The sequence below is a fragment of the Paramormyrops kingsleyae genome, chromosome 10 (genome assembly GCF_048594095.1).
Source record: "Paramormyrops kingsleyae isolate MSU_618 chromosome 10, PKINGS_0.4, whole genome shotgun sequence".
In the NCBI taxonomy this organism is placed as follows: Eukaryota; Metazoa; Chordata; class Actinopteri; order Osteoglossiformes; family Mormyridae; genus Paramormyrops; species Paramormyrops kingsleyae.
In genome coordinates, this window is record NC_132806.1 from 9571514 (window position 1) to 9824438 (window position 252925).

General features: G+C 46.4%; 5 protein-coding genes and 1 long non-coding RNA gene across 9 annotated transcripts; 1 reads left to right on the forward strand and 5 right to left on the reverse strand.

Annotated features, from left to right (window-relative positions):
• Positions 1-26141: 26141 nt before the first annotated feature.
• On the reverse strand, positions 26142-33328 carry LOC111855485 (putative monooxygenase p33MONOX). Of its 2 annotated transcripts, none has more exons than XM_023834532.2 (8): positions 33193-33328; positions 31699-31730; positions 31258-31445; positions 30993-31113; positions 30533-30657; positions 27863-27990; positions 27434-27594; positions 26142-27315 (listed from the first exon to the last, which is right to left on the reverse strand). In XM_023834532.2, exons 2-8 carry the CDS (start codon positions 31724-31726, stop codon positions 27107-27109), a joined length of 960 nt encoding a protein of 319 aa, XP_023690300.1. In that variant the 5' UTR covers positions 31727-31730; positions 33193-33328; the 3' UTR covers positions 26142-27106. The 2 variants fall into 2 exon arrangements, with proteins under 2 accessions (XP_023690300.1, XP_023690301.1); XM_023834533.2 differs by lacking the exon at positions 33193-33328 and adding an exon at positions 32308-32394.
• Positions 33329-36268: 2940 nt separating this feature from the next.
• Positions 36269-37911, reverse strand: LOC111855478 (C-X-C motif chemokine 10-like). Its single transcript, XM_023834513.2, has 4 exons — positions 37755-37911; positions 37501-37630; positions 37185-37265; positions 36269-36705 (listed from the first exon to the last, which is right to left on the reverse strand). The coding sequence occupies exons 1-4, from the start codon at positions 37810-37812 to the stop codon at positions 36690-36692; spliced, it is 285 nt and encodes a 94-aa protein (XP_023690281.2). The 5' UTR covers positions 37813-37911; the 3' UTR covers positions 36269-36689.
• Positions 37912-40748: 2837 nt separating this feature from the next.
• Positions 40749-41887, reverse strand: LOC111855477 (interleukin-8-like). Its single transcript, XM_023834512.2, has 4 exons — positions 41745-41887; positions 41450-41573; positions 41232-41315; positions 40749-41141 (listed from the first exon to the last, which is right to left on the reverse strand). The coding sequence occupies exons 1-4, from the start codon at positions 41800-41802 to the stop codon at positions 41102-41104; spliced, it is 306 nt and encodes a 101-aa protein (XP_023690280.2). The 5' UTR covers positions 41803-41887; the 3' UTR covers positions 40749-41101.
• Positions 41888-62968: 21081 nt separating this feature from the next.
• Positions 62969-66495, reverse strand: LOC111855465 (uncharacterized). Of its 2 annotated transcripts, none has more exons than XM_023834495.2 (2): positions 66123-66270; positions 62969-64836 (listed from the first exon to the last, which is right to left on the reverse strand). In XM_023834495.2, the coding sequence occupies exon 2, from the start codon at positions 64832-64834 to the stop codon at positions 64007-64009; it is 828 nt and encodes a 275-aa protein (XP_023690263.2). In that variant the 5' UTR covers positions 64835-64836; positions 66123-66270; the 3' UTR covers positions 62969-64006. The 2 variants fall into 2 exon arrangements, with proteins under 2 accessions (XP_023690263.2, XP_023690262.2); XM_023834494.2 differs by lacking the exon at positions 66123-66270 and adding an exon at positions 66294-66495 and having other exon boundaries at positions 62971-64836.
• A 14055-nt stretch (positions 66496-80550) lies between these two features.
• On the reverse strand, positions 80551-196848 carry LOC111855482 (A disintegrin and metalloproteinase with thrombospondin motifs 2-like). Of its 2 annotated transcripts, XM_023834522.2 has the most exons (23): positions 196574-196848; positions 194083-194489; positions 157186-157342; positions 119442-119641; positions 110949-111032; positions 108952-109108; positions 107015-107120; positions 106476-106619; positions 105485-105617; positions 104821-104850; positions 103863-103976; positions 102809-102954; positions 99162-99337; positions 92218-92351; positions 90394-90517; positions 89318-89398; positions 88955-89118; positions 88269-88428; positions 87479-87611; positions 86775-86982; positions 85310-85439; positions 84982-85074; positions 80551-82185 (listed from the first exon to the last, which is right to left on the reverse strand). In XM_023834522.2, the coding sequence occupies exons 1-23, from the start codon at positions 196656-196658 to the stop codon at positions 81362-81364; spliced, it is 3990 nt and encodes a 1329-aa protein (XP_023690290.2). In that variant the 5' UTR covers positions 196659-196848; the 3' UTR covers positions 80551-81361. The 2 variants fall into 2 exon arrangements, with proteins under 2 accessions (XP_023690290.2, XP_023690291.2); XM_023834523.2 differs by lacking the exon at positions 104821-104850 and having other exon boundaries at positions 196574-196847.
• A 134-nt stretch (positions 196849-196982) lies between these two features.
• Positions 196983-200060, forward strand: LOC111855483 (uncharacterized). The gene is made up of 3 exons (XR_002840904.2): positions 196983-197121; positions 199420-199495; positions 199960-200060. It is a non-coding gene; the product is annotated as an uncharacterized lncRNA (long non-coding RNA).
• Positions 200061-252925: the final 52865 nt, after the last annotated feature.

A 252925-nucleotide genomic window follows, 5' to 3' on the forward strand; every position in this document is an offset into this window, starting at 1 on the left:
CCAAAAACAATATCTAGGTATTTTTAGGCAGATTATTGGTGCACAATATTTTTTATAAACTGTGGTAAATTTTAAGATTCAAACAAAAAAACACGCACTAAGTTTTATTAAAACAATATGCCGTCAAAACAAAATGCAAACATGCAACTATTCAGTATAGAAATTTTCTTTATTCCAAAAATCAACCATGGCTGTATTTCTTGCATGCTTCAAATAAAGCAGCCACAACATAGAAGTGCTTCACTTTACTGTGTCCGAAGATTTTTTTTTCCGCGCTTTTCATACTGCTCTCAAAACACGTGAACGTTTTTTTTTCACAATCTAAAACCTACTTCGTAAAAAGAAAAACCATTTTGCTAAAAACATAGAAGACCCATAACCGTTGAAAGTATATATAATACCTGGAATGATCATTATTTTAAAATAATAGCCTTCAACAAAATAAAAAAACAATAATTGCAAATTATGGTATGTTTAACGTGAGCCATTCACCAATTAATTATAACACATTGAACCGAAAAACCAAGAAAATTATTCATCCCCTCCATCAAATTCCGAGCGAGATACGATCTGAATGGCTTAATTTTAGCTGTGAATACTAGGATTCTGTGCAACGTCACCAACGCAGTTCTGGCGTTGCGTACAACCAGGAAGGAATTCTATTGGTCTCTACTTAACAGTGCCCCAGTTTTAATGCACGGTAAAAGTGTATTGATGTAAATTGCAATGTGCATTGTGTCATCCACTATTTTGTTTTGAAAATATATCGATATACTGTAAACATTCCATATACAGTGACCTCCCGCTAGTATATCTCGGTTCAGCTATCGCGCCCCCGCTATATCGCGGATTTTTCCCTGACGCATAACGTATCGCTACCTTGTTTGTGGTCCGATTGTTGTGAGCAAACTTTTTGTAAACTTTTCGTTTTGTTTTAAGCCCTACGATATAAGGCTTAAACTATATATATATATATATACATATATATAAAAACTTTATTTTTAATCCTGAGTCCCCACCCATTCATTTATGGCCATTGTAGTGGACATTTTGTTTTTGCATCTATCTTTTCACTGATGTTGGGAAACGTATTTATTCCTGTTGTACACTAAAGAGGACATGCTGTGAAATTAAAAATAAAAATAAATTTGACACAATCTAAATTGTAAGATGTCATTTCCTCCAAAGACAAATAACCTAAAATTGAAGGACACTTTTTTTCCTTGGCTCTCAGGAGGATAGGCTGAGCCCCTCACACTGTTCATACCTCACTATCAGCTCATGGTTGGACACATCAGATGGGTGGTCGCTGCCTGGAATGATGGGAAGGGGGGTGGTTCAGTCTTACCCTACCCGCTAGTGCCATGCTTTGCAATTCTTAATAAGCTAAATATGTACAAAAATACATAATCTGAAAATTAAATGGTGTGCATTGTGCCCCATAATCTAATGCTTTAAGCGCACTTTGCTGGACATGTCTTTGTCATTTGGTTTTATACGAATTGATCCATTAATTCTACCTTTCGTACTTTGAATTGACACAGTGCAGTTATTACTAGTAACACAAAGGTATAGTGAAATCTCACAGAGGTAATGGAAATGTATTGCGAGATACAACAAAAGTATTGCTAGAGCTCACAAAAGCTTTTCTGATTTTATGAGATCATAACATACTCACAATTATCCTCCATTACCTTGCCATATGTTTACAAGATCTCATAATACTTTAATAATAGGTTTTCTTCATGGGAAATCTGGCAATACTGTACATCCGTGTTACTATTAGGCCTACTATTAATAACTGCATTGTATTCGAAGTATAAAGTATATTATTCTGGACTAATAACTATAAAACTATATTACACAAAGATGTCCAGTCAAGTGTGTGTTAGACATTAGAGTCTAATGTCTAACACAGTTTAGTTTGAGACCCCTGCATTAGACTATGGGGGACAATGAACAGTATTTACCTTTCAAATTAGGTACTTTTATATGTATTTTCAATGAGTAAATAATTTGGCAATTCAGTCGGATGGAACGCAAACTATGCACACAAACACACACACACTACAGCTACAAGACTCAGCTATACGGAAGCTGATTGGAAAGCTCAGAAGCAGTATTTTTTTCATGGTATAGCTGAATTTCACTTCACGGCAGAAGTCTAGGTTTCTTTTTTCAAGGTCATATTTCAGTTCACCAACTGCTACTACATTTGGTTATGAAAAATGAGTGACATGATGGCTAACTAACAAGTCATCTTTTTAAATAATGAAATACATATGTGCTTGGTCCCCTTTAGGAGATCAGCACCCTAAAAGCCTATAGCCTATGACCCTCAATATGGCATGGGGACAGCAGTGAACATTTATTTCACATGCAGTGGAAACCGCTTATAGTGATCACAGTTATAGTGATCAATCTCTTACATGGATCAAAAAGATTGGGACAGAATCATTCCTGTAAAAATACTTTTTAAATAATTTGCCTATAGTAATAAAGCAGTCCTGATGGTGTTCATTTTGAGTCTTTTTATAAATGACAACATCCGGAAAAAATTAAAACTACATGAATTCTTCTTCTTCTTTTTTTTATTTTTTTTTTATTTTACCTTAATACGCCTTGCGGTATCCCATCTGCTTCTGACTAGCTACCTGAGGCTAATGCTGCAGGCACAGAAAACATGACAGGAAAAAGAAAGTCATTCTCTCTCAATGGCAAATATAGACTCATCAAAGCTTATGATAAACCGCCAAAAATGAGCTGCAGCAGCGAAGCTATAAAATGCGCTATGAGACAATGTAACGTTGTGAAAATGCGCTAAGTAAAATTGAATTGAATATTATGTACAGTACTGTACTGTACTGTAGCGTATTTGAATTAAACACAGTTCAGTAATTTACTCTGTGCAGCCCTGCAATTTGAAAAGTGTTTGAAACCTCTGTACTGTATTCTGAAAGAGTAAAACAAAATTCTGTAAATAGCGACGCTGTCCATGTTATTATCTTACATTCATCTAATAAATATACAAATGTCAATTAGATGGTAATCTGTCTGAGAAAAAGAAAAAAAATCAGTTATAATGATCATCCTCATATATTGATCAATTTCACCCAGACAGTCATGATCACTATAAGGGGATTCCACTGTAATTGGGAAGAAAGTGATCTTTACCTGCTTTAAAATGAAAAATAAATAAAGTGTTGTAGGGCTCTGAGTGTAGAAAAAATAACTGAAACCACATACTAATCCCACTCTCTTATTATCTGCTTATTTAATAAAAACTAAACCTGCTCTGGGCTGGTGGCAAAGTTGTATTTAGCAGAGCAATGAGCAGCCCTAACTGCTCTGTCCTCGTCACTGCTATGTCCTCGTCACTGCTCTGTCCTCGTCACTGCTCTGTCTTCGTTACTGCTCTTGGAGCATGGGGTTCAGTCGCTGCCTTGTCAGAGGTTTGTTTCATGGGGCTAGACGGCATAGCTCTGTTCCCTCTGTGCCTGTTACTAACAGGTACTGGCCCAGTTGTTTGGGTGGCTTGGGATTCAAGGTTCTTGTGGGTCACCATTTTGTTTCATGCTTCTGGTTGGCTAGTTTCTGGTTTGGGGAATCATGAACCCAAGTGGCCTGCATCCTGCAGCTGATGTGCTGTTGGTGTCCTGTCTTAGAGGTTTTTATGTGCCTTGGGTTTTGTGTATTTGCCCCTATTTAGGTTCCCTGGTTTAGTTTCCCTAGTTTAGGTTCCCTGGAGCCATGGCACTGAAGTGGACCTAAAGTGTGTAACATATTTTGGGGGACTTTTCAAAGAATTTCTTTTGGGATTCAGAGTCACATTCAATCCAGTAAAGATCTGCTGCAAGCTAGCCTTCCTAATGAGCCTTTCCACTGAACCTCCCCTCCCATCACACTGGCCCATTTCATGGAAAGTTGCAAAAAAAACCACTTGACTTTATTCCAAAATTCTGTTCATGGTGACTTAAGTTTGATTTTTTTCCTGCTTCTTCACTGAGTTGCAGACCCATCTGAAAAATGAACTATTTTCATAAACCTGGGCCCTCATTTATCAACCGTTCATAGAAACTGTCCTAAATTCCATCCTACGAATGAAATTTAGAATGTTCGTAAGTACAAAAAAAATGTATCAAACGTGCAGAGGCCAGTCGTACGCTTGTTTGTAAGTAATCAACTGTTGATAATTTCTTACTCAGGTGCTCGTGCCCGTTCATAGTCATTTGGCTTCACCAACAGATCAAGCAGGACCATCCAGGTTCCACGATGAAGGTAAAAACCAAACAGTTTGCAAACCTTTTATTTCGAAGTGTAACAACATCCTTTTAAACTATATAATGAAATGAGACGCTTGATGTGACACTTAAATAATAAACTGAGATTTCACTAGAAATATTCCATCAAAGTAAAAATGTTTGTTTTAATACAGAAGCCGTGCTAAGTCCCGTGGTCACGCAGGAGGAGCATCCACGGGTCGAGCAGCCACGGGTCGAGCAGCCACGGGTCGAGCAGCCGGTGCCGGGGCCGTCAGTGCGTCGGGAGCCAAAGGTGTTCACTGACGCGGTCCTAAGAAATCAAGAGGAGACAATCAAGTCGATCAACGAACTGAAGCAGCAGTTAATAATGCTGAACAATGTTTTTGTTGAGATCAACTAATCAAATTGCTGCATGTGCGCCATAGATAGTAAATAAATAGCGTTACCAGTTTAAGTTGTAAAATAAGAGTTTTTCCCCCTCAATTAATGTGCTATTTGTTTGATTACCTAAAATCTCAGAATGATCCTCGCTCTTGCCTGAATGGCAGCAGCATTGGGCGGTGGAGGAGGCTCTGCGTCAGGCATGGGGGGGTCTTGTATTGGGGGTTCCGGCAGAGGGATGCCTTTTCTGATGGCCAAGTTGTGGAGTACACAACAAGCCACGATTATGCGGCACACCTTTTCAGGTCGATATTGCAAGGTACCTCTGATGCTTGACAAACACAGCCACCGACCTTTCAGGAGACCTATTGCGCGCTCCACTGTGGACCTCGTCTGCACATGGGCTCTGTTATAATTTTGCTCCTGAGCGGTCGCTGGGTTTGGTATCGGAGTCATGAGCCACGACTTCAATGCATAACCTTGATCACCTAAAACATAAGGTTACAATAACTGTTGGATATAATTGCTCAAGCAATAACATTTTTAAAAACTGTCACACTCACCAATAAGCCATCCATCCTCAACATCACCTCTCTCGAGACGCACTCCGACTGAGCTGTTTCGCACGATGAATGAATCATGCATTCCTCCAGGCCACCGGGCAACAAAATTTTAAATGCTTAAATGAGCATCAGCAATTACTTGTACATTAATGGAATGGAACCCTTTTCAATTGACATAATTAAATTCGTATTGTGATGGTGTTTTTATTGCAATGTGTGTGCAATCTAGTGCTCCTATGGTATTTGGAAATCCCGCAATTGCATAAAATTCTTGTTTGATTAAGGCTTCTTGTTGATTTTTCCAAGGAAACTGAATGTATTTTGGGCTCAGGGAAATGATGGCATCCAACACGGATGGCATAATCCGGCTCAGCGTTGGCTCTCTCCAATCTCACGTTGGAAAGTGCCGGTGGCTAAACCCCAGGGTTGACAATGATTGAATTTGGACTGGAATAGGATTCGAGCGGTTGGTCTGTCGCTCCAAAAAAGGTCCCAAATCATGGCATAAACCCATAAGGATCTCTTTCGGAAAACGGTATCTGCTCAGAAGCCACTCTGAACTCTCACCAAGCAGATCAGTGCGCTCTCGGAAGACACGTTCCCTCCGGAGTGCACGGTTTGCCAAATCTTCTAATAAAGCCAGATCAGCCATGCTACATTTTCAAATACCCATCGGTCACAGGTCTCTGTTATACACTCACCTAAAGGATTATTAGGAACACCATACTAATACGGTGTTTGACCCCCTTTCGCCTTCAGAACTGCCTTAATTCTACGTGGCATTGATTCAACAAGGTGCTGAAAGCATTCTTTAGAAATGTTGGCCCATATTGATAGGATAGCATCTTGCAGTTGATGGAGATTTGTGGGATGCACATCCAGGGCACGAAGCTCCCGTTCCACCACATCCCAAAGATGCTCTATTGGGTTGAGATCTGGTGACTGTGGGGGCCATTTTAGTACAGTGAACTCATTGTCATGTTCAAGAAACCAATTTGAAATTATTCGAGCTTTGTGACATGGTGCATTATCCTGCTGCAAGTAGCCATCAGAGGATGGGTACATGGTGGTCATAAAGGGATGGACATGGTCAGAAACAATGCTCAGGTAGGCCGTGGCATTTAAACGATGCCCAATTGGCACTAAGGGGTCTAAAGTGTGCCAAGAAAACATCCCCCACACCATTACACCACCACCACCACCACCAGCCTGCACAGTGGTAACAAGGCATGATGGATCCATGTTCTCATTCTGTTTACGCCAAATTCTGACTCTACCATTTGAATGTCTCAACAGAAATCGAGACTCATCAGACCAGGCAACATTTTTCCAGTCTTCAACTGTCCAATTTTGGTGAGCTCGTGCAAATTGTAGCCTCTTTTTCCTATTTGTAGTGGAGATGAGTGGTACCCGGTGGGGTCTTCTGCTGTTGTAGCCCATCCGCCTCAAGGTTGTGCGTGTTGTGGCTTCACAAATGCTTTGCTGCATACCTCGGTTGTAACGAGTGGTTATTTCAGTCAAAGTTGCTCTTCTATCAGCTTGATTCAGTCGGCCCATTCTCCTCTCACCTCTAGCATCAACAAGGCATTTTCGCCCACAGGACTGCCGCATACTGGATGTTTTTCCCTTTGCACACCATTCTTTGTAAACCCTAGAAATGGTTGTGCGTGAAAATCCCAGTAACTGAGCAGATTGTGAAATACTCAGACCGGCCCGTCTGGCACCAACAACCATGCCACGCTCAAAATTGCTTAAATCACCTTTCTTTCCCATTCTGACATTCAGTTTGGAGTTCAGGAGATTGTCTTGACCAGGACCACACCCCTAAATGCATTGAAGCAACTGCCATGTGATTGGTTGATTAGATAATTGCATTAATGAGAAATTGAACAGGTGTTCCTAATAATCCTTTAGGTGAGTGTAGGTTCTAACACCGATTAGGCGACGAAGCTGTTTCTCAACAAACACAATTACTTACTGAGAATATATCATTTTCAAATGAAGAACATGCAAGTTAATGAATCATCAGTGGTGTTATTTTACATGATTCATGCCCTTATATACTCCTTTTTAAGTCACCACTATTACCGGCTGCTTGTGTGTACCTCACCTGCATTCTTTGCTTCCACCAAACCAGTTTGGTTTGAAAGCTAAGATTTTACGATTAGAAACAATCAGTGATGATCCTTTGTCGCTATTGCATTCTTTGTAGTGCAGTTGGAGATTTCTAACTTGATTAATTCAGTTGTTCATGTGCATTTTTTTGAAATACAGCCTTGCAACATACCTTAAGTTCACTGCAACCATATGACCGTAACCTTTTTTGGTAACACATTACTTGAGGGGACACAAATACCTAGTAGTAACTCAGTTACTACTGAAGTACAAATCATGAACAATTATAGTCTACATAAGATGAAAAAAATGTCATTCATTGATGAAGAAACATGAGATCAGTATTTCTTTTGTGTTGTTCATTACTTGTTCCTTCAGTAGTTCCTTGGTTGTTCCTTCAGTAGTTCCTTGGTTGTTCCTTCAGTAGTTCCTTGGTTGTTCCTTCAGTAGTTCCTTGGTTGTTCCTTCAGTAGTTCCTTGGTTGTTCCTTCAGTAGTTCACAAAGGTTTATAGAAATAGATATAGTAACCAATATAGTAATTGCTTGGGATGACAGATGCATCACATTTAATTAACGATGAACAAAAATTAGATCAGCTTTTTACATGTGTTACTCATGATTTGTTTCTATATTACTTCATTCAGTGGTTCCTTCAGTAGTTCATAAACATTTACATAATTAACAGATATAGTAAATACAGCACTTGCTTTAGGTAAAAGATACAGTTATGACCACAGTAATGAGTGGCTAAAATGTTTCTGTGACTAATGTAAACTCACCTTGTGTAGGGTAAGTGCAACATTATGCATAAGATATCTGGAGTCATATTGAAAATCCCTATATTTTTATATATTATGTAACATTATGTAGGAATGTTGATGTCTTTGAAACACACACATATATAAATATCTTATATGAATATGGGTATGGATGTGGCTGCAACTACAGACAGGATTTTTGTAGGCTACATATTCTGCAAAATTTCTATGAAGATTGTTGCAAACATTATGTACAAACCACGATAAAGACTTGAATGCTTAAAAGGGCTTTATTGTGAAAATATATTACTGAGAAAACTGTGGTTGCTTTTGTTCCTATTTAATACTATTAAGCACACACATCAGAAGGAAAAGAAACTTACTATTTGGAAAATGGCCATGTAAATGTAATGGAAAGTGCTGAGCTGCAGACTAGAGATCTTGACACTGAGGAGTGAGACATAATATTTTATTTCTTTGTTGTGTTGCAAATCTTACAGATACACTTCAAAAAGAAAAGAACTTCCTCACATATTTCCAAAAGGATGCTTTTGTCAAATTCTTCCAGCTCACTGAAAAACAAAAGGCCACCATTTTATGTTGTGATTCTGCATGAATGTGTTTACATGTAACAAACACAACACATTGTACCTTTTGTGATGAGTTGGTCCATTGAAATATTCTGGCCTCGCCTCTTCATCCGTCAGACCATGTACTTGTGTAAGGGCACATATTATGGCCTAAATACAGACAAAACACAGCCATTGGTTCATAGTGCATTTTGTAATATTCATGACATCCGAATAGCTCACCTCAGGGATTCATGATGAACTTCATAATGAATTTTATCTCCAGGGATGGTTGGGCATGTATTGCCCAGGACTGAGTTCTTGGGATACAAACTATCTATTTGCTCATCATCCTCAAGGCACACAGGCATCTTGAGCAACACAGATAAAATATGTCCCCAATGATGTCCTAAATTTGTAGAATGTTATTCCATGATTTATAGCATAAGATAAAGAGGCCAAAAACATCATTACAAATACAAAATCACACACTATTGTCTTAGTCTCGAGACTGGTCTTAAGACCACTTTTTTTCGGTCTTGGTCTTGTGTCGGAATCAACTTTATTTTGACTTGGTCTTGTCTTGGTCTCGAGAAGACTCATCAAAACGCCTCAATATTTATCACAGCAGCTTAACATTCCCCTGTTTCTTAACATGGTTCTATGATTGGGTGTAATACGTGCTGCTTCAGAGTTATGTAGACTCAAACATGAATCTGTTTCTGATCTTGACTTGGTCAAGCCCTGCCTTTGTCTTAGTCTTGTTTCGGTCTCACCTTGTCTTGGTCTTGTCTCCGTCTCGCCCTGTCTTGGTATTGGTCTTGTCTCAATCTCGTCCTGCCTTGGTCTTGTTCCGGTCTCACCTTGTCTTGGTCTTGTCTTGGTCTCACCCTGTCTTGGTATTGGTCTTGTTTCAATCTTGCCCTGCATTGGTCTTGGTCTGGTCTTGGTTTCACCCTGCCTTGGTCTTGTCTCGGTCTTGATACACTCTGGTCTAAATTTTCTGGTACAGTGTCTATCCAATTGAATGAATGTTTAAGGTCTTTTGGATGAAGGAGATTAATTGAATACAATTCAAACAATAACAAACAAAACCCATTGTCACACTTCTAACATAGCAAACAAAAACAATTCCATTTCTAAACATTGCAAACAAAAAAAAGTCCCCATCCTTCTTGAAGAAATATTAATTGACTACACTTAAACAATTAACCCCAAACTGTACTTGCCATTCTACTATCCTTTGCCAATGTCTTCCTCAACATCGCAGTTGAACAAAGGATATGAACGGTTGTGTGTATAGTACTGTTTTGGAGTCTATCAGCAGACTTCTGTTCTGTCAGTTGATGTGCCTCACAATGGATCCAGAGTGCCATCATTTCCAGCCCCACAGTGGACTTCCTCTCTACCTGTGAATCTGTAGCCAGACTCTATTGGGGCCTCTACCAGCTACCCCATGAGACCCTTATTGAAAGGTTTGATTTTAGCTATGAATTCTGGGAGTCAGTTCAACATCTTTACCAAAGCTTTCATGTTCTTTTCAACCAGGAAAGGTATTTAAAATATGTTTAACCCTATTTTTAACACACAACAAAAAGTATGTTGATATAAACGGTATTATGTCATACAATATTTCGTTTGGAAAATATATTGATACACCATGAAAATTCTATATACTGCCAAGCCTTATACGGCTGTAAAAGTTGTCGATGGGTGGGCGGCAAAGCCACGGGTAAGCAGACAGTCCATAGCCACGCCCCTAACAGGAATCGGCTTATTTGTTGTATGATAAAAGTCTTTATTAAAAAATGTAATTGGCCTCTGCCAGGTACTGTAACAGCATTACATAGTAGTATGTAATGTATAATGAATGTATGTAGTAGTCAAGTCAGGCAACATAAAGTTATATATGTCTGTAATGTGAACAACAGTGCTATTTGTATGAGTGTGTGTTAGTGACTGAAATGGAAATTAAATTAATAAAAATGGTAACGCTTAATGGAGCACAAATAATATAGTATTATGCTATTACTTATATATTAATCAACCACAAATTACTCATTTAAATTCATCATTAATGAATCATGATGCATGTTATATCTCAAGCAGTTACTACATTTGTTACTATCTGTTTATTCCATAAACCGTTGTGAACTGCTGAAGGAACTAATGAATGAACAAGTGATGAATAACCCAACTGTAATACTTATCTCATGTTTGTCCATCATTAATGAATTATGACTCGGTTCATCTTAAGTTGCGACTGTATTCGTCCATGATTTATGTCCATGAGCCCAGATCTTAATCCTACTGAACATCTACGGGGGGTTGTAAAAATTGCTGTGTGGAGACGACACCCAACAAACCTAAGACAGCTTGAGCAGTTTGCTCAGGAAGAGTGGGCCAAACTACCTGTTAGCAAATGCAGGTGTCTCATTGTGAAGTACAGAGATCGCTTGTTGGCAGTGATTGCCGTAAAAGGTGGTGCTACAAAATATTAAATTAAGGGTATCATCTTTTTTTGTCAGTGCCATTTTCATTTGTTTAATTATATAAATAACTGAATCAATAATGAAAAGCAAAGTCTGATTTGTGTTAAATATGGAATGAACAATAAGGGATGCCATTAAACTTTCTTCACTATCAAGTTATTTCAGAAATAGCTGTGTTTTTTTGTGTTTTGTGTAAGGGTACCAACAAATTTGTCCACGTGTGTGTGTGTGTACGTATATATATATAAAATGTTGGGGACAGCTTTTGCCCCTTGATCATGGTGAGATTTCTTGGGGTACTTTTGCCCTTCGCCCCGAGAATTTCCAGTGCTGACCTGAAGTGGACCTAATGTACCTAAAGTGTGGCCTAAAGTATAACATGTTTTGGGGGAGATTTTTTTTCTGGGATTCAGAATCACATTCAATCACATTCAAAAGCAAAGTCTGGGGTGAGTTTCCCAAAGATTTAATGCTACGTCGTTTGTAAGTTGTACGTTAAAAGATAGAACTTATGAACAACGTAGCATTAAAAAGGCTTCGGAAAATTCACCACTGGTAATTACACGCTAGTCTTCCCGATGAGCCTTTTTGCTTGAATTGACCTTGTGATTTGTGTTATGCGGAAAACACAGACAGAATCACGGAATCAAGGCATGAAAACTGTATTTCTGTATAAATGTGGAATGGCATGGAAATTCCAGCTATGAGTTTTTTTTTCACATTTTCTATTGTTCATATGGTGTAAAACACCACCACAGTCGGCATAGCTAGAGGTTTTTTAATATGAAGGACTCTACCATAGCCAAATCTGGCCAAATGAGCGTAAGGATGTTGCATAGTTACCATAAGGCTCATTTCCACTGCAGGAACTCTGAGCACTTTTACAGGAAAAGGGTTCGGCATCTTCATTGTGGTGCAGGAACCAGTGATGCGGAGGTCCATTTATGAGTACTGATAAAAAAGTGAAAAATGCCTAAAAAACGCTGTGTGGCAGAAGGTATTAGGAACAAGGTAAATAATCCAGAACTAAGTTTTTATAAGTCTCCTTAAAGGCTCATTTCTTTGATTTGGCAGCTTATAAAAACTTAAAATCCAAAACAAATTAAATCTGAAAAAGTCGAATTTGAAAAAAAAATAAATCAGAATTTGAGAAAAAAAAAATATCGTAGGGCCCTATTCACTGTACCTTCCCCCATTACATCACACTGGCCCTTTCCATGGGAAGTCTCAAAAAACACTAGGCTTTATCCCAAAGTCTTGTTCATAGTGACATAATTTTGACATGTTTCTTGCTTCTGCATTGTGTTTTGGAGCCATCTGAAAAATTAACTATTTTGGTACACCTGGGATGGTCCAAATTCAGCTTATCAAAAAGATAAGAAAAGAATGAATAGTATGTGGTGTTGGTGGGATCTAAAGGGTCACTAAGGAAACTGAAATGTTGGGTTTGGATCTCTGCTTCTCTTTTCCGATAGACAATCAGTAGGTGTAGTGTGACCTGCAAACTTGACCAATGGAATGTCTGAACTTAATTCTAAAAGTCAATGAATCATCAGTGCTGTTATTTGACATGACTCTTGGCCTTACACTCCTCTTTTTAGTTACCCCTATAATTGGCAGCTTGTGTATACCTCGCCTGCATTCCTTGCTTCCACCAAACCAGTTCAGTTTGACAGCAACGACCTCACCCATAGTCAGTCTTATGTCGCCATTGCATTCTTTGTGGTACGGTTGGAGAGTTCTTGATCAATTCAATTAGGCATGCCTGCAAAGGCAGTGAACTCACAGGTTTTCACTTGTGGTATGTCACTGATATTCATCAAAAAACCACTATTACATCTGGTCAAACAAGTGTCCTAAATCCTTAATCTTTCAGAGTGGGCTTTCCTCATGGCAATTTTCCCACTAAAAACACTAAAGGGAGTGAAATGGGCTTTGGAAAAGCAACATCATAAGGTATTATTTCATTCCGCTCCAAATATCTGCAATTAAATTTAGGATTATCCAGATAGAACTTGTCCTCATGAGACCTGTGCATATTTGCACATGGCGGAGTCTACCTTCTAAATCAGAAGTGATTTTTTGTTCACCTGGATTAAAAGCATTTGTATCTAATGGTGACCCAAATCCCCCTGTGATCCCATCAGTTCTCATACAGAGATCAAAGGCTCCTTTATGGCTCCTTTAGAGTGATGATCATTCAACCTAAATGTGTCACAGATCCATGTGTCACAAGTTTTTTGGTAACATGTTCCCATCTCTTAGTACAACTTAGCCTTTTTAATTTTAATAATAATTCTCATACTGTACCACTCTTATATTACCTTGAGGTGTGGTCAAAGTCTACAGTCTTTTACATGTTGATGATACTGCTTTGTGTTCGGAGTCCTTATCCTCCTGCTCAATGATAAAACAATAAATGTCCATAAATAATTTTAAAGACCCCTGAGAAGAGATAGAATGAGAAGACAATGATGAAGTGAAGTTCTTCTACTAACTGCCAACCTACTCAATCAAATAATCAAGTTGTTCCTCATACTATCCGGAACAATTCCTGGACACCCATTTCATTTGTAAAGACAGACATCAGGCTGTCACTCCAGTATGTGTCTTCTGACAACATACACAGCTTTAAGCAGCACATTCTGTACCTGCTGCCATCCATTGGCCTAAGGGAAGCTCCTCACGAGACACAGGAACTGTGGACTACTTGGATAAAGCATGTGTGAAGATGAGCAAGGTCTTCACAGTCTCCTTGTCTGCCCTTCCAGCTTCCATCTTCAAGAATGTAAGATTATGTGCCTATGCTTTACTTGGTCAGCAAACTCAAGACTACACAATGTTGACTAAAGCAACAAATGTACATAATATTTGTTATTTTTGTGTCTTTTGTTAATACGGTGCTTGTTGAAGGCGGGGAAAGGAGGGACGATCCGTGGGGTGGCTCTCAAGAAAACAGGGTTTATTAACGTGAAAAATGCCCGAAAACAAAGCCGTGACTACAAAATAAAGATAATACAAATCAGGAAAAACAAGAACTATAATAAACCATAATGTAACATCAAAAGGGAGCTGAACAAAGCAGGGAACAAGAACAGGAACTAAGCACAGCTACTGACACAGAGAGTGGCACCTACAGGGAACAACAAGGAACAGGTGGGGTGGATTACAATTAAACAGCGCTAGAGACTAAGGAACATTAACAAACACTAAGGGTTAACTAAAACAAGGAAAACTTTGGCCAGCCTCAAACCCAACAACAAAAATGGAAACCCAGTTAATGGCCAAACACTTATCCCATTAAGCCACACAGTGGCCTGGAGAACTGGGAAACAATACGTGCTGCCAACAAATGGCATGGCCAGTGCCAAACAGGGAGGAGACACATGGGCTGGGGCCAGATGGACACCGACCCAGACAGCCTTGATGTAATATTACCTGGACTATTAGCAGGTAGAAACCCGAGGGCATGAGATCACGCGCCTTTAGGAATTCATAAAACTTTCAAAAATGCCACGAGTCAAGTACATGTTTCACTCAAACGCAATGACTGAAATTCCTGAACTATTTTACAAACAAGTCCTATACAAATAACTTCAACTGGATTCGATGTCATTGTCCTCATAAAAGATCTGTATTTCAGCTGAAATGTCATTAAAAACTACACGAACGATCCTTTAGATCCAATAGACTGAAATATCACGGTGGCATTCAGAAGCTAGCCTGGGAATTGACAGAATTTTATAAATTTCTTCACATTATACCTTTATTGTGTTTTACCTTCATAAGAACCTGGTGATCACGGTGTTTCTAAGGCTTTGTGTGTGGCTTTACTTTGAATTTGTGTTCATTTTTATTTTTGTCCAGCATCAGGCTTGTCCCAGGGTAAAGTTTCTCATCAGAGGGTTCAGAATGGACAGCTGCTTTGTGTTAAGGACTTTAGGACTAATTTATGACAGCAGATTGTGTCATTCAAATGATTTTACTCTTGTGAGAGTAACAGAGGATGGTACAAAGGTTCCATAAAGGAGTGATTACAGTCTCATTCACCCGACACTGAGGTGTAACCCTCCTAATATCTGAGATGATGAAGTTGTTCCACACTCAGAATTGTATGGCCAAACAAACTTTGCCAACCCTTGATGAAAGATGCATTTTGGGTCCAACTGACTGGGAATTGTTATTACTAGAGGGCTATGTCATTTTTTCTGGATGTAGTCACTGGATTGTCTGGGCCCCTCCTGTGCTTAGTGCTCTGTCTCCATGTACTTGTGCTTGCAGGTCATCCATCAAAATCAAGTTCAACATACACAGGCTCTCCTGTCAAATTTTACCTTCCACATACAAAGGGATGCTTATATGCTGGTAGTCTTGACTTCAAAAGTCTGGTAACCTACAGAGGCAACCGTGAGACGCAGGACTTTATATCTGTCTCTGTAACCCCAGTGAAACAGCGGAAGTGGAGGGCAAATGATCAACGAAGGCTGTGATTATGTCAAGGAGGTAAAACTACGTAAGTCACCAGGGCTTTCATGTCCACGCAAAAGAGAATCACTCACTGTCTGACTTGTTCCTGGGGCTTTCTGGGGGGGGGGGGGGGGGGGCTTCCAGACTCTTTGTCAATTGAAGGCAGATGTAAGAACAAAAAAAGGAAGAACCACAGATCAGCACAGCTAGCCTCTTTGGGTTTCTGAGAAGTCCTCCCAGGGAGTAGTTAATTGGTACCTTGCCAGTGAAGTTCACCTATGTTTCACAGAGTTGGTTTAATCTCCCTGAAGCCATCCTGAAGTCAGTCCTTTACTTCTGTCTTGGCAGGAAGTTGTGAATCTGAAGACGAGGCAAACAATACCCTGGGCACCCCTTCTCGATTGCTTTCCCACCTTTGAGGAAACCTCCAGACAGCAGAAATGATGATCTTGTTTTATGAGCAGCCTCAACGTCGAACGGGACAGTAAGGCGCTTGGATTTTTCACACCGATAGAGTCGCACGTGTAAATAAAAGGCCTCTTTGAATGAATTCGGCAACAGCTGTTTACGTAGCCCAGCTGGAAAGCATCAGCAGCACTACTGGTTCCTGGTGCCCTGTTTCCTTTCTGGGAATATTAGCTCAGCTGTCCTCACACGGCTGTCCGCCCCTGCTGTCGCAGTCACCTGATGTCTCCTCAGTCATGCTATGCTCTCCCATATGTGAATTTCTTCTCTTTTCCTGATTCTTATCCATATTGGGATTATGAGAAGTAAACTGGATGCAAGATTCCACACAAGCCTGAATATTTACCAGTGATTTACTTTTAAAATTATGACTTTCAATACTGCCATCATATCTTCTTGACAGGTGAAACTTTTGGACACATGACTCATTAAAACATAAATATTTTTATGGACCCTGTCAGGTTCTCGTCGATCTCAAGAGTCTCAAGATATTTCACCAAGTGGCATACATTTTTCGTGAGCCAAAACAGTACATGGCTAATCCTGTAGTTACTGTACTTCTGCGTCACTGGTGACCAGTTAGATGTTACTACAATTCTGGGCGGTGTGCTTGACCCTCCTAGAAATTCTTCTCCGTAACTGTTTGTATTATCTTAGGGACCTCAGTAACCAGAAGGGGAATCACAGCATCCCCACCTTACTCTCACCGCCTGGCGGTTGCTGGGTATGACCTAACCCTAACCCTAAACCTAACCCCTCTTTCTCAGACACAGCTGAATGAGATGTGCCAGACAGATGGGTGTGACCAAGTTGTATGTGACTTCTCCCTTATTCCCCGTCCCCAGGCCGTACTGGCTGACCAGCTGTGGATAACCTCACTCTGGCAGCCAGGAGAACATCCGTTTTGGGGCAGTTTGGAGCTCAGCACGTCCAGCACATAGTGTTTCTGCATAGGTTTGTTTTCAGAGGGGATTTCCGGTCCATATGCGAGTCCAGTGTTCAAACCCCTTTATGTTAACACAAAAGAAGACAGCTATGTGAGCACAGAGCCTCTTCCCATCTAGAGAACACCATTAGAAAGTTCTAGAATTCTGAAAACTGAATTATGACATTAAAAATGCCTGTTAGTCAAACCCTAATGTTAGAGCTTGCTGTGGGGTAGGGATAGGGTTATGAACCTGGATTCTTAACCTGAAACAGGCTGCTTCAAATTCCCAGCAGTTTTATTCTTGGTATTAAAGGTATTTAGCTGTATAAAGGAGTAAAAATATATAAGCAGTGATTCATAAGTACCACTTCAGACAGCTTAGAGCATAAACCTCTCAATTCCAGCAGTGTCTCTCTCTCTCCCCCCCCCCCCCAACTATGCCTTGCCAGCTTTCTGTATATCACCCCCCAGAGAAGCCTTCTGCAGATAAAGAGAAAAACACATTGGCTAAGATTTCCCCATTATGGTCAGCTGTCCATGACATGGAAATTCGCATCTTCTGTTATGAATTCTATTTATACAGGCTAGAGTGGCTGAATTAAATGAGAAGCTTTAGCTACAAAACCCTCATGAATGCAGCATGTCTCAAACATATAACAGGGTATCAGCAGGCAGGCTAACATCCTGGAACAGGTAGACGAAAATCAATCTCTCAGATGAAACAACACCCATCCATCCATCCATCTTCTACCACTATTCTGGGTTGGGTCACGGGGGCAGCAGTCTCAGCAGGGAAACCCAGACTTCCCTCTCCCCTGCCGCTTGGTCCAGCTCCTCCGGGGGAATCCCGAGGCAATCCCAGGCCCGCCAGGAGACATAGTCCCTCCAGCATGTCCTGGGTCTTCTCCGGGGCCTCCTCCCAATGGGATATGCCTGGAACACCTCAACTTGCTCCTCTCGATGCGGAGGAGCAGCGGCTCTACTCTGAGTCCCTCCCTAATGTCCGAGCTCCTCACCCTATCTCTAAGGGAGAGCCCAGCCACCCTGCGGAGGAAACTCATTTCGGCCGCTTGCACTCGCGATCTCGTTCTTTCGGTCACTACCCACAGCTCGTGACCATAGGTGAGGGTAGGAACGTAGATCGACTGGTAAATCGAGAGCTTCGCCTTTTGGCTCAGCTCCTTCTTCACCATGACAGACCGATGCAGCGCCCACATCACTGCAGACGCCGCACCGATCCGCCTGTCGATCTCCCGCTCCATCCTTCCCTCACTCGATGAAACAACAGATAGCAGAAAAAATAATTCGATATGCATGACAGCAGGTTATTACTCTGTTACTTAAGTTAAATTTGATTTCCTGATAGAATCATACAGAAAGCTCTACTGATCTGAAAAATTTTACTTGTAATGCTGTGGGGATTTCACATCTGGATGACTTGTCTCTGACAACTGACAGTAGTGTTGCAGATTAACTTCACGAACCAGGGTTGCAGCAATTGTAATAGATATCATTTTTCACTTATATAATAATTTCTGCCATTGGAGTCTACGGCAGTCCATGGAGCCCCTTTTTGGAATCTAATGAAATTTTGCATGTTGACAGAGGACAGTCTAAAGTATCAAGGTGTCAAATTTTAGGCCAATAAACGCATCACTGTAGCACCACTGACTGGCCAAATTGTAAGGTACATTTTTGTTTATAAATGTTGAACAGTTTGTCCTAGGCTTCTAAAGCCTTGATCCTATCATCACCAAATTTGGTACGTGTCTACAGAGGGTTCTGATAAAAAAAAAAGTCATTTAATGGATTTTCCTAGGGCAAACAATACGCCCGTTGTCATCTAATGACAGTCCATGGTGAAGTTACCAAACAGAAAGTGAACCCAAATCTCAGCAACAGATTTATGCATCTACACCAAACTTGGTGAAATGACTCATGATCCTGCCCTGAGGAAGTCCAGCAACAATTACCACATTTCACCACTCTGGGGCTCTATCAAAAGGAGAATGTGTTTTTAATCATTAGTCTTCGTGTCTTTGGTATAAAACCCTGATTGTTTATTTAAGTCAGGCCTTCTGTGATCCTGAAATAATACATTATTAACATCCTTTCTTCCATGGGAGTCTGTGGCAGCCCATAGAACTCCTTGGTGGGTTTTGATTAAATTTAACCAGTCCATAGCATACAGTTGTCAAATTTGGGGTCAATCCATCCACCTCAGCAGAGCCACCAGCAGATCAAATTTCAAGATTAATTTTTGCTCATAACTTTTGACCCATTTGTTCTGGGGTTTTGATCTTTTTTCTTTCTGTATCCTCTATTTGCCACTAAAGTCTGTCATACTGCATTTTCTGCCATTTTGAATTTTTTGAAAAACCTGCTTTTGTGAACTAGTCATTGATGATGATCATTTTGCTTAGGGAACTGAGACAAATATGTCAGCGATGTTAGTTCGGAATCACGCCAAATTTGATAAACTTCATTGCCAGCAAAAGTATCCATCCATCCATCCATCCATCCATCCAACCATCCATCCATCCATCCATCTGGTAGTCACCAAGCTTCATGAAATTTGGATACATGGGGGAACACAGAAAAAATTTTGGAACCAATGCAGATGCCTCAGCTTAATAGCTTAATCTCTTGTGTTCTTCTCTGTCAGCGTTATCGTTTTTCGGCCATCTTGGTATTGTTTTTTTTTTTCAATTGCTTCCTATGGCAGACCATAGAAGCCCTATGTGTATTTTGATGAAATCTGACACCCTCGAAGAGCACGGTCCAGGGCACCAAATTTGGGATCAATTCAAAATTCCCTGCAGCACCACCAACAGGCCAATTTTCAGAGTACATTTTTGCTTTAAACTTTCGAGCCATTTGTTCTGCTCTGCTTCTGCTCCTTATTTTGCCTGAATTCCTGGGTCAGGTTTTGAATTTTCCAAAAAAAGAAAAGAAATCATTCTGAACTTTTCAAAAAACCTACTTTTGCAAATTAGTCCCAGACCATTTGGTATGAACCATCAAGAGAGGCCTCAGACATACAGTTGTCACTAAGAGTTGTGATGGGTCATATATAGCACAGTGAGGTTTTGTGTATTACCTTTTTGGACCAGCGTCTTTGAGAGTTGTTAAAGGATAATTCCTAGTTGGAATATGGCCGCAGTGAACCCTCAAATTCGCCCGTGAAGGCACCATTAGAGCATTAAAATGCTTTTGTGCCACACTAAAAAGCAGGTTTAAACACCGACGTGTCCACGTGCTTAGATTTTAATGACATTTTGTTCCAATGGACATCATAATGCACAGACCACATAACTAAAAACAGATATTTCAACCAGTTCTTCATAGGTCATTACGGCAATACATGTCAAATCCTAACTTGGCAATAAACACATAGTCCAATGTCCAAACTGCATGACTGCAAAGATACAATCAGTTTGTAGCACTTATAAGACCATGCAAAAAAAAACAGTATGCCTTGTTTTATTCGGTGTGTTATTAAAAAGTGTTGATACTCCTTATTGCAATGTCCCAAGGCAGCACACAACATTTTATGGCACTGCTCATGTTTAAGCTTAACAGTGACGTAGTGGTGAACAGTACATTGGTGCCAATGGTCAGCACTACTGCACAACAATATGGAGGTTTCAAGCTGTGGGTGTATCAGCACTCAGTCTGTCCCTGTGTTCTTATGGGTTTCTTCTGGGTATTCGGTTTTTCTACCACAGCCCAAACAAATTCAGATAACTTCAACTGGACATGCTGATATTGCCCATAGGTGTGAGGGTAGGAGTGGGTGTCAATATGTCTGTTCACCCTGTGATGGTCTGGTGCCTTGTTCATTGGCTGGTGTAATTAGTTGTCTGCTTGGTGGCCCTGTGCTGCTTGGCCACATCACTGTCACTGGCAGCCATATTTTTTATTTTTATTCAGATAGGCCTTTACAGCAGGTCATTTATGAGACTAAAGTAAACTTTTTTGTTTGGTTTAAGTGAGATAGCAGCAAAGACAAAAAAATCTTGAGTCACAGCCAAAACGTGAGACTTGACACCTATGTGCACCAAACAGGCAAGAGGATCAAAGGTTAGAAAAGTGCTTCTGCGACTGGAAGATTCCTACTTCGGTTTTGCCCAATGCCTGATGTGTCTATTTGTCTAAAAGCTAAAACAAATTCATCTTTGAGTAATTTTCTCCAGAGCCTGGCCACTAACCTATCTGAGGGGGAAGACACTGAGGTGCGATGAACAAAAGGTAGCCTGGTACCATTAACTGGTGGCACAGAATCAGACAGAAGAATCAACAACGGTTACAAAGCCGCAGTTGGCAAGTGTTGGCGGAACTACATGTTACCCACAATCCCTTGGAACAAAGTACACTTTTAACAAGCTGCCTAAGAGCTTATTTCATGACGGAGAAAGTGCAACGCATCAATAAAATCACATAGTTTAAACATCTAAAGTCTTCAAAACAAGACTAACCAAATAAGAATGAAGAACATGGTACTGACACAAGCATTTCCTAGTCCTGTAGTATGAGGAACCGGCGTGAATCAGCTTGATGAGGTGGGCTGCCATTACTGCTACAACACACATAACTGAGCTCAGTGCAAATATTGAGAGTTTCAGTGCGATTTACTTGGAAAGAACTTGTTTTGTTTCTTTTTGTCTCGCTTATCTTAAAAAAAATTATTAGAGTTCTCTAGTCAAGCAAGTCCTGCACTCCTCAGGCATGTCAGTCTTGTTTGCCTTGCATCAAATAGGCCAGCTTAGGATACAGATACATTAACTTTTTTGGCAATGGTAATATTCTAAAAGGGTCATTCAATTTTAATTCAATAAATGGCCTTTGTATCATCAGTTTCAATTTTGATGACATTTGGCATGTAATTTACCTTCCAGAGCTCAGGAATGTTTTTTGTTTATTAAAAATAGTCCCTTTGAGAAATACTGCCTTTTCTACAACAGGGGAGTAAAATGTTCAAAGTCACGTAACTCCTACACCGCTTCGAATAACAATAATTGTTTTGGGTTTTTTGTTTGAAGCAGGCAAAGAGTACTTTCTTCCCAATTAAGTTAAAAACATTTACCCCTCCCTCCAAATGCATTTTTGAAGGTCAAATATAATTGTACATTTTTGGAGTTCTTCTCCCAAGAAGGAGACCAAGGAACAACTCAATGTTATAGATACAAATAGTAAACGTACATATGAATTTCATTTTAAAAAAAAAACCCTTGACGTCTTACTCTAAGCCTTTCTGTTTTATTCATAACCAAATGTAGCAAAAAAAATGCAGTTTGTGAGACGAACTTTGACCTTGAAAAAACAGACTTATGCAAAAGATGAATTTGAGACTGTGACCAGATTTAATATAATGAAAAATCCTTTCTGAACTTTCCAACAAGCTATAGCTGTGTCATGCAGCTGTAATAATAATAATAATAAAAAAAACAACATATATGAAGACACCAAATTATTTTTTTGCTTCCCGTGACGTACAAAAGATTATCTTTTAACAATAAACAGAATATCTTCTTAACTCCAGAAAGTATGTGTAACTTGCATGCCAATGGGGTTAAAATAACAAAACAGCTTTGACCACTTTTGAAGTACATCCATTAACAGCCAGCTTAAAATTGCGTCAAATTACCAATATACCCTGCCTAAATTATGTGACAATACACCAACAGGGAGCATTGTTTCACTTCCCCGTGGCACATTTTTCAATCAGACTGCAGTGATGATTGTTATTTGCCCTGCCCCCCCTTTACAATTCATCGTAAAATAAAGAGTACAACGTTCTTGGAGGTGGGGCATGAACATAACCTCATATCCCAGGTCAGTTCTTTTGAGGACTGAAGATTCCAGCTTCGCTGGGATGCTGTGACATGTCGAGTGGCTGAAAGTACAATAACCAAACTAACAACCCAACGAACTCCCCCCGTCTCACATTAAAAAATGCAATATATAAGAGGTGCATTAAGGATTGACTGATACCCTCCTGATGGTTTGCACCAGTGTCCTTGAGCTAAAATCGAAAACCGTTGTTGTCCTTTAGTGTGAAATCTTTAATTCATGACAAGTGTAATAAACTGGAGACACACCTAGGTACTTCAAAGGTATGAATTAGACGATAATCTTAATTGCTCGACGCCACCCTTTTCATATTCCAGTGATAGTTCATTGTAGCAATTAAAACCTACCGTATATATTTTTACCCGGCAGCAATAAAGAAAGAGTAAAATCTTGCAAAATATCCTTGAGCACCAGCCAAGAAAACTGTACCTTGTATTAAAAGGCATGACATTTATGTTCCAGAGAATGTCATTTCTCAGTCTGCTTCAATGCAATGACTTCTGTTAAGAGAATGAGACTACAGTCATTAGTTCCGGCAGAAGGTTGCTTACCGGGAAACTGCCCAAATATAGAATCAGAAAAAAACGTAGTAAACATATATGCAAAACTACACGGAATCATTATTCATACGTTCTAGAAACTCTGTGTTTGACTGTTTTGTGCAAACACAACACAGCTCTTGACTGCAAACAGTAAAGGGACACAGGGGAGGTGGAGGGGCGGGGATCCAGGCTGCAACAGAGGAGTTTTCCTGTCCCTTCCCCCATCCCTGATAACCGAGACTCCCCTAGACCTCCCACCTCTGACTGGAGCCCCAGTCCACCTCCAACTCCAAGTAGACTCTCAAGGTTGGGGAGGGGTCCACCCCCCCCCCCCCCCCGATGCAGCTCATCTGTTCCCCTGCTGTGGGCCTGACAGTGAGCTCAGCCAAAAGGCCAGCTGTTTGGAGAAGGCGCCTCTACGGAAATCTGCCTCTACACGCAGAGGGACGCCGATTCCCCGCTGCAAAGCGGGTTCTTTGGCAGACGGGAACCTCACGAGGTCCAGATGAGTGTAACACAACATCGCTCTCTTTCCCATGGAGGGGGACCTGCACCCAGCAGACGTCCAGTCCAACCATTTCGTAATATCCTGCCAGTAAAAACCAACTTTTTTAAACAGTGAAATGCCTCAGAGTGGGTTGAGGGTGGAGGATTATAAATTAGAATGATTATGTAGACCAAAAAAATTTTTTCAAACACTTAACTAAACAACAGGATACTGAAGATATTTCTCCATTCACTGTAGTTCCTAGGTTCTTCTATGTGGCAAACCTCTGACGTCACTGACCAGTGAATGATGTGTAGTGGAGCTCCAGTGAATCAGAGGGAAAACTCAGCCTCAGTGGGCGGGGATTGGGCTCACATCCATTTCTTTATAAACAACAGACGCCCCCCCTGGGGCCTTGGCAACACGTAGGAAATGACCCTCCGTGTCTCACTGGGCAGATCCCAGAAAGATGGAGAATGGGGGGTGGGGGACTGAAGCCTGGACAGCATATGTTAGACATCCCCACGTGGGGGGCTGAACAGAGTTTGGGTCCTGGGTGGTGCTGCTGGCAGCGATATGTTGTTTCTGGCTGCATTCGCTCTGGCACCTTTCCATAGGCGATTGCGTAGTTTAGCAAAAGTTGAGGTTTTGGTCTCCTTCAGAAGAAGAGGAACGACACACAATGTGGCAACTCAGACACCAAGACAAGACAAGACTACAACACCTAGGCCACCTGGGCAAGTCAGACAGGGTTAAAAAAAAAAAAAAGACAATAGCGCAGAACCTGATTGTTAGGTAGAACTAACTTCCTACTGCAAGTAAAAAAAAACTCATATTTTTAAGACAAAGTTTGCTACATGAAAGACAAAGTATCGCAAATCTTAATTTTTATTCATGCGCATTCGAACAGCTAAAACACTTATCGCGGTGCTGTAAATATTTTCCTAAATCTTTTCCAAATCCTTCAACGCGCTAAAGCGACTCCGCAGTCATTGCCATGGAGCGCTGCCAAACACGCCCTGCTCTTTACACAACACACTCCGCACCACAAAGCGCATTGCACGCCACCCTTTTTGGAGATCAAAACGAGCTCCCTTATGATCCAGTTTCACTTTTCAATCGATCGTTCTTATAAAACCAACCATTCCGAAGCTCACGAAAAACGCAATTCGAGCGTTTTCCCCGCTTTCACAAGCCCGGCTGAGGCAGGAAATACCCACTCGAAAACAAACAATTGCTCTTGTTGACTATCTTAGGCCATTACTTCTTTTTATCATTTACATACTATATCCCTCAACCACACAGCTAATCATAGAAAATCGTCGGTAAAAGCTGGAGCAGTGGCACCCAAACTATGGTATTTGAGCTCCCCCTAGTGGTACGCGGAGGTATGCCTTTAAACGTCGTTCGTGATAGGGGTAGGCGGAGAGGTTCTTCTGGTAACACTTTACTTGACGGGACATAAATAATACAGTATTATAATATTACTTATGTATTACTTAACCACGAACTAAGTTTAGCTACATACAGATCTCACGTTAATTCATAATTAATGAATCATTATGCACCTTTTATCTCAAGCAGTTACTGTATGTCACTATGTTTGTTAATTCTGCAAATCTTTGTTAACTACTGAAGGGACAAGTAATGAATAACCCAAGTGAAATACTGATCTCATGTTTGTTCATTAATGAATTGTGATGCAGCTTTCAAATAGCGACTATATTTGTTGGTATGTTCATGATTTCTACTTCAGTAGTAACTGAGTTATTACTATTTGTGTGTTGTGTGTTGTGTTGTGAAGTGTTACGCAACTAACCCTTATTGTTTTCCGAGTCGGTAAGTGAGGTGTCTTCTCGCGTTTCGTGTTCCCAATCTGCCGGGTATTTCCCTTCTTGTTTTTTATACTTACAAAATCAGAAAAGACAGGAATTGGGTGCAAATGGACACATGCGTTTTGTGGATACTCATACCTACACAATGACAATTCGCATTACAGCCTTCATGGTGACACAATGGTTAAACAGCCATTCTGGAGATAAAAATCCTACCGGTGTTACACATGAAATCACCCATTTAACCACTCGGTCTAAAGAGGTGGAACTTGTAACTAAAATATCTAGTTATATACACACTGTAATGATCTTCCGTGAGGTAACCTTATAAAAATCTGGCGACCAGGGGGGGAGGGGGCAAACCCCGTTTGAAACTCAGCTATTTAAATTATGCAACCACAATAATTTAGAACACAACATGTATAAATGCAAAATTAAGTACTTTATTTTCCACTAAAAAAAAACAAAAACAAATCTCATCTCCACCATGAGATTGTTAATTCTGACGGGAAAAAAAAGCATTAAATCCAAAGATGCCAGAGCATATTCAATACAAAATATAAAATTAACATTTAATGCCTGTGCAACTTGCAATATACTCTTGAAGCTACTTGCGCCACAAAACTCCGAACATATACATTAAACTAAGGGAATATCTTTTGACAGTTTTACAAAGGAAGAAAAATATCATACAAACATTTAAAGTAAGTAATAGCATCTCACCCTTAAAGGGACTCAAACGACAACTGGGGTAGAAGGCAGTAATTATCAGTTTACATTAGCTAACAGGTTAGCCAGCCAAATAAAATATTACACACCCTACGTTTTGAATCCCAGCAACAAATTAAAAAAAAAAGAAAAAAAACTGATATCAACCAAAAGAACTCCATTATGAAATGTATGTCAGCCGCAACGCTAAGACAGGAAAAGGCAAATGCTAATTATGCGTTACAATAGTGTTCCATGTTTTAATGCGTTGGCACAGACAAGTATATTGTCTTTACAGTTTTTACACAGACCTGAGAATGTTTTCTCATCACAATATCAATCTCACAACCACTCAAATCAACAGAAATTGTCAGGTGGTTAGGGGGGGTAAATACAGCATAACATGCACTAAAATATATATATATACACACACATACATATTAAAAAGTGGCTCCAGCTATTGCATTTGTACGGCACTGATCTTTATTAACAAAGAAGTGGGGAAAATCATATATATAAACTAAACTTTAGTTCATTTAATTTCCCGGACTTTGCAGTACCCAACAATTGGCACCATAACAGGAGGATTGTGGGACCCAAGTTCAGTGCACTTTTCAGTGGATGAAAAACAAGGCAGACCAGCTGTAACGAGGTCACATTCAAGGAGGAAGATGGGGACTTCAGAAGCCAGAAGGAGTGAGGGCATTTATATCTCTGGGTTTGAGTTTGTGTGGCCGGGGCACCTGTCTCACTGCATCCAAGGTAGGGATCTCCAGTTTAGGGGCTCTGAGGCTGATGGAGTCCTCAACCATGCGGGTGACTTGGGTCTTCATCTCCTCGATGGGGATGGTGGTCCTCTCTCCCTGATAGGCCTGCAGATTCAGGGTCCCTGCAATAAGGCAGATGAGAAACCACTTAAACATGGAGAAAAAAGATCGGTATTAGGTCTGTCAATCCAATGTGCGTCAGACGTTGCGTAACAAAACTAAAACAAACAGCCTTCTCACCTGGATCAGTGGAGGACTTTTGCACTGTGGTGCGTGTCGAAAAGAGTCCCCAGCGCTCCACGCCTCCTCCACCCTCGTTGCCGCCCATATCAGCGCTGTCGATGGAGCTCCTAAATTCTGAATCACCAAGAAGCGCCACGGAGCTCTGGGAGAACCAGCTCCTAGGAGACAAAGGATGGAATGCCGTTAATGTCTGAAATGAAATGATGCTTTATTTGCCCTTTGCAAAAGCATGAGGACAGATAACCTGGAATGTTTCTTCGCACATATCCCATCCTACTCTCATGAGTAACATACCTCACATACATATAGAGTTAAGAGTGAAACTTTGGGCATGTGCACTGGGGCACATGATTGGGTGGAGGGGGGTTATGCTTAAGGATGACCCTGTAGACTGGAAACCATGTTCTATGACACTGATGTCTGTACCTGTGATTGAGTCTGGGGGAGGCGTGGGGGGTCACACTGGGGGTGATGCTCGGGGTAACAGAGGGGGTGGATGGTGCTGACGCTCCCTGCTTGTCCTCCTTGGGGTCCCCACCTGGCACTTTCAGCTTCTACAGAAACGAGGCATCAAACGAATGTGATAACTCACCCTGTGGGGGTTCTTCTCAAAATACCAACAGGGGAACTGGCTGGAGGTGGGGTTATTAAAACACTGCCTGCAAACAGTTATGTGACGTGACAGCAAAGCAGCACTTGAGTCAGCAGACAGACAAAACCAATAACCAGCACAGGATCTTCAACGCACTGGTTGCGCGTCCCCCTTCACAAAAAAAATAAAATAAAAAAAAAACTTACCAGGAAAGCTCAAAGGGTTTTAGAATAACACAAAAAAATAAATCAAAAGCAATATACACCAAATGGTGCATCCAGCAGCTCCTGAAACAAAGTACCCATCCCCGATTCGCAAGACTCACACAGGATCCTGTCCTGCTGAATAAAAGCCATCAGGACGCGAATGCCACAAAAGACTGACCCCACGGCTTACGCACATGAAAAATCCATCACCCAACTGACACACAGATTCACATACCAGCGCACAAAAATAAAACTGGAATGGATTCCCTGCAGAGCATAAATGACTCGAGGCTGTGACAAATTACAGAACTATTCCACAGCTATTCTGTCTGCGGCTGTCCTTAATTATGAGTCAATCTTTTGATAATGTAAGAAATGCTGAGAAAAACACAAACCGAAACAAACTTATTTATATATATATATATATATATATATATATATATATATATATATATATATATAAATATATATATATATATATATATAAAAACATAAACTACCCACCGTAATGCAGCAGAAGTTCTGTGTTCAAAGCTGTAAATCAACCAATGTAGCGAATAGGAACTGACTTTACATCAGGGCCCACGGCAAAGTTCTGAAGGTCTGGATCCACCTGCAGATCCGCCTCAGCTGCCTGCTTACTAAAGCCTTCACAAATCAGCCGAGATCTCGCAGCGGAGGTGCATTAAGCTTGACCGTCAGCTGGGCACAATCCCCCCGAAACACGGCACCAGCCTAACAGGAAAACCCCAGCCCCTGGGGTACAGCAGCACTCGGGTGCCGGGGGGACACCCGGCGCATACGTCATCGGTGGACAGCGCGCGAAGTTCACAGTGCGTCCAGTTGGATCGGCCCGTCCTGCTGGGGCCTGTACTATGAAGCAGGGTTACTGGCTTATCGGGGTAACTTGGCGGGTTTAAGGTAGTCTGGGGGAAATGTAAGTGAGCGAATATAAAGTCCATTTAAACTGCGGTACCTTAAATCCGACAAGTTACCCCGATAAGTCAGTAACCCCGCTTCGTAGTACAGGCCACTGGTTCCGATCTCCACAAAACAAGGCTGTTTCGGCCCTGTGAATGTCAGCCGTCTACATATTTGGGAACTCGCCCGATAGGTATAGAACCACTTTACCCTGAAGGCAGCGATTCGTAGACAAAAGCGATAAAAGCTCTTGGACGCTTTCCAACGCCTTTGGTGACACAGTCTCCACCAGAATGCCTTCTTGCCCATCGTACGTAAAGTCCAGTGCTTACAAGTAGAAACGCATAGTTCCTACAATCGGATTCATAATAGATACCATGTCTGTACAAAAGGTATAGCGTTCTAGGTTTCTAGCGACTTCATGTTGTTTACTGCTAAAATATCGAAAAGAAAAACAACTCGATTCCATGTTTTCCTTTATACGCTAGCTAGTCCTCTCGCGTTCGCGGTTCGATTTCAAGCCGAAGCATTGAAACAAACCCAATAAAACATTCCCCCAACAGCTAAAACAAAAAAAACCCACTACAGTACCTTTTTATGCGAGCACGTCTTTCGTTTTCCTGTCGAAGAAACATTCTACTTTTGTCCATGATTTTCGCATAGGACTGTGGCACTAAAATGGCCTGTGAAACGCCAACCCCCAAAGCGCCTCCTGATTGGCTCGTTCGTCACATAAAGGGGGCTCGTCTCATATTATGGAGGTATCAAGTAGCCAATGACGGCAGGGGACACAAGGTACTTCCCGACCAGAACGTTACATAATTTGTTTACTTGCATGTTAGACTACTGCGTCTATTACATACCTGTTTTATCTTGTTGTGCGTCTGTTAAACACGATTCAGTGCAGAAAACAAGTTTGCACTCCACACGTTCCACTAAATTATATTTGTATTGCACACATTTATGGGAAAATTACCTAAATATATTTGTATTTATATATTTATTATAATGCACAATAGGACAATAGCATAGTATCATATCATAATTGCTACAAATATAAATTGTGAACGTAAAACTGCATTCAAAAATTGGTCAGTGGCACAGACTTGAGTTTGTCGGTGCAAAATTAGTAATTGCGTGTATGCACAACATAAAGTTATATTAGAACCCTCAAAGTCAGGAAATGCTGAAAGCAGAATACAAATCGACTCAAATATCTTGCATATATTTATGAAATGAGGCCTTTCTCATGAATCTCGTTTTACTCCAGACACAAGTAACGGGATTCTTTGGTGTGACGGCACTATCTGATAATGACCTCACTTCCCGTCCCTGAGTCACTGACAGAGGCCTATCTATCAGCCCCCCTGCACTCACATTTGACACGTCAGACATACGGTGATAGCGCGTCTCATCTGCCATCAGGCCCTTGTGTGGGGTGTAGCTAGCGTCCGTCAGTCCAGCATGCTGCTCAAACCTCTGGATGCTTTCTTGGGTCTGCTCTGTGGATTGGCAAAACCAGACCCGTCATGCATGATGATTCACACAGGGATTTCCTTTAACTTCTGATATTAAATAACTCCTATCTTGTTTTTTTTTAAAACTGTAGCCAGCAAGAGGAAATTCCTAATGAATTTGCCAGTTTACATACCTACAGAACAAATGCAAAATCAATTATGTCCTCCACAAATTGTTATACCAGTCACACTGTTTTTTTTTATGCCTTAGTAAAAAAGAATTCTTCCTTATTTCTTTTTTATATGAATCATTTACGTTTCATATCATACCCCATTTCCAGTTAAAATTACAGTTCATATACCAAATTTTATCGTCTTACTAGTCATAAGGGAGCTTATGATCCCAGACGAGGCTTTGGCCTTCACCGCGGTAACCGAAGGCTTTGCAGCGTTGGTATGAAAGGGATCGGTGTGACTCAGGAAATGATCTGGGTCAGGCTCCTAATCATGGAGAAAAAAAACACATAATTATTACTACTACTACTGCTACTATTACTACTATGTATTAATAATATTAATATGAATAATAATAATTGATGGCACTCATGAAAGACAGAACGTGTTGATCTATGCAATATACAGTACCTCCACCAGACGACGGAACCTTCTCTCCGGAATGACAGGCTTCTCCCAAAGGATGTTAACGATCATGTCTGATGGAGGGGAGCCGATTGGTGCATCCAGGGCATCGTCGTAGCTGATGGCATGCCGGACAATTCTGATGGGGAGAGATACTCCACCCAGCAGCCCCTCAGACATACCCGACTCCAAGGCTGGGCAAGGAAAATGAACCAGGAGAAGCAGACAGAGAGAAATGCTCACACCTCCGATTAATGCATGCATGATCCAAACCAAAAAAGGAAACCTGCTCTATATCAATCCATAAATTTACTGAGCAAGGCTTGGATTACTTTGTGATAGGTGAATATTAAAAAATAGCACATCAGACGTACACAGTTGCGAAGTATTTATACAGTTGCTGAATGTACCTAGCATCCCTCACCAAAAAAGACAAATGTAGCTTACCTGGAACGTCCCCCCGTCTGGATGCCATAATGCTGGAAAACAAAAAAAAAAAAAAGTTTTGTTCAGAAAAGAAAAAAATAATAATAATGTAATATGAAATTTCTTATGATGGTTCATAACTTCACTGCTCAGTGCTAAAGGACTTATAGAACTGCCGATCATGCAAAAAGTTTCCGAGGAAAGCCTCAAAAAAGGATCAATCAGGCAGAAAGAACAGACCATACCCTAAGCTAAGATTATTGGATGACAGCCCAGGCAAACAAGTGCAATCTCGAGCATAGGCATTAGGCAATCTGCACCAAACGGAATTAATCATTTATCTGAAACACACGTCTTTTGGAATATGCCTGATAGTGAATATGGACATTCTTTAATGAACCAAGTTAGTAAGAAGTTGTTTACTACATATTTATTAAATGGATATTTCCAGTTCCTCTTTGCAAAGAGGGTCAGTGATTCTTTAATCCAAAATTTCGACAACATTCACTCTCCTATTTCATGAGTTTTAAAGAAATATCTAGTTATTAAAGGTCCAAAGCACGTAGTGCTATGAAACATTCTTCTTCTTCATATTATTATTATTATTATTATTATTATTATTATATTTACCGTGGTATTTGGGGAAAACTATATTCCTCCGCTGTTATTTTACAACGCCGCTGCAGACATGGCTGTCGACTAAGCCTGGTAAAAGTTTTTTTTAAAAAGGACTGCACGCGATAAATCACAAGAGACTCGTTAGTAAAAAATATAAAAGAGCCAACATTTTAATTATGATTATTAACAAAATACAGCATCGCTGTTGTTAATGCCACATATGCGGTACATTTTGTTTTTTGACTTTAAATTTAAGCCTTAAGTTCATAACCCTGCATCTGGGAAAAGGTTAACAGTAATCATGCGTCGACTTCGTCTACTTGTTTCCCCAAACTTGCACTTGCAATTCGCTTTAATTTTAGAATGGACCTGTAAAACGTTCATTTTTTATAATGGATCTGACTATTACACTCCAGCATAATCGTCATAAGAATCAAAATGGTCAAACTACAAGATTTATTATGAGTAATTCAAGCACAAAACTGTTACCGCTTAAACAACATCATAGTTTCGGCTCCCATTTAAACCGGGAGAATTGACACGTTTTGCAGGGTGCCTTGCTCGAATGGTAGTTAAACTGACAGTAGGGAGCAACGTTTAAAACTCCAAGGCACGTACCGTTGGATAATCTAATAAATCCAACAGACTGTCACAAATTGGTTTAATTTCAGAACAGCATGTACATATCTCAGGGTCTTAGTACATCTAATTACCCTTTTCACTTTGAGGAACCAAATACCAAACGATCAGTATTCATGCCTTCTGCTGACATTAATAACTCATTTCAGTGTAACGATAATGAAATCGCACAGTAAGAATAAATCAAATCTATTAACTATATTTCTTTAAGCCTGCAGAAGTAAGCAAGCAATCGCTTAAAAAAACCCCAATGCTCACCTAGTGTTGTTTCCTTATTGAATTACTGAAAATTAAATCAGCTAGTAGCAATGCATTTATTTTTGGGATGCACGCACAACATCTGATGTGTCATTATTTTATGTGGTGACTTTGTAACTTTCCTTAGGAGACGCCGGGCAGCCGGTGCTCCACACTCTCGCGATACTTCCGGATGCTCGTGCGTGCTCTAGCACATCTTTCGGTAGTTGTATAAAGTTTAACTAAACTACGCAAAAATTGGGTAGATGGGCAGTTGAGGTAGATTGTTGAGAGATTATTGTTTTCCTTTTAATATAAACTTCCAAGATGTCTCAAAGCACATGCAGAAAAATCGTGCGCTTTCCCACGCATCAGTCAGATTACATAACGACCAAGGGTATAAAGACTAAAAGCGGATTACTTTAGTCAATGCGTCTGTGTGCGCATGCGTATTGCTGTGTTTCACTGGTTATTGTCATGCTAAAATATTATTCACTAAATAGGACAGTTGTATAGTTTGTTAATCAATGTAGATTTGCTTTCATATTATACAGATTGTAAAACCCGTGAATATTAACATGCCAGAAGACGTTAGGAACTTTTTTTTTCATTGAATCTTATTTAGTCATATAATAAGATGTACCAGTGGGTGGCGCCACTAACAAGGGAAGATAATCTTGAATGGCTTATCTGTCCCACGCCCCAAAAATGTTTGGTCATGAGACGAACTGAAATGTCAGCCAACCAAGTAACGCTGCAAATGGACTGTTATTGACATGACATATGTGAAGCACGTATGGGGGGGGGGGGCTGCAGACAACAGCTGGAAGAAAGTCTGAGATGTCATTTCAGTACGACTTTAGTACAAGAATAGCACTGTTAAAAATGGAAAGATTAATCTTAACATAGTCTGCAGGATAATAAGCTGTTTTCATTAGAGGGGGACTTGCGGATGTCCTGGATTGACACGCAGCAAATCACAATGAGGTCAATGTCAGAATGATATACGGGAACAATTTTGTATTATTTTCTCATTTTAAAGTGACACTCCCGAAGTTGTGTCATGCATTGAAAAGTTGCTCTGTTGACCTTTATAGTGTTGATCCGTTTGTTAGAAGCGTGGTGGAAATCAAATGACTGAGGTAGTTGTAAATGAGAATTTGACAGGACAAGGATGAGAATATAATTTTAAACAGTTTTCCGTTCCCACGTAATTGTTTCGCCAATTGCGAGTGAATACAGCTTAAACTAAAATGTCCCAATATTTCCCCCTAGGAACTCCGTACTCTCCAGCCGATCGAGGTTTTTCTATTTTTTCATACCAAGTACCATAAGATGTCGGTAGGGGGCTCCCGCTCATCGTCGGCGACAGGTGGATTTCCTCGGAGTGGCTTAATTCCATCCATCAGAATTAATATTTAGAATATAACCCGAATTAACACAGGTTAAGTTCTACTCGTTTATTCCTGACATTTTACGTACATAATACCGTTGGCTACTTAATTGTTCATGATACCTTTGCAAAATGAAACCAGGACCCCGTGTTTTCTGTCGTAATTATTTTATTGTACAGTTGATTTAGTAACAGATTTATAGTCATATTGTGAGTGGTCTGCCGTAAGAATGAGTGCTGTACTCTTATGCTAATGTAGGGTGCCTTTTATATTGTCTGGATTACCGGTAAAACCCGTCTAATAATATCCATCGATTTCTTTTAACTGCTCAGCAAAGACAGAAGAGACTCAGTCGCCCACCCACCAAAGGGAAGGTAATCAAAGCAATATACCGGTTTGTCTGAATTGTAAATGGGGATTATTTTCAGCACGCAAATCTCACACAAACACTACCCTCCCGTACAGAAACACGCAGCTGTGTCCCATTCTAGTTAAAACGTTAAACGTTAGTAAAACAAAGACAGCTGTGAATAATGTAAACACAACAACGTGAAATTAAGTCAATTTCACGGACGGCGATCTCGCCATTTGGCTGAATCGGCACCATTTGTGCCGTTAGTACTATCATTCCCAGCTTGTATCCCAGTTGCAATCCGCGATGCCAGACAGTGTGTTGTGCAGTACCCTGGTCTGTGGGACCCCCCAATCCTATCGTGAAACCTCCACGGCGGACACCAGAAGATGCGTGGGTGGTTTTCCTCCGCCCCCACTGGAAAGACAGCACACGGAGACGTTCATCTGGATGCTTTTAATCGAGAATGTGCAACACCTGTAAAAAATACATTAGTTAGAAAATAATTCCCCCCATGCTGTCACATGAGTGTTTCATTTGCCATGGACCAGTTGAAGTCCACAATTACTGTGGTCTGCTTGACCAAGAATACAGGACCAGCAGTGGTGTTCACTGGTCTTACTGGAGCCCTACCACACCCAAGACCTCAGCTGACAGATAGGAGGAGAGGTGCAGGGCTGGTGTTTGGGTTTCCCACTGGGGGCGTGTAAGTGCACAGGGCCTGCAGCCAAATCTGCTCTGAGGGTGGGGGCAACATTCAGTCCACAGTGTTTGGGGCCATGTGGCATATGGGGTCATGGGGGAACCCCAAAGTCCAGGCCTGACAAGATGCAGAGAGTTTCTATCAACCAGCCGTAAGGCTACTCAGTAGCTCATAGGTATAAAATATCAAATTACTGGTCATTTTCACTCCACCGGTAACTAACAATCTGCAGGAGGTGTGCATGTAGGCCTCTCATTGTATTAAGCAGTGCTTGAAGTGGGCCGGAACGCAGCGGAACGCAGTTCCGGAACTTCTGTATTTCTGTCTTTTCGGTTCCGCCACTATTTTCTGCGTTCCGGTACTTACTGAAACTGATCCGACGCAGCGACAGTGGCCCGAGAAAATTAGAGTTCCTGCACTTATTTTTTCCCACTTCAAGCACTGGTATTAAGGGTATATGAAAAAACATCTATGATTTGAAACATCCAATCCTGTATGCCGGTAAAACTGAAAATTGTCTCTGGGGAATAAAGTGGATGGAAATAAAAGCTCTTTTGGTTTTAGTCTCGACTGAATGGAGCCCCTGTGGTCCTCAGTAATGCCAGGATCATCCATGATAGTTTCCACAAAGCCAAGTTTATACAGATGTTTGTTTTTTGTATTTATTAATTGAATACAGTTAAATAATAATAAATGAGTATATTATATAATGTAAAAACTGAATGCAACTTGCCACATAGTGCTATACTACATAGAAAATATATATAACAATACATAGGAAAATATATATTAAGAAAATATCAGCAATAGAGAAATATATTTTGCATTATGCAGAATACAGCCATCTTCCACAACCACTTATGCAGTACAGGGTTGTGATTAGTAACAATACGAACACATCAATAGACAACAATGTTTGTACAATTAATTATCTAAATGACACAAGTGGATACATTCTGTATGAGTATCAGTAGGACTGCGTGGTTCCTGTATCTGGGGGCAGGGGGAGGGTGTCCAGCTTCAGTGTCCAATCAGATGCCAGCTGGGGGGGTGGTCACCTCCCTCCATATCAGGGCATGTACTTCCTGTGTTGGTTGAGAGATTCAGAGCCATTAGGGTCACATGACCTGGGAAGGTTAGGTCTCACACCGCATCAGAGGTGAAACCTGAAAGTCATGCATCCTGATACATGTGCTGCTGTAGCATAAACAGGAAGCTCTGCTCTCGGACTCATGCAAAGGACTTCAGTGGGTTCCTTCTTGTACTTAAACCAGCTTTAGTGTAAGTCATCCCAGATGATATCAACACCTGCTGATCTAGATTATGTAACGCTATTTTAAATGAGTTGGTTTTATATTCAAAACATGACTGCAACTTTGGCTAAAAAAATTAAACGAGCTGATTATTGAGCAATCTACATAATCAATACCCAGTATTCAAAGCGGTGCTTTGTGTTTCTGAGCTCAGGCAAATTCCTAAAGAGTTACAATCTCTGAGTGAAGTAGGTTAGTGCTGCTGTGTATCGTGAAAACCCAGTGTAGATGAAATTATTGCATGAACTTACGACTGCAAATTTTTTATCATTTGGCGGATTTTCTGGGCTTCAGGATTCAGGCAGTACTTGTTCCCATTCTTCAGGTTGACACTGGAAACACAATAGTGGGTTACTTAGTACTAGCACAAAAATGACAACTATGCTACTGTTCACCAACCCAGATCTTTGGAGTACATTCACAAGAGGAATAATGTTCCGAGCAGTCAATGTACTAGCAGTTTGGTTAAAGCCAAGATGCTGATTCAGGTGTTGATTAAACCATCTAACTGAATGGGTACAAAATTGGCAATTAAATCTGAGTAAGAATGCAGGTGTTAATACTCACATGATTTCCAGCTTCATGCAAAAGTTTGATGGGGGAAAAATCTCCAAGTTCTCGATGTACCGACGATTAACCCTGAGACTGTCCCGAGTTTTCTGGCACAGGCATGTTTCAGGCCGCCCCCCCACGATGTCTGAGGAGCAACAAGGAAGACACAGCTAAACGGGGAGGGTAATAGTTCACAGAAAAACCTTTAAACGCACAAAAACATGATGGAAGAACTGAAAGATGGAGAGACAGAGAAGGACGGCACTCACTTTGTGAGAAGGCGACGCAAGCCACGACTGAGAGAAGCAGGAGGAGTCTGAAGATCATGGTGGAGGTTCTCTGTGGTGTTGGTGACAATGGCGGTGACCCAGGTGACAAGCTGACAGTGCTGCTGTCTTGGCTTGCAGAAGGGCTTTTATATAGTACTTTGTGGGTATGATGTCACGTATTTCTGGTGCGGAAATTTCTGAAAGTAAAAGAGGAAATGGAACCGTGACCATTCTCTCCACTCAATAGAAATGTGGTGGTTTCCCAAAATTAAATTCTCTCCATCAGGCAAAAGAAACCCAAAGAAAAGTCTTAATTAGTGCAACTTGGTGTGGATTGTTCTTTGCGTAAGCCTGTCCCTGAATACCAAGATGCCAAATGATTTTTCTAAGTATTAATGCTAAAACTCCTTTTAGCCAACATACAGACACGTATTATGTTAATTATGATAATCTTATTAATGGGGATATTTTGGCAATTCATTGTAAGAGGTGGTAGCAATGCAGATGGAGGCATTCAAAGTCACTTTATGTAAACGGTGATGCTCAGGGTTGGAGATGATTAAAGGCACAGCGATAACGGAATCAGACTTTTGGCACTGGGTCGCGTTCTCCTAGAAATGAAAAGACAGGTAAAAATGGAAATTAAACTTTGTTCAAAACTAACGTGAGCTTGACAGTGGTGAAGGAGTCTGACGACATCTAGTCAAGGGCCAATCGTTGTAGGACTGTCAAAAGCAGAGTGGCATTCTGCAGGAAGGGTGGAGACCACAGAAGAGCCTGATGGCTAAACCCCCCAGATGTGTTATTAGGTGAACCCACATTATCGGGGGATTTTTTTCAGCATGCTTGAATTTCCTGTAAATGTTCTTGCTTCAGTTCATGCTAGTTATAGTCTTATGAAAATGCATCTCTTTCAGTATGTGAAACCAAACTAATACTATAGTTGTCTACCTACAGTGCATACCCAGCCTCTGAAATTCACTAATCCATTTACATTAAAACAGTGTTCCATAATCTAGGGTGCATACCCAGATGGTCCACATTTTTGCTCCCTCCCAGCTCCCCTCTGACTGGTTTCAGAAACATTGCATTAAAGCACACGCTCTAGGCAAAGCTGGGCTCTACAGGATGGTGCCAAGACGGAAATCACCACCAGCCACTGGGGATTTTGTGAGGGTGGCAGGGAAGTACGATCACTGCAAATGAAGTTAAATTACGAATAAAGTTAGAATCACCACCCTCTGTTACAAAACTGAAATTTTATATGTGAATGACCCAAATAACACAGCTAAAGCTAAATCCAATCCAATGCTGCTTTATTTGTAAAGCACTCTAACCTTCCTATGGTGTTGGGGTCGGCACTGACCCGTTTGTAAGTTTAAAATGCATAAAAGCACAACATAAATTTGTGTACTGCATCAGGAAAATTTATAAAAAAAAATTAATACATAAAAAAAGGCAAGGCATGCCCAGACATGTAAGGCAAAATAAGACCAATTCAGTTTATTTATTTAATTCACTTGAGACTTATTTTACCACAATTTTTTATTAAAAACGAGAGGTATGCTGTCAAATGAAAGGTCCAGAAAGCCACACCAAAAATATTAAAACCAATCTTTTCATGGATAAGGAAGCCTAACAAGGTAACCAAGAGGTAAGAAACAAATTGGATGATAAATTATTGTTTGAGGGGGGTATTTTATGGCAGATTTAAGACACGGGTCGGTTCCGACCCGTCTAACATAAGAGATGCGTACAGAAAGCTAACACAGCTAACTAACGAAGGTAAACTACTTTATGGACCAACGTGCTGCACAGAGGAATAAATAAAAGAGAATAGTTGCATAATAAGTAAAATATATTAAAACATTCACACACTTAAAAATACAAACGAAATAATACAAAATACAAACATCCTGGACTTGCTAAGTCAGATTCTTGACCTCAATACCTTTGAAAACTGATAGCACTATAAAATCCTAGAATCAAGGGATGTAGTTTTAATCCCCAGAACACTGACCTTGGAGACCTGGCTGACCTTCAAAATGTGGCTGAGAAAAGCATGCTTTTAGGAAGTATTAATACACATGTGCATGCCCCTAAGCTATACATACATACTGTATATACATGCATACATACATAAGCTATACATACATATATAGCTATAATATATATAGGCCTATATATAATTTTTCGTTTTTCATTTATTTTCTGAAAACTTGATTGTTTTTCTTGCAAATTGTGTGGTACAAGATATAGAGGTGGAGGATGACATTTTAAAGGGTTTATATGCACTGTGTCCTTCTGTGTAGTTTGTGCGTATCAGTCTTATTGAACTGAACAAAGGATCTGCCATCATATTGAATTTATAATCAATATTGCTCTGCTACTGTGGCACTAGGAAGAAGGAATATGTCGGCCTATTAAAGGCAATTGACCATACGTGACTTTGCATTTCATACCAGCCTCTATAATACATTGCAGTTCCATATGCTGCCACCTATTGGTGCTATAACACTTCACATTTTTCTTCACAGCTGGTCAAATTGCGGTGTGGTTTTACTTTATATGAGCGGCATATATAGTTGATAAGTCATATTATTAATTGAACTCCTATCAGCTGGTAATTCCCATTGATTGTTAAGGTTACAAATATCACATTATCATTCATTATTGAAAAATGTTTTTGGTTTTTTATTATCATTTCTTTCTGTGAAAACACTGGTAAAACTGAATCAGAACCTAAGTAAAACCTGACATTTTAATTAAATTGTAATTACTTAAATTTTATATATTTTTTTTAAGATTTAACAAAATCTTAATGAAATATCTCCATTCACCTTGAAAAATTAAGCCATGAAGCTTGAAGGAACGATTACAGGTGCCTGGCTCTGTGATGAACAATTCACCTTTTTCCACATTTTAATGACTTACCGTTTAAACATGTGACATGATCATTTTGCCATTATTGAAAATGATTTCATGATGCTCAGATTTACTTAAAAAGTTTTATTCATTAAATTTTTATTGTTGAACATTCTCAGCTGCCATTTAAGAAGAGTTTACATGCAGTCGTTGATTCAATAACATGGTTATCATCTACGTATATATGTATTCAGGTCAAAGTATGACACAACCCAGAATATAAAGGGACTACTATTAAAGCAACATAAAGTAAAAAATAGAGAAATATGTAAAAAAAAAAATTATAATAATAATTAAAAAGTGCATTGAAATAGCGATTCATAGCTGGTGAAGTTTTGTCTTGAATACATTTCACAAGGCTGTTTGGATGCAGATCCAAGAATGGACACGCAGAACTCGTTGGCAGCACAGAGACGGCCAGCCTACGGCTCAGGAGTGCTGGTCTCCTTGAGCTGGGCCCTCCTGTTCGGAAAGGGGGCAGAGCGGAGGGTTCATCAGATGATGAGCGCCACGGAATCGAGCCAAGGAGGCCGTGGCCCAAGACACACTTACACGCTCTTCAGGGTGGAGATGATATCTTGCACCTTCTGCAGGCGTGGATCCAAACAGTACTGCAGCCCATTCTTCAGGCTGACCCTGCAGGCGTACAGGACAGGACAGTCTAAGATGCGACAGCACGTTACCCTCATCAAACACACAAGAAGCCTATAAATCTGCTGATGAACGTCTACTTAGACAATTAAGACCACAAACACTCATTTTCTACTTACACAACCTCCATGGTGTCACAGGAGGGGGTTGGGGGGTAAATCTGAATGTCCAGGATGTTTTTGGGGGGTCCAGATTTGTCCCGGACACGACGACAAAGGCAACGTGACTTGCCAAACCCTGCAACTTAAGAAAGAAAGGATGCAGTTTTCAGCCTACAACAACAACAACAACAACAACAACAACAACAACAACAACAATAATAATAATAATAATCCATAAAAACTCTTCATTGCTGATCAACACACAATCCTCTCTGGTCAGTAATTTGTAACTAATGAATCATGAAAGACCTACTCTGTGCGAGAGCCACGCTGACCAGGACAGAGAAGAGCAGCAGAGTTCTGATGTGCATGGTGATGCTCTGGGCTGCAAGGCGTCTGAAAAGAGAGTCGATGTCGTGTGGCTGCAGACACTGTGGCGAGAGTGAGAAAGAGCGTTTCTGCTCTAACTTATATAGCACCTTCTGAAGCCACTACACAGGGGAAATTTCCCTTTCTCAAATAAGCCCAGTATGGTGTCTCTTACAAACTGGGGGAAGCGTGTGTTTCTTTGTTATATATTGTTGTATTTTTCTTATATAATATGGGTGTTTGGTAACACTCTACTAGTAGAGGGCAGAAATAATGTAGCAGTGCATGCTTACTTAATTAATTAATTAACAAGTAACTAAGTGTCATGTAAATGAGTTCATAAGGTATTTGTGTCCCCTCAAGTAAAGTGATACCTGAGCATTTTCCATGTATATGACACACACACACACATTTGCCTAGCACAAGATTTGATTAATATATATATATATATATATATATATATATATATATATATATATATATATTAGTGCTGTCAAACGATTAAAATTTTTAATTAGATTAATCACAGGGTTGCTGTGGATTAATTTCGATTAATCACAATTAAATATCATTCATTTTTGATCTATATTAATCGCATTTCATTTTGCATGACCAAACAGACTCAAGAAAAAATGGAATATATATGCACTTAACATGTTTACTGAACATCTTGAACACGAGTCGGATGCATTCCATCTGCCACAGAAATGCAATACCATGGACCCATATCAAAAAGCAAGAGTTTTTGCTTAGCCGAGCAACTTGTCGGATTTAAGGTACCTCAGTTTAAATGGTGTTTATCTTCGTTCACTTACAATTAGCCCGAACTACCGTAAATCCGACAAATAATCCGACTAATCATGAAATCCAATTCTAGCCCGGTTAATTGCCATTGTTAGCAATATCAGTTGATAACACATTACGCGCAGTGCTTTACATATAGAACTCCGTAGCAACACGTCCACAGATAAGTTGGACGGTATAGTGTGTGCGACCGATTTAATGAGCCACAAATGACAAGTAGCTTTCCCTTCTGTTGATAAAAGACGCAGCCATCTTGGATTCTGAACCCGGGAGTCGGGATCCTCTGTGCTGCTCCGAGATATTTCAAAACTCGGAATACGACTCGAGTTCCCAGGGCAAATGGGACGCAACAAAACTGCCCGAAATGGGTTGCCAGAGACATTTCAGTCATTCTGAGCTGCAGATGGGTTAATTGTGCTAAAAATTTTTATCAGATTAATCCATGTTAACCTGTTAATTTTGACAGCACTAATATATATATATATATATATATATATATATATTACAATTAGCCCGAACTACCACCCAGGGAGCTGGGGGTTGAGGGCCTTGCTCAAGGACCCGCAGACGTGCTGAGGCTGGGCTTGAACCAGCAACCTTGTGATTACAGGCACACAGCTTAGCCCACTGAGCCACACACTGCTCCAACAAGACCACTGCATTTCAAAATATTTTCACGTTTAATGTGACCTATTACTAGTATAATTCAAGTGAAAAACAAGCAAATCTGTTGCAGGGAAAATATATATATATATAAAAAAAACACAATAATCTGGTTGCATAAGTGTCACATCCTTAAACTAATACTTTGTTGAAGCACCTTTTGATTCAGTTACAGCAGGGGTGTCAAACTCCAGTCCTGGGGGGCCGGAGCCCTGTGTAGCTTAGTTCTTTCCCTGTTCCACCACAAATCATCCAGCTCAAAAGCTGTGTGGTAATTAGCACAAGGAGTTGAATCAGGTCTGTTAAATTAAATGAGGGTGAACCAAAAACTGTGCAGGGCTACGGCCCACCAGGACTGGAGTTTGACACCCCTGAGTTACAGCATTCAGTCTTTCTGGATACACACCTGCCATCAATTAAGGTGACTGTGATTAACCCCAAATAAAGTTCAGCTGTGTTAGTTGGATTTTCCTGACTTTTACTCAGTTACATTCTACAGCAAAAGCCATGGTTCGCAGAGACCTTACAAAGCATCAAATAGATCTCATTGCTGAAAAGTGTCAGTCAGGAGAAGGGTACAAAACTTTTCCATGGCCCTAGATATACCATGGAACACAGTGCAGACAGTCATTAAGAAGTGGAGAAAATATGGGACTTTACCAAGAACTGGACGTCCCTCCAAATTTAATGAAAAGACAAAACAAAAACTGGTCTGAGAGGCTGCTAAGAGGCCTGCAGCAACAGCAAAGGAGCTGCAGGAATTTCTGGCAAATACTGGTTGTGTACTACATGTGACCGGAATGTTCCATATTCTCCATATGTCTGAACTTTGGGGTAGAGTCACAAGACCGAAGCCTTTTCTTACAAAGAAAAACATCCAGGCCCAGCTAAATTTTCCAAAAACATGGACTAGGTCTCCCAAAAGCATGTGGGAAAGCATGTTATGGTCTGGTGAAACCAAGGTTGAACTTCTTGGCCACGATTCCAAAAGGTATGTTTGGCACAAAAGCAACACTACGCATCACCAAAAGGACACCACACCCACGGTGAAGCATGGTGGTGGCGGCATCATGCTTTGGGTTTGTTTTTCTTCAGGAACTGGGGATTTGGTCAAGGTGGGGGGAAATACCAGTCACTTTTTGCCCAAAACCTTCAGGTGTCTGCTAGAAAGATGAAGAGGAATTTCACCATTCTGCACAACAATGACCCCAAGCATACATCCAAATCAGCAAAAGAATGTCTTCACCGGAAGCAAAATGAAGTCTTGGAATGGCCCAGCCGGAGCCCAGACCTGAATCCAATTGAAAATCTGTGGGGAGACCTGAAGAGGGCCGTGCACAGGAGATACCCTCACAATCTGACAGATTTGGAGCGCTTTTTCAAGGAAGAGTAGACAAATATCACCAACTAAAGATGTGGCATGCTGATTGACTCCTACCTAAAACGACTGAATGCTGTAGTTAAATCAAAAGGTGCTTCAACAAAATATGACTTTAAGGGTGTACACTTATAGCAATCAGCTTATTGTACTTTAACAGTGGTGTGTACACTGTATGTACACATTAGGGTTTGCTGTGAGGGTATGTCGGGGGGGGGGGTGGTTGAATCCTATGAAAATTACTGATCAGACTGAAAGGTCTCTAATGTGCTAATAATTCAACATGCGTTACATATACTTCCTATATTGCGGTGAACGATTCTTATCTTGGCTTTGTGACGGTTGTGTTATTGAAGCGGGAGTTCTTGCCACAATGCTAGCCAATGCAACGCACGTTACAGGAGACTAGATCTTATCTGACTTCCATCTCGCTGAACAGAAACAGAAAGCGGAGATCTCTGTACAGGCCTCCGCTGAGTCAAGGCGCCCAAAGACTAATTCATTTTGAAAGGTATAAATCAAGAGACTGTGGAGGCTTCTCTGTCTCGTAATCAGTCATGAAAAATACGAGTCAGACTGTGCATCACACACTTAGATGCGGTAAAGCTGTCTAACTAGCTGCAGTGCAGCCTGCCTGAGATGGGATCGGCTCTGTGTGTGTCTGTGTGTGTGTGTGTGTACGTACTTGTGTGTGCGCGTCGCGCTGCTGTCGTAGGCGTTGGGGGCCAATTTTAAAACTGCTGTGGGGAATGTTGGACTTTCCCTAAAGTCTAGCTATCAGCTCTGCACTTCACTTTCCTGCGGCCCCCGGGCTCTGAAAGCCCAATCGGCGGTTAACACCTCGAAACTTTGAGGGAGAAGATGCATGTGCAGTGGAAAGTAAAACTGACCTTCGTGTCAGTTTCTTAAAAGACGCGATGCTAGAAATTTTGCTAGAATAGAGATGCGATGCTAGAAATTTTGTATAACTATAATATAAAAAACTACTGGAGAGCACTATAGTCCTAGAATCAAGGGATGTAGTTTTAATCCCATCTTTTTATTTTATAATAAAATTATATAATAAAATATTACATAATAAAATTTCTGGGGGGACACGCAGAAGCCAAACTCACAAGTCATGGCAACAGTAAAATGCAGAGGATGTCAGTGAGTCGAAGCACTTCAGTCTGCGTTATATCTTTACACAGGATGCACAAGATGGGAGACAAGGGGCACCCTGGATGGGATACCAGTCCATCACAGGGCACGAGACAGGGGGCACCCTGGATGGGATACCAGTCCATCACAGGGCACGAGGCAGGGGGCACCCTGGACGGTATACCAGTCCATCACAGGGCACGAGGCAGGGGGCACCCTGGATGGGATACCAGTCCATCACAGGGCACGAGGCAGGGGGCACCCTGGACGGGATACCAGTCCATCACAGGGCACGAGGCAGGGGGCACCCTGGATGGGATACCAGTCCATCACAGGGCACGAGGCAGGGGGCACCCTGGACGGGATACCAGTCCATCACAGGGCACGAGGCAGGCGGCACCCTGGACGGGATACCAGTCCATCACAGGGCACGAGGCAGGGGGCCCCCTGGACGAGATACCAGTCCATCACAGGGCACGAGGCAGGCGGCACCCTGGACGGGATACCAGTCCATCACAGGGCACGAGGCAGGGGGCCCCCTGGACGGGATACCAGTCCATCACAGGGCACGAGGCAGAGGGCACCCTGGATGGGATACCAGTCCATCACAGGGTGTGAGGCAGGGGGCACCCTGGACGGGATACCAGTCCATCACAGGGCACGAGGCAGGGGGCCCCCTGGACGGGATACCAGTCCATCACAGGGCACGAGGCAGGGGGCACCCTGGATGGGATACCAGTCCATCACAGGGCATGAGGCAGGGGGCCCCCTGGATGGGATACCAGTCCATTACAGGGCACGAGGCAGGGGGCACCCTGGATGGGATACCAGTCCATCACAGGGTGTGAGGCAGGGGGCCCCCTGGATGGGATACCAGTCCATTACAGGGCACGAGGCAGGGGGCACCCTGGATGGGATACCAGTCCATTACAGGGCACGAGGCAGGGGGCACCCTGGATGGGATACCAGTCCATCACAGGGCACGAGGCAGGGGGCACCCTGGATGGGATACCAGTCCATCACAGGGTGTGAGGCAGGGGGCACCCTGGACGGGATACCAGTCCATCACAGGGCACGAGGCAGGGGGCCCCCTGGATGGGATACCAGTCCATTACAGGGCACGAGGCAGGGGGCCCCCTGGACGGGATACCAGTCCATCACAGGGTGTGAGGCAGGGGGCACCCTGGACGGGATACCAGTCCATCACAGGGCGCGAGGCAGGGGGCACCCTGGACGGGATACCAGTCCATCACAGGGCACGAGGCAGGGGGCACCCTGGACGGGATACCAGTCCATCACAGGGTGTGAGGCAGGGGTCACCCTGGACGGGATACCAGTCCATCACAGGGCGCGAGGCAGGGGGCACCCTGGACGGGATACCAGTCCATCACAGGGCACGAGGCAGGGGGCACCCTGGACGGGATACCAGTCCATCACAGGGCACGAGGCAGGGGGCACCCTGGACGGGATACCAGTCCATCACAGGGTGTGAGGCAGGGGGAATCCTGGATGAGATGACAATCTCAAAATATTCCTCTTATTGTAAAGATATACCTTTTACTACTTTCTGAAAAAAACTGTCTGTTGCATATTAATACATATACAGAGATATGTAATTAATGCATAATTAGCGTGGATATGAATTAATTAATAGTAGCTCAAGTACCACCACACATCTGACTGTAATCTATGATTTTTTTAAAATTTGCATCAGTCTAAATTTACTCTGAACCCCACTAACAGGAAATAAACCAACTGTTTATTATATAAAACAATGCATCACCAAAGAAACCAAAGAAATAGGAGCGCATTAAAAGTCAACGTGCACCTGCCTTAATTGGTATTTTGCGTAATTTAGCAAAAAAGAAAAGCATGATGTGTAATGGGTAACAGTGACTGGAAAGAACAGTAACCTGACTGGAAAAGAGCAGAGCAACTTCGAAAGTCAGGCAGGAAATGGCGACGCTGGAAACTTGCTGGTTGAATATAATTCTATCATTTGCAGTGATCCCTAACACCGCCTCGTAAACACCATTTTAAATACAGGATACAAAAGCAAGATTTTATGGATTATTATGATGTTTTATCTTGTAAGTACTGAATATCATCCATCCATCAATCTTCTAACCTCTTATCCTCGTGAGGGCACTGATAATGAATACAAAAGTATCAGCTGTGGTAATCTGATCACAGAGATCAGTCTAGAGAAACTGATTTTTTTTTTGCAATTCATTGACATAAATAAAATGGCAAATGATAGGATTTACTAAGTTCATACACTGCACATCAGTACCTGAAAGGTATACGTTTTAAGATTTGAGTTTTTATTAACAGTTCACTGACTGCTCATGCACCTATTTCTTATTAATTGCAGACCAATAAGGGAAGATAAACTGGATAAAGAAGAACATAATGTATTTTAATATTTCTGAAACAGATATTTTACTACTTACAGAGCAGCCAGATATGAATAAATATCACTGTCTAATCGTGTGAAAACATACATTTTGATTCCTTATAAAAAGCTGAAAACTGGATTTTGCATTGTGAAATTCAAGATTGGGAACAGGAGGGTATGTGAGGACAAGCAAAACGAAAGACTTTATAAAACTTAGGGTTTGTTCTGGGTCCGGCTGAGAGCTTAGTGCTGTTAGCAGTCTGTAATGTTAGCGCAAAGATGGCATTTCTAACCTCTATGGAGGAAGTCAGGGCTGCAACCTCAATCAGAAGGAAATCAGCTTAGAATGCATCGTAAATATACGTCTTTCAAGACTTGAAGGGTTTTCAGTCTTATTACACTGAACTTTATTTACTGGCTATTTAACTGAACTCGGCAAAACCTCGTTGTTTTCTCTGGTCCCTCCAGAATGACATGGTGGCCTCCAGTCAAAGCCGATGGGAACTGGGCAAATAGGACGTGAACAGAACAGGTGTCCTAACCTTACAGGGCATTCAGAAAGTATTCTGTACTTTTTCACATTTTGTGTTATGGCCCTATACAAAAATCGATCAAATTATTTTTTTCCCTCATAAATCTAAACTCAGTATCACATAATGACAAAGTGAAAACAGAATTATAGAAATTTTTGCAAATTTATTGAAAATAAGAAATTGAAGTATCACGCTGGCGTTATGGTTATGTAGCTCAGTTGTCCTTTCCCTCTGATCATCTTTGAAATGCTTCTACGCCTTGTTTAGCTAGCTATGGATAATTTAGTTTGTTGAACATTTGTTGTTCAATGCCATGATTTGGAAAGACACACAACTGTCTTTATAATGGTTTCACAGTTGACAATGTATATCGGAGCAAAACCAAGCAGCAAGGGCATTGTCTGCAGAGCTCAGAAACAACTTCCCAGAGCTGCCCGGTCGAACTGAGCCGTGGGGGCAGAAGAGCCTCGGTAAAAGAGGTCGGCTGAGCTCCGCACTGGGTCGAAGGTTAATCTTCCAAAAGTACAATGGGCCTCATTCGCCAATATCCTCCTAAGTATTTTCTTAAATGCCTTCTCGAGGAAGGTCCTAAGAACTTCCTAAGAAAAGTCTACCCCAAATTCATGACATGTTCTTACACCGCTGAACTGTTTGCAAATGTGTTCTTATAATGACGAATCTCATTGTCCTCGTAAATTGAAAGGGCGTCCCAGTTGTTCCTAATTAGCATAAGTAAGTGCCCCATTAATCCCCATAAAAGGGCAGGAGACTGTGGGGCCGAGTGCAAAGGCAGAGAAAGGGGGGCGCAAAAGTTTGGGTCGGGATCCTGCTTGTTAATTGATTTACTAGCATTAATAAATGATATTTTTTTTTTAATTACTATATGTGTTATGGGGATGGGTGCCACCCCCACTCACAAAGACAACTTAAATTCAAATTAAAAAGACAAAGCAAAGACAATACAGGAGTGAACCCGGTCAAACATCTCTAGAGAGGCTCAAGAATAGCTGTCCGCTGACAGGGCTTGAGAGGATCTGCAGAGAAAAATGTCATAAAATCCCCAAATCAAGGTATGCAAAACTTGCTGTGTCATAACCGGGAAGGCCTCAAGGCTGTAATCACTGCAAAAGGTGCCACAATTAAGTACTGAGTAAACCACTGGCAGATTCAGGTATCGGCGACATGGGCAGCTGCCCAAGGTGGCATCTTGCTGGGGGTGGCACGGGGCGCCCACACACATAAAATATTCAGAATGGTGACATTTGCACGATGGGTTTTCTATCACTCGTTTGTACGTCAATTATATCATGTTCCTATGTGGGCCCATGATTCTAGTTTGTAACCTAGGCAGGCTGCTACATAGACACTGCATGACACAGGGAGGTGGGCGGACTGGGCTGACCTCAGGTCAGTCCACTGGAATCCCGAGACAGGGGGAATCTATAAAATAGCGCGCCTCTAACACTATGAAATACTACAAAATAAACTACAATTCATTCATAATAATGTAAGTGTATAGTTACACTGACATATTGTGGAGTAGTGTGTGGCTCAGTGGGCTAAGCCTGTGTGCTTGTAATCACAGCGTCGCCAGTTCAAAGCCAGCCTCAGTGGCTCCTTGAGCGAGGCCCTTAACCCGCAGCTCCCTCGGTGTCCCAACATATGGCTGCCCTTCGCAGACGGCTTACTCTACAATGAGCAAGCTGAGGGAGGCGTAATGACAATTTCACCACAGGGATCAATGAAGTATTGGTTATTATTATTGCTGCATTGTTTCAGGTTTGTGTACAGTCAGACAAACCATGGGTGGGTGATACAGTGATGGGGTGGGTGATACAGTGATGGGGTGGGTGATGCAGTGATGGGGGTGAGTGATGCAGTGAGGTGGGTGGGTGATGCAGTGATGGGGGTGGGTGATGCAGTGATGGGGGTGGGTGATGCAGTGATGCTCAAGTGCCAAATTAACACAATTAAATATGAAAAGGTCTGAGCCATCAGGTGCCCAGTTTAGGAGAAAGGATCGAAGAGGAGAAACATGCAAACTTATGCAGGTCTGTCATCTCTTCATGAGTGTAATATCACGCAAGTAATGAAACAGGCTGGGGTGACACTAGATAACACTGACTGTGAGCCAATAGGGTAATAGTGTGATAATGCAATTCTCCTTTAAATTTCTTAAATTATATACCTCAATTTGCCTCTATTTGTCTATTTGTTGTGATGTTTATGAATCTTATTTTCCATATATTTTTATATTTACATATTTTAAAATGTTACCATTATTTGTATCGTTCCAAATGTCAATAAAAATGACAGTTAGTGTTGAATGGTGTTTTTTTGTTGGTGGGGAGGGATGGTGGATGGGAGATGGACACACAATTTTTCCTGGAGTTGGGGGGGTGATGGGGGCTTGCCCAGTGTGCCAGGCAAGCTAGAACCCACACTGGAGTTAAGGGTCTGAATACTTATGCCAGTGTGTTGTTTCAGTTTTTTAGTTTAATAAATTTGTTAAATCCTGTTTGCTTTGTAATTGTGTAATATTGTATGTAGATTGATGAGGCTGATTTTAGAATTGCCGCATAACAAAATTAAATAAAATAAAATAAAGCATGATGCATAAAAGCATAAGTGCAGGGGCCTGAATGTCTATCTTGTTTTCCAGTAGCTTCTGTCACGCATTGTTCTCAGGTGCCTGAGAGCACCTCACATGACAAACTCCTCAAATGTAAACAGATATATTTTTGATTCTCATTCTAATTCTGAAACCTAGAGGCTACTTTCGCAAAAAGTCCCAACAGGGGAGCTTCGCTAAAGAGCAGTAATGAAGGTCGACGGCCGGCTGGGGCTGGGAAGTCTCTCACGCAGGGACAGATACACAAAGAAACCTTCAATACACAAACTTTAATCGTCAGTCACACAAGAACAGGTACATTGGAATGCTTCTCATCGCTGACCCCATCTTGCTCTCCATAACTCGGGAGGGGGGGGGGGTGCACAGCACAGGGTCAGATAACGCACAGTTGGCCTGGAGCTGGAGGTTAAGGGACTTGCTGAAGGGCCCACAGACCCACAGGTGACTGTTTTGCTGAGGCCGGGTCTCAAAGTGGCGACCTTCTGATCACAGACACCGAGACTTAGGCTGCTGAGCCACTCACCGGCCTGCTTGTGCAAAATCACATTATCTGAAATTCTGGGACTGGCTAAATGGCTCACTGGGTGACCTGCAGCTGAAACTGGTGTCAAATTGCTTAAAGACGTAAGTCGTGACTTTTTCCTCCCGGACTTCCCCTAGCTGATGTAATGATGTAACCCTGGCTGAGACGCATTTACAGGAAACTCATAACGAGAGCAAGAACCTTGTTGAGATTTCTATTCAAGACATGAACCCTCACTTCCCCTTCGCCAGGGATGTCTGTCCCTCTGCTTGTTGATGATAATAGGGACTTTTACTGAAGCTAAACATTCCCTTTCCAGGTGACAGAAAGCAGGCATTAAAAGTTTACAATTAAGCAAACATTCTCATGTGAGCGCTTCTGAATTCTTCAGGAATACATTTACAGCTGCATGCACGTAGGGGCACTGTAAAGGGGGAAAGGGGGGGAGGAGTCAGGCTGATGCCAAGGGCCCCTGAGTGACTGTGGCCCTGAGTGACAGCGCAAGTGAGTGATGGTGACCTTGAATGACAGAGCCCCTGAGTGACAGTGACCCTGAGTGACAGCGCCCCTGAGTGACTGTGGCCCTGAGTGACAGTGCCCCTGAGTGACTGTGGCCCTGAGTGACAGTGCCCCTGAGTGACTGTGGCCCTGAGTGACAGCGCCCCTGAGTGACAGCGCCCCTGAGTGACTGTGGCTCTGAGTGACAGTGGCCCTGAGTGACTGTGCCCCTGAGTGACAGTGGCCCTGAGTGACAGCGCCCCTGAGTGACTGTGGCCCTGAGTGACAATGTGGCCCTGAGTGACAATGCCCCTGAGTGACTGTGCCCCTGAGTGACTGTGCCCCTGAGTGACTGTGGCCCTGAGTGACAGTGCCCCTGAGTGACTGTGGCCCTGAGTGACTGTGCCCCTGAGTGACAATGCCCCTGAGTGACTGTGGCCCTGAGTGACTGTGGCCCTGAGTGACAATGCCCCTGAGTGACTGTGCCCCTGAGTGACTGTGACCCTGAGTGACAGTGGCCCTGAGTGACTGTGCCCCTAAGTGACAGCGCCCCTGAGTGACAGCGCCCCTGAGTGACTGTGCCCCTGAGTGACAGCACCCCTGAGTGACTGTGGCCCTGAGTGACTGTGGCCCTGAGTGACAATGCCCCTGAGTGACTGTGGCCCTGAGTGACAGTGGCCCTGAGTGACTGAGGGAACTCCATGTGCACAAAGCAAAGGGAGGGATTCAAACTCTCAACCATGGAGAAATGAGGCCATTGTGCCATGATACATAAGGATTACCCATCAGCTGGGATAAGAGGACTACATGACCAGAAAGTGCTCGAAATTAAGGTGGGCTTTCTGGATGGAGACCCAGCACCCTTCTGAGGTCAGAGAGAAAGTACAGCTTTCAAGTACAATCCCTTCCTCTCTCTCTTCCCCACTTTCTCCTCATGACCTCACCAGGACCCGATGACGGACTGGCTGATTTTATTATCCAGCAGCTATTTGTGACTGGTTGGCACACGCATGGGCCTTTTTCACTGGCATACAGGAACCAGGCTGTAGCTGACCCACCAGTGCCGCTAAGAGACACTGGTCACAGTGCAGTTCCAGCTTGCTTTGGTACTCCGCTGCAGAAGGGTCGGCTCGGCAAAGGCGTGGCTGAGTTTGAAGAGTGACAGTGAAGTGAAACCTAAGCAATGCTTTATTGTTCACATGGGGTATATCATGATTTTCTATGTGCTAATTTCTGCTACCATGTCTGTGAGAATCGCCATGTTATGTTAGCATGTAATGCTAGAGGAATTAATATTCACTCATTCATTAATATTCATTACCAATCCATTCCGTTCAGCTGTTCTATAGTACTTTTTAAGCAGGAAGCAGGAAAATTTCAAGATCCGAGTTTTCAGGAATGTTTCAATACATCATGTGAAAAAATACACCCAATTAAATTTTTTGTCTTTTTCACCATATTTGGATAGACGAATACTAGATCTTCATTTCAACATTACTGAGAAATATGATAAAATTGAAAAAGTCACTTTTCAGATTTAAATTTAGTATCCGCTTATACAATTAAAATAAACAGAAATTCTAATTTATTATAAAAAGTAAGTACACCCCTACATTCATTGCTGTACGCCTAAATACTGCAGTCAGGGGCTTCATATCACGATCAAACGACTTGGTTATTGTTAGACTGCATCTTTGAGAGTCATAATTGCTATTGTTTGGTCATAGCCATCGAAGTACATGGTACCATCATGCCAAGATTGAGAGAACAGCGCGGGGTCCTCAGAAGGCAGCTGGTTGATGCTTATGAGTCTGAGAAGGGATATCATGCCATTTCCAAACTGTTTGAAAAAATACATTCTACTGTTTATAAAACAGTAAGCAAATAGAGAATGTTCCAGACCACTGTCAATTCCACCAAGCTGGGCCACACCAAATTCAGCCTTAGAGCAGAACGCAACATGCATCAGGAAGTCTCAAAGACCTCAAGGGAGTCATTAAGAGGTCTACAGGCAGGTCTTGCCACAGTTCATGTGAACGTCAGCCATAAGAAAGCGAGAGCACAGATTTGGCCTCCATGGGAGGTCAGCAATGAAGACGCCTCTGCTGTTAAAAATGGAAGATGAATGCAAGTAAACAGCAGAATAAGGAACGGGGTCTGACACGGACCAGGCAGCACTTCTGCAACAGTGTGCTCTGCACAGATGACTCAAACGTGGACTTGTTTGGGCATAATTCCAGTTGTCGTATTTGTTAATAAAAACAACAACAGAGAAAAAGAACCTCATACCACCCGTGAAGCTTGGCATGAGGAGTGTTTTGGTTTGGAGCCGCTTTGCTGACTTAGGGTCAGGCCAACTTCTCAACATAGGATCTGCATAGGTTTTGTTAGATTACCTTTATCAAAAATCTTCAAAATATGTTGACATCATATTTCAAGGGGTGTATTTACTTTTTTGGATAATCTTCTTAAAGTATATTAAATGTATTAAAAACTAGACTCGCTGGAGAAATTAGCGTCTATTTTTGTAAGAAGTGTCCAGGCGCCCAGAGCGCTGTCATAACGATGTACTGCTGATACCATTACAGAGAATTCTAAACTGGGCCTGCTCCCCCCCAAAGGAGAGTGTCACTGCCTCTGTCACTTGGCTTCCCAGGGGCCTGTGACCGGTCACGTGTACCTACAGCGTGGGTGGGGCCGCTGGGAGGTCAGAGCGGCCGGAACGTGCTGAGACAGCGAAGGGGAACCTTGTCTGTCACAGACCAGTTGTGTAGGCTCCAGCATGGCTCTCGATCGCATCCTGTACCACAATTCTGCTGGGGGCTGGGAGTGGGGGTGGGGGGAGGGGTATTGTGGCATTTTAGCATGCAACCCCCACATCCCCCCCTCCCTGCAAACACATCCGCCGAGCTAGTGGGTTTCAGTTCAGTGTGTCAGTGGTGCAAAGTAGTTTCACCGCCTTTTACTTACATGCTGCAATGACAAACAAACACACACACAAACACACACACACACAAACACACACACACACACACACACTGTCCTCTGGGTCTGTTCGATTGAAATTTCAAATCTACGTGGCCTTATGACTCAGTAGCTAAGGGGCAGACCCGTTAACCACAATAAACCACTTTTTTACCAAATATGCGCCTGCAAAGCCAGGTAATAAGTTTTTGCAGGCCATATGTTCAAAGGGAGAAGTCTAATCTGATATATATTAACCTACCTTATAGTCCAAATATGTCCAAAGATTTCTTATTTTGAGTGGTGCCTAGAGGACTGAAAACAAATTTAAGTTTATAAATTTAAAGATGTTGAGAAGAGTGATATATAATTAATCCCAATGGGGAAATTTTCTCATCGCCTGCCTCATCCTGCTCTCCGTGAGACACGTATAGAGCTAAGGTCAAGCTTGGGGGTCACAGTGCAGCATGAGCCAGTTTGCAGTGCCCATGGACCTGGGGGTTAAGGGCCTTGCCTACAGGCCGACAGACATGTGACTATACGACTGAGGCCGGGTCTGAAACCAACAACCTACTGCTCACACATAAAGAGGCTTAGCCCACTGAGCCACAGATGCAATAAACCATAATGAAAAAGATTTTCTTCAGCAAACCAGCCAGACATATAAAAAAAGATCAAAACTGGAATCCAGTGACAAAGGAAAAACCTGTAATATAGTACAAAAACCTTAAAGTGTATTTTACGTAATCTGTACATAGGTTAAAAAAAATCACTTTTAATAAAAATAGCCTGGGGAAGCAGGTACTGATTCCCCAGGCTATTATAGCAACTTAGGGAAGCAACTCACAAAGCAACTACAATGATCAGGCGCTTTGTGAGACTTGTGTGCTTTTCAGGGGGGAGTGGGTGCTGGTGCAGGATGTGGTGATTCGATCCAGTCTCTTAGTTACTGTCACCCTGGAATTTTCATGTACGGTAATGTCTGGAGTTTAGAGAGAATGGTGCAATAAAACAAAGTGTCCAGTCATATGCAGGTCTGTTATTAATGAGAGAGGTAAGGGGTGGATGTCAAGACTCTTTAAAAGGTCGCAAATGCAGAAACAACAGCGCAGGACTACAGCAGTGTGCAGAAAGGCATCTCTGAATGTACCTTTCAACCCCTGAAATACAGTAGTTCTGGACTAAAAAGGGGTCCTGCCTACTGCTATGTAAGGTTATGTAATTAAGTGACCCTGAGTGTATAGTCGTCATGATTGTTCTGAGCCTCAGTAAAAATTCCTTTAACACGTGGGAGAGATTAAAAACATAATAAAATAAAATATGTGAAGGATGAGTTCTTCTGATGACTTTGCCAATGATTTTGTTAGAAAGTCACCGCCAGAATTTCAAACCGATCATTTTTTAACACGTTTTTTTTTCTTCCTCGTGGCAGCCAGTGAGTAGGTTAACACCAGCCGAAGGTGATTTCACACATTGGTTCCAATGCTACAACAGCTACCGATGTTGCTATTTTCGGCATTTGTGTACTGTAGAACGAGGAAAAAACGTAATGGCCTGACATTTTGCCCCCCCCCCCCCCCCCCCCCGCCGCAAAAAAAAAAATTCTTGGAAACTGTTATACAACGTGAAGCTAAAATAATGCATTTCATACTTCTGCTCTTTACCGCCCCCTCCCCAGGTAAGGGAAGGGAAGGGTGATGTGACCCTGCCGAAGATCTGCTGATCATGTGTGAAACAATGTGTGACATCCAGCAACTTAAAGTGAAGCCTGAATGTGTGACCTGGGGCCTGTACTACGAAGCGGGGTTACTGGCTTATCGGGGTAACTTGTCGGATTTAAGGTAGTCTGGGCAAAATGTAAGTGAACAAATATGAAGTCCGTTTAAACTGTGGTACCTTAAATCTGACAAGTTACCCTGATAAGCCAGTAACCCTGCTTTGTAGTACAGGCCACTCGGCAAAGCACACCATGCTTAGGCCCAAAACCTCTGTGTTTTGCAGTCTAGTCTGAAATGCACTGAAACCACGTGAGATGCTAAAGGATTTTTGGAATGGTATATTGACTAGACCTGTGGTTCACACACAAACTGTGGTACACATACCCCCAGTGGTACTCAGAGTGCCTCCAGGTGGTACATGAGAAGACTGTGGTAATTTGTTACTGTGATTCAGATCACTGTGATTATTTCACCTACAGTATGTGCTACTAGGCTACTTTAGTTTGACCCAAAGTGGGCTAGACTATAAAGAATGTAATGGTTGGTGTTAGTATAGACTATTATGTAATGGTGTAGACTGCACTGGCACTAGTATAGACTGTAATGTAATGGTGTAGACTGTACTAGCACTGGTGTAGACTGGACTGGCACTAGTATACACTGGAGCAGAACATAAGACACTGCTGTGGATTATAAAGACACTGGTATAGACTGGTTTAGAACAAAACACACTGGTGTAGAATAAGGTACTAATCTAGAATGTAATGACACTAGTATAGACTTGTTTAGAACAAAAGGCACTGGTGTAAACTAGTTTGGAAAACAGACAGGGGTATAGACTTTGGTGTAGACTGAACAGACACTGGTATAGACTGTAATATCAATTTTGTTTGCTGCTAGCGTTTCAGTTCCAAAGCGTGTAAATGTGCGCACCTCAGCACAGGAGCGGCGGAACAGCCCATTGTTGATCTATGAGATGTTCAGGCAGATAGGGCAGAAAGCCACGTTCTGTGTGGAGATGTAACCGCAGATTAGCACAGCAGATGAATCTCTGAACCTGTTTTCTGAGAAGATGCCGATTCACAGACATAGCTGGTGTTGGGTTTGAGGTTGGATTGAAAAAAAGATGACTTGTTTATTTTATTCATCCATGCAGCTGGGTGGTCAACAGGAGATGTGTAGAGGTACATGCGCAGTGCCAACTCCAGGGACTTCATCCAGCAGTCAGATTACACATGCAGGCCCTCCTTATGCAGGCCCTCCTCATGCAGGCCCTCCTCATGCAGGCCCTCCTCATGCAGGCCCTCCTCATGCATGCCCTCCTCATGCAGGCCCTCCTTATGCAGGCCCTCCTCATGCATGCCCTCCTCATGCAGGCCCTCCTCATGCATGCCCTCCTCATGCATGCCCTCCTCATGCAGGCCCTCATTCTGCGTTTACCAGCATTAAGCTATCTTTGTGACTTTCCCTTAAACCATATCAGTTTCCTTACCTGCTTTAATAACATCGCGTGAGACTGTAGAAGACAGGTCAAGCGTGTATCTAATTGAAAGTGTGAGTTCCACACGCGTCAGACAGAGATCGTGCCTGTCTGCAGGCTGCAACTCTGAGATGGTAGTTGGGTAAAACTTTACTTGAGTAACTTAGTAACTCAGTTACCACTGAAGTAGAAAACATGAACAAATGTAGTTATTGCATGAAATTCATGAACCGTTATGACTGATTAATGACGAACAAACAGGGGATCAGTACATATTTAGCGCTTGGTTTCTGATGAATTAATACGTTATGTAAGAGTGTACTACTACATTATTTCTGCCCACTCAAAGTGTTACCCAACTTTGTACTACACAAGGTATAGAAAAACTAATAGGAGGAAGAATATTTTAGGCAGGTGCCCCCCCCCCAAGAAGCCACAGAGAGGAAGGCCCAACCAGCCCCACCATCCTCTCCGAGCTGCGCCTCCTCTACCCGGCAATGCTTTACCAGAGGCTGCTTCTGCACCTCCTCCTCCGCTGACAGGAGACCGCAGAGTTCTCCACTGTCTGCATCTGTGGTCAGTCTGTGGAAAAACAGCCGTCACATGGAGCTTTTAGCTGATCCCCTTTGCCGGCTGCTGTCAGCGGTGAGCATTACTGATGCACACATACATAGATGTACTGTAATTATCATATTTATTATATACCAGGCATATATTATTTATTTATGCAGTGCATATACAATCCATTCGCAGAACAATGGAATTGGAGCAATGGATTATTTCAAACAATGGATTATTAGAACCAATTAAAAAAAATGAATGCATAATGAACGCAGCACACAGTGCATGGAGCCCCTCCACACACGGTGGATTTAACGCATCTCTCAGGTGGTCAAAATATACCCGACCGTTCACATGATGCAACAGAAAACGGGATTCATTGGACCAGGCAACCTTTTTCCATTGTTCCAAGCTCCAGTTCTGATGCTCGCTTACTCATTGTAGGTTCCTTCGACGGTAAGGGTGGCTACCATAGGCAGCCTGATTGGTCTGCAGCTATGTAGCGCCATACGCAACAGGGCTCATGACACATTACTGCTGTGATCATCATCAAAACTATCTACCATTTGTGCCACAGTATCCCTTCTGTTGGTTCGTATCAGACAGGATAGCCTTCGTTCACGTCCCACATTGACGAGTTCTGGCCACCCAACATCCTGTCGGTGGTTCATGGTTTTTGCCTCCTCCGATCACTCTCAGTGGGCTCTCACCACGGCTGACAGTGAGCCCCCGCAAGTCTGGCCAGTCTGGGTGTGGTATTGGCCGGTTTTGTTTGTTGGGGGGGTTACAATTCCAATTTATGTCCATGGCCATAATGATTTGGCCCTTGTCAAAGTCACTCAGATCTTTACTCCTGCCCATTACTTCTGCATTCAACATGACAAATATGAGTACTGAATATTAACTGGATAACTAATATATCCCAGACTTTGACATACAATGTTCTTACTAGACAGTCGACATTATTCACTTCATATGGGGGTGGTCATGTTATGACTCATCGATGAGAATGCATGGTACAGTCAACCCTTTCACGTTGCGGGGGATAGGGGCGCAGGCCCCCGCCATCTGGAAAAATTGTGTAAAATTTGTTGGTCTCCTTGGAGAGCAAAGTCAGCATGCGAGTGGCACAAAGTGACGCGAAAAGATACAAGAAACGCAAGATACAAAGATCCCTGTGAGATCACTGCGAGATCCCTGCGAGATCCCTGTGAGGCATCACATCAGAGGCTGCCATAAACACTCTCGGCATACTTTAAACCAGCGCTGTACATATATTTTATGCATGCATGAGTTACTAAACTTTTTGTGTGTCGTCCCCTGGCCTTCCTGTGTTGTCTGTGGTTTTCACAAAACTCCCAAGAACTCCCTAACACTTCCCTTTTAATTTTGTATGTCGAAACCATGATGGGGAAAGTCACGATGCAGAAGGGTCAACTATATATTAAATACCAAAATATGAAACATCAGGAACCAGGAGTTTCCGGAGTCATGCACACTGCCTTCCTCTATATGATCCAATGTTCATATATCATTCATCCATCCATCCATCCATCCTCCAACTGCTTATCTAGCACAGGGTCATGGGTGGGGGGCAGGAGCGTACCTTTGTCAACATAGTATGTCAGTAATAAACAAACAAAGAGTACGTCACCAATAAACAAACAACCAAACAAATAGTATGTCACCAATAAACAAACAAACAAACAAACAAACAAAGCAGCTTGGGTTTGATATTCTTGCTGTCCTTATGCTCCAGGTTATTCTGAGCTTTTATTGATGTGAATGACATCAATGCCGTTTTGTCCATGTGCACTTTTGTTTAAAAGGTATTAAAATAGGCCTAAGAGACAGGAAGTGAGAGCTGACTGCTTGTCTTCAGCAGGCTGACTTTGTGATGGGAGATGTTTTACGCTACGGCTCGCATGAGAGAGGAGCTTTCAGGCCTTCCTACTCAAGCATCTCAAACTAAATTAAGTCACATAGGGTAGTAAAACTGAATTTGGTTAAGGTGTAAATATTTCACCCGCAATCAGCCCTTTAGGGGTCTGTTTTACAGCAATATAGAGGTGAAAATAGTCATAAAATAAAAAGGTTTTATATTACAGTGGGAGTAAGCAGCGTGTTCGATACCCTGGGTGTCAATTTCAGAGAGGAAGGGGTTGGGGGGGTTGTGTGGTAATATTCTCTGATGGAGTTACCAGCAAACACAGCTCGAATGCATGCACACAGATGCACAGAAACACACACACGCACACACACATATGCACAATACACAGATATCTATATGCCGTTTAGCCTCTCTATGCTTAAAAAATACCTGTTGTCATCGACTGTGGCTTACGACTGATCAACATTATGACTGTTCCATGACCGTAAATATGTGGCAGCGTGAGTGTTTGACCAAATTGACCGCTCAGTCAGAACCAACTGCAGTCCTACAGTAAGTCAACGACGACCTGTAATAGATTCAACTGGATTAACAGAAGTTTCATTCCTAATAAACTAGAATTGCACTTCCTATGTCACATAAATATGATAATAGACACGCTGCTCCTTCCTGCGTCTCCTCTGTAACTGCCAGCTCTGTCTAAATCCTCCACAGGGGTCTCTTTTCACTGATTTATTCTTCTGGAAACAACAGGCCTCTTCCAACAGATCAGATCTGACACCTCTAGAAATTATGAGTTGCACATTGGGGTTACAAGTGCAGTCTGGCTTCTGTTTTTATTATCGGTATTAATCTTAGGTTTCTATAATCACCTGAACATGTTCTCAACAATTTGTCAGATTTCATGCACCTTTATCTGTTTACTGCCCTCTTGTGGCTCGTCCCACATATTAGCCATGGAAGCTATGTTATAGTAATATTGTGGGAAATTGCATTAAATGGTTTATTTAAAAGATCAGTTTTTGGTCTTCCTATCTAAATGGGGACTGTCCATTCATTTCTATGGGAAAAACCCTAATCCCAATCATGACACCCTTAACCTCTACCCATCCCTAACCTTAACCATAAGTAACTAACCCAAATACAAGACTTTTGGCATTTTTACTTTTTTGATTGCATTCACAGATTTTTATAAAACTGAGGTTATCCAAATGGGGACCTCAAAAGATGTCCCCAAAAGTAGGGAAATTTCAGGTTTTGCTACATTTTGGGGACAATTTGGTCCTCAAATATGATCTATGTAACCCCCCCCCCCCACACACACACACACATAGGTTTGTAATTATATCTTTATGGGGACTCTCCATTAATTTCTATGGGGAAACAGGATGACCTTAACTCCTACCCAGCCCTGACCTTAACCATAAGTATCCAAACAAAATACGAGACTTTTGGCATTTTTACTTTTTTGATTGTATTATCAGATCTTTGTGAGGACCTAAAAAATGGTCCCCACAATGTAATATAAACATAATCCACACACACAGACACACACACACCCATAAGTAAAAGAGCTACTTATACTTTCAGCCTTTGCCTGACTGTCTCTCCAACATCACAACCAGTGCTCTGACCTCTCTGCTGATTAAGATCTCATCTGCTAGCCTCCCTGGAAACATGCAACAGTTGCTATAGCAACGAGAAAACCCACATATCATCTGAGTGGGCGAATATGAGGACTGAAGCGGCTTAGTGTCCATCCCGAGCAGCCACACTATCTTTGCCTCGGACCCTGCAGCCTCCTGTCTTGCATTGCTACAGACAGTGACAGATGGAGCCCAAGTTTACAATAAATTACAAGGCCGGTGGTATCAGCGGACCACTCAAACTGGGCCTAGGGGAACAAGAGTCAAGCGGGTCCTGCGGCCAGAGCTCCGAATTTCACAAGGCCTCGTGAGTCCTTACTGGCTTATGTCTAAGATTATGGCACAGATACGCTTGTGTTATTTATTGCCCCATTGGAAAGTGGATGGAGCGTATGGTCTGGGATGCAGGGTATGGAAGACAGCCAAGGCAATGTCTGTCTAGAGAGGAAATGAGGCTTAAAAAGCCAAGGCCACAAACACAAAGCGATACCATACGCAAATGCAACATTAAAAAAAAACACTTTATTCATGATTTACTGACCAACAGTGCACAGAGGTACAAAAACAAACGAGCGCTTCATACCACCACAAGATCCGTTACATCCGCATGCTCCTTCAGAGTATGATTCTACATCTGGTTGTGCATGGAGGATACAAACATACTGCACAGCACTGTAGGACTGAAGTTTGGAGCTGTACCTGCAGTCGATGCCCGTCGTTGGGACAAAACGTAGGACATGCCCAAGGGCTCTTCTTCAAAACCGAACGGCACCATTAACCGGCCGAAAAACCCTTGATAAAACAAGGACAGAGGCCTTTGAAACATATTGCTGGAATTAGGTACAACTCACAGTTCGTTTTGCGCTCCGCTGAAGTATGTAGATTGAAATAATAAGGAAAGATAAAGCTGTAATTCTTGTTTGGGATCTGTGACTACGGGTTAGAAGCTTAGAGACAAGGGATTTTTCTTCATTTTGTTCATGTTCCACTGTCCAGATGGCCTATTTTTAAGCTCTCCACCTTAAATGCAGTGATAACTTTTTCAAGCCTCATAAAAATTGAGGAGGGAAATGACATATAAATATACTATACTGGCTTAAACTACTCAAAAGACCCCGTGAAATTGCAAAATTAGTACTGTATTAATCTGGTCCTGAGGGAGCAGTTAATTTAATAAATGTAATTAATCTGAAACAACTAAATTACAATAAATTCATAAATAATTTATATTTTCTGTTGTCTAAAATAAGTGCCATATTCTGATCAAATGCCCTTTAAGCGTGTGTAGATGTGCAATGTGAAAGTGCATCACTGTGTGCACTATTTAAAAGAGGCCAAGTGTTTGGAGAGCAGAGAGGGGAGACCTTCAGGACACGTCTACATCTCGGCAATGGCAGGCAGCATACATGATCGGATGCGGGCCTCCCTCCAGGCGCTCCTGCAGTCTGCAATCCAGTGGGAGATGACGGAATGCTTCTCCCCGGATTTGCCGCCGTTTTCCCTCTGCCCGCCAAGGTCGCTGCCTCTCTCTGCATGTACCCCACAGGACGGCCGTCTGCTGTCGTCGGTCTTGCTCATTGTGGGTGGGCAGGCCTCTGCCCAAGAGCAGGCAGGGCTAGTGGTGTCCCGCGGGCTGAACTCAGGACAGCTGTTCTTGCGTAGGGCGGGGGGCGAAGAGCACAGGCGAGGGAAGCTGTGGGCTCGGACTCGGCAACAAGAAACTGCCGGGGCTCTGTTCTCCTGAGGAGGGAGTGACTTACCCTTGGCATCTTGCAGAAGGTCGGTGGGGAGGATGGGGTTGCTTTGGTGCCCGTACAAATACTCAAGGGGGTCAGGGGTGCCATGATGGTTCCCGATTGGGGTGTTTGAGAAGGCCAGAGCACTCCCTCTGTTTCCATGAATGTGGCGGCGAGCGGTCGGGGAGGGGGGCCGAGACGGAGCTGGAGGGGAAACGTTAGACAGCCTCAGGCCAGACCTGAATGAGTCAAGAGAGCCAAGGGCCAGGATTTCACGGTCGGGCTCGCGCAAGGGAAAGGCAGGCCGTGCCAGCTGGCAGATGGACTGCAGGTAGGCCTCAGAGGAGAGCGCCTCCGCATGGACGGTGTGGCAACTGTTAGTCTGGTTCATGTCCTGCAGCAGCTCCTCGTAGCCCTCCCTGATGGTGGGCAGACGCTTCTTAGCCATCAGTCTAGACCGGGGACGCATGTCTGTGAAGGGAGACGAGATGTCAGGATTGCTTGCTAAGCACAGTAACTTGATTTTATAATGTCAGCAGTAACCATCAATACACATTGCTGAGTGTCAGTGTGGATGGAATTTCATAGCATAGCATTTCACCAGAGCTCTTATGTAACTGTAGCCTTGTTTACGGTGACATTTTCCTGTGAAATGGACAGCAAAGGAGCATGAAATGAACCACGGATGGCATCAGTGTCCAGCAGAAGCACAAGCAGCGGCCTCAGTAGGGAGCAGTCGGCAGTCTGCAGGGGGCACCATCCTTAAGAATAACGGTAACCTGACTAACGGTAGCGTGCCAGGGCTTTGCAGGAACTGAATCTGGAGCTCAAGCATGACTGGTCGGCTCACCCTTAACACCACGCTGCCCGCAAAGGCCAAATCCTTCCGCGAAAGAATGGAAGCCGACAGCTCAGAATCGTGACCAGTCAGGAAGCTAGCAGCATCTCCTGTGGGGGCTGAGGTGCGTGGGGATGACGTTCTCAGAGGTGCCCAAGATGGGCAGCCCACGACGGCCTCCCACACGCCCATTATTCAAAAAGCACAAAAGCCACGGTTCCACTCCGCAAAGCCCTCTCCCAACTCCCAGTCAGATGCGAGTGCTCTTCCGGCTATCAAATCTGATGGTTCTTCAACTAGGTCAAGGTTACGTCAAGAACTACAAAAAATGTCTGATTACTTCTATTGCATCCCTCCATCTTTAAGTGCCATTTCCAAAACACCATGGACTGTCGGCGGTCACAGACACCTTGCTGGACTCAGAAATACACGTCTTTCAATCGCTGTTGATAGAAACATCTATCCATCTGCTTGCTCTGTGTAAACAGCTACTGACCCAGCCACACAGCCCCGCCCACTCACATGTGTCTCCATGACAACGTACTCCCTGACCTCATTCTTACTGTTTACATCTCCTGTTTCCCTCAGCCTCAGGACCACCATCCGAACATACTGATTGCCATCAAGGAAAAAAAAAACAAAAAAAAACACAGGAACCTCTCGCATTGTTTTCCTCATCTTTCCCAAGGATCCGATCTTGCAGCAGATGAACAGACACACATGAAGACAATGTCCTTCTTAAGAAACAAGCAGGTAAACATTCTGTAACTTGCATATCAGTTGCCGTCTGACAGTTACTCTTACATAACGAAGTCAGCAGGACCCCAACCAGGCTGCCCAGCGCAGCCAAGCCTCCTTCACTGTAGCGGTAGGCGCTGCACCTCCCAGACAGAGGAGCAGCCCTTCCTTGCTACCTTACCTGCCCTCTCCAAAGAGGAGGTCGCTGAGAAAACCTGCCGCGTCCGAAGGCAAGGCGTCCTGCAAGACTGCCTGTCTACCAGACCTTCTGGATCTGCCCTGCCTGCTGTAAATACCCCCCACAAACACACACAAATGCACACACACACACCAGTTTTGGTGGCAACCTCACCTGAGATGAGAGAGTGTGCACGCGTGCGTGAGCAGCCGTGCGTCTGTTTGTGTGAGTGCGTGCGTCCGCCCCGAATCGCCGCTTCTCCCTAACAGTCGCTGTCTCCGTGTGTCCCAGGCGACGCCAGCGAGCGCCCTCCTCGGTGCCAGCCCCCTCACCGCAGCTACAGAAAAATGATTCCTCCTCCCTCTCGCTCCTGCTCTCCCTCACTCCCTCGCTCCCTCCCCCTCCCTCCTCCTCCTCCTCCTGTTGCTAAAAATAGCAGTGAAAATTTCACTTCCCGTCTCTTAGAGCTGCCGTTTGCAGAGAAGACTGGCACAGACGGAAAGAAGCGGAGTTGGGGAGGCAGCCGCAGAGGAGGGCGGAGGCGAAAAAGAAAGGCAGAAAAAAAGGGAAAGATGACAAGCGCTGGAAGGAGTGCCGTTTGGTCCCAAAGATTCCTGTCCTTCGTGTCTGAGAGCTCCCTATCTGACCAGCACCCATCTAACGTGTCATTCCAGTCTTGCGTCGCCTGGGAAACTCACATTCCTTAACAGCTCACTACACCCAAACACGGTTTTACAAATAAAATTTAAGGAAAAAATGTTTTACTCATTTCTGTGGCACGTGACCTCAGATGAGCTGAGCAAACGCCACAGAGGGTCGTTCAGTAATGGGATCACAGGTGTGGAGCAGGAGGGCGGAGCTTAGCGGCCAGTGAGCTCGCCCTCTCATAAGCAATGCCACGTCCTCCATCCGGATGCAGTAGTTGTTCTTTCCCACTTCTACTCAAAAAAGCGCACGGAGTCACGCAGTCATACAGACCATGTGTTGCAGTCAGCCTCTGACAACTCAGTTCAGTTTGGGTCCATTCATTTCAGTTCAGCTGTCATGTCATCTGACACACTTACAACATGGAGCAGAATGCGAAGTAGAGCATGGAGCAGAGAGGGCAAGGGGAGAAGATGAAGTAAGAGGAGATACATCAGGATGGAGGAATCAGACAGTGAATGCATGAGGTCAGCACATGACTAGATCAGTCAGTAAGACACTGTTTGGGATCCCCTCAGGCACGTCAAAGCGCTCTCTCTCCCTGTGACTTTAGGGCCAGTGAATGGATGTACACAGCAGAAGGAATGGATCTTCCTCAATGCTGTGGTCAGAACCATTCAGGAATGTAAGCATTTGAGGGTGACTTTGCAGGCTGATAATGCATCATGTATTATGTTATTACGAAACACGGCCTGCACACTATGGTGCCCTACAGAAGGGGGCAGTGGTGTCTCCATCGCCTTGCACCCTGTATCTCCATGTCTTAACACTCACATCCTCAGTTAATGTCCATGTGACGGTGATGACCTTATTGACACTCCATTCCCTCGGTAGATTCCAGCAGATTAAATGGTGGTTAATCTTCATGTAGGTGAAAACTGCATCAAAAATCTGTTGGCTGCTCCTCAGAAGGTGCTAGAATCCATTGGTGGTGGGAGTTAGGCCCAATCCCAATTCTATTTTCTACCCCTTTGCCTACCCCTCACCCCTTCCCCTTGCCCCTTGAAATGAAGTGGAAAGGGGTAGGGTTAAAAAATTTCCCCTAAGAAATGGGACACCACTACTACACTGTTATACGTCATCATCCATTGTCACTACCTCCTAACGTTACGTCAGAGGACATGCGCCGATGTTTATCACAAATTCCAAGATGTCGCCGTCAGCATCGTAGCATGTAAAGATTACTCACTCCCAAAGTTTTTTTGCGCCGTATTTGGACTTTAAAAACATGTTCGTTTTCACCTCGAAAACGTATGAGCCTTCGGGTTTCCTCAGCTGTCCCTATACAGAATATAATTTACAAAAATGTTGTCATGTTGCAATAAGTACGAATAAGCACCGTTCATTTACATGTACACATATGGCCGTAAGCAAAACAAAACAACGCGTTACCACATGCAGTCAGTTACTGGGTAACGTTATATGACATAAAAATATATTTCCTAATATTGTGCAATCAGTGCTATCCGCAAGCAAACTTTAGCGATTTTTTTTCAAACGTTTCTTTACAGAACATCACCGTAAACACAAACACAAGATTGATGGTAATATACATGTAATGAAAAAATGTCATAAAAATCCTTATTAATGGCAAAAATTACTTAACATTTATGGGTCTGCTTGCTCGAGTGGGCAGCCATGTTGTAAATTTCTCTTAGCCCTTCGTTTGAAGTGAGGTCGCGAAAAATCTTCGTTTCGAGGGCTATCTAGCCCTTCCCCTTACCCCTACCCCTCCAATCAAAAGAGAATTGAGACACCCCTACCCCTACACGTGAACGCGCCAAACGGAGGGGTAGGGGTAAGTGTAGGGGTAAGGGGTAGAATTGGGATTGGGCCTAAGTCTGCTCTTTCCCCCTCCCCCCCCCCCCCCCTCTCCCCCTGGCTGTCCCTGTGTGCCCCACTGCAGGCTGTGTCCTGGCTAAACGATCTGGTACCAATAGATCAGAACCCCAGAACTGGCTGGATCCTCTCTCACAATGCAGTAATGATGGACATCTGCAGTCATTAGGGTTACCATCTAATCCAATTCAGAAACTATACTTCGAGTTACAAACTAACTCCCCGAGTTAAAAACTGAAAGGCTACTGTGTTTTGCTAAATAGTTCAGTTCTTCTTGTGCTCTGACTGGTTTGTTTTCTTGATTGAAAGACTCATCCAGCTGTTTCTCATTAACATTAGTGACACATGCATAATTATAGGAGTCTGACCAATCAGCACACAGCAAGAACTCAGTGCTTAAGTGAAAGCCAAGTCCTTTTGATTGAAATAGTATTTAACAAATCCTGTGGTAGCTAAATGTGTCCTCCTTGACATGGGGTAAGTGATAACCCTAGCAGTCGTTCATGCCTCTTTCTGCTTTTCTCAGTTTTACCTCACACAAAATCACACATTGCTTTTGGTCAGTATACGATTTTTTTCCTTCTATACATTTACGTTCATTAAAAGTCATCATTGCCATCCATCTTTACTCTCCACAGCAAAGTATTTCAAGGGATGTGAATCAGTTCTATTTGTATAATGTACAATTGCCATATCCAACTGTCGGTGCAGTTCTATGAGATGGAGTGGACCCAGAATGAATAACAGTCTTTAGCAGAGGTCATAAGCTATTCAGACCTACCACTGCATTCAATAAACCTTAATATCTTAAACACTAATAAACACAAGAATGCAATTAGCATTAGAAGTGAAAACTTGACTGCACTTAGGTTCCTATTTTGGTATTGGATACTGACATCTCCATGCGGATCGAGCTTCTGCTATGCTAACACAATGCTTATTCCAAACTTCCACTACCTTTGCTAATGAAATGTTTTCTGTGTTTGATCCAAACGGCTCTCCATACTGCTTCCTCTTCATGGAACGCTGTTACCATGCCTGTAGGAACCTGGACCTCTGTATGCCGACAGCACATTGAGCACTAGTGTATTCATACGCACTTTGATGCAAGCTTGACGTCACACGCCTTTCAATTAAAATGTCATCCCCATGCCTGGGGTGTGGGGCCCTCCGGTGGACTGGCAGAAAACACAGCTGATTAAAAGAGTGCTGGGAAGCTGTTTATGGAGTTTCATGCCTCATTATCACCCCCAAGTCCTCCTATATCTCGTTTTGTCTTATATGATGTCTGGCTTATTTCACAGGCCCTTACAGGCTACGTTTTCATGGTCAACAGAAGTCTAAAAATCAGGTGAGGCTATGTTTGGATAAGTGGGGTCCAAGAATGGAAGTGTGGAAGGGAAGAGTGAGAGCCCTCACTTGAGGACTCTCACTCTTCCCTTCCACGCTTCCATTCTGAGTGAGAGCGAGAGTGAGAGCCCTCACTTGAGGACTGTGGGTTGCTACATTCAGCAGTACATTCCAAGTGTAAACATGCTTAACTAGATAGACAGTAACTATTACGTGTGCCTGCCATGCTACTCCATGACTATAGAGTGACACTGTATGTAGTTGGTTGATAAACTGATGCGCTCCTTTGAACACCGCGTAAGAGGTAAATGAAGAGTTAGAACACTAATGTCATGCTAGGCTAACTACCATGTGAATTAGAACTAAAAATGTCATACAGGTAGAGACTGTTGGCTTTCTGTGCAAAATAATTCATTACAGACTCTGTTTTTATAAGGGGGGGGGGTGGTGGAAGATATTCTGCTTGGTATCTTGTGAGTCTGTCTATAGGGCAGCTTGGTGGCCATCTCCTGGCAACGGTAACTTCATAGTTTCCTTAGTTACAGAGAAGTCGCTATTATGTATTCAAGTGGATTATAAAGGGTAACGGCAAAGACATATGAAAACATATGGAGATAATTGGAGAGTATCGAGGTATTGTGGTTGGAGTTTTAAATATTTTTAGGACTTTATTTCCGTCGTCCATGTTTAAAATTGTGCAGCAGAGAGTCATGGAGACCCTGCTGACTATCGTAGGAAGTGCAGGGCACAGGAACAAACTAGATGGATAACTGTTCCGTCCATCACAGGGCACCCACATGGACGCACAGCCACACACGAGAACACAGAGAATCTGAAAGGTTTACAGAGGTCAATGTGTATAACAGCCACATATTTGGACTGAGCAGGAAACGTAAAAGGGACCTATATGGCCACAGGAACGACATGACAGCTTGTCCTAGAACAGACTTTGAAGTTATATTGGCTTTTAGAATGTTCACATACATGCTTTGAGCTTGCAATCCTGCACTAAGATTGATGCATCTGTTTATCTGTAGCTGACACGGCTTGGGCAAATGGGTTAAAAAAATGATCAGGAGAAAAAGTCAGGAAAGAGCATAACTGAGCTCATAAATAGAACTGAGCCCCTGAAGGGAAAGAATTTCATGGCAAATTAGTATCGTAAGAAGGCTGCACCATTTCTGTGCTGCTTATGTAATCCTGACACAGACACTGTTGCCTGTGGGTCCACAGTTGTTATGTTTGGCTAAATCACTTGCATGTCTTACAGACAAGGCTAGCTGATTTCAAGGAACCAGATTTCCCAGGAAAGATATGAAAAAAAAACACTTTGAAGTTGTATATACATTAAACACATTGCTACAGTGTAACCCATCTACTGATCAAAGTATAATTTAATTAGACTGGAAAGCTTACATAACAAGACCAGGAAAGTTGATGATATACAGAGCAAGAAAGTGAATACAGTGGTACCCTACATGTATTTTTTTACCTTACAAATTACTGTTTTGATAAATGTGCTTAGATGTGTTTAGTACAATATACACTCACCTAAAGGATTATTAGGAACACCATACTAATACAGTGTTTGACCCCCTTTCGCCTTCAGAACTGCCTTAATTCTACGTGGCATTGATTCAACAAGGTGCTGAAAGCATTCAGGGCACGAAGCTCCCGTTCCACCACATCCAAAGATGCTCTATTGGGTTGAGATCTGGTGACTGTGGGGGCTATTTTAGTACAGTGAACTCATTGTCATGTTCAAGAAACCAATTTGAAATGATTCGAGCTTTGTGACATGGTGCATTATCCTGCTGGAAGTAGCCATCAGAGGATGGGTACATGGTGGTCATAAAGGGATGGACATGGTAGAAACAATGCTCAGGTAGGCCGTGGCATTTAAACGATGCCCAATTGGCACTAAGGGGCCTAAAGTGTGCCAAGAAAACATCCCCCACACCATTACACCACCACCACCAGCCTGCACAGTGGTAACAAGGCATGATGGATCCATGTTCTCATTCTGTTTAAGCCAAATTCTGACTCTACCATTTGAATGTCTCAACAGAAATCGAGACTCATCAGACCAGGCAACATTTTTCCAGTCTTCAACTGTCCAATTTTGGTGAGCTCGTGCAAATTGTAGCCTCTTTTTCCTATTTGTAGTGGAGATGAGTGGTACCCGGTTGTAGCCCATCCGCCTCAAGGTTGTGCGTGTTGTGGCTTCACAAATGCTTTGCTGCATACCTCGGTTGTAACGAGTGGTTATTTCAGTCAAAGTTGCTCTTCTATCAGCTTGAATCAGTCGGCCCATTCTCCTCTGACCTCTAGCATCAACAAGGCATTTTCGCCCACAGGACTGCCGCATACTGGATGTTTTTCCCTTTGCACACCATTCTTTGTAAACCCTAGAAATGGTTGTGCGTGAAAATCCCAGTAACTGAGCAGATTGTGAAATACTCAGACCGGCCCGTCTAGCACCAACAACCATGCCACGCTCAAAATTGCCTAAATCACCTTTCTTTCCCATTCTGACATTCAGTTTGGAGTTCAGGAGATTGTCTTGACCAGGACCACACCCCTAAATGCATTGAAGCAACTGCCATGTGATTGGTTGATTAGATAATTGCATTAATGAGAAATTGAACAGGTGTTCCTAATAATCCTTTAGGTGAGTGTATGTTCTTCTTGTTTTATCTGGTTCATTTTGTGTTTACATGCTAAAAAAAACATATTTAGGTATAATTTTTTTGGGGCCGGGAACCAATTAATTGGTTTTCCATTATTTCTTATGGGGAAAATTCGATTATAGCTCGTACTTTTTAGGATTCGATCTGGAGTTCTGAACGGATTAAATTTGAGTTCTGAGGTACCACTGTATTTGAAGAAGATTCAGGGACGAAAATATTTTGGGATTAAGTTTATTAGTCCAGGGTTGTTTATATAGATCCACAGCTCTAATAAAAAAAAGCCCTTTGAGCCCTTAAGAGGATGTACTGGTCAATATTCATTTTGTTTCAAATCTCAAATGCAATTTTTCACCAGCTAACAAAAACTGTGGCCTTCTGAGAACACAGGTGTGACCAAAAATATCACGCAGCTCCTTGTGGAAATGGAGCTCATTTGTCCCAGGGCAAATTTCTCTTTTGCTCTTACAATTTTGAAGAAAAAGTATTTAAAAAAATCTCAGGCTTCTATTTTGCATAAGAAGGAATAGCTTGACAAAGCATTGAGTCTACATTTGTTGCTTTCAAGAAAAACAAACAAGCAAGTACATAGTTTCTATGGCCCGAAATCAAGCTTGGCAACCGCTGAGGTACAAGAAGAGAGCGGCAGGGGAGAGTGACTCATGAGGCTTTGGCTGCCCTGTGTACAGTCCACAAAGGGAGACCTACGGCAGGCTGCCCTGTGTACAGTCCTCAAAGGGAGACCTACGGCAGGCTGCCCTGTGTACAGTCCACAAAGGGAGACCTACGGCAGGCTGCCCTGTGTACAGTCCACAAAGGGAGACCTACGGCAGGCTGCCCTGTGTACAGTCCTCAAAGGGAGACCTACGGCAGGCTGCCCTGTGTACAGTCCACAAAGGGAGACCTACGGCAGGCTGCCTGTGTACAGTCCACAAAGGGAGACCTACGGCAGGCTGCCCTGTGTGCAGTCCACAAAGGGAGACCCACGGCAGGCTGCCCTGTGTACAGTCCACAAAGGGAGACCCACGGCAGGCTGCCCTGTGTACAGTCCACAAAGGGAGACCCACGGCAGGCTGCCCTGTGTACAGTCCACAAAGGGAGACCCACGGCAGGCTGCCCTGTGTACAGTCCACAAAGGGAGACCCACGCCAGACTGCCCTGTGTACAGTCCACAAAGGGAGACCTACGGCAGGCTGCCCTGTGTACAGTCCACAAAGGGAGACCCACGCCAGACTGCCCTGTGTACAGTCCACAAAGGGAGACCTACGGCAGGCTGCCCTGTGTACAGTCCACAAAGGGAGACCCACGCCAGACTGCCCTGTGTACAGTCCACAAAGGGAGACCCACGGCAGGCTGCCCTGTGTACAGTCCACAAAGGGAGAACTATGGCAGGCTGCCCTGTGTACAGTCCACAAAGGGAGACCCACGGCAGGCTGCCCTGTGTACAGTCCACAAAGGGAGACCTACGGCAGGCTGCCCTGTGTACAGTCCTCAAAGGGAGACCTACGGCAGGCTGCCCTGTGTGCAGTCCACAAAGGGAGACCCACGGCTTCTACAGGTAACAGAGCATATCCTATATGCATGACTAGATCAGAGAGGTGTGTGTTTGGATGGGGGACGGGGGTTTGCACTTGCCCCTTTTGCATGAAAGTGCCTGAAATACCTCCCTTCTGAATTCTGAGTGCTCATTTCCTAATTTTGACCCCCCGCGCAATTTTTGATCATACGGTCATCATACGGTCATCAAGGGGGGGGCGACTGTGTTTGGCAAATTATACAGGTGGAGCACCAGGCCCTCAGAAGTCTCAGCATGACGCCACATACACAGGGGCCAAAGGCTTTCGAAATTCATATATAACTATTCCCTGCCTTAAGAGTCTCAGCATCTCGTTTAAGATCATCTGCAAGCTTTTCTTGAGGAACAGATCTCTGCTGTGAACAAACAACTTCATACGTTTTTACAAAGCAGGTTCCATACCTGAATTTCGGAACACCAAGCTCCAAGTAACCGCTTTCAGCTGTTGGCCTAGAGGTTCATGTATATTTTTCCAGCGTAGACCATGAGTGTCTTAACAATTAATCTGAAGTAAGTATTCATTCATCCACATCCATCCAACATTTTTCTATTCCACTTGTCCCATACAGGGTCACAGACACGAGGCAGAGAATAATGAAGTAAGTTTGTGTGCTATTTCGTTATCTACTATTGTGACTTAGAGGTCAGACCACATGAGGAAGGTAATTAGAGTAGATTCACAATAAAGAATAACACAAAATTCACCAGGTGACTTTTTCAAAGGTATATTGTCAACGGCGATGGACCCGGATAGATTTTCGCATATTGATGGTACTGTTAAGAAAAGCACTTAATAAATGATTAATATAGCTGATGAGAGTCACGCTGACTCTGAAGCTGAGGGGCTGCCTGCAGGATTTTGGTGTAAATCAAACACGCAGAGTTCCTGACTAACAAGCTACATAGCAGCGTTATTTACATCATCCTAAGTGGTTTTCTAGGAAAGCAAGTTCATGTGTTCAGTTCACATTTCCAGCAATCGGCTGCCAGTTCGTGAAGGAAACGTTTTGTACACATGGCAGATTTGAAATGTATCACGTCTTTGAACTTCTGCCTTTGAGAGCAGACTGGCAGGCTGGCGTCCTCCCAAAGACCACTTGTCACAGAGGGTCCCGGCTGGCTCGTCACCGACAAGGGCACAGTGCAGCTTGGTGTTCAGTCATCACTTTGCAACTGATGAGGCAGAAGCCAGTGTGAGTTCGTCTGCAAACTCTGCCTGCAGTTATACCTGAATCTGTGTAAACAAAACCCCACATTAGATGTAAAGACAAAGCTTTGCAGGTTTAGGTAACAGCTCTTGGGCTTCGCAAATACCAGTAACTTTTGAGCAGATCCCTTATTCTGATTGGGCTTTGAGACTGAAGGAAACCTCCCCTCTGCTGACACCCAGTTAGACAACCGTGGCCATAGATCCAGGGTCAGTGGGCTGCTGATACAGTATGTTGTATACGTACAGTACATTTCCCAATGTAATGGTACATGTACAACAAGCACCCTGGTGACAAAGTCCTATTGCACATTTAGAATGATCATTAAAAAAAATCCCCATATGTGTCTATGGCTACTTAGAAAACCTTGATATACTGTATATACCGCTTTAAACTGTTGTTTTCACCCTGGCTTCCGAAAGAGGCATTGGCACCTAACAGCCAAGCTGAACACCAGTGGAGAACATGTGTGTTGTAAAATGTCACTTGAGGGATTTCCCTATAATTCATTCTTCAAGAAAAGACCTTGGGTTTACAAGAAGGAAACCAATTAATATCCCACCACATCTGGTCACTTGGTTTCCCATCCAGTTATTTTTCCTCTTTGATAAACAATTCCAGCCGCCCCCGGGAGCTTCAAGTCGAGTCGGGAGGGAATCCGTGGAAGTAGATCATTAATGTTTCATGCGTTTTTGCGAACAATGGAAGCATTTTCATGAAATATTTATCGCTGTCTGTGTTGATCTCATTCCTGGCCTGTTTCTGCTCCCTTCCTACCTCCTCATGGACCAAACGCATAAACAACACACCAGAAATGGCTGCTAGGGCCCTGGGGACTTTTGTTTTCTCATTTCAGTCCAAAGTCCCCTATGATCCCTTGCCAGTCCTTACAGAAGTAGCATAAATGAGCCCTATTGGGAAGATGAAGGTGTCCTATTTGGCATGAGGTTTCCATGAGTCTCTGGGCGCCCATGCTGAGGTGGGAATAAGCCATAAAGCTTCATGCTGTATTTCAGCTACCAGTAAGTGTGCAGTTGGTTTCCCGGAGATGATTTTACTGGAAGTAAGCACCCACTTTTTAGCTATAAACTACCTCCACTGGGATCTTCTATTGTAATGGAGCATGAGAAATATGGCTACTGTCGTGTTTTAATGCTTTCAATATGAGGAGCTAAAACTACCACATTATTGATGCGGGCCACAGGATGTCTTTAGGAACCTATGTAATTACAGAGATGTTGCAGGGGCATAAATACCCAGGTAGATTTATGGGGGCCCAGTACTTGACATGAGCCATTAAAGGGGGGGGAGGGGTGCAAGGTGACATTTTACAAGGGAGCCCAGAATTTCTAGGTACGCCCAGACATTTCCTATAAAAAGAAATTCATGAAGCTTTTTATAAACCAGATGGTTTTAAGCATTTGTGGTCTAGCAGTTTGTTTATAGAGAGAGCTGGGTCACCCCTTAAATTACGGTGCTCAGAAACCCAGGAAGCAGGTCAGTACTCTAATTTCTTCCATTTTATCCATCATGTTCTGTATTTTCAGGATAATGGAAAGGCTGAATCGGCCCTGTGCTTTTGCCAGTCGCTACTGTTCTGAGCTTTGAGGAATCTGGATGCAGATGCCACTCCTGTAAAAGCAACCTGAGCAGAGGTACCCAGCGTGTCCCTCCAGAACGTCCACAGCGTTATCTGCGGGTGTTACCATCGAGGTTTATGGCCCCAGAGTGTGGAGGCAGTGGCTGAGACCTGGGTCATGCTGCCGGCGGCACACTGCAGCGGGGAAGAGACGCTCCACAGACGAGGTCGTCGCAGATCCGCTAGGCCAAGAGCTGCAGAGTGGCCCAACGGCGCAGCACCATAGGGGAGATGCTCGGAGACCTACCATCTGCTTGGGTCAGTACAACCAGAGAACACCTGGGCAGCCCCAGTTAAAAGATAATCTACATGATGAAAAGTGCAAGCTTGGCTTTCATGGCTGCAAGGTTTCCATGTTGATATATAGGAACTGAGGGCTGTGTGTGAGGATGGAAGTAGAGAGTTACAGGAGAGCAGCACGATTTATCGGAGCGAAAAGCATTTTGTGTCACCAGGTTCTCTCTGCAGGGAGCAACAGAGAACTGTGTCAGCTGCATGGAAAGAACTCGGTCACATTTATTTTAGCTTTCTTTCAGTATTTTGAGTGATTTTGTGTTTCTCATATTTTCTTTTAGCATTTATCCATGGACTTTACAGCTAAACGAGCCAAAATCTGAACCAAAAAAAAGCAACAACCTCCATGAAGGTCTCTGTGAAGATGGGGATAATTTTAGCCTTTTTTATTTCAAGGATTCTTTCAGGATTACTCAGGAGTGAGGGGGGGGGGGGGAGTGGTAAAGTGGCCACAAAAACCTTGCAAAGGATGAACACGGGGACAGAGGACAACAACCGGCCGCTGCCACCTCCCTCACGTGGGACGCGGGCAACCATTTGCAACAAAACACACCCAGATCTGCAGAATATCAGTTATTTATATAGCCATCTTTAAGCATTCTGTGTTCAGGGACGCTGTGAGACAAAGATAAACCTCCTACCTACTGGATGGCTGAATAAGGTCAGAGACAGATCAAGGACGCATTCCGCCTACTGCCTACTGCCTGGCCTTGAGCACAAGGTAAAGACGGCCTCTGGGAAATAAACAAGGAGGATTATCCAAAGGGGAACCACTGCATCTTCCAAAATGAAGTGGCTGAGATTTTATAAAATACCTAAATATTTGTCACCACACCTGTACATGTTCCATGCCTAAGTCTAAGGCTAAATCTCTGTGCTTGTGATCGGGAAGGTCGCTGGTTCGAACCACAGCCTTGATAGAACAGTCACATGTCCATGAGTCCTTGAGCAAGGCCCTTAACCCCCAGCTCCAGGGATGCTAGATGTTGGATGAACCTCCACTGTGACCCCCCAGTTATGGAGAGCAAGATGGGGTAGGCAAAGACACAAATTCTTATGTATCTGTACTCATACTTGTACAATGGCCAATAAAAGATAATTCTATGTACATCAGCATTAATTCATTACTTTTATTATGAGATTAAGGGTACATTGAATATCTGTGTGAAGTAAATCGAACAATGCTCCCTGTGAAATAACACAGGGACGGGGATTCGGGCTTTTTGCAGTATTCTGCAAACATCATTCTGTTATTATTAGGTTTTAGCTTTATCATCAATGAAAAACCAGTTTAAATGACATTAACAGCAGCACATTTTTGCACCTAAAAGGGCAGAAGTATGACCTGAAGCTCAATAAGTACATTTTTAATAGATGTAGCTGGATACTATACATCCTTGTGAAGGTTGCTGCGATCTCACCCAAAGCGAGCTAAAGCAGTTTCACAATGTATTCCATGCTGCCACCTAGTGGCCATAAGGCCAGCAGCAGTCGGCTTTATTATGTATCATTATTATATATGGCCCACAGTAAAGTGTTTGGTGTGCTGATAAGATGAATTGCAGCTTAAGTAGAAGTTAAAATGAAAAATACTTACTCCTGGTCCACCACACAGCTACTTTGTTCTGGTTCTGAGCAGGCTGGTTACAGCACATTCTCGCACCCACCACACGACAAACCACCTCAGGGACGAGAACCCAAATGTAGCCGTGCAGTGGGTGATACTGAATGGACCAGTGTCAGTTTTTTCCGGTGACTAGAGTGCCAATCCTGCCACCAGCCCCCAAATTTCCCGATAAAGTGGAGGACCTCCTTACAGGGCTGAATGTAGATGAACGTCGTACCCAGGACGAAGCAATTGCAGGTTAAGGGCCTTGCTCAAGGGCCCGACGGAGTAGAATCACTCCTGACATTCACAGGATTCAAACCAGCTACCTTCTCATTTCTGGCACAGATCCCCAGCCTCAGAGCCACCACTCCGGCCAAAGCAAGCTAAATATTCACTTATTTAAAATACACTTATTATCCATCAATTAGGACTTGATTTATACCTGTCAATAGTCAGTGACAGCGCATGTTACCCCAAAACAGTCCAGTATGGGTTTCAAAGCTTCTGTTGCTTCTATCAATGATAATTCCTACCGCATGGTGCTGGAAATATCATCTCCATTGCTAATATGACCGGTGCTATTTATACGAACTGTACTGATGACATGGACACTGCTGATGCTTCTCTGCTGCTCGTCACGCCGTCTTTCCACCACATTGGCCGTTCATATCAGCCTGGATGAAAATCTATTCAACCTCGATGGCTGAAGGTGCGGGGAACAGGGGTAGCAGGGGAACAGACAGGAATGGGTCAGTCTAGACAGGGAGACAGAAAAGCCACACGACACCCAAAGTGCAAAATACCACAGGCGATTGTGCTTTAATAAATATTCCAAATAAAGTTCTAATTCATATGTACAAATATCATACAGAATCTCCTGTATGCTGGCAGCTGCAGCGTGGTGTGTTCAGCTCGACAGGCAACATCAGAAATAACTGGCCCTGTAGGATTCTTTGGTGATGCAAAAGGTAAAAGACTTTTATTTTTTTATTGATTTTCTTTTTTTGATATTTGAAAATGTAATACAGAGGAGTGAAACGGCTTTGGAGAGCGTCACCGTTTAGAGCCTGAGGGCAGGGAGCAGCACAGAGGACCGACGTCGGTTAGAAGCATCCCTCAGAAGGGGGGTGACAGCGTGGACAAACGCCGGCTAAGAGTAGCTGGCGTGACACAGCTTAGTGACTGACAAATACAAACGTATAAAAAAGATCAAGGACAGTTCTGTAGCTTCTTGGAATCTGTTTTCCGCATGAGCTCAGCCTTTTTAAGCAGGGATATTGCGAGAGCGTGCTCCACACGGCGCCCCCCAGGAGACCTGTTTGGTGCAAACGGGCAGCAGGACGGCGGGAGGGGTCCGCTAAATGCAGAGGGTGGGGTCCACTCAGGGGTGAGGGCCCTTTGAGGTCCGAAAGCAGCCCGGCCTTCTGGATCATCCAGACTGCAGCTATATTTTTTCAAACCTTACTTCAGTGTCTGTGCATCTCCTCTCTGGTGTCCGATATCGGTAGGGGAGGGGAGGGGGGGTAGGGACGGTGGGGGGGGGGGGGGCTTTCACACTCTCATGGTTAGCTATTATCCGCCTTCGACAAAACATCTGAAAGAGCAGAACTGGAAAATTAACATTATTCTGGGTTTTAATGATTACCTCTTTTTTTAGGGACATAAATCCCAAAAGAACAATTAACTTTTTATATTTTCAAAAACTAAAATCTACTTTATTGCAGGAATCTTATCATGGCAGCCAAATATAAAACTAAGCAAATAAAGAAATAGGCAGGAAAAGCATCGCCCTGCATTCCCACTATATGCTAAAGCAACATCGTGCCTTAGCTGTATGTTTGCAGTCCTGGGCTACAGTGTGACAGTTAGGAGTGTCACACGCAAATTCGATTTGTTTGTAAAAACCTCAACGTATCACTACCATGACAAACCATGAGAATAAACTATGTCCAGTAAGGGCCGTGTTACTATTGTGTGGTCTACTGTATGTGATACTATACGTCCTACACAGACACTGGGGCAGGTATGGAAAAATGAAGTTTCACACTCAAGTGCCACTACAAATGAGCCCGATGCCATGTACACACAAAAGGTAAAGGCTGCTTTAATCAAATAGCTTCAATGAAGAGTCTCGAAGAGGCTGTGTTTGATCCAAAGCAATGGTGCAAAGCTTTGCCAGTGGTTTTGCTTCACGAACTCCAGTTTGCCTTTTCTTCAAGAAGTGAAGTGAGAGAAACATTTGCACCTTTGTTTTGACAAAGCACCAATGCATGTTTTCATGTGATTAAATAACTGTAGTCCGGGATCGACACATCTCTATAAGAGAAATTGAAATTCATGGTCCTCTTTTCATCCTTCTGAGAAAGTTTTCTTCCAGGAGTTCTTGAATCCGTTTGTTCCGCGTCCGTTCCCGAAACAGACGCCTCTTGCTTGGAATGAAGTGGTTGGAGACCTCGTTGTCCACACTGACAATCCTGTACGGTACATCGATTGAGTTATTTTCCCTGGATTCCTCCTCTTGTTTTGCGAGGTTGGCTTGTGTGGTGGTGGTTCGAGTTGTCGGAGTAGCCGTAGGCACCACGGTGTTGGCTACACTGTTGAGGTAAGTAGAGGCTGGGATGTGGACTGTGATGTGATCACTGGTATCGGTGGTACAAGTACTCATTATATCATCCGTGGTGATGGTGCTGCTGGGAATTGTAGTGTCTTCAGAAATAAAGGCATCACTTAGATCTGCAGAGGGATCTTTGACCGGGACAGTGGCACTGGTGAGTAACCAGTCGTCATAGTTAGGGTCTGTGCTGGTGTCCTCAGAAATGGTCATGGAACTAGAGGCTGCAGTGTGACTGAAGCTGGTGGCTGGACTTACTGTTGTGAACAATCTGCTGCTGATGGAGGAGATGGTAAACGATGGGGATCTCCCAGATGTGTATTCAGGAGCTGCGCTATACCTGCTCGCTGTTTGGGGGGAAGTCGTGGTGTACTTCCTGTCTGTGCTTACAGTGGTGTTCCTCATGGGGAAGGAGGGGCTGGGCTCTGGGGTGGGGCTGTTCTCGCTGCAGGACTTGCAGCACAACTGCTTGTAGCCAGAGATGGTGCAGTAGCGATGCAGGACCTCCATGCGACAGAACACTGACTTGTCCCCTTGGCAACGCTGCCCTGGAAAAATAAGAGTAAACATTTGAGACAGGGGAAGAGCCACTGGGCATGAAAGCCTGAGCGGAAAAGGGAATGCAGGGGTAAACAAGGCCTATACACGGCGGCAAGCCAAGAGAGAAGAGAGGGAGCCAAAGCAGCCTACATGCGATTGGGCAGCTGCCATATTGGGGTCAGTTTACATTCACTGTCATTTTTCCACCCAATCAAACTTCTGCGTTTCCATGGTGCTCCTGTATATCCACAATTACCTAGGGTGTGTTTGATATTTTCTGTCATCATTGTGGGTAGTACACCAAGTGAGCACAGATGCGTTTTAACACCAAACACTCGACTAAGCAATTGACTGCATCTATTACGGCTTGACGATGCAAACTCTATTTTCAAAATGTCCCACTGCATGAAATCATTTTTCTTAATTTTTCCTCCACTTATAAGAGTACAGCCCTGAGAGCTCTGGGGGGAGGCGAGGCTGCACTCACGGGCCCCCCAGTGTACGTGCTGTGTGCGACTGTCCATGCGCTGGCCGGCGGTTTCCTGCATTTCTGCAAAAACACTTCGCAGCACCAAAACTCAGAAAGGAGGACAAACGTTTGTTTTTCATTTTTTTTTTATTGTTTTGACAACTTTTGCAGTTGATGACAGAAACTGAAACAATGCGATGCACTCCCCCCTCAAATATATAGTTTTCTTTTTACTCTTCTTAAGAAAAATAAATAAATTAACTGTATTGAAGGGTACAAGTTCACAGTCACTTTGGTAAAACACTTCATCACTTGGAGATCAAACAATCAATCGATAAATAAATAAATAAATAAATAAATAATAGTGTTAGAGAAAATAATTTCATAATGATGTAAAAACTCAAATGGCACACTCAGTGTCATATTAAACATTTACAAAACATTGATAAAGTTTCCCTGAAAAAAGCAAAGTGCATATAGACGCAGTGCACGTAGTCCATCTGAACATTTCCCCAACGTTAGCCAGCCTCACACTGAAGGCCAGTGAAGCCACGAAAAAGGTACCCATAGTATATAATAGTTTCGTAATTCTTTTTTTAAAGTAAGAGGTTAACAGTCATGAACATTATTAAATACAGTCAACACCAATTTTATGTACAGCATCGCACTGCAAAGTCTGACGTATCGTCACGTCTCAAATCCAGCACGAAGTTTCGATAGCTCGCTACATAGTCACAACGGAAACGTGATCACAACACAATGACGAGTCTGAAGTGAGGATGCCTTGTACCAACTCGGTTTATCCCTGTAAACTGTCCCTTGTGGTTGGGTGCAGCACAATGTCTTCATTTGTCTGTTTTACATATTTTATCTTTTTCACTTTTTAGAAGCTGCCTCTGTTCCAAGAACCACGGACAAACCCACCCGTCTGTAAATGAAGCCATCTTCTCCACAGATTAATGCCATTACATTCAATCCAAAATAAGGCATTGTTCTTTTGCTAATGTCTGTAACAAACATGAGATTTGACTACTTTTTTTCTCAGATGAAGGTTAATGAGGTATTTTGTATCACTTTCTGACATTTAATGTTGCCAGAGACACACGGACGCGCACGCATATGGGAAACACGCGCTCGACGCGCTCGGGCATGCGTGCGCACTGCAGACAAACGCGGGTTCACGGGACGGCGCGTGTGTCCGTCGCGCACCGCCACGCATGAGGAATGTACATGCACGTGAATCGAAATGCGATCCTTCTCCGAGGACAGAAAAACAACACCAGCCCATTTGACAGCCATGACACATGCCCCCCCCCCCCCCCAATAAACGGTTAGGCACGGGCCGACCTGGTCCTGCATAATATAGTCCCCACACGACCCCCCCGCCCCGAAAACACTTCACTTATTAAATATTTACTTCTGTATTCATGTAAAATCAATACAAAAATACACATAACAGTCAGTAGGCAAATAAGCAACAGCTTATTCATGTTAAAATGTATTGTTATTGTTAATATAAATATTATTCTTATATAGAGATTTGTCCGCATATTTATATATATATATATATTTATGTATATAAATTCTGCAAGCACAAATGAGCTGCATCTATTGAACATTTTGTAGTAACAGTCGAGAGAGGATGGAGGATGAGGACGAGCGAGAAGCCACCCACACTACAGGCGACCTTGTTTTCATCGATTTCACCATCACCATAACTCACATTCACAGTTAATGAACTCAAGGAGGATGTTGGTGTCATATTCTCTTCTGCTGTTCTGCACTCAGTGTTTCTGTCTGTTTGAAGATGGAACCAGGAAGCAAAGAGAGAGCACCTAGAAGATGCCGTCGATGTGACAAGATCACATTCACGAGAAAGCTTTCGATATATATATATATAATTTTTTTTTCTCTCACAACCAGACACTCCGATGATACTGAGGACCAGCGTCCACGTCAGAGCTTAACCCACGAGCGACACGCAGCTTTGAAGATAGTGCCCAATCAGAATGCTGCAACCCGCCACCCGCAAAACCGACACTTTAAAGCCGCCAATCAACTGAAAGCCTTTTTTGGCGAGGTCAAGAGGCCAGTGTTCACAACACAGAGCTCCACAAGGAGAGAGAGAGAAACGGAGAGAGAGAGATAGCGCGAAAGCCGTGACCTCCCTCCTGCAGAGATGTCATCGGAGACACACCCCCAAAACGAAAGAAGCGCAGCGTCTGCGGTCAGGGAAACTTGCCCCACAAGGGGAGGCAGAGGGAAAGGGGCAGCGTCCATGTTAGAAACGGCATGCACCGAAGACCGAGGTCAGAGTTATAAAGTGGCCGTTTACTTGAAGAGATCTTCTGGATGGGGTACTCTGGGTCGGGCCGGGACAGCCACTGAATCAGAAAGTTGCCGTTCTTGCCGTGGTTGAGGGGGCTCCCTGGGGAGAAGCAAAGACAAGTGTGAATTTGTTTGCCAAACCCAGAGCTTGGGCCTTGCATTCTAGTTTATGCCATGCCTGAGGCCTAAAATTGCCTATATAAAATATGCACTTTCCCTGTGCATGACACTGAAGTGCCTGCAAGCTGGCAGAACCAAAGTGGGCCGGACTGGTTAACGTTTCCACAGGCAGGAGCCGCCTCCTGTTATGGCCCTTAACCAGGCGTGCGACTCACTCGGACACGGCGTCAGTCGGCAAGCCCTTATGTTCTCTGGTTTGGTATCCATGCAGAGCCCAATGGTGTTGTCACGGGTGTGACACAAGACCTGCCTCTCCTGTGTCCCATTGCCGCAGGTGACAGAGCACTGAAACACATACATACAGATCAATATATACATAACTTTTCTTATTCCAGTATACTCCCTCTCTCTAAAATAGACACAGAAGGGGTCTGTGGGGAGAGGGTATGACAGCAGTATTTTCTGAATTGTTTTGAAGTATCTTTTGAAGGAATTTCTGCAGAATGAGAATCCCAAAAGGGAGATATCAAAGCACATAGTGAATGTCTCGTACACTGAGCGAACTTCATAAATCACTGCATGTGACCAGCGTATGTCATTCTGAAATGGATGGCTTACTCTGATGTTTTATCAAAAGTTTCAAGTCTGCGGATATAAACAAGTCAGTCAAACAAATCAAACCTTTTCTGCCTATTTGAGAGGTTCCCCAGTTGTCTGTGCTCTTGAATACTCTCTTGTATGGCAGAGGGGTAACTGGGAATTTTTGTCTTTATTAAAGAATCACTGGGAGGAGAATCCAAACCTACAGTATCTAGCCATTCACTAGAAATGATATGACAAATAACATTTGCTCCAGTCCCGGAGCAATATCACTCACCAAATACAAAGGCGCCTTCCAGCTCAACGGCATATTGTAAAGGAAAATCTGTTAGCCCCGTGAATATGTAGTGGAAGGCAGAAATTGTGCTACATAGTAGTTTTAGAAGAACTTACTAAAATAACACATTTGTGAGTGACTGAGAAGTTTCTCAGCAGCCCTACCGGCGTTGGATCCCAAACCTAACAAATTGGTTTGATTTTGTGTAACCTACCAAAAAGTTAACAAGATATTCAGAATTCAAAGGTTGGGTATGCCTTATTTCTATTCTACTCTGAACTTAACCAGGAGTTAGTAGAAGAGTCCCTTCATTAGTTCAATCTGAGCTGCTTGAATTCTCTGCCCCATTTATGTCAATTCTGTACTCTTCTGTTTGGTTTGCATGGTGCTCCGGCGATTTCGCCATACATACATGTGACTTATTTATCAGACTGTGGCTTAACTGTTTACAGTAGTAATTGGTAGTGAGATTCACTCCACTTGAGGGCTAACCTGTGGCAGGACTCACTGCCAACCCTGTATAAGGGAGAAGGGGGGACGGAATCGGGGTTTATCCACTAATAGACAAAATAGACATCTATTCCTACTTGCCTAAATGTGAGGTTAGCCAGTCAATATCAGTGCTTCATTCTCATATTTATTTTTCATCGGGCAGATCTCACACCCTCATTCATAGAATTCATTAGTTTTTGTTGATAATACGTACCGCTAAATCCTTTGAATCTCGTGCAGACACACCTTGGTATTATATGCATGTATTCACAGACAATAACACATGCGACCACCAAGAGCTCTCCTCTCACCTGGGACCAGGGTCCCACTCTCCAGTTGGCGGGACAGAGATGTCGGTTACACGGCCGGCGGGCCTCGGGTCTGTCATTGTTGCAGTGCTTGCTGTGGATCGAGCGGTTGGTGCCGTCGTACAGAGGCTGGATGCAGCGCACTGAGCGCATCTGGTACCCCATCTTCCCGCAGGACTTACTGCAGGTCTCCCACTCGCCTGTCACCCATCTGAAAGGAATGGAAACACACACACACACATCATGGTATCGGCTATCACTCTTCCGTTACCAAGATATGCATGGATAACGACACATACCTCACTCCATCAAACACTACACTGAAATATAGCTAATAGATTCAAAGCTAGCATGCATGTGGGGTCTAAGGGTACCAAACTGTGAACAGGATGTGTCAGTAAGATTAAAAAAAAAAAAAATCAGTCAATAAATCATTCAGACCTCTTTGCTTATTTTGGCTCTGCATCAGGATTCCATGCAGGCATTATTTTATAAGCCAATGAGGTCAACCCAATGGCTAAACTGGGTTGTTTGCTTTGGGTTTCGTTTGAGTTGATTACTTAATACTTATTTCTTGTGATACCTACTCTGGACTTGCTATTTGCCCATGAACTTCTTGAGGACATGGGGAGGAGAGCGGCAGATTCACACAGACAAAAGTAGGAGAGAATTCAGCCAGTGTCGGGACGGCCTGACCAGGGACTTACATAGGCTGAGAGCACTCCTTCTGGTTACAATCCCGATTGATGGCTTGAGGCTTCTTTAAGTTTTCACAGTAGGTGCGGTGGACCATTTTTCCATCAGACTTCTTCCTGCATCCATACCTTGTGTACTGGATACCTTTCAATTAAAGAACACACTCACACTCGATGTCGAATACCTAATGTCAGAATATCAGTGAGTTAGGGTTAGGTGTTGGGTTAGGGTTAGGTGTTGGGTTTGTTGGTTATAGTTAGCACAGCAGTCAACACTACGGTATAATGCATGCAACTATTACTTCATGGACTCTGCCTAACCAAACCATACATATACCCATGATTCCTATACAGTACTGTGCAAAAGCCTTAGGCAGTCACAGGAAATGATGTTAAATGATCTTCATTTCAAAACCTATCCTACAGTCACCGCAGTCTTTTAGCAACCGTCCAATACACCCATGTATTTTTTGACTCGACCACCACCCCACCTTGTTTGGCTAATTCATACCCCATTGAGTTATTTAACAAATAAAGTTAATCAAGTTTATTTAGCTATCCAACAAGATATCAGTAACTTCTGGCAGAAGAGATGAAATTACTCTTGATTTTTTATTGCATTACTGTTAATTTGCATATGTGAAAATATTAAATTTTGTTTTTTTTTTCTGTGCAAATATACAATCACTACCAAGATAAATAGCCTTCAACATTTTGACTTGAACTTGAACATTTTCTTTGACTGTCTAACACTTTTGCATTGTACCGCACACTAACTCATTCCTCCCCGGAAGGGGCTCACCTCCTCCGCAGGGCTTTGAACACTGTGACCATTTCTTCAATGCCCACTCGTACAGGTCCCAGTCCTCCAAGAGCCCATTGTCCTCAAAGGGTGGCTGCAGGTCCTGGTGGATGATGTACTTGTAGGACAGGGAGACCTTGGCCTCTCCATGCATTTGCATCTGTGCGGGTTGACAAAGTGTCCACAAAGTGACCCTTCAGCACAACTCTGGTACACCCTGCTGCTCTGTGGAGATGACTGACCTGCTGCATGTGCTTCCCTCTGCCCACACAATTAGAATGGATCCAGTCCAGATTGTAATTACCTTACACCACAGTATAATCCAAAGAAAAGGCTGCCTTCCCTACTCACAGGAAACCGGATTCTACTCTATATTAATGCACCATCTGTTTGCTAATATTATATCCAAAGTAATGTACATATTTTACAATCTAATAGAGAATCCAGTATATTTTAAAGCAGTTCAGTCTAACTAATTTGCTCAGTGACACAATGGTACAGCAAAAATGCCTCTTTGGGTAGTCCTTAAACCTTCTCAACCAACTCTGTGGATCAGCTTGATTTCTCGTTTCAGACCCATCATATATCTGAATGTGGACAAATGCCAAATGAGGAGGTAGCTAGAGCAGAGATTGTATGTTTGTCTGTAAGTGTGAACGTGCACGAGAGAGTGTGATCTGGCTCACCATAACGAGGACCCCGTATCCCAGTGGGCCGTCAGTCTGGATGGTCTCCTTATCGTCATCGTTCAGGTATTCCCATTCCACTCCTTTTTCGATGACCATCTGAGATTCGGGGAACTCCTCCTCACCATTCAGGAAGAAGTTCCCAGTTGCCTGGTTCTTTAGCACTATGGACATACGTGTCAAGCAATTCAGAACACCAATCACCACCAAGCCCCAAGCACACGTAACTCTATCTAATCCTATTCTGTAAACCCCCAAAACTGTGCTTCCCCTCGAATAACCTCCCTCAGAGCCCCTGGGGCAGATTAAGATGGCAGTGAGGTGGATATCTTGGAAAGGGCTGTTTGGTCTCTGCTGGCCTACCCAGGATGTGCGGTGTCCCCTTGGATTCTTGGATAAGGAGATGCCTTGCCCCCCGGGGGATTTCAAGCATTTTGATGAGACCTGGAAAGAGAACAGAGGAAAGCAACATTTACAAAAAGGATACCTCAGTGTGACAGAGGACTGAGACACAAACAGCACACCTGGATTTATTAGCATTTAAACGGTGTCTGTGGTGCCTTTTCAGGTTTCAATTTCATTTTGTGTCGCTGTAACAAAGGTAAGAAGTATGCATGGTTGATGGTCACCAGTTTACTGATCATATGTAAAACTGTCTAATCACAGAGCTTCAGAACACTGCAGATACAGCCATTAAAAAGAGGGACATTTAACTGAAGGAACGCTAGACAGGAATCAAACGTTAAAACGGAAAGTTTGACTGACAATCCTTAGGGACTTAAGCACTGAGGTACTCATATGGAAACATTTTAAACTTGGAACCTTATTTCCATTCTTGTATATAAAGCAATTTAACAGTTGAGGGCGCTCTGAATCTTAAAGAAAACACAGATGAGTCCGTCCCACGTCACCATCACACACAATCCGGGGAAGCCAGGGAAAGCAAACAGATGTATTTAAATCGTTTCTGCCTCTTCTGATCTGTGTCCCGGCGTCGAGGTTTTCTGTTACATAATTTGTATCTAACAGCCAGCAAATAAAATGCCTGTATTTAAGGAGAATAATAAATGGAGAATGGTTCATGTTCTTATCGTCTGCCTGGGTTTTTTCTTTGAGGTCTGTTTGGGCTGGCAGAACACTCGAAGGGAGCAAGTGAGGTACTGTGGCGGAGAGGGGTTCCATACAATAGATCTCCCCTCCGATGCCCAATAGTGACAATGTATGGGTGGCTGTCCATACCATCCAATACTAGCCATGCGATAGAACACTGAGGCTGCATGGCAGGCAGAGAGTTGGCACTGATTAACACGGGAGGTGGCACCAGGGATGCAGCACACAGTGTACGTGGCTCCATGATAGATAGAGAGATAGTGTACAAGAGATGGCAACTAAGCAACAAAACAAACAATGACTTATGAACAGGCGGAGGGGGGGCATACCATGCTTCTTGGAACTCCGGGTGAAGTTCCCCTTGATGGTCTTGCACTTGGAGTTGTCCCCCCCACAGGCTCCACACCTGTCCTCCTGCTCAGTGGACCCGATCATATAGTCACAGCCCACTTTCTGTAGTCGGCACAGAGACACCGGTTGCATGGTTAGGGCCGGCTGCAGGGTTGGGGGAAGAGGGGTACGGGCCGGCTGCAGGGTTGGGGGAATACAAGTGTGGGCCGGTCGCAGAGCTGGGGGAACATGAGTGGGGACCAGCCACAGGGCTGGGGGAACACGAGTGGGGACCAGCCACAGGGCTGGGGGAAGACTAGTGCAGGTCAGTCGCAGGACTGGGGGAAGACGAGTGCGGGCAGGCCGTGGGACTGGGGGAAGACGAGTAGAAAACAGCAAAATAACCACACGACACCATAAAGGTCGACAGTGAGTTCAGTCATTTTTGATGAGCTGTGCTTACATGCACTTACACACAAATAAGGTATTGTTTTACAGAATGCCGCAGGGATGGCGGGTTCACTTGTTCATGATGCCAATGTCTCCACAGATAATTCCCCAATAGCCTACAAGTAGGGGTCCTCAAGATGGACACCCGACCGTAAATCTCCTTGAGCAAAAGGTCAGACGTCATTGACCCTTCTAAACAAACGTCTGTCTTAATAAAGTGTTAAAAACCTCCCTTAACTGTGTCTACATTCACGATATACCATCCCCTCAAGCTACTAATTGTTTTTACAAATGGTTATGGCAAATTTTAAACATTGCTCAAAACATGTTTTATTTAAAAGTGGTATTTTAATGAGCAGACTTATGAAATAGCATACTTCACTTAAAATACGTAATCCCTAGGCAGAACAAATAAGAAATGGTTGCTAGACAACGGAAAACATGTCTCCGAGGAGCTGGCCAGCATGGGAACAGCCACACTAGCTGACAAACTACTAACTGCGTAATGACACTCTGAAATGTTCTCTTAACTGCATAAGAATGAGCGAACTGTTGCATTATGCCGAGATCCCAGGACAATGGTGATATCTGGCCAGACTTTCTTCTCTGATTAGCTGGTGGAACGTCTGTGAGAGTCCTTGCTGTTTGCATCCCCCTTTCCTCCGTATTGTAACCTTTTTCCACTACAGATGGCTCTCCAGTTCTCTCCTACTCATGGATATCATCATGCTCCCCAGCAAAACACACACATCAGGTCATTTCTGTACAAGGACTGTGGAGGACGTAATTTAAATAAGCGGAGGCACCCGTCAGTTGTGGTATATATACTCTTATCTCACACATGGCTGGAGCTCAGTGAGGAGGACCTGAAGCATCTCCATCATTTGGAATAATTAACAGCAGCACTGAGTGTCCACTAACAGGATAAATGGATGCAAAAAAGAATCTGAGAAGCCCATGAGCCTCACACTTCCAGGGTTGGGGGTCCAAGTCTCACTACTCGCTGTGTGTGGATTGTCTACGTTCTCCATGTGCCGTCTGAGTTTGCCCCATCAACTCCAGTTTCCTCCTACAGTACAAGACGTGTGATTTAGCTGAACTGGAGCCTCTAAAGTGCCAGTAGGGTGTCACTGAGTGTCGGTGTGTGCCTTGCTGGGGTCTGGCATCCTGCCCAGGGTGTGCCCTTGTCTTGTGCCCTTGCTTTGTGCCCTTGCCTTGTGCCCTTGTCTTGTGCCCTGTGTTTCCTGGCACTAGGTTCAGTGTCACCATGTACCAGACAAGCAGTTATGGATGATGCAGGGATGTATAAATGAGCCGCTGTACCAGCTGCCCCTAATTTAATGTCCATGATGTAACGCAAACCTGCTACTCACCACACAGTCTCCGCGCACGCAAACGCTGTAGGGGTCCCTGTACGAGCAGCGAGTCCCATCGTGGACCATCCTCTGCATGTTCACCACGTCCCGCGTCTCTCTGGACTGGCAGTACAGATGGCATCGTTCTTTGGCTGGTGGGGGGGGGGGTATACAAACAGGGGAACCCAAGTAGTGAGCTGTCATTGGCTGGTACTGGGGGGGGGGGGGTAGTATATAAACAGGGAAGCCCACATGATGAGCTGTCATGGGCTGCACACTTCAGACCACAGTATAATTTTCACAGCCGATGGTTGCTGTTAAATCGTGCCCGTAAAGATGAAAGCACATATACAGTTTGTGTGGCACTGCATCAGAATGGTGATCTAATAGCTATTCAGATTATATTTACAGCTAGCAAGTACTTCTTGTTTGCTCAGCAATCAGCTTTAAAATAAGGTTACTTTACTTCAAAAGGTTTCTTTATTAGTTATTAATTTTTCACTCCTTAATAGAACATTTATTTAGATTTAACTAATTAAGAGTCAATATAGTGTTTGGTAAGAGAGTCATGCTTTGGTGGACAGATTCTATTGGTTGACTGGGGGGGGGGGGGGGGTAACTGAAAAGCAAATGAAACCGATCTGTTTGGAGTATCAGCTTTTGCCTGTGCATTTGCGGGGGAGGGGGTTACACATTCTCAGTGGGATGCATGGCAGGATCTTGCAGACCACCTGGATTATAGATCCAGGGAGAGAAAGCACCACACTGCCTCTCTCACCTGGGGGCGCACAGCCATCCTTTGATCACTACATGGTGTGTAGTCTGAGATCACAGAGGAGACCTCTCTCTCTCACTGTTCTTGTGTAACAGGCTGGGTTTCCTCTCTCTCTCTCACTGTTCTTGTGTAACAGGCTGGGTTTCCTCTCTCTCTCACTGTTCTTGTGTAACAGGCTTGGTTTCCTCTCTCTCTCTCACTGTTCTTGTGTAACAGGCTGGGTTTCCTCTCTCTCATGGTTCTTGTGTAACAGGCTGGGTTTCCTCTCTCTCTCATGGTTCTTGTGTAACAGGCTGGGTTTCCTCTCTCTGTCGCTGTTGAGTAACAGGCTGGGTTTCCTCTCTCTCTCACTGTTGAGTAACAGGCTGGGTTTCCTCTCTCTCTCAGTTCTTGTGTAACAGGCTGGGTTTCCTCTCTCTCTCAGTTCTTGTGTAACAGGCTGGGTTTCCTCTCTCTCTTGTGGTTCTTGTGTAACAGGCTGGGTTTCCTCTCTCTCTCAGTTCTTGTGTAACAGGCTGGGTTTCCTCTCTCTCTCAGTTCTTGTGTAACAGGCTGGGTTTCCTCTCTCTCTCATGGTTCTTGTGTAACAGGCTGGGTTTCCTCTCTCTGTCGCTGTTGAGTAACAGGCTGGGTTTCCTCTCTCTCTCACTGTTGAGTAACAGGCTGGGTTTCCTCTCTCTCTCAGTTCTTGTGTAACAGGCTGGGTTTCCTCTCTCTCTCAGTTCTTGTGTAACAGGCTGGGTTTCCTCTCTCTCTTGTGGTTCTTGTGTAACAGGCTGGGTTTCCTCTCTCTCTCAGTTCTTGTGTAACAGGCTGGGTTTCCTCTCTCTGTCACTGTTGAGTAACAGGCTGGGTTTCCTCTCTCTCTCGCTGTTGAGTAACAGGCTGGGTTTCCTCTCTGTCTCAGTTACTGTGTAACAGGCTGGGTTTCCTCTCTCTGTTGCTGTTGAGTAACAGGCTGGGTTTCCTCTCTCTGTTGCTGTTGAGTAACAGGCTGGGTTTCCTCTCTCTCTCAGTTCTTGTGTAACAGACTGGGTTTCCTCTCTGTCTCAGTTACTGTGTAACAGGCTGGGTTTCCTCTCTCTGTTGCTGTTGAGTAACAGGCTGGGTTTCCTCTCTCTGTTGCTGTTGAGTAACAGGCTGGGTTTCCTCTCTCTCTCAGTTCTTGTGTAACAGACTGGGTTTCCTCTCTGTCTCAGTTACTGTGTAACAGGGCTGGTTTCCCCCCTCTCTCTCTCTGTCAGAATGACTGCTGGGAGTGGGTGGAGTATGTGAGAGTACTTGGTAACCACCTGTAGCTGGTGCGAGACTTCCGTGTTTTTTCCAACTTTTGTGTTTTCTTTGTTTTGGTGATTGGTGAGTTCCTATGTGCTGCACAATTGTGTTTTCTTGTTTTGGTTCGCTGTGATGGCATTGCATTTTGATGGGTGTGAGTTTTTTTCACTGCGGCACAGGGTCAGGTGTGAGATTGATCCCGAGGTAACCGTGGAGGATATCTTGTTAAGTGTGGGCGAGAGTTGCGTATGAATCTGGCAGTGGTGGTATTTTTGAAGGATATGAACTTGGTTGATTGTGAGTGCGATTACAGTGCCAGATGGTTATATTGTGGTTGTACCACTAGTCTTGCCAACTGTGAGAGTTACGGTTTTGAATGTGCTGCCTTTTGTTCTTGATGCGGAAATTGCATAGGAACTTTCCTGTTTTACTAGGGTCATCGGGGATTTTAAGGAAGTTCCGTTGAATTGCAAGACTCCAGCGTTGAAACATGAGGTGTCTTTTAGGCGGCAGGTGATTATGATTTTGAATGACCTGGTGCTGGACATTTCTTTTAGGGTGCTTTGTGAGGGTAGGTCATACATGTAATATGCTAGTATGGGCAATTTGCGGTGTTTTAGCGTCGTTGGCCATAAGAGGATCATTTGTCTGCACAGGACTTGCCTCATTGAGGCAGTGAGGATTGGTGGTGAGGAAGTTTGGGAGGGACAGGTCCATACGGGGCAGGGTGATGGGCCTCCTGATTCTCCCTGCGATGTCAGACCTCCCCCTGAAGTCGGTGACAGATTGTGGGGTGCTGTGAGTGTTATTCCAGCCATTCCCGATGAGGCTGCAAGGCTGGGTGAGATGATGTCAGTCTCTCGGACGTTTTGGAACTTGCCTCGCAGGCGGGGGATGATCAGCAGCTGTTTTCCTTGCAGGAGATTAATGAGTATTTGGATGAGAGCTACGGGAAGTCCAACTTACGGATTTCTTCCTGGATGTTCAGAAGTTTTTGGCTTCGGTACGACATTCCCGAAAGGCAGCTAGTTTTGAGGAGTTGACTATGCAAACGAGGCATCACTTGAGAAAATTTGTGGCAGGGCTGTGATGCAGATTACTTACAAATGAGCTTTTTCTAGATCTTGCACTGTTCTGTCCTCCTTTCTTTCTTCTATTCCTTAACCAGTTCCATGGAGAAGCTCCATTAAACATTAATGGTAGAAGAGATAAGGATAAGCAAGCAAAACTGGCTAAATTTGCGACACTGCATCATTTAGATGCGCTGTTTCTGCAGGAAACTCATAGTGATGGAGACAATGAGGTGGACTTATGGTTGTGGTGCAAGGGTGGGCTGTTTATGAGTCATGGCACTCATACAAGTCACCATTCTGTTTAATGAAAGGGTGGGGATGATAGGTGTGCAGCTGCGGGAGGTGGAGTGCAGCAGGCTGCAGCTGGTTGAAGCTGCGATTGAGGGGACCGCTTTCCTGTTTGTAAACATTTATTTGTCGACGTATGGGATTGGATGCAAGTTTTGCAAAGCTGAGGTAATGCTCTGCAATGGTATGGTTGTGATGTTTGGGGTGACTGGAACTGCACCACTGATTTCACATTGGGTCGGACTGGGGAGGAGCCTCATATGGCCTCTGGGGTGGCTCTTCATTGGTTGGTGTGGGATTGGGGCTTGGCGGATGTGGGGCGAGAGAAGCACAGAGGGGTGACACGGTACACCTGGCTGAAAGTGTCGACTGGTTGGGTCAGCGCCACTAGGCTGGATAGGATTTATGTGTCGAAGTTTGGGCGGAATAAGATTTTGATGGCACATGTAACTCCATGCACCTTTTCTGACCACCACTTGGTATGGGTTGGCTTGCTTTTGTTGAAGGTCTTGACTAAATATTACTGGCACTTTGACACTAAGTTGTTTCTTTATGGGTTTTTTGGGGAGCTTTGCTGTGTTAGAATAGAAAGGAATAGGATAGAAATAGGATAGAAAAAGGATAGTTAGGATAGAAAAGAAGCACTTTAGGGATTTGGCATCCTGGTGGGATGTGGGTAAGGTTCAGGTCAGGGTTTTTTGCCAGCAGTATGCTGCTCAGTGGTTAGCAATGTCCTTTGGGATTTGGAGAGGGACATCGTTTTATTTGAGAGTTGCTGGTGACACTGTTGACACTGTGGGTGTATTGGACGGGAAGAGGAAGGCCTTGAGCTCCATGCTCCATGACCGGATGAAGGGGGCTTTAGTCCGAACTAAGAGGTCTCGTATTAGGGATATGTATGCTGTGAGTTCTTTCTTTTCCAGTCTGGAGAAGATGACAGTCAGAGAAATACAGAGCCTGTTCTGGAGGTGGTGCTGACAGGATTGGTCAACCTGGGGATGGCGCAGAGGGAGGCCCTCGGCTCCAGGAACTAACAATGGCAGTTCGGCGTTTGTCGCTTGGGAAGGCACCAGACATCGATGGCCCGCTAGCGGAATTTTATGAACATTCCTGGCACTTGTTGTTATTGTTGAGGTCTTTAAGTGGATTTTGAGGGCTGGACAGCTGCTGACTAGCTACATGAGGGCCAAGAAGGGGGACTTGGGGTTGTTGTCCAACTGGAGGCCCTTGTCCTTGCTGTGCAGTGACTATAAGATCCCTTCGAAATGCCTCTCTAATAGATTGGCGTGCTGCATGGAGGATTTAGTGCGCCCTGGTCAGGCCTATTGTGTTTCTGGGAGCACCATAATGGACGATCTGTCTGTAATGTGCAATGTGATGGCCCTGTGTAGACTGGACTCCCTCGATTTGGGGGTTATTTCGATTCATCAGGAAAAGGCCACAGAGTCCGTCATACATACCATTTTAACACTCAGGCAGCTTTTGGCATGGGGTTGACTTTCCTGTCTTGGATATGCCTATTGTATGCCAATGTATCGGTGATGCTTAAGGTGGGGTTGGAACTGAGTTGCCCTATCAGGGTGCGGAGGGGTATCAGGCAGGGGTGTTCATTGTCTCGGGAACTGTACTGCTTGGCCATTGAACCCTTGCTGTGTCGGCAGATGGCTGGGCTGCAGGGCCTTAGGCATATTGCTTTGTCTGCTTATGCTGACCATGTATCTGTGCTTGTATGGGGGGACAGGGATGTTCAGGCATTGGAGAGCTGTATGAGGGGGCATCTTTGGCTCGTGTCAACCTCCTGATTGGGACTAGAACTTTAGCATCTGTTTTTTTTTTGGCCACACCCAGTGGCAGCAGACATTTCAAAGCTTAGGCATTTGAGATAGGGTGGAACCTAGAAATCTGTTTCTATCTTGTGTACTGAGACGGGTTCTGGTTCAGCTGTCTCATTCAGACAATCCTCAATAACATTTCTTCACCATTGCCTGCGGGGTTCTGTTGGACTGCAGTGGATGGAGAGGGAGATCTGAGAGCATTTCCTGCCCTTGCATGTTGTGGTGGCACTGAAGGGTCATCAGGAGAATGATGTCCTATTGCTCTCCTTCAGAGTGCGGCATTTGAGCATTTGAGGGACTTTGCAGATGCCTCCAGGGAGATTCTTTATGAACTTAGCGTGAAAGTTCTGGACATGGAGACTCTGGCAGGGGTTGGCGGCTTCCAGGTGGTTGGGTATTTTGGTGCTGGGTGCTTCCCCCTCGGGCTGCTGGAAGACACAGAGTGGGCTGTGGCTACAAACAAACGTGGCACATATTGATCCCTCTGTGGAGGGGGACGGCCATTTTGTGAGCAAGATTAAACTTTGGGGCATCTTTTTTTGAGGTGTGCAAGACTTGGGATGGCGTTCTAGCGCTGAAGGAGTGGATTGGTGGGTTCGGGGCAGGTTTCTGTCATACTTTGCTTATTTATGGTCCAAGATACAGGGCACATCTCTCTCTCTCTTTCTCTCTCTCTCTCTCTCTCTCTCAGTTGTTGTATAACAGGCTGGGTTTCCTCTCTTCCTCTCTCTCTCAGTTGTTGTGTAACAGGCCAGCCCCCCCCCCCACCATTCTTGTGTAACAGGCTGGGTTTCCCCTCTCTCAGTTCTTGTGTAGGCCTATCTCTCTCTATGTCTATGTGTATTTGTATGTTTGTGACGGATCCTACTACGTATTGGGTGATGGAGCTGATAGGAAAACTAGCTCATGAATGAGGTTTGAGACATGCTGCTCTTTGGACATATGTAGACTCAAATGTTCTGATCAGCTGCAATAGCTTGAACTTCCAAGAATCTGTTTGCTAAATAACAGCATGAACATCAGCTCAAAATGAATTATTTGAAAGGCTGTAGCTATTGCTATTTGAGAACCTTCACAAAGATGGATGGTTTGTGCACCAAAACAGACATTTTCCAATAGTACAGATGGTGTTATGGATATTCAGCTGTTAAACTCCAGCGTGATGGAAAGGGTGAGATGGACATTCAGGTGATTATATTTCTCTCTGCCATGTATCACGTCACATATTTAAACCACCTGGCATTATGAGTATCAAGACACTCGGGCAAGGAATCAGATTTGTCAAGCTACTTAATTCCTTAATAGTTTAATTAAGTTGATTAGAGTGACAGTCAGCAGATGTGGTGGGAAAGTAAGGAAGGAGGGCAGACACTTGAGCTCTGGTGGAGGATGGGATAGCTGGGAATGAAGGATGGTGTCTTCTCTACCCAGCCGGTCTCATCGGAGTTGTCGAGAAGCCCGCCTTTGGACTCGGTTGCACTCTTGCCTTACTTCTTCTGCTTGGAACCTCATACCAATGGTCACAGTATGAAACACACCATGACAAGCTAAGCTACCAGCTCTTGACCACCACATGACCACTGCTGCTGGGACAAACATTACAGAAAAAGGCTAGTGGCCATCACATGTAGGCCCTACTCATGCCCATCCCACTCCAACACCAATTCTAGTATAGAAGCTCCCCCAGCACTGGCTCTGCTCACTCAGGGTACTTACGGTCTGAGTGCTCGAAGGGCAGCCAGTGGTGCTTGCTGTTCTGGTACTCAAACTTGGGGTCCCACATTCGGCATTGTTCCTCTCTGAAGTCGCTCATGGGATTAGGGCACTCCTCCGTGTTACACAGCTGGAACTCGTAGTTTGGACCGAAGCAGGTGCGTCCCCCATTTGCTGGGCTGTTTATGGGAGGGTCAGAAGAATCGGGGGGGGGGGGGTATCAGTATTGTCAAAAACTAGCTTTATGCTGGCAAAAATAAATAAAAGCTTAAATAGATAATAGTTGTACTTGTTGGGTCTGATTTCTTGCTTGTTTGAATAATTTGTCAGATTTAAGGCATCCCCTTTTAAATGAAATTTATATTTGTTCACTTATGTTCAGCCCAGACTAACTTAAATCCGACAAGCTATCTCGTTAAGTATAAAATCCTGCTTCATGATACAGGCCCCTGCTCACCCACTGAAACTTAAACACATATTTTTATGACTGGATTAATAACTGTTACCCCAGGCAGTGCTAGTCCCTATTTAGGGGGGATTTAGCACTCATCCTTTCTCTCAGTCCCCCTAAAAATTTTGTCATTCTTTCCCAAATCCATTGAAACCCCATAAATCTTGGGATCTTTTCTGTGTGAGAAATGACTGTCAAGTGGAAGCGTAGCAGCAAACTCTTCTTTGAATCCTCCCTTTTGCTTTACAATTGCTTGGTTCGAACTGAATCTCACAGAGACGCTCGTGAGAAGCTTCCTAGAATCTTTGCTCTTAAGTATACAGAGGGAATGAGGCAGGGTACATAGAAACATGTGGGGCTGTAGAAACATGAACTAACCATGGCACTAGTTGTATGAAAGGTATTGCATACAGTATGCATATTTTTTATATACATCTATTGTATTACACATATGTTATACAACCCAGAAAGGGGTTGAGCCTGATCACTTTAAATACATTTATATATTTTTACAAATATCCTACATTCGCATTGAGGGCTCAGCCCTAGGTCAAATCCTGGAATCACCCTTGATGGCTGTTTACACCCTGTGTCATGGTATTATGCAGAACATGAGTTGTCCGATATCTGTCTATTATCTATATAAATAAGTGGTGAAAATCATGCCAAATGTTATGTATTATTTGGGGAAATATTGATAATTTACCAAAATATGCACTTTTTCCACTCTGCCCACTATTATGCAAACCAGTGCAATAACGCTGAAAACAGTAGTTTAACAAAGGTGGTTATTACAAAAACATACATTTATAACAATGGTTATTTAGAAATGACAGCAACGTCTATGTAATGATTCATACATAGCAGTTGCCACAAATAAAAAACTTATATGACCAGATATGACCAAGATAACTCTTTGATCCACTGTCTTGGTTAGATTATGAATTACTGTGGGCATCGTACTTGTCGCTTATGCTTAAGATAACAACCCACAGCTTGTCCTTTGAAGGGAACTGAGGCATAAATCTGTTGCTTGATGATACTCCACAGGTTCTCAGTGGGATCCAGTTTGGGTTAAGATGCTGGCTGCTCCATCATACGGCAATTTCTGAAGCCTGATTTCATGAAGTACTCTTCTCTCTTTCTGGCAGCATGTGATGGAATATTGTCATGCATGACCGTCGTTTTTCATCTTAATTACAGAGCCTTACATTTGTAGCGTGGCACAAAGACGTTGTTTGGAAATTCAATATAAGCATCCGCAGTCAAATTTACACCTACAGGAACTTGCCAATGACTAATCAACTTGGCCCCAATTATTCCAGCCCAAAGCATCACACCGCTACATCCTTGCTAGCATTTCAATCTGAGAGGACGAGGTTTGTAATTTCTGACACACCCCTCGCTCCATCCGTCAGGTCCATCAAGTGCCCATCGGTAAAGTATCTGTGGATTCCCTTCAACAGAGGTTGAAAATCTGACCTGGCACATTTTCCAAAGTGCTGGAACATCCTGCACCTTGCTGGTCATTTTACTTTGGTGATGCCAACTTTGTCAAATATCTCTTTACTACTGGCTAAGAGCTTTTCTGCTAGCATGTGATTGAATAAGAATTTACATTGTGAAATAACTTTAACGTTATCCTTATCTGACCTTTTCGATTCTGCCACGTATGTCTTCATGATACGAAGCAATTTCAAGCACTAATTTGCTATCACCTAGGGTCTTAATGATTAATGTCTACCCCTCTACAGTTGAATACAGCACTGGAGAAATTAAGAGACCACAGCAAAATTTCCCTGCTTCTCATCAATGAAGGGCTTCTTCCTTGCTTTACGGGTCTTCAGACTTGCTTCTAGGAGCCTGTTATGTTCCCCCTTCTTTTTGAAGGTCACTTGAGGTCATCCTCCGATTTATGAGGCACCACCGGATGAGCTGACTGTCATCTCTGACATCAGAAAGTTGCTTCTTCCCTCCCCCTGGCTGGTTCTTCATTATTGCCAGCGTCTCCTGCTCCACTTTGTTTTTGTGTAATGCAGTCATAGAAACTTCCAGCCTGGAAGAAACTTGCCGTGCAGTGTAGCCTTCTGCCAGTAGAACCAAGATTAAACCAGGATTTAAAAATGCAGATTTTTCAAAAATATAGAGTGGTCTCTTCATTTTTTCCAGAGTACATCATGCATCCTGTAATATTTGCTTTGCTGACAAATTTACACAACCTGCTTAATAACATGGCCCAATAGTGGGAAAAATGCAAAGATGGCTTCAACCTTTTCTACACAAGCGCATCAATGAAATTCTCAGAGATGAAGCAGATAACTGTCATCAGTGTCACTCCAAGGCAGGACAAAGTAAGAACTCCAAAAACCTTTTCGTAAAATAGCGTGACACATACTGTATATGTGCCATTTGTAGTAAAAAAAATGATGTTACTGTAACTTTAATTACCTTTCAAAGGCTTGACTTTCATGACACTTTACAACTTCTGTCATGCAACTTTTAAGACTTTGGCTCCTTTAATTAGAAATGAGTTTCCTTTTTAAATTAACAGCTAGAAGTAAAGGTAGGCAGAACATAATGGCCTGTCATAGGAAGTAAAGAGTGCTCTGTCCTGAGATGTGACATTCGAGCTGCCGCTGGACCCTCTGCATGACGGTTCCTGAAAGAGCCACATACCTAAATATTTAACATTTAGCTGCCATTCCAGTTCAGGTCATGGTTCAACCAGTCTTAATATTTCAAGGACTCCAATGCTTTTTGAGATCTCAACTGGAAATGAGTCTTAAAGAATATTTTAAACCTTAAAAATATACTGCCATATGTCTAATCATAAATTATCATCATACATTATATTTGCCTCAATTATTTAATAGTTGATAAGTATTAAACAGATTTGGCATTTAAATCAGCATTTATAATGGCCCATAAAACCAGTTTAATTATAAATTGCCACCAGCAACAGGCAAGGAGGGGGGAGGCTTGAGCACCTGCCCCATTTGCACAAGCAACTGAAAGTGCTTCTCTTCTGAGTCCTAAGTGCTCCTTTGTGAATTTTACCGAGGGGAACCCCCATTGGGGTCGACAAATTTTTCCTGCCCCTTGAAAAGACACTTCAGCCCAGACCAGCTCTCCAAGACCACTCAGGGCTACTACTGGCATGAAGTGCCAGATAAAAGGCACCCCGAACCCCAGCACTCACATTGGATTGTCACATTCTCGGGTCCTGAACCTCACACCTCCTCCGCATGTTCGGGAGCAGGACCCAAACTTGCTCCACATGCCCCAGTTGCCGTCTTGCTTCAGGACGTCTGGTGTCAGCCAGATGCAGTGACCCTTGAAACAGTGCTGGGAGGTGGGAAAGACGCCATTCCATTAGGTTATGTGTAGCAGGGGAAAACATCTTAGGTGGAGAAAACAGGACTGATTTAGAGTTACTGAGTGTAATTGCTGGGAAAGTGTGTCAGTGCAGAGTAGATATGTCTATAAGCCTTTGCAGTGGGACTGGGCGATATAGCAAAATATGTCATTGTAATAATTTTTTCAAACGATATCGAAAATTCTCACAATATGAGAATTTATTTCCTTACTTCGATGCCCCATATGTGCTTAAAATCCCCTTGGAATTGCCCTTAAATAGATTGAGTACATGAAAAATGTGACAAACTGAATGGACTGCAAAGTGAAATCTAATTTTAACAAATAAGTCATCCATAAATACATTTTTGTTGTAGGGCATAACACTAGAAAAATACCAATAGTACATTTTTTTTCTTTGACTGCCTCGCAGTTCGTTCCAGGGAAAGGGTTTGACTAGGGTTAGACAATATGCCCTAAATATTATACAATATTTTCAGAGGTATCAGTGTTTATCACAATAATCTAAAATTCATATGCAGAAAACAGAAATATGACAAATTGTTTTACTAATAATTATGGAGCATGTGACAGATATAATGATAAATTATGCCAAATTATACCTTAATGGAATTTCTGTAAATACAGTGCAGTATAACTGCTAATTGTGCAAGAAAACAAGTGTTTAGGCTACATCATGATATTCAAAATGATGACAATATCATAATCACCATACAATATTTTATCGATTTATTGCCCAGCCCTAGTTAGCAGAGAGCAGAAGTGTGTTATCATGGATGCGTGCAGCTGAGCACACAGGTCAGGGATGGTGTATCTGAGGATGGGAGAGCATACGGTCAAATGCATGTTTCAGCTTCAGTAGTGGGGGGGCGGGGTACCTTCCCGGGTGCACACATGGTGCCATCGATGGGCGGGCCCTTCTTGGTCTTACAGAAGAATGGGTTGTCAGGGTGGCTGCACCACAGCTGTTTGCAGGGATCGAAGGTGCGGTACTGGAGGGAAGAGAGACAGCCTTGTTCTCAGGCTTGCAGACCTATGATGCACCCTGAGACCCATATTAACACGGCACCGCCACTGTGAAGTACCCAAGATCGACACCAGAGAGTGCTATAGGACTGGACAGAAAATACAGGTACATGATATATAGAAACATCACAGACTAACCCATCTGAACATACAACCACATGGCTCTGTTTCAGTAAGCTACAGACAGGAAGCCAATGCATGCAGATGAAGAATGGAGAGGAGTCTGGTATGGCAATACTGATACGACTCGTTAGATGTACAATGAACAGTGAAGGGGCTATAAAACAATGGACCGGGAGGAGGTCCATGCTAAAAGGACCACCTACTCGCCTCTGTTGGGAAGAGGTCTCCCCTCAACCAGCAATACTGCTGGTGCACTGACTGGAGGTGTTCCACAAGGCTCACACCGGGACCGCCGCTCATAATGTCAGCTCAGGAAGCTGACCGACAAGAACTGCAGGATCCCAAAACCTTGGCCCCTGGGAGTGTATCTACTTGCCACCAACTCTGACCTACATATGCAGGTGTGTGGACTACTGGCTTGCCTGAACAGGAATTATGTTTTGAAAACAGCAGCTGATGAGCTATGAGCTAGAGGGAGATCGTCATAATAACTTGTACACAGAATGAGGATGCAGCCCTAGGGGGTGCCGCAGAAGTGCTATCTAGAATCCTGCAGAACGTGTGGCCAATGACAATGGGAAAACGAAATACGCAATGGACGACAACATTGAAAGAAAGAACGATAATATAGATATCGATAAGTAAAAAACAAGAGGGGCCACAGCGTTCCGGAGGGTGTTGACTTACCTGTGTTCCTGATTGGCCCACCTTTTGCAGCTAAGAAAATGGTTTGACAAGAGAATAAAGCATAGCATTCCAACTGGCATTCTGCTCAAGGCACAAGAGTTTATCTAGAAGGTGCTTTCCGTTTCAGCTGTGATTGTCGCTCAGCTGAGCTCAGCTCCTCTGTGTTTACCCATCAACGCCCTGACAGTTACAGAAACGGCCTGGCTTCATGAGTATCTGTGGGTTCTGTTCCTGTTTTTTGGATGGGAGAAAGCGAATGCTGCGATGCAAATGTGTTTCTTACTTTTTCTCTCTTGTGCCATTGTATACATGGTACACTTAAAATTCCAAGTGCTCATTCTCCATCGCCCCCTGCTGGATGGCTCCATAGTGCGCCTCTCAGACCCTCACTAAAAGTTACACACACACACCCTGAAGGCATACTTACATAGTAATTCATACATCTACAAATGTTTGGCCATAGATAGGTCTAGAATGAAGTACTAGAGAATTCAAGTCTGTCCATAATCATTACTATGTGTCTTAAGATGGTGAATGGGGTTCTCAAGGTTTATACGTAGATTGTGGATGTATATTGTTTACTGAATGAGGTGGAGTGAAAAAGAGGGGGCAGAGCATTGAAGTCCACACCAGGTAGTGGGGGGGGGGGGTGTTGGGGACTCACCGCGGTGCACATCATGTAGCCGGCACCAAAATCAAAGCGGCACTGCTCGTTCATAGAGTAATGGATCCCCGGTAGCCGTGGCAGCGATGGCCAGTCGTGGTCAAAGGGGTCATCACGGAGACAGTCGTAGGAGCTGTTAGAAAGAGTGTGAGATATTTTTTAGCTGCAGGCCACCAGCAAACCAGTTTCAGCGATTCAGTCAGCTCTACTGCATAACAAACTGGATCAGTAACAAAAAGGCTTATTGACTGGACGGAATGTACAAAGTACGTACTATGTTGCAGTAAATGTTGAGCTGTATATAAAGGGTAAAGTAACTAAGACACAAATTAACTTGGCTACCACTTGTGGTAGCGTTACAGAAGAGGTGAAAGATGGAAGAATTTTAGTGAATACAGAAAATAAGACGAAGTTATTGGAGACAGAGAAAGGATGTGGATAAGAAGGAGGGTTTTATATGCCAGACGAGGGTGTGGCTTAAAAGGAGAGGTTTACATGGTAGAGGAGGGGTGCGGCTTAAAGTGGGGTTAATATGCTGTAGGAGGGGTGTAGCTTAGAGTGAGGTTAAAATGCTGTAGGAGGGGTGCGGCTTAAACTGGGGTTAAAATGCTGTAGGAGGGGTGTGGCTTAGAGTGAGAGGTTAGGCTGTAGGAGGGGCGTGGCTTAGAGTGAGAGGTTAGGCTGTAGGAGGGGCGTGGCTTAGAGTGAGAGGTTAGGCTGTAGGAGGGGTGCGGCTTAAACTGGGGTTAATATGCTGTAGGAGGGGCGTGACTTAAAGTGAGGGGTCAATACACTAGAGGAGGGGTGTGGCTTAGAGTGAGAGGTTATGCTGTAGGAGGGGCGTGGTTTAAAGTGGGGTTAATATGCTAGAGAAGGGGTGCGGCTTAAAGTGAGGGGTTAATATGCTGTAGGAGGGGCGTGACTTAAATTGAGGGGTCAATACACTAGAGGAGGGGTGGTGCCTAAAAGGAGGGACTGGCGGTTGACTCACTGCAGGTAGCGGCCGAGCTCCTGCTGGCTGCAGCGGGACCAGTGGAAGCGGTGGAAGGCAGCTTGCACCAGTGGGGCCATGATGCTCCCCATGTGCACCTCATCCCCACAGCGGTTCCCCTGGCCATCATGCTCCATGCCCAGCCTGTGATGGGGACAAGCAATGTGTGAATCTGCATCTGTCTCCAGGGAAATGTGTGAGGCTGTATATAGACATGACACATTGGACATACATGTGTGAATGCCAATGCGTAGCAAGTATGTACATTTCTCTATGTACATTAATGTACAGGTATTACAATCTTTTTCTCCAAATTTTGAGAAAACATCGCCAGAGAAATAGTTACTAATAAACTTTGGGGGATCTGGTCAAAACAAATGCTTTTTATTTGTTATGCGTTTTCATTTTTATATTCTTTTTGGCTGGGGGATGGTAATAATTAATAACATGTGGATAATCCGCCTACAGACAGCAATGCAAACGTGTGTGTGTGAGTGAGTGTGCTTCTTGGAGAGATGACAGGAATCCATGACACTCACACATGCCCGGTCTCGTGTGCCACGACGAAGGCGGAGGAGAAGCCATCCTCGTGGTTTAGGGTACAGCTCCGAACTGGGTGGCACATGCCAGTAACGGGGGCGTACCCTGAGAGAGAGAGGAACTGGGGTGAAGTTGGGGGCCAGTGCTTATCCTGAGGTCTGAGGACAAACAGGGCACTGGGCAGTTCCTTGGTGAAGCAGCCTCACATCTGCTCTGCATGCTACCATGTCCATCATTGTTATTAACCATTGTCATCGTCATCACCGTCATCAATAGCTATCATCAATCAAATTCATCATCATCATCATCGTCGTTGTCATCATCATCGTCGTTGTCATCATCATCATCATAATCACCCTCATCATCATCTTCATCACCCTTCTCATCATCATCCATCATCATCATCACCACCCTTATCACCATCACTCTCATCACCATCATCTTCATCATCATTAACCTTATCATCATAATCATCACTCTCATCATCATCATTATCCATCATCATCACCACCACCCATATCACCATCATCTTCATCATCATCACCCTTATCATCATAATCATCATCACTCTCATCACCATCACTCTCATCACCATCATCTTCATCATCATCAACCTTATCATCATAATCATCACTCTCATCATCATCATCCATCATCACCACCCTTATCACCATCATCTTCATCATCATCACCCTTATCATCATAATCACCATCACTCTCATCACCATCATCTTCATCATCACCACCCTTATCACCATCATCATCCATCATCATCATCACCACCCTTATCACCATCACTCTCATCACAATCATCTTCATCATCATCAACCTTATCATCATAATCATCACTCTCATCATCATCATCACCACCACCCTTATCACCATCATCATCATCATCATCATCACCCTTATCATCATAATCACCATCATTCTCATCACCATCATCATCCATCATCACCACCCTTATCACTATCATCATCATCATCACCCTCATCATCATCTTCATCACCCTTCTCATCATCATCCATCATCATCACCACCCTTATCACCATCACTCTCATCACCATCATCTTCATCATCATTAACCTTATCATCATAATCATCACTCTCATCATCATCATTATCCATCATCATCACCACCACCCATATCACCATCATCTTCATCATCATCACCCTTATCATCATAATCATCATCACTCTCATCACCATCACTCTCATCACCATCATCATCCATCATCACCACCCTTATCACCATCTTCATCATCATCACCCTTATCATCATAATCACCATCATTCTCATCACCATGATCATCATCACCACCCTTATCACCATCATCTTCATCATCATCACCCTTATCACCATCATCTTCATCATCATCACCCTTATCATCATAATCACCATCACTCTCATCACCATCACTCTCATCACCATCATCTTCATCATCATCACCCTTATCATCATAATCACTATCACTCTCATCACCATCATCATCCATCATCACCACCCTTATCACCATCTTCATCATCATCACCCTTATCATCATAATCACCATCATTCTCATCACCATCATCATCCATCATCACCACCCTTATCACCATCATCTTCATCATCATCACCCTTATCATCATAATCACCATCACTCTCATCACCATCATCATCCATCATCACCAACCTTATCACTATCATCATCATCGCCCTTATCATCATAATCACTATCACTCTCATCACCATCATCATCAGTAACATATTTCTTGTATCCTTTTGCAAGCCTAGTCTGCTTATTAATGCTCATACGCCGACATCTTACAAACAGCCCCTATGATGCTTTTTAAAAGCCTCTGGGGTAGCTGCTGCATATTGGTGCATGAGGCTCTCTGACCTGCATCTATGTGTGGCCACCTAATGGGGGTGGGGGGGTTTGCAAGCACATCCTACCCTGCATGCCCGTGGGCCCGAACTCCTGGCGGGTGAGGAAGATGGCGTGGTCGTGGTACTCGGCGTCGCCCGTGTCCTGCTTCTGCTGCATGAAGGCCCAGCGGCAGACGTTCTCCAGGCTCTGAGACGGGTTCCCCAGCTCGATCAGGCTCTTAGACTGGACAGGGGGAAGACATCCCATCACCAAGTGATACCAGGCTGGCGTAACAGGGCAAGTGGACCCGTCTGTGGCATTGCGTCATTGCTGAGTGATAGACAAATGGCGGGGTCATTTCTGTTTCAAACGAAAAGGTCTATGGTATTAGCAAATAAAAGGAAACAGCTGCAGAAAGAGAACGTTGGTTCTGGATGGGCCAGGAATACAAGAGCGTGAGAGATGTCTTCCAGATGTTTGTCTGAAAAACTCCATCCATTGCCAAATCTTAAGAAAACCGTTCAGATGAGCACATGCCTAATGCCAGCACTGGCAATACTTGTACATTCCTGCCAGCAGGTGGTGCTGTTGCAGTGACAAACAGCCGTACGGTGGGCCGGGGCTGTCAGTGGGGGCCAGACACCCTGACACAAACATGCTCTGGCATTTGTGTATTCCCTCCTGCCCGCTCGCAGACAAACAGAAAAACAAACAGATGCACACACAAATAAATTGTTCCCCTGCCACAAAAAATCTATTAAATTTAAAATAAAAATGTTTTTACTGGCAGGAAACATATTTGGTAAATATTGCCAAAGCATAAATATTAAGAACTACTCAGGCCATAAACATAAATACTTCTTCATCCGTCTTTGTCACACAAACACATAGGTATACTTTAGTGTGTTCTCCAAGATGCTGAGAGCATCATCATGCTAATTCCCGCAGCTGACATGAAGCGAGGTCGCCGCGACCAGATGTACAGGTTCTCCCAGGTGTAAAAATGATGTAAGAGGTGCTTGCGGTCGCAGTACTAATAGACAAGCTGGTGGAGTATGATGTTGCCAAGGTGATTGAGGGTAATGGACAGCCAAGTCCAGGGTGGCATGCAGATTGGGGGCAGGCAAGGGCTGCAGGATGGGGAGGTGTCTGTGCTCCGGGGAGCAAGCTGATTGGCCTGTCAGGAATACTTGCAGCTTCCCCTTTCAGCTTGGTATGTGCCAGGTGTCAGGGTACTGTAATATTACCCACAATCCTCTACAGCTGTTCACAGGCTAGCTCCCACACAGCAGACCCAGCGGTCCTCTACACAGTGAGAGTGGTCTTGCTGGTGAATTGTATTCCAAAAAAAAAAAAAAAACACACAAATGGAGTTGCATGAACTTGCAAGGCTTGCATGCAAAACTGCTGATGGTACATGCATTAATGGCTGATGTGGAAGTAAAAAAAAATAAAAAATACATAAGAAAAAAAAATATATATATATACACGCACATATATCAGCAGTGAAGGCGCTCGTTTTGGGAGTCACAACAAGAAGAGTCAAACAGACAAAATAATTCGCCCAAAGCACAGAATTATTAATGAACAAAGCAGGGATATCATTGATTGGCTGACTTTATTGGGCTCTGTGGAATGTTCTGTTCTTTTTGGCTCACTGGGGGCAAGCTGACTGCAAAACATCAGCATTCTGTTAGCTCTGGCACTGAACTGTAAAGGCGCGCGACATTAAAAACGCTCCCCTGGGATCCCCATGCTTTTAGTTCCCCTTTCACTCCAGTCCAATGGAACCGAAAGCTGTCAGTCTCAGTGAGGAGCTGTGTGAGCGTGGAAGGAGGTGGAAGGACTTCGGATTGAGTATACGTGTTAAGCTCAAAAAGAACATTTTTTGATAACCTTGAGTACTCTTGAACCCATGAGAAGAGATCACGTAATACAAGGGGCAATTTAACATTGCAATTCTGGCCCCTGCGGTTGTCTGGGGACTGCTGACCTTCGGCGGTAATGCAGAGGAGGTACAAGGTCGAGCTGACATCCAATGGGGTGCCACCAAATACAACCCCTCCCTAACATGCCCACCTACCTTCCCATATCCAAGCATGATGATCCGCACCAGGACGACGTTGATCCGCGCTCCCAGAGACTGGTCATGGTAAATCTCGTTCACCTGCATGGACATGCGTGGAGAAGAACTGGTGTGAGAGGGCAGCATGATCGTCATGTACAGTATCTGGCAGGGCTAGCAGATATTGGAAAACTGGCATTGGAACCACAAAGCTGCTGGTTCAAATTCAAAAAATGTGGTCCTGGAAGGGCTCAAGATCTAGTAGACCTAAAACATCTATAGATCTGAGAGGCGAGTCTAGAGGGGAGTCTAAATGTAGGAGGTGAATCTAGAATGGTATCTGGAGGAGTCCTTGCATACTTTCTCACGTAAAAGAATGTCACAGACATATAAATAGTATTTTCCCAAAACATCCCGGTTCTCCTGATTCATCTGCTTGCAAAGCTCAGACTTATCTGGCTCCCATCATGAGGTCAGACTAGGACCCCTCTCCAAGCATTATAATAATATACACATCGAACCTGTAAAGTAGCACAAGTGCATGATGGAAAGAGACCCACCCCCCAAATTCCATGTTGTCTGTGTGAAGAGGCACAAAGAAAGTGCATGCTGCTGTCACCCCCACAGGATCTGTGATGTGGGAGGGGGGTGGTCTTCACAGGGCACAGAATGACCAAAGTGGTCAGATAAGATGCCTTTGCGTGCAGAGCGCTGTCATCCAGTGAGTCTGCCGTTACCCAGGAGCGACAGGTCAGCAATCGCATTAGGAGCAAGGCGGTTCTGATAACGTGGCCTACTGAGACTGCCGCATCGTGCTGCGGGAGCAGTGGGCGACAATTACTGTCAAAACATTCTGCCAAATCCGTCTTATTCTTTCCTCTCCCTCCTGTGCATATTTCATTTCCTTATTTTGTTTCCTAGCCCTCCTCCATATGAAAGGAACAGCAAAGCTGGAAAAAAAAAAAAACTTCAACTTGGCAGAAGTGCAGGTTTTCTCCATTGAGAAGCTCGCAGCCTCTACCTCAGTGGATTGCTCACTAAGTGATTTCCACGACGGCGGACGAGCAGTAATTTTTGGGTCAGAGCGATTTCTGGATGTGAGAAACCTGCCTAGTTTAGCAAGTTGCAATGCCGACTCCACGTCAGAGCTGCTCCACCCAACATTCGGTGCATGTTGAGCCTGGATCCTGTCCCAGGGAGCATGGGGGACACGACAGGGGACATTCTGAGTGGGATGCCATTGTAGGCGCACACTCATAAATACAAGCCATGTAAGCCACGTTTATGGGGCACGGACCTCCACATACAGTACAAGGAGGAGGGAAGCAAATCGTGTTTCATACAGTACTTCCAACCCCCTGGCTTTGTTGGTTCTCACCAGCAACATACAATGATCTGCACAAGACCTGTTTGGCTTTCACCACATGTCTCTCGTACCAGTGCTCCCACTGCCATTGTCACTGTGCACCTGTCCATCTCATCCTTCCCCACAGACTTCACTTAGCCATTAAAAGCGGTAAGATACTCTGTCGTCATTCAGGATCCCGATCACTCATTGGTCGGGTGTTTTCAAGGCCTTCCTTAATTCGCTGCTCTTCTGCCCAATCGAATCCCAGCTTCCATTCTTCAGGCTGCATCTCTACTAGGGCTTCGACCGGAGACTCTTTACCGATTTAACTGTGGGAAACTGGCCCTGGTGAACCATGGGAACTTTCGGAAAAAAAATCGAGTTAAGTGGCGCAACAGAGGTAGACAAATTGGTACAGGAGTTCAGACGGGGTGTCCTCGGTGTCTGTGCGAGCCAGTTAATGAGGCAGGGGGATGTAAACATAGGCCCCGATAATGAGATGGCTGACCGGCGCACAACAGGGAGGGGTGGAGCGGCAGCCCTGCACACTCGCTTATGCACCGGCGCCCACGGACAGCCAGAGAGAGACAATTCCACGTCCTCTTTGTTTTCATACCCTCGCTGAAGTTTCTTGGCCATTCTGTGGTGGAGCTAGTTGCTAAGCAACCACCAAACTTCAGGGGGAGGGGCCGTGGAGCCGTGGCGCTCCCATTGCGAGAGGGGCCACCAGCCTGCACCCTGCACTCCCACGCCCTAGGCTGACTTCCCGAGGACCAGTCGAGTGGCTTCCTTTAGCTGCCGGTCAGCTTCCAGAGTTGCTTACAAAGTGGCCCAGGTTTGTTCGATGGTTGTTTTGTTTACTTGACGACCATCTGCTTGACCTCAACCTGGCACAGGAATAGGCTACAGAGGTTCTGGAGGGGACCATGCAGAGCCCAGGTGGGGGGGGGGGGGGGTCGCAGGAGCAAAGGACGAGATGTGGATCATCAGCTGAGAAGCTCCTGTGAAGTGATATCCGATCACTAGGAGGGCCGACTCGTGCTGTCACGGGGGGTAACCCAATAGCCAATAGCCAATTAACATGCTGGTGAGCGGTTTGCCGGCAGCTACCTGAAGAAGCACAGCACGCTGCCCTCCATTTCAGCTCCGCATCCGAGGCTCCCCAAACCCACCTCGCTCCCCCAGTGAACCTCTGTGCCGTCAGCTCCCCACATCTCTCTACCCCTCCCTCCCTGACAGCCCACTTCTTCCTTCCGTTCGCCGTCTGTCTCTCTGTCTGCTTTATTATTATTTTATTTCTTTTCATCCCTATGTGCTTTAATGACTTGAGCCACGCGGCTCTCATTAGTGTGGCCCCCCCACCCCCACCCCCGCTCCCCCTACCCTCCCTCATCATCGTCTTCTGCAGGGGTCTGAGTGGTCATCATTATTTAGGTTCCACCCGACAGGTGACTAATGGAAGCCTAGAGGTTGGCGAGTCACAAAGTCATTAATATCAGATTAATAATGCAAAGCGGTTCTGTGTTACAGCTGATCCGATGGGAGGAGGAGCCGCGGAAGCAGGAGAAGAGGGTGAAAATAGACAAAGACTGCGGAGAAATGATGTACATTAAGTCTAAAACAGCCAGGCGTGGATGCTCCGGCAGATTCCGGGAGTCTAGCACTTCACAGCGGCCCTTGATTATGTAGGATTAATAAAATTATATAATGTAAGGGGGCCCAAAGGTGACAGAAAGTCTAGCTGCTCCTCTGCCCCTGAGATTACCGGTGTAATGTACCCTCCTGTACACCTGCTCTCACCTGCACACTGAGACATAAATATCTCTTTAAGGACCTTATGGTTTAAAGGGAAGGGCTTCTACAGGAAGAGAAGACTTGATGGAGGAAAGTCATTTAGATAGCTTCTCCACTGTGTCATCTGTCTGGGTTTAGTACTGTTGTTTTGTACCATCATTCTCTGTTGTCACTGTCACCTGTTTTGTTTGCCATTGGACCAGTACACACACAATCAGCCATTTATCCCCGCCGGACCCTACTGGTATAACATCGCGCTCATTCTCTTCATCATTCATGCAGCACTTGTTCCCTTTCCCTTTCCTGTGCTTAGAAAATACACAGGAAGAAAGCAGGCAGGAAGAACACTATGGTAATAAGAGGCAAAAGAAATGGATGAGAGAGAGAGAGAGAGAGAGAGATGGAGAAAGAGACAGAAGACCTTCATTTGCAAAAATGACATCTAAGATTTCTGTAAGGATAACGTGCCACAGGAAGCCCACAGGGTGTTGCTGTGTGTGTGTGTATATATATATATATACACACACACACACACACACTAACGCAATTAACCCATCTGCAGCGCAAAATGACTCAAAATCCCTGAAATGTCTCTGTCAACCATTTTCGGGCAGTTTTGGTGCATTCCATTTGCCCTGGGAACTCGTATTCCGAGTCGGATTCCGAGTTTTGAAGCCGGAAGTAACGACATGCATGCTCCTGTTTCTCGGAGATCCGAGAAATATCTCGGAGCAGCACAGAGGATCCTGAGTTCAGAATCTGAGATGGCTGCGCCCTTTATCAACAGAAGGGAAAGTTGTAGTTTTATATTGTTTAAGCACTACTTCTCATTTGTGGCTCATTAAATCGGCCGCACACACTATATTGTCCAACTTATCTGTGGACGTGTTGCTACGGAGTTTTATACGTAAAGCACCACGTGTAATGTGTTATCAAGCGATATATATATATATATGAATACAGATGACAAAATGAGGCCACTGCAAGCACCAGAGAACAGTTATATTTGCGGAGAATCAACTATTATTACCTCTATCAAGGATTCAATAATTACTTTACAGGCCAAAGATCAGCAGGCTGGCTTTTCACTGAGGGAGGGGGTAGCACTCTCATACACTGTTACTCCTCTGCCCCCCATTTCTACTCTGTGGTTCCGGTGGCGGGGGTGGGGTGGGTTAGCCGTGAAGAAAAAAACATCAGGAAGTTTCACTCTCACTGGGGTGTTACTCAAGGTAGCAGCTTGCACACGTTACAAACATTCAATTAGAAAGTCAGACGGGGCTGGCGCCAGGAGGACATTAATCTGCAGTCGCATAATCCACATGTCATGCTGCTCCTGAGCTCAAACAGATTCTGAGAGTTAAACTGGAAAAGAAAACACTGATGAAATGTCATCATAACACAGCATCAGGAGAATACTAATTCTAGCTTACAATCAATTCATCCATCCATCCATCCATCTCAAGGATTTGGTTTCAACATTGGTAGGTATCAAATCAGACTAACTGTGAGATCTAGAGAGGTGGTAGTTAGACAATTTTGGAACAGACTATGAATCTGTACCCACTTCCAAAGACATGTTTCCTTGGAATACATTTGTTTCTGTGTAAATATGCATATATAATGATGACATGTGTTGTTGTATTGGATTGCAAAGAAACAAAGGGGAAAGTCCTGAATATTTACTGGATGATTCCGGGGAACAGGGATCCATAACAAATTCCTTTTGCTCCCTGTAATGACTGTACTGCAATAAAGCTACGTTCATGAAGCATAAATGCCTCTGATGGAACATGATAAGTTAGCTGTGGGAAATATCTCACTCGGGCTGCTTTGTTTCCTGTTACATGCGAGAACGCGCCCGCCCGCCCGCCCGCCCGCCTGCCCGCCTGCCCGCCCGCCTGCCCGCCTGCACACAGGAGGCAGACCCCATAGATGGATCGAATCGCCATTCTCTACATCTTTGATGTCCCATGGACAGGCCGAACTGCCGCCCCCTGCTGCCCACACGCGGCCCAGGGAGACCCCACACTGACCCCCTTGAGGATCAGCGAGGGAGTGTGGCTCAAGACTGAGTGTGGGAAACCGAAATAAAGCGTTGTGACAGCAGCAATTGCTTGCAGGTCGTTTAATAACGTGCCTGACAGTGAGAAAGGGCACAGAAATGGAGAGATGCTTCTCCATTACTCAGAAAAAAACGCATGGCATTCACTCCTGGCACAGAGCACTATCTCCAAAACAACAACTTGCTGAACTACCTGGTTTGTACTGTTACTACACCAATATTATAGATACTCTCGTCTGGTTCCTGAGTTACTACACGGTAAAGCTGAATACAACACTAATACCCTGGTTCCCAATCTATATTTCTGGTTACTATTCTGTTACTCTTGTTACTACATTAATATTCTGGTGACTATTTGTTTTACTCCATTTACCATGCAGTTATTCTGCTTAGTGCATCAATTCCATGATTACTGTCACTCTGGTTACTGTTCAGTTACTCTGGGTTAGTAGACCAACGCTCTGACTGCTACACTGTCACTCTGGTTACTACAACTTTACTCTGTGGCTACTTTATGGGCATGGAGACACTCAAAGGGCAGCCGTCTGAACACCTAACCTAATGGAGAAGAAAAAAAATGAAACCGCCTGAAATCATTTTATAAATATCACCACATTAATGCGTAACTCTATTAGCAACTGTACAGTGTTAGCTATGTGACTGCAAAAAGTGTCTGTCTTTATATAAATCTCACATGACACCTCGCACAAGCTGAGAACTACCATCCTCAAATCGGCAGTCATTAGCATTAGTCTGGCGGATACTGTGTATCTGTGTCCGACACACTGATCTGTCCCTCGGCGTGTGTGAGCATAACCTAATTTAGCTGGTGGCACCTGTCACACTGTGTCACTCAGCTGTGAGTCACTGCACTGCGCCTAAGACCTCTGCCTCACTGGGCTTGGGGGCGGGGACACGGGCCAGTGATTTCTCACTGTCACATGTGATGGATTGAGCCGAGGTGCAGAACACTACCCTCCAAACATGTCAGAGTACCTAGCACACCGCAGAAACAACTGATTATCCTCTTGAAAAGGATTTCGGATTTCTTGTGTTTCTATGTGACAGACACCTCAGTTCCTCATTCCGCTGTTTAAAGCCACTATACTGTAATTTCAAACAAATCTGCTGCACTCTTACGTAAAGTAATGCGTTGTTTGCCATGCAGCAACTTCAGTATTTCTGTGGAAGATCACAAAGCACACAAAAGAAAAGCAGAAAAAAATCTGAGGCAGATCCCAACGAACATCCCGGTTGTGGCATGGACACGAATCTTGACAAGCTCTGATTGGTCAGCAAATAACGCTTAAACCTTTACTATGTTGCCCTTTCTGAGCTCAAATACAGACAGGCGTCAGTCAAGACGACTACAGAAGATGTCAGGAGTGGGTGCAGGGCTTGTCACTCTCGGCACTCCCGGAATCTTGCATCACTTTAGATTGGTTGCATTGCCACACCCTGACTGCCGTGGTGCCCCCCTCATGGGAGAAACACCCCCACGGGGCCCTGATGAGGGGGCTCTTCCCCGGTCATCTGGAAGCCGAGTGAAGCAGACCAGCCCTTCAGCCTTCTGGAAGACCCAACCTGAGAAACTCAAGAGGTTCACCTTTACAGCCCCGCTTCATGTTTAAATCTACTGGAGGCTGTGCCTCTTTCGGTGCTCCAAGCTTCCCTTGTCTTCAAGCTGATGAACAAAAATTGCAGGATTGCAGAAAAACAGGAAGCAGAAGCACACCTGCTGTCTGTCAGTCTTCTGCCTGTCTGTCTGTCAGCTGTCTTCCTGTCTGTCTGTGAACCATCTGCCTGTCTGTCTGTCAGCTGTCTTCCTGTCTGTCTGTCAACCATCTGCCTGTCTGTCTGTCAGTATTCTGCCTGTCTGTCAGCTGTCTTCCTGTCTGTCAGTCAGTCTGTCTGTCTGCCTGTCTGTCAGTCCATGTGTCTGTCTGTCTGTCAATCAGTCTGTCTGTCTCTCCTTCCAGGAAGAGTCTAATCCTAATGCGAGCAAAGTAAACTTTCAAGAAGAAAGACTTAGAAAGAAGAGCGTGGGAGGCGTTATATATTTCTGTTTATCTAGCTTTCAGTAATTTATTCTGAATGTGCTTTTTTTTGTAAAAAAAAAAAAAAAAAAAAAAAAAAACTTCTTTTCTGAGGATCAGTGAGCGTGAATGACAGCAATGGTTAGATTCAGCACCAATGCTGTACTAAGACACAAAGAGATGTCGGACAAGGGCCCCTCATTCTCATGCAGTGGTGATTCATGGCCTCAGGACCGCCAATCCCCAGCCCGAAAAGGGGAGCATCAGCCCTGCCTTTCAACTGTCGCTTACCCCCCCAGCCCAAATGGAGGCCTCAGTATATCTGTTTGGTTTCCTTTAAGCCAATCCCCAGCCAGCTGCCCGTCACATTCCCCCCCTCACTTATCCCGGCCTCACGCGCACGACGGGTCACGCACTCAGGAAGCCTCTGCTGGCATGGACCCACAAACACCACTGTCAATCTTTTGTCTGCTAGACTGTGTACTTCTGAAACAGGGGAGAATTTTCATCTGTGGAATGCAAAAACAAAAGAGGTGGCTCATCAAATTTTGCCACCATCTCAACCAGTCAAACCCAACTCCCCCCGCCCTGCCAGCTTCACCTATCAGCGGGAAAATGGTACGATCCAAGATGTTCTGCCGGAGATGTTCTGGCTGGCAGGAGCTCCGCGGAGCTTTGCTCATCTGTAATCACGGCAGCTCGCCCCTGCCTGTGTCAAGGCCCTCTTTGATGCAGTATTCATTATAAAGCTCTGCTTTCCTGCTCACGGCAGGTACGGCGCATCGATCCTGCGCACCTGCCCCCCGCAGGCCTTTACAGCCATTTTATCCCACGTCGATTGATGGATAGCCACTGTCTCCCTACGTGCCGGTGTGCGCGAACGGATGTGTGTGCGGCTGGGAAGTCGGATATTAAATGTGAGTACATCTACGCCTCAGCCCGGCATTTTGGAATTTACCCAAATAGTAAACAAAAAATGAAAAGGAGAGAGTCAATTAGGGAAGGGATGTTTTGATATTGGTGCCAAACACCAAAGCAAAGACCTCAAATACGTGAAGATAGAGATATATCAAATGGTTGCACCCACTGATGTCTTTTCATTATGAACATGGAACAAGCCTTGGCTCAATTGCCTAACATGCTTGTGTACTTCGACTTGGAGGGTGGCTGTGGGACACTCACAAAGCTGAGGGTGGACGGGTACTTCTATGTACTTCAGACACTTTGGGTGGGTGACAGAGCGGATGGGCTTGGCTTGGGACACTCACGATGTTCATGAGGGTGAGCAGGTATTTCTGCACATTCTCCTTCCCGTGGAACTGTACCACTGAGTCATCGACACCCAGCAGGACCTCGATGTTGTAGGCCCGGTCGACTGTCTGGCGACGGGCCCTCCGGCTCTGGTTCAGGTTCTGCTCCACCCCTTGGTACAGCGTCTCCAGGTCCAGAAGTCCACTGAGGTCTGCACCTGTAAGAAACATCAGTCACACCTGCTGTAAACAGCAATTCCCTGCGATGTTTTTTTTTTCCACCACGGAAATTATCGCTCCTGCTCACGGCGCCAAGGATCAATCAGGCATGCCAAACTAAGCATTACAAACCAGAAAAATACTCTTTGGAAGTGGACACCTTGACAGAGTTGTGCCCTATTAAGCAGGCCAACGCACTTGCCTTGAGTAGACAATCAAACCACTGTGGGCCTGATGTTGGCATTAGAAGATTGGCCTCCAACTACATACATGGGTGAAATTCTTCTGGAAGCCACATATAGGTGTTAGTGTTCCTTTGCATATTTATGTTTGAGAGCCAAAGCAGAGATACCTACTACTTAATGAAAGCCAGATGGCAGCACAAACATCTACAAACATCAAAATGCAAGGTGTTTTATTAAACTGCAGCACCTTCGCCTCTTACCAATAGATCAATGTCCTTCATGAATAAATCTGCACTGAAAGAATGGCTCACTTTACCTATGCATGCTGTATACATACAACCGCGGGAAAAATTAAGAGACCACAGCATTTTTTGTTTCACTCATTTCTCAATTTATGGGTGTGCTCCCATGAATTTTATTTTATTTTTTCAAACTGCAGCCTGGCCCTTCCCTGCTTCTTCCTTGCTTTATGGACTTCAGTCCTGCTTCTAGGAGCCTGATACGAACTGTCCTAGCAGTGCACTTCACACCTGCACTTAATGTTTCCCATTCCTTTTGAAGGTCACTTGATGTTATCCTACGATTCATGAGAAACTGTCAGATAAGTTAACAGTCATCTCTGGCATTAGTTTTTATTGAGATATACTGCACACTGAAATTATAAGTTAATGTCATGGCAAAGGGGGGACTCTTTCTCAAGTCTTCTCAAGTCATAGGGTCCAAGTCTCGAGTCATTTGCCCTCGAGTCCAAGTCTTTCCATCGGTTTTGCTGAGTCACAAGTGACTTGATTCTGAGTCGAGTTGCAAGTCAGTGACTCGAGTCCCCACTTCTGGCCAGCAGAACCACGATTAAAGCAGGATTTAAAAATGCATATTTGTTTAAAAATATAGTGGTCTATTACATTTTTTTCCATGGCTGTACATACATACAGCACAATCCAAAAGGAATAGAAGTAAGAAGCAAAGACACCTTGGGTTATATTGGGGGTCTACAGTCAACCAACATGCCAACTATAATCCAGAATTTCCCTGCTGGATCAGTAAACTCAGTCTTAATTTCTGCCTTAATCTTACACAAGTTCAATTAGTACAAAAACCAGCAGCTAGAGAAGTCACGTTCAGTTCTGGTTCTTGTTGAGTGAGATCTGCTGCTGCTGTCCATTGGCCTTCCTGTCTTGAAGCAGGGGACAGTTGTCTTGAGGCCAAGGCTGTATTTTAAGATATTGCAGGCTCAATGTAGCAGACTTCCCAAGCAATCACCATGCTCATTGTATCTTTATCACAGTTTCCTTACCGTTACCATTGTTAACACATCATGTCCATCTCATATAGTCATACTCATGCTGCCTTCACCACACTCATCCTTCCATGAGCATATTCATCATATCATACTCATCTCCTTAATTACACTTTTCTTTGCACATTCATCTTACCTTTATTATAGTTTTCTTACTATTAGTATACTAATCACATTTACTATACTATACTATATTCTATACTAACAGTACCATTGCCATATTCATCCGTTCATATTAATCTTATCTTGACTATACTTTTTGGTAATACTTTACTTAAGGCCACGTTATTAGTAATTTTTACTATTGCTATAATGACCACACTCATCTAATTTTGATTCAGATTATTTGGGGACATATAAAAATAAAACCACCGGCCTTCCACTCAGTGACTCAAGCAAGAAGCTCGTGCGCCACGCTGCCATGCTGCGTTACTCCTGAGCTCAGCCCCATTAGTCCACTACACTCATCGGCAGACTTGGGCTACTCTGTCATGAGCTTGCGTGTCCCAAACTTAGGACAACACTCCAGCAATACAGTCACAGCTTCAATCAGCACAATATTGCGATTTACCTCCAGTGAAACACCAGATGGCAAAGAAGCAAGTTAAACATGTGGATGAAAATAGAACATTTTCTCAAGATCTGATTTATTTCAGTTTTTTTTCTATTCTTTTTTTTTACTCATACATTTTTGTTATGTGATGACACACACAGGGCAAACGTATTTATTTCTACAAATGAATTAGCATATTTACATGCTGCATGTCCTACATTAATAGTGCATACAGAAACTGTTACATAATTAGGAAACAGTTTTCTACTGATATAAATTTCAACACATAAATGACTACATCTGGGTCTGGAATAACCCAAGCGTGTGTTTTCACCAGGGAATATAACTGATGACACGTTATAAAATGTCTTCACATGCACAAGGCTATTGGAAGGATGTCTTGCACTATTTACTTGAAGGAGCAGAGCTGTGAGGTAACAGTGCCCCCCCCAGGGAGAGTACCCCATGCAGCTTGCCCCATAAGGAGGTCTCTGACTCCTGAGAGTCACTGGCAGCCCCCTCACCTAGTTTGGTCCCGAGTTACCTCTGCTGTCCTCATTCCTGCACCCCCCCCCCCCCACCACGAACAAACACTCTGAGCAGAGATCACGAGAATGTGAAAGAATACAGAAAGTGTACAACTGGAAAGATCTCATCGGTCCAGTGTACCATCACTCTAGCAAGGGCATCCTCCATGCATTCCTTATACAATGTTTCCTTGGCAACCCTGCTCATAGATGAACCAACAGTCTGCTTCAGCTAATATTGGCTCTCGTTTCTGCCATATTGGAAAACAATTGGCTCCTCCTTATAATCCATGAACAAAAGGTCACAGCAAAATACGCCGAGGTTAATAAAAATATTATAGAAAATAACTCAAAGGCGCTCTAATTCTGTCCTGTAAAGTGACCTGGCTGCCGTCGAAGGATTTGTGTCTTCTGGGCTTAACCACAATGGCTGTCAGGTGATGTCTGGCAGGGAGGTGCTTTCAGATCACCATCGGCATGTTGCCACGGGACACTATGTTTCATTTTATGCGTTCCTCATCATGCCTGACAGAAATTTCCGTTGTGTAGATCCCTGAACGGACATCTGTGTTTTAAGGATGCCTATTGGTAGATTCTGGAAAAAACTAGTCAATCAATGAGAGGTTTAACCTTCTCTCCACTGGTTGCTTTACTGGATCACATCAAAGACAGCAACTGAAAGTGTAACATAATTCTGCCCACTACTTTCAAAGCCTCATTTCTTCCATAACATTAGTGTTATATAAGCGTTCATTTAGAATCAGATCTTTACACTTATCTCCCATCCTTTGTTGCTCCTTGAAAACCCCATTTCATGTATGATTTGGCAAATATTATCGCACATTAAGAAACCATGCTGATTTTTTAAGGATGCCTCACATGGCTTCTGTACTGTTACACCAATGGACAAGAGGATGACGGGAGGCCGCGGGGATAGACATGCGTGATTAAAGGTGACACAGCAAGGCGCTGTGACTGACACGCTCCATCCAGGCCGTCAGTGGGTGCTCGTCCGTCTTTGAGGCAATCTGCACCAGAAAATTCTCCTGAGAAAGAGCTTTTGGTGCTTGGAAATTTATTAAAGGGTACTAATATCTGGCATGGTCATGGTCCCTCGCAGCATTCATCACACATGGATGTCAGAAATCCACAAGAACCTTTGGGAAACCTCAGAATGGCAGACAGAATAGAGAAGGTCTTTCCGTTTGACACCTTGATTAGGATGTCAAGGGCACTTCTCATGTGCCCTGCATCTCCCGTCTCTTAACCCACAGAGATAAGCCCCAAAAAGACAATGCGAAGGTCCAGATGACTGTCCGGTCCTAAGTCCAAATGAATTCATGAATGTTCATGACACACAGTAATTTTACTAATAACAACACCTGGTTCCTATTTTGTGAGGTGGTCTGTGAGTTTAGAATCCATTTGAGTTCTAAGCTCAACTATCTCCGCCCCCTTTAGGTCCTTAAACAAACAATCTGTCTCACTTTTATAAACAGTGTTTCTCTTTGATTTATTACTCAGAGGAACACACCTGGGAGAAGGGGAAAAAAAAAACCAAACCAGAATGACCTTGATTGTAATGCACTACTCTCGTAAAAGGCTTTTTTTCCCGAAAGAATGTGTCACGCAGAGTTTTGGGAAGGCTGTGTTTTATTGCTCAGTGACACTGACAGAGCTGCTACTGGGCGATGCCGGAAGGTTCCACATGTGCCCGGATTGTGTTACAGTCAAATTTACAGTTTAGTAGCTCCCTTTTAAACGTGGGTGCTCCTGTGAGTGAAGCGAGTGTAAACATCTGGATCAGCCTAAGTCACTTACTATGAGATGGGTCCTCTTTTGGGACTGGTGTAACACTAATGACTGGAGTTTGACTGGATTCAATGCAGAGATCTGAAATGTGCGTGAAAAACCTGAATTTTCCATTGCATTCCCAGACATAACGTGTCTTCCTGTCACCATTGAAGTATACCTTTTGAATTTGATGCTCTACCAGTGAAGACCAAATGGACGGAGAAGTTAAACCTCCATCCGCTGAACACTACCATTTCCATTGGCCCTCTTACTTCCCTCCAAAAACCTTTTCCTGATCCCATCTACCAGAAGCATGTGGTCTGCCTCAAAAGAATTCTCATTCAGGTGCAGGGCCTGCGCCCTTATTAGGAGACAAAGGTACTTTGTCTTTCAACCTTTGCAAATGTCAAGAGTGTCGAAGCACATGGTGGGGGTGCAGGGTAGAGAAGAAGGATTAATGTTTCCTATTCAAGTCGAATCCTGTGTCCGAGCTCTAAACGCACCACACATGCTAAAATGCAGCGATAGGCCATTAATTCATTATTACTATCTATTACTGATAATGTGATGAGTCTCCCAGTGCACAGACAACGCTCTGAAGCTAGATGTAACAGCTAAGGGGGGGCAGCACAAGTTATTGCCACGGTAACAGGTGAGCAAAAAGATCGGCCGTTGAAAGACCTTGGTGTAGACCTCTAACAAACAGACGCTAATTAAAGTGATAAAAAGTACAAATTCTAACTGATCCTCATTATTCTGGTCTCACGAGAATGACCCCAGTGCTGGGGGCTCAGCTGACCAGAACCTGGAAAACGTCCTTCGAAGGAAGCATCTTTTTGTCAGTATTGTATGTCTATCACAACAAAACGAGCATGCCTTCTCCATTTACTGCTGTGCATTTTCGGATACATTTGTCACCACACATTTGCATGCTTCTGACTTCAGTGCAAGATCTTCAGTACACAATGGTATTAGCCCACCACTGGGTTGTCACAGGGACTGCAATTCCTATGAAACTTCTCTAGAGGGCAGTGTTGCACTCAGCCGACACCGATGGGACTTTGATTCATTGCAGAGTTGATGCTAAAAAAAGGAGGTTCATTATTAACCGGATTCGTTATTCGATATATAGGAATCAGGCCCCTCCCGTGAATCTATTCAGGATAACCGGTTGGAATATGGATGCATAGGTGGATTATTGGATATTCCTGTTCAATGCTGATGTTAATTATTGCGTCTTGAAATTACTAGAAAAGCCCTCCCGCAAAAGGCAATTCATTTACGTCGATTTAACAAATGATGACGGGGTGAGGCGGAGGTGAGGGAGGCGGCGGGGCGGAAATGCAGTGCCGCCCTGTCTTTCATTTGCAGCCCGGTTCGATCTGCGGCGCCATCCGTCGATAGGTAAAGCCTAGATAATGCCAAAGCAATTAGGTTCACACTGGGTCAACCCATCTCAAAGGGAGAATGAACAAAAAACCGACACACACACACCAGCATTTCCCTCCCGAAGCTGCATACAGACCAATGCGTTTACTTCCTCACTGTAGGTGGAATTCAATACGCATTCTCTGGATTCCAGAGTCATTTAGAATCAATGCAAAGGCGCTCGTCAGGGAGCGGGCCATCTCCGGCACGCTGGAGCTGCGTATCTGACGGCCATCTCCTTGGATCCGTGGCAGCGAGGCGCTCCACCTGCCCCCGCCAGGCTATTATCTGTCACAGGCTCTCGGGGCTTCTGGTGTGCAAGCAAGAAGGGGCTACAGCACAGGCAATGGGGTTCTGGGACAGCATGGGGGGTTTGTGGGGGGCTGACGAAGGTCTGGATGTAACGTGTGGGGCGACCGTGGGCCAGCTTCCCCGCTATACCCTGTAGCACCTGGAGCCCGAGAACGGCACAGTATCTCGCTCATGGTGGGGCCGTGCTGCTGGAAGGAAGCTATCTGACCAAGCTTAGCGGAACAAGAGAGGTCGGATAATATCCCATGCCTGAATATTATTTACAGTCAGCTGACCACCGGCCGGTACTCTGCAAATGAAGAGTGATTGCACGCTGTCTGATATCGCCGTGCTCATCTGCAGCGGCTTGATCCTGTCCCGTTGCCCCGGCGCCGCTTGCGACAAGGATCCTCATGAAATAAATCTCTAAACATAGTTTTTTTCATTTTGTCGGCAGCCATCAAAGACAAACAAGTATTTGTTAAAAAAAAAAAAAAGGAAAAAAAAACAGAGCCGGTCAAAAATATACACAGTATTTCAGCCTAATCTCTCTAAATTCCTCACCCCTTGTGTCCAATGTGCTGAGCAAGAAAATGGCGAGAGAGGGTACTGGGCATGATGGGAAAGATTTTGAATCTGGCTTCTTTATTCCAGTCCTATTCCCACTTAAGACAATAAAACAGCCATAGTGTCAATATTTAGATCGATTAGCTTAGTTTGTTTATCCTAGGCAACATCATATGGCTATAAATATCTAGACCCCTCCCCCTTCTAACTGACTAATTGGGCCACACCCACCACAGGCACATGCATAATAAACACAGCCGTGCAATATCTAGCGACACTTATGGCACCAAGAACCGAGCGGTACCACAAAGAGATGGTTTTCTCTCTCCAATGTCACTCTCCAAACCCCGCGACGCCTTTACCAACCCCTCTGCAGTGGAAAATCGAAGCACTGTACTTCACGGTACGGCTCGTTTCTTGGTGGCAGCGGAAAAGGATCATTACTGAAAAGCTCATTGACTTTCAACATGCCACCATCGCAGGAATCCGCCATTCAGACAAGACCATCCGTCAAATTTCTTCCCTGTTAGAGCTGCCCCCGGGGCAAATGTAAGTGGAAGGACTGTGAAGCCAGAAAGTCTAGGGGCAACAACGGTTCAACTGCGAAGCTGCAGGCCACACAAAGTCACAGAAAGTAGCCGGCGAGTGGTGTGTCAAAATCTCCACACTGTCTCAGAAATCAGTGTCAGCACAAGGACGATTCGTCAGGAGCTTAACAACATGGGCAAGCTGCAGCACACAGGCCTCAGATCAGCAAGTGCAGTGAAAAGCGTCAGCTGGAGCGGGGTAAAGCTCACCAAGTGCAGTGAAAAGCGTCAGCTGGAGCGGGGTAAAGCTCACCAAGTGCAGTGAAAAGCGTCAGCTGGAGTGGGGTAAAGCTCACCAAGTGCAGTGAAAAGCGTCAGCTGGAGTGGGGTAAAGCTCACCAAGTGCAGTGAAAAGCGTCAGCTGGAGTGGGGTAAAGCTCACCAAGTGCAGTGAAAAGCGTCAGCTGGAGTGGGGTAAAGCTCACCAAGTGCAGTGAAAAGCGTCAGCTGGAGTGGGGTAAAGCTCGCCACTGTTGGGCTCCGCAGCAGGGGAAGTGCATGCTCCGGAATAAAGGAACGCGCTTCATGATTGGATAGTCTAATGGAGGAGCGCGAGTTTAGCAGATGCCAGGAGAATGGTGTCTATGCTATACAATGTTCCAATAAAAGCAAATTTTATCATGGGCTGGGGCTGCGTTTCATGGTTCTGCACCTGCTGGGCCCTGGGTTCCAGTGAAAGCGAACCTTGCTATGGTGTACAGTGACATCGTGGGTATGCAGAATTGACAATTCCATGCTTCCTACATCGTGGTAACCATTTGGGGAAGACTCTTTCCTGTTTCTGAAAGATAATGTCCCCGCGCATAAAGCCAAGGTATATAAAGAAAACATTTGATCACATAGGTGAGCAAGAACCTGACCTCAACCCGAAGTGGATGCGAGGAGGTATATAGAACTACATCAGAGTTGTGCTTGGGTTTAGTAAGCAATTGCTGTGTTGGGGGGGGGGGGGGGGCATAGTAACAGCAACAAGCTTAAGGAACAATTAAGAATGTATTTATAGCAATAAACCACTGTACCGTGTTCTCCAGCTTAGCTTTACTGACTCCAGAAAATGTAAGACATTATTTGCCAAGACTATAACCCCTACAACAAATACTGGGCCATCCTGTCCAAACTATGAGTACCTTTATACATTGGGTGCCCCCTCCCCCCCAGAAATCTTAATGCTGAGGAGGAGAAGTGGCCCTGGTTTAGATATGAGGCTCATCCCTCTTCATCGCCTCCTAGCTGCAGACCTTGTCAGGGAAGCTGAGGGAGGAATCACCCGAGACCCAATGAGTTATGACAGCAAACCAAACATCCTTCTCTCAGATTACTGTGTCAACTGCCTCTGACTGCATCTCAATGTCGTCTCCTTAAAGCCAAGAGTTATAGCTGCAGAGAAGGGGAGTAGGCAAGGAGGGAGGGGAAGAGAGAGAGAGAGAGAGAGAACATACACTGAAAACCTGCCGCTTCAGGTCAATAATTCTATGATTCCCCCGGGTTATCTCAAATTATGCATACTTTTAGCACATTCTTACCTTACAGTCTCACACACACACAAACACACACACACACACAGAATTACCTAGAGGTAGTGTAAAGGCCTGCTAATTATAGAAAGAATGGAATCGATAATGGCTGACACGACGTTAAAAATGTCACCAGTCATCATATTGCAAGGGGTGAAGGATACATTTCTAATTAATGCGTGGCAAAAACGAGCGGGAGGGGAGGGGGCAGTAGGCCACAGGGGATGTGAGAGAGGCATGTGGTGTGCTTTATTTCTGTCGAAAGTCTTGAGGTGTGATGAGGGCTCACAAGACTATTTTACGTGATACAGCACATCTCTCCGCCCCTTCAGAGAGGCTGACTTCCTGTCATTCGTTTGGCTTCCCCTGGTACCCAGGTTCCAGTGCCATCACAGCTTCAATAAAAAGACACAGAGCATCCTTATTATTTAAGTTTCATTCTTAATTATTCTTTTGGGTGGAAAATACATACAGATAGTGGAATTTATAAGGAGAGAGAAACATAAAGCTGAGAGACAATATGTATGTAAATGTGATCTCAGTACCTAGGCAAAGGTAAGGCAATGCTAAGGGCGGTTTATGATTTATTGGTATATTGTTCAGCAATAAAACACTTAAACTGTAGCGCTACACAGGAAACACGCCTGTACATTATTTGTGCACTTATATTTAGTACAATACGGTCCAGGCAAATGGCATTGCATATTTATATTTATAAGGTAAAAATGGATGGGTGGGGTGAAAATATTTAATTAGCTGGGAGAAGCTGATCTGTTGATTCCAACTGTAAAGAGCCATGTCTCTATCTGTCACCCCCCCCCCCCCCCAGAAGGCAGCCTGTCTACTTGGGGAACTGTGATGACCCATCTTCCTTGGAAAGTATCCAAGCGATCCTCAGGGACAGATCTTCAGCGAGCCCATATAGCCGTTATATCGTTAATCAATTTATATTCTTCTCTTAAGCGCAACCATATATTCATTTGAGTGGAAAAACAACATATAACATCCAGTGTCTTCTTATCTCAATAAAATCCTTTTATCATTTGATTATCCAGCCCGATACAGCAATAAATTGGATGTAAAATATTCTCCGATCTGAACCGCCTGGAGAACACAGCCTGCCCAAAGCAGCAATTTTAGAACTTTATTGGAAAACTGGAGTATTTCCGCGCTCTGGCGCATTTTTTTCATTACGGAGCAGAGTGGTAAATGGATGGATGGGCCATAGCTGTGTAACTGTGTGCGTGTGTGTGTGTGTTTGGGATGGGGGGGGGCACATAAACAGAGCGAGCGCGTTCTCGCTCACCCCACGCTCCATATTCCCTTCAACAAGCGCCAGTTCAGCACAGATGATCAAACAACGGCGGCACGCGTACGAGGAGGAACCGACGGAGGCACCGGCTGAGAGCAGCGCGACTTCCTGCACAACTCTCATTGCGCAACTTAAAAAATGCTAATTAGCGTCGGACGAGTGCGGTGCGAAACATGAAAGTTCCAGCAGGGGCGGGGGTGGGGGTTATCTCTCCAACGGGATTTAATAACTCAGCATTTAGGAAGGGTTATTTTACACTTGCCTGTTTGGAAGACACCGGCCAGCATTATTTAATTTGCAGCGCATAGCTGAGCACGTAATCCCGCCGTACTAAGAACGGGGTGGGGGGGTGCTCGCTTCGGCAGACGCCATGCCTGGCCACGGCCTCGTATCTTCAGCAAAGGTGTTGCGTCCGTCATTCCCAGTAACGTGTCTATGCCACACCAGGCCCGGATGTTCAAGTTCGCCACGGCTGTTTAAGGTGATTTATTGGCCTGGAATGGCATGGGCAGGCTGGGGGAAAATAAAACTGTCTGTCAAAGACAGACACAGAAATAGTGTGTTTTACGAAGCCTGCATCACGCCATAAAGCACCTGCCTCTGCCCAAGGTCTTATTTTGACTCACCATGACACCAGTGTCACATACGCCCAGCATCGCTCCAGTTAGAGTGCCAGTCTGGTAGCTGTGAGAGGTGTGTGGCCAGAGGTCATAGGTCACATATCAGACTTGCAGACTAGCTTGAAGCCACCTTTCCACATGTCTTCCTTTTCACATGACTACTACCTTCATTCTCAGATGACCACATATAACATATAATCTTGAGACTCAGGGCATCTGTCGTGATCGGTCGGGGAATCAGGATACGGGAGACCGAAATCCAAAACAAAGGGGTTTATTCGGGAAAGCAGGCACACAAGGGAACACACAGTAGACAACGTCAATGACAGACCTGGGGAAACAGACTTGAACGCGGACTGAAATACACAAGACAAGCTGAATTAACAGGAAATAGCTGATCACAATCGGGAATAGACACGGGGTTAACGAGGTGGGCGCGGTCCACGAGAGGGCTGGATGGAGGGACGTGACAGCATCAATTCAGCAAGGAAATACTGGAAGTCATCAGAAGTCTCTGACCTTTGAAACAAGTTTTTAGTAAAGAGGTGATTTTTTTTTTTTGCATGTGTTTTTTATACATGGTCAACTGCAGAATTATTGTCAACCTTCATGAAGAGGACTTAATTATTAATGCATTAGATGAACCATTAATACAATTAATGATATTTTGAGTTTAAATAATAGTGCAAGCCTTATATTTTATTTTAATACAATTTAGTTTTCTCAGACACAGATTACAGTTTAGTAGTACCATTTTAATGGAACATTTAGGTTTCACAAAACATTGGCGTCCCCACGCTTAATATGTAGTGTAGCCTCCCCTGGCAAAGATACCAGCACTGAGCCTTTTTCTGGAACCTTTAACTAGGCTGGAGAGCACTTGCAGGGGAGTTTTAGGCCAGGGGTCACCAACTCCGGGCCTGGAGGGCTACTATCCAGTAGGTTTTCTATCATACCCGGCTTCTGATGAGCCACACCAGTTCTCAGGTAAATACCAGGAGCAGGTGTGGCTCATCAGAAGCCAGGTAGGATAGAAAACTTACTGGATAGTAGCTCTCCAGGACCGGAGTTGGTGACCCCTGTCTTAGGCCATTCCTACAAACAGCATAACTGAACTTCCTTAATAATCTTGGGTTTACTCTGGTACACTGCCCTCTTCAATTCACAGCACAGGCGCTGAGTGGGGTTCAGGTCTGGACACCGAGTTGGCAACTGAAAAACCTTTATTTTTGTATTCTTGCAACTATTTCTGTGTTGATTTAGATGTGTGCTTGGAGTTATTATCTTGTTGAAAGGTCCAACCTAACCGTGTTTCAACCTTCTGTTAGAGGCAAATAGGTTTTTGGTTAAAACGTCATGGTACTTTGTACAGTAAATGGACTGCATTTATATAGCGCTTTTCTACTCCTACGAGTACTCAAAGCGCTTTACAATTTATGCCTCACATTCACCATCCACACTCACATTCACACACCAGTGGCGGAGGCTGCCATGCAAGGCACCAACCTGCACACCGGGAGCAATTTGGGGTTCAGTGTCTTGCTCAAGGACACTTTGATGGGGTCAGGAGAACCTGGGGCTCGAACCTGCAACCTTCCAGTTGCCGAACGATAGCACTACCTCCTGCGCCACCATCTGTGGGATTCATGACGCCATTGAGCTTCACAGGGGGCCCTGGGCCACTTGCAGTGAAACAGCCCCAAAATATCAATGATCCATCACCACTTCTGACAATGGTTATGCAGTATGCAATCCGCTTTGTTCGTCAAACATGCTGGTGGTGCTCAAGACCAAGAGGTTCAGTAATATTTGGCATTTGTCAGGTGCCACATTTTGAGGCAGTCTCTGGGATGGTGTCTTTGGAGAAACTCTTTCAAGAAGCTTCTGGTGATGCAGGCAATGTCTCACAGTTGATTCTGAAATATTGAAGCCCCAAGATTCACGCAAACCATGCTGTTCAGATTACTGGGTTCCCATGTTGATGAAAGACAAAGGGATTTTACTTGTGCACGACATCGTATATGTACCCCAGAGAAATAGGAAATGGTCATAGACTACAAATGACTACCTGTGAAACAGGAGCAATAAAAAGACATATTTTGTTCACCAAGGATGCAAATTTCTTTGGTGTTATTCAAAATATTCCTCAGGGGCGCCAATATTTTTGCTGCCTATATTCTTGAACAATTTCTCAATTGTGACTATCGCATATTGACGTGGACACATTCTGAGAAATGCGCTGTTAGGCGAATGAGTAGTTATGCAAACATGACCAGAGTGAACTTACACAAACCTAGATGGTATAGCCTACTACATATCTAGGCTACAATAAACATTTTTTAATAAGTAGAAAAACTATAATATAAATGAATGGAAAAAAGTACAGAATCGTACATAAACCAGTAACAGTTGTTTTAATCATTATTCAAGTAGTATGCATTGTACATAACTGTATGTTCTATACTTTTACGCAACTGGCAGTACAGCAGGAGTTTACACCAGCCTCACCACAAACACGTGAGTAATGGCTGTGCTACAATGTCACAAGGTGACAGGAATTTTTCTGCTCCATTATAATCATATAGGACTACCGTTGTATAAGCAATTCATCTTTAACCAAAATGTCTACTTTTCTACTTTCTGGCTTTTATTAATCACCAGCAATTTGGAACACTTAAATGTTAGAACACTAAAGAAATTGTGAGATTAACATTACGTAAAATAACTGGTAACACTTCCCTTGATGGGGTATAAATATAGTACTATACTATTACTTGTGTATTAATTAACCACAAATTAAGTCTTAGGTACATACTGATCTCATGTTAATTCATCATTAATGAATCATGATGCATATTTCATCGAAAGCAGTTGCTATATTTGTTACTATATCTGTTAATTCTGTAAATCTTTGTGAATTACTGAAGGAACCACTGAAGGAACAAGTAATACTGTAAATAACACAACTGAAATACTGATCTCATGTTTGTTCATCATTAATGAATCGTAATGCACCTTTCAAGTAGTGACCTCATTTGTTGATGATTTGTTCATGATTTGTACTTCAGAAGTAACTGAGTAATTACTAAGTATTTGTGCCCCCCCCCCCCCCCCCAAAATAAAACGCTATACTCTAATGCATGACAAAAATGTTCCCACACCTCTGACGTGGATGTGCCCGGGAGCTCTGCAATCTCAGGGTAATTATCCACCGTGAGCTAATGAAACTAGCCTAGCGTTTACCGCCAGCATGATCACTCACCAAATTAGTCACGTGGACAATAGGCGTAATATGTAAAATAGGTATAACATGTAAAACATACAGTATAGCTTACCCTAACTTTAAACAGAATAATAATTTTGTGATTTACATGCACCATAGTGTTAATGGTAAGGCAAGGAGCATACACCTATTATAGAGTGTTGCTGCACCTACCACACAACGAACCACCTCACGGAGTATACCCCAAGTACAGCCATGCAGCCGGTGAAACCACAGCACCGTACTAGTCTGAATGGAACTGCCAATCCTGCCACCAACCCCCACATTTTCCCTGAAAATTGGAGGACCTGCTTGCATGGCTGGCTGTAGATTAATGTCATACCCAAGACAAGGCAACTGCAGGTTAAGGGCAACTACAGAGTATGATCACTCCTGGTATTTATGGGATTCGAACCAACAACCTTCAAATTAGTGGAGCACATCCACTACTCCACAGTAATAATGGCAAAATTAAAAAATGAGTTTCAATTCAATGAGTTCTGTGACATTACTAATGTAGTTAAGAGCTCAACATGGTGTCCAAATGGCAGAAGATTAGGGTTGGGTGCGGGGGGGTTGTTGGGGTGGTGGATTTCATGTCTTCAAGAACCGCAACACCGGATCGTGGACGTTTGCCTTACTTATTTTCTGATGGGGGTGTTAGCACATGTATCATAGAAGGCAAAGATATGTTTACAAAGGGGAGTCAGCATATATACCGTCAGGGGCAAATATGTGTTTACATGGGGGAGTTAGCATATATACCGTCAGGGGCAAATATGTGTTTACATGGGGGGGAGTTAGCATATATACCGTCAGGGGCAAATATGTGTTTACATGGGGGAGTTAGCATATATACCGTCAGGGGCAAATATGTGTTTACATGGGGGGGGGTTAGCATATATACCGTCAGGGGCAAATATGTGTTTACATGGGGGAGTTAGCATATATACCGTCAGGGGCAAATATATGTTTACAAAGGGCAGTTAGCATATATACCGTCAGGGACAAATATGTGTTTACATGGGGGAGTTAGCATATATACCGTCAGGGGCAAATATGTGTTTACATGGGGGGGGGGGTTAGTATATATACCGTCAGGGGCAAATATGTGTTTACATGGGGGGGGGGTTAGCATATTTACCGTCAGGGGCAAATATGTGTTTACATGGGGGAGTTAGCATATATACCGTCAGGGGCAAATATGTGTTTACATGGGGGAGTTAGCATATATACCGTCAGGGGCAAATATATGTTTACAAAGGGCAGTTAGCATATATACCGTCAGGGGCAAATATGTGTTTACATGGGGGAGTTAGCATATATACCGTCAGGGGCAAATATGTGTTTACATGGGGGGGGGGTTAGCATATATACCATCAGGGGCAAATATGTGTTTACATGGGGGAGTTAGCATATATACCGTCAGGGGCAAATATGTGTTTACATGGGGGAGTTAGCATATATACCGTCAGGGGCAAATATGTGTTTACATGGGGGAGTTAGCATATATACCGTCAGGGGCAAATATATGTTTACAAAGGGCAGTTAGCATATATACCGTCAGGGGCAAATATGTGTTTACATGGGGGAGTTAGCATATATACCGTCAGGGGCAAATATGTGTTTACATGGGGGAGTTAGCATATATACCGTCAGGGGCAAATATGTGTTTACATGGGGGAGTTAGCATATATACCGTCAGAGGCAAATATGTGTTTACATGGGGGAGTTAGCATATATACCGTCAGGGGCAAATATGTGTTTACATGGGGTAGTTAGCATATATACCGTCAGGGGCAAATATGTGTTTACATGGGGGAGTTAGCATATATACCGTCAGGGGCAAATATGTGTTTACATGGGGGGGGGTTAGCATATATACCATCAGGGGCAAATATGTGTTTACATGGGGGAGTTAGCATATATACCGTCAGGGGCAAATATGTGTTTACATGGGGGGGGGTTAGCATATATACCGTCAGGGGCAAATATGTGTTTACATGGGGGAGTTAGCATATATACCGTCAGGGGCAAATATGTGTTTACATGGGGGAGTTAGCATATATACCGTCAGGGGCAAATATGTGTTTACATGGGGGGGGGTTAGCATATATACCGTCAGGGGCAAATATGTGTTTACATGGGGGAGTTAGCATATATACCGTCAGGGGCAAATATGTGTTTACATGGGGGAGTTAGCATATATACCGTCAGGGGCAAATATGTGTTTACATGGGGGGGGGGTTAGCATATATACCGTCAGGGGCAAATATGTGTTTACATGGGGGGGGGTTAGCATATATACCGTCAGGGGCAAATATTTATTTACAAAGGGGAGTTAGCATTTATAACGTAGGGGGCGAATATGTGTTTACATGGGGGAGTTAGCACTTAAACTATAAGGGGCAAACCATGTGTTTACAAATACTGTTGGGCGGAAACATGTTTTCCAGGAGGTCAAAGTTCGATATCAAATGTCAAATCTGTCACAAGTCCATCTTCAGATAATGCCCTTAATCACGAGTGAATGTCATATAACTGAGTAAAGCTCTGCATCAACCTTAATCCTCAGCATTGTTCTCATCAAAATACGTGTTCCCCCTCTTATACAGTATAACACCAGGAATACAGACTTACTGTTGGCAGGAATCTCTGGATCACAGCGAAAAGTGTCCCCTCATAGCCGAGAATCCCTGAGAAGTCACTCCTATGATTTGGTAACCATGGTGATCCAGAAAATCAGGGATAGATCCCAATTGACGAGCCAGGGTTTAAAGCTGCAGGGAAAGTGATCCTGTTTCGTTGGTGACAAGGGCGAGGCGAACCGGGTCCCCCAGCCCCAGCCAGAAGCCCCTCTGCTAGATGCGGATCCTGCCCTGCCTGCGGGGTAACAGGACACCATCCTTGGACTGAGTGGGGAGGAAAACGACTGCTTCCTCCCCTCTGCCACTGACAGAGCCCCCCCCTCCCCCCCCGTTTTCATCCACATTTAATGAAGGGGGGGTCTCACTACACTGCCTGTTGAAATTGCTCACCCCCTTGGGAGCTTTATGTGGCATCCCTGGTAAATTTTAACACGTTTTGTAGCAGATGCCTGGAAAACACAATGTCAAGTGGGAGCTTTGGGGAAGCCTCGCCCCCGCTGGTGACCCACAGCGCTGTTTCGGTGCCGGTGACCCACAGCGCAGTTTCGGTGCCGTTGACCCACAGCGCAGTATCAGTGTTGCACCTTGACTCTTGTTATGGTGATTTGCTCACATTATAGGTGGTTACAGATTACATCCTCTGTGCGGGTCAGTAAGAGCTGTTTGAGTTCGCCAGCAATATTATTTTAAACTACATTTCATTACAGGAAAAAAAAAAAAACCAAGAAACAAATCGCATCATGGTGGCTGAGCTCTACACTATGTACTTGGAGTTTCTTAGTAATATAATATAACCTCCCTCATCTAATCAGATGCTGTTTCTGTGTTTGATGAGGAAACGGCCAGGGAGGGGTTCGTGTTCCCTCTGAATGCCCCAGTGGCACCAAGTCCTAATTACAAACCCAGCAGAAATGTCAGCGCAATTTGCAGCCCACACTCACGAGGGAGCCATGGGACAGAGGAAATCCATGGGCCTCTTTTAGCAGCAGAGCCTCTCACACAGAAACACACAGAAACACACACACACACACACACACACACACACACACACACACACTGCCATGTGTCTGTCTATGTGTATCAGTGTAGACATGTTCTGTATGCTGATGCACATGTATACCGCACTTGTGCATGCATGCACACACACACGCACTCACACACACACACACACACACACACACACACACACACACACACACGTTGGGTAAACATATCCTTATTTGGACCGCTCATTCATTTCAATTGGAAAAATGCTAATGCTAACTATGACAAACTTAACCCCCACCCTGCCCTAACCATAAGTAACCAAACAAAATACAACAGTTTTTGCATTTTTAGTTTTTTTCATAGCAATCACCGATTTTTATAAAATAGAGTTTTCCCTTATGGGGACCAGGAAACCGGTCCCCATAAGGGGAAAAAAAAGATATTTATCACGTTATGGGGACATTGTGTCCCCATAAGAATAGGGAAACCCGCTCGCGCATTACACACACACACAAGCATAAGGATGGATAGACTCCTCCAACCTTGTGCTTCCCTATGTGTCGATACCAGCCTTGGCATGTAGGCTGAGGTAATAAATGTCAGAATCACTGCACACAGGCTGTTCCGGTGGTACCCGGGCATTTCTACCCAGCATTCCCTGCTTCGAAGGCAATGTGTCAAGCCAAGGGAGGATATTCTCTAACAAGAGCACTGGTCTGTGATGCAGTGGGGCGGCGGGCATCACTGCTGCCAGTCGCATTCCCCAAGCCCGGCGCCGAGGCGGTCTGGGAGGCTCGGACGGGGACCTCCATTATTACCACCGCTCCTCCTCGCGCTTAGCGAGCGGCCAAGTGTACTCACAGGACCAGAGGGCATGCGGCTTTAAAGGTCACGGCACGGCAGGCGGACAGGAGAGCAGGGGCAGGGCGAGGGAAGGTGGGGGGGGGTCTCGCAGAGGCGCAGCGGATGACTGCCAGGTGCCTGCACCTGTGCGGGGCCTCCTGCTGGCCTGGGGCTGCTTTTTGTGATGACACAGCGCCTCGCCCATTCCGCCCCCTCGCTTCCGTTCAGTCCCCTCATCCATTACCACCTTCCCCGCCTCGCCCCAGCCGGGCGCATGGCTCAGCTCCAGCAATCTGTGGCGGTCCTGGTGCCGCTCGCTCCACAGGCCCTGCTCCATGGGTCTTGATTAATTGCTGGGGCTCCGTTTCAGACAGGGGGACGGGGTAATCAGTAGCCTGCTGAAAAGTAATGCTGGTTCGGGGTCGAACGGCACCCGACCTGCCATTTACAAAGTGTCCTTATTGTTTTTCTCCCTATAAGAGGTTTACGAAACAGCTCAGACCCCCAGGGCCAGAAGTCTCCTTTCCAATCCTGCTCAGCTGGGTCCTGATCCACTTGCCCTTGGCCCAGGTGACTCAGGGAACAGGCATGACCCCTTGCCCCTCTGTGGGCACACATTAAATGGAAATCATCTTATTAGCAAAGTTTTAATGCGCTTCCAAGATTCCCCCAGCTCCCACCAGTGGAATTCTAATTAACAGCAGCCATAAATATTTAATTTACTGACATGTACAACCTTTTCATTTGTACTCATTCTGTGGGGCGTAACTGTGCTCTTCACTAGCTTAATGGACACCTCCATCCTGGGCAGCAGCTCCACCAGCTACTGCAGTGAATGACGCGTCACTCCTCCATGCGCAATTCATGCACTTTTCCAGATGTACTGCAGTTTATTATTATTATTTAAATACATGATTGAATTAAAGCATTATGAGTACATTGTGAGCGCTCACAGATCAAAAGGCTTATAGCCACCGACTCCAACTGGACATCCTGTTGATCAGCAAGCCCAGTAAAACCCTGTAATAACCAAGTAATCCTTCTGGTCTTCTGCAGAAGAACAGCAAAAACTGGGTGGGATTAGCAGTGTTTCAAATAAAATCATTAGAACTGCAAAAAATGATTATTTGATAATCATGTGATCAGATGGTCAACTAAAAAATATTTTTCTGATGCTCACATAATCATTGTGCATTAATAGTTAATTGGACCAAAACACAGTTAAAAGAAAAGTGCAGAAGCACAAATGTTTTATTAAAAAAAGAAAAAATAGAATTGTGTGGTATGTTTAGGTTGCAGTTGTAATAAAAACTTTACACAGTGTACAAAATCTGTATTTAAAGTGAACAAGTGGCACCATATTTAGCTTAATATTGACTGTACTTATTATTGCGGTATAAGGAATTTGGATAGCATTTTTAAAAGCAATGCTATTCCGGCATTTAGAAATCTTGCCGATAAAATTTGCTGACTGAGGGGGGGTGGTCCCAGCTAGTAACAAACCTAGTAACAACTTTAAAACAGTTTACCCGCTTCACTACACTGATTGTATCTGTGTACGTTGCAATACAGCTGCCCTCTGCTGGCCCAGTGGAACAACATTGCTGTATGTGTGTGTCCACCGTGACTATCTGTGTTCATGGACATGTAGCATGAACGCAAAATGGCATGCGGAAAAGTGAAGCACGAACACAAAATGGCATGTGGAAAAGTGAAGCACAAACACAAAATGGCATGTGGAAAAGTGAAGCACGAACACAAAATGGCATGCGGAAAAGTGAAGCACGAACACAAAATGGAATGCGGAAAAGTGAAGCATGAACACAAAATGGCATGTGGAAAAATGAAGCACGAACACAAAATGGCATGCGGAAAAGTGAAGCACGAACACAAAATGGCATGCGGAAAAGTGAAGCACGAACACAAAATGGCATGCGGAAAAGTGAAGCACGAACATGCTAATGTTAATGTTGCTAGGTGATGTCATTATACACAATTGACACAGCAAACATCAAAAATGTAACCAATCGATGACAAAATTTATTGCCAACTATTTTTATCTCCGATTATTATCGATGTTTTCAATTAGTTGTTGCAGCTCACACACACACACACACACACTTCTCTATTCAGGTTTGGGTATTCCCTTCAGCATCCCTGCAGGTTATCGGAGGCTGGATTCCACAGCTCGCTCCCAAGTGTGACTGGCGTTAGTGTGGCCTAAGAAAGCAGGGAAAAGCGCTGATATGCAGGAACCGGCGGCCGACCTGCCACCGACTGTCTGCAAACGTGTGACGAGCCTTAAAGCTCTCTGACAGCTGCTCTCTCCTTCTCCAGGCCCTTTCCAGAGTTCCCGCAGTCTGCCTGTGCCATGCAGCCAGAGGCAGGAGCTGCACTCCACACTGCCTTGCAACCAAGCTGGTCGCCAGGGATTTGACTGCTCTCACTGGGAATGATAAAAAGAGATTCGGAGGCCACTACTAGGCTAATGTTAGTCTTAAGCCAGCCTCACATGTGCTGAGCTGAGAGGTACATACCTGTGTACCTCCTCATGTGGCCCTAAGACCGGGAGACACTGGGCTTCTCCAGAAATCACAGCGGATCTGATGACTCTGGGCCGAATCAGGTCCCAAAGCAGTACTTCAGAAATAAAGCCAAGCGTGGTGGGGCAAAACAGCTGCTGTAAGTGAAAATGCTTGTGCGCGCGTGTAAATAAAGAGATGACTTCACGGCAACATGGCTTTAATGATAACAAACAGGCTCCCCTAACCCTCTCAGAAATGCTGCTGTGATGAGATGCAGGAAACGCAGATGTTGAGATGTATGACCGTGCGGCGAATTTCCGGCAATTAGTGACGGTGCGAAGCACAACAACCGATGGGCGCTTTGATAGTTCAAATAAAAGCTTCCTGGGATAGTCCTGGTTTATGTTTGACTGGGTCTCAGCCTCGGGTTCTGTCAGGAAAGATTCCCTAGCACACCTGCTAGGGACAGTGGCCCTGTTGCTGCTCCGAATCATGTACTGACTAAGCTATTGGCTGCTGCGCCCCCCCCCCCCCCCATACCCCAATCTCCACCTTTCCCCTGCCAGGACTACTCTGCAGATGGCCTGGCACTGACTACTGAAAGCTTGTTAAGCTGGTTGGGCGATGGTACTGTGTTGACCACGCCAAAGCAATGAGGACGAGCGATGATTAAAAGATCTAAAGTCTTCAAACATCAACAGTAAGCTGAAGCTGCTTAACTTTGCTGCTGGTCGAAATTCATAGCAAGGTTATGAGGCCCCATCCCAGAATCCCAGAATCTATCATTAATATATGTCATGCTGCATCCCAGCACATTGACTGGGATTCGGACTAGATCATACAGTTCATTGAGACTAATTATTAAGGTCTACAGATCTCAATTTCCTAATGGGTGTAGAACAGACGATGCCTACGGGGCTGTTGCTGGAGATTGCTGCTCACCCAGGAATTCAGCAACCCGGTGATACTGCAAAGCAGGTGTACTTGTCTGCATAGAGACCCACAATCAAACTGTCCTCATGTCCCCGCAGCAGAAACAGAAAGAATCAGCTAATTCATTAAGTGCAGAGCCTGTTCCCCTTAGCATCTCAGCCCACATGGCAGGCGGACGGCAGGTGTCACTGCATTGGCTCTTCACACGCCACGTCAGCCACTCCAGTGCTTGCAGACTGCCTGCAGACTGCCTGCAGACTGCCTGCAGAGACTGGCACCCACACTGACACCTTGGGTTCTTTGAAGCTCGGGTCTAGGCTGACCTGTTCAGGAAACAGACCTAGGCTCACTCAGCTTTTTTTTCTTCTGTCATTCTCATCCAGGCTTCCCTCTCTGAGGCCCTGAGACACCCTCTGTCCTGAACATCCTAACATGCAGCACACCGCATCCTCCAGGGAGCCATTACGGCGTACTTAAAACCGACAGCTGAATTCTGGCACCTGTTTTCACAGTTTCATTCTAAATTAAGGCTTACCAGGGCTATAACATTTCATCGGGTCATTTCCGAGTAGATCTGTGATTGATCTACAGCATCTTGCTATGCTGGTACCGTCACCATGGCGGATGCTTAGAAAGACTTGGCTCGACATCCCCTATGTTTCAGTGGAAGGCCAGGAAACACTGTTATTTATTGCCAATTTGGGCTCTAACGATCCAGACCAGGTTGAGGGCACGACTCGTGCTGGGGGAGAAAGAGTGGGGATCGAAGCTTCTCAGGACCAAGCCACCAGTCCCCAGCCGGTCTAATGAAGCACTCTGCTTGTAATGCAAGCGCCCATCGCTAGGCTGGGAGATAATTACGGCGAGGAAATTCAAACAGACGCACGGAACATTTTTTGATTATCAAGACTTAAGCTGAAATATCCATGGTATAGAGAAACAAATCACATTTTATTTTCCACAACTATATTAAAAAGTGGTGTGAGCGTCGGAGTCTGTGGGAGATGGCGAACAAGTTAATCCGCGAGATTAACAATGTCAGCCACAAAACTATTAATGCGCAATGATTAAGTGTGCACGAGAAAAATAATTTTTAGCTTCATCAAAACCTGGCTAATATCGTAAATACATACGTACATTGTGATAGGTGACGGAAGCCATTTCTGAGACTTTAAGGATACAGCCAATTAGGTGAAGGAGGCTAGTTGAAGGGAGTGAGTGACTCCACACCAACTGCTACCGTTGCTCCTGTTTTCACGGGGCCAGCGGCCAACGGCAGTGTGTGGCGCTACTGCGTTTGTCTGAGCTGGGCGGAGTAGAAAGGAGCTATTTATTCATTAAAGAAGAAAAACAGACAATGAATGATGCCATTTGTCTTGATGTCGAAACTGGTGCTTCTGTGCGATTAATGCCGTTAAGCATCGTCAGGAGGGTATGAAAGGGAAGTTTTTTCTTTCTCAGTGTCCGGAAACAGCATCCGCTTTCTTGGCCCAGAGTGGCAGAGATTAATTATGTTTTTTTTAAGAATCCCACACTGTATTGCCTCGGCAAACATCATTAATTTCTGAGTTTCATCTTGACGCTTTAAAAGTCACCAGGAACGTGTGAAAAGGTGACAGATTCAGCACATTGTTAAAGGAGGGATTTTTAAACGGCGCCTGAGCTCTCACTCTTAGTCCAACACTGGATTAAGATGGCGTCGCTTGCAGAACTTCTCCACCGTGACAGCTGGACTGGAAATTGAAAGCAGCCACCCAAGCGACTACCTTCACAAAGCACTCAGAAAGCGCTCATATATAAGGAGGGGGAAAAAAAAAACAGCCCCCCACCAACCCCCCCGCCCCCCAACTGCCACCCCCCCTCATCCCAAAGACTAGAGTCCTAGAAGCATCAGCTGGCCCCTCCTAGCTCCTCTAAGACATTAACACGCTGACAGAGGCCCGCAGGCCCAGCATCTATCCTAAGCACCACACTGGTCTCTGTGCCTCACACCCTTTCATTTTGCTGGGTTACAGGCCTGGACCTACACCTTCCCCAGCGGGCACTGTGCAGGGACTCCATGTCCCATCATCCTCCTCTCCCCCACTCTGCACTGCGTCTAAACACTGTTTTGTCACCACAAGCCTGACATCCATCTTTCTCATTTCCTTTCTTAAATGGACTTTTCATGCAGCCGGCCTCCTGCGTCCCACTGTAATGCCAAGGACAGTACAGACCATCCACAGAGGCACTGTTTACATTTCCATTCCCCTGATTTGAAATCTCCAAGCTAAAGCGTTGTACCGGCTTTGACTGACAGATGGAGCGAGTGTCCCTAGGGCATCGTGCTCCGTGACAACCAACCCAGGATTATGCAGCGTTGCCACAATGCTGGGCTTGGCCGTAATGCTTCTGCGAGGTACTCATGGGGGGGGGGGTTCATCCAGGGTCCTGAGAAGACTGTGCTTGTCGGTGCACCAGCCCGGCCTTGTCGACAGCTTTCTCACTGGAATGGATTCCAGAGCTGGATCAGATTTTAAGACTCCATTGATCTCCATGGAGAAAAACAAAACACAGAGAGACACAGGAACACTGCTCAGACTTACAGGCATGCATAGAACCAAGGCCAGAGCCACAAATGCAGAGAGACACAGGAACACTGCTCAGACTTACAGGCATGCATAGAACCAAGGCCAGAGCCACAAATGCAGAGAGACACAGGAACACTGCTCAGACTTACAGGCATGCATAGAACCAAGGCCAGAGCCACAAATGCAGACAGACACAGGAACACTGCTCAGACTTACAGGCATGCATAGAACCAAGGCCAGAGCCACAAATGCAGACAGACACAGGAACACTGCTCAGACTTACAGGCATGCATAGAACCAAGGTCAGAGCCACAAATGCAGACAGACACAGGAACACTGCTCAGACTTACAGGCATGCATAGAACCAAGGTCAGAGCCACAAATGCAGACAGACACAGGAACACTGCTCAGACTTACAGGCATGCATAGAACCAAGGCCAGAGCCACAAATGCAGACAGACACAGGAACACTGCTCAGACTTACAGGCATGCATAGAACCAAGGTCAGAGCCACAAATGCAGACAGACACAGGAACACTGCTCAGACTTACAGGCATGCATAGAGTCCGGGCAAGAGCCACAAATGCAGACAGACAGGCAAACACTTGCTCACAAACTCACTACTAATTATGAACCTGATCATCACTATATGTTCTACGATGGATCTATATAAAACCAATTTCAACAACTGGATGAATTCAAGATAACTATGAATGGTTATGAAGACACCAGAAGTCTAATGTGGACCAGGGGTGACTGAGGACAAAGATGTTGGCCTGGATACTGTTGAGTCACACTCTGGAACAGCCTGCTGCCAGGTACTGTGGGCAAGAGCTGGTCCTCACACTGACCAGGGAGGGTGAGGGCAGGGGGAGGTGGACACAGTTTGCTGCCAAAAAGGCACTTCACGGGGCAGGAGGGGTGCATGGTGATAGCACAGCCAGGCCCTTGATCCTGCAGCATCCTGCTTCTGCATGCTGGAAGGAATACAAGATTTCAATTCGAGATGCTGTCTTGAACTCTAGGCCAAAAAACAAGGGACTTCCCAGAGGAGAAGAGATCCGTCGGTGTTCGCTGACTGTAAAAAGGGGTCTTCTGCTTTGCTGTTGACAAGGTATTTAGGGGGGGCATGACTATACATCATTTATCATGGCACTGAGCAGACGCCGTGAAGAACCAACAAGCCAAAGTAGAACAGATTCCAGATCAGGAAGGCAAAGTCAAAGAAAAATGTCAAAGCAACATAAACACAAGACCCCTGCCTGTGAGACAGTGCAGAGAACAGATCCTTCTGACACATGTTCCTCATCCAATCGCATCCTCAATTAAATGCCCACGTGCCGCCACCATGTGTAGGGCACAGCCTGCCTCAGTGACAGTGTCTGCTCGGCAGAAAAGGCGGGTATGAACAGCTGGCCCAGACGCGGGGTGCCCTAAATGTGGCCCCTTTGCTGAGAACCAGGACCAATTAAGTGACCAAAACGTCACTGCTGAGTTTGGCCAGTGATGCATCTTTCAAATGCTGGCACGGCCCACAGCGAGGACGTGGGGCGGATCCCCGTCTCCGTGCCTCAGCCATCGGTGATGAGGAGGAGGCCCAGAGAAGGGAAATTACCCTGCGTTCCATCAAGGGCGGAGGTGGCCGGCTTCCTGTCCCTGGCGACACTGTCTGCCAGTCAGGTGCCGGTGGGGCTGTGGGTGGCATGGAGCTCTCCTCTGAGCCTATCAGGGCGCCCGATAACAACCGCAGCTCGGGGAGCGGAAAAAGTAGTGGGTGGCAGACAGCAGGTACGTCGTGGGAAGTGTGTGCGAGTCTAAAGCCCCCCCCCACCCCAAGTTTAGCACGGGCATATTCTGGCTATTCCAGACTGGGTGAAAATGGGGAAATTAAGAAAAAAAAATCATTATTAACACATTTGGGAAAAACTAACAGGGTTAAAGAGCATTTTACTTCTAAGCAATTTGCCCACTTGTTCTCACTGTATCTGTTAAATGGAGCGATGAATCAGTCTTATTATAACTAAGAAATAATGAACATTGTACTATTCACTTACAGGGACAATTAAAACATCTCTTCAACATGGAATGCAATTCTCAACCAACAAATTCAGTTCAACACACTTTGAATTATAGCTTGTCATCATCTAACACGTTTGTTTAAATTCGGTTTTCAGTCTGTCAACAGCTTCCATCCAGGCTAATTGATTACGAATGCAGGGACGAAAGCTGGGAAAAGACTCAAACAACAGAGTTTTAAGGTCAATCAGGATAGCCACTGCGAGCTCAGCTAATGGGGGTTCCCATACTGATGTGAGGCGACTGGAACAGCTATGGTGCCGTCAGTTGACCAGGACACCCTCCTGTCATCCAAATGTGACAAATACATTGATATGTGGTGACAAGCACACCCACAGGAGACCCGCTGGTGCGTTAAGACGTCCATGCCTCTCCAAGCTTAAAGCTGATCTTGTGGGAGCTCTGACTAGTAATGGCTACACCCAGCGTGTCATTATCTCAGTCTGACCCACAACGCAGAGCCTGAGTGCAGGTCATTACGGCACAGTTCTGCCGCTCCAGGAGGTTGGGACCCCGGGATTGAGAACAACGAGAAAGTGCAGAATCCCGCCAAGATTCTGATTCAAATCCATGGTTACATCATCCTTACATCACTATGTGGACTTGCATGTGCCATGGCCGTTTGCATCCGTTTTCACAAACATGATCCACGGGAACCCCAGCAACAGTGAGAAGGATCATAGAGAATGTTAAAGTTTAAGGCAGCTAATTCCTGTGAGAACCGCACATGATGGGTTCTCAGTCAAAATCCACTCATGACTAAATGGAACTGGGTCTAGCGTGCCAAGGTCAAAGAAAAATCAGTCACAGTGCCTTTCGCAGGTGTATTGTATGAATTTACCTGACACAAAAGCCAAAAATATATTGACATAGAAATAAATGATATCCTTTGAAGCGATACATATCACAGGCACAAATCATTTGGCAATTCATTTAGGTAATGCTTGGAACAGCCTAACAGACTGAAATACACATGAAGCTGAAATCCCAATGCAGCCACACAACCTTCAGTTTTTACTCCTCCTTTTCCATTCTTGAAGTGTCAGTGTCAACAAAAAGACAACAAAATACGGCTTATCCTTTCGTCCCCAGCACATTACTAGACAAAACTGCCATAAGAGTTACGGGCGGACGAGGCTTTCCACGGAGGACGATTGAAGGTGAGGCGTTTGTCAGGTAGGATTAATGTCCTAAGCCTCCTCCGTCATTCAGAAATCAGTTCATCCCACCAAGGTTAGAATCGCCCCAAATCGGTTACCACCTTCTGTTTTCGGTCTTCCGCAAATCCTGACGGATCGGGCTAATGCTTCAGGACATGCGGGATCAACAGGATGGTGCCAGAAACAGAAAGGGGTGGGGGGATGATTAGAGGGCTGGATGAAGTGCAAGGTGTGTATGGGGTGGGGGTGACGGGTCATGACTTCCACATCACGCCTTAGAAAGGCTGAACATCAACCATTTACTGTACATGCAGCTAACATACACACTCTTGATCAAGCACAAGCTGAAAACAGTACATTATCATCGTACACTCAGGATGAAACAAACACCAAGATATAAGTACAGGATACTAGCACACCTGAGAGCGTACACGGGCACAAACTTCTACTTCCTGAAAATGAGAAAAAATATGCCAGCTGCAAATTCCTAGGCTAGAAGAACGATGACAACATGACATCAAACCAACAGATACGTTACTGATCCTGGACCTGGAGAGTGTAGCTGCACGCAAACCGCATCCGGCCTGCACTGTTTCTACGTGGCTCATGGAATTTGCATAAATCACTTCTTCTCATCTGATTTCTTGCTTTGTTCCCAGTTTTGTGTTGTACCCAAGGCTGTTGTGGAAGTCTGTAGCTGCAGCTTTGTCAAACTGCTGCATAAAGTTAAACAGACACACACACACACACACACACACACACACACAAGAAGCGATGCTACTTTTTCAATTAACAAATTTCCTAGCAACAATGACATAACAGACTGAAAAATGGCTTCAAATTATTAACAAAAACTGTCTCAGATGATATTTCCAGAAGCTTGCATCCCATCCCACCCATACACACAAAACACATAAAATTGCATACTGACTACACATTTACTGGAACTTACGCAGTGCTGAGTGTAAGCCCGGGACCATAACAGCAAACTGGGCCAGTGTCTCCACTGCATCCTGCCAAACAGGCCACACTCCCTGTACCTGCATCCCGACATAGTATCATCAACACCGTCCAAACTCTGCCCAGAAATGGCCACTCCTTCGCATGCTTTCCACGTCCATTTTCACTCAGAAAACACACTTTTATTTTTTTTGACCGCTCACTTCCCTCTGTCAGCTACTCGACGCATGGTTCAGAGGCATATTCCTCGCGCGACATACGCATTCCAAGTTTTATGAACATTCACATCTCGTGTTCTCTCCTGGGCAGAGCCCGTGGAACCAGAAGGCACTTGTTTAAAGTGTTCCGGAGTCTTGGAACCAGATGGTGCTTGTTCAAAGAGTTTGGGGACTCCTGGACCAGAAGGTCCGTGCACATAGTTTGTCTGGGATCGGCAGCACTCCGGAGACGGAGGAAAGAGGGCCAAGCTGCACTGTGTAATTATACACGGCGGAGCGATCCGGGCCGTCCAGATGTGCTGGCCACAGCTGAAGGACGGAGCAGAGACCGTAATCGGAAGCCAGTGTTCTTGTGGTGTGTTCTAGCACCCTGTTATTTCCAGCCCTGCATGTGTTAATAACAGGAACAGGAAAGGCAGGGCCACTGTTTCTGCTGGGGGGGGGTTCATGATACCAGACCAACCTTGCAGGCCACTGCAGCCCCCTCTGCCCCCCCCCCCCCAAGAGGAGCAGCACTTATCTCTGGAGGTCTGACAGGTTGGTCTCCTCATGGAGCACCATGGCACGCCTGTGTGTGCCCGAGTACAGAGCAGCGGCGAAGTGAGCAGTCAGGGGAGCCGGCAGGCCCGGTGGCGAGGGGGCCGATTAAAGGCTACAGACCAAGTGAAAGAATGGCCGGCACCTCCAGCGCAGACGGCGGCCCCGCGCCGGCAGACCTGCGGCTTCTCTCACACCCAAGGCTGGCAGAAACCCCCACTGCAGGTGTGCTCAGGTGTGGGAGCTACAGAGACCTGCGGGGGAGCGCCGCGGAAACCAGCTGCTCCCGCGCCCCCTCCACGGATGAATTATGATTTTTAAGAGTTGGACGACTTGACTCCTGCTTTCATCTATGGAATGTCTCACCATCCTTCTCTACGCCACTCTCTCACTCTTCATTTGCTATGGTTGTAAAAGTTAGTAACCAGTACTTATGACTGCTAAGAAAATAACCTTCAGAGTACCAAAAAAAAACAAAAAAATTAAAATAAAAATAGTTAATTGCATTATTTCTTTGGTAGAATGTCACTGTTTCTGAAGTGCTGTCAGGCAGAAACCGGGTCCAGACTGAGGCGAAGGGGGATGACAGCCACAATGAGGCTTGGGTTATTCCAAGGGTGTATTAGGCACAAAAAAACACATAAATCCAGAGTTAGGAAAGTTCGAACACAAGGATTAGTAAATGCTCTCACCAACAAGAATTACTTAACCACAGCTTGAACTAAACAGCATGCTCTCCTGGCAGAAATCTGCTCAAGACAGCAATTTGGAAATGGAGACAGAGGACATAAAGAGCCCCCCCAGGGAGAAGGACAGTCACTTGAGTGACTGACAGCGGCTCCCTTGACTGCTCCGCAGTAGCTGGTCGACGCCCCCCCACACCGCATGGGCGCTTTCAGCCCTGCATCCAACACACTGAATTCATTGGGGGTCAGCAAGACTGTGGCATATTTGCCTGTGCATGGATGAGACCCACAGCAGAAAATCCAGATGATCTGAACCCTACGGTGCCTGGACTGCAGGATAGTGGAACCATACTGGGGAAACAAAACACTCAAATGGGAATGGCCAAAATCTACAGCATCGAGCCGGAATGCTGGGGTTCAGGGTGAACTTCCAATCAAAGCCATGTGTGCAGTCACTTTACAAAGAATGTCCTCTTTCCTCAACCCTGACTTCATCCCAACTGCACACAGGGTACTCAGAGTCCCTGGTACTGGAAACGGCAGCTGGAATGCAGGTTGCTATGATGACTAGTGGCTGAGGCACCCAGCTGATTGGGTGGCTTTGGTCATACTGTACCTCTGTCTTCAAGCCACGTAGACTGTGGGTGGTACAAATAAGGGGGACACTGGCAGGGACTGTCCACTAGATGGCAACACTCTGAATTTCCCCACATGCTAAAATACCTACAAAATAAAAAAGAGGCTGTACAATGTTCCCAGGCTCGCTGACACTGCTCCAGAGCCCAGATGGCTCTTGGCAGGTTTCTGTAGATGCGGGGCAGTGCGTGCATCTGACTGCTCAAAGCCTGAATGCCAACTGGGGCCTCACGCCCATCTTTGGCTGAAATGTCAACATTTTGCGACGTTCCAAGGAGATGGAAAAACAAGAGTATGACGCTCTCTTGACATGGTTACAGGATTTGCGGAGTATGCGACTTTGAGGTGTGCTATCCGAGTGCCACAAAAACTACACAAATATCGTGACTACCAGAAGAAGTTAACAAATTATATGTATTTTTTAACTGCTAATTTTAAAGCAAAACACCTGTTGATTCAAACTTTTCTGTTTATCTTAGTCCTGAAGACCAGACAGTTCCAACTATCCAGAGGATACAGATGTGGTCCCGCTGCAGGGATCCTCACTGTTATGTCACGTTCTCCTTGTTTGTGTGTGTTTGTTCCAACACCATCTCTAAAAATTAACATTCAACAAAGCATCTGACAACACCAGCACTACAAGACGCCAGGGTCCTGGAGGAGGTTAGTGAAGGTTTAACTGGCGTCGAGGACCGACAATAAACGCAAAAGACCCAAATAAGAAGTGACTTGCAGGTAAGGGTTCCCCTCTAATGGCCTTCGGGGAACATTACAGCCGAAAAGCCCAAACATCACCGCGCTTCGCTTTCACACGCTTCAGAGTCCCTTTCAGGTTACTGTGATTCTCTGAGAAACACCAGAGCAGGTTTCTGAAAGCCAGTGTGGGGGTGGGGATTAGCGAGGAGAGACCAAAGAATCCAGGGGGGTGGGACAGCGTCCTGCAGAGCCCCCCCCCCCCCCCGAGGTGCGGCTACTGTAACCGGCTGGCCCTCGGGAATTTTTCCTGTAACATGTAGCGTAATTAACGGCACAGAAGAATGAAAAACAGAAAATTGGCAGCGTTGTCGAGGGCGCGTGCATGAAAGTACAGCTACAGTTAACTGCTAACATGAACTGGCACTAAGCAAGCGGCGGACATGACGGTGCCCCTGCTGTTAGCGCGCAGGCTTGTGGGCAGAGCCGTCGCGCCACAGGTGAAGGCATCTGGAAAACGCCCCCCCCAGTGCACCATCTGCCTTCCCGTGTCCCCACTGCTGCGTCTGCTTGTCCGCGACACTCCCAGCATGCCTCAGGCCTCGGCAGTCGTCCCCTGCCCTGATGCTACCTGTCACACTCCGTCCCAAGGCAGCGTGCGGGGGGACGTTTGGGAGCCACGCCTGTATGTGTGTGTGGCAGGGAGGGGGGTTGGGGGGTCTGCCTGCAACCGCCTTCTGAACATACGGTGTATGGCTGACATTTGAGACCCAGTTGTACCGTAACCATGACAGCGGCTCGGACAGAATACACTGCTTGCAGGCGACTGTTGGATGAATATTATGTTTTTGTGTGCTTATGCTTGGCTGTGTGGAGCTCTGGGTCTCTAGCTCAATAACAACCCCCCCCCCAGTCTGTCTCCTCGGTCTTTGAGCAGGATATGTTAATAACACCTATCCTCAAGTCTGTTCTCCGCTCTCCACAACCACTCAACCTTTTCTTAAACCCACAATATGTTTCCTTTGTCATCAGCTTCCAGATACCAGAGTGCCGCAACTCAGCCCTGCATCCTCCCTGCTCCTTGTTCTGATCCCAGACCAGATTGCACTCCAGTCGGATGGGGTCCAGCTCTGGGGCAGGCTGGAGGAGTCCCCGCGGTGGTGGCGTGCACCACGGGGGCTATGACCTTGCTCTAGATTTGTCATGGCAACAGCTACTGTTATAGAATTCCCATGGGTGTCCTGCAAAAACCAGGGCAGTGCTACAGGGCACAGCTACAGGGCACAGCTACAGGGCAGAGCTACAGGGCAGCGCTACAGGGCAGGGCTACAGGGCAGCACCACAGGGCAGTGCTACAGGGCAGCACGACAGGACAGAGCTACAGGGCAGAGCTACAGCTCAGCACGGAAGTGCTTATGTTCAGGACAAACCTGTGATCCGAACCAGCCCTACACCATGGTTCTCATCCTAGAATTGAGCTGGAATTAACAGCCTCTTCCAGGACGTCACATTAGCCGATATAAAACTGCCCCCGCTGGGGGGGCCGTGCTGTCACTCCCCCCATTAGGTTACTTCACTGTGGGCCCTCAACATTCCCGGGGCTCAGCTCACAAACCGCAGCATTTCGACCTGCTCTGTCAAACCTGACTCATCGCAAACTGACTCCCCCTGCTGGAGACGAGGGTCCTGCAGCGTTTCATTGCCGTCACCGGGGCCAGGAGAGGCATTCGGTGATCCGTCTTCCAGTCCCGCCTGCGTGTCGCGTACACACACCCACAAAGACGCGCTCCCCCTCGCTGTCAGTCACTCGCTCTAACACAAAGGTGCCGTAAGATGACTCCCAACCACAAAGATAACGATAGCAAAGAAAGTGACATAATAGAGTATCCAGTCCCTTCCATCATCTCCGTATCGTGCTGTCCCTCGTCCCAGACATGTACGGCTGTTTATCTCAATAACCCTGACGGCTTGGTGTCGAAGATCTTCGGAGGAGAGGAGGATGAGGGATGAGATGAAACACAGGTGACCAACTATCGACAGACAGAACAGCAGCTCTGATAAACCCCTGTATTGCTTGCAGAGCGTGCTCTAGGGAAACAGCAGGTCGGACATGGGAAAGCCCGGCGAACGGGGCACTTGGGTAATTGTGCCTCTGCCCATGGTGGGCGTCCCAGACCGCGACATCGATCCGGTTCCTGCTTTTCATTAGCTAACAGGCAGCTTCAAAAGACAGCGGCGCAGTGCGAGGATGTGTGTGCGCACAGGTGTAGCTGTGTATCGCCAGTGAAGGTGGGTGTGTTGAGGAGCACACACTGGAGGTGCGCCCCGCGCTCCGGCGTCGCTCAGTCTGTCTGCAGACCTGCCTAACTCTGCTCGAATCTGACTCCATCCCGAGATCAACGGCGTTGGTTTCTATGGAAACCCTGACACGTTCCCCATATCCTCTTGTTGTTCCTTTATTATTAGATGTTGTGGAGTAGACGCCTCAGAATAGATCCATCTGTCCTTATTATCCGAGTGCAAACATGCACTTGTCCGTCCTCACTGGCGCCCATTGGCCCGCCTCATTAGGCAGCCGGCCGTGCCATTGGAGCAATAACCCTCCCACCTCCCGCCGCGCCCATGTCCGTCCATGTGGCCATCGAGTGCCCGGCTCTCGCTGTTTATGTTGTGGCCCCGTCAAGGACGGTCTTGGAGAGCGACGAGAGTCAGAGAGCCTGCGATTAAGCCTCTGAACGCCAAAAGTGATGGCCGAAGCTGGTCAATGGGGATATATACAGAGGAACCTCCTGCTTGCCCCAAATAGCATCCGGTCATGGGTGCTCCCCTACCGCGCACCCTCAGCTTCCTGGGATACACTCACCTCATTTGGATGGATGGTACCCCTTCATGCTCTACAGCTCCTGAAATGTGTGACGACTGATACTCCCATTTATGTGCCAGGTCCGGCGGCGGACACTTTATTATCCATCCTCGAGAAGAGCCACAGGTACCATCAGGCACTTTTCACGGGCACACTGCTACCTGTGTGCGTTACCACGGCCTGTCGTGATCAACCTACCTCCCTCGTCCGCAAAGACAACCGACACGCGACATAAATCACTCGCCGCAGTGCAAATATGGCCTCGTTCGAAGCTCGACAGGCTCCCTTCATGACTGTCAGGGGAGGGTGAGTTGATACCATGCCATCTGGCGCAGCCCGCTGCAGGACCCACGGGCCTGAAAGGAGAACTGCTCACTGCCCACTACCCGAACCGGAGCCCTGGCACCCACAGCGCCTCCCCAGAACCCCAAGCCAAGTCACACTGAAGGTGAGGCACAGGACACCTGCTAGGGGACGAGCCCCAAGAGCGGAGAAACCCTTTAAATAATTAAGGCGCCAGGTTCTCCATTTCCTCCAATTAAGTTATGTGGAGAGCAATGTCCGTCTCCTCTGCAGCTCAATAGTCCATTACACACAACATGAAATACGATGTTAGCGGGCGTGCCCCACACACAGGAAGCTCCCGACTGAGCGGAAGCCTAGCTCCGCCCCCAACTCTCTGTGAGACACTGTGCTTGCCCTTCGCCCTGGGCCCCTCCCGACGGAGACCCAGGTAATGGTGAATCGCCTTCACTCCAGGCGCCGGTTGGCGTGGAGACCACTACAGCATTATAACCAAGACAAGGGGAGTGACGAGAAGGACTCTGCGGGGGAGGGGCTGCTCACCACCCACCCGCTCATGGAATCTTCCGTCCTCTCCTGCTTTGAAGAACATTATCTCCCAGGGAAATACAAACAGAGAAGGCAAAGGCCGACATGACAAAGGCGGGTGGAAACGTGAGAGGGGGCACTTTCCGGTGGAATGTGCGAACACGAGACACAGGCCTTAAAAGGCCTGCTGATAAGAGACGAGCCCAGCGACAGGAGGCATAGAAAGGCAGCCCCCGGCATCGGAAGCAGGGGGGGAGGCACTGCAGGCAGCAGGCGGTCACCTCCGTGGGGAGGGGGGGACATACCTGCAATCACTGAACATGGGGTTTCACACACTGAAGAAATCACTAGGTTTCCCAGAGATGATTCAGCTGGCTACAGTTGACGTGTATACTGTACATCACGGCACTCTGAAAAAGACGAGGACTATTCCAGATCCAAGTGGGGAGGGTGTGAGCTGAATCTTCTGCCCTGGAGAGAGTGGGCTGTAGCCTCACCCTGATCAGTAATCCTCCCAAAGAGCATTCATGCCTTCTCACTTGGCAAGGGTCACCGTCGCCAGCTGAAAGACGACTGTCCCAGGAGTGTCCCCTTTACTCACCGATTCGAAACATATCATTGGCTAATGATAAGGTTGGCCCCTCTGTGTAAATTATGGCCCCACTTATGTCTCCCATCAGACACAATCTGTCCCACATGCCCCCCGCCCAGACCAACACTGTAATCATTACACCTTTATAGCCACTGTACCCAGAACAGCTAAAGTAGTTCATGATTCCACAAGAATTTAGGCATAGATGTTCACACTCAAGTGACGTAAGACCAAAAATACAAACACAGTGACTTTCAATCCCCACCCCTAACCCCAACGATAAATATATTAGGACTCAAAAGAGGGGGCAAAAAAACATGTCCTTAAGTATGAATCAGCAGGCAGTCACTGTGTGCAGTAAAGACAGCCAGATGGAAAAAGCAGCACAAAACCAATAAAATGTTCCCAATGCGCCTATAGCGAGGCATAGGAAAGTTACCAAACCCAAACCCAATCCCAAAGCAGCTCGCAGCCCGCAGCAGCTGGAACAACTGGACGATGGCACCGTAACGTATAATCTCAGTATGAGCATGGACAGCTGGAGCCGACGGGGGCAGAGGGGGGCGGCCAGAGCAGAGAGCGGTCCGCGGTCGGTGCCGTCTGCCAGTTACTTCCCACAAACAGGCAGCTAAACGAGATGCAGCGTTATGAGCAGAGAGAGGCAGCGCGGGTGTCCGAGGGCTGACCGCGGGCAGAGAGAGGCAGCGCGGGTGTCCGAGGGCTGACCGCAGGCAGAGAGAGGCAGTGCGGGTGTCCGAGGGCTGACCGCAGGCAGAGAGAGGCAGCGCGGGTGTCCGAGGGCTGACCGTAGGCAGAGAGAGGCAGCGCGGGTGTCCGAGGGCTGACCGCGGCAGAGAGAGGCAGCGCGGGTGTCCGAGGGCTGACCGCGGGCAGAGAGAGGCAGCGCGGGTGTCCGAGGGCTGACCGCGGCAGAGAGAGGCAGCGCGGGTGTCCGAGGGCTGACCGCGGCAGAGAGAGGCAGCGCGGGTGTCCGAGGGCTGACCGCGGCAGAGAGAGGCAGCGCGGGTGTCCGAGGGCTGACCGCGGCAGAGAGAGGCAGCGCGGGTGTCCGAGGGCTGACCGCGGGCAGAGAGAGGCAGCGCGGGTGTCCGAGGGCTGACCGCGGGCAGAGAGAGGCAGCGCGGGTGTCCGAGGGCTGACCGCGGGCAGAGAGAGGCAGCGCGGGTGTCCGAGGGCTGACCGCGGGCAGAGAGAGGCAGCGCGGGTGTCCGAGGGCTGACCGCGGGCAGAGAGAGGCAGCGCGGGTGTCCGAGGGCTGACCGCGGCCAGCACAACACCAGGGCAGCATCCTAAATGGCAGTTGAGGGGCTTCACCATGTGGGGGCGCCACACATAATTCTACACAAGTCTGTGTCTTCTTGTGTCCTGTCCTTAGAAAACATTCCCAGGCCCATCAGTAACCTGACAGCCCTTTCGGTTCGTAGGTGTCGCCCCCCCCCCCCCCCCATCTGGAGTCCTGTCCCCAAAATAAAGTCTCCATTTCGTGCTATTTTATCACACATACCTTGGGGCATATTTCTACAGTTTCAGCCTGACCAGGCAAACAAATGCAAAACAGTATCGTTGCACAAGTTACCAAATTTGTATCATTTAATATTTCTGAAGGAAATCAAAGTTGAGTAGGTTTATTCTTTAATGTCAGTTACAGGGATGTAATTTAGCATGACAGTGGCTTGTTTGTTTCATATACGATAAAACCAGAGACTGCAGGTGATATGAAGTTTACACACAGCAGCTAAACTTCAAATTACCTATTTAATACTGCATATGGTTTAAGCAAAAAACACAAAAAAACACACAAAGTAAAGGAGCAGAGAAGTGACTGACCTCGGGGGTAGAAATCGGCTGTGCGATTGGCTGGAGGCTTCTTCACGGCAGCCGAGCGATAGACGACGTGCGTTCGGCCCACCTCTTCCTCCGAGCGATCACCCCGCTCCAGGGGCTCGATGAAGAACTCCTCCTGCTCCGTTCGAATCATGCCAGCCTGGAGAAGGGAGGTGACCATGTTAGGCCCTTCAGCGTGCCTGGGGAGTCACGTCTGCTTTTAACCCGCAGTCAGGGGGCCAGGTGCTCCATGAAAGGTGAATCCCGCCCGTCCCCGTCTCGGCGAAGCCTCGTCTGAGCTCCGACAATGACGGCGGGCTCGCAAGTGCCAGGATGCCACCCAAACAATCTCCTCTGAGTCATTAGCTGCCGGCTGTAATGACGCTCACCGCTGGGCTCGCGCACCACATGATCCACGCCGCCGGTCGGGCGTGCCCCAGCTTCCGCGTCTGCCCGTGCATCCCCACACGTGCCACTTATGCATGCATGCATGCGCATGCCTCTGTTTACGTTTCGGTAGTATAAAGAAGAAAATATTCCCAGATAAACAAAAGCAGCACCCTGGGAATGCCCTGCAAAAACACCCCCTTTTTCACACGCTTATCAAAAACACTTCAGCTCCTACCTATTTCTGCTCTGTTCGTTTGGGGTTAGGGTTAATAAACTGTGTTAGGATAAGAGGACACGGCCTGCAGGATGGGGACTGGTGTTTATGACACGGGGAGAGGAGGCGGCCAGGCTGGGTGCCGTCCCCAGCTCCTGAACGCAGTTTAGGGCTGTTCTCCCACTTCTCACTGACTCTACAGTCAAGCGGGGGCCATCCGTGGGCACCTCAGACAGACATCTCAAGCACCAGCCGCATACCCCCCCACCCCACCCCTGCAGCGCCTTCTCTCTGGGGGATGTCTGGACAGGAGCTCAGCGGATTCATTCCCACGTCCAACCAAAGAGCAACAAAAATAAAGGGACATGACCCAGGTCCGTACGTGGAGCTACGCGGCACCAGAACCTTCTGAAGAGGGAGTCAGCACACCAGAAGTGAAGAGAGAGAGAGAGAGAGAGAGAGAGAGAGATGCAGCCTTCCTCACATGCGTCAACTGGCCTCCCATAGGTGCAGTGAGTCAGCCCCACTGTCCTGCTGCAAGTATCTGCCTAGCTAACGGTCACCTTGTCACAGTGTAGGAGCCCCCTGATTTCGAGATGCACACTCAAACATGCGGTGCCCCTGCACTCCCACCCCCCACAATACTGGCATCATCAGGACTGTATCTGAGTCTGCCAGTGATTCTGCTGGTCTGCTTCCTGGTCTGCTTTTGATGTTTAAGGGAGTAGGGTTATTGCCCCCCGGTTGCCGCCCTGTGTATTTTTTTTTTTATATGACCCCCCCCAAGCCCCGGTCTGCTCCCAGCATGCCCTGCACCGTCAGTCAGATGACCCCTGCAGGATGTCTGTCACCTCTGCTGCCATGACTCCGGGCGGGAGCTCGGGGAGGGCGTAAATAAAAATGTCAGCACGAGAGCAGCCGCTAACACGCCCTGTCATGCGATTCTGCTGCTCCGCTGCGGGCACACGGGCACACGGGCGCCACGCTCCCCAATTCCATCTCTCTGCTTAGAAGATGCAGAATTACCACATCCCAGACTTGGTGGCTCGGGACTAGGGGATTCTGGGTAAAAAAAGGACCTGCTGTGCTGATCAGCGCTGGAATGGCATTCAGCCTAGGGCATCTCCAGGATAGGCACCAGGGATCACTGCTGCCCCCTGCTGGTTAAGTGGTATGGAAGACACACACCTACTTTTATTCAGGCATTCAATGAGGGAGTGAGAGGTGAAGCAGGGGGGCAGTAGTCCCCCTCCTTTAAATCTGCCCCTCTGACACTAACCCCTTAACTGTGAGAGTTAAGTTAGCCCCTGGGGACGCCATCGGGGGGGGGGGGGGGGGGGGGTCAGCCCACAGCCTGGGACACAGCCAGACTCAGCGGCAGCCCGACGGGGCACAGAGGGGGAATGACAGCGTGGGCGTGGCCAGGCTCAGCGTCTGCAGCCCACAAGGCCAAAGGTCCTGTGTCTAGAGATGGGGGTAACGGTCTTGGGGAGGGGGGGGAAGTGTGGGAGGGTGGCACTTCCAGGCTCCGGGAAGCAGCCGGGTCGATGGAAAGAGGGGGGGCTATCCGTCTCTGCACAAGCTTCCGCTTTTAAAGGCATCCGATGAATAAAACATCCAAGACCCGGCCTGAGACCGAGCAGCCAGTGCCACTGCCGCCCCACTGGAATTACTGGGGAAATGGGGTTAGTGGGAGATGGCTGGGGAAGCCGAAATACACAGGAGGGATCTGCTATTGTACCTTTGAGGGAGGTACTTACCTGAATTAGAAAACACAAAAGGGCTGAGGGTAAAATGACGAGCTGGTTAGGGAGTGAAAGATAAGTAGGTACAAGAGGAACTCCTGTAAATGTTTGAGGATCAGATTAAATTTTTGGTCCTTATGCTATGCTTCAAACAGTCTGTTGAGAGGGAAGCATAAGCCCCAGTGCCTTCATTCCCAGCCGCTCCCTTCATTCCCAGCTGCTCCCTTCATTACCAGCCGCCATAAAGCCACTGTCTCCTCCAGCCGCCATTCACACAGCGGCCGCAGAACATGGCATGCAGGCCGCAGAGTGCCGCCCGCTGCCAGCTGCTCTGAAGCAACCCCAGCATGCCCCCCCCCCCCCAGCACGCACACCCCCGCCTCCCGGCCTGCTGCTGTTTCTGACCTCTGGTGGGCTGTGACCTCGATCTCCGCTGCCCGCCTGCAGTCTCAGGCCGAGGGCTGAGAGAGAAGCAGGACTTCGAGTTCAGATGGGCTTGGGGGGGGGGGGGCTACAAGGAGCCGGTGCTCACCTTACGCGATCCTGACCGAGCCATTATGACGTTAAGTCCCTACTGCCCCTGAACAGGGATATTTATACCACTGGTATTAATTAAACATAATTCAGTAACAGTATAAGCTGGTGGCTAAAACTGCGCATTATGCAGTGACGTGGGGGGGCTCCGGATCCCTGCTGCTTCATGTTTAAATGCAGACGCTGAAGGGCTCTGACGCCAGTAGAGCGTCACGGGGGGGTCAGCATCCGGAAACGTCCTTGACTGCGAGCGGCCGGTGTGTTTAATGCGATGTGCGACGTGCCCCCATCTCTGCCGATAATAATTAAAAAACATGGGGGCAGACGGGAGTAGCTACATATCTGTTTCTGCCTTGGGGGGGCACAATGGTCTCCCAGGAGTGCCTGGCTATGGGAGGAGTCAGCACACGCTGACCATGCAGGTGTGAGTGGGTGGGGGGGGGGAGGGGGGGCAAATGCACCAGACAAGGGCGCAAATATCAGACAGGGGGACAAACTCATTAAAAGGTGACATCACACAAACTACAGTGCATGGTCGCAATGGGAAACCAAAGAGCTCAACATCTTGGCGCAGGGCAGAATGTCAGAGTGTGTGTGTTTCTGTCTGTGTACGTGGGGGTGGGGGGGGGGGGGATCACAATGTAGGCTGTCTGAAATTAGGGGGTTGGTTGTGTGTGTGATGAAATGTCCTCAGAATGACAGTAATAAAACAGACAGTACTGGGACATCTCCACAAAACAAATAACTTTTACAAGTCCAGCTGCTATGAGTGAAAGTTATGTGGGATGGGGCTGGGATTCATAAAAATGAGAACTGTGAACGTGTGAGTCACACTGGGGTTAGTGCGTCTGGGCGGGTCATGCCCAGGTCAGTGTGTGTGTGTGTGTGTGTGTGTGTTTTTGGATCATGCCCAGGTCAGTGTGTGTGTGTGTGTGTGTGTTTTTGGGTCATGCCCAGGTCAGTGTGTGTGTGTGTGTGTGTGTGTGTTTTTGGATCATGCCCAGGTCAGTGTGTGTGTGTGTGTGTGTGTTTTTGGGTCATGCCCAGGTCAGTGTGTGTGTGTGTGTGTGTGTTTTTGGATCATGCCCAGGTCAGTGTGTGTGTGTGTGTGTGTGTGTGTGTGTTTTTGGATCATGCCCAGGTCAGTGTGTGTGTGTGTGTGTGTGTGTTTTTGGGTCATGCCCAGGTCAGTGTGTGTGTGTGTTTTTGGGTCATGCCCAGGTCAGTGTGTGTGTGTGTTTTTGGGTCATGCCCAGGTCAGTGTGTGTGTGTGTGTGTGTGTGTGTGTGTGTGTGTTTTTGGGTCATGCCCTGATGCATCCCAGTGACTGTCTCAAACTGAGATACGCCATTTCCCCAACAAGCCCCACATAAAGACCCCACATTCCCTTACAGACAGATACACTCCTATCCACACCACTTTAAAGCAGAGTCAGGTCAGCGAGGTCTCCCTGATCCGTGGCCCAGTTGGGTTCCACTGTTCCGCTGGGTTCCGGTCCCTCCCTTTCAGGTCTCGCACGTTCTGAGTGATTGCTGAAGTGGATGCCTGCGATTTCACTGCGAACATATTTTATTTCTCTAAGCCCAATCCGGGCAGCAGATGTCCTGTGATTTGTTCCCTAAGAGACTTAGTACCTCAATCCCGTATCCATCCCAGCGGATGAGGGGGAACGTCCCCGAGGGACCATCGGGCGCCCCTCCCCCACCCTTAACTGCAGCAGACCACACAGTTATTATCCGACAGCCGAACACCGGCCATTTGAGTAGGAGCCATGCTTTTTGCTATTGACTTCCTGTGTAATTGGCAGGTTTCAGCACGGGAGGGTCCATTAGGTGTGTGTGACTGAAGTGGGGGACTTCAGCTCAGAGAGGCAGCGGCATGAGGGGGGAGACGGTGCCTGACGGATGCATGCAGGCACGCTGGCCTCTCACCACGCGCAGATCAGATGGGCTCCAATGCCGAGGCCACATCTGGAGATAGGCGCCCCTCCGCTGGCGGTCCTCCACCATCTGCCAGATGTTCTGAGCCAGGGTTGCGCGGGGGGGCAAGGGCCAGATGCATGACAGGTGTGCTGAACGTTTCTGGGCGAATAACATGTTATTGTGAGGAGTTGTTTTCATCTTGATTAATGCTGCAGCCCTCCCTTCCTCTTTCTGTATCTCCCATCCTCTTTCTCCCTCTCTCTTTCTTCCTTTACCTTCTCTGCCTCTCAGATCACTAGTATCACTTCTTTAACAGTGATACATGGCGTGGAAAGTTCCGGACTCAACTCCAGCCAGGACATCAGGCCAAAGCACTGAAAGTACCCTGGCTGGCGGGGGCCAGGGAAGCACATGATGATGGAGGGGCCAGGAACCGGGACCCATGTGATCAGTGGTGCTGTGACCCACCTCCCAATGTGACCCCACCTGCCCCGAAAAAGCCCAGCATGAGGATCTGTGTGAAGCAAGAGGGGGTCGTTCTCAGTCTAAAGTTTGTTTATTTGTTATAGGGAATATTTCTGGAAAGCAGAGCAGAAAGCACAGCATGACTGCAGAGTGGAGGACAAACAGGACAGCACCTGAATGGTTCTGTAGGTCTCACTCCTATGGCAGGGATGTTATATACATTAGTGGGGATCAGCAGTCGTCGAGGGACCAGCAGTGGGACGTACATACGTTCAGGGGTCATGTTGTGACTTAAAGAAAGGGGAGTTCTAGAGAATGCCAACTGAACAGCATGAGCTGAAGAGAGCGGCATCCAGCACAGTGCGGCATATCGTACACAGAGCGGTATGTCCTTCACAGAGCGCCATAGACCAGTGTGTCCTGCATAGAGCAGTGTGTCCAACACAGAGCTGCATGTCCCGCGCAGAGTTGCAAAGAGTGGCTTGTGTTGCACAGACCGGCTAATGTTACATAGAGCAGCGTGTCCAGCTCAGAGTTACACAGAGTGGCATGTATAGCACAAAGTACCGTGTCCTGCACAGATCAACGTGTCCATCACAGTGCTGCACAGAGCAGTATGTCCAGTACAGAGTTACACATTATGGCATATGTAGCATAGAGCAGCGTGTCCTGCACAGATTGGAGTGCCCAGCATAGAGCTGTAAAGAGCAGTTTGTCCTGCACAGATTGGCATGATCAGCAGAGAGATGCACAGAGTGGCATGTCCTGCACAGGGTGGTTTGTGCTGCACGGTGCAGCATCTCTGGCACAGGGTGGCACTTCCTACACAGTGGCAGTGTGGTATTAGCTGGTGCTGTGCAAGGCCATTTCTGACGTCTGAGACCCGATGGAACAAATGCTGAAACACAGAGACCTGAGGTGCTCTGTGCAGGAAAGCATTGATCTGATCCCTGGGGAGATGGATGGATTCTCTCAACCTGTTTAACAGCAACGCAAACACGGTATTCAACCCCAGTATGAAACCTGCACCGACTTAAGAGTCGGTTACTGATCTGGGTGCATATGGGGGAAGAATGTGTCGGTGGGCTGGTGTTTCTGAATGTCCCTCGATCAGTGGCCCCAGCTCTCGCCACACACCGGGCAAAACTCCCAACCTGGAATCTGACAGTCAGCAATTCGCCAAGACTTTTTATTTATTTATCAGTATTTCTGGAACGGAAATGCCGCCAATCGACAGGCAGAAGGGCCTATTCGTGAAGGAACCCAGCAAGCTGAGATATTTATGTGGTGTCTAGCGTGCAGCATGGTGCCCGACTCCATGGGAAACGCCCTAACCTGGCCCCAGTATCCTAGCAACAGCAAGAAACCCACCAACCCCCTTCGCTGGGAGAGTGACACCCGGAGGGAGGGGGGGGGATTGGTGGGCGGCATGGAGAGGAATCAGAGCAGGTCTCGATGAAGCGGTCGGGGCATCCTGCTGCATGGATGAAGCCGCCTCATGCGAGTCGAAGGCATAACCCCCCCCCGCCACCCCCCAACACAGAAGCAGCTCATGGATCACAGGATCTGCCCCTGGCATCTGAGGTGTGCTTCCCAGTCGCTCAAGTGGATGCTCCACATAAATTCGGCTAATTAACAGAGGGGGAGTGTGACTAATTGGCGGCATGAAGACGAGGCACGGCGGCCTGATGCGACCCAGACGAGCCTCGGCTTGGGGCGCCAGCAAACGGATGGCCACCAGGAGGCGCTGCACGTACTCCCTGACCTTTCACGACGGCCTCCCTACAAACACACAGCGTAGGTACACTTCATATTCCTACTCCAGTGTCAGGCCACTGAAATCCATCGCCACGCCAGTGCAATGTCATTCATCCCCTGACATTTAACACATCAACCTTACTAAGGGCTAATCTGTGCTGAAAACACACTCACATTACCGCTTAATTGTGGTACACATATTCGTAAGAAAAATATGGAAAGGAAATAACATAAATTATTAATACTGATTAATAATAAATCCAGAGCACAAGTATAATTTAAACTGCAAATGTCTCACAAACACTTGTTCCTTAAACATACTAACAGTAAATATCGATCGATAGGCTACGTATCGGTGTGTCTTTCTGTTCAGGCATTAACTCACCTATAAAGAGAACTAGTGTTTTAAATAATTTTAAAAATTCAATACTGGTATATATTGACTGAACAGAACCCAAACTCTCTAACACCATAATATCTACATTCACCTAAAGGATTATTAGGAACACCCGTTCAATTTCTCATTAATGCAATTATCTAAATCAACCAATCACATGGCAGTTGCTTCAATGCATTTAGGGGTGTGGTCCTGGTCAAGACAATCTCCTGAACTCCAAACTGAATGTCAGAATGGGAAAGAAAGGTGATTTAAGCAATTTTGAGCGTGGCATGGTTGTTGGTGCCAGACGGGCCGGTCTGAGTATTTCACAATCTGCTCAGTTACTGGGATTTTCACACACAACCATTTCTAGGGTTTACAAAGAATGGTGTGCAAAGGGAAAAACATCCAGTTTCCGGCAGTCCTGTGGGCGAAAATGCCTTGTTGATGCTAGAGGTCAGAGGAGAATGGGCCGACTGATTCAAGCTGATAGAAGAGCAACTTTGACTGAAATAACCACTCGTTACAACTGAGGTATGCAGCAAAGCATTTGTGAAGCCACAACACGCACAACCTTGAGGCGGATGCGCTACAACAGCAGAAGACCCCACCGGGTACCACTCATCTCCACTACAAATAGGAAAAAGAGGCTACAATTTGCACGAGCTCACCAAAATTGGACAGTAGAAGACTGGAAAAATGTTGCCTGGTCTGATGAGTCTCAAGTTCTGTTGAGACATTCAAATGGTAGAGTCAGAATTTGGCGTAAACAGAATGAGAACATGGATCCATCATGCCTTGTTACCACTGTGCAGGCTGGTGGTGGTGGTGTAATGGTGTGGGGGATATTTTCTTGGCACACTTTAGGCCCCTTAGTGCCAATTGGGCATCGTTTAAATGCCACGGCCTACCTGAGCATTGTTTCTGACCATGTCCATCCCTTTATGACCACCATGTACCCATCCTCTGATGGCTACTTCCAGCAGGATAATGCACCATGTCACAAAGCTCGAATCATTTCAAATTGGTTTCTTGAACATGACAATGAGTTCACTGTACTATAATGGCCCCCACAGTCACCAGATCTCAACCCAATAGAGCATCTTTGGGATGTGGTGGAACGGGAGCTTCGTGCCCTGGATGTGCATCCCACAAATCTCCATCAACTGCAAGATGCTATCCTATCAATATGGGCCAACATTTCTAAAGAATGCTTTCAGCACCTTGTTGAATCAATGCCACGTAGAATTAAGGCGGATCTGAAGGCGAAAGGGGGTCAAACACCGTATTAGTATGGTGTTCCTAATAATCCTTTAGGTGAGTGTAAATGCATAATTAAAAGCTACAACATACATCATATACAGCTCTGGAAAAAATTAAGAGACCACATCAATTTTTTTTGTTTCACTCATTTCTTAATTTATAGGTACTGTATGCTTCTGTATAAAATATACATTTTTCATAAACTCCAGCCTGCTTCTCATTAATGAAGGGCTTCTTCCTTGCTTTATGGCTCTTCAGTCTTCCTTCTACGAGCCTGTTACGAAATGCCCCAGCTCTGCACTTCACACCACTTAATGTTTCCCATCCTTTTTGAAGGTCACTCGGTGTCAACCTCTGATTCATGAGGCACTGTTGGATAAGTTGACAGTCATCTCTGGCATTAGAAAGTCACTTCAGCCCTCTACCTGGCTGGTTTCTGGTCAATCCCTGTGTCTCCTGCTTCACCTTGTTCTTGGGTACTACTGTCTTAGAAATTTTGAGCCTGGAAGCAACCTGCTGCTCAGTGTAGCTTCTGCCAGCAGAACCAGGATGGATTAAACCAGGATGGATTAAACCAGGATTTAACAATGCAGATTCTTATAAAATATGGAGTGGTCTCTTAATTGTTTCCAGAGCTGTAACTCAGCTGAGTTTCTCTGTCTTAATTAACATAAATATACTCCACAAACGACAGGCACCTGCTACACCATCATTGGTGTTTCAGTTATACCAACAATGTTATCATTGCCAGTTTCTACTGTCTAAGTAACAACAATCCAACTTCACAAATTATTCAACTTCAGCTTAATATTATTGGGGCAGATTTCAGCACCGTTATTGATCTGACACTAGACAGATCAAAAAGTCGTTCACAGAACAGGCACTCCACTGAGGCAATCAAAGAACAGAACCAGGCGATATTTGGAAGCAGCAGCCCCCCCTCCAAGAGGGACCACACATACTTCTCCACTGCCCACCAATTATTCTCAATCATTGATTATTTTTTAACAAGTAACTCCATTATACCTGATGTATCCAATACCACAGTTCACCCTGTTAGCATCTCATGCTGCTCTCCAGTCAGCCTTTACCTTAATAATAAAAGCTGAATACAAAGCACAACCAGGTGTAACTTCAATGCAGCAACATAGATTCCAACACAGCTTTCAGAAAAGAGCGGCCATCTTTCTTGGAAATGAATGATTCTCCTGAAATACCTTCCATATTACTCTGGGAAATGGCAAAAGTAAGGGGAACCATCTCTTACTCGGCATCCAAGAAAAAGAGAGAAACGGAACTGAAGAAATAAAAAAAAAAGGTTACATAATTCATACATGGCGTCCATACACAAAGGAATGAACAAGGCAAATCAGATCTCAAATGAGAATGTTATCAACAAGATGTAAGTGCAACAGAGAACAATGTGAACAACCTAAAGTGACTCGACAGGAAAGGTCAGCACGACCCAGGGCGAAACGTCCCTTGAACGCATATTCCAACCACATGTTAAACAGCAGCGATCATCAATAGAAGCTTTTGTAAGAAGCATAACTCTCCCCAAATGAATGTGAACACAGATACGAGGAAATGGTCTGCAGCGCTACCCCATTGAGTTCCTTAAGCAAATCTGGTCAACGATTTCACCACTATTTACTAACACAGCAAAACAAATAAACTCTTTACTCTTCCCCCGCATATGAATGCTGCCAGAATCTCAGTACTGCTTAAGACAAACAAAGACCCAGCCCCCTGTTCGAGCTACCGCCCACTATCACTAATCAACACAGACATCAAAATTATTAGCAAACCATTAAAAAATCTGACTCAACTCAGATCTCACCCACCATCACTGAACTGGCTTCTTTAAAATTAGAGCCTCTTCATACATACTTTGAATCTGATTCATTCTGTGAAATAGGAAAAAAAAAAAAGAATCTGACAGAATCAACATTCTTATTTGGGACACTGGGAAAGCTGTTTTCTGAGACTAATCCCTTCAATGGGCTAAACACTGCCAGGGCCGCAGTCATGACGGTAAAACCTGAACTTCAAGCCTCAGCGAGGGACCAGGCAAGATGCCCACTCTCTCCACCACTATTTACATTGGGGGGGGGGGGGGGCGCTGCCTCCAGCCATAGGTCATAATCACAGCATCATTGGCATAACAGCCTCTGATTCACAAGTGTGCAGATGCGGATGATGGACTAACTTCTCTACAAAATCCAGATTTTTTTCTTTTAAAGAATAAATCTCCTTTTACTGGGAATCTTCCTTTCACCATAGGTAACGTTATGTCCCATAGGTAACAAATATCTCCTCCAAACTCTCAAAATCATTACTTGAAATATGGAATACAATTTAAAGTGCTATTATAGGGCATACCGTACCCATGAAAATGAGTATAGTAAAAATGGTTAATTATAGCCTGACAAATACTGGTTCAATCCATCTTTAAAACACACACGTACAAACACACAGCCTTGCGTCAACCTGTGTTCACATTTGGGACCAGAACGACCCAGTGCAACTTAATTTGGGCGTGATTTTTATAGCACAGTACAGGAACTGTACTTGATTGATATCTGCTTGTTGTAGCTGTCCATACACCCATTAATTTCCTACTGCCTCTCAATCAGTGTATATTACATACTATGGACCTCAGATGTAAATGCAACCGGATGTGACCCGATCAGGCGTGACTCAGCGTAAGAGCGCATATATTCTCTCCGCGCGTCGTGGTGGGGTTTCCCCTGGGTTCTCCGGTTTCCCCCAACAGTCGAAAAATACGTTAAGATGAACTGAAGTTGCCAAATTGTCCGTAGGTGAATGTGAGTGTGCCCTGAGATGGGGTGATGCCCCATCCAGAGTTACTCCCAGCCTTGTGCCCGTCGATTCCGGGACCCCAGTTAACTTGCATTGGATAAGAAGGTATGTAAAATGAATGAATGAATGAATACATATTTAAACTTAACAATATGCAAAAAGAACAGATGATTAGAAGCTACTACTAAATAGTACTATTTTCTGCAGTATTATTTAGCAAATCAACTACAGCATTTAACTAAACCGATGCATGGCAACCAAAATCATACACCAAATTATACACCAATAATACTTTTAATGTACTTAAAGAGGGATTTTGTGGGACATAGCAGTGCTGCAGCTGTTTGCATCTGCAGTCACTGTGGCCCGACCGGTTCAGCTGGAATGCCTGACTGCCTCTCCACAGCTCGGAAATGTGAGCATTCGGAGTCTCCATTTCCGGAGGAATACGCCGAAAAGGCAAAAAGAAAAACATTTCCAATGCTTCTGAATTTTAAACAGCATCTTCCCCACACTGCCTTGCCGAGTTATGAGTTCTTTTTTTTTTTGTTGTTGGTGATCAAAGACGAGAAATTAAGCAAATAAATTAGTTGGTTATCGGGAAGAGAACAACTATGAAGAGAAACAAAAAAAGAAAAATTATGATAGTCACAATTAATCCTCTGGAGTATTGGCAAAAGACTGCATGAGCAAACAAGTAACACAAATGTAACATGTTTAACACATCTAGCGAAAAGTCTGCATTCTGGAAGATTAAAAAGTCTCACTCCGCATCCGTAAGCCTCCGAGAGGTGTTTGCATCTTGTCGCGATCCTTACCATTACACTTATAAAGGCGTGGGATGGAGGCTCTGCGGGGGAGGGAGGAGGCTCTGCTGTGTTGCATTACTGCTGTATTGCGTTATTGCATTACTGCTGTATTGCGTTATTGCATTACTGGCTCTGATAAGCGCTCAGGCGCCCAGCTGCCAGGTGGAACCCGGGTCGTGTGTTCCAGCAAATTCCATCCCCATGCGAGTCTGCGAACCACCGTCTTGTGTGAGCTTTGTGGTGAAACAAATGAGCCGATGGGGAAATGATGGATGGAACGTCAGCTAGCGGGTTTCCAACAGGCGCAAGAGTACGCAGTGGGGCGCCTGTTCTGTGATGGACCCCCCCCCCTACTGTGTGCCCTGTGCTTCGCAGGATAGGCTCCAGACTCTCTCTAACCCATGTACTGATTAAGCGGTTATGGAGGATGGGTGGATTAGGGTACAGAAGCACAAACTGCAGGCATAAGGAGGATTATCAGAGACTAGCCATGAAGCTGTCAGACAGACGACTACACGATGTATAGTAACTGGCGGCACAGAGTGTTTGCGGGCTGATTCTAGGTCACGGCACACAGCGTTGGGCACGAAGGCCGAGTTAGAGGGCCGCACAAGAGGGCGCGTACAAGCTGACCATCAAGGCGAGACTGATGAAACTGAACTGTGGACCCAGACATAAGCCCCTTAAATCTGGCTTCTGATCATGGCCTCAGGCTGGTCTTACGATGTGGCAGCAGGGTGGTGGCCCCGACCGCAAGGTCACCAACATGTGACAAAATCCTTCCTCAGAAGACTCTTTAGTACATCGCCTGCAGCTCAGAGAAACCTGACATTCGGAGTGCTGACACTGGGCCTGGAAGGGTTAATAGCCGAGATGGGGCGGGGGGTGGGGGGGCGTTCAGCTAGCAAACCATGCATGACAGATGGGAGTGGCACAGCCAATTAGATACATACTCCACAAGAGGCGTTCATCAGGCCTGCATTGGGGGGGAGGGCTTGAGGGCCGCTGTGCTCCAGGGATAAAGTCCAACATGAGAAATAAATAAAAGTGAGGACCTAACGTCGTTATATGAACAGGGTCTCCCAGGGATACTGAGGAGACCGCGACAATGGCGCAGGAAGCCATGCAGCTGCCTGGGCCGCCGCTTCGGGACAGAACGGCCCCTCTCTCATTATCCAGCCAGAAGCCCAACGGTCTGGCAGCTCTAATGAGGAAATTCATGGTGAAGAAGATGACGGAGGTCAGCGCCAGGCAATTAGGCAGAGAACGGAAGCGGCGCTGGGGCGTGGTGGGGCCGGCACGCACGTCCACGTGGGTGCAGGCACTGCGCGCACACACCTTCTCTGCGTCACTCTCGTGCGTGTGTGAGTGTGTGCGTGTGTGTGACTGGCAGTGCTGAACGGGGAGCGGCAAGGTGGAGCCAGGTCAGGAGCTACCTGCCAATCATCCAGCAGCACGGCTAATGATGCAGGAGGACGGGGGGGAAGGGGATGAAACAAGGCAGTCCTGCAGCCACACCACACTTCCCCAGCGTCTGACTGGGAATCAGATCCAAGCCTCCTTGTCCGTGACTTCCAAGCAGATAGGATGAGGGGGCAGGGGGCTGTCAAGATGCTGATCTGCTCGAGAGGGGGGGGGGGGGGGGGTGGGAGGCTTGGATGTGGGGGCAGCAGCACACTTGTACAACCCCCGGGGGAAAAAAACACCAGAGCGACAGGCTGATTAAATTAGAAGAGCGATATTAAATTCTTTATTTGATCTTCCTGAAGGATTTATATTCCTCTACCTTTGGAGGATTTCAGCTGTGTGGCTGTTGAACCTGCTGGATTGAATCTTAATGGGCTCCCAATGAGGGAGGGCTTTGGACGGCGTGGGGGACACACAGAGGCAGCGGCGCATTCTGCCAAGGATGGGCAGCCCCCGAAGAGTGCTCCACACGCTGCCACTCTCAGCCTCCGCCGCTGTCATAAACTCCTGTTTATTGTTGGCCTTTGTTTCATTACGACTCCTGAATAATTCACACATTTATCAATAATTTAGCTTTAATTATCTCTGTTAGGTGGCGCCTGTCCCTTTAAGAACACCAGGACCCGGTCACCATGACAGCCCCGCAGGTCCAGCGACACCATGTCGTGCCAGAACAGGGGTCATGGACTGAGCAGCTAAGGGTAGCTGACGAGTTTCCTGTAGGCTGCACAGCGTGTGCAGTTAAGAAGGAAGCCCAGAGTGGCATCTAGAGCCTGAGGAACGGACCCCCCCCCCCCCCTCGCATTTTCCTGCCTCCTTCATACTGCCGTCTTCCCAACCCGGCAATCGGAATGTAAATATGGGGGGATGCTCCGTTCGATGCTGATTAACTACATTTCCTGCCCGGGGAGGGAATGCTGGCATGCTCTTAAAAGTTCCAGGCTCGTCTCACACCGTGAACCCTCCCCCCGCCCGTCTGCACCGAGCAGGACTCTCATGGGAGTCTCCAGCCGCGATCGATGCTTCTCCGGTTTGCTCTCTTGTGGAACTGGCCGGCAATGCCCACCATCGACCTGCCGGGGGGATGGGGGTTGCAGAGTCTCCCCCAGTCAGAAGCGGGCATTTACCACCTCCAACCCACCAACACAGGTTTCTCCCTGGGCAGGGATCTGTGATACAGCTGCAATTGATTTGGACTATTGTGAGCTGGGCCCTTTCGACGGGCCGGCGACTCCCACGGCAACGCGGGTCCCATCGCTCACAGGAGGCTGCGGCTCCGAGGGGCGGAGCTATGATCTGCCTCCGCCGGTGACTGAAAGCAGCGAGAGCGGAAGCGAGAGCGGCGGCTCCACTGAAGTGAGCCCGCCATTATGTCGAAATGCCAGACACTCGACACAAATGGGTCGCAGACAAGGAAGGCTACAATTTACACAGCTGCAATTTATCATTTAAAATAATTCACAGTTACGCATGAACAATTTGTAAAAACACACTCCGACTATCAATTTTTTTAGGCTTAGAGCGCGAGTATAAAAGGGGTCAATCTAACTACACGCTGCCGCCGTGCTTGAGTATTAATTTGGAGCGGGAAACGCAGTGATGAAAATGAAGGCGCGTTTCTGGGGGGGCTCCCCAGCCTATATAACAGGCACTTCAAAGAGCTGTAATCACTGCCGACTCATAAACGAGCCTAATTACCGCGGCCGGCTCTTCCTTCACCCCATTTCCCGCCACACGCAGCCTCCTCTTCCTCTGCCCCTTGCTGCTGCCGGAGGAGCTTCCAGAGCCCGTGGGCTGGACCGATTCAGGATCCCCTCACTGATGCCCCTGACTGCGAAGACCGAAGCCTGAGGCCATGCAGAGTCTGAGGACTGAGGCTCTATCGCGGAATACCCGGCAGCAGGACCAAGGATCAGGTTACCTAGCACAGTCCATGCCTTTAAAGCAGTGTTTCCCAATCTGGTCCTCGGGGACCCACAGTCCACGTTTTTGCTCCCTTTCGGGAGCTGGGAGGGAGCAAAAACCTGGACTGTCTGTGGGTACCCGAGGACTGGATTGGGAAACACTGCTTTAAAGGAATCATCCATCCCTTCATCCAGGCATCTATCCATGCATCTTCTAAATGCTCATCCTGGTCAGGGTTGTGGTGGGGCCTGGAGCCTATCCCAGGCAGTATAAAGCCTGGGGTACATCCTGGCTGGGATGCAGAGGAGTCAGGAAAGGCCAAAGGCAGAGGTGGTGGGGGGGGCAGTGAATGCTGAAGCCATGTTAACGTTAATGGCCAATGACGAGGCAGAGTCGCAAGCTCTGCTGAAATATTAACCAGCCTTCACGGATGTGAATAATTCTGTCCTGTAATGCCAGACCTGCAGTGCCTGGAAAAGACAGACTTCACATTTACCCCAATTTTTTTTTGGTGGGGAGGGAGCATAATACAGTAGTTCAGTGCATTCCTGCTCCTGAGCTGCCGATGTCACGTCCAAGCGTCTGGAACTCGATGCTTGGCCGTCGCATTTGCCCCCAACCCCGCCCCTGCGCCCCCACCCCGCCGTCCCATCATGCTTGTCAGCGTTCTGACGACAGGCGAAACAGGAAATCAGGAGACGGAGTCCCTCACACTCGGATGCCAATCGATCGATCAAAACGATCGCAACTGACGGTTCTGATGAAGGCACCAACCGGCCCTCCCCCCAGTAATGCTGCGAGTCGATTCCGCTGTGCCCGTCCAGCTGGGGAGAAAAATAGCAAACAAAATGAAAAAGTAACAGAAAGGGGCCAAAGAGGCAGAGGAAGTAGAGGGACTCTCTGCATGGCTCAGTGCCAGCAGCTATGACACAAGCCTGTATTTATTTTGCCCTTGTGACGCCGTCCCCAGCCAGTGCCAGGGAGGAGGAGGGGGGCAGCCTAAAAACTAAAGGAAAAGAAAGAAGGTCCCAAAACCTCGCGTCTGCCTGTCTGCTAAAAGCATGGCTCTGAGCTCCCCAGCTCTGGAACCACCGCCGCGAGGCTTCCCGCAACAACGCAAGATATTTTCCTTCTTGCCGGCCTTTACAAACAAATGCGCCAGACTGATGACTCCTCTGTCATGTGTAGTAGCTCCTTTAACGTCTGCTCCTACACCAACACAGCTCCCCACAAGAATGCTGGCGGAGACGCCGGCCAAACACCCGACGGCCACAGGCGGTACTTGATGGATCGGTTTCGGTTTGCGTCTTTTTTGGGTTTTAGTCGCTCCACTTGGACAGGAATGATGGGAGCAGGCAGGAACTGCCATTTACGATACTGGCCTGGCCAGAGAGAAAGACACTCACTGTCACACAATGTGAAGACTACCTCCCCCCACCTGCAGGAGGCGCAATTCAAAACACTGAGGCAAAACTGGACTTTGACCACTAGACATACTATGTTATTGGTATAGGCTGGATTTCAAAACTGGCAACAAATGCAGGAAACATGAAGATCTGGAAGTTATTTCTTTTTTTTGTCTCCTTCTAATAACCTTCTAAAGATCATGGATACAAAATTATTAACAAAATACAGCTCACCAAATTTTCAATGTTTTTAAATATTAAACATTTGATCTTGGTATTTTACAACGGATGATAAGAGCATAATGCAAAAAGCATGTGAAGTCTAACTTACATTTCTCGTTAACATTAGCTAAATGTCATCATCCGCAGACACCTTCAGCACACTGTGCACACACAGCTAAACATCTGTGGGTGAAAACCCAAATCATCTCATCAAATCCTAAATCACAGCTCGGTGATCACCGGAAAACACACACACACGAAACATTACATAATCTGACATCTGCCGCAACATTTCCTCTTCCGTTTCAAATGGACCAGAGGGAAGTGGATGAATTTCGTTCAGAGATGAGTTAGGGCACGTTAGCCCCCAGTCCCCCACCCCCACCCCCTTTCTCTGCAGTGCTCCGAGGCAGATGTTCCTAGAAGCCTACTCCCCGAACCACGCTGACAGATACATTTAAATATTTAACTGCTCGACGGACATCTCGCAGAGGAGCCTGACGGTGAGGCTGGAATGTGCTCCGTATGCTCGCAGCTAGGCCCCACCATCCCTACGCTAAACCCCGTGCTAAGGCATGCTGAGCAAAATCAATAAACAATAATAACACAATATATCCACTTAGGGGCAAATTCAAAATTATTATCCCTGGCTTGGCCACAGTGTTCTGACAAGCAGACTCTTTTGGGCATTATTGCCTAATGGGTCCTCAATGGTGCTATTAGCACACGCTGCGTATTGAAACCTGCAAGGGGGGGGGGGGCATGGGGGGATTTAAGCCTGCCCTTCTTTCCTTAAGCCCCTTTTAATAAAGCACTGGCCTGTGATAGTTCTGGCTCCAGGAGATGCTCTCAGAGGCAGTATGATTTATTCTGACTGAGACCCCCCCCCTTTATAATTACCCAATGTTTCTGCCTACTGCTATCGGCGACGGAATGGGGGGGAGGGGAGTGTGTGCCCTCCACGTGACCCATGTTCACAAGCGGCGGGGTGCTGAATCCACCGGTCCAGCACCGAAGTAAATAACGTTGTCCGGTGGCTAGAAATGGTGGGAAACGAATCACCAGATTGGGCCCTTAGTCTTTTAGTCTTAGTTCTTTATGGGTCAGCTCATCGCTGGACACAGGGAGAGGGGCAGAGACAGAAGAGAAGGGAGATATATCTTTAGGTCCCCTGTTTTCAACCTTCCCACTAATCACACTCAACTAAGAATAAAAATTCACACTGCTACCTCCCAGATATCCCATACCTCTGACCCTCTCTGCCCCCCCACCAATTCACAGTCCCAGTGCCAACCCCGAAGCCCATCCCGCACTGGGCATGGAAGGCCACCCAGGCCTCCACTAAGCTGTAAAAAGCAAACTGGCTGCAAAATGTGAGGAACCCATCTGCTCCCAGGCTCAACAGCTCCTGTAGCTAAAATCCCAAAACTTGGTCGATCCTGCAAGGCGTCCAGTTCCAACTGATGGCCTGCAGCTCTAATACTGCAAGCCCGACGACTCCCTTCATTAGCATCACAATTATGGTCTCTCACCTTAATCAAAAGCCTGTGTGTGCTCTCTATCTCATAAAAAAAAACACTTATCAAATTTGTTAGCAGTAATAATACTGCTTGTGATGTGAGCCCTTTTTCCTACCTACAGATGTTACGATTGCAGAACAATCATTAATAGTGAGTGAATGTTTTATTAGGTACAAACATAAAAGGAAGCTGACCCCTATTTTCTCCCCAAAGCGCCTAAATTTGTCAAGGCATGGAATAAACATGTTGTGAGAGAGCCCACGCCCACTCTGTAGCTGTTACAAATTAGATGGTGGTAGATATGTTACTCTAAGTAGCTTGTTCCATCTTATCCAACAGATTGGATGAGATCTGGTGACTGGCTAAACCTCTGCAGTGAGCCGAGTTCCCTGTCAGACTCCCAGAACCATTCCAGAACAATCCTAGCCTTGAGGCACTGAGCATTAACTTGCTATAACAGCCTCCTTTCAGACAGAACCCAAGAAGAGCTGTATCTCACAGAGTTCCAACAATCCCGTGGCACTCAAACTGGTGCCTCACTCAAATGCAGGGACCCAACGGATACCATAAAAAAAAAAACAACCCACACTGTCAACACGGGTCTGCAATGCCGACACCTGACTGGAGGGTTCCACGGTCTTGCGGAGCATTCGCCAAATCCTAGAGGAACAGCGGGAACCAAGACTCAACAGAACAATCTGTAGTGTTCGCCGCTTCTGTTCCTTAACCTCGTGCAGCCAAACTTACTACTTTTTTCTGCTGACAGGGAGTAAAACTCTGTAAAGTCTGTCAGCTGCTACAGCTTGTTGATAATAATATACGAGTCGGGTGGTTTGATATCTGTTTTTCCAGCACTGCCTTTTTACTGCAGCCTGCTATTCTGTTGTTTCAGCCTCCGTTGGCCTCTATGACCAACAAGCCGGTTCTGACCACAGCACTACCACTGGCTGGACATTTTTTGGCCAGCGGGCCGCTTCCCACACACCCATGAGGTTCGTGCATCAAAAACCCAGTAGGGTGACCGTTTGAAAAGCACACATATCGATGCCTCCGGCACCAACTACTGTGCCCTTTTGCAAGTCCTTAAGTCCTTCCCTTTGGCCATTCTGCCTCAGCACACTTACTGAATCCCTGGATAATCGCCTACCTGTTTAAATTACATAGTCTGAAAATTGTGCTTAAATTTCAGGCTTCTGTTTCATTGGTGCAAAGTTCTCCTGGAGCAGAAAGATGGCAGATTCCCCTACTGGGGATTTCTCCACTGGGGCCACAGGCTTCTCACAAAATGATTCGCCGTGAGGAAAATCACATTGTGAGGGATCGCAAGAAGTGGCACCTTTCACAAAGGACCACCTCGCAGTGCGAAAACTTTACCTCCTGCTTAACTCCAAGGCTGCCCTTCCCCTCGCTGCTCCCCTTGTTCCATCCCATGGCTATGATGATGTCTTTGAGTTGCCATCTGTCCAGTTAATCTTTGCTAAGGCTTGTCGGGCACTTAATTAGAACTTTGCTCCTCTCCTCTGAGAGATGCCATGGCTGAAATCAGTCTCTGATTAGCTGTGTCCCCTCCTTCCAGCCAACAATCTCTTCATGAGCGATAAACACACATTTTCCAACCACTTGGACGGCGTTAAAGCTACTTTTCTCGAGCGTCTGGAAGAGCTTGGCTTTCTCTTCGAAGTGTGGCGAGGTTCTGGTGTGAACGGGGGCCCTCCTAATCTGATGGCATCCTGAGTGTTTATTTTATTTTGTAAATACCGTCACAGCAGACGGAAGGGAAGATGCTAATTTGTCGAACCAGCGCAGTCAAGCTTGAGGTGTTAGAGACCAAAGCTCAGATTGAAGCTTCTGGGGAATCAACAGGGCCCCTTATTTCTGCATCCTAACCAAAGGTAAATTCAGGTGTGTTCATTTGGCAAAGTGGCCCATGTGGCCAGTACCGCCACAGTACATTTACTGCAAATTGTAAATGGTAACATTAAGCACAGCTACATCAACAGTAGGGTAAAGCCATGTCTGCACCTTACTGTTCTTAGAGCTAAGGGATCTGTGCTGGCCTGTGGTCTGGATGCCACTGAGCACGCAGGCTGCCTGGACAACGTCTCCGTATTCACACCCTCCAGGCCGGAATCTAAACCCTACAGACACACACAAAGGCCCCATTCCAGTGTTTCCCAATCTGCAGACAGGGCAGGTTTTTGCTGCCTCCCTGCTCTACCCCAATAAAAGGGCTACTTCCACTCTCAGGCAAGCTCCTCAGAATGCATCTTTAAATATTCAGAAGCATGACAAACAAACTGAATAGAAATTGTTATCATAGGTGGAGGATTCACATCCTCCTTTCATTACCCCCCCCCCCCACACACACACACACACACACTGCTGTCCTTTCCCCTGCCCTATTTTTTTCTGTGATTATTAATTTATAGTTAAATCTAAAATGTCTGGACAGTGGCATAGCCCAACTAACGGGTGTCATTTTCTGCTTGGGGTGTCTTCCATGCACACGCTCACCTGCCACAAATACAATACCACCACCACCCCCACCCCCCCCCCTCCCTTGAGGCTCCCTGTTCCAAGCCAAGCCTTCATTTACAGGGTAGTCCCCATTGCAAGTGACTCGCTTCCCCGTCTTCTCAAGATTGTGGTTGAAAGCAGCTTTTTTTTTTTTTTTTTAAATATCTTAATATATGCAGCGAACATGCCAATGTCCTTGGAAGCCAAAGTCACACAGTGTGGTCCGGACTGTTAATGTCCAGATTATTCACTTACCATATGAGCGGTCAGACTCGGCCAGGTTTCGCTGTATTTCATTAAACGTGCCAGCAGCAGCTGTCTTTCTCGTCGACCGGACGCTGAGATCCGGGCCCCGGAAAAGCGCGGAGTCGGCCCCGCCTTTCACAGCACGCCGCTGTCTTCCAATCCAGAAGGAGACTCATCTCCAAAGGCGACTTTTCAAGTTTCAGATAATTCATATCAGAGAACGCCTTTGTCTGAAATGTCCATGAGATGAGAGCTTTTCTGGTGAAAGCCGTAATGCCGTATCGCTTCATTAACCGAGTCAACTCGGAAAAAGTGCAGGCACCGGTTTCCAGATGTTGATCTGCTACATGTCGATCCCTTTGACAGGTGAGCGGGGGCTCCTAGAACAGCTGTGGGGGCTCAGCAGGTTAAGCCTCAACACATGCGATTGGAAGGGTGCCGGTTCGAATCCCGTGCTCGGCAGAGAAGCTGCATCTCTACTACACCCTTGAAGAAGGTCCCTAAAAACTCCTCCCAGGATGCTGGATGGGTGACTGACCTTGTGCTCAGACTCAAAAAGGTGAGCAAGATGGGGCACGTGACAAAACAATTCCACAGTGCCGGTTTAAATAGTAAACATGGCTTCACTTCATGACATCTGTCTGGCAGGCCGCCCTCTCGCTCCTGCAGGTTCAGTCGAACGCAAGGATGACGAACGTCACCAAATGCTCGGGCTGCACCTACTGCAGAACACGTGGCCTCGAGAAGTACCGGGCCCCGTTGTTCCAATGGACTGCCGATGTTCCCAAGGGCTTCACCTATCCCTGTGGCTCATAAGACGGTGATGTTATGGTGGAGCACAGAGCTGTAAACCAGCATAAAAAATGAGTGGTTTTTCCATTCACTGCGACTCACTTTTTCCATCTATCCATCCTTTTTCAATAACCGCTTATCTAATTAGGGCTGCGGTAATGCAGAGCCAACTCGGGGGAAGCTCTGTAGCACACCGGGGGCGCCCTGCGCTCACACACCGTGTATCCGTGCCCCCTTCCCCGGGGAGAAGCCAGGCAGCGTGCCAAAAGCTGAGCCCACGAGGACTCGAACCCGCTACCCTGGGCTGCGGAGGGGACGATACAGCTGGCTGAGGCACCACACCACGCCAACCTGGCCCAGAAAGGGGTGAAGAGGGACAGCCGGCCCCACATGCAGGAACCTGCAGCAGAGGCTCCATCCCCTTCCATCCAAATCCAGTCAGCAGAACATGCAAACCGGAGGCCTTTGCAGTCCAGGCCTGTGTAGCTGACTGCAGGGGGACAGGGGATTGTCCAAAATCGCAGGACCAAATCAGACAGTAAGAAAAAAGCAGTAGAGATAGAGCATTAAGCACCAGGCCCACGGCTTGGAGGCATTCTCCTGCATCGGCCTTCACTCCAGAGTCCGCATCACTGGAGTAGCTGTCAGACTCAAGGAGAGCAGGGAGTCCGTGTCATGTGACCTGCAGCCAATCCCCAGCTTGCTGTAGAAGATGCTACAATCCTTCTGCTCCTGGCTGCTTCATGGAGGGAAACTGACGTGCTTCTTGGGGCATGGTCAAACTCCCCATAATGGCAGGAGTACCTATTATATAAAAACCGCGACCTTAAACACCTTGGTCACGTTGGGTCTGTCACCAAAGCAGACACACAGTGACATGTTGCTGGGCGACGGGCTTTCAGGACCAGGAGGAGTGACTGAGCTACGAAGTGGGCGTGGCTTTAAAGGCGGCGCGCTGGACCTGCCGCCCCCTGCCGGCCCTCCACTGCGACACCTCACCCACCTCCCTTTGTGCTCAGACAAGGCTGATTACTGTACCATAAATCCTGACGAGGGTGTCAATATGTCACTTCCAAACGGTTTGTAACACACAGGCTACCGAACTGGGCCAGGCTCCAGTACAGACAGGCCGGCGAGGAAGAGGAGATGGTGCAAGGATGGAGCCCAGGGAGAAAAGAGAGGAGCAGAGGGGGAGAAAGAGTCATCTACTCCTCCTGTCTGCTCCTGCAACCCAGCTCACATCCAGATCTGATGTGTAAGCCTCTTTCTGTTTCAAACCACCCCCCTCCCCCATGCCCCAGCACCGTGCCGAGCCGTGAATACTGACAAGGTGCCACTGAAGGTGGAGAAACCACACCTTGAGTTAGACACTGCAGCGCGGCCGACAATCACAACACAGACACACAGGCACTGAATGACATACCGCCCACTGCAGATTTCACACACCCTAACGCCTTCGCATAAATAAGCTACTACCTACTGACAGTGACTGAAAATTGCATGGGTGTGTCTCTTGAGGTCAAACATTCGTGCGAGACACAGCAACAGGCCCTCAGCCTCGGGGAGACAGTCTCTGATATTCCATGAAGGGGGCTTGTCCGTCCTTAAACGGCCATTTCAATGACTTGCATCAAATCCGGAGCACAGGCCTGACGATAATCACGCTGCTCTTCATGACTGCAGGTTAGCGGGGGGTGAAGGCTAATCCCTGGTACCCCTTAGAGGCCGTGAAACTCCTAAGCAAACAGGGTCATAAATCACAGCCAACATACCAGTCACCTTTTCCTACTCTAGCAGGGATTCCCTGAGGGAGGGGTGGGGTGGGGTGGGGGGCTCCCCAGCACAAGCATCACCCAGGACTGCCCTGCAAGCACATGGGCGTGCTGGGGCAGCTACCTCCCGACACCCACACCCCCGCTGTTTTCCCCATTTCAGCCAGAAGCAGACTAGCTAGGGACTTTCTGGAAACTGCACATCCACCCCATGACCCTTTAGAGAGCAACTGGCAGAATTTCAGCAGGAGTTGTGGCAGCACACACAGCAGCGAGACCCTAGTCTGCATTCCCGACTCGCACCCTCCGCGCGGATGCATTCAGAATTATAACCAATTTAATCATTAAAAGTGTCATTCCCAGCACCTCGACTGGCCCTTCGCCATCCTCCCACCTGCCATCAGCCCTCCCCGCTCGCCCCCCGCCCCCCCCCCCCTCACTGACCAAACCCCAGGGAGGAGCTGAGCCCCCGGAAGGGCCCGCAGTGTGGGGACCGAGCCTGCTGAGGGGCACAGGCATTCTTGAAGGTGTCCCGACTTGTCTGGCAGATCGACGACGCTACGGCAGCCAGGCTCGCCAACGCCTTAACTCACACGCCAATTACACCTGTACCTCGCTGGAGTACACGGACGTGTGAGTGCAGACAGTCTGGCAGACCGACGAGGGCGCTCCGGAGCCCCTGTTTCCGGGGGCTGGGACACGCCAGCCGTCTTTACAGATTTCTGTCCCTCGACGCCCCTATGTGTGTCACGACACATGGCACCGCGGCCCACCGATGGCATGTGATACTCATGTTCCAGGCAGGGGGTTCCGCTCTGACACTCTACTCCAAGGTCTGTGAATTTCTCTGGTAAAACACCCAGCTGCATAAGCGGATATAAATTACAATCTGGTTTAGATGACGCTAAAAGCAGAGCAGCTGAGAGCGCGCAACATAATGACTGCTTTCCCAATAGCACTGACATGCAAAATGATTATTAACCTGGCTTCACCCCTCCTCAAACCCTACAGTAGGTATGAAAGGGAACCCTCAAAAGGAAGATGCATATCCTGCCCCCCTGCCCCTAAAGACCCCAAAACAAGGGGATATTCACATGCTGGGGCGTTGAGACGATGTCTTGAAGAAGTCATCATCTCACGATGAACGGGTCTGTGTTTCGGTTGCACAACACACCATCACACATGGAAGTGGCTTGTGGCTGGCGCACTGGGAGAGCAGAGTGCGCCCCCTGGACTCCAGGCCGCATGTGTCCCGCCGGTGGGTGAGGCAGTGGCAACTGTGAGCGAGGGGAGTCCGTATGGATGAGACGGCTGGGCTCGGAGCCACGGGAAGGCCTACTGGCGAACCGGCGAGCCTGCGCACCGCGTAATGCCGCGGGTGTCCCACGCACCTGTCACACCGGCTGGAAGTTAACGCATTACGATCCTTTCTGTGTCTACCTCTGCTAATGCAGTATAGAAAGACTGCATGGGGAACAGGAGACTGGGATCCAACAACAGCCCTTTGACGCTGCTCCTCAGGTGCCCCATTGCTCGCTCCCTCGTGGAAGGCGGCCGGCACACTGCCGGTACCTCGGCAATAGTGGGACCTCTTCCTGGATTTCTTTCTGCCTGGCCTCCCATTACGGCTGCTGTCGAGCCCCCTGATACCGCAGCAGGCTGCTGGGGAAGTCAGAGCCCCTCCCTCTCAGGCTGTGTCCCACAAGCTCCCCTGGGAGACACAGAAACCCAGCCACACCAGGTCAGGGAGGTGGGGACACTGGTTTGGTTGGAAGGAGTGGTCGGAGTGCTGCTAAGATGAATCCGACTCACATCCTCCATTTGCCCGGCAGCGTGGGGCAAGGCCACCTTCCCTTGTGTTGGGCGGGGGCCACGTGTCGGGGGTGGAGCCTCTCCAGGATTACTGGGTTACCAGAGCGCTATGAAGATTTCACCTGCTGCATTTGCCGGGCTGAGGGAAGGGGTAGGAATGCTATGCTGTCTCTCTAATGACAACAGAGAAAAAAAACTACACCATTAAGGCATTACCAAAGCACCTGGAAGGAGAATGAGGCATAGCAGAATGTGGGGGGGGGACAGAACATGCACAATATATTGTCTGATTAAAAAAAAAAACATTAAGTCTCACTCAAGGCCAAGCGAGCGCGACTGTCTCCCCCCTGAAAGAGCTCTCCATCCTCGCCAATTAGCGGACAGGAGGAGCAGAGCCAGTCAGTCGTGGCTTTGCAAGACTGACAGGATGCGTGAAGCAGGCAGCGTCTCCGCGCTGCATTACCGTGAGCATCGCGCGGCTTCCCCAGGCTCCGGGGACGCTCCCAGGATCACTCCTGTGTGCATCGCGCACATCCTACAGTAGGAGCCCATCAGCGCATCGTCGTTGGAAGGCTCTGTCCGAATTGCCGTAATACATCAGTGTGTCAGGGGGAAGCGACCGGCTGGGTGATTATTCATGGTTACCTCGGCTAACTGGATTACCACCTCGCCCACCCCCTGCCGCCGCTCTGTTGTTCTCCCTGTGAGTTTGGGGATGAGGCGGGCAGGGCAGGCGTCCTCGTGCGGAGAGGAAGGCGGACACCCCGCAGTAATGACAAGATGGCATCCGGCGTGCACAGCTGGGCAGAAAGGGAGGAGAAAGACCGACAGCAGCCAGCCTCCACTCGCATTTCACTGACTGCTGCTCTCCTGGGGGTTGGGGTGGCACTGAGGGCGGGGGCGGGGGCGTGGGGGGAGGGGGGCACACCCAGCCTAAGATGCCACATCCTGACAGCCAGAGTGAAGATGGAGGCAAGCAGTGACAGGATGCCCGAAGACATCATCAGTCATTGGTGCCGACAAGAGAGCGAAAGCTGACTGGGGGAGGAGGAGAAAGGATGGGGGAGGGGGGTGGAGACCAGAGACACCAGGAGAGGCATCCCCAGGAGGTAAACATACGTAGATACTAAATTTTTCCCGAAAACACTTACCAGGCTCCAGCCCCATTAAAGCTACAGAATTTTACCTTAATTACCCCCACAACTGCCAGTGACCCACCACTGAGCACAATGGGAAGAAACCAGTGACACGTAACCGACAGGGTCAGGGAATGCATCAAGCAAAAACAATTTAAAAAAAGAAGTTCAGGATACCATGTTACAACCAAAGAAAATGGCATCTTATGCACCCCAGGTTCCCATGACTGGCACTGCTGCCGCACCCTTGTATGAACACCTTGATTTGATCCAGTAAAAATGTCCAGCCTAAGTTACTGCTTGGGATAAAGCTGTCTACTGCTCAACTAAAACTATATATCATGTATGACAAACATTTTGAGCCTTTAAACATTCCACAGTGATTCTTAAGAAAATAGTCCAGCCCAACAGAACCTGAAAACACATGGTGGCATTCTTCCTGCCCCCTTAGAGCAGCAGTGATGATCCCCCTTCCCCCCCCGAGGCCTGATCTCCAGGGCAGCAAATTGGCCTATCATCTTATGCCACATGACCTCAGTACAACAACCCCCCACCACACACACACACACACACACACACACATACACTCTTCAGTCCGTTAGAAGCCGACCTCAGAATCCGCAAGATCTCAGCCTGGTTTGCCAAAGTACTGCCACGTTGGCTGACACCAAGAAGGTACAGTACTGTCAATAGACTAGGATGGCTACTTTTTCCAGGTCATTATTGACACCGGTCGCCCTAAACCTCTGAGTCATCTCCACACAGGGTGGTGTCATACACCCGGAATGAAACGAGGTGCTGGGGGAGGGACACATACCTATTTGGAGCTCAGCAGTGAGGGATGCGGAGGCCCTAATGCAGAATGCGTCTTTGCCGCTGCTTAATATGTATACAGAACTCCCCCAGGAGATCACAAACGCGCTGTCTGTCACCACGTCCCATCTCAAACGGCGGCGCGCACTGACAGCCAGACTGCCAGTCTTGGAGACAGCGACAGAGCTGGATTTTTTTTTTGAATGCTAACAAATCCTGAGCATATTATTTGTGATGTTAGTTGAGATTATTAGGGTGTTCAGACGAACCAAAGTAAAGGAGGTTGTTGTGTCTGCGTGTGTGTTTTTTGTAATACACAAAACAAAAGCTCAACAGCTTTTGGAGATGGAGGTGTGAATGAGTACAACAATGTGAGAGTTTGCCACTTTAGTACTTGCACCGAAGCTGTCAAAACACCTCCTCCCCACAGAGGCCTAAAAAAAAGGCCCGGCAGACACTCCCGGCTCCAGGCTGACCAATCGCAGCACGGGACACAAGAGCGCTGCAGAGCCATCAAACCGCTCAGGTAACATAACAGTGGTGGCAGCTTGTGGCATCTCCCCATTTTTCGAGCCACACCTCTGACTGCCTTTTATCTTTAGCGACCGTGTACCTCCCACTGCCGCGCACCTCCCACTGCCGCGCACCTCCCACTGCCACGCACCTCCCACTGCCACGCACCTCCCACTGCCACGCACCTCCCACTGCCGCGCACCTCCGACTGCCGCGCACCTCCCACTGCCACGCACCTCCCACTGCCACGCACCTCCCACTGCCACGCACCTCCCACTGCCACGCACCTCCGACTGCCGCGCACCTCCGACTGCCGTGCACCTCCCACTGCCGCGCACCTCCCACTGCCGCGCACCTCCGACTGCCTTTTACCTCTAGCGACTGCGCATCTCCCACTGCCACGCACCTCCCACTGCCGCGCACCTCCCACTGCCTTTTACCTCTAGCGACTGCGCACGTCCGACTGCCACGCACCTCCGGCTGCCAGACACCTCCGGCTGCCAGACACCTCCGACTGCCAGACACCTCCGACTGCCAGACACCTCCGACTGCCAGACACCTCCGACTGCCATGCATCTCTGATTGCCAGACACCTCCGACTGCCTTTTACCTCTAGCGACTGCGCATCTCCAACTGCCACGCACCACCGACTGCCAGACACCTCCGACTGCCTTTTACCTCTAGCGACTGCGCATCTCCAACTGCCACGCACCACTGACTGCCAGACACCTCCGACTGCCTTTTACTTCTAGCGACTGCGCATCTCCGACTGCCACGCACCACCGACTGCCAGACACCTCCGACTGCCTTTTATCTCTAGCGACTGCGCATCTCCAACTGCCACGCACCACCGACTGCCACGCACCTCCGACGTCCAGACACTTCCGACTGCCTTTTACCTCTAGCGACTGCGCATCTCCAACTGCCACGCACCACCGACTGCCAGACACCTCCGACGTCCAGACACTTCCGACTGCCTTTTATCTCTAGCGACTGCGCATCTCCAACTGCCACGCACCACCGACTGCCACGCACCTCCGACGTCCAGACACTTCCGACTGCCTTTTACCTCTAGCGACTGCGCATCTCCAACTGCCACGCACCACCGACTGCCAGACACCTCCGACTGCCTTTTATCTCTAGCGACTGCGCATCTCCAACTGCCACGCACCACCGACTGCCAGACACCTCCGACGTCCAGACACTTCCGACTGCCTTTTACCTCTAGCGACCGCGCACCTCCGACTGCCACGCACCTCCGACTGCCACGCACCTCCGACTGCCACGCACCTCCGACTGCCAGGCACCTCCGACTGCCAGGCACCTCCGACTGCCAGGCACCTCCGACTGCCTTTTATCTCTAGCGACTGCGCACCTCCAACTGCCACGCACCACCGACTGCCAGACACCTCCGACGTCCAGACACCTCCGACTGCCTTTTATCTCTAGCGACTGCGCATCTCCAACTGCCACGCACCACCGACTGCCAGACACCTCCGACGTCCAGACACTTCCGACTGCCTTTTACCTCTAGCGACCGCGCACCTCCGACTGCCACGCACCTCCGACTGCCAGACACCTCCGACTGCCTTTTACCTCTAGCGACTGCCGCGCACCTCCGACTGCCTTTTACCTCTAGCGACTGCGCACCTCCGACTGCCAGACACCTCCGACTGCCAGACACCTCCGACTGCCTTTTACCTCTAGCGACTGCGCACCTCCGACTGCCGCGCACCTCCGACTGCCGCGCACCTCCGACTGCCGCGCACCTCCGACTGCCTTTTATCTCTAGCGACTGCGCATCTCCAACTGCCACGCACCTCCGACTGCCAGACACCTCCGACTGCCTTTTATCTCTAGCGACTGCGCACCTCCGACCGCCACGCACCTCCGACCGCCACGCACCTCCGACCGCCAGACACCTCCGACCGCCAGACACCTCCGACTGCCTTTTACCTCTAGCGACTGCCGCGCACCTCCGACTGCCGCGCACCTCCGACTGCCGCGCACCTCCGACTGCCTTTTACCTCTAGCGACTGCCGCGCACCTCCGACTGCCTTTTACCTCTAGTGACTGCCGCGCACCTCCGACTGCCGCGCACCTCCGACTGCCGCGCACCTCCGACTGCCGCGCACCTCCGACTGCCAGACACTTCCGACTGCCTTTTACCTCTAGCGACTGCACGCCTCCGATTGCCGCGCACCAAGTCTGCCTCAGAGCTGCAGAGCAGAAGACAAAAGCAGATATAGGGACATCCAATTGAAATTAACTGAAAAAAATCCTTTCTGCAGGACCAGTGGAAACTTCTATGGTTTTGGCCTGAGGTTGGGCCAAATGACACCCCCCTACCCCCACAAGTTTAAACGGATCCACTGGATTTGCATCACGCTCTGAAAGCAAGCCAGCCCAACGGCATCCACATCTTTGATAGAGCCGTGCTGCGCTATCGAGCTTGGCGAAAGCTGGTCCACTGTTTACGGCAGAGATAGAGTAATTGCGTGTTTGAGAGGGAGTTGTGCCACAGCCTATAATCAAAGTCTGATCCCGTGCCCCCCCTCCCCTTTCCTCAATGCCTCGCGCCAGTAGAGGGCAGGGAGATGCGGGTCAATTACGACTGTGTAATCTGTAATTGAGACGATCATTTCATTTGGAGATGATTACACGCTGGCTGCCTAACGCTTCACAGAGGCTTGCAGGGAAAAAAAAGTTTGGATTCTAGAACTCGTTTCATCAATGGCTGTGTAGCACACAAAGAGAACCTGCTGGAACGTGAGGCGTGGCACTGACACCTAGGCTGCCTGATGTAACAGCTATACAGCTCCAATCTAAAACTTTCTAGCCAGGTAGCAAAAAAACAGCACTTGTCACAATGTAGTAGAAAACCTTCCATTTTTGGGTTTTTATTTACAAGTAACAATGATTAATAAACCACCTACACCTAGCTCAGTGTGTGTGTGTGGATTATGTTTATGTTTATATTACATGTACCCCATAATGTGATAAGAACGTGTTATTTTGACTTTGTGGGGACTATTTTTCCGGTCCCCAAAAAAGATCTGTGAATGCAATCAAAAAACTAAAAATTCCAAAAGTCCTGTATTTAGTTTGGTTACTTATGGTTAAGCTTAGGGCTGGGTAGGGATTAAGGGTGTCATGTTGGGATTAGCATTTTCCGCACAGAAATAAATGGAGTCCCCACAAAGATATAATTACAAACCTCTTTGTGTGTGTGTGTGTGTGTGTGTGTACATTTGTATGCCATCCCTGCATAGGTCCCACAGGTGAGTTTGTTCCTGGAGTCCTGTGAAGTCTCAAAACCCGAGTCTCAACACTGCCCATGTGCAACTGTGCACTATGGAATGGAATCCCATCCATCCTGTTCCAAACTCATGCCTTGTGGACAGGGTCCAGGCTAACCTAGATAAGAGCAGTGCCTTACAGGATGAGAGTGAACAATGCAAACAACATAATTTATGGGATAAGCCAGCCTCTGGAAAACAGGGCCGGAATCTGAAGTCTCACGGGCATGCACTGATCCATAGGCGTTTTCAACAAGGTAAGCTAGTACCATTAAGGAGATTCCTCGACCCACATCCCCTCCGCTGGATGAAAACAGACAGGAGGATACTGGATGTCAGGATGTCATACTTCAACCTTCCAGGATTGCATCCTCTCCATTCTGGACAGCTAGCATAAGGAAAGTAAAGAACAGATGAAGAGGCAAACGCCATTCTCCATGTTCTCATTCCTGCATTTATGAGAACCACACAGGCTCAACCCTTTGCTGCAGTGCCTGCATTTGTCTCCACAGGTGGAGGCAGTGATGCTTCAGGTTAGCAAACGTCAGGGACGTGCGAGTTCTGCAGACACACGCTGTCACCCTCAACTGGCTGGTGAGAGTCTACTTCCAGCTTCAGACACCCCTGTGGAATGCCACCAGTGACCATGGCATCCAGTCCAAAGGACCGACGAAAGATTTTGACCCAGTTAGTTACTGAAACATGCCATCTGGACAGGACAGTGTAAGTGTTGTAATGTGTAAAAGCGCTACACCTCCATCACTACCGAAGAATTAGAATGCATCCCAAGAGCAACACTGCACGCTTTCATGTTTACACACCGCTGCTGATTCCACAGCTCAGCTCCAGACTCCTCCTTCAGCTTCCTTCTCCCCCTCCTTTCTTTCTAGCGCTAAGGAGCTATGGATAACAGCAGGCCAGGCAGGACTGAGCCAACAAAGATGAGCAGAAATCAGGAAGCAAGGCAAGGTTCCTTGACCCAATATTTACGGCTTCCAGAACAGCCTTCCTTTTTGTGTGGCCTTCTCCTGCACCCAGGGCCCAGTACTCCACACCCTACCATTTGGCTTGCACCCTCTGATTACAGTGGTGCTAGGCCGGCCCCACCATCTGTGGCCGCAGCTCTGCCGTGCCGTGGGCGACGGGAGGCCCTCAGAGACCGGCATGCCTTTACTAGCCCAGGCACTAGCTCCTCTTCTTCCAGGCTGGAGACTGACCGCCTTGGGATCGCGGTGAGGGTACACAGTGGGAAAGGGGGGGGAGGACAGGGAGTGAAGACGGCCCTTCCGGTACCTGGAGCCGATGCGTCTCCATAGCGTCAGACGCAGGGGTTCTAGGGTTCAAACAAGCGCAAACACACCAGACTACAGGGTGACGGAGGGACGGAAGGGAAAGAGGAAATCAGACAGAAACACATGGACAGATGGAGAGAAAGAGACGGAGAGAGAGACGAAGTGTGGGAGGGAGAGAGAAACAGAGAGAGACATACAGCTAACTCCCACTGATGTCCTGCCATGACCACTTCAGCTCAGTCTTCGCCAAAGTGGCAGAACCAGCATGCTCTTCCTTTACTGTTTTTACATTTCCCCTCCGCATGCTCACTGAGAAATGCACATGTAACTTTTTTAATTTTTCGAACACATGTTAGATCCTCCAGACTGGGGGGCGGTTTTCAGCACTTGAAAGATTCTGCTACTTTGATCTAAAGATCATGTCGAAAGTCTTGGCTCCCCTTGCCCGACCCTACAAAGAGTTACGTAAACGGAGCTACCTGGAACTAGCGATCCTCGCAGGTCAATAGACTAAACTGTTCTGGGAGATGAAATCCATAAAGTACTTCTCATAGGGATGGGGCCTGAAAGCATGAGAGCACAGCATCGTCATGCAAATTCTTAAAGAGGTCAATCGGCAATGGTAACTTTCCGAACGAGCCCGTATCAAGGCACCCTGCCCAACGGCGTCTGCTGCACACGGCGGATGCAGTAACGAAATCTCGCTCTCACTCTCTCTTCTCACCTTCATTCCTGGCCAGCCGGCTGCAACCTGGATCAAGTTCCAGATGCCGGGTAGGGGCACGGCTTGTGGGAGGCGGTTCGGGACCGTGAAATCCGCGGGATGTCCTTGGCTCTGGCACTCCAACTAATTCACTGTACCGGTTGAACCTGCTGTACCCTTGGGCAGTTTTTCCATCCCTAAATCCCAGGGCTCCTCACTGCAGGCCACCTACCTGACTATCCAAGAGATGGAGTAAGCATCCAGCAGCTTGTGGAGATGCTGAGTTTTGACTCCTTTCCCCACCTGGGGACTTACCTCTTCCTTGCCCTACCTTTGCCTCACGTCAAGACGCCGTGCAGGTACAGTGTTAGTTTCAGGTTTGAGGTTACAGTTCTTCAAGAATGTGCAAATTCGTCTTGGAAAGAGCCTTCCACAGTATTCCACAGCACAGACAGAGAGAGAGATCCTTTTCAGGTACAAAGCCCCCCCCCCCATACCTTCATTATTTGAAAGTCTTTTCATGAAACACTGGCATTTCCAAACACAATTAGCAACCGAGCTAAGACTTCCTCTCGCAGAACAGAACTCCCGGTCCCTGAATAAAATGCAGAATCCATTTCCGCTTCTCCTTACTCGCTTGCTTCTCCAACCCCATTCCTCTGATGTTCCCCCACGGAGAAGCCGACGGTCCTTATCAGATGTATGTGAACCCATGCACTGTGCCCTCTGCACCCCTCCTCCGTCTGCCTCAACCACTGTTCATGTGTCTCAGCATTAAGGCAGACAGGTAAGTGAAAGCGGTAAACAGCAACATGAACGAGGCCCTCCTGCGCCCCTTATGTCCTCTCACCTACCACGGCACCACCTAAGCTCCATCCCCACCCCACACTCCTGCACTCATCCCCCTTGGCTCTTCCCCTCTGGCCCTTGAGACAGGCTAAGTTCCTGTAAATTGCCACCTGGTTGACCCCCAGCCGTCTATCGGCTGCCACTAGAGACCAGGTCACTGGCGGTGCTGCTCATCTTTGCAGCTCTCTCTGCATGAAGGCAAGCCAAGAGGGACAAATCTACTCCCAGCACCCACCCCACCCCCCTCCCCAACCCACACACAGACAGGCGAGGCTCCACGTATCATACTGGTGTCATTCTCAAACACATCTGGAATGTTACAGTTGTTTTGATTACATAATGAATACACCCTTAATTAAGGAGTCACTTTCATGTCAGCATCCTTGTCAAGGTCACCCACAACGCAGGCCTGTTGCATGAGCCGGTAAGGACCATGATGCAAAAGGCAGCCGATTTAAGTGTCAGAGGAGGCCCCCAGTTTTATTTCTGGTTCGGGGACACCATTAATCACAGCATCCATCTAAAAATTCCAGAAAAAACGCTCCCAACCCCCAAGCCCCCCCCCCCCCCCCCCCCCAAGGACCTTTTGCAAACACTGTCAGATAATGTGTAACCTTCAGATTTCTATAAATGTAGCCTGGTTGTCAAAAGAAAAAAATAAATACAGCTTCATTTTCCAAAAGAGACCCTTCTGTTAGTAAACATTACTAAGCCTTCAAGACTCAACTTTGTATCCCAGGAATGCTATTCTTGTAAAAAAAAAAAAAAAAAAATCACTTACAGTATTTCAAACCTCTGAGGTCGCAAGCTAAGAAATGACAATAAACGTATCAAATCACTTTTTCAAAACAGTCTAGGTTTTTGGTCACTGGGTCAAGTCCAGGTCAGACAGGTCAGGACCAAGGGATCAGTTCTGGCACGTCACAGGAGAAGAACAGGGCAAGCATTTTAAGGTGGGGGGGGGGGGGCCTCAAACATCCGGATCAAACTGTGATTTTAAGGGCGGACTCGCACTTGGCCTGCCTACCTTGTACAATGGCCGAGCACGATTGTCCCACCTCCTCACTCCCCCGCTGGCCTGCACTCACATTGCCCTTAACAAGCCTGGCCTGAGCACGCTTGTGCCATCACCGTGTGACTTTTTTGGATTGAAGAAAAAACATAGGAAAGCAATATCGCACGGCAGAATGGAATTCATGATTAATGTCCTTATTTTGTGGCTTATTTAGAGTTGTTTTGGGTACGATGACACTCATAGATTTACCCAGGATGCAACGCAGTAATTTTTATTTATTCATGCTGCACCAATAAGAAGACAGTCCGACATTATACCAAATATCTGAGAGTTTGTGTCGACTAGCGCTGCACAGGATACGATAAATACCATGGTATAGCATGCTAGAAAGCTGCTCGGTATTACATTTCTTTAGTACTGGTCTAATTACACTGTCGCTGTCGCTAATGTTATATATCGCTATTCTTCGAATCAGAATCATGGACTCAATATGTCTGAACTACTGCCAAAACTCAGTTATACACCATGTCAGAATTGCACACATCATGCGGTATAGAATACTAAAAGGTCAGCTAGCTGAGCATGATCTCCCTAGCCTCAAGTCAGTGATTTATGTAAGCGATCTTATAATATAGCAAGATCTTATAATATAGCAAACAGGCTACGTTAACATCATCAAACTAGCATCTGTACCTACAGGTTATGATGCTAAGCTGTGTTTTCAGCAGTTAGATAATGGAGTATAATGCGCTGCACAGGAATTTTTTTATGTTTATTGAGCAGATGAGCGCTTATATTATGTGTACAGCTTACCAGATCTTTTCCTTCCAGGCTCGGGTCATGTATAGTGCACATATGCGCATGCGTGTGTCAGTCTGTTTTCTGTACACGGGCACAGTTAGCGATCACACTACATCCGTACCATGCCCGAATCCAACTGACCGTGCTCTGGTCCACCTCTCCAAGCAGGCCAGGGCACGGTACAGAGAGAGCACACTCATCAAACAAACCGGCTAATGTAAGTACACCCTAAGAGTACCACAGTTCAAGGTAGTCTTCATGCTGTGAGAAATGGGGAGGGCTAAACTCCACCCAAACACCTCCCCACACCAATGCACCCCTAGTGAAAGCCATAAAAATTAATAGAGGAAAAACTGCAAATTAGGAAGAAAAATGAACAATGCTCAATTATACATAGAGCCCTTAGACAAGCAAAACAAAGAACAAAAGAAAAAAGGAAAAACAGAAAATAAGGGAAATTAAAAGCTGACAAACCCGCAGGTTATACCGGGAGGGGGTGGGTTCGTCGGTGGACTCACCAAGCCATCACAGTTGCTTATGGCGACAGATGTGCCCCTCTCACCAGTGACGTCCCCCACATAGAGGCAGTGGCCCTGCAGTGGCTCGGAACGCGTCTCCATGCCGTCCTCTTGCCACTCCACCTTGGCTCCGGGTGCCACCAGTCGCGAATTTAGCCGCAAACGCAGATGGAACTCCCGGCCGAAGACGGTGACGTTGTAGAAGAGCCTGTCGACGCGCTCCCTGTGGAGCTCACCATCCTCCTCCTCCTCCTCCTCCCCCTTCTGATGCTCGATCGCGGCCGTCTCCCTCCTGTGGCGCCTAAGGTGCTGCCTGGCCGTCACGGCATGTGACAGGAACCTGCCCTCAGCGTCCGTGCTCACCGGAGTCACCAGTCCATACTCCCCCAGGACATGCTGCAGAGAGTCTGAAGGGGGGGGGGCACCATCAGCCCAGAATGACAAATATTGTTACCAAAACATAACCATCCAAATTCAGATTTGCAAGCCCAGCAGAAACGGTAAGCGGGCAGGGAGCGACTTCAATTCAGTGAAGATGATGCACTCGGCATGCAAATCTGGGGGTGCTTTTCCATTCAAAGATGCACACATACCCAAATGGTGTAAACAACAAACACATACACGCCTGGAGCCAGGGAAGAATACTCTCATGGGTATCATGGCACACTTTATAACAAACTTAGGGAATACTGTATTGCATTCAACATAAACATCATAATACATGACATATTTAATTTCAGCTAGAGTCCTAAATTATTGTTACTGTCAAGAAGCCTCGTCTCTTATGGGTGCCGCTAATTGCAGACACCTTCCCTTCGCCTCCACTTTAAATTGGTAAACAAAAGGTGGGGAGAAGTACTGGAAAAAAATAACTCCGAAGGCTTGAAACTGGCGTCCAGTTTACCTCGAAGACAACAGCACGTGGCTGCCACACATGGAAGAAGAGGTTTCGTGTGTACGTTTCACTTCTTCCCCGAGAGTAACAAAAAAGATAACAGCACGATCGAGGCGATAATTGAGGTTCTTACACGCTAAATAATGTTTTCTCACTGCCAGAGCCCCGTCCGCGACGTGCTTACAGCTCGCTTCCTCCACTAGGATTAAAAGCGACCTGCGTGTGTGGATGACTTTACTTTGTTTTTTAATAACTAGGAAGAACGCATACCTTTGGCAAAAAGAACGAAACATTTAGCAAAAATACCACAACAATAATACTTTCCACTGATATCACCATTATTATTATTATTATTATTATTATTATTATTATTATTATTAAAGCAAGACTATGTTGCCGTTTTTATTACTGTTTGAATTTCATTCGATTCTTTAACTAAAAATATTGTAAAACCATGAACGGTACAATACATTGAAGTCTATGCAATTTCCTTACAAAGCTTTTGCAATTAACGGCACGCCTGCTGTTAGTCTGTTTTTTGGGGGCATCATTAGCGCATCATTATAGCTCGAAGTCAGCTCGCAAACTACTGACATCAAAGATGCGTTCAACGGCGAATGAGGCTCGTTTATTTAACTCGACTGCAGATGTGATTTATTCCGGCTTTTCTGGCACCGAACTTAAGAGGGTGTCGATGCCAGCTAGCGCACGCGAGAAGGTGCCAGACGGAGCGCACGAGCAGGCAATAACACATTTTTAATAAAGGAAAATAATAACGACAATGGTCTGATTGTCAACTGTTTGTAACGTTTGGTATAATTTCAAGAAATGTTCTCGTAACTGTTCAAGTGGTTTTAAATTTGTAACAAATAGCAAACCGTTTGAAAACACTGTGCATCGCTCGTTTATAAGTGATGGGTGAATTATTTTAATTTCACAATGCATATTCAGATTTGCATTCAAGCATAGCGCTTATACAATTATTATAAAGTTCTTTCTGAAATATAAACAACTTGAGTGTTATTCGTTGAGCTACATTTCTGTTATTGATATGGTATTTCTATTTCCTCTCGATTACTATTATTCACTAATAAGTTTAAGATTAAATTGCACAAACTTATTTCTACGATCGTGTCTTATTTTTATTTATTCGCATCCTCTAAACACAAGAAAAAGAGCTGGGGATTTTATTTATAATCAATACTGATTCGATCACTCGTTCATTCACTCGTTTAAATCAATAGATTCATATCACCACAGCCGTAACAGTCCTGCCATACCACCGATGCAGTTTGCTGAAATGTTAAGAAATAAGTCATGCAATTTAAGAGAGAACACACGCATTAAATAGAGTTGCTAATGTTTTGCCTGCTGACGGGATGTGGGGGAAAAACGCACGCTTCGCAGTGAGACTGATGACATGGCACGGCGGACAAGAAATTTCCTTGAAATTGTCCTAGGAAGCAAAATACGCACATGAACTAGAAGTTAAAAAGCGGCATGGGTGGTGGGGGGATTAAGGAACAGCTCAGAGAGGAAAGACAGCCTTGAGGCGGCTTGACCGCGAAGTGTGGACCGCGTAAAGAGTTCACGTACCTATGCTACTGGCGATGTAAAGGCCGCTCGTGGGCACGACGAGCAGCAGCGTCATTAGGCACGCGAATCCCGGCGCGAGCTCCATGGCAGCTCCGAACTGCGCACGTGAGAGAGACGGGCTTTGGGATCCAGCGTGTTAAAGTTCCCCCGCGACCAGCTAATTCGCCACTCCAGCAACAGCAGCCCGCAACTAACTGCAAAGTGCACCGGGAGGGAACGCTCTATCCTCTCTCTCTCTAGCTTTGAGCGCTCCCTCTCTCACTTTCTCTCTCACTCTGTGTTTCTGTCCCTGCCTCTCTCTCTCTCTCTCTCTCTCTCTCTCTCACTTTCTCCCTCTATCTCTCCCTTTCTCTCTCACTTTCTCTCTCTCCCTCTCCGCGCACACACGCGCCCACACGTTCTCGCACCAAACAGAGCGCGAGGAAGCGAACAGAATACTTGGATGAAGCGCGCGGGGCGTGCTGCGCGTCAAGTTCAAGTTACCCTGACTGACACACCGCTGACAACTCTGCACAAGTCAGAAAAATAATACGCATGTATGTGTGCATGTGAGTGCAGAAGTTTTTCACCTTCTCTCAGGGCGGCAACGCGACAAAAAATAATTAAGATGTCAATCGCTGTTCGTAGCGTTTCGCGTTCCAGAGCACTAAATTGTGCATTGCTTGCATAAACTTTGTGGATCTCAGCTTCCAACGAGTGCATACATCGGTGCAACAGCTCCCCCTGCGTCGCCGAATGAAACTCGCACAACTTCGCAAGGTGGATAGAGAACTGACAGGCTAGCCAAAGAACTAGCAGGATGCAGCACACTTACATAAAGTGTCTGTCAGTGATAAAATAATTGGTGCGATGAAGAGCCTAGCAAAACCACCTTGCCTATTATTGCGCAATGTTTCTGTCTACTTAGTTTTATCATTTAATTGCTTTGACTTTACGGTCTGGTTGATTGCAGAGCAATGCCAGAATCAATGTCCAGTAAAATTATATTTAACTGTAGCTAAACGAGCGGTCAGTGCCGATCAGCTTCTTCATGGATGGGTACATTAAGTATTCAGGTTGTGTACCACATGTCATAACAAAGTTTTAACCGTCCATTAGTCATCTACTCTGCGTATGTATCATACACAAAGACTTGTTATAAAGACTGAAATGGACTACCACCGTTGTAACATTTTGTAAGTAGTAGTGCTGTCATTTCAGAGAGCACTGTGAAACTGAAGTTCTAATATATATTGTATATTAACACTACTGTTGTCTATATAAATATAAATATATATATACATATATATGTGCCATTTTATGAGAAGATTCAGTGCACTGGAGAATACTAGAATGCTTAGAATAGATCAAAAAGAATGAGGAAAACCAACAACAAGATGGAAGGACTCAGTCGTCACAAAATGCCACTGGGAAGCCTGATGACCCAGACAGAAGACGGAACATTCTGGAGGAATGCCCTTTATATTGTTGCCAGGAGTTGATATCGACTTGACAGTACATACTATCAATAATGATAATGAAACAGGTCAATGCAAATCTGCCGACTCACTAAGGGATCCCACCAGTAATCTCTGCCAATATCGCCATCCAATCTCATCACGGTAGCTGAGGGTCAAATAAACTGTAGGGAAGTTGATCTTATTTTTATATGTGCTGTTACAGAACTGCATACTGTTCAGGGTGCCCCCTGTGATGGACTGGTACCCCGTCAAGGGTGCCCCCTGCCTCATGTCCTGTGATGGACTGGTATCCCATCCAGGGTGCCCCCTGCCTTGTGCCCTGTGATGGCCTGGTATCCTGTCCAAGGTGACCCCTGCCTTGTGCCCTGTGATGACCTGGTATCCCGTCCAGGGTGCCCCCTGCCTCGCGCCCTGTGATGGACTGGTATCCCGTCCAGGGTGCCTCATGCCCTGTGATGGACTGGTATCCCATCCAGGGTGCCCCCTGCCTTGTGCCCTGTGATGACCTGGTACCCCGTCCAGGGTGACCCCTGCCTTGTGCCCTGTGATGGACTGGTATCCCGTCCAGGGTGACCCCTGCCTCGTGCCCTGTGATGGACTGGTATCCCGTCCAGGGTGCCTCATGCCCTGTGATGGACTGGTATCCCGTCCAGGGTGCCCCCTGCCTCGTGTCCTGTGATAGACTGGTATCCCGTCCAGGGTGACTCCTGCCTCGCGCCCTGTGATGGACTGGTATCCCGTCCAGGGTGCCCCCTGTGATGGACTGGTATCCCATCCAGGGTGCCCCCTGCCTCGCGCCCTGTGATGGCCTGGTATCCCGTCCAGGTTGCCCCCTGCCTCGCGCCCTGTGATGGCCTGGTATCCTGTCCAGGTTGCCCCCTGCCTCGTGCCCTGTGATGGACTGGTATCCCGTCCAAGGTGACCCCTGCCTCGTGCCCTGTGATGACCTGGTATCCCGTCCAGGTTGCCCCCTGCCTCGTGCCCTGTGATGGACTGGTATCCCGTCCAGGGTGCCCCCTGCCTCGTGCCCTGTGATGGACTGTTATCCCGTCCAGGGTGCCCCCTGCCTCGTGCCCTGTGATGGACTGGTATCCCGTCCAGGGTGCCCCCTGCCTCGTGCCCTGTGATGGACTGGTATCCCGTCCAGGGTGCCCCCTTCCTCGTGCCCTGTGATGGACTGGTATCCCGTCCAGGGTGCCCCCTGCCTCATGTCCTGTGATTCCTAGAATAGGCTGCAGGATAAGTGCTTATAATTATGAATGATTTAACTACAATGCAGATTTTGTCTCATATTTTCTCTTTTTTACACTCAGCAGTTTATATAGATGGATATTTCCTTAGAAATTATTTTTCAGGAACCCAACAGCAGTGTTCTTTCATTTTCAGCTCGCACTCATCATGGTCACAACAACAGCAACACCGGTTTGGTTTGTCCTGGGACATGATTCCACAGATGACCACCGTGAGTAGTGACTGAAGATCAGCGGTAAAGAGTGAGATGATGCGCAGGTTAACTTTCACAGTATGTGCAGAGTTCGCATTTTGACGGCCCCCCAGCCACCTGAGCTGCAGGATGCCACTGTTGAAAGCCCAGTCATCTCTCGTTTTGAATTCCTGTCTCTGCAGTTGTAACCAGTTCCTCTGGGTATAAATTCTTGTCCTTGGCCGCAGGGGAGGGCCCACTCAGTGTTGTCAGGATGAAATAGTTCTTGTGTATTTTACGGCCTTCATATTGGTTGGAAATGTCACACCGCTCCTAACTGGCTTCAACCGCTGCAAACGGTTCCTTTCCACCCATCTGTTCCTGGTCTCTTCTGTGTTGCCATGGAGATACCAAGCCCTGCACCTTGAAAAGTACACTTCTAAGGCTGGGAGACATTAATATCCTTCCTTCTCAGACGTCCCTGTTTGTGTGTCTTATTGCAGGAGGCTGAGACATGGTGCCAGGATTTCAGAAGTGAGGAAAAACCAGGCTTCATCTGTTCTTGAGCAAACAGCTTGTGCATTTAAAAAAAGAGAAATATTCCATTTGACATGCAAATGGAAACCAAATAAATGTTGTCTTGCATTGACACAAGGCTTCGACAGTTAATGGCAAACAGACACAGGTTTAAATCGTGGAAGTAAATGCCATAGGTCAGCATTTCACTGCTGGCAGGATGTGCTCTTTGTCATTATTCACATTTTCACACTGCAGTTGTCCCAGGTCCAAGGAGGTTCTGTTACTTTGTTCTCCAATAAAGATACCCTCCATCTGTCTTCTAACCATGTATCATGGACAGGGCCACAGTGGGGCCTGGAGCCTATCCCAGACAGCATAGGGCAGAGGTAGACCTTGGATAGGATGCCAGTCTACCGCAGGGCATGAGCGTGCCCACACTGTACTGTACTGGCTGTTCAGAGATGCCTAACTGCATCTTGGACTGTAGTAGGTTACCTGTGAAATTCAGGGAGAGCTTGCAAACTCTACACACAGACCAGAGGGGGGATTCAACCCCAAATAAATTGGGGTACGCAGTTGTTTATGGCTGAAATCTATGATGCAGTAAAGCTTAGTGAGTTTGAATGCTGTACCTATGATGAGAAGGTCCCAGGTTCAAATCCCACAGTTAGCAGATCGATTTTCCTATTGGGCCCTTGAGTGAGGCACTTAACCCTATTTACTGCAGGGACTGGCTTTCCTGCTTTCTCAGTCGTATGTCGCTTCGGATAAAAGCATCTGTAAGTAAATGTAAATGCACACTTTTAAACATGATACAGTTATGCTACATTTTTCCTTACAACTGTGGTATGAGAGGTCTTCTACTCCTCCTCTTCTCCTACTCCTCCTCTTCTCCTTCTCATACTCCTCCTCTTCTCCTCCTCCTCTTCTCATACTCCTCCTCTTCTTCCTCTCCTACTCCCCTTCTTCTCTTCTCCAACCTCCTGCTCCTCAGCGACAGACTGAGCAGAGAGGCAGAAGTGGACTTTGTGTGGATGGGCAGCAGGCTGCAGGGCCGCAGATATCCACCGAACCCGGCCAGTTGTCAGCTCTGGCATTGCGTGGGGGGGGGGGGGGTTGCGGAGCACTGGGGACACGGCACGATGCGGTCAAAGATCGGCATAAACAAAACCAGTTTGGGCTGCTTATTAAAACTACCTCAAGTTCCTCTAGTTTGTGTATGAGGGACCGTCTTGGGTCATCAGTTGCAATGAGGCTTCCAGGTAACACACAGCCACGCACCAGCTAACGATGCTGACCTGTATCTCACCAGGTTCCAGCTTGGGGAGGCCCCCTGCACTCCTGCTGCTGCTGCTGCTGGCTCTGTTGCATAAGCTCCCTCCCCACAGCCTCTCTCGTCCGCTCTTGGAGCTGCGCGAAAAACACATCTGGTTGACATCGGAATGAAAGTTTGAAACCTGCCATTTTGTGGTGGGGAGGAGCTAAGGGAAGAGGATCAGATTCTTACGGGAGAACTGATGCTGTGACCAACCACGGAGGTCTGCAGTGGGGCAGGCTGCTTACCCGGATGGAAATCCTGCATCTTGGCCAGATACTCCCACAGCCCCGGCCTCAGAGGCACCCAGCCAGTACGGCTACCAACACCAAAATGCTTGCAATATCTGTGATGTAGCTGAAATGGCCAGAGAGCACTAGTTTCTGCTCTAATCATGTCTTTTGCCTCTTACTGATCAATTATACTGTCACACCCTGCCTAGCCTATCCTCCCGTCTCCTTCCCCAGCATGACCATATTGAGCCACGCCTGTTTCTTATTAGTCTTACCTCTGGTTCCTGCCCTTCTGTGATTCGCTCCAGCTGTCTCTTGTTCTGTTCCCTTGTTAGTCTTCTATATAAAAGTGCTTCCTGTCCCGTGCTCCCTAGTCCTGTCATTAACATCATAGCTTCTTCCCCTGTATATGGCTGCGTTTTCCCCAGTGAGAGCTTTCCCGTTTCGACCCCTCGGGGTCTCTTCTGTTTTCCCCTACTCCAAGTATAAATAAAGGTCCTTTCTTTGATCCTCACGCCCGTTTGCCACTCCCTTGCTTCCCCATCATGACATATACCACCTTTCCCATTTTTTCCCTAAAAAGCTTACCAAAGAAGTAATGAAATCTAGCAATACAGCTGTTTTACCAGAAATACACGGGATATACAACAGAGGGCATTGGCTGTCCCAGCGCGGAGGTGAAATCAGGTGGCAAACTCATCTATCTTCCAAACATTTATCCAGTGCGGGGTCTTCGGAGAACCCAGAGTCTAGCCCAGGCAGCTTAGGGGACGAGTAAGGGGACAGTCACAGGGCACACACACACTATGGGCAATTTAGAGGCACAAATTCACTTATATGCATGGAGAGAACATGTGAAACTGGGAACTCCACTGCCAATAGGCATCTTAAGAGATGCCCCAAAGAAATTGTTTTAGCCAATCAAAATGTCGCTGTTAATTCTCTGTTAATCATACATACTTGCCTATAAATTTCCCAATGCAGCCATGAAGCAGCACATGAAAGTGCCTCAATGTAGGGAAGGATGTCACCCGTGCGCTCGCACAATCCATCCAGCCAAAGACAGCGTTCGGGCGTCTCTCTCCACCCGTTGACCTGTGACCCTGCCACAGTGAGGATCTCCCGGGAAGAAGAGATGAGGGGGAATATCTAAAACATTTACAGATGAGAACAGCACCAGAAAACACATTTTCTTTAAACTCCTGCCTTTGGAAGGGGAAGACAGGGTGGCTGAAGCAGAGGGATGGGATTCTCACATTTACATGTGCAGATTTACATAACGGCGCATGTTAATGAAGCTTGGCCGTTCCGGGAAACGGCGCTCAGTGGGCGAAGCGTCCCGTTTCAGCCTCGGCCAGGTCACACGCCGCGGCGACGCTCGGTTCTCTGCACACACACGCATACCTGACGAAGGACGTGCAAGTTTTCAAAGTGCTTCTAGCTTATGACATGAGTGTCGCTTAGTAAAATACTTTAAGCTGTTAAAGACACACCTACACTTTCAAAAGTAACCCAGCTAGCAAATCAGCCCAGCCAATGGCCTTTGACGACTGCAATGTGGGGGGAGGGGGGGTAGTGCCATTTTATTTGAACCCCCAAATTGCACAAAGTTGATGAATTAGTTTGTGTTTTGATTTAATTGTGATTGCAGGGACAACAGGAGAGTCACCACACAAGCCTGATAGTCCTCACCATCTGAAAAATGTGTGTGTGTGTGTGTGTGTGTGTGCGTGCGTGCGTGTGTGTGTACGCGTGTGCACGCATGTGTGTTTGAGGTAAATTTAACTGCCCTGACACAAATGCAAGCCAGCATTTACTGCCCAAGGATCTTCCTTCAAGTCGGCTCATTCCTAATTAGCCCCCCGCCACCAGCCCACAAGATTTAATGGGGCCTCGTAACGCCGGCCCTCGCCCCCCTGTCTCTCAGCGTGGTCCTGGGGCCTGGGTAGGTACTGCTCTTTACAACCATCTCGACTCGCCATACAGCCCCGCACGCTCTCCTTGAAGTGCCTGATCACACACAAAAAAAAAACCTCTGGGATACTGCCAGAAAGTGATCATGAAGCCACAGAAAAAGTGAAATTCGGGCGGTTTATTGGTGAGCTTTCTGCCCGGTAACCATGCCGGCAGCTGGCTTTGAGCAGCGTTAGCCAGATGGGGACAGAAAGGTAGGAAAAGGAAAGAGTGGGGATCCTTCAAAAAATAAATAATCCCACTTCGGGCACAGGATGTGGGGAAGCTCTATAGTGGTGTGTTGGAGGTTCTGGAAGAAATTTTAAACTACTTAAAAAAATAGATGAAAATGACCTCATGCGGCCACAGTTTGCACTTTTCCTTGATGGGTCAGATTAATCACAGCAGGGACGTCTGCTCTGATGCATCTATAGAAACCATGCCACCTTTTTCCACCGCAGCCGTGACGTTTATTGAGAGACACATCAAATGTCAGAAACAGGGGCTAAATGCTAGGTCTGTCTTACGTGAGAGGGGACCAGCAAAGAGGGGACCGTCAAAGAGGGGACCAGCAAAGAGGGGACCAGCAAAGAGGGGACCGTCAAAGAGGAGACCAGCAAAGAGGGGACCAGCAAAGAGGGGACCAGCAAAGAGGGGACCGTCAAAGAGGGGACCAGCAAAGAGGGGACCAGCAAAGAGGGGACCGTCAAAGAGGGGACCAGCAAAGAGGGGACGAGCAAAGAGGGGACCGTCAAAGAGGAGACCAGCAAAGAGGGGACCAGCAAAGAGGGGACCAGCAAAGAGGGGACCAGCAGAGAGGGGACCAGCAAAGAGGAGACCAGCAAAGAGGGGACCGTCAAAGAGGGGACCAGCAAAGAGGAGACCAGCAAAGAGGGGACCAGCAAAGAGGGGACCAGCAAAGAGAAGACCAGCAAAGAGGAGACCAGCAAAGAGGGGACCAGCAAAGAGGGGACCAGCAAAGTGACTGTCCTCCAGCTACGTGGTCTGCATTCTAAAGTTCTGATCTTTAAAAATTCTTCTGTTAAAGTCTACAGAAAGTATTTTTGTCTATGCCAGAAACCTGTATAAACAAGTTTTTGTAAAGTTTGTAAAATCTCCACCACTAATTCCTGGGTTTCGTGTCTCACATTGTTATTTTGTTAAAGCAATCTACAAAGTATGTGTGTGAAGCATTACAGTGGGAAAAGTTATTGATGAAAATTCAAATTTTTAATCGAAATAATATCTCATTTCTGACACCTGTATGTGATCAAGGTGTAATATCCATCACTCACCCACAGAACCATAATAATCAAAAATGCTGCTTACATCCTCAATTTCTTATTCTGGTTGGTAAAATGACGTGATAAAGGGGAGCTGGATTGAGTGTTTATCATGATTGTGATGTACTACTGTTGGTGATCAAAGACCACCATCTCCAACACATGGCTCTACAATCTATGTTAACATCAAGCACATTTCGAACAGTTTGACAGAGGCATTCTCCTAAAACACCATGTGATGCCGTTCCCAGACCTGCCATTGGCTACCGGGCAAGCAGACACAAGACAAGGATATGTCCCCATGATGACCTAATCAAAGACAGTCCAGTCTGAAATGTCACTCTAATGACATAACAGAAAAAAGCCCCTGTCACGATTTAATGGGAGTGTGACTGGACTGAGGTGTCTATGCGCTCACATGATCAGAGTGAGACCAGCCTGGAGATAATCCAAAACTTCTGTCTTTTCTACACAACTAAAATTGAAATGAAATGGTTTAACCCCCAACAACATGCCTGATAGTCCTCACCATCTGAAAAGTAGCAGCTTTTGGGGTAGAATGTCAAGCTATGACTCGTGTATGTTTATAGGTTTACATTCTCAGGCATGTTTCATTGAAGAACAGAACCTAGCCTAGGAAAACTGTTTTTGGCCTGGGAGAATGAACACCCCCTCCCAGTATGACTGCCTCCTTTAATGAAGACCATATTCTATGCCCTACTGGGAAGACTGTGAAGTCGCTCTAAGAGTCTGAAAAACTCTTTATTCGCCCCATCCGCGCCACCTCGACATCCGCCTCTGCGTTCGGGTGAGACGTATAAACTCAGCATCAGCATTTCCAGACAATGATTCCTTTGGACGTAAAGGAAGCAGCCTGTGTTGTTTATGGTATCATAGCTCAATGGGGCAGAGTGCACTTATTCTGGAGCAAAAATCTTCTGGAGTTTGTATGAGGAAGTAAATATTTGAGTCATAGTGTAAAGTTCATGCGGGTAGCATAAGGTATAATATAAACACAGTATATCAATGGCTAAGCGCAGATTTGTCAGCGATCTTACAGCAAACATGCCTCGGTAGAATGGAAACCATTCAACAGATGCTTGAATAGTTGCATATCTCCAAATTTTTTCTTTATACATCTCTGCCAAACCTCTCATTTACCATTTGGCCTGTCGTCCTGCCTTTTCGAAGAAGGCTTTCTTTTTCACGTTGCCATATTTGAGGAATATCTACCTTCCCCTTTGCCTGAATTAAATTAATTTTCCCCCCCCGTCTCCAATTCAAATGAGAGGATTACCATGCAAACTGATTGCATAAAGTTTTCAATCTATTTACACGCTTCGCTTTGCGAAGACAAGTAATTCCAAATCGGGATATGGATATAATCATTTTTGGAATGAATCATAAAATTCAACTCCTTCCGAGTAATCACTAAAAAATCTATTAGGTAGTCATTTATCTATATGCTTTATAGCACACATGTATCTACCCATCTAACTTTTAATCACTTACCTGGTAACCTGAAGCCCAAACGAAGAAACCAAAGGCAGGACGGCATTGGAAAGACGACAGGAACTCACAGGTTAAACATATTCTGTAATAATATGACTCCTTCTGCCCTAGATATTGATAACACTGTGTTTAGTAAATTAAGCGTTTTTCTGTTCAGTATGGTTTTAGGTCTACATATGTCTGTGCCTGTGTAGTCATATATATACTACACAAGGGGAAAAATCTAAAAATGCGGAATGTATTTTGTTTAGTTACTTATGGCTGAGATTAGGGCTGGTTAGGGGTTAAGGTTGTCATTGTTGTGATTAGGGATATAACCATAGAAATGACTGGAGAGTCTCCACACACATACATTTATATATACTGTACACACACATATACATAAGCTAGTGACATTTGTTTGTGTCAGTGCTGGCAGATCTTGGCCAGCAGGGAGGTAATTGCAGGCTGCGGTTTACAGTGCAGACAATGATAGTCAGTGAGGTCGCAGTGAAATCGATCGTCGCTCATGAAGGCCTGGGAGGTCAAAGCCCAAGATGCTGTATGCGTGGAGAATCCCCCAAAGTCAGATGGGAAGATATGCACTGGCTTCTGGGAGACGTCGGGGATACAGTGGGACTAGGCAATTACTTCGGATGAGACTTAATTGATACCCTCCTCCGTTCTATCAATAAAGATGCAGTGATTCCAAAACGACATGTATCTGGTCCCTGTCTGTATGAGCCATTATTAATGGCTGTGGCAGACAGAGTTATTGAGCAAATAAACAGGCAAGAGTGTCGTCCCAGTACACAAGCAGGAAAAGGCCAGGCAGACAGTGAAAGCCCACTGGAATGCAAAATGGTAACAGTGTCAAAAAAACACAAAGCTGCACTCCAGTTCACTGGATAAATACAGGAATAATTCATGTATGACATTATTTTCATCCTCTTTTGAGTCCGTGCCTTAAATTCAGCAAATTCCGTAAAATGTACTTAGTTGAAATAATTCATGTCAACAGCTGCTTAGAAAACATCTGCATACCGTCTTATACTCCATTAAAAAAAAAACAAAAAACATTATTTTGTGAGCGTAATCCTTTTACGCTGTGCCCCTTTTCTGCATAACAATTTCCAGGTTGATGACTTAAAATCCCGACAAATGTTCTTCCATCAGTCAGTGAACACTGCAATCAGGGATCATCACTATGATGCATTCTAATGGTCATCCTGATCAAAATGCAATTTTTACTACCGACATTTTAAAAATATGACCAACATAGTGTTTTCTTCTCAGCCAAAACATTTCACCACAGATACGTTTGTAGACACAGGCAGTTTGCCCATCCCTGGTTGGAATCACCTACTCAAGGATTTACGAGAGGTGGTCGTCAAGAATGAGAGCCACAGAGGTCAGGGGTGTTTGATCCTGTGGTCTGAGAGATGGCAAACTGGCCCTTTTTAAGTCACAGGAGTGAGACTTTAATGAATGAGGCGACGGGATGACAGAGGAAACACGGTGAGGAATAGAGCGCAGTGCATCCTTCCTACCACTAGAGGTCTAGTGAGAGTTGACCCACAATTAGCTGGAAAATCAGTTAAAGGGCAGACAGGGCTATTGAGGCCTTTTAATTCGATAATGCACATGCCCCACGTGTGCATCGGGCCGTGCGAGAGCCTCACTCACAGTCATAGAAAATAATGGTGGAAAACCCTCCAGAACCACCACTGGCGGATTCAGAGCCATGAAGTCACTCTAGTGCTATATGAATATTGAGTTCATCTGGTTTCTTTATCCAAAGTGACTCACAGACATGACTACCCATGATGCCCTCCCCCATGAGTGCTAAATAGCACCGCAAACATGCGTGCAGAAAGGAGCTGCATATAAGGCAGCATCCACAATATTCAGCGTGATACCTGCATCCATGCATACCAGACAAGGAGCAGAAAGACATTCCAAGAACCAAACAAAGAGCATGTTATCAGCACAGGAAATCAGCAGCAAGATCTAATGCCATGTAACCTAATAAAAGCTCAGATTAATACTTCCAGGAATGTACACAAATCACTAATGATGGAATGCAAGTCCAGCCCGGACCCAAACTCTGCATGCTATCCTGAGAACACAGCTCCCCCCCCCCCCCCATGGCATAGACTGGAGAGAGAAACTCAGCGTTCGGGAAGTTATGGGTCTCCGAAAGGCAGCAGACTTACGCGTACTGTACAATAGACTCCATCTCAGCAGAGCAGAAGAGAGAGAAAATAACATAACCACTTTGTTCCATTCCTTTCATTAACTCGCAATGACCAGTAATTACTCCGTGCTTCATTCAATAAGTATTTATAGTTCTAAACATTCCTATTAAGTAATGGAGTAAATAACTGCCGTCACCCAGATGGAAAGGATTGCCGGGCTCTTCTGTGAAACATACTGCTCTTCAATTACAGTGACCCACCCCCCCCAGCCCCTAGCCCCAGGAAAAACCCAGCCTTCGCCACACACACCATCCCTCTCATCGCATGCCGACTGTTCATGCCCCAAAGCTACTATCTTTGGCTGACTGGGGAGCTTTTGAAATTGCCGGAATTGGAGCTCGTGGCCTCACTCCTCACAGGATTGGTTTCCATGAGGAGACGGAGGGGGGAGGAGCTTAACCCGAGTGGCAAGCCTGCAGCCGACGAGCGGCTCTGATAACGGGGGCTGGAACGCCGCCACTCTTGAAGGTATGAATGGAAGCAGCTTATTGTTTGAGTAACAGGTGCTAGGTAACAATGCCTGGCGTTCATGTGTGTTTTTTTTTTGCCAGGATCTTTCCGTGACTGAGCTCCAAGAGAAACATGAAGCAGGGAAGGAGACTACTCCAGCCAATCATTGTGTGTATATATCAATTCGCCCAACTCCCAGGATAGGCTCCTGGCTCATCGTCACCCTCTACTGGACAAAGAGTTATGGGTGATGGATAGATATGTAACAGGCATGACGCTGACCAGAGATATCCGTGTATTAGTCAGCTCAGGCTAATATATAGATATGTGGCCAGTTGAAAGATGCAGATGTCAATGTAGGGTCATTATATGGATTAAGGAATGTAGAATGAATGAATCTTACATTTATATAGCACTTTTCAAGACACCAAAGTTCTTTACAGAAGCAATGGGGAAACAGTTCAACCACCTTTGTGTGGCCCCCACCTGGGTGATGCGACGGCAGCCATTCTGCACCAGTATGCTGACCACACAGTAGCTAAGATGGTGAAGGAGTAGAAGAGAATTCACCAGTAAGATATAGGGGATGAGTAGGAGGCCAGATTTGATACGGCCACAGCGGGCAATTTTAGCGAGGACATCGCCCAGTTATCCCTTTAACAAAACTGTGGAGACAAATAAATACAAAGGAAACTACACAGAAAAATAACATGGCGGCTAAGCTGCAGGGCTACAATGGGGTGTGGGATGAAGCATGAGGATCTAGGTCTCTGTTGTGCAGTTCTGGGAGAACAGAGCAGCCAGACCTCAGTCTTATAGAGCCATCAATAGTCAGGCAGAGGTGAAGTGAATGCATGGAGTCCTCACTATGACGTCCAAAGCCTCGCTTCCCACTTTCATAGCCTCCTGCAGCCTGACATATGAGCGTGCCCTGTATTTGTTAAACAGTATTTAGGTCCAGATGGACACAATACAGGGAACAGAGCACGGCCAAATGTGGCAGCATGGGCACGGCAAGTTCCCACCAAATGTTCTGTTTGTGGACAGCCCCATTGTGGGTGACATGCCCTGCTCACTGTTACTGAAAGACGTGCAGACAGCCCTGATCCTGGAGTGCCGGTACTCCTGAAGAACCACACCTGATCTCAGGCAGATAGAAGAAGGCCTGCTGGATACCAGCACTTCAGGATCAGGGTTAACTAAACCTGTGCTACAATAAGAAGGGCACACAGCATTCGCTGAGGTGTCTGCTGAGTCTCTATGTGCCCAGTCTGCAGTGTGTGGGGCTTTGGGGGGGGAGGGTGATTTCACCAATTAAGGTACAACATCAAGCCTAATAAAGATCCGGATCTTCTTCCTAATAGAGGAGGTCTGGAGAAGTGCCAGGAAATCAAATTCCCCGTGACCATCAGCCCAGACCTCCCGGTCCTTTGGGTCATTTCTCCAAATGTCAGTTCCCCGGGATCCAGGCGATTTAACGGATTTCCGAGGAGGTTCTCATTTCCACTCCAGAAAATGAGTCTAAACACTTCCAATCGAAAGATTCTGCGCAGAACGTTTCTGGGCTCCATGGAAAGCCCTTCAAATATGTCATCTTCTCCTCCATCATGCTTTCTTTTGTGATATAAATAGGAGCAAAAATAAAAGAGAATATAAACCCAAAACTAACACCCTGCAAATCAAGCGCGGGACGCACCAAACTCCAAGAGATCTGCAGGCTGCTGCGGGACGTGCGTGGGGGAGGGAGAGATGGATCCCACTCATCTGATCCCAGGGGCTGGACTTCCCAGCAAAAATGAAACACGGGTGGGGGGGGGGGGCATTCTGGCAACTCAGTCCGAACCAGATGCTACGCTGTTGGCCCACTCTGCTTAAGTAAGCAGTGTCCATGATAACAAGCCTCCTTAGAGTGTCCCCGCCCGCCGTCTTATCTCACCCTACTCCGGAGAAGAAAGTCAGCAAGTCACAACAGACTGTTGAGTATGCAGGGCCTCAGAAATCAAGACAGTGAACAAAGTGTCTCTGCTCAGCTCCTCAACACTTGTTGACGCCTGCTGTTTACGAGGCCCGCTCTCAGAGAGGCAGCCCCCCTCCCCCGATTCCCTCACAAGCTCCCGGCCTCATAGCGCCTTGTCCAGACATCGAATCACACTGTGCGGTAGAGAGTATGGCTGCTCCCCACGCGACGTTCCAATCAATACATGTCATTTCTGTGGTTCTGGAAGCATAGTGATTGCTGGACAAGGTAAAGCGAGATACTCTCCCATTGGATGAAAGGTGAAGGAATTCATAACAGTTTATCAACCAAGTGTCGCCGAATTACACAGATTAGTCCATCAACAAGAGAATGCAATGAGAGACATAACAGAGTGCCCCCCCCGATCAGATGCAGAACATGACTGTCAACCTTGGGATGTGATACTCCAAAAACACCTCACAGCACGCGATAGATTGATACGCGGCCACAGTCCAGCTCGTGGTCAGTGTTAGGATCTACTGGCAGAACAGGAGCACTGCGTCCTGACCACTTGGCATGGAAGCAACTGCAACTGTAATTTTGCTCTACAGCTGCCAAATGCTAATTTCATACAGCAACACAATTTAATTTCATTTTGTTTTTAATCTTAGTAACCCCACAGGGAAAGCACTATATAATTAAACTTTATAGCAGTGCCTGGCAGCCCATGCTGAGAAGGGTAGTGTAAACGAATACAAACACGCACAAACAGACACACGCAAACGCATACACTCACACACACGCACACACACAAACACACTCGCAAACACCAAATCATAGGCAGGGGAGCCCATATTGCCAACTCAATGATATAAACGCAGAACCTGTAATTTCCGAGTCAGCGAATAAGAAAGTCTGACAATTAAGTTAAAAGAACAGAAACACAAGTACATACTTCCATCAGTGGGCCATAGCCTTCTCGAGGTGCTTGTTTTTGTAATTGTAATATTCACTTTTATTTAAGTTATTCATTTCTTACAGCTTATTGAATCTTCAAGAAACGCCTCAAGATTCATCTTTGCCGGGAACAGTTCAGCAAGCCCATCCAGTCGCTGACCTGCTCAGTCTTCATCTGTTATCCCTTAGCTGGTCTCCTGTGTCCTGGGCACCTGTGTGTTTCTGCACTTGTCTTTGACTTGAATAGCTCTGTTGTTAGGTTCTCATGATGTTTTTGTGTTGCTGAGAAGCAAAAACGCATGTCTCGCCTAGCTACACTTACACTAAAATGACTTAGCATGACATTAACATGACAGCTATATGCTAGTGATGAATGTAAGAAGTACACTCACCTAAAGGATTATTAGGAACACCTGTTCAATTTCTCATTAATGCAATTATCTAATCAACCAATCACATGGCAGTTGCTTCAATGCATTTAGGGGTGTGGTCCTGGTCAAGACAATATCCTGAACTCCAAACTGAATGTCAGAATGGGAAAGAAAGGTGATTTAAGCAATTTTGAGCGTGGCATGGTTGTTGGTGCCAGACGGGCCGGTCTGAGTATTTCACAATCTGCTCAGTTACTGGGATTTTCACGCACAACCATTTCTAGGGTTTACAAAGAATGGTGTGCAAAGGGAAAAACATCCAGTATGCGGCAGTCCTGTGGGCGAAAATGCCTTGTTGATGCTAGAGGTCAGAGGAGAATGGGCCGACTGATTCAAGCTGATAGAAGAGCAACTTTGACTGAAATAACCACTCGTTACAACCGAGGTATGCAGCAAAGCATTTGTGAAGCCACAACACGCACAACCTTGAGGCGGATGGGCTACAACCGGGTACCACTCATCTCCACTACAAATAGGAAAAAGAGGCTACAATTTGCACGAGCTCACCAAAATTGGACAGTTGAAGACTGGAAAAATGTTGCCTGGTCTGATGAGTCTCGATTTCTGTTGAGACATTCAAATGGTAGAGTCAGAATTTGGCTTAAACAGAATGAGAACATGGATCCATCATGCCTTGTTACCACTGTGCAGGCTGGTGGTGGTGGTGTAATGGTGTGGGGGATGTTTTCTTGGCACACTTTAGGCCCCTTAGTGCCAATTGGGCATCGTTTAAATGCCACGGCCTACCTGAGCATTGTTTCTGACCATGTCCATCCCTTTATGACCACCATGTACCCATCCTCTGATGGCTACTTCCAGCAGGATAATGCACCATGTCACAAAGCTCGAATCATTTCAAATTGGTTTCTTGAACATGACAATGAGTTCACTGTACTAAAATGGCCCCCACAGTCACCAGATCTCAACCCCATAGAGCATCTTTGGGATGTGGTGGAACGGGACCTTCGTGCCCTTTATGTGCATCCCACAAATCTCCATCAACTGCAAGATGCTATCCTATCAATATGGGCCAACATTTCTATAGAATGCTTTCAGCACCTTGTTGAATCAATGCCACACAGAATTAAGGCAGTTCTGAAGGCGAAAGGGGGTCAAACACCGTTTTAGTATGGTGTTCCTAATAATCCTTTAGGTGAGTGTATGTGTTTTATATTTTTGAAAACAGTCGAAATATGAAAGTGCGTAATAGCTCATATCACTATTACAAATGATCTACTACTTGATACTATTAATGAGCATAACAACAGCTTAGAAAATGTACCATTTTGGCAATGAGGCGATTGAGCGAATCTCCCGCAAGCCATGGGAAGGGAAATCAGGAAAATGAAAGACAGTCTAATGTAAGCCTGATTCTTTTACACACCGGAATAACAAGCCGTGGGTATTTTTGGCGCCGACAGTGTGAGCGAGAGGGCCTTCATCCGAAGGGGCGACTGGTGTTTTCAATGTTCACTTCAGAGCAGGGTTTTGATCTGAGGCGAGTTACAGGGAGTCTGGAACACTGCGGAACAATGGGTCACGGGGGCGAGGTGGAAGCCGCAAGTTCCTCCCGCTAGCAGTGTGCACGTTCCGATCCACTGGCATGTTCTGCCACACACAGCCCAGACCAGAATTAACAGCACGCAAATCCACATGCATCAGCTAGCATGTGGTGTTATTTTCATAATATGCCATAATTACGTTTGGTAATTAAGCGTCACTTTCACCCGAAGGCAACACACAATTTGTACTCCAGTTCCACAGCGGGGTATTTCTTGGAGGAATTTAGGTTAAGTGGCCGGCTGAGGAGAAACACCGCAGAGCCCCTGGTGGGAGTGGTGTCGTTTCGTCCCTAACCGCCATGCCACCTGCTGGTCTGATTCAGGGTTCGCATGAATCCATCAGTGGATAATCAGGCCAGTACACAGAAACACTGTGGCCATTTTTGCCCATGCAAAAGAAAATTACAAAAACCAAAGCAAGATTAACCGTATCAATAGACTGCCGTTTTCGGTGACATTTGCAACAGGAGTATTATTACTTTTCTCCTTTAATGATCATACTCAGGATATTGCTGCCCTTTCAACATACCGCTGAACACAACACATCCACCCATAATCCACAGACAGGTGCTAAAAGCACGCACAAAAAAAAGGGATGCCTTTTTAAAAGCAAAATGTACAGTACCATGTAGAATGTGAACTCAATTAAGTCAAATTAATTATCGCACCTATTAAAAAGGCTTGGAAAAGGCCATGAAAATTGGATTGAACTTGGGATCCTTGCCGCTGCGCGTCTTAGCGTTGCATCTATTTAGAGAGATGGAGGAGAGAGAGAGAGAGAGAGAGAGAGAGAGAGTGAGTGATGCCTTCCTTGATTCTATCTTCCATTCAGACACCAGATTATTTCCTGCTGTCAATTATTAATGCTTTACAGATCTGTAAAGCATACAAGTATTGTGATGAGCGTAACGTTTCATGACCAGTTGCATACCATGATGAAGCAGCATGATAAGGACTCGACTGTCATCAAAACAATTTGATGAACGGGACAGCTTCTTTGTTTGTGTTGGCCCGGACAATCCGCTCTGGACTTGGCCTTCCCAGTTCTGTGCTTAGACAGCCATGTTTTGCCCATACAGAAGGGAAATCAACATGCTCCAAGCTGAAGTCGTTCCCAAACTTTAAATAATTACTGAAACGGCCTCCGGCAGACACCAGAGAGGAGGGTGAGCTGCAGCCACACCCAGGACGCAGAGGAGAGCGTGGCACAGATGCCATATTGGGTCTCACCATGAATAACACAGAGTCTGGTAGAATCACAACTGGGCTGTCTGTCTTTAGCTCTTTACCACGCAATGAGGGCATTTTTAGGGGCAACTTAAATACAGTTTCATAAATATGAAAGTGTGGTTACTTACATAAGCATCTGAATTCTTGCTATACTTTGTAATTCAGTAATAAAGTAATCCAACCTCTAGTTTATTGAATTTATGATGTCTGCGGCAGGAAGGTATTAAAGCTTAAAGTGCAAAGAACACTGACAAACTGAAAAGCAGACGCACCAAAAAAACCCAAACTGGTCCCAATTTCAGGAAAATTACCAAGCATCAATTTTTCGGGGTAATATAAAACTGACAGTAAATTTCTGTATGAATTTGTCCTCAGAAAGACAGTATTTCATTGTATACAAATCTGCATCAACCCAGCATCCCAAGTAAAATTGCTTTGTAAAACTGGCCCTAACGAAACCACGGGTCTCCTGAAAAGCCGCGGGACGACGATCTCGAAAGTATGGAAGGGAAACATTGTCTGCATTTCTGAAGAAAGAATCAGGTTAGGACTGGCTTATGCGTGAGTCAACAGCATCAGGAAGGTGAGGCTGGAGACTGGGATTACCCTCAGCGATTTCTCAGCTATCTGTACATACTGTACGTTGTGTTTTGCTTTTCTGCCGTAACTCAGACCCCCAGGGCTGACCCCAGCCACAAGCCCTGTAATCTCCATTTCATTTGATTCTCTCTTTGCCTGAAGCATCAGTTCAGAGTTTGTATAGTTTGAGCTTTTTGCTAACCCAGGGCCTGAGCATAGTGTTTACGTTTGTGTAGAACTAGCCCCACCTCCCAGTCGCCTGAGATGTCACACTTTCTTTATTAAAACACATGGAAAGTAATAAACAAATACAAAAGGGTAGAGGTGTGAACAGGCCGAGGTGTTTGCTGATGTCTGATTCAGGAAGGTGATCTTTCTGTCACTCACAGTCTGTCTCCCTCTCTCTCTGTCTCTCTTGCACTTTCACTTCTGCCCCTGTCCTCCCCCCTCCTTCTCTGCTCCTCCTTCATTCTGTCGCTCGCTCTGTCCCTCAGCGGCGACAGTCTGCCCAGATCAGCGCCCTCCACCTCCGATAATCTACACCTGCCGCTCCATCAGGTGCATCTTGGTGTAACACCTGCCGTCAGAACAAAAGCCGTTTACTGGGGGGGGGAGTCGCCCCAGAACCCCCAGCTCACACCTCTGTCAGGCCATCGACTTCATCCCTCTGCCAGTTGTGTAACGTTGAAGAATGTGTGTCCCCCGCGAGCCACTAATGTCTTTCATTACGGCGTATACGGGAATCTTGGCGATCTGAGTTGTGTCTTTGAAAAGCAGCGGAATCGAAACTCAGTCTGGGGGAGGTAAAGATGAACAAACTGGCCTGAGAGAAACAAGTACCCTGGCGACTCAGGGACGGGGAATCACAGGTCAGCCTGGAATGCCCCCCCCCCCTTTCTGACAACCTCTCCCATCCACAGCAAGTTCCACATGATGAATTCCAATAAGCAATCCAGAAGTACAGGAGAGGGAGCGCCAAAGCATGGGATCACAATCGGGGAGGGGATTCATTTATGAGAAGGAGGAGGGATTCCCATTTTGTCCCTATGGTTCAGCCCCCATCCCCCATCAAAAATGAAAAACAATGCTCTCCATCTGCCCGTCTCCCAAGCTTCTGAAAGCGGGGGTTTGTCAACAACTGGAAGAAAAATGTCATTTGGCAGAGAAATTGCGATTAAATCTGTCATTTCAGGGCAGGGAACGTGGACCCTGGGGCTCTTAAATCAAGGTGTCAGATTAAATTCTAACGCCGGTTGCTGGTACGGAAGAAACGAGGCCCATTGAGGACAGCGGAACATTTATAAATGGGCTGGATCGCGGGAACGCGGAGTCAGTGCCAAGCTTTGGCCACCGATCGGCTCCAGGGCACAAACAACAGGAAGGCCTTCGGATGTAGCTACAATGCCGACAATGAATTTCCCTGTATCCTGCCGGAAGTGGTGCCCAGCGAGTGACCCATGATGCCAGCTGTTAGTGGTTAAGAAGCGTTGGCTCCAGCAGGCTCACCACGGACAAACCGTGGGCGGCCTTCAACCCGGCGTCCAGGTCTTCTCTGTGCTGTTACCACCATCCACGCCCTTCCTTGTACCCTCCAGGTCACTGGAATGCTGTGTGAAGCTGGCTCTGATTTGCACTCGGATGACTCTGTCCAAGCCAGACTGTGAGGGAATGGAATGGAATGGAGGAAGGCGGGCGGAGGACCAGGATCCAGTAGAAAGAACCAAATAACTCCCCCTTATCAGCCCTCCCTGCACAGTCTCCTCCTTCAGCCCCCTCCCCCCGGCATGGACATGTGCTCCCCCCCCCCCCATAAACAGTGTCCCTCTAGACCGTCTCACTAGATCTTGGATCCTGCTGCTACAAAGGGGTCACGTACGATTCAGCTGGCAGCCATGCAAATATTTTCCAATTATGAGTCAAAGGAAATTCAGAGTTGCAGGACACACTGGTCTCCGTCTCCAAAAAATGCACAGCGTGTGTTTGTCTAAAACCCGGAGTGCGGAACCTTCCATGCTTCTTGCATCATTGGCTGCATTGAGCTTTAATTGACCCGCCTGTTGTTTTGTTTGGCTTACAAGTACATTACAAGTATTAACCTCATAGGCATTTGTCTCAGGCGGATAAATATAGACACATAAGTATGATTTAATAATAATAAATCAGAATTATTTGTAATTACCACTGAAGTGTCTTATCATTCTTAGCATTGCATTTTCTGTACTGCTTGTCCTATTCAGGGCTGTGAGGGGGCTGGAGATCCAGAGCTTTTGGAAACAAGGCGGGGAACAACCGAGGATGGGGCACCAACCCATCACAGGGCATCGCATTCACTCACACACACTCACACACCAGTCACTCATGCCTACGGGCAATTTGGAAATTCCAATCAGCCTCAGAATGTTTTAGGATTGTGGGGGGGGGGGGGTACCGGAGTACCCAGAGGAAACCCCACGACGACACGGGGAGAACATGCAAACTCCACACACAAGGAGCCATGCCGGAGACTTGAACCCTGGTCCCAGAAGTGTGAGGCTACCATGCCATCCATATATAAAATACCTCCAGTGATGTTTACTGATTAAGTACAGAATCCCAGTGAGCCAGAATCATACCTGAGGGCGTGGGGATGTCAGCCCATCGCAGCGCACACACAGTCACGTATCTTACACATAAACGTACAGTAAGGACAGGCAAAGCAAAACACACATAAAATCAGAATATGCTGATTTCTGTTCTTTCTGTGCCATCTGCTCATTGGTCACTCCTCCTTACGCATATTTCATACTTAGGATGTGGCTGAGGTGACATGATTTTAGTCACCAAGGTCGAGCGCAGGGACCTCATTGGGCACCCAGCAAGCGAAGGCACAGGCCACATGCCACTTACACGATGCGGACTGTCCATTCAGTGACACAAACGCAACTTTGATCGTTAATTTGCCAGGGGAAATGTATAAGTCTGTGTCATATAACGTATATAAACACATTTTCTATAAATACATATAAACACATGGCTTGATTCAAAGAAAAGTTGGCTGAGGAAGTTCGTAAATACCTGCATTTATGATTCCTCGCTATGGGATTATAAAGACTCCCAGGTGGCAGCAAACGAAAATAAAACACATTTACAACTGTGACGGTATATACTGGTCTATGTCCTTGCGGGCTGTAAGTACATAATAGACAATTTTAGTAAAAGAATTATTTTAATATAATTCCATACCACACTTCATAAATGAGCAGCTTTGCTCTACAGCGCCACACCAGGCGTGGTGGTGTAGTACACGGTTGCCTGGCAAATCTGCCCAGCTACCTAGTTAATCGGTCCACTGTTACTGGGAACTAAAAAGTGCCCCCCACCCCCACCCTGGTCCCTCAGTACTAAATGGCTGATTAATCCCACTATTGGTCTCCCCCATAGTGCACCCACGCACTACACAGTATCTCTGACAACAGAGTGTGTGTTTGTGTGTGTGTTTGCACTCTGCTGCTTCTCATTCGACAAGCCATGACCTTTGACACTCAGGTTATGCCCCCACCTGCCCCTAAACATAGAAGGGACAGTATCCATGTCCCCAACCATGGGACGAGCTACCATGTAAGATATTTGTCTTAAATTGCGGAATAATCCAGCGTATACATTTCCGCCGATACACATTTCTCTTAACCTCATTCCGCTTTCTTCCTGGGGAGTATTCCTTGCATTTTTTGTTCATAACAAAGAGCATTGACTAAGCTGTGTACTTAAATGTACTAATTCTGTAATTGTACCGTTCCTGTCAAGAGCAGTTCCACTTAATTGACAGGGTTGGAAAATGCTGCGTCAATTCCTTCGGCTAGACAGGCGTGCTACCAGGAGGAAAATTGAATTGCCGGTCTTGGAGTTCCTCTTTGTCCCGGCAACACAAATAAAGCTATCTGTGTAATGGGATTACAAGATTACAGCCATTGCTCGCCTCTTTTCTGGGGATTGATTCCGCGGCTGCAGGATCACCCCCCGGGCCAAGTACCGGGGAAAGATGTCACCACAGCAACCTGCGGGGTTTCCCAGCAGCCTCTGCAACCACCAGCGAGGATCCCGCACTGCTGCTGTTACTTCATCTCCAGTGACTGTGGATTCCAGCTGGATGACGTTTTAATGCCGTCTGTTTGTGCAGATCGCCACAAGAAGGATCAGGGATACGGTAGGTTCTGCTTTCCTGGAGTCGGACCCGATAATCTACCTGCTGGCTATGCCACATGCGATCTGGCCAATTGGTTGCAGGTGTACTGGAAACCAATGCTGAGATTTTCTGATTTGGTCGATTATCGGCACATCGAGCAGCCTACGTACCTGTCCTCCCATTAACGGTTCCCATTAGCCATTCCCCCATAATGCATCGCTGAGCGTTTTTATAAGCGTGAGCATGGACAGTAAAAATGGTGAATGGGGGGCTGGGTCTTGCCCGGGCGACATTCGGACCATCATTAAGAATGCATGACTTTACTCCCCTAGCCCCCCTCCCCTGTAAAGAGTCATTGTTCGGCCCATAAGCATGATGCTACACCAGATGCGCCCCCTATAGGGGATGGTGTTCAATGCATCAATGCCGGCCGCTGGCTCATCTTCCTGTCCCCCTGCACGAGCTGAACAGGGGCTCGCCCATCCATCCATCGACACTCTGCTGCTGCCTTGTGTTGGGACCACTTTCCTAAATAAGAGAGAGAGACAACATGTAAGACCTGGCAATGGGAAAGTTGTTGACAAGGAGAAGAGAGCGAAGAAGTATGGTCCAAGCCATAATCCCCAGTGGAGAATATTGTGAGGAAGTCCACGCCAGCCCCTGTTTTCCTGAACGAAGCACCGCCCCCTAGAGCTGCACGGCTGGCTGAAGCCAACTACAGATGTAGATGAAACCAGACTCCGTGGCCCTGCCTCCCCAGGGGCCACCTCCCATAGCGGCAAGGGGCTTCTTTGGAATGGGGCCAGAGGCGTCGTGTAGAGTTTAGCCGTTCAGGGGCACAGGCAGCCTGAATTTAAATAGCTAAGCGGTGAGGAGTCGACGCCCTTGTCACAGAGGAGGAGAGATCCGGGGCGGGGGGGGACAGGAGGGAGACAGGGGGACAGGAGTGTGTGTGGGGAGAGAGTGTCAGCGAGAGAGAGAGAGAGAGAGAGAGAGAGAGACTCCAGAACCCAGCTATTTCCATGTGGCACATGCTCGCCATGTGTACAGCCCCCCCCCCACAGAAGGACCCCTATCTCCGCTTTTCATTAGTTTCTCGCATTGCACTTTCATGCAGGATTCCGAGCGTAAACCAAAAGGAAGGGAGGAGCAGAGGCTCAATGCCTGACATTATTAAAGATCAGAGGGGTTTAAAAGGTCGTTTATGCCATCCTCTCACCCTCTCTGCTATTGACAGTTGGCATTTCTCTGATCTTTTGGTCTAATTAAAACAAAAAACACACACATACACACACAGTTGCCAAGACTTCAGGTAGTTCCTCTAGTACAGCCAGTTAGGGCAAGATTCCAGAGGGTCCTCTTATTTAGGGTGTGGGGGTCACACACAGCCGGACCCTAATCTTTTACTCTGAACCCTGTAAGCATGACACAACATCAGCAAAATCATCTCCGGCTGACGGAGCTTCGTCAGAGCCCTCTGATACGCCGGCAGCAGCCATGCTCATGCCAGTGACCTTCACCCTTGACATCGGGACAAAGTGGCTTATACCAGACTAACTGTGGTTATCTTTTTAAGGGCGTAGGGGAGAGTTTGATACTTGGAGGGGACACAGTTAAATTAATTAAATATAAAGGTCTATTTATTAGGGAGGGATGAAGCCAAATTAATTATTGGGAGGTGCATATTCCCCACCAGTTCCTGGGTGAGCACATCTGGAAGGAGGTGCCTGGGCGATGCAGATTGTGTGCTGCAACCAAGCAGAGTACAGGGGGGCGCAGGGCATCAGCGAGGCTGAGAGCTCATGGCATGAATGGGATCCACACCTCAACCCCCAGGGGGAGGGATTTACTGACTCATAGTATTACTGGCAGATGGCAAGGGAGTCAAACCAGTATAATGACGACAATCGATAGTATAAGGCGACGATAAGGCCGGCGAATCGAGAGGAGGACTTACAGCTGATTTATATTAGACGTTCACAACGCATAGGCGTACGCGTCATGGCCGCTATCCGTGAGATGCAGTACCACTAAAAACTGGGGTGTCGGTATGGTCACCTTTTGTCACAGGACTATGTGTTTATATACTATAGTTAGTATTATAGTAACATCTGATTTTTTTAATAAAGAATGGCCAGAAGAACTGTATGTTTTCAGAGGCAAGAGAGAAAATATTGCGAGCACTATTGTGTACAGTGTCTTAAAAGATTAATGGCAGTTTAAGTTTCTGAGAAAGCAATCGTGTACAAACTACAATGAAACTCTAACTTGAAATTCTGACTTGCCTACTTTCATAAGCAACGTTATATTTCAATACAGTTCCGATATTTATAAATCTTGGTTATAAAATTTGCCGTGAGCGTAGGGTTTACATTCGCTATAACATTTTAATTGTTATAGGAAATAAAACTTAGCAAGCTGTGCAATATATGTTAAACATTAGTTTAAAGTTCACTGCCGCTACTTTTGCATGAGCTCAAGCCATTCCTGATCATTTTCATCCTTGCTGTTTAAATCCCTCATGAATAGATGTCTTTGTGGGGAACTGATTTATTTTGAACTATTTTTTTCTTTATAAATACTGCAATACTTATTGCAAAAATTGATATTTTCCAGTGTCCGTCAGCCTAATTGCGAAATACTAACTAACGAGATATCTAACAACATATAATGCAATATTCAACATTGGGTAGTAAAATGATAAGTGGAAGAGCGAAGTACGATGTGGAGCAGCGGTTATAATGCAGAGAATACCGCAGCAGCATTAAAAATTAGCAACTCGAATGCTGTGGAGGCAGCGATTGTACATCATTTCATATCACAACATCATACAAAACAAGTGAGACCGGAAACGAAGGAGCTGATGGTTTTCTCGCACTGCCCCCTGGTGGACATGACCTTCAATCCTCCAGATAGACGTAAAGTACGTGGGCAAGTACAGACAGTACACTGCTTGCGTTGCGTGAAGTATGTCGAGGTTGTCTTTGCATCCTGGGGATCCGTGCGCTGGGAAGAGAGCACCGGATTAGCTGGGAAAATTAACTTCCATGTTACTTGACAGAAATCCTTCTCACGCACATCTGAGGTATGTAAAAGCCACAGCTTTTCACTCCGGTCTACTACCATTTAATCATAAAAAATCTGAACTCAGAACATGGGTGACTTGTGCCCAGATTCGACGGATGAGGTAACGGGGATTACATCACCCAGAGCTCATTTTGGTGGGTCAGTCACCCCGCGTGACGCATTCGCTGGTCCCAGGACTATCTTGGAGGTGCCCCAAGACCACTGCATAACCTCGATTTGGCACTATCAAGAAGAATGGAAAAGGCACAAATAGATGTTTGACAGCCTAAGCAGTTCCTCAGGGCTGGGGGTGGGGAGGGGGGGGGGCGTTATTTGTATTGCTGATTGTAGTGTCTGAAGTCAGCTTTAAATCAGCCCGTGATGGCGGCCATCTCAGCTTCCCCGGGGGGCGGAATCTTCACTCAGCCTTCAGTCAGGCATCCAAGCCCTTTATTAATCATTTACTGCAGTGAGAAAAAGGCCTTTTCAATCATTTCTGCAGGATGGGTTATTTAAACGTGGAGGATGGGGCAGTGTTTGAAGCCTATGGCCCTTTCGCCTGTAGGCTTCAGGGACCTGCGGGCCGCCAGCAGCAGCCTCAGTCCTCCCCAGCCTGGCTTTCAACTTCAGCTCGCAATTTCAGCGCGTTCCGGACCTGCAAGGTCAAGGAAGCCACAGAATACCAGGGGGGGGGACACCCCTCTGAAATATTTATCTGCCGTGCACTAAGAAGCGTGTCTGATCGTTTAGCAATAATAGCTGGCTGATTTTCGATTGGTTTGTAGTTTCTTGTGACCACTACTGGGACCCCCCCAGAGAGGCCTGTCAGACCATCACCTGCCTCTCAAAGGGGATGCGATGCATTATATGCCCTAAAAACCGACACGTCTGCCAGCAGACGGCAGCCAGGAGGTGTCAGTGGGCCGGTCCTACACCTGCCATCTTGTGCTCAGACACACTGATTCAGACACACAATCCAGTCTCGCATTCTGCTTATTCAGAGACCAAAGGTACAAATGGGACTTATATTCCCACTAACGTACCTTTGGTTTGTACAGGGAGTCCCCTAGTAGTGTGTGTGTTCACTATTATGAACCATCGTGTTTAACCAGCATTTTGAATACAATAGACTTCATGGCAGTCTGTGCGCAAGTGGGAGGTTCTTCACCCGGGGACTGTCTGTAGCTGCAGGGTCCTGCTCATTCTCAGGGTCTTCATCACTTTCACAGCTCTTTTGGACACGGACACAGGTGATGTACTGTACGCCCTCCTAAGGCACAGCCAAACACAGAGAAATATCACAGGACACACATGAACAGCAGCCCAGGGGACGGTATTCTAACCTCAGCAGGAATTTTACAGATCTCATTGGCACTTAACGAGCCCCGCTTAACGAGCCCCGCTTAACGAGAGGTAATCCTCAGTAATTTGATTCAGACACTAGCGACAGCCGCTGGCAGCGCCGCGCTCCATTAGGGACACAAAGAAATAAACAAAGTGTGCTTTAATTGTTTTAACCCTACAGTGCCACTCGTGCGTTGCCCGTGTAAGGATCCGCACTCCCAGTCTGACAAACTCTCCCCCCGCTGTCACGGCCTCCATGGTCTCCTGCCACCCGGCCATTTCCCCACCGGCTTGCTGAGAGATTCCGGATTCCTGGACTGGAGGGAAAAGCATTGTCCTGACCTGAAATACGGGGGGGGGGGGGGGGGGCATTGATCAGAAGCTAGCAGAATATGTACTCGAGCTGATGAGTCTTCTCTCATTAGTGGGACGGCCCCACGCACTTGGCGTGAGGCCTGTGGCTCGGACTGCTAATTAACGGGAGCGGCGTTCTCTCTCAGCTGCCTGCTACGCTCACCACGATCATGCCGCACATGTGTTAGCAAGGACAAAATCTGTTTGCTTATACCGCCAAGGGGACTTTGTTTAGACCGGCACAGATCGGCGGTACCTGAGTGAGTAACATGCTGCCGATGCATAACCGAGAGATGGTTCTCCGTTCCACGCAGCCAGGCACGACTGCGGCTCCGTACGGGTGCTTCTCTGCCGGTGTGGACTCTGCCGGTGAGACCTGCCTTGGCCGCCACACGGGGTCTGAGCGGGACTGAGTTGGCATGTGATTCAAGGTCATTTTTCTCTACAAGGACTGGACCGAGGTTAACATGGTGGAGACTGGAATGGAGCCAACCCCCCCCTGAAAGACTCACCACAGGAGACCTTAAGCCTGGGCTGTCCAAGAAAAGCCTGTGAAGGAGTGACCCCGAAATCACCCAACACCCAGGGCAACACACAGAGCCCGTTTAGGGTGTCCTCTGCTCATGGACTCACATTTCCACAGATACCTGCCTTATAAAGAGCACCCTGTATACACACACACAGCACTGGTTTGTGATTACATCTTTGCTTTGCTCCCCATTGATTTCTATGGGGAAAACTCATGACGACCTTAACCCCTACCCAGCCCTAACCTTAACCATAGGTAACCAAACAAAATATGACATTTCTGGCATTTTTAGTTGTTTGACTTACAGATCTTTGTGGGGACCTGAAAAATGGTCCCCACAATGTCAAAATAACAGGTTTTTATGAAATTGTGGGGGACATTTAGTTCCCACAATGTAATATAAACCTAATCTAGCACACACACACACACACACACACAAATCCCTAAGCCCACGTAATGTATTCCACAGCACACCTTCAGTATTTGTGGAGAGGCTTCTGTGTGTCTCGAGTTAAATTTAAAGGTGAATCATTCTAAATATACCCTGGGGATCCGGGCAACACAAAACGATAATGGATGTGTGAGAGTGTCTGTGTATCATAGTGGGGCAGCACAGAGGGAAAAGGTTATATTCTGCTCCTTCGTCCCTCTTTGCTTTTATTGCACCCGCAGTGATATTAAACAGGCCCGATCCATGCCCAGCTATTTAACTGAAGAACAGGCAATTGCATGACTAATTTCCATTAGGCATAAGTACAAGCAAATGCAGAAGGTTTTGAATAACTTTTAAAAAATTGAACAAAAAACCATAAACGACAAAAAAAGAAAAAAAACATGCCTTTTTATAGTTTACCTGTCACTCCCCTAACTTTGCAGGATCGGGGCTATAAACCAGTAACTGGCGTGAAACAGCTGCCTAGTCAGCCTGTAACCTTTCCCAGTCCCATCGACTCAACAGACCGAACTGGAGTATCAGCAGAGCCCTGTCATCCAGCACAGTGTGGTTAACCAGTGGCAGCCAAATGTATCACGCCCCCTGGAGGTGAGCTGGGGGCCCGTTCCTCCAGCTTAGTATAGGGTCCCGTCCCAGTGCCGCCCTCCCACCTCCACGCAGGAAGCCACACTTGGGATTCGGCATACAAAAACTGAGCTTGTGGGGACTGCTTCACTGGCACCAGGCTGGAACGGATGCCGCAGGCTGGATGTGGTTTTCTCTGAGGTCGTAAGGTGAGTGAGGCTGGCTCCATCTGCCGGAACGCCCCCCCCCTAGCAGCTAGATGGTGGTGCTGCATGCAGTCACACAGATATACTTCCTTGTTTGGCAAACTGTCCTTCCGTATAATTTTATTCCTCCATGGAATCATAGCCAGGCCTGCCGTCTTGGGGAGACTCCTGGGGAAGCTGTTGCAGGCCAATGCCCGGGGGGGGGGGGGGGGGGCAGGTGGGATAGGACCAGTTGGAGTCATTTTCCCAGGCCGGGAATTATGCTCAGCAAGCCTGGACTCAGCATCGACTTCCATCTCCGGTTGGTGCTCACTGATGAGTGGCAGAACCACAGAGCTCAAGGTAAAGTTGCAGTATTAAAACTCAATGTGATCTTCAGGTTCAGAAAGTACAAATCCAGACCAAAGTTCTGTTTCAACCAGCCAGATGAGTATATGAGTCACAGTCACAGAGCACTCAACTGGTCGGTTGAAACAAAACATTGGTCTGGATTTGTACTTTCTGAACCTGAACTTCCCACCTCTGTCTGTGTCGGATTACTTTTGTCAGTAACTTGGACGGGTCCAACGCTGGACGGGTCTGAGATAAATCATTACGCTTTCATTTTACCTCTTGTCCTAGTTCCGGCAGTGAAAGCGGAAGGTTCTGGAAAACGCCAGTCTGATGTCAAAGGTTGAGCCACTGTGGAATCGCAGAGCTGTGCCATCTTCACGAGCCCTGGAGGAAAGCCCAGTACACCCCATAATGTTACTCAGCTGTCCCTGAGCAGCAGAGCATGCTGGGTAGCGAAGCTGTGACCATGGTGACAGCAGCCCCCGGGCCCGAGGTGGGAGCCCGGATGTTTCTCGAGACCCGGCACACGGCTATAAAAATGAAATGCAGGTGGACAACTAAACACCGCATTAAGATGTCATAATGCTATTTTTATAAATCCAATAATCCAAAATGCAAATAACTGCTGCAGAAAGTAGTATTGTATAAATGCACACCCAGCACCTGTGATAGTTCCAGGCTCCTGGCACCACACCCAGACCCCCACCCAGACCCCCACCCTCCTCGTGACCTTGGCTCACCATGACTGCAGAAGCGGTTATGGAAGGTGTAAGGGTGACTGCATGAGGCATCGAGGCATGCAGTATAAACCGGAAGCTGTATTGCAAATGTAATTAACAATCCATCACAAGCACATCGCTGATTTGTTTGAGACGTGCATTTTAGCTCCTTTGCTAATTTAGCCGAATCATCACTGCTGGTTTTGCCCCCAGCATGGTGCCCGCTCGCTGCCCTGTGCTGCCAAGCCAACAAGCCCAGTGCCAAGGACGGCCGGGGGGAGCAGATGGGCTCCAAGACAACAAGTCAGGCAGCCAAGCAGCCTGCTCATCCGGCGGAGCGCCCCCTGCAGCTGGAGCTGACTGCGCCTGCAAAGGTGCGGCCAGTCGGGGAGGATCGCAAGAGCTGGAATGGAAAAACAGCTTCATCCGTGGTAACTGTTTTTAACTGGAGGATGTGGTGAGGAACTTCACAAGGCGAGGTTATGACACCTTTTTAGAGAGATCCGTGGGTGATGTTAGCACTGGAAAAAAAAACGAAAAAAATGATGTTATTTTCCCAGAGAAAACACTGCAATGTGGTCGCTGGCACGGGCATGGAGTATAGCTTTACTAGGAGCGCGTTCCACCGTCCGGGGCTGCCATGGGACAAGCGTGCCCTTCAGCCCTCGAAATAGCAGGCCGGGCCGAGACGACGAGAGCGGGAGCGCGACGGGAAGCAGCAAGCCAGAAACGTGCGAGCAGAGCAGTGCAAGGCCGTGCGGCGAAGGATCGATCTCGCCGACATACGCCAAAGGAAGCGGCCGCGCTCGATCTGCTTCAGCGGGCATCAAACCGTAAATACAGCGCCCGCCTGCTGAGCAAAAACAGAGAAGATGTGGGCTTCCTAAGCTTTAAGAAGATGGAGGCAGGACTTGCGTCGAAGGCTATGTCGGGTCGCCGGCGCTATCTGGGAGAAACGTTAAAGAACGTCACACCACAGGAGGAAGGCTGACCGGAATCTGGAGGAGGACACGTGTCAGGTTTTCCACGATGACGCTGATCTTATTAAATTTCCCGATGCCAAGAGTGACAATGACTCTGAAGGAAAGGCATCCCTGACGATTGTGTGCAGAGGATGTGAGATGGAGAGACGGGGACGTCAGGAGGGATGTACATCACGCCCACACCCGACCATCAAGGCACATCTGTGCTGGGGTTATGTGTCTTTCGGGGACCAAAGTGACTCCTTGAACTTTCCCTACCTTTATTCAGCACCAAAAAAAACAATAAGAATTATTAAAATGTGGAACACTGGATAGCATCACTATCTAACCCTGTGACTGTTCTCTTCAGGAAGGCTTTCAAGCTATTTTGGTAAAAGTTATCTGCTACGTAACCATGGATAAAGAGCTTCTCCCAAGAGCAGGGAAGGCTGGCGCTCGTTGACCTTGAGGAGGAACACCACTGGTCCTTCTCCACCTCAATGTTCGATCCATCAGAGCAGATGACCCACAATCCTCCAGTGATAATCCACAGCTCCTACTTCCAGAGGTGGAGATTTCAGGTCCAGAGAGTACAAATCCAGACCAAGATTTTATTTCAACCAATCAGTTGAGTAAAAAAGAGTCACAGTCACAGAGTACTCACCTCACAAACAAAATCTTGGTCTGAATTTGTACTTTCTGGACCTGAATTCTCCACCTCTGCCTATTTCACCAGGAGACTGTGAGGAAGAATCCTGACTACTGGACAAAAGAGTAAATCTATTACTGGACAGAGAAATATAAACACAGAGGAAGATGTAATGGGGAGTATGGCCAGTCCCCAAGATAGTTCAGGCATTAGGAGTTAGTAACACTGAATGAGTATGCTGATTGAGTACCCTCAGTATGAGTACACACACTGTTCTACCACATATCAGGGAATGCACATAGTTATGAATAAAAATGAACATCTCAGTATGCCCTGGGCTGCAATTATTACTTCCTATTATGTGAGATGTTCGTCTGAGTTAAAACAGGGATTGACTCCTACTTTGTAAAGCCAGAGAGCTTCAGGACAGAGAAAGGGGCATTATGGGTATGCCGGCAGGATGAATGTGAATGCAGACAGCGGGATGAGCTGAGGGGCTGCTGGCTGGCCACTATGACATTGAAGTGTCATTCATGAAAAGTTAAAATACCCAAACGAGGACGTTGGTTAGCGATGGGATACTGGAGGTGTTATTTTCGGCTACGTGCCGAGTGGTTAATGTTCTGACCGCACACAGTCACACGTAGTGGGATCTTAGTAACATCAGCGTGGACCTTTAAGGAAAACAGCCCCCCCCTCACCTTTCCTTGCCTGGCCTGAAACGAAGAAGAAGATCCTTATTTCCAGAGTAACCTTCATCCATCCATCTATAGAAGCTAAACCCAGATTACCGCAGCACTGGAGGGTAAATATTACCAAATTATCAGACAGCAGCACGAATCTTAAAAAAAAAAGGCATTTTCAGAGACGTCTGGGGCCAGTTATGAAATCGATGTGCTTCACAGGAAGGATTCTCGACTCCATCTAATAATCCCCTGTTCTCATGTATCCAGAGATTCTGTGTACGCCCCCTATCCTGACCGTCAGTGCCACCATCAGCCGTGTGGATGGGAAGGGGGGGGGGGGGGGGTAAGCATCATGTCGTACAAGCACGCGGCCTCCAAACGACGTGTGTGCAAAGACACGGGCACCCCCCCCCCGCACCCCCCCCGAAATACTCCAGGCTATGCTCACACGCTATGACTAAATCTGATCTGAAATCCTGTTTGCGATTTCCCTGACTTGCAGTGAATACATATATAACTGATTAATTTTTTTGTAACGGGGAACAAAAACAAGAAACAAATATGATCTGTCACCCTCTGTCGGTAGTAACTCAGAGAGCTGCTGACTTTCTTTGAGGACGCAGAAAGCGAAATAAATTGTGACCACACTGATTGTGATCTGCGCTGACAATTATTTGCCCAAGTCAGTGAATCACTGCCGACTGAGTCGTCCCGAGATGCCAGTCAGCCAGGAGATAATAAGGAGAAATTGGTGGATATGGAACCCATTTCAATTACAGCTTAATAGCTGTTAAACAAGGACGGCAGGAGAGCAGAGCGACGGCAGGTTCTGGGGTGTCAACATAAATCGCCTAACTGCATCCAGTGTCAATCAAGGACCCCCCATGGCCCCCAACCCCTTCCTTACAGCAATAAGCTCCCTTACACAGCAGCGAGAGACACCCGCGAGTTGCTGTGGGAGACAGGTGTCGCCGGAGAGAGGTTATACCTTGCGAGGATTAGCCGCAGGGCAGTTATGTAAGCTGGCGCGGAGAGAGGGACCCCGTACTGCGCCTTCTCTCCAGACCAATTACACAGTCCAGTGAAAAAGTCTTCATTACCGAAAACTGACAGCGCGTACGGCACGGCGACGTGTACCAACACTCCTCATTAACCCTCTTCTCAACCGCCCCCCCCCCCCCTCCACACGGCGAGCCACGCTTTTAATCTATTCAATCATCAGTGTCAGAAGACGCCAGATTAACGCTAATCCATGTACTGAGCCTGAACTGCACTTCTGAAAGACACCGCAATGTTTTCTGTGACTGCTGATGTGGAATGTCACGACGAGGCTGGGTCCTGTCCCAGGAAGGGGGGGGCACCTTGGATGGGATGCCGGTCCGGCACAGTGAACACAGTCACAGCCTGTGCGTTTTTCCGCAGCGGCAGCTCAGTCACCAACCTGCACATTGTTGGACCATGAGAATAAACACACTCTACCCCATGAACTGGGGGCCACCTTGATGCTTTGGGGCTACAATGGCCACCCTCCACATTAATATTTGGCTGTCATGAAATCAATTCCTTTGAAATGTTTCTCTCCTTTGAGTTATATCTGAAAAGCAGCTGAATCAGATGCAAGGGGGTGGAGGTGTTCACACCACAGCTGTAAGTAAATGTGATGATCATTAAAAAAATAAATAAATAAACGGCAGGATAAACAAGGCAGGAAAAACATGCAACAGACGAACAAACAGGATAAACGCGTCTCCATAAATCAGCCTCCCCAAACAGACCGGGATCAAAACTCAAGTTGAATTTTCAAGCCCACAAAAGCCAGGCAATGAATCCGTCGCAAACAACCCAGTATGACTCTCTAGAAACTTCCCAAACTGCAGAGGCAGCCAGATCTGACACGCCTTAAAGGACGGGGACTCCGACCTTCGTGTTACCCGATCACAAAGTTCACAAACGATGCTGCTTTTTTTTTTTGAAAAAAGCCTAATAAAGGTGCAATATTTAAAGCATTTAAATATGTGGCTTCCTCACTTCTGCATTGAGCGCACAGTCTACCAAAAACTCCATTCCTCCGTACGGCGTGCATATGAAACAACAGCATGGCATTTTTTTTCCCCCTTGTGGCTGGAACAATCGTAATTAGATGTGCAATTAGAGGTGCCGGAACAGGAAGTCTGCTGAACCGCGAGCTCTGGGAACTTGTGGGAGTTCGCAGCCGGCACGGACGCCAGGAGAGGCACGCCCAGCCCAGCCAAGCTGAGCCACGTTGCGCCAACGAGCCCGGATATTCACGGTGGCGGCACCCAAGAGGGGGCTACATCTGTCTCAGGATGCCGACATGCCGCCTTCATCCAAATGTAACATACCCACTTAAACACCTGGATGATGAGTAGATTGGGATAATGCCTTATTGAATGGGACATCAGCAAACCCTTCTAAAACTCGCACAACAGATTTATGAAGAACCCATTACTTCCTACTCTACAATCTCTTCTCCCACCCCCCCCCCCCCCCCCCCACACCCCTTCTCCTACCTCTACCATCCTACCATCACTTCTCTTGGATAATGGAAACGATCCTGATAAGGTCCTACACAACAGGTCAGTACCGGTCAACCCATCAGGCAACAAAGGTGGCTGCCTAGTCATTGTGTCAAACGGCATTATGCAGTACTAAAGGATGACCGCCTCGGCCCCTCCAGGTCTTCCCGCTGACCTACACCACTGGGTTTACCAGCGTGGTGCATGTAAATTTGTATAGATGCCCTAAGGAGTCTGGGGGGGGGGGGGCATTTTCACATTCTAGGCTCAATCTATTAAGCAGAACACATATTGGCTTTGGAAGAGTCACTGAGCATCTTGTCATGGCATACCCCTTAAGGAGTGCCTCTCTCCTTTCCTTTGGACAACCTCATTTTCTCGCTTTAAGATTTAATGAAGGACAGAGACACTTCCATCGGATACAGAAGCTCGTCAAATCTCCCGACTGCTCATTGCTACTGTATATACAAATTTAATGACATCCCAAGACAATGGAACCACATCGAGACGACAAAAGGAAAGCAAAGAGCTGGAAAGAGATCTTCTGCTTGGCAAAGTCACACTACATCTCATTTGACCAAGTCGGCACCACTAAAAACATTTCTTATGCACCCTGCAGGCAATGCCATGGCCACCCCTGAGGGTCCTACAGGGGCTGACTGCGCTTCACATTAATATCAAGGTGTCCCACAGACGTCTGCAGTACACCATTGCTGCAGAGGGCCGCTGCCTTCTCCTCCGGCTTTTCCGCAGGGCCCACAAAAAGAGGCCCTGCGGCTGTCCCAGCTGATTACGTCTGCGACAAAATCCGACCCTCATGGCTCTTAGAGACAGACGGGGTCTGCATCATTTTCCCAGCAGCCTGACTCATTTTGCACAAAGTCCCCATCATGGCAGCCAGCGGAGAGCCATCACAGTGCAGCGAGCACCTCGAGGTTCGGGGCATCACCCACTAATCTGAAATCACAGCCCTGGTACTAATAGCAGCTTGGGTTTCTCCAGAATTAGCGGGCTGCGGTTCCGCTCGCGCCAGTAAACAAAATCACGGGGACACACTCCTCCCCACACACCGCCCTAATCTCATTTAGCCGCTCTGTTAGGATATGAGACTCGCCAGGGCACCCCTGAGAAATGGCTGGCAGCAGGAAATTGTTATTCTGACACAGGGAAAAAAAAAAGAGCATAAGACCAGGGTCATACATCTCTCCCGTGAACCGGGGGACTTTGTGACTGGGGAAGTGACCGATACACGCTCACGGTGTCCAACAGGGGGAGCGGGGGACGGGGCGGGGGGGGGGGATTTTGGTTAACTGGTGGGTGGGGCTGAGATCAGACAGAGGGGGCGGTGCCGGAATGTTCTCTGGGCTGCAGCTGCGGGGAATATAACGGAGCCGGGGGTGGTGGTGCGGGGGGGGGTATTGCCTAGTCATTTTCAAGACACATCTTGGGTTACAAAGTAACTGGTACTTTGCTCAATTTCTTTAAAGCCATCCATCAACCCCCCCCCCCCCGCACTATTCTGCCCCACCCATCACGGGCCCTACACCCCCACCCCGGCCAGGCGGGCAGCACAGACATCTCAATGGGGGGCAGCCAGAAGTAGGGCTGTCACAGTTAGGCTTTCGTTCCCTCTGCCGGTGGTAATGCCGGCCTTGATTCTCTCTTCACGAAGCCTTGTGAAGTTCCCTCCACTCCATCAAGGCAGTGTGCGGTTGCTCGGCAACGGTGGGGTCTTGTGTCTCCGAGCGCTCCAGTTTGTTCCCGCTGAATGCCATGCAGGAGAGGGGAAGACATAAATTGGTAAACGGTAGACGCGGACTCGGGGGGATGTGGATCGATGCGTGAGCGGCCGGCCGGCTATCTCGCCTGCTCACTTCCGATTCACCGCTGTTATGGCGCCCTGGCAAACGTGTTTACCGTCTTTATTATCCGTACTCTGTTCTGCGGGTCCTTGCCCGAGAGGATGTCTGTGTCTTCAGCTTCCTGGGCACGTGATGCGTTCTGCTTCTTCGTTAAAACTCACATATGAAAGCAAGATGTTACCATGAGTTGACACAGGAGCCCAATATGAAAATCTAGGTGTAAATGTTCTAGGAAGGTACTGGAAGTGGCCCCTTCTGTCGCCATGGCGGCGCACGCACCAGTGGCCAGAAGACAGGATCTCCACTCACGCTTGTGTCACCACCACCAGTTACCTCTGTCCCCGGCTGCGTTTGAGCGGAGCACCCACGTGACGAGCTGGGTAAAACCTTCTCGCGGGCATGCTGGGTCTTGAAAGAATGCAGGAAAAAATTATGAAGCCCAGAATATCAAGAAAAAGCAAGGAAAAACACCGTTATGAAAAAATAGGCAATATGGCAGGTGCTCTGTCAGAAGACCTGCTGTTTCGCTCAGGCGTGTGGATCTCAGCAACACCCAGCACTACATCTATGCGTGTGATATTCCAGTCTCCCCATTGAAAGACTCCCAGTAACAACCCACTCTACAGCTGGGCCAAGCACAACATGTTATTGCTGGCCCCACTAAATATGTCAATGCCATTGTTAACAGACAGTATCCATGGAGTAAGATATGGGATCATTATAAAAATATATATGCAGTGAATTTGTGCTCAGTAGGATGAGTTTAAACATCCATGGGCAACAAAGCAGGTTTTTTTCCTTTTTTTTCCGATGGCAAAGTTTAATGGACAAAACATTTACTTGCTCCGTTCAATGAGAGTTTGCACAACTTCTAAAATGAACTTGGGACTACAGTAGGGGTTTGCGTCACCAGGGTGGGGGGGCAGGAAGGAATAGGCCCCGCTTCCAGCGCTAGCCACTCAGTCCCCTGACTCGTGTGTTCCATGCTGTCACCTGAACTGTTCCATATGTGCGTGGGTTCAAGTGGGTGTCCTGGGGGGCGGGGGGGCTCTACTAGACATCCGAACCAGACAGAACCAGCTGGGGGGACGCTGCTCAAAGCTCACAGACACCACGTACTTGTGGAATGGGACATCACAACTTAGCAGAGCATGACAATGCTAAGGCGGAATCCCTGTTTATGCAGTGTAGCTACACACACCAATTACAAGGACATTTAACGGAATCCGATTAATAATCAGACATAATGTGCTACCGTCCGCTCATCTCCATAGACGCTTATCTGGTACAGGGTCACGGTGGGCCTGCTGCCTGTCCCAGTAAACACCAGACAGGGGCTGCGCCGGACGGGATGCAGCTCCAGCGTAACCCGATACATTCATCCGCGGATTTTGAGAGCCGCTAGGTAGCAGAGGGGCTTTATGGGTATCGGTGTCGGCTGTAGTCCTGCGGAGGGCGTTAGCGCACAGCAGCCGTGTGGTGGGGGCTCCTGCCCGCCGGGCGACCTGTCTGTGCTTAGCGGCGCTTCCCATAAATGAGTACGGAAATTAAGGGTAAATATCAACGTGACCTTTGAGTGGACAGGCGCGCTGCTCAGAGTGCAGTAGAAAGCCCCGGACAAGCACGCATTAAGGAGTAATGGCTGCTTACCCTTCCCCGCTTTACCTGCAGGTCATACCTTGCTGGTTAGCAGCCTGCCAGGGGTTCATATCTCACCTAAGATGCTCAGTCCGGAGTCCTCTCCATTTACAGCCCCATTGCAGGTTAAGGGGGGGGTCGTAGCGAGGGGACATATCTTCTGGAAATCTAGTATTGACTGCATCTCAAGCGTCACTGACGCAGGAAGAACCAGAACACCGATTTGGACCCTGTGGATGGTGCAGAACGAGAAGGTAGGCCAAGGGTTCAGGGCCCTGTGTGTGTGTGTGGTGGGGGGGGGGGGGGGGGGGGGGTTATTAGGGTAAACAGGACACACTGGAGAGAGATCACAGGCCGTGGTGGCTGCTGGATCCTGGCTTTCTGAAGTAAAGTGAGAATCAGTACCATGTGCACATAGCAGGTCTGGTCCCACCATAATCCTGCACTGCCAGTCTCAAGCACATGCATATATTTTCAAATCGCTATTTATTTAGGCCTCTCCAGGGCAGCAGGGAAGTACTTAACCTGAAAGCCCAGCTATTGAAACCCATGCATATACAAGCAACAACAAAACCAAAACCAAGAGTAACTGTATGTTTATGACGACAATAAACACCAACACTGGGAAAGCTGAAGAGTGAAGCAGGAGACCCGGGTTAGAGGCACTCCAGCTGTGAGGCTGCCAGGAGGCCTGGACACCTAATAATAATTATAACGCATTTAATCCTGTCAGGTTCCAACACCGTCTTAATTTAAATACCCACGCACCATGCTTCTGAGCGAAGGCTGGATCATCCAGCAGGGCTTCAGCCAACAAGAGGCAGGTAAATTTGATTTAACCCCTGTCCACATTCCATGGATTGGAAGCCATTCCTTGTCACATGTTGACAGGTGATTATGCATCAAGTAATTAATGACTGTCCATCTTTTTTGTTATTTTTAATAAAGCTGGTCGCCTTCCACCCCTGTTCCGTCCCAAGCCAGGCGTATACAGACATATACTCATGCTCCGGTCTGTTCTAAGAGACGCAAGGTGGCAGCGAGTCCTAATTACGAAGGGAACAGACGACAGACTAGCTGTTGCCATGCAGAATGTTTGCCGCCTTCAAGCTGAGAGGCGCCTCCGTGGTCACGTGGATACCTGGCTGTTCGGATGCTCTGTCGCCCGGTAACCGGCCAGCGGGAAGCTGGTCCAGGCCACGCCCAGGTCTGCTCTGCTCCATGTTGTTCTCGATTGACCTCTCCTTGGTCACCCACCAGACTGTAATGGAGACGGGGTGACACAGGCACACGGACACACGTGTAGATCTACCTATGGGGGGGTGGATTTTAATGAAGATGGTGTTTGATCCCGTGACTACTTACTCAGATAAAACTTTTGCTGAAGCAGCTACATTTATTAAATATCCTCCTGATATCAGCCCACAACAGCTCAGGATTCCTATTCAGTCATCATACTGTTTCAGTCATCACTCTACTTCAGTCATCACTGTTATGCTTTCACCTTGTCTAATAACAAGCGGTAAAAGCAGGATCTCATGGACGACCAGCTGATGTCATTACTCATTACCGGGTAACTGAGATAGCGTAACTGCTCTAGCAGCTGATACACGTGTCCGCTATCTGTCTCCTCTGTACTGGTTGGGAAAGACCATGCTGTTTACATAAGTGATACATGTTTACTGGGTCTATCTTGACAAAAGAATCACATGCAGAATCACATGCAGGCAACATTATTCTTGTACACAGCTACAATATTTGTTTATCAATTTCATCATTGTGGAATGCCCCCCCGTTGGCAAATTATATCATCAAGGGGACCCCTAATCTAAGGTATTTGTAACTTTCATAAATGCAGAAAGGGTTGCATTTGCTTCACATTGAACACATGCTGAAATGAAAGCTTTAATCCAGTGCAGATCTTCCCTGGTCATTCATACAGGCCTTTGACTACATTTCACACTGCAGATCTGTAGGTCATCGATATCTCGTCAGACATTGTGACCCGAAGGTCAACCTGTGCATTGATTTCAGGGAACAAATCCAATCAGACTGGCCAGGGGTGAAGGTGTGGCTTACTTGTGGATGTTGTTGTGGTGATGGAAACACAAACCCTCCACCCCAAATCCCCAGCGATTTATTATTCTGCTTTGGGGGCTATGGATGACAGTGTTCTCTTACGAGACTGATGGATGGGGAATGAGTATCATTAACCTGCAGTAATGAGTGATGGGGAGGAGCAAGACCATCAGCTATGGCACTATTAAGCTTTGCCATTTAACACAACATTAATCACTTAACGTGTAAATAAATGAGGGACATGTTGCACATCTCCACAGGAAAAAACATCCATCCCAGAGGAGTGACTGCGGTGCTGCCACTTGAGGGTAAGATTTGGGGGACACGTGTGGGTGCAGTACAGGGAACCGAAGGGGGCTGCATATGTGGGTGTGGGGGGGGTCTTCAGTGCTTTTAGTGAATGCTGAGTTGGAAGAGAAAAGACTGTAAGCATGAAAGCTACACGCTGCGATGACCCGCTTTGCAGAAGACGGCCAGCGGGACTCGATGCCCCAGGAACAGCCTGAAATGCAGCTTATCTCCACGCAACAAACCCCCAACCCCCCCGCAGCACTCGCCGGGAGATCCGGAGTTAAGAGCGACCTGGATACGACTCGGCTTTTCAGCTAAGAGTTTTACGCACTCAAAAGCAATTAACGGGCGACTGTTGTGAATATCCGTGTGGAAAAAGTCCAGATGGGATTGTAAGGGCGGAGTGAGACGCAGTGTCCAACGAGGCGCGTGTTCAGCCAGCCTGCTGCTAGGTCAGGCAGACTCCAATGCAGGGGTCAGTCAGCGGGGATTCCACTCCTGTAGGCTTACTGTGCCTGACGCTTCGAGGACGGAGCCCGGGAGAGCGGTGGCGGGGGGGATGGGCGGTACAGTATGTTAGCACAGCGATTTACATACGCTAGATGCACATGGGCACAGTGTCTGCCACTCTAAGTGTTTATATGGCACTAAAACAACGGTCAACAAGGTCTGAGTCAATAAAGCTGAATCTATTGTTTAATTGAATAAAATCTAATTTGGTAATAAATGCAGCCATAACTCAGTCTAAGAGCCATTGCTGTTGGGATGCTCAGATCTCATTAAGGCTCCTTATATCAGCCTCGCTAAATCAATCGAGAAGTTTTCAGAAATGTCATCCGCCTGTCTTGTCCTGGCGTGTAGGCATGTGATTGGGTTTAGCCACAGCGGCGTCATCTGCGGATCTCCATGTGGTGCCTCCCAATGTCTTTGGCATATGTTGAGCATGAAATCTTCATGTAGACCAGCAGGGCTTCCAAAGAGGCTAACCAGCCACACTGGAAGCCAACCATACATCTCAATGAGTAACGAGGATCAAAAACAGCTATAGTATGTATGACCACACACTGATACTATGTAAATCACATGTACACCCTCCGATAACTTAAATATGACTATTTTTGATGTTTTCTCTCTCTCATTCTTTCTTTATCTGTCCGTCTGTGTTCATCTGTCCATCCATCCATCCATCACAACAAATGATCAGCTCCTGATCCTATCAGAACAATGAAAATCTTGTCACCTTGGCTGGACAGGGACCCTAATCATTACAGTTTGTCTTCCATTACAGTTTTGGAAGATGTTGTGGGATTTGGAAACGTGCTGGACGGAGAGCTGCTCCTGCATTCAGGCCCAAGCTTCACTCTCACCTATTTGCGTGTATTTGCATCAAAGGAGAGTGGGGGGGGGGGGGAAAAACTCCTCTCATTCTTGTGTAAATAGTAAATTAAGCATCGTTTCATTTCAACTAGGCAGTAAGGCCCAATGATGTAACAACAATTCCCCCCCAGCAGGAAAACTCTGGATAATCAGTAAATATAGAGCTAAGAAATGTTCAGAACATGTCTGTCCAACCTGGAGATCACAGTGTCACTATTTGTTCAGGTTTTAGGCCATAGACGGACTGCGATAGAGAGCAGGCAACTCAGTGATGCATATATCTATGAGGCTCAGGCAGGGACAGCATGTACCTTTGGAGGAACGCTTCACAAATAGCTTTGGTGGTAAAGGACGAGCAAGTTCACATGACCATGTGGTTTAGTTTCATGTAAAAAAAAAGCGTGCGGTGGCTGGGCCACACTCTGGGTCCTTTGTGAACGCACGCGTGCGGTGGTGCCTTTGTGTGCCAGAGTTCCTCAACACGTGCGCCGTTTCCGGTGTATCAACAAACACGCCTGTCCTTGAGACTTCTCATTGCCGAAGTTCCACTCCAAGCGTTTCCATGGGAACCAGTCGAAGGCAGCACGCGTGTGTGCATCCGTGATAACAGGTAGATGAAAATTATCACCTTTTTTTTAAAAAAATAAATAAATGCACCTCTACTTGCTCCATGACATGCTCCCTCCATCCCTGCTTTCCTCTCAGATGCTCACGCACGTGCACGCACACACACGGTCACGCACGTGCACGCACACACACGGTCACGCACGTGCACGCACACACACAGTCACGCACGCGCACCCTGAATAGTGGGATGCTCATTAAAAGAACAGTGCCATTCCATCTCAGCATCAAATGCTTCCCCAGATACAAAACCTGAGAAACTGCACCATTAAAATTCAAACTGTTGCTTTTTCTCACACCACACACTAGATATCTATCTCATAAGGCTTCCACCAGCACACACAATATGCACGATTTCTAATTCAGTTACTTCCCGCTCGTTGCCAAAACCGTCGCTGTTTGTGCCTTTCTGTATCTGAATAGCATTCTCCTTTTGATAATCAAAGATCAGCGTGATGCAAAGGAGTGATGCATTAGGGTTATAAAGGGTTATAAGGGCAGTAACTGGAGGTGGTTCAGGGTAAGGACACTGCGTTTTACCGCTTGCAGTGTAGAGAACATCTCAAACCGCTTTTACAGTGTGCTCATGGAATTGACCCGGGGAAAAGTCGGATTAGAACAGAAATGACCTTATGTGATGATATTGGTGACCGTTTATTTGGAGACTCACCCCTTTTTTCCCCAGACTGAGACATGCAATGGAAAATGACCTATAGCCAGTATTGGGCATTTCAGGTCCAGAAGCTACAATTTCAGTCCAGAATTTTATTTCTACCAACCAGTTGTGCATAAAAAGTCACAGTCACAGAGTACTCACCTGGTTGGTAGAAACAAAATCTTGGTCTGAATTAGTACTTTCTGAACCTGAAATGCCCAACACTGCATAAAGACGGCCTGATCCAAGTCCAGACAATGAAAGTAATGAGGGAAACAGGCCTCCCTCCACTGAAAGTGATAGATTCCTATTGCCTAGACAAACACAAAGTTTGTATCATGTTAGTGGACCTGAGCTCCATAGCCGGTCACTGGGTGTGAGGGAGTTTGTCTTAGAAAGGCACACAAGTGTCCTGTAAATATTTCATGAACAGAATGTTTGAGATCTTGAATGAGCTAAAATTGATTCATTATTTTTTAATGCTGTCTGGGCAAACATTTAGAATAATTTCTTGGCATTACAGCCTGCTTTCAGAAATGCTTAATTTTTACAGTGAAAAAATACCCAATGAGAGAGAGAGAGAGTGAGAGAGAGAGAGATGTTCAATAAGTGGGCTTTTGACAGCTAACTTTTTCACTGTTTAAGCGCAAGAACTGTAAATAAGTGAGATTATGAATACGGTGGTTTAATCTGAAACACTTACCCTACAAACTCTCTAGCTCTACACTCTATACTCTACACTCTAAACCCTACAAAAGGTCATTATGATATCTCTATCTCTTAAGTGGATTCTGTGATCTAAATCAGGTTAAATAATCCATCCATCCATCGACTGTTTAACCAATAGGGGTCCATGGTGAGTCTAGAGCTAGTCCCTGGAAACACAGAGCACATGGCAGGGGACATACCAGATGGGACGCGAGGCCATTGCCGTGGGCACACCCACACATGATCATTCATTACAGGCAGTTTTATAGACGCCTGTAAAAATCCACCTAAGTACACACTGTTTACGAAGGGAATAGATTGCAGCTATCTTGACATCAGTTGTGCATTGGGAAGTACACTTTACAGCATCCAACACATTGAATCTGTGAAAGAGCAGCCCAGGAGTAGAGTGACCGCAAACTAGGTAAGTCACAGCCTTTGTGTGCTGCTTTTATTAGCCTGGAAGAGCCTCGGAAGGAGAGAGAATCTTCACCTCCCACCCCCCCAGAATACAGTCTGACAGAACAGGAGAGATAAGTGTGCACAAAGCAGAAAGCAAGGTGTTACTTTGTTACATTTTATAACAATGTTCCCCATGAGGCAACCATACAACATCTTTTCATCTTCCAGTGAGATCCACGACAGGTCGCAGCCAGAGGACTGGTAAATATGGCTGTGGGGGTATCAGCCGTCTGGGGCATAATTAAGGTTAAATTTGCTAGCTTCTAACCATTACTCCATTCTTTTAAACACTGTCAAATGTTCATCCTGCACGGAAGTAGCGTGCAGCAAAGCACCCTCCCGTGGATGCTGGGTGATAGGTGATGAGTACGACATCAACAGCAGAAGCCATTTTAAATGATTTCAGTCAGAGAAGAACGGCGTGGTTCCTGCCTCTGGGAGAGGAAGGGGTCTCCAGGATATAATGATGTCAGGATCTGCGAGAGTAGCAGGGCACGAGGAAGGTTAACGCGGCGGGGGATGACGACGGACGCAATGACGTGGTCCAATAAACCCTCAGTCAGGCTCCGTAAGAAGAACACAGGGAAAGATATTGGTATGACTGTTTGAGATGACTGAATTACAGCCAAATATCAGAGAGGAGTTTGGAGTTCCTGCAAATCTGAGAAAACAACGACAGAATCCGAGATGTAAGAGGTTGTTTACATTAAGAACAACCTTACAATGGACAGAGGTCATTAACAAACACTCCAGACTAAATGTAACTATTGGCCTAGCATCTCTGCAGGCTCCCAAGTTTGGTTGCTCTGTGAACACGGAGATGGCTGATCCTTCTGTCACAGCCCGGACGCAGGACCTCAGGATTCTCCTGCTTCAATGCGGCTCCTGATTTCAATGGTCGTCCCCTTCAACAATTGCCCGCTTATGTCTGTCTCGTGCCATCCTGAGGAAGGACACGTCTCACGAGGGGACATCTCTGAGCATCGAGTCGCGTTTTGCCGGCTCCGTCTCTGGCCCGGTAAGAGCTTACCGGCCATTCTGAGCGCTTTGCAAGAGCAGCTGAGATGCCTCGTTACTGCAGGAACGGAACCTGACCAGCACTGTGACCTTGGAGCAAACACAGCCGCGTGCCATGGAAACAGTTACATAAGGGCGCTGTCGCGGCCGCGGCCGCTGCCAGAGTGAAATTAAAACAACCTCTTACTTTTGTTTTCATGATATGGCTTGACCTCCCAGCCTTACCCTGAGCAGATCATCTAATACAAAACCCCAGGCTCTCTGCCTCCCGCTTCAGCAATTATGTTTGAATAGGAAAACTGAAAATAATAATAATAATATAAAAATATTAAAGGTTCATTGCAGGCCCCCGTCAGAAAGGGTAATGCATTGCAGTAAGTGATTTTCATTAGGGGAGTGAGACATCTCATGAAAATTCACATTCAGACAATGGTGAGCGAATGAAACGGCAACTTCAAAATATCGGTGGAGCTTATAATGTTGGGTGGAGTAACTTGAAGGTTGGACCACGTGTCGTATTTTAAGGTTAAAACCGCAGAGCGAGGCTGAACTGAGGGGTCACTAGAACAGCAGAGAAGGTGATTGGCTGTCCACTCCCCTCCCTGGACTCCATTGCTAGCTCTAGGTGTCTCTCCAGAGCCAGGGCGATCATGAAAGACCACCTCCATCCTAACCACCACCTATTCAACATACTGCCCTATGGAAAAAGGTTCAGATCCATCAGGTGCAAAACCAACAGAGTAAAAAATAGCTTCTACCCGTGGGCAGTCAGAACTCTTAATGCACCAGATCACTAACATCACTCCTTCAATCCTCCCCTCACTGCTATCTTTTTAAGCTTATGGTGACCATAAGTATGTATGTGTGTATGGGTGTGGGTGTGTGCGTGTGCAGTTTTCGTCCATACTCCATACTCACTGCTGCTACTGACTATGGCTCTGTGCAATATCTTGGCAAATGTGCAATTACCAACCTACCCAATAGTGTCACTTATCTATGACAAAAGCCCTTCCCCCTTATTTATTATATTTATGACACCCTTGCATATACCCCCAATGTCTCTTGTACCTATACATTGTGTTTACTGTGTTTATTATTCTTACATCTTGTACTGACACTTTCTTGCATCTTTGTGGTCTTGCTAGCTAATTTCGTTGTCCAGGCAACTGTACAATGACAATAAAAAGTCTTGAAGTCTTGAAAAGTGGTACAGTAAATCTCACCAAGAATTCAACACAGTGTATTTTTTTCCCCTCTGTGCTGAAAAGTGTGTTGAGTGTGACCAGAAGCACGCCAAGCCAAGCCTAGAATACCCAACAGGAAGCTCATGTTTACTTTGCTAAGTTGCATAGACTTCCCCATGGACTAATACTGCCTCTTGTATGTTTAGGTCACAGGCCTCAGGGCTACAATAGGCCAAATATACACCAGATGTGCTCATTGGAGCCATGGGTTGGACTGACAACCTCTGTGGACCAATGATCTTTCAGAAGCTTCTCCTCATTGTGTCAGTCCAAGCTGGACCGCATGGGTAATTGTTTAAGGGACAGCCTGTTTTGGGAGACTGGACTGTCATTGTGACACGTGCCTCTTGCGTCTAGAACATCCATGGTCCACCATGTGACCACTCGTGAAATCCTGATATCACCGGAGGAAACAGTAAAGCTGTAATGTTAATAGGCACCTTAAGACCTGCGCTTCACCTCAATTGCTAATTTTATACAATATTATAATCCTATACTTCAAATACAACTATAAGAAGGGATAGTATGAATGCATCAGTATAATCGCAAATGTCTACAGAAGGATCAACTCAGGTCCTGCATAATTACGTCGATTCAGCAGTAGTCCTTCAACACCCCTCTGGGAAGTTTTATGGACCAAATCATTTATCACCAGCACTTTTGCTAATAAGATGTAGTTCTAACCCTCCACGCTGAACCCCAGATGGAGAAACCCTGGGTGAGCTTTGAACATCCACGGAACGGCCATACCTGCATGAGGCCCGGGTGATGAGCGATTGAGGGCCCTTCTGGCTCGTGGACATTTGCAGTGTCTGACGGAGCTCACTATCGTTGCCATACGTTCAGAGTGGTGAAGATTACAAAACAGGCTCTGTGACGTTTAAGAGCTTTCACTGGTATTCACAGAGAAAGACAACAACAACACATAAATGGAATAAAAATGACTAGGACAGCAGTAAAAAAATCACAAGCATGCGTTCAAGCGAAACTAGGGACAAAATGGATATGGGAGGAAGTGCTGTGCTTGGTTTGGGTTTGGCCCTGTAGGCAGAGACCGGCCCACACTACGGTCCCAAACACTTACATCTGCTGTGCTGTCTCTGTGAAAAGCAGGACCAACGCTAATTAAAGGGGCAGCCTTGTCTGGCAGACTAAAGTGCTCACACAGTAACTATGTTAACATGCACAGCCTAGTCGAGCTATACATGCACACGACGTGAATCAAATTATCGAGCGGGGTATTTCTGACTACGCTACAATAGGTAGCGATTTTGCTCATTTCAGCTTGTTAGTATTTGGCTTTTTCCGGTTGACCTATTACGGCTCAGACATAAAAAAGAAAACAAAATCATTAATAATGGATGCGTGGACAAATGAAGTGACACAAGCTTTAATTGCGATCTGGTCAGAAGAACAGATACAACAAGATCAGGACAGCATAGCATGAGAAAGTATTTTGTATAATATACTATGACAGCACGGTAGTGGAAATTTTTCAGATATTGCAGTGTGATTTTGTTGTAATAAATGTTGGGGTATTTATGAAACAAAAAAAGGAGTTCAACATAAATATCTCAAGAACAAAACTAGGACTGATTTAAACAGCAAGGATGAAGATGATTATGATTGTCTCAGAGAATGCATGCAGCGATCATGCAAAAGCAGTGGAGGTAAACTTTAAACTGATTTTTAAACACTAGATTATCTTAAAAATGAATAATCTTTAGCACTGAAAAACTTGCTAGGGTTTTTTTCTTGTGACAGAGGAAAAATGTCTTAGTGAGACTTAAATTTCCTGCACTATGAAATTCGTACCAAATTGAAGGTAAGAAAAAGCCAGATGCTAATCTAGCTGACTCGTGATGTAAGAACTGCATGTGCATAACACACATTAATATTGCACGTCCTACTACAGCCATTTTTCAAATTCAGTACAAGACACCATTCCTGCCGCTGTGATGTCAATTGGCGCCGGTACCAGTTTTTACACCCGTAGAAAACCGACACCTTGAAGTATCACACTTTTGGTACCTACTTGAAGTACCAAAAGTACGGTACCTGGGGCAGTGGAAAAACAGCCTTTAGCTGAGCAGTGAATTGGACAGATTTACTGTACATTTCACACATGCTGTACATCCTCTGCTATGCTCCAAGCATCGTCTATGTACCGGTTTCTTCTGTTACTTCCGGGTCAAAGCCCAGGGGGAATCTGTGGAGCATGTGCAGAGAGGCTAGGCCAGTTTGAGTCCGACTGAACCTATACATGCAGGAGTAAATCGACTCCCACTCGCATTATCTGGGTGTCTTAGTCTGATTTTGAGAAATTCGATTTAACATAAGAACTATACAAACGAGAGGAGGCCATTCGGCCCATCGAGCTCGCTTGGGGTACAATTTCAGTCAGACTAACGTGTTTACATGCACTTTAAAAATCTGGTTTTAGTCGGACCAACACAATAATTAGATTTTCTTGGTGTGCATGTAAATGTACTCGGTGTCGGCACCAGAACTCTGACTGCAGGACCCAGGATTTTCACGGGGCGGCACCATAAGTGTTATAAGGATGCTATTGGTATCTGGGGTGGGCAACAGGGTTTGAATTGGGTCAGAGCTTAGGCCTGGCCCCCTGCCCCTGACTCTACGCTCATGTTAGTCTGACTGTGGCAGCTCATAGTTTACTATCTGTGGTGCTTAGGTTAGAATAAGCACTTCTTTACAGACCTAAATTTGAGGTTTACCTCACAGACAGGTCGATGAAAGAATAGATTTAGACGCTTGGCCGAATCCCCAGGAAATGCCGTGGGCATGGCTGAATTGGCCGGTCACAACTTACCACAGTGCCTGTCCATCTCGTCTACCAAACACCCCCCCCCCCAATCCATCGCACCCGCAACCTCGCTCACCGTTAACACCAAAAGGTGACACGTGTGCCAAAATCTGCGAAGGGTACGGGGTGGATGACAAGGACAAGAACGAATCTAGCAGGCTGTCTGAGCAGTTGCTGCAGAGGCCAGCATACACGCTTCCCTGGGTATATTTAACCCCAGAGAGAATATGGCTACAGACTATAGCACTTTGCCCAGGCGAGTCTGGACCGAGTCAAAGAAAACTTCACATGCAGCGTGGGCTTTGAAAAAGCAGAGATGTCAAACAAGGTTACCATTCCAGAATGCAAACGGCAGTAAGTCTCACTATTCAGACCATCTGTTTTGTATTTGAGGGCTGAGGACTGAAACACATGCTGCACACCCATGCTGACACGCATGCAGAATCTTATTATGGCTGATATGCAACCTGTTTAACATGAGGTGGACACGATGTACAGCCTTCTGCTGTGGGCCACAGATTCACCTGCTACCCACACCGACGCTCCGGAGTCTCCTGCCCAGCTGCACTCTGAGCGCGCCCTGAAGCCGCTACTCTACCCGAGCCGCTGTTCACTCAGGACAAACAAGCTGACACAGGTGAAGAAGGACCGTAGCCGGTGCATGGTGCAGGCAGCTGAAGAGGGATGGGTGCAGGACGTCCTCTGCTACAGGTGGAGATGGCTGGTTCATCCAGACCAACCACTTGTGTCCCCCACTCTCGTCACCTTCAGAAGGAGCTGTCATGGATGAGAGCACCGGCCTGCCTGGCTGCTGAGTTCGCCTACCAGAAGCCCTCACTGAGTGCACAAACAGGAAGAGATGTCTCACGGCTCTGAAATACCAAGGAAAATCTGCAGGGCTGAATCAAAGCTTCCAAAAAGCCCTTTAGTGTTTATGTGAGACACATCTTTATAAAGCCTTGCTAGGTTACAGATTATTTTTGCTTTCCAGAAGCTGCATGCTAACTTAAGCGGAAATACATTCTTTACAAATCTCAGAATCCAAATAAAGAACGCACCAGAGAACAGTTGGAAACCATGTGATCGAACACATTTCAGAGCAGAACACCAGTTTAACTAGAACACATTGATTAAGACTGTTTGAGAGCTATTGGAAAACACACTGGCTGAACACACTGGAGAAAATAAATAACTGAACATTGGAGAACTCCTAGAGAACATATTGACTGAACACAACAATGAACTCACGGATGACACATTGACTGAACACAATGGAGAACTTGCAGATAGCACAGTGACTGAACACAATGGAGAATTCATGGATAACACATTGACTGAACACCATGGAAAACTCACAGATAACACATTGACTGAACGCCATGGAGAACACGTGGATTAACACATTAACTAAACAAGTTTGAGCTTGAATAGAGAACAGTGACTGGACACCCTGCAGGTGACTGGATCAGTGACTGAACACCCTGGAGGTCTCTTGGAGCCTGTTGAGTGTGATGCCGGCGATCTTGCTGATCCTAACATTTGTTAACACATGCCATGGTTCAAGTTTCACGTTTATGCACTGATTTATAATTCTGTAAAATGTCAGTTTTATGCAGAAAATTATGGGGTGTTGCTGTTAAGCAGCATGAGTAACAATCTTTACCAGTTGAGCCCGGTGTTCCAAAGACCCATTGGGCACATTTTCATTGGCCATTTATATCAGAGACTTGTTCTGTGTAACAGTCAAAATGCTTAGACTTGATTCTCGATGTTACCATCCAAAGCAACAACATGCTAAACCACATTCCATACTAAACAATTCATAGCAAGTCAGTTGTATAACATGTCACTGGATGTAAGAACATATATTTGTGTAGAAGAGAATACGGAACAGCAGAAGGGATTTTGGTTATTTTGGATTACACCATGATATTTGCGTACTAAAAGACAAGAGCTTTGAAAGCTTTGGATGTTTTGTATAACAACATGTAAAACAGTTTGTGTTTGTCAGTGCAGAACACATTGTCTTACTGACATATACAAACAGCGATAGAGGTTTGTTTTCTGGTGTAAAATGTCACTAATTTGCTTTTTAGAGCACCTACTTGAACAGTGAGACCTGTTTCAAATTTTTCTTAAGGAAATATGGTCCAACTTGCTACGGACAGTTAGGACATATGCTTTTTAATTCCCCAAACTCATCCATGTTTTTGAGATAAAGGCTGATATGGGTTTTTTATTATTATTATATACTGAATTCTAGATGTATGTACTCTTTTCTCCATCCATCCATCTATCCATCCATCCATCCATCCATCCATCTTTTGTAACCACTTATCCTATTCAGGTTTGCAGGACTTTGGAACCTACATGCACACATACTCTTTTCTTTCAAACATAAATAACATTTATTCTTATTGCAAGAAACTAAAATGTGGACGTTTATATTAATGCAGTATGTTACGTCTACATGACCATGAAGGTGTGCATACTATTCAGCATACTTTGTGCTGAATAGGGGCAACTCATTTCTTTCTGGGGTCCTACTCAGAAAGTCACAGGGCCCATTGCCCCCCCCCCCTAGTGTAGTGACTGTTTGTGGCCAACAAGGGTCCCCATACCTCAGGGGCCCTACACTAATCTGCTTTGAATGGCGGTGAACACCGTCACTGGTGCTGAATAATATGTTTTTTTTTCTTCTTTACATAAAGTAGAACTTAGTCTTATCGATATATATTTTAACAAAGCATTATTAAATTGTTTACCCTGTCAATCGGGTCTCTGCAGAAAAGAAGACATCTATTGACATTCAGGCTGTCTATAGAATTCATCCACCCATCTATCAATCATCTGTTCCCCCATCCGTCTTCCTGTCATTTATCCAGTACAGGTCTGCTGTGAGACTGGACTCTGTCCCAGGAAACACAGGCTGCGAGGACAAGGACTGCGTGTGTTTGGACAGAGGAAACGGGGGAAAGATTCCTCAGGAACTGGAGGCAAACCCAGAACCCTGAAGATGTGAGGCTACAGTTCACTGAACTTTACGTATTGAACGCCTGGGTCTTCCGTCTCGTCTAGCTTTATAGGCAGCTGCATCAAGATAGAGGACAGGCAAAGACTTCTGGGAAATGTAGGCTGGAAGATGTGGACTGGCCTAGCTAGACTGGATTACCTATTACATAGAGGATGTAACTATTGAGTTTCTTATTCCTTGGGTGAGGATTAAAGCGATCGTCATTCAGCCGGTCACGTTCTAAGAAGCGAAACAGAATTTAATAGAAGCAAACACAGAGCCGTACAGAACATGACATTAGCGTGGACCTTTTTTCCATTAAAAAAAACGTGATACCAACAGAAATGGGTTAGGACGCCTGTTTGCACGGACCTCTGAGAGAAGCCGGATATTTTCCCCAACATGCATAATAAGGGAAAAAAAGATCTAGCATGGGATTTTACATACAAAAAGAAATAATAAAAGAAAAATTATAAATGGAACAGTGTGGCCCTTTTTCCCTGAGTGGGGAAAACCTTTGAAATAATTATTCTCCATTGGAGTAGCAGGTTATCCAGAGTTCAGGCTGGACGTGTTCAGTTCAAATGCTGTATTTTCGTTTTTTATATAAGAAAACAACCCAGTTAGGCATGACAGCACACACTGGGCTACAGCTAGATGTCATCTATTCTGCCTGACAGAGCTCGCATCAAAACGACGGGGAAAAAAACAGAGAAACAACACAGGCAGTCTCACGGCATGAGGCGCGTCCCGGAGCAGACGCACGGCATGTCCGCGAAAGCAAACCGCCAATTAAAGGCATTGTCCCAACGAGCACAGCGTAATTACTGACTGGGGGGGGGAGCAGTGTACCTATAAATATGCGAGAGCCACACTGCCAATGGGAAGGATCAGGGGCGGGGGGGACAAAAGCCAACCACTGCAACAGTGTTGGAAAGCTCCGGAATACGGAACACTTATACTTATGAGGGGGGTGGAGAACAACAGGAATGTATGGAGAGCAACACCCTACAGACCACAGCTTGGCGTCTGGCTACAGAAGAGGCAGCACATTTGGCAGGTCCGCGAGGAGAGCTGGGTCACCGGGACCAGGGCGGGGAAGGTCCGCGAGGTTCTAAGTGCTGCTGCGGATTAGTAGCAGACCCGCATTATAGCTTAAGAGTTCTCTTACTGCCCCCCCCCCCCGGTACACTGCAAGGAGCGGATGCGAGGCCCCCCACCAGCTGCGTGGGACTGGCCAACACGGCCCGAACAGGTGCTTCCTAAAAGCACTGCTGATGTATACCCTGGCTGATTTTACCCCCCCCCCCCAACCTAGAAGAAATATTTCCTTTACAGCAGCTGAAGCTACAGGCATCAGACGGAAATACGACAGTGACAGTCGACTTCACTGTGACACTGTGGTCCAGCAGGACCTTCAGTTCAGCTCCTCCTGCTATTAAGTAGGGGGGGGGGGGGGGGTGACCACTCATTAGCCTGCTATGATAGGGCTGGAGGGTGCAGGAGAATCAGGGGCACCGAAAGTGCAAGAGATGCGTATGTCAGTAAAACAGAGTGATGGCGATCCGTAAGCACCACCCCCACCTTGACCGTGAACCATGAACTCCATCCTCAGCGGCTGCGGACTTATTTTTGACTGCAGCTCCAGTCATATCCATCAAGATCAGGGCAGCGATCCGGCGATCTCGCCCACCGTCCCTGTCGCCTCCCGCAGCCATCAGACAGTGAAAATGCCGCATCCCACTGTCTCCAAACCTGCCGGGCTGTGGAGCTGCTGACCACCCCCCCCCCGAAAGATCCCTCTCTCGTCTGGCAGGCTATGGCTGCTCAGGGTGACAATTAGCGCGCTGAACAAGCGGGTCCTTCCTCGTGACTGTCACGGCTCGGGAGGCCAAGGCAAGGGAGAGGGGCTCGTGACCCCGTTGATGTACCCCTTCCAGACAAGACCCCCGCCCCCCCCCGGAGTATCTCACTATCCGCATTCTGAATCCGCATCTGCCGTTTCCCTGGGGAGGAGGCTTTTCCTCCACCTCGCCCCTGACGACGGATATTCATCGGGCTCAGCGTGGCCACAAGATACCAGGGCGATGGCATGCCATCACGCCGGCAGCCCGGCAGACACCAAGCCGCCAATAATTACCTATGATTAAAAAAAGACAACAAAGACAAAGAAGGCCAGGTGCCGGTGACAAGCTGACGTTCATTAGCTCCCGTGGTGTAACGGCACGGCTTGCCGGCGGAGACCTCTGTCTTTATATAGCACCGAGGCACAGCCCAGTCTGAACATTTGAGCCAATGTTAAATCACTAATAAGGGCTTTTCTCCTTAACACACTAGCCTTTCGTAACACAGTTACGTCTGGGACTCAATTTCCGACTTTTGGTTTTTCCAAAACACGATCATATCGAATCCTCTCTTCTCTCTCCTCTTGATTTAAATGAGCGGTGAGCTCATCCCAAAATAGACATTTAATAACACTGTGATTTAATAAACGCCCAAAAGACCCTTTTCTCATCGGGATGTCTGAGACCACGATTGGCCCTGGATCTACCCTCCGAGCTGGAAAGACTTCAACAGTACATTTCTGGGTCAACGGTGACCAATGATAGCTTCCTCCATCCATAGATCTATCCGGCCTCTTATCTAGTGCAGGGTAATGATCAGTCTGGAGCCTATCCCAGGAAGTACAGACCACAGGGCAAGGGACACCCTAGATGGAAAGTCTATAATGGTAGGTCTACAACTAATCATGTTATACAGGCTATAGCAGAGAGAAACTATGGTATTAATCAAACCAATGATCGCACCCCTGAAAAATATCTCAGGTTCAGAATGGAAAGAATCTGTTCTGCCAGATCAGGTGAAAACTCAGGCCTCAAAGTTGTTTAA

Coding starts and splice junctions, on each gene's coding strand:
- LOC111855485 (XM_023834532.2), bottom strand. CDS start 31,726: ATGGCATCCAGACGGGGGGACGTTCCAG. Junction 27,991..30,532: donor GTATGTCTGACGTGTCAAAT/GTGAGTGCAGGG, acceptor TCGTTTCTGTAG/AAGCTGAAAGTGCCAGGTGG. Junction 27,595..27,862: donor TCCCCCAGACTCAATCACAG/GTACAGACATCA, acceptor TTTGTCTCCTAG/GAGCTGGTTCTCCCAGAGCT.
- LOC111855478 (XM_023834513.2), bottom strand. CDS start 37,812: ATGATCTTCAGACTCCTCCTGCTTCTCTCAGTCGTGGCTTGCGTCGCC. Junction 37,631..37,754: donor TTGCGTCGCCTTCTCACAAA/GTGAGTGCCGTC, acceptor GTTGCTCCTCAG/ACATCGTGGGGGGGCGGCCT. Junction 37,266..37,500: donor TGCATGAAGCTGGAAATCAT/GTGAGTATTAAC, acceptor TTGTGTTTCCAG/TGTCAACCTGAAGAATGGGA.
- LOC111855477 (XM_023834512.2), bottom strand. CDS start 41,802: ATGCACATCAGAACTCTGCTGCTCTTCTCTGTCCTGGTCAGCGTGGCT. Junction 41,316..41,449: donor TGTGACACCATGGAGGTTGT/GTAAGTAGAAAA, acceptor GTACGCCTGCAG/GGTCAGCCTGAAGAATGGGC. Junction 41,142..41,231: donor ATCTCCACCCTGAAGAGCGT/GTAAGTGTGTCT, acceptor CTTTCCGAACAG/GAGGGCCCAGCTCAAGGAGA.
- LOC111855465 (XM_023834495.2), bottom strand. CDS start 64,834: ATGCGTCCCCGGTCTAGACTGATGGCTAAGAAGCGTCTGCCCACCATC.
- LOC111855482 (XM_023834522.2), bottom strand. CDS start 196,658: ATGGAGCTCGCGCCGGGATTCGCGTGCCTAATGACGCTGCTGCTCGTC. Junction 89,119..89,317: donor GGGGACACCGCACATCCTGG/GTAGGCCAGCAG, acceptor GTATGTCCATAG/TGCTAAAGAACCAGGCAACT. Junction 85,075..85,309: donor CCGACTGACGCCGTGTCCGA/GTGAGTCGCACG, acceptor GCTTCTCCCCAG/GGAGCCCCCTCAACCACGGC.